This window comes from Mustela nivalis, assembly GCF_964662115.1.
Source record: "Mustela nivalis genome assembly, chromosome: 18".
Taxonomy (NCBI): Eukaryota; Metazoa; Chordata; class Mammalia; order Carnivora; family Mustelidae; genus Mustela; species Mustela nivalis.
In genome coordinates this window covers 47,853,660-48,142,017 of record NC_139037.1, presented here as the reverse complement: position 1 = coordinate 48,142,017, position 288,358 = coordinate 47,853,660, and the positions used below count along the sequence as shown (strand labels likewise).

General features: G+C 46.1%; 9 protein-coding genes and 1 long non-coding RNA gene across 16 annotated transcripts; 4 read left to right on the top strand and 6 right to left on the bottom strand.

Annotated features, from left to right (window-relative positions):
• Positions 1–6,714: 6,714 nt before the first annotated feature.
• On the top strand, positions 6,715–7,659 carry LOC309852630 (olfactory receptor 6Z7-like; the record flags this gene model as incomplete). Its single annotated transcript, XM_082709689.1, has 1 exon — positions 6,715–7,659. The coding sequence occupies one exon, from the start codon at positions 6,715–6,717 to the stop codon at positions 7,657–7,659; it is 945 nt and encodes a 314-aa protein (XP_082565815.1).
• Positions 7,660–13,941: 6,282 nt separating this feature from the next.
• LOC309852629 (olfactory receptor 6Z7-like) lies at positions 13,942–19,952 on the bottom strand. The gene is made up of 2 exons (XM_082709688.1): positions 19,717–19,952; positions 13,942–15,393 (listed from the first exon to the last, which is right to left on the bottom strand). The coding sequence occupies exon 2, from the start codon at positions 15,391–15,393 to the stop codon at positions 14,419–14,421; it is 975 nt and encodes a 324-aa protein (XP_082565814.1). The 5' UTR covers positions 19,717–19,952; the 3' UTR covers positions 13,942–14,418.
• A 4,855-nt stretch (positions 19,953–24,807) lies between these two features.
• On the bottom strand, positions 24,808–25,743 carry LOC309852642 (olfactory receptor 6Z7-like; the record flags this gene model as incomplete). Its single annotated transcript, XM_082709713.1, has 1 exon — positions 24,808–25,743. The coding sequence occupies exon 1, from the start codon at positions 25,738–25,740 to the stop codon at positions 24,808–24,810; it is 933 nt and encodes a 310-aa protein (XP_082565839.1). The 5' UTR covers positions 25,741–25,743.
• An 8,286-nt stretch (positions 25,744–34,029) lies between these two features.
• Positions 34,030–35,027, bottom strand: LOC309853288 (olfactory receptor 10A7-like; the record flags this gene model as incomplete). The annotated part of the gene is made up of 1 exon (XM_082711127.1): positions 34,030–35,027. One exon carries the CDS (start codon positions 35,025–35,027, stop codon positions 34,038–34,040), a length of 990 nt encoding a protein of 329 aa, XP_082567253.1. The 3' UTR covers positions 34,030–34,037.
• Positions 35,028–64,235: 29,208 nt separating this feature from the next.
• LOC309853287 (olfactory receptor 8U3-like) lies at positions 64,236–65,162 on the top strand (the record flags this gene model as incomplete). The annotated part of the gene is made up of 1 exon (XM_082711126.1): positions 64,236–65,162. One exon carries the CDS (start codon positions 64,236–64,238, stop codon positions 65,160–65,162), a length of 927 nt encoding a protein of 308 aa, XP_082567252.1.
• Positions 65,163–69,719: 4,557 nt separating this feature from the next.
• Positions 69,720–76,016, top strand: LOC309853286 (uncharacterized protein; the record flags this gene model as incomplete). The annotated part of the gene is made up of 4 exons (XM_082711125.1): positions 69,720–69,741; positions 71,145–71,224; positions 72,528–72,654; positions 74,932–76,016. 4 exons carry the CDS (start codon positions 69,720–69,722, stop codon positions 76,014–76,016), a joined length of 1,314 nt encoding a protein of 437 aa, XP_082567251.1.
• Positions 76,017–84,570: 8,554 nt separating this feature from the next.
• ZIM2 (zinc finger imprinted 2) lies at positions 84,571–102,813 on the bottom strand. Its single transcript, XM_082709554.1, has 7 exons — positions 102,538–102,813; positions 101,760–101,918; positions 98,865–99,357; positions 96,523–96,623; positions 93,424–93,550; positions 90,375–90,467; positions 84,571–87,952 (listed from the first exon to the last, which is right to left on the bottom strand). Exons 2-7 carry the CDS (start codon positions 101,826–101,828, stop codon positions 86,979–86,981), a joined length of 1,857 nt encoding a protein of 618 aa, XP_082565680.1. The 5' UTR covers positions 101,829–101,918; positions 102,538–102,813; the 3' UTR covers positions 84,571–86,978.
• An 18,618-nt stretch (positions 102,814–121,431) lies between these two features.
• Positions 121,432–137,158, bottom strand: LOC309852598 (uncharacterized protein). The gene is made up of 6 exons (XM_082709571.1): positions 137,052–137,158; positions 133,964–134,052; positions 132,434–132,525; positions 129,015–129,141; positions 127,511–127,642; positions 121,432–125,074 (listed from the first exon to the last, which is right to left on the bottom strand). Exons 2-6 carry the CDS (start codon positions 133,995–133,997, stop codon positions 123,768–123,770), a joined length of 1,692 nt encoding a protein of 563 aa, XP_082565697.1. The 5' UTR covers positions 133,998–134,052; positions 137,052–137,158; the 3' UTR covers positions 121,432–123,767.
• Positions 137,159–153,510: 16,352 nt separating this feature from the next.
• Positions 153,511–204,130, bottom strand: PEG3 (paternally expressed 3). Of its 6 annotated transcripts, none has more exons than XM_082709413.1 (11): positions 203,821–204,130; positions 200,213–200,308; positions 182,490–182,576; positions 171,505–171,581; positions 168,661–169,140; positions 167,953–168,042; positions 166,781–166,936; positions 166,590–166,699; positions 162,297–162,399; positions 161,405–161,497; positions 153,511–161,229 (listed from the first exon to the last, which is right to left on the bottom strand). In XM_082709413.1, the coding sequence occupies exons 5-11, from the start codon at positions 169,052–169,054 to the stop codon at positions 157,028–157,030; spliced, it is 5,148 nt and encodes a 1,715-aa protein (XP_082565539.1). In that variant the 5' UTR covers positions 169,055–169,140; positions 171,505–171,581; positions 182,490–182,576; positions 200,213–200,308; positions 203,821–204,130; the 3' UTR covers positions 153,511–157,027. The 6 variants fall into 6 exon arrangements, with proteins under 6 accessions (XP_082565539.1, XP_082565538.1, XP_082565542.1 ...); XM_082709412.1 differs by lacking the exons at positions 200,213–200,308; positions 203,821–204,130 and adding exons at positions 175,609–175,719; positions 187,413–187,589; XM_082709416.1 differs by lacking the exons at positions 200,213–200,308; positions 203,821–204,130 and adding exons at positions 175,609–175,719; positions 187,413–187,589 and having other exon boundaries at positions 168,661–168,913.
• Positions 204,131–204,468: 338 nt separating this feature from the next.
• On the top strand, positions 204,469–262,924 carry LOC309852672. Of its 2 annotated transcripts, none has more exons than XR_014305336.1 (3): positions 204,469–204,737; positions 205,917–206,014; positions 261,306–262,924. It is a non-coding gene; the product is annotated as an uncharacterized lncRNA (long non-coding RNA). The 2 variants fall into 2 exon arrangements; XR_014305337.1 differs by lacking the exon at positions 204,469–204,737 and adding an exon at positions 204,837–204,942.
• Positions 262,925–288,358: the final 25,434 nt, after the last annotated feature.

Genomic DNA, 288,358 nt, shown 5'->3' with positions numbered 1-288,358 from the left:
GTCCCCTCCAGGCCCATCTACATTGACATGATCTCATCTTTTCTAATGTCTCTGTAACATTCCATTGTGTATGTGTGCACATGTGTGTGTGTACACATAAACACCACACATGTCCGTGTTCATTCATCTGTGGGGGACTCTGAGGCGACTCCCATATTTAGCACTTTGAACCTTTAGCTGTCCTGTCAGCAATGCTTCAGATTTCTTACTGTGGAGGTCACGTGTGTCTTTCCGTCAATTTATTTCCATGTATTTAATGTTTTCAATACTTTTTGTATACTTAATAGTTCTGTAAATTTTATTTTCCCATTGCCACACCTAGCATTTAGAAACAAAACTGGTGGGGCACCTGGGTGGCTCAGTGGGTTAAAGCCTCTGCCTTCAGCTCAGGTCATGATCCCAGTGTCCTGGGATTGATCCCCACATCGGGCTCTCTGCTCGGCAGGGAGCCTGCTTCCTCCTCTCTTTCTGCCTGTCTCTCTGCCTACTTGTGATCTCTATCTGTCAAATAAATAAATAAAATTTTTAAAAAAGGAAAAAAGAAAGAAACAAAACTGGTTTCTGTGCACTTGTCCTGATGCTACAATCTTCCTAATCTCAGATACTAGCTCTAACGTGTGCTCCGTAGATTCCCTAGGATTTTCTGTGCAAATAGTAATGCTTTTCCTTCTCTTTTCCAATTTCTATACCTGTTCCATCCCTCTTCTTGGACCATGTGTAGTTTACACACCGAGCCCTGGGAGCTGCAACCCCATGGGAACCCACTCAGCACTCATGCGTCTGCAACTCCTAGGGCTCAGTGTGTAAACTACACACGGTCCAAGAAGATAGACAGACACTCGTGCAGACCCACGAGGGCTGAGTGGGTTCCCGTGGGGCTGCTTCTGGTCCTCTTGGACACACCCAGGGCATAGCCTGGAGGTGCTGTGCTCTCTACTTACCCTGTGTGCTGCTCATTGGAGCCTGGAGCAGGGGCATGCTGGTTTATGTCTTGCCTGTGCCATGACTCTGTGCAGCTTGCCAAGGGGTGCCATTCCTCTTGCCATTCCCCAGCTGCCCAGGGACCCAGGGTCTTTCCTTATAGCACCCATTATCCTCTAGATAATGGGACTCCCCAATGAAACTCTGATCTGTAGACAGACAGGGAAAGAGAGAGGGAGAGGCAATGAAAAGGAGGCATCACCCGAGGTCTGCAGGGCCAGGTCTGGCAGTTATAGGTGTCACTGATGCCCACACATCATTGGCCAGGAATGAGTCACATGCTCATACCGATGTGCAAGGGATGCTGGGAGATGTAGTTTAGTGGCATGCTTCTGATTCTGCCCCATCACTGCTAGACACACAAATGTGCACAGAAAGAATAGTGTCCTTTCTCATCCATTCTGGAAAATGGAGACCATTTAAGAGAATGAGTGTGATTAAAAGGGTATAAAACGTGCATTGTCAGATGTCTTTGATGGGAGTATAAATCCATGCAGTATTTTCAGGTAGTAATTTTGTAACATGGATAAATATGTTGAATGTACATTGACCAGCAGTCCGACTTCCTAATTGCATATTACAGATCTATGTGTGTGTGGGGGCAGAATGAGCATGCCAGGATATCTATGGAAGCAAGGTTTGCACTAGCAGAAACTGGACAGCTCTACAAATATCCCCTAATACAGGATTAGAAAATACATTAGGGTCCATTACGGGCCATCCCCGTTCCAGACTTTCCTTCTTCCCTCCAGCATTCCCTCTGACCACACATCCCTAATGTTCCATGGTCAAGTATTCCAAAGTTAAAGCAATTGCCTTTAAGAAAAACTTCGTCAGGGCAGGGGCCAGATATTAGCCTCCCCCAACCCCCAAGTCAACAAACATCTCATTGCCAAGAATACAGAAATAAGAGTCTCTTCTCTGCATGGGATCACATTTTAATGGTGCAAGAAAAAGCAAGGAAGGACTGATGATAAAGCCAATAAGAGGCATATTAGTGTCAGGGGCTAAGCAGGTTCTAGACTTAAGGGAAAGACTTAACATAAATTGACTGTGGTGTGTCCATTACTGGGCTAGATCTATATACATCTGTATTGATGTAACTTTAGATCCTCTCTGAGAAGGGCATGTGATCTGCATCTGACAGGTATCAATAACAATCAATAACTACCACTTTCTGAGCTCCTAATACGTGCTAGGAACCATCATAGGTGCTCCATGGGCACTGACGAGCTTAATCTTCACGGGAACTCTTCCAGGGCACTATCCTCCTCCCTGTCTCATAGATGGCGGCACGGAGACTCGAGGAGGTCCGAGTCACACAACCTCTGGATGATAGATCAGGAATTCAGATTCAGATTCTCGTGCTCCAAGTTCCAGGACATCTCCCCAACTGGAGATGGAGCCCAGGCATTCCATCCAATTCCTGGATACCTGCTGGGGATCAAGCCATGTTTACCTTAGCACACTTCTCCCTCAGGGGGGAGGGAAGGGTTAATTCCTGGTGTCTGGAACAGGAAAAGTGGGTGAGAGCTTCTCTAAGCAGGTGAACATGAGCTTGAGAGAGGAGTTGGATTTCATTCGAAGGGGAAGGAAAAGGAGTCTGGACAGGAGGACCGACATGGGCATAGACGTGTAAAATGCATCGTGTGGTGCCTGTGTGTCTAGGATAAAGCTCTGCAAGTACGTGCACAAGTAGTTAAAGTATTTTAATCGTCATTCCCTTAAAGGATGGGAGGAGCAGAGGACCTAGTGGAGAGAATGTGATCACACATTAGCTCAGAAGTATTTTGTGGTGTTTGTTGACTGCAACATATGATAGACCAATGGTTTTATGGTTCCTGAAAGAACGCTGCGTTATAGCAATGGGCGCATTACTTTTAAATCTGACTATGTCATCTGATCACACAAAAGGAGAAAAGAAAAGGGTAAAATTGAATTTGAGAGTTCTCCCATCAGTTTTGCATTGGGCAATCCAGGAATGGAGAGACCTGTTCAGTGGGTGTCCATAGCCTAGAGAGGAAAAGATGTGTTTCAGGCATAGAACGCCTAAGAGTAAATGCTAACTTTGGCAGCTAAGATATCCAGCAGGTTGTGGGGAAAGGCTATTTTGGCTTTCTCTGTGAGCTGGAAGAATGTTCTGTCTCTCCGTTTCTTGTCCTGTTTCAAGCAGAGGTGATCTTGTAACACTTCTGAGAGACTGAGCTCAGACCTCCCTCCTGCACTGAGGTCCCAAATCTCCAGGTTCCAGTCTCTGAACACCCACAGCTTGCTCATCTCTGGCTGTGATATGTGTACTTGTCAGTTTCGGGGTCATTATCTCAGACTCCTGGGAACAGCTTGAGAGCAGGAATTACGTCTCTTTCAGCACTGCTGTGCCAGCACCCGCACAAATCCTTGCATCTATTATGGTCTCCATCTGTGTGAGAACGGACTTGGAGACAACCTCAGTGGCGAGCCGCCCTCCCAAGCCCCAGTACAATTCATGAAAAGTTTTCTCCTCCATCTTCTCTCTAAATCCACAGAGATCAGGACAGCCCCCTAAGGTCCATCTGTTGGATTTAAACTGTTCCTTCTGCTTGCAGCTGGCTGGAAGGACACAGTTCTCCTGGCCGCTCAGAGAACACATGGGTGCCGACATGGAGGGAGGCGGGTGAACCCATTGCTCAGGACCAGAGACAGCTTCTCCCAAACCTTTCTGATGTCCTTGAATTGACGGATCAACTCTTCAAGTCACTGGTGTCTTCACCCATGTCCAGGGGTAGAAGCTGAGTATCTTTGCTCCCCAGAGTCTCCTTTAGAAAAGAAAAGCAGGACCTGCGTCATCCTAGCTGAGAGGTAAGAAAACACGATCACTTGATTTGGGAAGGAAAAAAAGAGAAGAGCAGAAAAGTTCTCCCTCCTGCTGGTCACCCGTAGGGTGCTCGGCACTGCTGGTCCATGGAGACTCCCCGAGATTCAGAGCCCAAGACAGTGTAGACGGTCCCAACTGCAGATGAAGACATGAGGGGCAGAGTCAGAGCCCTGGTCTAGGACAGGGACTGAGCCTAGGCTGGAACCAATTTCTTTCTGATCCCCCCAGCTCTTCTCTTAACCTGAATGACAGATTATTTTGAACTGAGCCTTCTAAAGGAAATGCATCAGGTCAGTACTGGCAGTAAAGACCACACGGCGTGGCACACCTAGCTGGTGGTCCGTGGAGTGTGTGACTCCTGGTCTCGGGTGTGTGAGTTTGCGCCCCGTGTTTGGTGTAGAAATTACTTTGAAAAAATAAAATCTTAAAAAAGTTCCATGGCACGGAACATGAGAGGAAATATCAAAGGGAATCACATAGCATAAAGGTAAGTGTTCTTTGTTAGATTTCTGTTTTACGTGTGTGTGTGTGCAGGTGTGTGTGCACAATTCAGCGCAATGGGTAACAGTGTGAATGTGAGCGACCGCACTCCGTTTTCCTGCGTGTGGATCTTGTGCACATAGAGTTCAGGGAAAAAATGAAAGCCGTGTTTACACAGTATCTTCATTCCCAATGGAAATATTGTTACCATCGTCAGTGTAGTTAACTCGGGCTGAGAGAGATTAAGTATCTAGCTCATGGTTACACAGCAAGCAAGCTGCTGGTCATATAGTTCTCTTCAGCTGTGAGAACCGGGTCAGCCATAAGGACCTCTCAGACCCTTGGTGCAACCGAGGTGTGACAAATGTGTGTGCAATGTGCCGGAAATGTTTGAATCATCCCCAGGAGCCCAGCTCCTTCTCTGGTATACGTCCCTGTTCTTCTGAACATTAATCAAGGGTGTTCTAGAGCTCCTAATGTCATCAGAGAGGCAAGAGAGCCTCAAGTAGCCTTCAAGATGAAGTGAAGGTAAGATTGGAATAGCTGGAAGGGAGAGGCAGGCAAAAGCAGGACCAGGGTACTGCAGAGAGGACAGAGAAGAAGTCCAGTAGAGAAGAGGAGGCCATGGCCAAAGGCTGTAGCAGCAACTCATTTTCAGAACCATTTCATTTTGGCCCATCCTATTAGCTGCTCAGCCCTCGTTCAGGACCAAGAACAGCCCTACAGGCCAAGTGGCCTTCTTCAGAGATAAGAAGGTCTAACCCAGTCAGAATCTGGTCTGAAAAGACTTATAAGCACCAGCATTGCTGCTTTTGTCTTTCTCTGACAGATTTATTTCACTCAGCATTATACCTTCTTATTCCCTCCATGTCGTTGCAAATGGCAAGATTTCTTTCTTTTTTATGACTGCACAATATTCCTTTGTGTATATACACCACATCTTTTCATCCATCAGTTGATGGACACTTGGGCTGCTTCCACAAATCACCATATTGTACACCTGAAGCTAATATAACACTGTATGTTAACTATATTGGAATTTACCTAAAGAATAAAATAATAAAATAAAATAAAGACATGATGACTCCCTTGTACACATTAGCTATTGTAAGAACATGACTATTCATCTTTGAAACCCTGTGTGCTCTTCCTAGACCACTCCTCACTGATAAGATGTATCCTTCCCGAATTTTGGGCTCATTATTCTCCTATTTTATTTTGCCACATGACTTTGCATCCCTAAACAATGTATTTCTTAAAAATTGTTGCACAGTTTGACTGCTATATAAAAGGAATTATGAGTGTTTGCACACTTATGTAACTTTTCCTTTTTGGTTCAATACACTTCTGAGATTGATTTATTCATAATATTGATGTAGTTCTGATTCACTCATTTATTTATAGAATAGTATTCCATTATATAACAAGATCATAATTTATTTATCAATTCTACTACTGGACACTTGGGATGTGTGCAGTCTCTTTTTTCTTTTTTACTAGTAAAGTAGTGTTGCTGTGAACAGCACTTATTTCCAGATATGTGCTTGGACATACAATTTCTGGGACATGGTCACATCTTAAAACTTACTACCTGATGCCAAATTGTTTTCTGAAGTGAGCATACAATACAGACTCCCAGCAATTGTGTACGAGAGTTCTCATTATTAAATTTAACATTTTCAGACATGAAAATGTCTGAATTTTGTGCCAATTCTGTGGATGTGAAAGGGTATCTAATTTTGGTTTTAATTTCCATTTCTTTGGCTCCTAATGAGATGAGCATTTTTCCATGGTTTGAGTGATGAATTATTCTTTGGTGAGGTATACTCTCAGGACTTCTCCCCCAATTTTCAGTGGAAATAAGCTATTTTGCATGTTAATTGACCAATTTCTTCATATATCCTACATAGGGATCTTTGTTACTCATTGGTATTGCAGAAATATTTTTCCAGTTTGTGACTTCTCATTGTTTTCTGGTGATCAAAATTTTTCTTGATGATTAGACTTTTATATTTTATTTAAAAAAATTTTTAAAGTTTATTTATTGAAGAGATCTCTACACTCAATGTGGACCTTGAAAGAAAGAAATCTGACCTAGAAAAGACCACTTAAAATCATCAAAAGAAAAGAAAGAACGATCCAAGCTCTCCTCTCCATTTTACAAACAAGATAACTGAGGCTCACAAAGGTTGTCTTGCTGAACATCCCAGATTTGCTAAGCAAAACTGTGGAAGTTTTTTGGTTCTAGTTTTACAACTTCCCAGCTCAGCAGTCCTCCTGACAATGGTCAGCCTACGGCACATGCAGTGGCTCTCGATGCCCCTGATACTCTTCCTCTTTTACTGTTTTTCTCCTGCCTGGATCACAGGCTCCACTAACCTATTTCTTTCTGCACTCAGATGGAGAGGTCCCTGGAGGCGGGCAACATGACCAGAGTCAGGGAGTTTGTCTTGCTGGGCTTGTCCACCAGGGTGGACATAAGGGATGTCCTGTTTGCTGTCTTCCTGACCCTCTACGTGCTGACCCTCCTGGAGAACACACTCATCATCTACCTCGTGTGCAGTCACAGCGAGCTCCACAAGCCCATGTACTTCTTCCTGGGCAACCTCAGCTGCCTGGAGATGTGCTACGTGTCAGTGACCGTGCCCAGCCTGCTCGTGGGGCTGCGGACCGGTCCCTGCCATGTGCCCTTTACAGCCTGCATGACCCAGCTCTTCTTCTTCATCTCTCTCATCTGCACGGAGTGCACCCTCCTGGCGTCCATGGCCTATGACCGCTACGTGGCCATCTGCCGCCCACTCCACTACCCCCTGCTCATGAGGCCCCAGGTCTGCCTGGGCTTGGCCATGACTTCATGGCTTGGGGGGCTGCTGGTCTCGGTGGTCAAGACATCTTGCATTGCCAGCCTGTCCTACTGCGGCCCCAACGTCCTCAACCACTTCTTCTGTGACGTCTCCCCTCTGCTCAACCTGTCTTGCACCCATGTAGCCCTGACTGAGCTGGTGGACTTCATCTCTGCCATCGTCATCCTCTGGGGTTCCCTCCTTGTGGCCATAGCCACCTATGTGGCCATCGGGAGGGCTGTGCTCCGCATGCCATCAGCCGCTGCCCGGCACAAAGCCCTCTCCACCTGTGCCTCCCACCTGGTGGTGGTGGGCATCTTCTACTCAGCCACTCTCTTCATCTATGCCCGTCCCAGCCGTATAGAAGCCATGGACCTCAACAAGATGTTGTCCGTCGTCTACACGGTGCTCACGCCTATGTGCAACCCTGTCATCTACTGCCTGCGGAACAGGGAAGTACAGGCAGCATTCCGTAGAACCCTATACAGGTCCCGAAGCTGACCACCTGAGCAGGGCATGGGGTGATCTCAGGTTATCAATACTTTTCATTTTTATTGAGATATAATTCACATCTCATATACTTCACCTTTTAAAACGTGCAGTTCAGTGGGTTTTAGTATATTCACAAGGTTGTGTGCCCATCATATTGATGTAAATGTTGGGTGTTCATCCTTTCTCATGCCTGAGTAATATTCCGTTGTATATATGGACCACATCTTCTTTATCCATTCATCTGTTGAAGGACATCTTGGCTCCTTCCACAATTTGGCAATAGTGGACATCGCTGCTATCTGAAGGTTATTAAGGAGAACACGGATTGCACAGAGCACTGGATGGTAACACAAACAATGAACTATGGAACACTACATCAAAAACTAATGATGTACTCTATGGTGACTAGCTTAACATAATTAAAAAATTGTTTAAAAAAAGAAATGAAAATAAGTGTTGCATACTCTACTGACTGAGCCAGCCAGGTGCCCCAATAAATCTTTAAAATTTTAAAATTTAAAGACAAGAATTCTCAAAGAGTAAAAACACTTTCTACAAATTTCAAGATTAATATAAGTTACTAACTGAAATTGGTACAATGCTTCTGGAGGCCAATTTGGCAATATGCATCAAAATCTTGAATGTGCGTGGGCTTTGACAGCATACCTGTTAAGAAGCTTTTGCCAAGAAAATAAGTTAGGATGCTTGCAGCAAAGAATTTTGTGCTTTTGCTTTCTTATATTAATTTTTTTTTAAAGTGGGCTTCTTGCCTGGTGTGGAGCCCAAGGCAGGGCTTGAACTCACCACCCTGAGATCAAGACCTGAGCTGAGATCAAGAATCAGATGCTCGACCCACTGAGCCACCCAGGCGCCCCTCCATGTGCTCTTAATTGATAACTATTGGGAAAAAATTATATTTGACAATGCAGGAGTAGTCAAAATAAATTGCAGCACAGCCACACAATGGAATCCTAAGGTGTCATGAAAAATAACTCCTATAAGTACATTTACTGCCATGACTAATGTTAATTACACATTGTGATGTAGAAAATTTGGGTCACCAAATAACTACATTCTAATGTCTAAATGCAGTGTGTGTACATAGGGATATAGGATAGAATGTGAAAATCAATTCTATATAAATGTTTGTGGTGATTGCCACTATGTGAGAGATGTTGGGAGGGCTTTGTTTTCATTTTCATTGTTTTGTATTTTGTTGATTTTTTTTTTGTGGCAAGCATGCATTGCTTTTGTCATAAAAATGTGTTTTTCAATGAAAAAGTCACTTTAATCTCTGTCTCTTGTGGCCATAAGACAGAGCTGAACCTCCTTACCCAGGAATTTGAGATCCCATTCTGTCCTGGTTTCAGCCACACTAGACTCAACATTATGCAGACATTTCAAGTCTGTCACATCTATGCCCTTGGGCTGTTCCATCTGAATGCCATGATCTTCCTTGTCCTCCCTGTGCATGCTGACACCTTCAAGGTCTGTCTTCCGGGTCCCTTTGTTATGGAGTGCTCCCTAATGGCCCTGATACTGAGGCACGAATGGGTCTCTCCTCTTTCCATTTTTCTGTGGCTCTCACTTCACACAAGGGAGAATATACAGACCACAACCGGAGCACTATAAAAGCCCATTGCTCTCATTTGGTGATGCCAGTCTCAGAAAAAGGCCTGCTCAGTGAATTTGGTCCAATAAATAAGTGAACAATTCATTGAAGAAAGATAAAGTCTTCATGCTCTCCATCCTTTCAAAGATTCATGACTATTATAATACCTGCTGCTTGTAGGGAATTTGCTTAATTCCAGAACCTATGCAAAACCCCATATACAGATCAGTCACATTTTAAGTCTTACAGCCACACTGTGAGGGAGGTATGTGTGACAGAGAGTGTTGTCATCTCCCAACATCAGTCCTTCCTTCTGCTTTTAGTAATAGAGCCACCAGATCTCAGCTGCAAACACAGCCACCCAGAAAACAATGTTTCCCAGCTCCTCTCTTGTCCTTACATGGGGTCATATGAGTATGCACTGGACAAGGTTTTACATTATGTTCTTTAGAGGAAAGACACTTCCCTTGTACTTCCTTTGCTCTCCTTCTCTTCTGATTGGAATACAGACATGACAGCTGGAACTGGAGCTGCTGTCTTGGATCCTGACCTGGAAGCTTCATGCTGAGAATGGTAGAGCAAGAGATAGGGGGACTCAGATTCTTTGACATTTTGGAATGTCTTATCAACCCCCAAATAATGCTGTGACATTGATGAGAAATTAGTTCCATCTTGCTTAAGCAACTATTTTTTGGCTGATCACCTAACTGATATGATGCTGTATTAGTCACCTATCGCTACAATACTGCTGTGTAACAACAATCTAGAACAATGTTCAGTGGCTTCAATAGCACACATTTTCCCCCCTTGGATTGTGGATCTGTGGCTGACTGCTGGTGTTCTGCTTCAGGCTGTGGGTCAGGTTTAGTTCTGTTCCACTTGTTTCCTATCACAGAAGTAGGATATGCTCTTTTCAAGCCAAGAAGCAAGAAGGCAGTAGACACAGTTAGTGCTTCTTTAAAAAAAAAAAATATATATACACACACACACACACACACACACACACACATATACACATATATATTAGAGAGAGAGCATGAGCAGGGGAAGGGGCAGAGAGACAGGGAGAGAGAGAATCCAAAAGCTCAGAATCCCCACTGAGCACAGAGCCCCACACAGGGTTCAATGCCAGGACCCTGAGATTGTGACCTGAGCTGAAACCAAGAGTCAGCCACTTAACTGAATGAGCCACCCAGGTGCCCCAGATAGTGCTTCTTCAGGCATCAGCTCAGAACTCTCAATCTGATCCACATTCTACTAGCCAAAGTGAATTATATGGTCAAGCAAAAGTCATTGGGATCAGGGAAGTATGTTTTATCCAGAGTAGTTATGATAAGGGCAGTGAGTAGAGGAATTGGGAGAAAATAATACAATATACCTGAAATAATTCTATTATTTGTATTTTATATAAGTAAGTTAGGATCAAGAGACTTTTAAAACCATTTAACTGAGATACAGTTGATATGTAAAAAGCCCTACATATTAATATACATGACTTTAAACTAGGATCTTAAAGAGAAATCTGCATTCCCACGCTCATTATAGCATTATTCACAGGAGCCAAGATGTAGAAACAAGCTAAACATCCACTGACAGATGAAGGGATAAAGAAAATGTGACATATATGTACAATGGAATATTGTTTGGTCCCCCCTGACAAAAACAGGGAATTCTTGCCATTTGCAACAACATGATGAACCTAGAGAACATTATGGTAAGTAAAATCAGCTAGACACAGAAAGACACTGCATGGTATCCTTCTAGGGAGCAGAGATCTGGTGCCCATACCTAGCTAAGGAGGCTCAATTCTCCAGGCAAGCCAAGATCATGAGCATCCAGGACCACAATTTTCCTGAGTCAGAAAAAGAAATTGTGTCATTACAGCTGTTGCCTGTGTGACCTTGAGCCACTTACCACAATTCTCTGAATGTTGGCTTCCTCATTGCTAATTGGAAATAGTCATCTACCTACCCCACGTTGATTGATTTATCGCATGAAGTAAAAGTTACAGAGTGGTTTGCATCAGCTAAAGGGAGGGAGGAAGTTGTATCAACTGATACTACATATTTTCCAAACTATTTGAACTAAATCATCTCCTTTCACAGATCATATTACTTAACATACTACTTCTGTCACTTAGCAATGCCTGTGTGACACAGGCATACATAGAATTTCCATGGCCATTTTAAAGGTTTTCAAGACATGTCTCCAAAGGCAAGGGAAACAAAGGCAAAAATGAACTTTTGGGACTTCATCAAGATAAAAAGCTTCTGCACAGCAAAGGAACAGTCAACAAAACGAAGAGGCAACCTACAGAATGAGAGAAGATATTTGCAGATGATACTACAGATAAAGGGTTGGTATCCAAGATCTATAAAGAAATTCTCAAAGTCAATACTCAAAAAAACAAATAAGCTGGTCAAAAAATGGGCAGAAGACATGAACAGACTGTCATCCAAAGAAGATATATAAATGGTTAACAGACACATGAAAAAATGCTCTATATCACTAACCATCAGGGAGGTTCAAATTAAAACCACAATGAGATCCCACCTCACACCAGTTAGAATGGCAAAATTAACAAAACAGGAAACAACACGTGTTGGTGAGGATGTGAAGAAAGGGGAACCCTCTTCCACTCTTGGTGGGAATGGAAGCTTGTGCAGCCACTCTGGAAAACAGTATGGAGGTTCCTCAAGATGTTAAAAATAGAGCTACCCTATGACCCAGCAATTGCACTACAAGGGATTTACCCCAAAGTCACAGATGTAGTGAAAAGAAGGGGCACACGCACCCCGATGTTCATAGCAGCAATGTCCACAATAGCCAAATTGTGGAAGAAACCAAGATGCCCTTCAACAAATGAACAGATAAAGAAGATGTGGTCCATATATACAGTGGAATATTACTCAGTCATCAGAAAGAATGAATACCTACCAGTTACATGGACATGGATGGGACTGGAGGAGATTATGCTGAGTGAAATAAGTCAGACAGAGAAAGACAATTATCATATGGTTTCAGTCATATGTGGAACATAAGGAATAACACAGAGGACATTAGGGGAAGGGAGGGAAAACTGAAGGGAGGAAATCGGAGTGGAAGACAAACCATGAGAGACTATGGAATCCAGGGAACAAACAGGGTTTCAAAGGGGAGGGAGGCGGGGAAAGGGGGTCAACAAGGTGATGGGTACTAGGGGACAGATGCTGTGATAGGCACTGGGTGTTATACGCAACTAATGAATCACCACGCAAGACAGAACAGAGAGATCAGGAGGTCTCACACTAGGAATTCAGTGGTTTGGCCTGTAAGTGACGTAATTGTTTGTTGGCTCGAAGAATTCATATGACGTCACTCATACACCGAGAGCCCAGAAAGTGCCATCTTACATGTCCCTGGCAGGTAGTGGGCTGGAATCACTGATGAAGAGCATTAACAACTATCTCAGTATCTACAGCACAAAGATAAAATGGCAATTGCTGTATCCAAGTGTATGTGAATTTAAACTTTGATTACTATTGGCCAATTGTTCTACAAAGACACTGCCTCAGTCTACAGTCCTACAGTGTCTCAGGGAGTGCCTCCCCCACCCCCTTCAACCAACAATGAGTTTTCTCAAATAATTTTTTTTAAAATTTGCTCTGCAGTTTCTTTGATTTTCATGAGAAATGGAAGTAGTAGTGCAAGTTGAGTATCATTCCATAGGTTTATTGGCCTTTCTTATTAGTTAAAAATCCAAACTATTAGGTTATTCATCTTTGTGAAAATAGTCCTGAATGGGTATCTTTGTAGTTCAGATTTTGCTCATTTCCTTCATTTTTACCTTCCAGATAAATTCTCAATGTGGACTTGCTGGAAGCAAGGGCATTCAGATTCTCAAGACTTTCTGTATTTATTAACAATGTGCCCTTCTACAATGTACCCGTCTATACGGTCACAAACAACAGCAGAACATGCTCCTTCCCCTGGAGGTATTGTCAACAGGAATTTTTACTACTTAAATTAAAAATTAAAGTATGCATGATAGATAAGTGGACCAAAACAACACACTGTACACCTTAAATTTACACGTTATATGTAAATTATATCTCAACAAGGTGGGGAAAAGTAAAAATAAGTTTAAAATAAATTTCAGATGTGTTAGTGTGATGAGTCATCCCATAGAAGGTCATTATTTGAATTTGTATTTTCTCCTATAATACATTTATTTATTCAATTATAAAGGTCATACAAGCTTATTGCTAAATATTCAAATATATAAAATGGAAAATATGGGTCTCCTGTGGTTTCACACCTAAAAACCATTTGGTTTATACCCTTTCTGACACCTTTCTAGGTATGTGGTAGCATGAATAACTATTGTAATTAGTGTCTTTATCATTACTGTTTCACAAAACTTTGACATATTCATGTATTGCTTCTTCCATCTTTAACTCAAAAACAGACCACCTCCCCACCACAGTATCTAGTAGGTATCAGTGGTTTAGTTCAATTTCTTTGATGGATCCATGTTATTTCATAGTATGGATACAATGTAATATATTTAAATCATATCCTGTTGGTGGGCATTTGGATTATTTCCAGTAATTTCCAATAAAATAACATGTATTCCAAAGCTTACAATTTTGCAATAGACATTCTTGTACCTATGTTTTGAATGATAGTATTTTTCACAATATTCTTCAGGAGGCATGGAGCAAATTGCTGTCCTTGAATTAAACTTACTAGAGAGGTTGCACATTTTTTTTTTGGTAGACCATCAGTCACCTTTTTCCTTGACAAGCCTTCCTCTTCATGACCATTTTTCTTTTGCTTTTCTCTTGGAGTATTCCTATTTTTCTCATTTATTTTAAGAACATCTTTATCCATTTTGTTGCAAATATTTTCTTCCAGGTTTCTCTTTGCCTTTGAGCTTGTGTGTGTGCATTTGGCTGTGGTAGTTTTATTGTTTTTTAAAGTTTTTATTCGAATTCCAGTATAGTGAATGGACAGTGTAATAATAGTTTCCAGTGTACAACAGAGTGATTCAACACTTCCATCCATCACCTGGTGCTCATCATGTCGAGTGCCAATCATCTCCTTAACCCTATCATCTCCTTAACCCTTCCCTGCAGCCACATCCCCTCTGGCGACGATCACTTGCTCTCTTCAAATCAGGAGCGGGCAAGGTCAGTTCTCGCTGAAGGTCCCCAGCGTGAGTGGAGAGTTCTCTGCAGCACCGCATGCACCTCCCTGTTCCGCAGGCAGTAGATGACAGGGCTGCACATGGGCGTGAGCATTGTGTAGACGACGGACAGCACCTTGTTGAGGTCCGTGGGGCTGATGCGGCTGGGGCGGGTGTACATGAAGAGGACCACGGCGTAGAAGATACCCACCACCACCAGGTGGGAGGCGCAGGTGGAGAGGGCTTTGTGGCGGGCGACTGCGGATGGCATGTGAAGTATGGTCCTCCCGATGGCCATGTAGGAGGCCAGAGCAACCAGTAACGACCCACAGAAGATGACGATGGCAGAGATGAAGTCCACCAGCTCGGTCAGGGCCACATGGGTACAGGACAGGTTGAGCAGAGGGGAGACGTCACAGAAGAAGTGGTTGAGGACGTTGGGGCCACAGTAGGACAGGCTGGCAATGCAAGATGTCTTGACCACCGAGACCAGCAGCCCCCCAAGCCATGAAGTCATGGCCAACCCCAGACAGACCTGGGACCTCATGAGCAGGGGATAGTGGAGTGGGCGGCAGATGGCCACGTAGCGGTCATAGGCCATGGACGCCAGGAGGGTGCACTTGGTACTAATGAGAGCTATGAATAGAAAAAGCTGAATTATGCAGGCAGTGAAAGACACATGGCATGGACTGGACCTCAGCCCCACGAGCAGGCTGGGCACGGTCACTGACACGTAGCACATCTCCAGGCAGCTGAGGTTGCCCAGGAAGAAGTACATGGGCTTGCGGAGCTCACTGTGACTGCACACGAGGTAGATGATGAGCGTGTTCTCCAGGAGGGTCAGCACGTAGAGGGTCAGGAAGACGGCAAACAGGCCGGTCCTTATGCCTTGCCTGGTGGACAAGCCCAGCAAGACAAACTCCTGGACTCTGGTCATATTGCCCGATCCCAGGGACCTCTCCATCTGAATGCAGAAAGAAATAGGTTAATGGAACCTGTGATCCAGGCAGGAGAAAAACAGTGAAAGAGAAAGAGCATCGGGGCACCGAGAGCCATTGCACGTGCTGTAGGCCGACTATTGTCAGGAGGACCGCTGAGCTGGGATGTTGCAAAACCGGAATCAGAAAACTTCCACCTGTGCTTAGCAAATCTGGGATGTTCAGCAAGACAACCTTCGTGAGCCTCAGTTATCTTGTCTGTAAAATGGAGGCAAGAGCGCTGATCATACTTTCTTTTCTTTTGATGACTCTAAGTGGTCTTTTCTAGATTGGATTTCTTCTTTCTCTCCTTTCTTCCCTTCTTCCTCCTTTCTCCTTCCTTCCTTCTTGAAAAGTTTCCCAAGACCTAAATGGTTGTCTGCACTATTCTAAAGAAAGGAAGGACCACATTGCTTTGTTCTGAGATTTATACCTCTTTTAACTGGTTGAATTTCTGGAGGAAACTTGCCATTGCTTATTAAAGAAAAGTACCATCAATACTGGTTTTTCTAAGAAAGGCCAATGAGTAATTTCCTTCGTGAATATTTCTAAAAACAATTTTTTTTCTAAAAACATGTTCTTTTTTTTAAAGCTTTTTAAAAAATTATTTGACAGAGAGACATCACAAGTAGGCAGAGAGGCAGGCAGAGAGAGAGAGAGGAGGAAGCAGGTTCCCTGCTGAGCAGAGAGCCTGATGCGGGACTTGATCCCAGGACCCTGAGATCATGACCTGAGCCAAAGGCAGCAGCTTAACCCACTGAGCCACCCAGGCGCCCAACATGTTCTTTTTTTAAGGAAAGAAAATACATGTGTGAACATCACTTATGTGCCCCTATATATGATAGTGCAATTTTTATTTTTAAAAGATATTTTATTTTGGGGTACCTGGGCCCAGTGGGTTAAGCCTCTGCCTTTGGCTCAGGTCATGATCCAGGGGTCCTGAGATTGAGCCCGGCATCAGGCTCTCTGCTCAGCGGGGAGCCTGCCCCCACCCCGCCTGCCTCTCTGCCTACTTGGGATATCTCTCTGTCAAATAAATAAAAATATTTTATTTATTTGACAGAGAGAGCACACACAAGCAGGGGGAGTGGCAGGCAGAGGGAGAAGCAGGCTCCCTGCTGAGCAGGGAGTCTGACGCAGGGCTCAACCGCAGGACCCCGGGATCATGACCTGAGCCGAAGGCAGATGCTTAACTAACACCCAGCACTTTTTAAACACATGGAGATCAATGAATGTTCACAATCCTACAAAAAGAACCTGGTTTTACCCATCCCTACACAACTGTACTGAGGCTCATAGGCAGTTAAGTAACTTGTCCAAAGGGACAGAGCTATAGAAGTCATGGTCCTTTGCCTCTGTCATTAATTATGAGGAGCCAGTGTGATTTTTAGGTGACTGGCATGCAGAAAACATGTTCTTTGGATTTATTTGACTTATCATTGATCATATACATGAAATAGCAACTCTTTATTGAGTATATATTATGCACAAGGTGCATGAAATCAAACAGTAAACAAAACCAACAGTTGTGAACTTGAAAAGTTTATATTCTTGGTGCTGAGGAATAGAGGAAGCAAACAAAAGGACAAACACAGAAATAAATCTTATCGGGTAAATGCGACAGAGAAAACAGGATTGTTGCCACGTCTGGAGGAACGAGCAGAATACTGAGCTGATGGAAAAGCATTTGAGGCAAAACAGGAAAAAGCGAGGGCAAAAGCTGTTAAGTCAGGGAGGGGTTAGCATCGCCAGAGACACTAAGAGTCAGCATGGCTGAAGAGAGAAGCGAGAGGGGAAGAAATTGGTTTTCCTCCCACCAAGCACCGAGCAAAGTCCACTTCCTGGAGCTCCATCCCCACCCCCGTGTACTCTCACTGTCTGCAGCATTCCAGTTTGGGTCAAACATCCAGTGAAATAGAAATCTCCAACACAGAGTAACCGGGTGGGACAGAGCCCCGAAACTGCTCTCACATGTATACACACCGGCTCAGGACAGAACTTTTATTGAAGATAAGCAGGAAGGAGATGGGTCTTTCAATAAATGGTTTTGGGTTATGAGTTATTTCTGTAGAAAAATAAAAAGAACTTGGAGCCATGCATCACACCACATGATGTAAATCAATTTCAGGTGAATGACAACATCAGGGTAGAGTGCAAATCTCTGAAACTGTAAAAAAAAAAGTATATTTGTATGGCCTTGGTGGTGTAGAAAACCGTAAGAGTCTAGGAAAAGAATTCAACACTTGGATGCTTTAAAATGTAAAAATCTAATCACCAAAAGGAATCTGGTCATTACAAAAAAATGGAAAGTGACAAACTAGAAAAATATTCCTGCAATAGGTAAGAGTGACAAGAGTTCCCTATGTAGGATCTACAAAGAAATCAGTCAAGTAATGTGCAAAACAGTCTCTTCCATAGAAAACTAGGGAGGGGCACCTTGGTGGGTCAGTTTGTCAGGTGTCTCACTCCTGATTTTAATCTCGGGGTTGTGAGATTGATCCCACATCAGTCTCCCTGGGAGCATGGAGCCTGCTTAAGATTCTCTCCTCTGCTCCTACATCACACCACCCACTAGTGCTCTCTCTCCAAGAAAAAAAAAAAAGATAATTATCATATGATCTCTCTGATATTAAGAATATGAGAGGCAGGACTGCGAGTCGTGGGGCATAGAGAGGAAAAAAAATGAAACAAGATGGGATCAGGAGAGAGACAAACCATAAGAGACTCTTAATCTCACAAAACAAACTGAGGGTTGCTGGGGGGATGGGGGAGTAGGGATAGGGTGGCTGGGTTGTAGACATTGTGGAGGGTATGTGCTATGGTAAGTGCTATGAAATTTGTAAACCTGATGATTTACAGGCCTGTACCCCTGGGGCAAATAATACATTATATGTTAATAAAAATTTAACAGACAAAAAAAGAAAGAAAGAAAAAACTGGGGAAAAAGGCCTGGAAGTGTATCTCACCAAAGAATTTCATCACTTGAAACATGGAAATATGCTAATCTCCTAGGAGCCAAGGAATGGAAATTAAAATGAAAATTAGGTGCCTCTTCACAACCATGGAATTAGAACAAATATAGATGTCGGAAAATATTAAGTTTAATAATGAGAACTTTGATACACGATTGCTGGGAGTGTGACTTGTATGCTCGCTTCAGAAGACAACGTGGTGGGGCACCTGGGCTCAGTGGGTTAAGCCTCTGCGTTCACCCCAGGTCATGATCCCAGAGTCCTGGGATCGAGCCCCACATCAGGCTCTCTGCTCCGTGGAGAGCCTGCTTCCCTCTCTCTCTGCCTGCCTCTCTGCCTAGTTGTGATCTCTGTCTGTCAAATAAATAAATAAAAACTGTATATAAAAAAAAGAAGGCAACTTGGCATCATGTAGAAAGTTGTAAGGTGTGACCATGTCCCAGAAATTGCATGTCAAATCATATATCCAGAGTAAGCGCTGTTCACAGCAACAGTTTTACTAGCAAAAAAGAAAAAAGGAGACTGACACATCCCAAGTGATAAACTGTGATCTTAGATAATTAATCTCTCTCAGCCCGAGTTAACTACACTGACGATGGTAAAAATATTTCCATCGGGAATGAAGAAGATACTGTGTGAACACGGCTTTCATTTCTTCCTTGCACTCTATGTGCACAAGATCCACACGCAGGAAAACGGAGTGCGGTCGCTCTCATGAGTTTCTACCCTTGTCGCAGCTAAGAAAGACATTCACGCTGTTACCCATCACACTGATGTGTGCACGTGCACACGCACACACACACACACGTAAAACAGGAATCTAACAAAGAACACTTACCTTTATCCTATGTGATTCCCTTTGATATTTCCTCTCATGTTCTGTGCCATGGGATTTTTTTTTTAAGATATTATTTTTTCAAAGTAATCTCTACACCCAGCACAGGGTGCGAGCTCACACACCCGAGACCAGGAGTCACACGCTCCACGGACCAACAGCTAGGTGTGCCACGCCGTGTGGTCGTTACTGCCAGTACTGACCTGATGCATTTCCTTTAGAAGCCTCAGTTTAAAATATCCTGTCATTCGGGTTAAGAGAAGGGCTTGGGAATCAGACAGAAACTGGTTCTAGCCCGGGCTTGGTCCCTGCCCTAGACCAAGGCTCTGACTCTGCCCCTCGTGTCTTCATCTGCAGTTCGGACCGTCTACACTGTCCTGGGCTCTGAATCTCGGGGAGTCTCCATGGACCAGCACAGGTGACCACAGGTGACCAGCAGGAGGGAGAACTTTTCTGCTCTTCTCTTTTTTTCGTTCCCAAATCAAGTGATCGTGTTTTCTTACCTCTCAGCTAGGATGACGCAGGTCCTGCTTTTCTTTTCTAAAGGAGACTCTGGGGAGCAAAGATACTCAGCTTCTACCACTGGACTTGAGTGAAGACACCAGTGACTTGAAGAGTTGGTCCGTCAATTCAAGGACATCAGAAAGGTTTGGGAGAAGCTGTCTCTGATCCTGAGCAATGGGTTCACCTGCCTCTCTCCATGTCAGCACCTGTGTGTTCTCTGAGCGGCCAGGAGAACTGTGTCCTTCCAGCCAGCTGCAAGCAGAAGGAACAGTTTAAATCCAACAGATGGACCTTAGGGGGCTGTCCTGATCTCTGTGGATTTAGAGAGAAGATGGAGGAGAAAACTTTTCATGAATTGTACTGGGGCTTGGGAGGGTGGCTCGCCACTGAGGTTGTCTCCAAGTCCATTCTCACACAGATGGAGACCATAATAGATGCAAGGATTTGTGTAGGATGCTGGCACGGCAGTAAGGAATGAGACAAAATTCCTGCTCTCAAGCTGTTCCCAGGAGTCTGAGATAATGACCCCGAAACTGACAAGTACACATATCACAGCCAGAGATGAGCAAGCTGTGGGTGTTCAGAGACTGGAACCTGGAGATTTGGGACCTCAGTGCAGGAGGGAGGTCTGAGCTCAGTCTCTCAGAAGTGTTACAAGATCACCTCTGCTTGAAACAGGACAAGAAACGGAGAGACAGAACATTCTTCCAGCTCACAGAGAAAGCCAAAATAGCCTTTCCCCACAACCTGCTGGATATCTTAGCTGCCAAAGTTAGCATTTACTCTTAGGCGTTCTATGCCTGAAACACATCTTTTCCTCTCTAGGCTATGGACACCCACTGAACAGGTCTCTCCATTCCTGGATTGCCCAATGCAAAACTGATGGGAGAACTCTCAAATTCAATTTTACCCTTTTCTTTTCTCCTTTTGTGTGATCAGATGACATAGTCAGATTTAAAAGTAATGCGCCCATTGCTATAACGCAGCGTTCTTTCAGGAACCATAAAACCATTGGTCTATCATATGTTGCAGTCAACAAACACCACAAAATACTTCTGAGCTAATGTGTGATCACATTCTCTCCACTAGGTCCTCTGCTCCTCCCATCCTTTAAGGGAATGACGATTAAAATACTTTAACTACTTGTGCACGTACTTGCAGAGCTTTATCCTAGACACACAAGCACCACACGATGCATTTTACACGTCTATGCCCATGTTGGTCCTCCTGTCCAGACTCCTTTTCCTTCCCCTTCGAATGAAATCCAACTCCTCTCTCAAGCTCATGTTCACCTGCTTAGAGAAGCTCTCACCCACTTTTCCTGTTCCAGACACCAGGAATTAACCCTTCCCTCCCCCCTGAGGGAGAAGTGTGCTAAGGTAAACATGGCTTGATCCCCAGCAGGTATCCAGGAATTGGATGGAATGCCTGGGCTCCATCTCCAGTTGGGGAGATGTCCTGGAACTTGGAGCACGAGAATCTGAATCTGAATTCCTGATCTATCATCCAGAGGTTGTGTGACTCGGACCTCCTCGAGTCTCCGTGCCGCCATCTATGAGACAGGGAGGAGGATAGTGCCCTGGAAGAGTTCCCGTGAAGATTAAGCTCGTCAGTGCCCATGGAGCACCTATGATGGTTCCTAGCACGTATTAGGAGCTCAGAAAGTGGTAGTTATTGATTGTTATTGATACCTGTCAGATGCAGATCACATGCCCTTCTCAGAGAGGATCTAAAGTTACATCAATACAGATGTATATAGATCTAGCCCAGTAATGGACACACCACAGTCAATTTATGTTAAGTCTTTCCCTTAAGTCTAGAACCTGCTTAGCCCCTGACACTAATATGCCTCTTATTGGCTTTATCATCAGTCCTTCCTTGCTTTTTCTTGCACCATTAAAATGTGATCCCATGCAGAGAAGAGACTCTTATTTCTGTATTCTTGGCAATGAGATGTTTGTTGACTTGGGGGTTGGGGGAGGCTAATATCTGGCCCCTGCCCTGACGAAGTTTTTCTTAAAGGCAATTGCTTTAACTTTGGAATACTTGACCATGGAACATTAGGGATGTGTGGTCAGAGGGAATGCTGGAGGGAAGAAGGAAAGTCTGGAACGGGGATGGCCCGTAATGGACCCTAATGTATTTTCTAATCCTGTATTAGGGGATATTTGTAGAGCTGTCCAGTTTCTGCTAGTGCAAACCTTGCTTCCATAGATATCCTGGCATGCTCATTCTGCCCCCCACCACACACACACATAGATCTGTAATATGCAATTAGGAAGTCGGACTGCTGGTCAATGTACATTCAACATATTTATCCACGTTACAAAATTACTACCTGAAAATACTGCATGGATTTATACTCCCATCAAAGACATCTGACAATGCACGTTTTATACCCTTTTAATCACACTCATTCTCTTAAATGGTCTCCATTTTCCAGAATGGATGAGAAAGGACACTATTCTTTCTGTGCACATTTGTGTGTCTAGCAGTGATGGGGCAGAATCAGGAGCATGCCGTTAATCTACAACTCCCAGTGTCCCTCACACGTTGGTATGACCATGTGACTCATTCCTGGCCAATGACATGTGGGCAGCAGTGACACCTATAACTGTCAGACCTGGCCCTGCAAACCTCCGGCTATGCCTCCTTCTCATTGCCTCTCTCTCTCTTTCCCTGCCTGTCTACAGATCAGAGTTTCAGTGGGGAGCCCCAAGGCTCTGGAGGATAATGGGTGCTATAAGGAAAGACCCTGGATCCCTGGGCAGCTGCAGGAGGGAGGGCACCCCTAGGCAAGGTGCACAGAATCATGGCACAGGAGAGAAATAAACCAGGGTGCTGAGGTGCTCAGTGAGGTCTATCACAGTCACCGATTGTGTTATGCTGCCCTTTGCCGTCCTCTTAGACTCACGTCTTGGCCTGGCCCCTGCTCCAGGCTCTGATGAGCTGCACATAGGGTAAGTGGAGAGCACAGCACCTCCAGGCTATGCCCCGGTGTGTCCAACTGGACCAGAAGCAGGCCCACGGGAAACTACTCAGCATTTGTGGGTCTGTGGCTCCCAGGGCTCAGTGTGTAAACTACACATGGTCCAAGAGGAGAGATGGAACAAGTGTAGAAATTGAAAAAAAGAAGGAAAGGCGTTATTATTTGCAGGTAACTTGATTATTTTCACAGAAAATCTTTAGGAATCTACGAAGCACACATTAGAGCTAGTATCTGAGATTAGGAAGATTGTAGGATACAGGACAAGTGCACAGAAACCAGTTTTGTTTCTAATGGGAAAATAAAATTTACAGAACGATTAAGTATACAAAAGTATTGAAAACATTAAATACATGGAAATAAATTGACAGAAAGACACACGTGACCTCCACTGTAAGAAATCTGAAGCACTGCTGACAGGACAGCTAAAGGTTCAAAGTGCTAATAATGGGAGCCACCTCAGAGTCCCCCACAGATGAATGAACACGGACATGTGTGGTGTTTACATGTACACACACACACACATGCATGCATACACACTGGAATGTTACAGAGACATTAGAAAAGATGAGATCATGTCAGTGTAGATGGGCCTGGAGTGGACTAGGCAAAGTGAAAAAAGAGAGACAAATACCAAATGACTTCACTCTGTGTGGCATCTAAGAAATAAAAAAGCATGGATTGCGGGGAGCACTGGGGGTGGTGCATAAACAATGAATCTTAGAACACGGCATCAAAAACTAATGATGTATTGTATGGTGACTAACATAACACAATAAAATTTTTAAAAAATTTTAAGTGCTAAATAAATGGAAAGGTAGGCCATATTTATGATTTGAAAGACTCAGTGTTGTCAAAAATGTCAATTCTCCCCCCAAACGATGTTTAGATTCAATCCAATCATCATTATAATTGAAGGGGTATTTTTTAAATAAAAATGTATAGCTGAGTCTAAAATTTATATGGTAATATAAAGAACCTAGAAGTACCAAAACAATCTTGACAGAGATTGTTTTGTATCACAAGCAGGCAGAGAGGCAGGCAGAGAGAGAGAGGGAAGCAGGGTCCCTGCTGAGCAGAGAGCCCAATGCAAGGCTCGATCCCAGGACCCGATATCATGACCCAAGCCAAAGGCAGAGGCCCAACCCACTGATAATAATAATAATAATTTATTTATATATTTATATTTATTTATATATATGTTTATATATAAATATATGTTTATATATTTATTTATAAATAAATAAATAAAATATTTTTATTTAAAAAAGAAGGTACTCTTAAGAATACAGGTAGGTCGGGCATCTCGGTGGCTCAGGTGGCTAAGCATCCAACTCTTGATTTCTGCTCAGGTCATGATCTCAGGGTGGTGACGTTGGGCTCCACATTCTGCACAGAGTCTGCATGAGATTCTCTCTCTCTTCCTCTGCCCCTCCCCTGCCCACGTGTGCATGCACTTCCTCATAAATAAATAATGAAATCTTTAAAAAGGGACTATATAAGTAATTGCTAGTAACAGAGAAATGGGGAAGAAATTGAGAAAAGGCCCTGTCTTAATTTTTTATTCTATATGCATATATCAGCATATCACCATGTCAAACATATGTCTATTTCCTTTTATTTAATAGCCCCAGTGTTTATCTCCAAATGAATATATTTATCCCATCCATTGTGGATGGAAATTATGTTGTTTCTCCTTCTCTTTTCATTATAAAGCTGCTATAAATATCTCCGTATCTGTGACCTAGCTCTACTTGTGGGGACATATAGAAATATCCCTAAGCATTTCTCATTCTAGGAATGAAATGATGGGGTTAAATTTGCACTTCTTGGTTTACTAATAAGGTGGACCATCTTGTCGTGTGAGTTTACCAGTCACTTGTCATTCATCTGTGATGACCCGCTTTCTCATAGACATTATTCACTTTTCCCGTGGGTAATTCAGACTTTGTTCTTCATTGACGTGAACTCCTTGTTTATTAGATGGGAAACATAGTCCTTCAGCTTTTCTTCCGCCTTCCGGTATTCTGTGTGGAATTTCGTGGCCATGGCCGATCTTCAGTCCGGAGATGAGAGGTTCCATGACCTGAGACCCGAATCAAGGTCAGTGGAGAGTTTTCCGAAGTGCCGCGTGTACCTCCCTGTTCCGCAGGCAGTAGATGACGGGGTTGCACATGGGTGTGAGCACCGTGTAGACGACGGACAGCACCTTGTTGAGGTCCATGGATTTAATGCGGCTGGGACGGCAGTAGATGAAGAGGGCTGCTGAGTAGAAGATGCCCACCACCACCAGGTGGGAGGCGCAGGTGGAAAAGGCCTTGCGCCGGGCGGCGGCAGACGGCATGCGGAGCACGGCCACCCCGATGGCGGAGTAGGAGGCCAGTGCTACCAACAGTGTCCCACAGAAGATGACGATGGCAGAGATGAAGTCCACCAGCTCGGTCAGGGCCACATGAGTGCAAGACAGGTTGAGCAGAGGGGAGACGTCACAGAAGAAGTGGTTGAGGACGTTGGGACCGCAGTAGGACAGGCTAGCGATGCATGTCGTCTTGGCCACCGAGACCAGCAGCCCCCCAAGCCATGAGGACAGGGCCAAGCCCAGGCAGACTCGGGGCCTCATGAGCAGGGGATAATGGAGTGGGCGGCAGATGGCCACGTAGCGGTCATAGGCCATGGACGCCAGGAGGGTGCACTCTGTGCAGATGAGAACTATAAAGAAGAAGAGCTGGGTCATGCAGGCTGTGAAGGGCACATGGCAGGGACCGGTCCGCAGCCCCACGAGCAGGCTGGGCACGGTCACTGACACGTAGCACATCTCCAGGCAGCTGAGGTTGCCCAGGAAGAAGTACATGGGCTTGCGGAGCTCGCTGTGACTGCACACGAGGTAGATGATGAGTGTGTTCTCCAGGAGGGTCAGCACGTAGAGGGTCAGGAAGACAGCAAACAGGACATCCTTTATGTCTGCCCTGGTGGACAATCCCAGCAAGACAAACTCCTGGACTCTGGTCATGTTGCCCACCTCCAGGGACCTCTCCATCTGAGGAGAGACAAAGCTTGTTGACATCCTGGTTTCTTCAGAGACACAGTAGTTAAGAAAAAATTAGGAAATTTTTTGGAGACCCTTTTCCATTAGGAAATGGAGACCCTAGGACTGGGTTAGCCAGCTTCTGTTGGAAACTGACAAATGCTGAGTAGAATCTGTGGGCCAAACTCTGAGCATGAGATCACAGTCTTTACTCGGATTGGCCTTACTAAGTCTGTGTCCTTACACAATCAGACCTCCTGAAAATTGGGAGAGAATCATTGGCTTCTCATGAGATTGTTTTAATAAATAAAGGAATGGATGGGAATTGGTATACCAAATAAGAAATTGGGATTGTTATTATTTCTGTTCCCAAAATGTGATTATTGTAGGTTATATTTTTCCTTTCTTTGTGAAATCTGTGTAGGACTTTGGAAGTAGTCTATAAATCTGGAGTAGAGCAAGATGGTCAGCACTTTTGTTTGAAAGTGGTCCTCTTCTCAATGCAAATTTATTTTCAGAATCATATTAGGCTGTAGGTCACCAATGATGATGTTCAAGAAGAGTGAGGAGAGAGGAATCCCCCAAAAAACTGACACTCCTTTCAGCAGAAGGCTGGAAATATCATTTATTGTATCAATGTGTGTGTTATCACAAATACACATGGGCATTATTCCCCCCCCCCAAGATAATTGTTTCCCCCCGATACATTTCAAGAAGCTGAGGTTGACTGAAAAAATTGATATTGTGCCCTGGAACATATGATCTCATAATGGAAACTTCTATAACTCATTGAGGCCCTCTTATGCATTAGTAACTTGCCATAAAACCCACTTATATTCATTGGTTTTATGCCACAACACAGATATGGAGCCCAAACAGATAAATTCACTTGCCCAAGACCATACAGCTAGGATACAACAGCACAAAGAAAGACACACAGCTGAGCCAGACGTCTACGCTGTGCCAACTTCATTCCATTTCATCTTCACGATCAAGCCTGTAAAGTCTACACCTGGGACATGGGGAGTAAAGAGGTGACAACTGACCCAACTGGAGAATCCTTCTGACTCTAGGCTGTCATTCACAGAATTCATTCAATGGCACTCATTAAACTTCCCTTTCTATGCTAGGTGTTGGGAGTACATGGGTGAAGAAGACACATACAGTCCAAGTCTGTGGTCACTGATTTCCTAGGAGAAAGAGTCAATGAAACAAACAAACCAATAAAAAAAAATCCATTCCCGATTAGAGGGGGCTGTGAGATTGGTATTCAAGGCTATACGAGCAAAAATAATTGAGGATGAACTTATGACAGAGGTCAGCATCTGCCAAGCTTTCATAAGAAAGATGTCTCCTCTGCACAGCAATGTTAGGGAAGAAAGATGTCCTGAGAGTCAACCTCTCAAGTTATGTTAGCAGGCACCTGGGAGAACTTCTTGCATGAAAGAATTTGTCACTCTAAGTTTTCTCCTAGCTGCAGAGAGCCAGAGTCTTCCGAGAGGCTTGATTTGTAGATCCTAAGGTTCTTTGCAAAGGCACAAGAAGCACAAGCTAATTCAATTCTCAGGACACCCAGGTGTTGTATATGTTACTGTACCAACACAGACGGGGCAGCCGCAGTTCCGAGGTGTGGACACCACCCACTTCACAGCTGTCAAGAGGAACTTGCACCCCCAGTGAGCACTTCCTGGACAGGAGTCCACTCACCTTCCATTTCCCATCCGCCTCAGTCCTTCCCCCCAACTGAGACTTCTCGCGCCTCACCTTTTCGGTTCCGGCTCTGATCCTCATTACCTTCTCATCCGTACCCCCTCGATACTCCTCCACCTGTCCTTTCCTGTGTTGCCTTCCCTAACCTAGGACTTCAGATGAACCAAGAGACCCCTGGATAATGTGCAGCAAGACCAGTGAAAGCAGCCCTGGAGGCCACAGTAGCATCTCAAATCCCAAGATATTCAGACTATTCCATCCCCAAACTCGTTGTCATCCACGAATTCTTCGCTAAGAGCTGGGCTAGGTTCAAGGGAGCTGTGGCGGTCTGGTCCCCAGGGCAGTTGGGGTCACAGAGCTTTATCTGCCGTCTTGAGCACTCTACTTAACTTCAGTCGTCTGTTATTCAAAAGGACAGATAACCATCTCTCCTCTTAACTGTACAGTGTCCCCACTCTCAGGAGAGGGCAACATAGTGTAGTGGTTAAATCCTGAGCTCAGATGTATACAGAAGTGGGTTTCGCTCCTGTTGTTCTAAATGAAACCTAGAATTTCTCTCATGAGAAGACAGACCCTTGGCTGACGAAGTCTTTAGCAATCCTTATTTATTAAGTAAGGGGCTTTGTGCAAAGAAGCAGTGCGCCAAAAGTGATGGCCACATAAGCATGAACCAAACTGGTTTTAGCCTCAAAGTGTTTGAGAACGTTCAAGCAGTGGGACTCTGGGAAAGTCACTCAATCCATTTAATCCTGCCTATAAATTAACATACAATACGTGAATAAGTACCAAGGGAGGGTTAGATCATTAATATTTCCAAAGTATTCAGAGTCAGTACCTGGGATGCTTTGGATATTCTATAAAAGACCGTCTCTCTCTGTTGTTCCTTGTCCTCACCCCCCAAGACGAACATCTGGTCTCCTCGCGTGACGGTCGAAGGACAATAGCTTCAGATCTGTTCTGGCTGATGGTGCTCCTGGAAGAGGCTCAGATGCACTCAGCTCCTGACCAGAGGAGGAGATACCGAAGAGTAGTTCAGTCCATGTTGGAAGAAGCTGTTCCTGGTTCTGAACGAGGCACCCACTTCTCCCACCCTTGTTTCTCTTCGTGGTTCTGGATGCTCGAAGTTGCCGAGTTGACTCTCCTCATGGTGAGAAGGAGGCAGGAAGGCTGGCTTAAATTGGAGCTCTGGACCTCAGAGACCTTCCCTGGTCTCTGCAGATTTGGAGAAGAGTTGGTGTGAAAAACACTTTTACTGATACTCTGTGTAGCCTTAAGGGGAGGAGGAGCCATCATGCATTGACTGACTTGCTCCCCAATGCCTGGTCTTGTGTTTGTGTCCTGGGAGATACAGAGGAGTGGTAAAATCATTCTTGCCTTTGGTTGATAAGTTCGGTTACAGAAACACATGTTCATAACTTGTTCTGAGAAGAGCAAATGCATCTGAGGGCCACAGGAGAGGATTTGCCAGGACAGACTGGAGGCAAAGATGGCACTGCGCATTGAAAGTGGTGGCAGGTGTGGGTATCGCACCTCCGTGTTCACATCAGTGTCATCCACAACAGACAAAAGATGGGAGTCACCCAAGTGTACGTGGATGGAGGCAATGACAAGCAAACTGTGGCATATACATAGAATGAAATTTAGCTCTCCATAGCAAGGACGGAAATTCTGGTGCATGCTACTACACAGAGAAACCTTGAAGACATTATGCTAAGTGAAATAAACCAGTCACAAAAAAATGTTGTGTGATGTCACTTATATGAGGTGCCTAGAGTAGTCAAATTCCTGGAAAAAGAGTGTAGAATGGTGGCTGGAGAAAGGGGAAATTAGTGTTTAATGGGTACCAAGTGCCCATTCTTCCAGACATAGTCTTCTGGAGATGGATGGCAGTGACAGTTACACAACATTGTGATTGTACTTACTACCAGAGAACTGTTCACCTAAAGATGGTTAACAAGGGCAAATTTGATATTACATATATTTTTCCACAACTGGAATCACTACAACCTTTATATGCAACCTTAAGACATTTATATGACTCTTTCCACACCTTTAACCTTGCTCACACAAACATCCAGAGGCCTAAAGTATATTGACTCCTGAGGAACCTTCCAAACTATTCTTTCTGATATGACATTACCTTTCCTCCCAAGGAAATCCAATTCAACCCTTTAAACTTCACAAGAAACTTCAGTCTCTGAAAAATATGAACCGTCTTTTCTCTAGTCACACGGAATTAGTTTCCTTCTCTAATAAAACAGCATGGTGTGATGTGATTACTTCTGTGACCACGGCAGGTGATTGGTCAGTGTTGGTTAAGCATTCACGCTCCAAATAAGGTTGTAGGAATATTCTTTTTTTGTTTTGTTTTGCTTTGTTTTTTTTTTAATGAATTAATTTATTTTTAAAATTTCTTTTCAGTGTTCCAGAATTCATTGTTTATGCACCACACCCAGTGCTCCATGCAATCTGTGCCCTCCTGAATACCCACCACCAGGCTCACCCAGCCTCCCACCTCTCTCCCCTCCCAAACCCTCAGTTTGTTTCTCAGAGTCCACTGTCTCTCATGGTTCATCTCCCCCTCCAATTTCCTCCAACTCTCTTCTCCTCTCCATTTCCCCATGTCCTCCATGTTATTAGGAATATTCTGCATGGTTGGAGCCTGACACATGACATTCAGCTCTTGACCCAAATCTCAACAGCTGCAGAACCTTCATGATTTACTCTATCTCTGAACCTCCCTATAAAATAAGATAACCCTTCCTTCCTGCCAGGTTCATTGAAGGGATAAAAGTATTTAATGCATGTAAGTCTCTGAACTCAGTGCAAATTATATACCCCGCACCTAGATGCAATAATATTGCCACAAGGGCGCCTGGGTGGCTCAGTGGGTTAAGCCGCTGCCTTCGGCTCGGGTCATGGTCTCGGGGTCCTGGGATCGAGTCCCGCGTCGGGCTCTCTGCTCATCGGGGAGCCTGCTTCCTCCTCTCTCTCTCTCTCTCTCTCTGCCTGCCTCCCTGCCTGCTTGTGATCTCTCTCTGTCAAATAAATAAATAAAAAATCTTTAAAAAAAAATATTGCCACGAGACAGGTATGAAACCAAGACATCTTGGAAAATTATATTAGCAAGTATGTGTCCCATGTTCAGTGTGGTAATTGACACTTAGTAGATACTCAATACATACTAGCTCATCTTCATCCCAATGTTCAAAATAATGACCCAGTGTGCTACTACAACATCCCTCACACTGAATTGCAACTTAAAAAAAAAAATTTTGTGTCCTCAACTACAAAGAGTTATTTAAGAAGAAGAAATTTGTCTTTTCTTTCTGTATCCAGAGGCAAGCACAGGGTTTGACTCACAGTGCGTACTTTGGGGATGTTTGATGATGGCACATGGGTAGGATAAAACTAGAGGTCTGCTTCTCACTTCCTAGAAAGTTCTGGGTCTCGTAAAATATAGGCTTGACTTCAGAAGGCTTTCTCATGATACATTCAGGTACAGAGGAGACAGGAGGAAAGAGGAGGAATCTGGGAGAATGGTGGCCTGGAACTAAGTGTCCCAAGGTTTTGTTGGGTTCTTTGGTTGTTGGAAGGTCTGAATTAGAGACTAGGACTTAAAAACCAGGGTTTACAAGGCCGTGAGGTTCTTAAATCCAGTACCCATTGGGTCATGTTTCCAAGAAGAGCCCGAAAAAATGGTGAGAAGGACAAAAAAACCCAAGGACATCTTCTTGAGAAGAGCATTGTAAAGTGACCTTGGCAACCACTGGGTCCAGGCCAAACACATAACTGCAGTGTCAGGCAGGGAAACTGGGGCTGAGATTGTATCATTTTAAGTCCTTTGGTTGCTAAAAAGAGAAGCTAACACTGGGTCACTTAAGTCAAGGAAGTGGCTGGAGAACGTGGGATTGCTGAAGGACCATATTTTGCCAGGATCACAGACCAGGACACTTTTGGCAAACTGGATAAGAAGTACCAGGCCAACCACAGAGAAGAGTCGGTTCCATATTCAGTCCTTGTTTCACTCAGTGATCCAATTCCAGGGAGAAAGTGTGGGAGTGACTTAGTTTGGGGACACCAAGTCAACACCCTATACGTGGTGAGGGCAGAGCGAAAGACTTCCATCAAACTGTCAAAGACAAAAGACTAGGGAATAGGGTGCATGTAGCTTCCCAAAGACAAGTCCACCTATGGTTATGGGAAGAAGGGTGAATAAGTGCACAACAGGAGAATCAACAGATGTCATGAGAGATGCCCTGTGGCTGACTAAAGTGGTGGCTTATCACATACCAGGAGGCCCAGTCTTTTACCTCCTCCCTTTCTCAGCTGTACTGGGCATGGGGTTGATGGCCCAGTGACCACTTCCATATTCTAAGTGATAGTAGAACTGAGGTTCTTGGACATAACTCTCTACAGAGTTGGCTGAGTGGATTTCAGTGGTGAAGACCTCGGGGTTTCAAGGTAGGAAAGAGAGTTTGGTTAGATTGTAGACCACTTTCCTTTTAGTGTTTGCTTTGGGGTTGATGTGTGGCCTTCCTTATCCTCTCCCTTCTAGGAGGGATCTGCTAGGCTAGCATATCCACAGCTCTACATTGCAATCGTCCAGGGCACTTTTTCATGAATACATTATTTCTGGGATGTGATCTCAAAGTTTCTGATTTGGTAGATCAGGGTGGGGCTCACATGAGGTGTCACATCTCCGTGTTTAACGACCACCCCAGGCATTTCTGAACCACATCTTAGGAAAATTCTGCACATTCCTGAAAATCATGAGGGCCCAGATAATGCTGTCATATTCGCCACAGTGTCTTGAGAGCCTCCAGAGGTGCCTGACACATAGTTGGTGTTCGATGCACACTTTGTTGTTCGATGCCAGAGTAAGGAGAAAACACTAGGGAAAGGTGAAAACATTGGCAGAAGGGGTATGATAACAAAGAGCAGGAACTCATTCAGCCTTGTGCAGTAGTTGTGCATTTAGACCGGTTGTCTCATTGATCGCCACCATAATCCTAGGTGGAGGAAGGGCAAGCGTTCTTCCTCAAACCCTTTCCCGTATAGACAGGGTGAGACTGAGCCTCAGAGAGACTTGTCCAACAACTCATATTGAAGGATTTTATTCCATGCTTGAACTCCAAGTCCCCCAGTGCCAAATCCAGCCTCCTGGGAATACTATAGGATGTTTCCTCCTGAAGATAGAGCTTTGGGCTTCTAATCTATGTGGACAACTATGGGAATAATGAATGCGGATCATTAACTGAGCACCGACTGTGTTCCAAGCTCCATGCTAGGTGCTTCCACACATCCCCTTGTTGAATAGTAACAATCCAGTGTGGTAAGTATGGTTACTATTCCCACTTCACAGATGAGAAGACTGAGACTCAGAGAAGTCAAGTCCTAGTCTGTACAACCAAGAAAATAAAGAGTGACAGTTCACATCCAGATTTGTCTTCTAGGAAAACCAGATGCCTTCAAAAGTAGACCATAAATTAAAGGGAAGCAACCTCTTCTCTGATACACTTACCTATATTCAAAAAAATATTCTTACTGAGCTTTGGAGAAGAAATGATGTAACTCGCATACCAGGTTAATTATTAGAGAAGAGATGAGTAAATCAGGGCACTGAGAGGGACAGAACACCAAACCAAATGACTTAAGTAAAAGACATATTTACTGGTTCATCTAAGAGGAATTTCTAAGGGCAGAACAGACTTCAGGCATGGCTGAACTCAACAAAATCATAAAACTACACCCCCCCCCCCCCATCTACCACTACTGGTTCTGATTTTCTTTGCAATAATGCCATTATCAAGCAGGAACACCCCTGTTAAAGACCAGATAGTTGATGGCATCTACAAGCTTACATTCTTAACAGCTATGAACAAAGAGAAGTTTGAACAGAATTCTCAGTATCTGGCTCTCTAAAGGAAGTTCTAAAGGCCCACTCCTCCCTTTGCCAGTATTGTTTGTTGTATAACCTCATGGTTCCTCCCACAAAGAGACAGAGTGTACTTCCTTACCCTGTGACTATGGAGATAGCCATGTGACTTGCATTGGCTAATGCCATCTTCTTAGGTGTGACATGGCTAAAGGTTTGAAAATCAGTTGAAAAACTGGGCCTTCTCATTCACTGACTGTAATGAGAAAAATCATGCCAAAACTCTGGACCCAGCAGAAGGATGGAAACGTGTGGACCAGACTAACTAAACTAAGTGTATGACAGTCAACACGCATTTGCATGAGCAAGCCTACCCAAGAGCAGAAGAACCACCCAGAAGACCTCAACCTAGATTAGCTAACCCTCAGTTGATTGAAGATTCACGGAACTAAATGATAAGCTTTCACACTCTACATACTAGCATTCTTGGGGCACTTCCTACCTAATACACTTTAGTTGACCCAAATTAGGCTCATTTGTCCACCACTACCAAATAATTGTAATCAGGGACTGAATTCTCTGTCATGAGCCTTTTCTAAGAACCAGCACCACCATGACTGCAAGAGGAAAAAGATACAGTTTCCCAGAAAAAGTCAGAGTAATATACCACATATTTGCATACAGATCCTTGTCAAACCTCCATCAACAATTCCTGAAGAGGTCATTCATGGGGTCCAGATTCCTGGCGACGGCAACACACGCGCCCCAGGGCGGCCTTCACCTCCTTGTTCCGCAGGCTGTAGATGAGGGGGTTGAGCATGGGGGTCACCAGGGTGTATGACAGGGACACCACCTGCTTGCTTTCGGGGGAGTAGCTGGCCTTGGGACGCAGGTGGATGACCCCTGTGGTACCGTAGAACAGAACCACCACCATTAGGTGGGAGGCGCACGTGGACAGGGCCTTGTGGCGCCCAGTGGCAGACGGCATGCGGAGCACGGTGGCTAGGATCTTGCCATAGGACGTGGCTATCAGACAGAAGGGAACCATGATGACCAGCACTGTGGCCACCAACACATTGGCCTCGAAGACGCTGGTGTCCCCACACACCAGGCTGAGCAGCGGGGCGATGTCACAGAAGAAGTGGCGGATGCCATGGGGCCCACAGAATGGGAAGCTGAACAGCCAGATGGTGAAGACCAGTGACACAGGGATTCCGGCCAGCCAGCACGTGGCAGCCAGCAGGCGGCAGAGCCGGGGGCTCACCAGGGCGCCATAGCGCAGGGGCCTGCAGATGGCCACATGGCGGTCCCAGGCCATGGCAGTCAGGAGGAAGCACTCGGACGTGACACACGACAGCACCAGGAGCAGCTGCAGGGCGCAGCTCGCGGGGGACATGCCCTGCCCCGGCCGCAGCAGGGTCACCAGCAGCCGGGGCACGATGTCCAGCGAGAAGCAGATTTCCAGCAGGGCCAAGTGGCGCAGGAAGAAGTACATGGGCGCGCGCAGGGCCGGGTCCAGGGCGCTCAGCAGCACGATGAGCGCATTGCCCAGCAGCGTGAGCAGGAACATGGCCAGGAAGAGCGCCGCGAGCAGCGGCCGCAGTGCGGGCACGTGCGCGAAGCCCAGCAGGACCAGGTCATGGGCCGTGCAGCTCTGGTTGGCGCAAGGTGGGGCTTCGGGGTCGCCCGGGGGAGCCCCGGCGGTTGGCATGGACCTGGGTGGGCGCAGGAGCTCTGGGAGTGGAAGAGGTAAGGAGAGGCCATGAAGGGCAGAGCTGGGCCTATGCAGGCTCTGCCTCCCCAAAGTGCGCTGCACAGATCAGGGGAGGCATCTTATCCGAAGGCAAATCAGCACCGCCACACACAGGTCCTCCTTGAATGCCTTCCATGAGCCTGGCAGGAGATCCCAGGGCCTCAGGAGACCCATGAGGCCCTGACTGGCTTGGCCCACCCACCTTCTGACCTCTTCTCCATGGAGCTGCATCCACAATGCCCAGTCCTGCCTCAGGTCCTTTGTACTTGCCATCCCCACCCTTTGAGATGCTGTTCCCTGGATTTCTGTATCACTGGTTTCCTTTTCCAAGGTCTGTGAGGACTGGTTCTTGGCTACCTCTCCATCCCCATCTTCTTCTGATCTTCTCACTCTCTAAGTCCAGCTTTAAAGATCTCCCTCTCACCCCTGGGCCTTTGCACTTGTACAATTAGGGCCCCCAGCTGTGGGTACGGTTGGACCTTTCTCATCATGCAGGTCTCCACTCAGATTTCACCTTTCAAGATTCCCTACCTGAAGGGCCAGAAAGAATGTAACCAGCCACCCCCTCCACAATATATAGTTTGGAATTAAATTGACTTTACTTTTTCTTCAATAATCTATTTCCTTCCATAGACTGTGAGCATCACACCTTTCCATTTAACACCCAGCTCAACTTATTCTCCATTATATGGTGCGATAACCTCTCTCTCACACAGGGTTTTTATGAAGAACAAATGACATGGTACACAGATGCTCTGGGCACTGGGGCGGCCACATAGTGAGTCTGTGGGTGTCAGTGTTCATTACATGAAGCCAGATTAACCCACATCACGCAGCTGTTTTCATGCTCTTGTTACATACAACATGAAGCTTAAATATGTTGTCCCGGCATTCAAGCTCCCTTGAGGCACAGCTCCCACACTGATTCTTTATTTAGAGAGAAGAATTCCCCACACCGGCCACTGTAGTATGCACTGAGCTGGGATCTGGGGATGAACAGGAAAATCAGACCTGTTCCCTGACATCGTGCTTCCTTGGGGGAACAGAAGGATGCCTTCCTCAGAAGTGAGGATGTGGAGAAAGGGGAACCCCCTTAGACCCTTAGTGGGAATGCAAGTTGGCACAGCCACTTTGGAAAACAGTGTAGAGATCCCTTAAGAAATTAAAAATAGAGCTTCCCTATGACCCTGCAATTGCACTACTGGGTATTTGCCCCAAAGATACAGATGCAGAGAAAAGAAGGGCCGTCTGTACCCCAGTGTTCATAGCAGCAATGGCTACAGGTGCCAAACTGTGGAAAGAACCAAGATGCCCTTCGATGGACAAATGGATAAGGAAGATGTGGTCCACATATACAATGGAATATCAATCAGCCATGAGGAAGGATGGACACCCACCATTGCATCGACATGGACGGGACTGGAGGGGATTATGCTGAGTGAAATAAGTCAGGCAGAGAAATACAATGATCATCTGGTTTCACTTGTATGTGGAACATGAGGAACAGAACAGAGGACTGCAGAGGAAGGGAGGGGAAACTGAATGGGAAGAAATCAGAGAGGGAGATAAGCCATGAGAGACTCTGGTGTCCAGGAAACAATGTGAGAGCTGCGGAGAGGGAGGTGAGTGGGGCAGGGGCAAGATGGGGGACTGAGGAGGGCACGTGTCGTGATGAGCACTGGGTGTGACATGCAACAAATGAGCCGTTGACCACTACACCAAAAGCTAACAATGTACTATGTGTTGGCTAACTGAATTTAAATAAAAAAGAAGGAGAAGAAGAAGGAGGCGAGGCTTCTCTGTAACGACATCTCAACCCCGGGTGTCCCGCCTCGCTCCCATCAGATGCTCCCTCAACACGTACTGCACAAACCTCTGCCTTGCCCACGATTCTCTCCCAGCACCTAACACGAAGCCTGGCTTTACTGAGTGGCGAACATATACCTCATACAGTTATGTTCCCCAGGGCCTACGCCAGGGTCTGGCACACACAGAAGTGGCTCAGACATACCTGCTGAGGGGTGCCTAGGGGGCTCAGTCAGTTTAACGTGTGCTTTCAGCTCAGGTCACGATCTCAGGGTCCTGGGATCGAGCCCCGCATCGGGCTCCTTGCTTAGCGGGGAACCTGCTTCCCCTCTGCCTACTGCTCCCCCTGCTTGTGCTCTCTCTCTCTCTGAAACATAAATAAGTAAGACTTTAAAAAACTTCTGTTGAATAGCTAAGGAGAGGATGTGTTCTCAGTTCTCACCACGTCCCTGCACTTAAGCACACTCTTCTGACCTCCCTGGGTGCTCACGGCGCGCACATCCAGCCTCACGCTGGCCGTCCCCACACGTGTCCCCGCAGCCCCAAATCGTGCCAAGCTCAGGCCACATGGCATCTGACTGAAGGGTGCAGGGCTGGCTGGCAATAGGTGTTGAAGCTTGACGTGTGCCATCTCCTGGTCTCGCCATTCCAGCAAGACGACTTTCTCCCTCCGAGCCTCATCGTCTCAGCTGCAGGTGGATTTCCTATTCAGGAACCTGACTCAGAGCCACAGGTGATGGGCATGAAACCCAGAGAACCGAAGTGCCCCGAAGTCAGTGAAACAACTCTCTTCCAGCCATCTGCGCATGCAGACAACACCCCCCACGGTGGCATCGCTCACCAGGGCCCCAATGTGCAAGCAGCCTGAGTGTCCACTGACCGACAAGTGGGCCAAGAGAATGGGACACACATATATAAAATAACATCTATAAAACACATATTATATATAAAACAATATATACATATATGTAATGCGATATACCAAACACAAATATATGTATTCCCACAGAATATATGTATTCCACAGAATATATGTATTCCATATGCAATGCGAGATTATTCAGCCATAAAAAATCAAAGGAAAATCTGGCACTTGGGGCACCACGACAAATCTAGAGTGCGTTGTGCGTAAGTTAGAGGAATACAAATATTGCAGGACATCCCTCAGAGACAGAGTCTTTATTTTCTAAAAGTATTTATTTGACAAAGAGACACCACAAGCAGGGGGAGTGACAGAGGGAGAAGGAGACACAGGCTCCCTGCAGATCAGGGAGCCCGATGCAGGGCTTGATCTCAGGACCCCAGGATCATGCCCTGAGCCAGAGGCAGAGGCTTAATGGACTGAACCCCCCAAGCGCCCCATAAATGGAATCTTAAAAAAAGAAGTTGAACTCATCGAAACAGAGTGGGGTGGTGGGTGTCAGAGGCTGGGGACATGCAGAAATGTGATGTTGAGGGCATGTGGGTGGCTCAGTCAGTTATGTGCCTGTTTGCAGCTCAGGTCATGTGCCAGGGGTCCTGGGACGGAGCCCTGTGATGGGCTCCCCTCTCAGCAGGGAGCCTGCATCTCCCTCTCCCACTGCCCCTCCCCCTGCTCATCTCAGTCTCTCTCTCAAATTAATTAGTTAATTAATTAAAAGGAATGAGATGTCGGCCAAGGGTACAAACTTCCTCTTAGATATGGATAACTTCTGAGGATCTAGCGTGGTGGATATAAGTTAATAACACTATACAGTATTATTTGGAATTTGCTAAGAGAGTAAACCTTAAGTGTCCTTACAGTGTGTCCCCACAAGTGTAATTGAAGATGATGATGGACATGTTAACTTAATTGTGATAATCATTTCACAGTATGTACCTGTATCAAATTATCACCTTGTATACTTTCAAGATATACAATCTTATTTATCAATTATGTCTTAATAAAGCTGGAAAAAATCAATAAAACAAGACAGAAAAAAAGAAAAGAAAAGAAAACTAAGCCCAGAGAACGTAACTGTACTGCTCAAAGTCAACCAGCATCTTTACACCAAACAACTTCCCCAAAGTCCCACCACCATTAAGCTGCAGACCAGATATTCCCCTTCAAGCTCTTCCATCTACCCGGTCCACATTCCACTCAGACGGGAGCATGAGAGCTCTGCAGGAGTCCCTAATTGGGTTGTCATGGAGACCGCTGGGTTCGCTCTCATCTGAACCCCAGATGAGAGCTTCAGGGTGGGAATAAACATCTGGGCATCGTCAGGACAGAGAGAACGTCCCGTCATGGATCAAATGAGCTTACTGGGGGAGATGTTGAGTTAATTTCTCCGAATTTCCGTCTCTTCCCCTGTAGTAGGGGGAGGGCATGGGACTTGCTCCCCTTACCTGGGCACTCACCTCAACTGTGTGAATTGTTGTTGTCCTATCTTCCTTGTTTCCCATATGGGGAAACTGAGACCAGAGATGTTAAGAGAGCTTTCCCAGGTGAATGGAAAAGCATGGATCTGAGCCCAGTGTCTGGCTTTGGGATGAGCTCTATCTCATGCAACCTCTACATGCCGCAGACTACAGTTTATAAAGGAACACCTTAGTCTCCTCCCACATGCTTGTCCTGTTTACCACAAGCCCACGCAGAGCACCCCTCCTCTTGCCTCCCTCAGTCCTGGAGGATGAAGGCAGCCATGGAGTACTCACACTTGCACTGAGAATGATGGCCTCTGCTCCCCTGGAACCACGAGATCATGAGCAGAGCTCGGACAGAGCGGGGTTCGAATCTAGACCCCGCCTTCTTCTGACCACGTGAGCATGGGCAAGGACCTTTGCCTCTCTGAACGTCCCCTCCCTAGTAAAGAAACTGGGAGAAAAAAAAAATATTTTTAAAAAGACCCATCTGCAGGGTCATGGGAATCCGATGAGGTTACATGTTAGAGACAACAACATCTGTAAAACCCAGCTTGGAAAAACACACCGCCAAGTAGCAGCAGACAAGACACATGCAGATTATAGCAAAATGAGAAGCTCGTTTCACTACAAAAATTGAATATTTTTCAAGGAACATGTGTTCATACACTATTACTATATCCCTCAGTTTTGCCTCCTATAAAGTGGGGATGATGGTGGTTTTTGCCCTAGATTAATCAGTATGGCAGCACCTGGCCTCCAGTAAGAGCCAGAGCAGCAGTGACTGTGTTACTGTTACGCAGAATCACCCCTGGTGCCCTCCGAGCTGCGTGGCCTTGGGCAGTTTGGGCCCTCACAGAGCCTCTGCTTCCACACAAGCAAACTGGGCTGAGAAGACCTGAGCCTCCACATTCGGAGGGCAAAGTTTCGTTTCTGTGGATACGCGGGCACTTGTCAGATGTGAGCCCTGACATTCCTCTGGATGCTGGGAAATTCAAGAGAGGCCTGGCACCCGGTCTCTGGCCTTTCACACACAAACGTGTTGAGGGTGGGAACTCAGGAAGCATTTGACGGGCTGTGAACCACACTTCCTGCAGCAGGGATAGGGTTCCTAGTTAAAGAATTTTTGGTTCCTTCAAGTGACCTCTCTCACTTCCCTTCTGTGATTCTAGAGCCATGACTAACACAACAGTTCCACCAAGTACTCGTTGAGCCTTTGCTTACATCTCTCTTGTGACGGGGAACTTATCACCTCTCACAGCCCCTCCATCCCTTGACTTTGAGAATGATCAAAAAAACCTTCCCAGCAGCATTCACATATATGGTTGGCCACAGTGTAAGCCGGAACAGATTCTTTGAAGGGCACAGTGACGATATCTGCCCATGTTTACACTTAGGAAATCTCCTGGCCCCGCAGTTCTACTTCTAGGAATGTTTCCTACTGTTAGATGTGCATATGCACACAAAGGTCTGTGTGTGAGGTTAGTTAGAGCTGAGCGCTGTTTCAAAGAACTAAAGACTGAAAAGAACCTAATGTCCCTCCATGGGCCTGGGGTATGCACTATATTGTAGGCTCATAGTGCCCAACCAGTCCTCCTGCATGAGCGGCGTTAGAGTGCAGAAGCAGGTGCACAACGCTACAGTCTATGCTGTCCTTTCTAAAATGGCAGGAAAAGTTATGCATACATATACATACATATGTACATATATATGCAACAGATATTTCTGGAAAGACATGAAAGATTCTGCTAACAGGGGCCGCCTCTAGAGAGTCTCACTGGGAGTCAGAGATGCAAGAGATATTTGTGATCATACCTTCTTGGGACATTTTAAACTTCATCTGTGGGTATGTATTTTGCTTAGAAAAATTTTGCTTCTGCAAAAATTTTAGACATTGAAGAAGTAATGAAAGCCTTCATAAACAAACATACTTGCTATAAAAACCTTTGATCCACTTATAGGAGGTATCCAGGGGAGTCGAATTCATGGAGGCCAAAAGTAGAATGGTGGGTGCCAGTGGCTGGGGAAAGGAAATATGGGGAGTTGCTTAAGGGGCACAGAATTTTAATTTACAAGATGAGAAAGTACTGGAAGTGGGTTGCACAACAATGTGAATATACTTAACTACAGAACTGTACTCTTAAAATGGTAAAGATGGTAAATGTATGTTATGTGTATTTTACCACAATTTAATAAAATAAAAAATTTAAATACATTTGAAATAACACAAGTATATACAAAACAAACAGAGCATTCCCCAGAAACCAATGCCCATTTCGAAGTAATAATCAGGATTTATAGTCTGGCCTTGTAGCCTTCAGATTTTTATGTACATGAAATGTTTTATATAATTTCATTTAACACTTCAGAATCAGAAAAAAATTAGGGTTACAAAAATTGACCTGTAACTCCACAAAGATCATCCCCATGGATGTTCAATGCATTACATACATAGATACAGATTTCATTTTGAAAACAAAATAAATTTTCAATCACATTTTACATTTTAGCATGTCCATGGAGGATTTTTCCATATTAATAAAAATATTCATGATCATGACTTAAATTAGTCACAATATCTTGTCATATGATGTTGGCAAATAATATTTAAAGAATTCTAACTTACATAAGCGACATGAGGAAGTTTTGTTTCCAGCCAAATTAAGTGAGTAAAAGTAGCTACCTTGAGGTTGCAGTAGGATCGAATGGAGCTCGTGCATCAAAATTCTTAACAAGGGCTACAAATTTAACCTTTTAATTAACCTGTTAATTTAACACATGGAGAGCATTTTATGAGTGCTGTCTTACCATCATTGCTCTGCGATTAAGTTGTATTTGATTTTTTTAGAACTCTAGAGAATGCCACTATGGATATATTTTTGGGTAAGTGTGGAGATTGTTTTATCTTTTTAAATGAGTTATGGTAAAAAGGATTGAGAGAATGAGAATGGGTGGAAGGATGAAGGAGGGAACAGGACAGGAGGGACAGAGGGAAGGAAGGGAAGGAGAGTGGAGGATGAGAGGAATTATTTTACAGTTATAGAATGTAAAGTTTTCTAGGAGATCAGCCAATGCCCATCATTTTTGTACAGAAAAGGTGAAGCTCAGAGAGGGCCAGTCTGCCTACATGACCCAGTGGTCCCTTTGCCACACCCCCATGCTCCTACTGTCATCCTGTTCTGTGGCGTTATCTTCAGATGATGGATGAAGCAGGAAACAGAAGCTCAAAGAACTTCACCAATTCAGAAAGCAAAGCGGGGGGCATCCATACCTCCTGCTCCCCCATCAGATCCTCAGAGAACCATCTTTTTCTCCCTGAATAACCAAATGATGCTCTACTTGCCAAGAAGACTCTTGGCAACCAGTGCATCAGAAACTCAGAAACTTGGTTGAAGGCAGGCTCAACGAGATATAAACTTCTGGCCAGGCACCTTGAGGCTGTCATTCTCCCTGAAGACCTCAGAATCAGGGCTCACTCACAAGCAGTGGGGGCATGGCCCTTTCTTTCTATCCACCCCTTCTCTGACACAGCTGAAAAGCAATATACCTCTCCACTGTGCAAAAACCCAGTTCCATGGCAAGGGGGCTTGATGTTGGCAAGGGTGTGAACAAATAGGTCTGCTTCTAGCTTCTATTCCTCTGGCAGGTACACCAACTGACATAGTCATGCTGGTGCATGAACAGATAGGTTAAAATGAAAGCCTGCCTTCCCTGATGCATCTTACACCTGTTATGATGTTTATGATCAAAAAGAAGGGAAAAAAGAAGAGATAACAAATGCTGGAGAAGATGTAGAGATGATGATGGTGATGGTAGAGATGGTGGTGATAGTAATGATGATGAGGATGATGGTGGTGATGATGGTGGTCATGGTGATGGTGAGGATGTTGGTGGTGATGATGGTGGTGGTGGTGGTGATGGAGATGGTGAGAGTGATGGTGATGATCATGATCATGATGAGGATGATGATCATGATGGTGATGGTGATGATGGTGAGGATGGTGAGGATGATGGTGGTGATGGAGATGATGAGGTTGATGGTGACGATGGTGATCATGATAGGGATTATGATCATGATAGGGATGATAGTGGTGACAATGGTGGTCATGGTGATGGTGAGGAGATGGTGGTCATGGTGATGGCGACCGTGGTGGTGATGGTAATGATGGTGATGATGGTGAGGATGATGGTAGTGATGATGATGGTGATGATGACAGTGGTAGTGGTAATGATGATGATGGTGGGGATGATGGTGGTGAGGATGATGATGGTGATGGGGATGATGATGATGGTGGTGGTGATGGTGATGTTGGTGATGATGGTAATGATGATGGTGATGATGATCATTATCAGGATTTTGTTATTATTTTTCCAGGATCCTGAGGAAGGAGGGCATTTGCAGGAGATAAGGTCAAAGGTGGCAAAGTGTCTGTATTTGAGGGGATTTTATTTGTTACAATGGGATATGACTGCAGAATTTTAACTCAGCAAGGGATATGATCTAATTTAGATTCTTCTGAGTTCCTTTCATGAAGCTCAGGATGAGAATTAATAAAGTGACATAGATGAAACGTGTCACTGGGATTGGCACACAGTGGATGCTCTGCGAGTCATGGTTGACATGTCACTGGCTAGCTCCTCCTCTAGGCTAGGAGTTTCTTGGGGACAGGGTCTGTGTCTGATTTATTCCAGTGTACTCAGTGCCCAGCACAGAGCATGGCACAGCACAGGTATGTGTCTGTTAGAAGTCTTCAGTTGCAAGCAACAGCAACTGACTGTCAGGAGCAAAGAAATCCAGTCCTCCATGTCTGTATCAGCAGGAGCGGAGGACCCCCTAAAATCTGCACACTCCTTCTAAGAATTCCCCCTTATCTAACTTTCTACTCTAATACTCTCAACTTTGCCATTGCTTTCTGCCTTGAAACTATCAGGATATTTAACTCCTTGGGTCCTTTTCACTCTGTATATGAAAACCAAGTCTCCTGGGCTATTTCTTATCCTTTGGACTCAAATTCCCTTACTTATCTATGGGCAGAGAGGCAAAACACCCAGGCATTCCCTATTCCCTTTCTAGCTTTTATAGTCTGGGATCACTGAAGCTGCTAGATTCAGCCATGCCTGAAACCATTGCACTCATCACCATCAAACATGCCATGTACTTCATGCATTTTGTACATTGTGTGACTCTCCCACCAGAATGAGGGTAGGGCTTTAGTCTGTTTTGTTCACAACAGTATCCCCTGTCTTCAGAACAGCTGGTAAAATCTGTGGAAAAGGCAAATCACGTTATCTCAGAAAACACAGAACTGAGACAATTTCAAGAATATTAAAGGATTCTCTTCTGGAATCTTTGTGATAAGTTGACTCTGAATGTTTTCCATCCTTGAGGCACAAGAAGGAATAGATGAGCCACACCTTGGCCAAAGGAGGACATGGTGTCATAGTTGGCATCTCACCAAACATAAGTATAGTACTTCCTTGTCTCTGTAAGAGTGTATCCAGCTGCAAGATACCAAATGTCATTAAAAAGTGGCTTAAGTCAGAAGCCACAGGCTAAAAGGAAATACTGCAAAAGACACATCTGATAAAGGACTGCTATCCACAATATACAAAGAATTCTTAAAACTCAACAATAAGAAAAAGAAAAACTCAATCTAAAAATGGGCAAAAGGTCTTAATGGACACCTCACCAAGAAGAGGTACAGATGGCAAGTAAGCATATGAAAATACACTCCATGTCATATATCTCAAGGAAATGCAGATTAAACAAGACACCACTACAAACCTATTAGAATGCCCCAAATCGGGACACCTGGGTGGCTCAGTTGGTAAAGCAGCTGCCTTCAGCTCAGGTCATGATCCTAGCGTACTGGGATCGAGTCCCACATCGGGCTCTTTGCTCAGCAGGGAGCCTGCTTCTCCCTCTGCCTCTGCCTGCCTCTCTGCCTGCCTGTGCTCGCTCTCTTCCCCCCTCTCTCTCTGATAAATAAATAAAAATTAAAAAAAAAAAAAGAATGCCCCAAATCCAGAACACCAACACCACCAAATGCTGGTGAGGATGTGGAGCAACAAGAACTCTCATTCACAGCTGGTGAGAACACAAAATGATGCTGTTACTTTGCAGGACAGCTTGGAGTTTCTTATAAAACTAAACATATTCTTATCATATGATTTGGTGACTGTACTCCTTGAAATTTACCCAAAGGAGTTGAAAACTTAGGTCCACACAAAAATTGGAATTGGAGGGGGGGGTGTTTATAGCAGCTTTATTTCTAACTGCCCAAACTTGTAGGCAACCAAGATGTCTTTAAGTTGGTGAAGGAATCAACTGTGGTCCATCCAGACTGTGGGACATTGGTCAGTGCTAAAACGAAGTGAGCCATCAAGTCACAAAAAGACATGGATGACCTTAAATGTATAAAACCAAGTGAAATAAGCCAATCTGAAAAGGCTGTGTACTGTGTGATGCCAGCTATGTAACATTCTGGGAAGGCCAAATGCACAGAGAAAAGATCAGCGGCTGTCAGGGGTTGAGGAGAAGGAGCAATGAATAGGAGGGACACGGAGGACTTTCAGGGCGTGAGACTGCTCTATGTATGAGACTTCAGTGAGAGACACAAGTCATTACTCATTTATCAAAACCCTGGGAGGTACAACACCTAGACGGAACCCTAATGTAAACTGTGGATTCTGGGCAATAATGTGTCAGTGGGGTAGGTTCATCACCTGTAATAAGTGATTGGGAAGGTTGATAATGGGGGAGGCTGTCTGGGGGCAGGGGGTGTATGGGAACTCTCTACCCTCTCCTCCATTTTGCAACAAAACTAAACAAAAATATAAAGCCTAAGAAATTAACTAACAAATCAAATCACTATTTTAAAAGTGGCTTAAGGTGGTGCCTGGGTGGCTCAGTGGGTTAAGCCTCTGCCTTCAGCTCAGGTCGTGATCTCAGGGTTCTGGGATCGAGCCCCACATCGGGCTTTCTGCTCAGCAGGGAGCCTGCCTCTCCCCCACCCCTGCTGCCTGCCTCTCTGCCTACTTGTGATCTCCTTCTCTCTCTCTCTGTCAAATAAATAAATAAAATCTGTTTTTAAAAGTGGCTGAAATATGGACTCTGAAAAACAATCTGAGGGTTTTGAAGGGGCGGGGGGTGGGAGGTTGGGGGAACCAGGTGGTGGTTATTAGAGAGGGCACGGATTGCATGGAGCACTGGGTGTGGTGCAAAAACAATGACTACTGTTACGCTGAAAAAAAAAATGTTTTTAAAAAGTGGCTGAAGCAAGGATAACTTCACTTAGTAAGGGCTTACTGTGTGCCCCACACTAGGAGCTCTTCAAGTGTTACAAACGGTTTTGTAGCAGCAGTTATTAGTGCCTCCACTTTACAGATGAGAAACATGGAAACACACAAAATGCTGAATTCACACTAGGTAGAAGGGAGCTGTGCCAGGTTTCAAGCTTGGATGTCTGATGCCAGATCCCACATGCTTGGCCACTTTGCTGTAATAATAGCCAGCACCTAAATTGTACATATATGGGCCAGGCACATCTTACAAGAGCTATGCATGTCAATTTCATTCTCCTAACAATACTAGGGGCTGATTATCATAATCATCATTATCATCATCCCCGCTTTACCAATGAGGAAAACTGAATTGCAGATAAGTAATTGAGTAAATGAGGCCATGTTGGGAGTAAAAGGATGAGGTGGGATTGGATTCATGCAGCCTTGCTCCAGAGAACATATTTCCATGACATTCTACTGCCTCTAGAACCAATAGTAAGTTTGCTACCTCTTAAAGTTGCCAAATCAAATACAGGGCACTCAATTAGATTTGTAGCTATATAAATTTATGTCAATATAAATTTAATACATATAAACAAAGTTTCTTTGAAGCATAATTATACCAAGGATATTTTAGAATAAGTGCATCCCAAACACAGCATGGGAAATACTTATACTTTTAAAAAACTTGCGTATCTCCAATTTCACTGGGGGTCTTGTGTTTCTATTTGCTAAATCTGGCAACCCCACCTCACATAACAAAATGACCATAGATGGGCAGTTCCAAATTAGTAAATTCAATGTATCAGTGATATCAGATTTGCTTCTCTGTTTCTAGGTTTTGTCCACATGATCACAGAATGGCTGCCAGTGCCTCAACCTCACAAGACAATATCCAAAAGAACAAAGGGAGGAAGGAAAGGGGAGGGTGAGGAATGAAACCCCTCTTTCTGCCTCATTCTTTTTAAGGTGGAGGAAACTCTCTCCTTGGAGCCCCAGGAGACTCCTCATTGCATCTCATTGGCCAGATTGATCACGTGCTCACCCCTAAAACCAATTACCAGCAAAGGAGAAAAAGGTTATTCTGATTGGCTAATGCAATCCTGATGGTCTCCCCAGGCTGAATCCCTGGTTCCCTGAGCAAATTGCCTGTTGGATCTGGGCTCTCAGAGCAAAGAGGGGCCAGCCCCTGCTGGGTAATTAGTACTGCCTGACAAACCACCCCAAACCTGACACATAAAACAACGCTGTTAACATCCTCCTGAGTCTTGGAGTCAGGAACTAGGACACGGTCCAGCAGGATGGTTTGTCTTTGCTTTATGTTGTCTCGGGGCCTCAGCTGGGAAGCCTCAAAGCTGGCGGCGATGCCAAGGCTGGGAGCTGGAGTGATCTGTGAGTGTCTCCACTGGTGTTTGGGCTGTCAGCTTATGGCCAGAGCGCCTACACATGGCCTCTCCGTGTGGTGTCCTTGTGAACTGGTTTGGGATGTCACAGCAGGACCTCCAGGCTCTGAGGAGGGAGGGAGGGAGGGAAGGAGGAGGACAAGGGAGCACAAAGTGGGAGCATTTTTAAAAAATATTTATTTATTTGAGAGACAGCGTGCGAATGAGCACAAGCAGGGAGGAGGGGCAGAGGGAGAGGGAGAAGTGGACTCCTTGCTGAGCAGGGAGCCGGACCCTGGGCTCAGTCCTATGACCCCGGGATCATGACCTGACTGAAAAGCAGACATTTAACCAACTGAGCTGCGCAGGTGCCCCTCAAGCCTCAGTCCTAAGAGAAGCCCTTCTGATTCTGCCTTGCAGAATCAGCCATGGTCCTCCTGATGTGTGCTCCCCCTTGCAGCAAGCTCAGTAACCCTAACTTTCTGTTTGGATAGCAGGTTGTTCCTGGAGGCTTTGCTTGTGGGTTTTGACAGTCCCTGTATCTGGGAATGGTATGACCATGTGTGGAAGCCAGAAGGTCTGGAGGTCATTGCTTCTTTTTTTTTTTTTTAAAGATTTTATTTATTTGACAGAGAGAAATCACAAGTAGATGGAGAGGCAGGCAGAGAGAGAGAGAGAGGGAAGCAGGCTCCCCGCTGAGCAAAGGGCCCAATGCGGGACTTGATCCCAGGACCCTGAGATCATGACCTGAGCTGAAGGCAGCGGCCTAACCCACTGAGCCACCCAGGTGCCCTGGAGGTCATTGCTTCTGCTCGTCATGCTTGAGCCCTGAAGTAGGACACAAAACTGGCTTCTCGGGATTTGGAGAGCTTTCCAAGTCTCTCATATGTGAACACACACACATTCATTTGAGCCACATCATGAACTCAATTATGCCTTCACTCCTTAGGCAAAGATGTGTAAAATTCCTGCTCTGTTCCAGATCCTGTGCTCAGCAAGTCTTCATGGCCCTCAGGATCTCGCCAACTAAGGGTTATGTTTACTAGAAATAACAGGATCACGAGTGGACATGTCAGCTCTCTGTGGCCTCAGTAATCGGCCTCAGAATCCACAAGGTGCGGTAGGCAGTATAAAACGAGAATGTGCACCGAGCTCACGGGCTCCCTGCTCAGTGGTGAACCTGCTTGCCCCTCTCTCTCTGACTCCCTCTCTGCCTACTACTTGTGATCTCTGTCTATCAAATAAATAAATAAAACCTTTTTTAAAAAAAGAAGGCAGTAAGGATGAAGAGATCTCTTACGTACATACAGAGAGAAGAACATCAGAATAATATCAGACCTGTCCACAGAGACCTGGCAAGCCAGAAAGGGCTGGCAAGACATATTCAGGTACTAAATGAGGAGAACATGCAGCCAAGAATACTTTATCCATCAAGGGTAACATTTAAAATGGATGGAGAGATAAAGAGCTTCCACGACTGGCAAGGTTTTAAAGAGTATGTGACCACCAAGCCGGCACTACAGGAAATATTAAGGGGGGTTCTATAAAAGAAGAAAGAACCCAAGAGTGACATAGAACATAAATTCACAGAGACAATCTATAGAAACAAGGACTTCACAGCCAACATGATGTCAATAAAAATGTATCTTTCAATAATCACTCCCAATGTGAACAGCCTAAATGCTCCCATAAAATGGCACAGGGTTGCCTGGATAAAATGACAGGACCCATCCATATGTTGTCTACAAGAGAAACATTTGGAACCTAAAGATACATCCAGACTGGAAGTGAAGGGACGGAGAAGCATCTCTCATGCCAATGGGCCTCAAAAGAAGGCTGGGGTAGTGATTCTCATATCAGATAAATTGGATTTTAAGTTAAAGACTATAGTCAGAGATACAGAAGGATACTACATCATTCTTAAAGGAGCTATCCACCAAGAAGATCTAACAATTGTAAATATTTATGCCCCAAGTATGGGAGCAGCCAACTACACAAGACAACTGTTAACCAAAATAGACATATTGATAATAATATGGTAATTGTAGGAGACCTCAACACTCCACTCTCAGCAAAAGACAGATCGTCTAAGCAGAAAATCAACAAAGAAAGAAGAGCTTTGAATGAAACATTGGACCAGACAGACCTCGTAGATATATATGGAACATTCTACCCTAAAACAACAGAATACTCATTCTTCTCGAGAGCACATGGAACTTTCTCCAGAATAGACCACATACTGGGTCACAAATCAGGGCTCAACCGTTACCAAAAGACTGAGATTATTCCCTGAATATTCTCAGACCACAATGCTGTGAAACTGGAATTCAACCAAAAGGAAAAGTTTGGAAGGAATTCAAACACCTGGAAGCGAAAGACCATCCTGCTCAAGAATGTTTGGGTCAACCAGGAAATCAAAGAACTTAAACAATTCATGGAAGTCAATGAGAATGAAGATGCTTCGGTCCAACACCTACACGTTATGGCAAAGGCGGTGCTAAGGGGGAAATACACAGCCATCTAAACGTCACTCAAAAAAATGGAAAAACCCCAAATACAGAAGTTAACTTTACACCCTAAAGAACTGGAGAAAGAACAACAAACAGAGCCCAAGCCATGCACAAAAAGAGAAATAATTAAAATTAGAGCAGAGATCAATTAATGTGGTTTTTTTTAAAGATTTTGTTTGTTTTTTAATTTATTTATTGGAAATAGGCCTTTATTACTTTTTAAATCATTTTAGAAAACAATATTGGCATTAATTTTGAAGTCATTTTCTTTTGCAAGTAACAAGTTATGTGATGACATACTTTAAATTTTTTTTAATTTTATTTTTTCAGTGTTTCAAGATTCATTGTTTATGCACCACACCCAGTGCTCCATGCAATACATGCCCTCCTGAATACCCACCACCAGGCTCACCCAACCTCCACCCCCCTCCCCTCCAAAACCCTCAGTTTGTTTCTCAGAGTCCACAGTCTCTCATGGTTCATCTCCCCCTCCGTTTTCCCCCAGCTGACTTCTCCTCATCTCCCCATGTCCTCTGTGTTAGTCCTTATGCTCCACAAATAAGCGAAACCATAGAACTGACTCTCTCTGCTTGACTTATTTCACTCCCAGGGTCCTGGGATCAAGCCCCACATCAGGCTCCCTGCTCAGTGGGAAGCCTGCTTCTCCCTCTGCCTGCCGCTCCCCCTGCCCATGCTCTTTCTCTCTCAAATAAATAAATAAAACAAGAGCTTTGAATGACACACTGGACCAGATGGACCTCATAGATACGTACAGAACATTGCACCCTACAACAACAGAATACTCATTCTTCTCCAGTGCACATGGAACTTTCTCCAGAACAGATCATACACTGGGTCACAATCAGGGCTCAAGCGACACCAAAAGACTGAGATTACTCCCTGCATATTCTCAGACCAGGTGCTGTGAAACCCCTGGGCCTCATTCCTGGTGGAGGGAGGTGAGTTACAAGCCAGCAAATCAGGGTTTCTCAATGTCTGCACGACTGACATTTGGGGCTGAATCAGTGGGGACTGTCCCATGCAGGATGTGGGGCAGTGTCCCCCACCTCTACCCACTAAAGCCAGGAGCACCCCCTTTCCAGCTGTGGTGACCAGAAGTATCTCCAGACATTGCCAGGTGTCTCCTGGGGAGCAAAGTGACCCTTCACTGAGAATAGCTGCCACAAAGAAAGACAGGACATCATTTCAGCAAATCAGCAGGTTTCTACTGTGCACCGAAGGCTCAGCACTGCTCCTGACACGGGACCACTGAGAGGGCCGGCCGGTCCAAGCCCTGTCCCACCTGCATGTCCATTTTACAACAGGAAATCACTTCTCAGAGAACAGAAGTGGCTCCTCGGGGCTGCACCGGGCCGCACCCAGGCATCTGGTCCTCTCACAACTCAGTGATGTGTTGTCTCAGCACAAACACAGAGCCACGTCCCCTGGGAGGGAAGTGCCTACCAGAGCCTCAGCTGCTTTGCTAATGAGTTCAACGAGTCAAAAAGTTTCCTCGCAATTCCCAGGCCAGTTTCCACTTGTCAGCTCCTAACAAGCTCAGGGCCCTGGTCTCCAGCGGCAACAGAGGGACACGGAGGCCAATTACCCCATCTGGCTCCCCCTGCTGCAGCCCCCGGCCCTGCATGTTAGCTAAGTTCTCGTCCTTGGGGAACCACCAGGAGCTTCCATGTAATGAGGCTTTTCTTAGCCGTAAGAAAACACATTGTTACCGGGTGCTGAACTGATTTGGGGGCGGATGGAATTCCCACCTCGTGTTAGCGGGTGAGCGCCATCCCGCTGGACCCCGGAGCCGCACAAGTTAGCCGAGGTTAGGGGAAACCAGCGCCCTTGTGTCTGTGTGTTCTCACCAAGGAACTTCAATCTTCAGCACAGACACTAAATATTCAGCCCAAGCAGCCGAAGAGGAGGACTAATTACAACGATCCCCTGAAGACACGCAGCTCCGTGGCTCTAGTTGACATTGACCTGCTGACGACCCAGCCAGGACCTCCTCCAGACCGCAGCTGCCTATTTCCCTCCCCACTTGACTGTCGGACAGACGTCTCCCATTGAACACAGTAAAGTAGAACCGTGACACTGTGTCCCCAAATCTGCTCTGCCTCCAAGTTTCCCCAGCCCAGTAAGGAGCACCATGATCCACCCAGATACTCAGGGCTAAAAGCCTAGAACTCACCCCAATCCTGAAATAGGGCGGTTGTAATCATGGAGTCACACGGCTGGGCTCAAATCCTGACTCCCATCCCACTTACCCGCTCTGTGGCTCTGCACGTGATTTCTCTATGTCTCAGTCTCCTCATCTGTAAAATGGAAATATATCAGGCCTTGATTCAGAGGGTTATTGCGAGGACGAAGCGGTGGGTCCGTAATTTTATACGTGTATGGTCATATACGTTGTATATGAGACCGTGTGCAGCACAGAGTAAGCATGTGTTTGCTATCATTACGGTTCTGTATTTCATTACTGTTGTGTCATATTACATAGGTATATTATATTACTACATTATGATATTATGTATCATTTTGTATTACATTACTATTATTTCTCTCACAACCCATAGGCAGCCACTGGCAAGAGTTTTCAACTCTTCACATTTTGAACTTTCAATTTCCAAAATATATTCATCCACACAGATCCATCACCACCTCTGCTGTCACCATGTTAGTCTAAGTCACCATGGCCCTCTATCAGACTCCTGCCAGCACACCTACACTCCCTAGTTCTGCCCTCACTCTCTTATTAAAGTTTACTCTACACCGTGTAATTCGGACCCTGCCACACTCTCACCCAAGCTCTCCTGGGGTCTCTTACGCCACTTGCTTTCCAATCCACACTCTTCACCATGGCCAGATGGACCCCACTTCCCACACCTGATCTCCTGCCACCCCGACCCTCCCCTCTGTTCAGTCACATCAGGGCTTTCTTGTCAACCCTGCAGCATGCCGAGTACCTCCTGGCCTCAAGACCTCACATGTGCTGTTCCCTCTGCTTGAACATTCCCTCCACAGTTCACTGCACAGCTCATTCTGCCACTTGATTCAGGTCCAAGCTTGGCTGTCACCTCCCCCATTAAGCTGTCCCTGACTAGCTGGCTGAACAAGTGCCCCATTGCCTTTCTCTGTCCCTCACCCTGCTTTGTTTTTCTTCATATACCAACCACCGCCTGAAACTTGAAAATACATTTGTTTACTTATTTACTGTTTGACTCCTAGCTAGAATATAACAGCCATGATTTTAGAGATCTTGGATCTTCATGGAGAAGAGTGTGTTAGAGGCATAGAAAAAACAGTCATCGAATGAGTCAGTGACACAACAATAAAACGAAGAAATGATAAACTATTATGCACTGAATTGTGCTCCCCGCCCCGAAATACATAGGTTGAAACCCTAACCCCCTACGACCTCAGAATGAGACCTCATTGGGAAATGGGGTCCTCGCACAGGTCATCAGTTAAGAGGAGGTCATCCTGGATTAGGATTCCCCTAATCAATATTAATAGAGAACTTATACAAATGAGAAGATGACGTGTAGAGACACGGGGACAAGACAGTCATCCACAGGCCAGGGAGGGACCTGGAGCAGATCCATCAGAGTTCTCAGGAGCAATCGACCTGCAGATGCCTTGACCTCAGCCTCCTGCTTCCAGAACGTCCAGACAGCAAATGTGTGTCATTTAAGCCGCTGTTTGTGGTGCTTGTTATGGTAGTTCTAGAATACAAAGGCACTAAGTAGGACCTTTTTATCAAGTATCTAAACAAATATACAAGGCATTCCTACACACTCACAAGACGTCAGAACGCCACTAAAGCCTGGACAGAAGATGAACATAAAATTCACAAGAGAAAGGCGAAAGACCAAGGAGTATTGAGTATGTCACTGAGTAGGACATACCAAAATAAGCATGTGGTAAAAACGAGGCAACTGAAGCAGCTGGGATCCCGGCCTGGGCCTTGGGAGAGAAGAGGGAAATGAGCCAGAAAACCGGAGAAATGTGATGAAGTAACTCAGTTCACACTTCACTTACAAATAACTGGTGGACGTTCATCTCTCTGTTTTGACAGACACACGTGGTTGTGTAAGTTGTGATATCAGGGGCAGCTGTGAGAAGTTTATATGGAGACTGTGCTATTTTTGTGACAATTCCATGAATCTAAAACGATTAAAGCACACGAAATTTAAAATAGATATATTTTTAAAGGATTCAGTAACAGAGTGTCATGGTATAGAGCCTAGGATTCTGTCACTCCCCAGCTATGTGGCCTTGGACAAGTTCCCTAGTCTCCATGAGCCCTTACATTCTCGTCTGTAAAATAAGGACTAATAATAGTACTTGCTTTCTAGGGTTGTTGTGAGGATCGAGGGTTTGATACGGTGAATGCAGAACGTCATCGGGAAATCAGTAGATAAGTATTTGCTAGCCTTATTGTTATTTTTGCTGATGATGTCGGCAACTATTAAAACATTGGCAGTGACTTTCAGTAAACAGGATCTGCACTGTTGGTGGGAAAGAAATGGGTGTTTTTTGAAGGAAAGAGGGACCATTTTCTTTTTTTTTTTCTTTTTAGATTTCATTTATTTGAGAGAGAGCATGAGTTGGGTGGCCGAGAAAGGGAGGAGAGGGGAAAGGAGAAGCAGGCTCCCCGCTGAGCAGGGAGCCCGAAGTGGGGCTCAATCTTAGGACCCTGAGATCATGACCTGAGCTGAAGGCAGAGGCTTAATGACTGACCACCCAGGCATGCCAACAGCAAACATTTTAATTAATATTTTCACAGCTTCATTGATACATAATTTACATCATGAACTTCATCCATTTAAATTGTAGAGTTAAACGGTGTTTCATATCTTCACAGAGCTGTACAGACCATCAATGTAATTAATTTTTCAAGTGTACCATTCGAGGGGGGGTTGGTATTTTCACGAAAATGTGCAACCACCACAGCACACTCACATGTATGTGTCCGCATGCACATTCTAAGGATGGTGGACATCTGCACTGTCTCCACTGTGCAGCTATGTTGCAACCAACGTAGCTAGGAATGTCATCTACTCGTGTTCAGGAACAGACACACATGCGTCCCTGCGTTCATCCCCGCGAGCGGCGGGCGTCCTCTGTGCCTCACACGGGATGTGCATCTTCAGATCACCATGGCTTGGAAGCTTTAACTCTTGTCTCCCTCCCAGCTTCAATGTCATCACTACCTTGTGTTTTGGATGCAGCTTGTTTGTTTTCCAGATCCCTTCAGACATTTTTTTTTAAGACTTTATTTATTTATTTGACAGAAACAAAGAGATCACAAGTAGACAGAGAGGCAAGCAGAGGCGGGGTGGGTGAGGAAGCAGGCCCCTTGCTGAGCTGAGAGCCCAATGCAGGGCTCAATTCCAGGACCCTGAGATCATGACCTGAGCCGAAGGCAGAGGCTTAACCCACTGAGCCACCCAGGTGCCCCACTGTACATATTTCATATTTTTTAGGAGTTTTATGGCTTTAGATCTCACATTTAGGTCTTTGATGCATTTTGAGTTTATTTTTGGATATGGTCTAAAAAAATGGTCCAGTTTCATTCTTTTGCATGTAGCTGCCTTCAGACATTTTTATTTGTTTTCTACCTTTGCTCACATCTGGATGCAAACTTACCTCTCTTTCCTTTCCATTTCTTGCTCCAGCTCAGACTTTCCATCTTAAATCTCCTTGCATCTGTCTAATGTGTGCCTGCTATAGTTTCCTTCAGTCTATAGGTGGCAGATTCTCAATCTTTTCATGGAAAAAAACCATTTTTATCTTGCCCTCATTCTTGAGCAATGCTTTTTCTGGTGTATGTTAATAGATACAGTCTTTGGACACATTAAAGAAATCATTTGCTGACCTTGACTTCCATTTTTGCTGCTATCAGTCAGGCTAACAGCTATTCCTTTGAAGGTGACCTTTTTTCTCTGGCTGATTTTAAGATGATCTCATTAACTTTGGTTTTTCCAAATTCTGTGATGTGTCTGGGTATTAGTTTCATCTTATTTATCATGCTTGGGATCTGTTGAACTTCTTGAATACATATACATATATTGATATCTGTCAAGCGTTCTGGGAAATTCTCAGCCGTTTTTCCTTCAAATTTTGCCCTAACCTCTGCACTGTGGGGGATTTCTCTCTGAACCCACTCAAGTCACTATAAAATTAACCATCACAACTCCATTCTGTCTTTTCTCTTGGGACTTTAATCAATCACATATTGGACCTTCTCACTAAAAACCTCACACCTCTTAGTCTCTCTTTTGGATTCTTTCATCTTTTTTATCTCTGTGTGCTGAATTATGGATAATTTCTGCTACTATCCCTTCTACTTAATAATTCTTGTGTCCCATCTGCTGCTAAATAAATCTATTTGGTCTGTATTTCCAGTTTTGTGATTTTTGTGTTTCTAGGCATTGTCTCTGATTCTTTTTCAAACTACCTATCACTTTTTATAGGTTCCTGTTTCCTACAGATATTTCCAAACTTACATACCTTCAAATATGGCAAATGTAGTTCTGTAATCTGTAACTGACAGGTCCAGTGTCTGGAGGTACCCCAGGTCTGCTTCTGCTGTGTGATTTTTCTTCTGCCTCTTGTGCATTTTGTCTTATTTCCTTGGGTGCCTACTTATCTTTTATCAGTCACTGTCCTTAAAAAAATAATTTGCGAGTTTTCCTCCAGACACAAGATAAGCATTTCTTCCACCAGAGAAATTTTGCTTTGCTCTAGCAGATGCTACAGTAGGAAAAATTCTAAGATGACTCTGAATGACTCACACCCGTGTAAAATCCTCTCTCCCGCAGCATAGGTGAGACCAATGAATACAGGAAATACCATGCCTGTAAATATGTTATGTCATGTGGCAAAGGGGATTATGCAGATGTAATTAACATCACTAATCAGTTGACTTTGAGTTAATTAAAAGGGAGATTACACTGGGTGGGCCTGGATTAATCAGGTGAAATCCTTCAACAGGATGGATTCTCCTGATGACTGCAAAGAACAAAGAAACAAAAGAACACATTGCTTGTGTAGACTAGTGACTTCTGAGGGTCTCAGTCCTCCAAATGCAAAGAACCAGGTTCTGCACGCAAGAAGTTGAAAGAGCAGGGAGCCTCCAGTGTAGTCTGACACACCCTCCTCATATGCTCCACATGCATGAGGTTGCAAAGTGCTGCTGAGCATAGGAACCTCAGAACTGCTGCTACAATTGAAGGTTCCAAAAAACAAGGGAAGAAGAAGCTACATGTGGGTCTTGATGGTATGCAGAAATTGGGTTTTGAGGGATTTATAGATTTTTAAAGTTGTTGCTACTTTGGAATTGTATAATATAGCTTCTAAAACACAGTATCGAGGGACACCTGGGTGACTCAGTCGGTTAAGCAGCTGCCTTGGGCTCAGGTCACGATCCCAGGGTCCTGGGATAGAGCCCCACCTCAGGCTCTCTGCTCAGTGGGGAGTCTGCTTCTCCCTCTGGCTCTGTGCTCTCGATCTCTCTCTCTCAAATAAACAAATAAAATATTTTAAAAAACCCACACACACATCATGGAGGGATGCCTGGGTGGCTCAGTCAGTTAAGCAGCTGCATTCAGCTTAGGTCATAATCCCTGGGATTGAGTCTGGGCCACTAAAGCCATCCCAGGGTCCTGGAATGGAGTCCAGCATTGGACTCCTTTCTCAGTGGGAAGCCTGCTCATCCCTCTCCCTCTGCCCCTCTGCCCTGCTCATGCTCTCTCTCTCCATCTCAAATAAATAAATAAAATCTTTTTTAAAAAGTGAGATGACTTCTAGCTATTGGTTGGGCATAAGTTTAAAAGACTGATGCATCCACTACTGGCCAGAAAGACAGAAAGTTGATAGCCTTATAAATAGTTGGTGTTCATTGATAAAGCTTGTTTATGGTGACTTTGCATAATTGATCAGAATTAGAATTCTTCCAGCCCTCCCATTTAGCAATCCCACTTTAGGGGAACCTCGTCTGTTCATACACGGAAACAGCGTACACTTGCCTTATGACTAGATCCAAGATCAAAACACAAAGTTCAATGATTTGTGTGAATATCAACCTTAATCAATCAGAAAATGTCATGGAAAAGTAAATCCCAGTCGCAAGAACCACCAAAGCTCCAAGTTAATGAGAGGAAAAAGAAGTAGGTAAAACTTACATGGAGAAAATTATTTAAAAAATAAAAAACTTTTCCGAAAGACATAAGATATCTGAGAAAGGTGCAAGAATGCTCACTACAGGGGCCCCTGTGGGGCTCAGTCAGTTAAGCAACTGCTTCTGGCTCAAGTCATGACCCCAGGGTCCTGGGATTGAGCTCCGTGTCGGGCTCCCTGCTCAGGGAGAAGACTACTTCTCCCTCTGCCTGCTGATCCCCCTGCTTGTGCGCGCTCTCTGTCTCTCTCTGACAAATAAATCAATAAAATCTAAACAATTTTTAAAAAGGGATGCTCACTGCAGGATTATTTGTCTTGGCAAAAGAATGTTGAAAATAACCTTAAAGTCCACCAACATGGGGACCCATGGTGCAAGGTACTCTGCAGTAGTCACAAGGACGGATGTAATTCTAAGTGTAAGCCCTATTTATTTCAACAGATATATCTCCAAGACACAGTAAAAAAAAAAAAAAAAAAAAAAAGATGTTGTGGGAGAGTGTTCTCAGCAGGAAATAGTAGTAACAATGTCCAATAAAACCAACTTTAAGGGCTTTTGATATGACCCCTCTAGAAAGGATATAAGCAGGTGGCCTGACAGCAGGTGGCTGACAGCTCCTTGTCAAAGAGCTGTGTTCTCAAAGTCTGGAGCCACTGTGGGACAGAAAGTCCCCAGAGGTGACTTTGGATGAATTCCCAAGTTGATGAGAGAGAGACAGCCAAGCAGAGACTGTGTGGCTCACAGCTGATTGCAGCTGCCGTCAGCGCGCTGGCCCTTCCCCAGTGCCTTCCTCGCCTGTGGCTTCTAAGTGGGGAATCCATCCTAGAGCCAGGAATCCCAGCTTGGATCTGTGTCACCTCACCCCTTGGGAGGAACTGGCCTCCCACAAGCCCAGCGCAGTGCCTTGAAGAGGTCTGGCTTCCCTGTCCTGGGCGAGATGGTCAGGACACTCTGCCAGGTAGGTCGGGCCGCTCCAAATTTCCGAACGGCTCCCATCTCCTACCTGGGGTGACTGTAGGCAGCAGAGCCATGATGGAAGCCTGTGGTTACAAGGCTCGTCAGCCAGGTCTGAGCTGTGGCACTGCCTACCTCTTACTAACTCTGAGACCTTGGGCAAAGTGCTTCACTTCTCTGTGCCTCAGTTTTTCTATCTATGAATGGAGATGATGAAATTGTGTCTTCCTTCTAGGGCGGTGTTTGAATGAAAGGCTCTCAGTTCCGGGTCTGGCTCTCAGGAAGGGATGTTTAAATGCCAGTTATCCTACTGGTGTTATACAAGGGACTCAAGACTCAGTCAAAGAGGCCACATCAGGGCTAGTGACATTCTGGGGTCAGGTCATTCTTGCTGTGGGGAGAGCGGGGAGCTGTCCAGTGCATGGAACAAAGTTCAGCAGCCTTGCTGCTCTCTACCCACTAGATGCCACAAGCATCTTCCCCAGTCGTGACAACCAAAAACGTCTCTGGCTTTCCCACGTGTGCCTGGTGGGATACCATTGTCCCCAGCTGGGAACCACTGCTCTGAGTGAGCTCCCTGTGAGTGGAGGCATGTAAGCCAAAGCTGTGGGCCAGCAAGGTGGGAACATTAGGGGAGACACTCAAGCTCTGGTGAAGAGGCCATTCCCAAAATCTCACGAACCCCCAGAATCGATGTTTCTGTGTCACTCGTCTGCCAGGCTCATTTCTCCCATCGGCTCATGGCTCAAATCCTGGCCCTGTGCTCCTCTCCACCGCCTCAGATTAGGATGTTGGTCGTAAGACTTTTTTTTTTTTTGAAGATTTTTTATTTATTTATTTGACAGACAGAGATCATAAGTAGTCAGAGAGGCAGACAGAGAGAGAGGAAGGGAAGCAGGCTCCCCACTGAGCAGATTGTCTGATGTCGGACTGGATCCCAGGACCCTGGAATCATGACCTGAGCCGAAAGCAGAGGCTATAATCCACTGAGCCACCCAGGCGTCCCCTCCATGTATTTATTTTGAAGGAAAAAGAGTGAGAGAGAGAGAGAGAGAGCACAAGCAGGGGGAGGGGCTAAGGGAGAAGCAGGCTCCCCGCTGAGCAGGGAGCCCAACTTGAGACTCAATCCCAAGACCCTGGGATCATAACCTTACCCAAAGGCAGACTCTTATCCAACTGAGCCACCCAGGCATCCCTGTTGGTAGTATTCTAATTTATATCCACCAAAAGGTAATACCACACAGCTCTGAGAAACATGGACTCTTCCTTCTGGAGAAAATCCTGAAGATGCACAGTTTTAGATCCCAGGCGGTCATCTAAGAGCTCCGCATGTACTCTGCACGTACTAACAACCCCATGGGGTGGGGAAGGGATGGCCGTCGCTATTTTCAGGTATGACAGAGAAAGGAACCAAAGCACAGAGAGGTTGAGTAATTTACCTAAGGTCACACAGCTGGGAAGTGGCAGGGTCAGGCATTCTCTTTCAAGTCTGTTCTGTACATCATGACAGCCTCCCTCTTGGTTGTGAGTACAACTCTGGTGTCTCTCCAACTTTCCCATGGCAGAAACATCATCAACTGAAAAGCGCACTGACAATCCGTAACTATGTAACGGGTAAACGTGTGACTGGCTCCAGCTAGAGGAAAGGGTCAGTCCCAACAGGAAAGCTCCCCTTGCCTTGATGACCCCCAAGGGCTCAGTGGAAGAGTCAGAAATGCCTTTGCAAGTCCCTCAGTTTCCAAGAGAGAAACACTGAAACAAACGAACAAAACTAACGTAGGGTTGAAGGTTATCATTCATGTGTTACGCACCCGGCCCCGGGGCCTAAACACCGTCGCATAACCTCGCTTCCTCTCCAAAAGAGAGCACGCAGCCTTGTCACATTTATTTTCGTTCCTACTGACTTTTGAAAAAATCCAGCAGTGAGGCGGTAACGTCAGGGCTAGAGAAGGCAAGACAGGCTGTCAAGGTGTGGGGAGCCAGGTCGGATGAAGCAGCCGTAGGTTGGCCCGCTGTGTTCCATGGGCGGCTCTCTGTGGTGGTGGATGCTGCTGCTGGGGGGTCTCCTCCTTTGTCAGCCCTTTCTGGAACCTCCGTGCACACCATAGGCTCCCCCTGAGCAGAACATCTGAAAAGCCGGGAGCCCGATGTGCCTTCTCCGACACACACTGAAATCAATCACAGTGCAGCAAGACAATACGCAGTGTCCCCTCGCTGTGTCCTGCCGAGGGACGCATGAGGACAAGGTTTGTTCTCCGCAGAATCTCATGGACAAGAGGAAGAGGAGACATGGCGTTAGCTATGTAACCATATTGCTTTTCTCCTGCTTGCGTGTGGGAAAGCACCATATCTCCAGGATGGAAGGTGAATCTCAGAATAGGAGGAAGAGGGCAGAGGACGGAGGGCGGGGGTATAATTCCGGCGCTGCTGTGACAGGTCATCGCAGACACGGTCTCCTGAAACAACACACATGTCCTGTCTCACAGTCTGGGGAACTGGAAGTCTGAGATGAGTTTCATGGGGCTGAGATCAAGGTGTGGTGGGGCTGCCTTCTCTTCCAGAGGCTCATGGGGGAGAATCCAAGTCCTTGCCTGTCCCAGCTTCCAGGGGCGCCCGCCTCCCCTGACAGGTGACCCACATCATACCAAACTGTGCTTCTGTCCTCTCTTCTCTGATTCTCTTCTGTCTTGGGAAGGGCCCCTGTGGCTATAGGGGTTTCCGCCAGCCCCTCAGTTTGCTGGGGCCACCACAGCAAAATGCCACAGACTGGGTGGCTTTGAAACAGAAATGTGTTCTCTCATAGTTATGGAGGCTGGAAGTCTGGGATCCGTTTGTCCACAGGACCACGCTCCTCCTGACCCCTGCAGGCCCCCTCCCCGGGCTCTGCCTAGCTTAGCATTTGGTGGCTTGCCAGTGTCTGCGGCATTCCCTGGCTGTAGATGCACTGTCTCACCGTCTGTCTTTGTCATCACATGGCCGTCCCTTGTGTGTCTCTGTCTTTGTGAGACCCTCTTCCTATAAGGACCTCATCGTAACTCACTACATCTGCAGTGGCCTATTTCCAGCTGAGGCTCCATTCTGAGGTACTGGGGGTTAGGACTGCAATGTATCTTTTGCTGGGAGTGGAGCCGGCAGGGGTGGGGGGGACACAGTTCATCCCTAACCCCAGGATAATCCAGGATAATCTACACATCTGAAAATCTTCAGCTTAACCACACTTGCAAAGTTCCTTTTGCCCTGTAAGGTCACATACCCCCAGGTTTCGGGGACTGGGACAGAGAGCGCTTTGGAATGCAGGCATTATTCTGCCAATGAGAGGCAGATAATAAGTGAGGCGGTTTATGTCCCCGAGGAGATCACTAGGACTCCGCTGGGAGTTCCAGGCCCACCCCCAGCTGTCCAGGGCTGCCATCCCATAGCACTGGAAGTGACATCGGCGACAGGGGCTGATGGAGCATGAAAAAAGTAATACTTTCCATGAAGAAGTTTAGAGATATATTTTCATGTCAATTTTATTACACAATCCCAGCAGCTCAGGGACCACAGTGGAAAGGAAAATAAGGAACACACACTCACAAAGAAACATAACAGTAAGAGCCAACCTTTAGTGACAGCCCCATCACCTGCCAGAACTTGTTTTAAGTATGTTTCTTGCAGTCCTCACGTGCTCCCACAACACACACTATATCCTACAGAGGAGGAAATCCATCCTACAGAGGAGGAAATTGAGTCTCTGGGAGATTAAGGTATTTGTGCAAGGTCACACAGAATCCAAACCCTGGACATCTGGTGCAAAAACATTCTATGCACCACTTCCCTCCCCTACAGAGCTTCCTCTGAGGGATGCCGGGAAACAAAGACAAGAGGAAAAGGGGGCCCTGCACTCAGGTGGGGGTGCTTGCAGCCTCCCACGGGAAACAGACCTTTACAAGGCCTTGGGTTGGATGTCACCATGACAATGTTATGAAGTTATGAAGCAAGTACACATAAGACCAGAAGTCTTAAACTGGAGGGCCCATTAGATAGGCACAATGTTTTAAATTTGAACTTCCTGCCAATGTAAAGAAGTCAGGAAAATTTCACATTTGTTAAAGGATTTTATTTATTTATTTGAGAGGGAAGGAGTATGCATGAGCATAAGCTGAGCGGGGGGAGGGGACAGAGGGAGAGGGAGACACAACCTCGGAGCTGAGCAGGGAGCCTGACATGGGGCTCCATCCCACGACCCTGAGGCTATGACCTGAGCCCAAATCAAGAGTCAGATGCTCAAATGACCGAGCCACCCAGGTGCCCCAGGAAATTTCACAATGAAAAAACAACCTGGAATTCTGGCTTTTCTTGGCAAATATCAGAGGATCTGGCAGTGCTTGGTCCCCCAACAGCTAGCACGAGCTTAGAGCAGCTGTCTCTCTTGAACAGAACATTGTGTACGCTCCTCCTACCCCCACCCATGACACTCCACCAGATTCCCAGATGCATCTGCCAGACACCGTGAGTATCTGGAGTTTGAGACCGCCAGGGAAGGCCGTGCATGTGCATTTAATTCAGACGCAGCTCACCTCCCCTTCCTTTCCTCCTAGGTCTTTGCTGTTGTCTCCTCATTCCCCTTGTGGCTGTTCCCTGAGTGGCCTCAGCAGTTCAGGACTTCTTCCAAAGGCCGACCATGCCCAATCTCACAGCAGTCTCTGTCTTCCTCCTCCGGGGCTTCTCCACAGTCCCCCAGTTACAGTTGCTCAGCGCCGCCTCCTTCCTTCTCATTTACCTGGCTGCCATTCTGGGGAACGTGGCTATCGTGGCCGCCGTGACACAGGACGCGCACCTGCACATGCCCATGTACTTCTTCCTCAAACACCTCTCCTTGGTGGATATCTGTTCCGTGTCCACCACCCTCCCCCGGGCCTTGGTTGCCACCATGCTGGGCTCCAGGGACATCTCCCTCCATGCATGTGCATCCCAGCTCTTTGCCTTTGTCTGCCTTGGGTCCACGGAGTGTTTTCTCATCACCTCCATGGCTTTCGATCGTTGTCTGGCCATCTATAAGCCCCTGTTGTACAGAGCAGCCATGAGCCCTGAGACCTGCATCTCCCTGGTGTCGGTGGCCTGGGGCAGTGGGCTTGTTTTCTCGGCCTTCCACACAGCCAACACCTTCTCCCTGCCCTTCTGTGGCCCCAACGTGATCGATCACTTCTTCTGTGACATCCCTGCACTCATGCGGCTAGCCTGTGCCAATGCAGATGTCCACGAGGCTGCAGGATTTGCAGTCAGTGGCTGCGTCATCATGAGCTGCTTTGGCCTCACTGTCTTGTCCTACGTCCGCATCTTGGCCACCGTGTGTCGGATCCGCTCCACTGCCAGCCGCTGGAAGGCCCTGTCCACCTGTTCCTCCCACCTGGCCACTGTGCTCCTGTTCTATGGCTCTGGCAGCTCTGCCTACATGCAGCCCCGCACCAGCTACTCCCCAACGCAAGGGCTTGTGGCAGCTGTCTTCTACTCTGTCCTCACGCCCACCCTGAATCCACTTATCTACAGCCTGAGGAACAAGGACATGAAGGGAGCCCTGCAGAAGCTTTATCCTCGGGGGCCATTTTAGGACTTGGCATCTGGACATGGGAGGCACCCAGCAATCCACCCTCACAGGAGGTCCCTGTGGCCACGGTAAGGTGCTAGTGCCTCCGGACACCACAAGGAACACACCTGTAGCCAAAAAGTTGGCAGCCAAGTTGGATGACAATGAGCTATGCCATCTACCTAGTAGATGTCCAGGTAAGCTAGAGATATGTCCAATGTGCAGTTAATATAGGCAAATGGTACTATAGGTACACAGGGGAAGATGGAGGACAGGGAGTAAATAATTTAAATAGCGGGATCATTCCATCCAAGAGCCCCTTTGATGACCCTATGTCCCAGAGAGTCCAATAGGAGACCTCCCTTTCAGTTTCCATGGGCCTTCTGCAGGTGGGCACACCTTGGCCTACTCAATGTGCTTCATGGTTAGCGGTAGACATTTTTTCATCTAATGCCTGTCCTGAATGCAAGCCAATGACTTCAATCAGAAGAAGCAGCAAATATTCCAGAAGAAAAATAGGCCATTTTGGACTTGTCCATATACACTGTGTCATCTTCATGTGAATCCTTCCCAAGGGAATGTCAAAGGCATTTTCATCTTTCTACCATGTTAACCTGGTAGCCTTTTATGAGTTGGATTTTTGGTTCAGTTGTTTTCATAGAAAACAACAAACAGTGGGTTAAATGATACAGAAGGCTTAGTTCTCTTTCGTTTAAACATCTGTGCTTGAGGTAATTCTAGTGTCTCTGTGCCACAAAGTCGTTCTGAGACCAGGTTCCTCCTGTCTCTTTGCTCTACCATTGCCTAAGTTCTCCTTATCCGCAAGGTGAGGGAGAGCTCACCAGCACCTCATTCACAATCTGGCTTCAGGAAGGAATAGAGAGGAAATAGAGGGCAAGCAACATGGTTTTAAGATGTAAACCAGAAGTTTCTGCTAATACCGCATTGGCTAGTGCTTAGTCACATGGCCATGCTGACCCAAAAAGGAGGCTGGGAAATGTCTCCAGTTGGGTTGCCATGCACCAAGATAAAACTCTAGAAAGAAGGAAAGAACAGTTCCTTTTTTTTTTTAATTTATTTTTATTTTTTGAAAACAGTTCCTATTTTTTGATCATTCCTCCATATCCACTCTTTTGATGAGTGACCATCTATCTTTTTTTATTGATTTACAAAATGATCATCTTTTATTTCTTCTATTACAAGAACAAAGCTATCTGATAATACCACATTTGTAAATAATAGCAAATTATGGTTCTAGTAAGCAATTTTTTTCTTTCTTTCTTTCTTTCTTTCTTTCTTTCTTTCTTTCTTTCTTTATTATTTATTTTCAGCATAACAGTATTCATTATTTTTGCACCACACCCAGTGCTCCATGCAATCCGTGCCCTCTATAATACCTACCACCTGGTAACCCGACCTCCCCCACCCCCCGCCCCTTCAAAACCCTCAGATTGTTTTTCAGAGTCCATAGTCTTTCATGGTTCACCTCCCCTTCCAATTTCCCCCAACTCCCTTCTCCTCTTTTTACTCCATCCTATCATCATATTTCCAATTCCTCTTTTGTTCCCAGACCATCTTTACTAGTCACTCTTATATGCACTGTCTCTAACATTTGAAACACTTCATGATGTGGTTGTAATTCTCTTCACTTTGCAGATAAGGAAAATAAAATACAGATAGATTAGGCAATCTACCCAAAGTTAAGAGGATGGGGAAAGGATCAATAATTTTATCCAGAAGCACTCAGGGTTCTATTTTTGAATGATAAAAATTAGACTGTATTTCTCTTTGACTTTAAATACCTTGGGGCGCCTGGGTGGTACAGTCAATTAAGTATCTGACTCTTGATTTCGGCTCAGGTCATGGGATCAAACCCCGCATGAGGCTTCATGCTGGGCATGGAGCCTGCTTGAGTTTCTCTCTCCTTCTCCCTCTTCCCCCACCTCTCTAAAAATAAATTAATAATTTTTTTTTTTAAAGCAACCTTACTTTGTTAAGACATTTTGTGGGGAGGTTTTAGGAAACCGTTGCTGTGCTACCGACATATCCTTGAGGATACCAGCCTCTTGATCAAATGCATAACCCTTGGGAGTTATTGTCCAAATTGTCCAAAAAGAGAAAAGGAGCCTCCACAACCCTCCTATCCAAAGCAGCTCACCTCCTGGTCACTCTCAATGCCCTCGTTTTGTTTTATTTCCTACTTGAATTTCTCGCCACCTGTAATTACCTAGATTGTTCAGTTTGTTTGTTCTGCTCCCCACCACCCCTTCCAGATATAACCTCCATGAGAGTGGCACTGCCTTCTGCGTGCTGTGGCCCCAGTGTGCAGCATACTGTCTGGCATGCACTAGGCGTTCGATATGTATTTCTTGAATAAACAAATGTGATGCAGAACAACAAAAAACAAGAGCCGGAGTGGCTATGGCGTTAGCTGGAGTCAGAGGGCTGGGCCTTCTGAGCACTTAATGGCTTCTTAGCCCCTTCCCCACACTTATTTGTGCCACACCTGCATGCCTCTTTGGGCTCCACAAACCCAGCTCAAACAACCCTCCCCTAATCAGATTATTAAGTGCAGCTGAATCCAAACCAACACTGATTAGAAGACAGACTCTTATTTTACATTTCGCTAAGAACGAAAAAGACACTATCGATCAACGATGACACCTTCTCAATGAAACACAAGAGAGCAAGAGCGTGCTGCTCAGCCTTCAGATCACAGCTCAAATACCACTTCCTGATCACCCCTCCTGGCTCAACCTAAGTCATTTTCCTTCTATGCTCTTAGAACTCCCATTTCTCCAAAATACACACCGCAATTTCAATAAATTGTTTAGTTATCTGTTTACAGATCTGTCCCCCACACACCAGAATGAAAGCTGAATGAAGGTGATTACGTGTTTGTTTCCTATTATCGAATGGCGAGCTGGAAAGCCAGCTCTCTGGAGAAAAATACTGTAGCACTTGCCAACTGCCATGGCCTAAGTAATCTCACCACAGCTGATGTCAAACTAGGAGTCCGCAGCCTAACAACCGATCTGCATCATTTCTGAACATTTAAAGTGAGCTCTTGGGGCGCCTGGGTGGCTCAGCGGGTTAAAGCCTCTGCCTTCAGCTCCGGTCATGATCCCAGGGTTCTGGGATCGAGCCCCGCATCGGGCTCTCTGCTCAGCGGGAGCCTGCTTCCTCCTCTCTCTCTTTCTCTCTGCCTACTTGTGATCTCTGTCATATAAATAAATAAAACCTTTAAAAAAAATAAAATAAAGTGAACTCTTGTGCGACCTCCCAGCCTGCTCCAGCACGCAGTTGTCCCAGGACCAAAAATAGATGGTTAGTGAGTGAATACACTGACATTAAACCACGATGAGTGAATAGCAGCAAGGACTTCAAACTGAGCACACGTGCAGGCAGCTTTCTGTCCTCCTCCACGCCTGTGCCTTCTCAGGTTCCACCTCACCAGGTGGCACTCAGGCACTCTCTTACCCCCTCCTCTTCCCATTACACTCCACATCCAGCATGTCCCCCAGTGCAGGTTTAAACCCACGCACGTCACACCATGCCCACGGCCACCAACCTCTCCTGGCACACCATCGTCTCTGTCTGGACCACTGCAACGGCCTCCTCTCCGATCTCCCTGACTTCACTCTTGGCTTCCCAAACTCACCCTCCACCCAGCAGCCACGGGCTCCTGTGAATGCATAAATCGGGCCACGCCACCCCACCCCATCCCACCCCCCGTTGCGGCCCTTCAGTGCCCATCCACTGCCTGGGGCTCTCCAGCCTCCTCCCCTGCACCCACCCCTGCATCTTTCACCCCCAGCTATGCGGGCGTTACCTTGGTTCTTCAAGCACATCAACCTTCACCCTGTCTCAGGGCCTTTGCACTGGCTCCTTTCTCGGCCTGGTATGCCCTTGCCGAGCTGGAGTGTGGCTGCTGCTGCCCACGCTTGAAATTCACTTCAAATGTCATTTCCTGGAAGGTGCAGAGACGTTCCCAAGCCGCCTCTTTGGGCAGCATCGGCCTTTCGCCTCTTATTGCCTTCCAGTGCCTCATTTGTGGGGTATTACTCCCCACTTCGGAGACAGGAAGTATCCGCTCTGTGGGGCTAGTTCCTGTTTCTCAGACAAGGGCTCTCACTTGGGAGACAGGGAGTATCCGCTCTGCGGAGCTGGTTCCTCCTTCTCACAGGAGCTGAGCTGAACCCAGGAAGGATGGAGCCCCAGCGCCACGGGGACGTACACCGGAGCACCGGTCTCTGAACCACAACTCCCAGAGAGCTCTGCGCCCGGGCGCCGGGAGCGCTTCCACTTCCAGCCGGGCCGCATCTGGGCTGCAGCTCTGCGGAGGTGTGGTGCGCGCGTGAGCTAGTGTAGGTCTGTGCGTGTGTCCCTTGCCGAGTGTGACTTTGTGATCCGTGACTCGGTGGGAGTGTGTGTGTGATGAGGGCATGTCGGGTGTGTCTGATGCAGTGACGTCCGCGTGGTGAGGCATCTCTGCCGGTTGCTGGAGTGAGCGCCGGGGCGGGGGCGTGAGCGGAGTGTGAGGCGGTGTGTGTGTGTGTGCAAGCGGGGGCGTTGCCGAGGATGATTTGCTGTCAGAGTTCAGGTGGGATTTTGTGAGTATCTGAAGTTGCCTCTCAAGCCGTGTGTGTGTGTGTGTGTGTGTGTGTGTGTGTGTGTGTGGTGTTGTCTGGGAGTGTCCGCAGTCTGCCTGAGGCTGGGTGTGCATGTTGAGTGTGGAAGGGCCTGGTGTGTGAGTGTGAGTTTGTCCTCGTCCGAGGGTCTGTGTGACTGAATGCAGACCTGTATGTCACGAGGGTCTATGGTAATTTGTCATTTAAGGGATCGTATGTGACTGAGTTGGGGGCGTTAGAGCAACGGGGAGCCCAGTCCTGTGTGACTCCTGTGGCTCTGGTAATGGAGTTTGGCTTCTGTGTGTGGTTTTGTGCGGGAGGGGCTTACGTGGAGGGCGAGTTTGTGTGGCTGTTGTGGTTCGTGACCCTGTGCCATGCTGGATGTCCCTGTGGGAAGGGGGCTTCCAAGCACTTGCCTGAGGAAGCGAACAATGTGCGTGTGGTTGTGTTTGTGCGCAAGTATAACAAGTGTCCCCAAACTAGGTGGCCACACTGTGCTGAGTCCGCGTGGCTGCGTTCATCTGTAAGTGTCATTGTCCCTTGTGCATGAGATTTCTTGGGGATGCCTGTGGAATTTTGTTCCTGGGTGGTGCGGCTTGTGATGGAACTTGCATTCTCCCGGGGAACACAGTGAAATAGTGCCCGTCACTGATAAATGCTCGGGGAGGAAACACTAGAGGGCGGGGGACATAGGGGCTGGGTCCGCTCACTGAGTTTGGGCCGGTAGAAACACCCTTTGAGGACGGAGGTCTAGGCTCAGCCCTGCACGGTGAGAATGACCTGGAGGAGAAGTGGGAGGAAGAGTGTTGTCAGCAGAGGGAGAGGTGAGGACAGAGGCCCTAAAGCAGGAATGAGCCTGGGATCCTGGAGGAACAGCAGGACGGTGGGGGGGTGAGCAGATGAGGCCACCACTGATCGGCTCGGGTTACAAGGCCAGACCTGATGTCAAGAGGTGGGGACAGACACCACACTTAAGGTGACAGGTCACCTCAGAGGTACATGGCCAAGGGTATATCTACAGGGAGTGTGAAGGACTGGGGGCACTAATACCATCCGCCACAGTAATGCTGTCACCATGTCCTACAGGTAGATACCATTCTATCCCCATTTCTCAAATAAGGAAACTGAGTCTCAGAGAGAGGTCCTGGAACTTGTCCAACGCCATACAATTAGTGGGTCGGAGGTGGGATTCAAATCCAGGTACCTTGTTTCCAGAGTTTGGGTTCTCAGCTTAGATTGGGCTGCAGGAAACAGTGCCACTTAACGCATTCCTCCAACTCCAACAAGGGATGTGGTCCTTTCGGGTCCTGGAGGAGGGGCAGTTGTGATGGCCCAGCTGGGCTCCTCTCTCACCACTCTTTCTTCCTCCCCCCAGCTCGGATCTCAGGCCTCCACCAGGAGAGGTCCTTTGCCGAGGAGGGCATGGTTCCCGGGCTTGTGACTGTGAGGCCCCAGGTCAGTCAGTCTTCGTTGGTCTCCCCTGAGAGGGCCACTGGGTTCTGAAAGGCAGGACGTTGCTTCTGGTTGGGTGTGGAGCACCCAGTGGGGTAGTGGTGGCGGCGGGTGTGCTTCACGTGTTAGTCGGCGGATATCTGCGGGCCTCCTGTGTATGGAGCAGGATGCAGTCCTTTTGAGACTGACGAGGCCCCTGCTTGGGTGGAGACCAGGAGCGATGTGGGGGACACTCAACAAAGACACCAGCCTGGTCATTCAGGGGTGGTAAGTGCTGCGGGAGATCCATGAACGCACCAGGCAGGGTCAGAGATAGCAACACTAGGCCGGTGTTCTGGTGTTCCGTGACAACTGCTAGCTGGGCTGAGGCGGGGGTGCCCTCTTTGGATACAAGATTTCTAGTTTGCGGCAGTCCCCAGCAACTGAATCCTGTGTCAGCAGAGAATTACTTTTCTCAGGAAAGGGAGAAATGGAAGCAGGATGAAGGAGGGCCATGTGTTTCAGGAAAACTGTAAGCATTCGGGCAGCCCATTTCATTCATCCCCACTACCTCGCTAGTCCCCCCCATAGGCACTTGAGTTTGAGACCCCAGAGTTGGGGAGTCACAGTGGGAAACTGAGCCCATCTATAGGGGCGACTGTGACCAGGCTCCAGCCTGTTGTCACTGCAGGAATCCAGGCTTTGCAATGTAAAAGCTTCCTGTTTTTCAAGACTGATATTTGGATTTTTGTATGAATATCCATGTTTTAAATTATCGGCAGTGCCAATAAAATATTGGCACCTTCCAATAGCCACATGGCACAGACCTCTTCACTTCCCTCGGGTCTTTGTCCAGAGTCACTGCCTTGTAAAGTCTCTCCTGACCACTCTAGCTGGTACCTAATGTCCCATCACTCTCGTCCCTGCCTGTTTTTCTCTGTACCACTTAGCACCATCTGACATGCTGTTTGGCTGGTTTATTGTCTAAGCCTGACTGGAATGTGGGACTCACCAGGGCAGGGTTTTAGTCTGTATCCCCAGTGCCTAGAAAGGTGCCTGGCCGTAGGTGACCTTAGTAAATCTTTGTCACACTGAATGCATTGCAGTTTCCCTATAGAGCCCCACGGGAATCAGACTTCAGCAGTCTGTGGGCTCTTCTAGCTCTTGGTTCTAGCTCTTGAACCACCACATGCAACCTCCGCCACACTGTGGTGAGTCCTGAACCCAGCCTGACCACTCTTTTCTTGTTTGACTCCCCTCCTGACCCCAGGCCCCTTTCCCTATGGACACATGAAGGGCTAGTCATGCTGTGGCCTTGTCATTCCAGGAGCTAATTGCGTTCCAGGATGTGGCGATAGACTTCTCCCAGGAGGAGTGGGGGCAGCTGAGTCCTGGCCAGAAAGTGCTGTACTGGGACGTCATGCTGGAAAACTACAGGAACCTGATCTCACTGGGTAAGGACAGTAGCTTATCAATGAACTCAGACCCTACCTTACTGCACAGAAGCCAAGGGGCATCGTCTGTGTTGGGTTGAGGCTCAGCCATTCAGTGCCTCTGAGGGTCCTCCCACACTCCTTCCCCTGAAGTGTCTACCTCTCTATAGGAACATAATGGAAACATTAAGGGTAACTCAGACTTCAGGCATGGCTGGATCCAGGAGCTCAAGTGTTACTTCCTGACCTTAGTCTCTTTGGTCCTCTATAGGCTCCCACTCTGTGTTTCTTAGTTCTGTTTCTTCCTCTCTTGGTTCCACTCCTGGGCTGGCTCCTTCCGTTTCTGGCAGCAATGGGTTCAGTGACACGCTGGTCCCAGGAGGGCAGAAGGCTTTCTTTCCCAGAAGTTCTAACGGAAGTTGCAGGCCCTAGTGCCATCAGACCAAATCTGTTCTCTTTCTTAAGCCAGCTGGAGGCCAGGGGACTGAGCTTTTTAATTGGCCACGCTTGGTTTAGCCATTGTTGGTAGCTGACTCCTGCTGAACACTCAGTATATGCCAGTGTTTGGCTGGGATGTGTTGGGGGGAAGAGAGCCCAAAGGAGGGTCAACAAGGGCGCAGTCAGTGGGGTCCCATTGAAAGGTGTCCACAGAGAATGTACTGTCTACCTCTCAGTTCAGTTTAAAGCCTGTTTCTGCCTCTGCCTCCACCCCTCTCTGCCTTCTTTCCTGCTCTGTCTTGCTCAGTCCCTGTGATGGAACTGACTGCCCCATGTCTGTGTGCCTCAGACTTGTTTCTCCCACAACCCTGGTGAAAGGTACATTTTACATCGCAGCCCACTGCACATGCTGTGTATCCATCAGATATAAATGAAATAAAAATTGTATAAAGTGGGGTGCCTGGGTGGCTCAGTGGGTTAAAGCCTCTGCCTTCGGCTCAGGTCAGGATTTCAGGGTACTGGGATTGAGCCCCGCATCGGGCTCTCTGCTTGGCAGGGAGCCTGCTTCCTCCTCTCTCTGTCTGCCTGCCTCTCTGCCTACTTGTGATCTCTCCTTTTCAAATTAAATAAAATCTTCAAAAATAAATTAATTAATTAAAAAATAAATTGTATGAAGTGATACTTGTCCTTACTATACACAGTGCACTGTTACTCCATTCTGTCCCGTTGTTTAAAACTTCTTGTCACAACCTACTAAAGCCGTGGTCTCAACTCAGACTGGTTTTGCCCTGAGGGGACATGTAGCAATGTCTCAAGATTTCTTTGGTCGTCCCTGCTGAGAGGGCACTGTGGTGCAGAGGGGAAGTGGCCAGGAATGCTGCCTGCCATCCTGCAATACCCAGGACAGTCCCCACAACAGAACTTCCTGGCCCAAAATGTCACTGGTGCCAAGGCAGGGAACCTGACTTAGTTCCATGACTCACTGAAGAACAGCAATGGCCTAAAATTGAGTGTGCATGTGCCCCAGCTGCGGAGACCAGGCTGTGAGGTAGTGAGGGCTCACTCCAGCCCACGTGGGCTTCTGAGGCCCCAGTGTCCTGGTCTGCCCTTTCCAGGTTCTCATCCTCCCAGATAAGCTGGATTCATCCTTGACATGTTTCTTTCCTCTGTCGGTCAACTCTGCTTTCCCCGATTTTAAAATCTATGCATGCTTCCCCTTAACCCAGCCTGGTTCCAGGTGTCCTCCTAGTGTCAAGCCTCATTAGAGAGCTGATATATCAGTCAGAATTCTCCAGAAAAACAGAACCAATAAACTATATATTGAGGGATTTACTTTAAGAAATGACTCAACACATTTTGGGGCTGCCCAGCAGGCTGGAAATAAGCTGGAGCCGATGCTGCTGACTTAAGGCAAAATTTCCTATGAAACCTGTTTTTGCTCTGCAGGCCTTCAACTGATTGGGTGAGGCCCACCTACATGATCATAGATAATTTCCTTTACCTGAAGTGATTTTAAATGCTAACCAACATGGGGCATCTGGGTGCCTCAGTCATTAGGCATCTGCCTTCGGCTCAGGTCATGATCCCAGGGTCCTGGGATTGAGCTCCACATTGGGCTCCCTGCTTGGCAGAGAGCCTGCTTCTCCCTCTCCCACTCCCCTTACGTGTGCTCCCTCTCTCACTGTCTCTCTCTGTCAAATAAATAAATAAAATCTTTTTAAAAAATGCTAACCAACACTTGGATTTGTATTTGATTGAGATTGCTGGGGACTAGAGCATGGTCGGGCTGACAAGACTGATAGTCACAATGGGTAATGGAGCAGCCATCTGATTTTCAGTATTCTGTCTCACACCTTACAGGAATTTGCAGTTTTGAAAACTTTATTTCAGACTGGGGCACTGGGTCTGACAACAGGATACCTTCAAAGCATAACATCTCTGAAGAGTCACCTCAAAAGAAGGGACATCGGGACATGAACTTCATAAAGGCCTGCAGAGAGAACAGCCTCTCTGAGATGCCCATCCTGGTGGAATCTCTGAGCAGCTTCACAGAGAAGAAAGGCTATGGATGTCCTGAATGTGGGAGAGCCTTCAGCTCCAAGTCCTTCCTTACTCAGCACTGGCGGATCCACACAGGGGAGAGACCCTATGAATGCAGTGAGTGCATGAGGGCCTTCAGCCAGAGGGCAAACCTTACTCAGCATCAAAGAATTCATTCTGGAGAGAAACCATACAAGTGTGAGGACTGTGACAAAGCTTTCAGGTGGAGCTCCTCCCTCTGGGAGCACCAGATCACCCACAGTGGCAGGAAGCCATTTCTCTGTAATGAATGTGGGAAAGGCTTCAGCAAACGCTCAGCCCTCCTCTCCCATCAGAGGATTCACACTGGCGAAAAACCCTATCAGTGCAATGAGTGTGGGAAGGCCTTTAGTGATCAGTCTTTTTTCAGCCAGCACCGGAAGATCCACAGTGGGAAGAAACCTTACCAATGCAGTGAATGTGGAAAGGCCTTTAGCTGGGCCTCATCCCTTAATCTCCACCAGAGAACTCATACAAGTGAGAACCCCTATAAGTGTCCCGACTGCAGGAAACCCTTCCAGTACAGGTCCTCCCTCATCAAGCACCGGAAAACCCACACAGGAGAGAAACCCTACAAAGGCAGTGACTATGAGAAGACTTTCCGCTACAGCTCCTCCCTCAGCCTCCATCAGAGAACTCACACTGGGGAGAGTCCCTACACGTGTAAGCAGTGCAGGGACGCCTTCAGGTACCACTCCTCCCTGACCAAGCACCAGTGGACCCACAAAATCAAGACACCCCATGAGTGTAAGGAATGTCTAAAAGCCTTTAGTTGTGATTCATCCCATAAAGTACATCAGAGGATCCATACCAGGGAGAAATCCTACGCATACAGTGAGGGTGAGGAAGACCATTGTGGCAACTGATTTCCAGCAGTTCTTAATAAAACAGACTATGCACATAGAACCTTCAGATTTCCTTCATCCCGGGAGGTCTGAGACATCACATACATTAGTTTTGAGGATATGCCTCAGGGGTTCCCAAAACCACACCCAAGTTCAGTGACTCAGTAAGAGGACACAAAGGACTGTGCATATAGTCATACTTATGGCTAAGAGTTATAGCAAAAGGATAGAAAGCAAAACCTGCAAAGAGGCGCATGGGGTGAGGTCTGGAGGAAGCCAGGCACAAGCTTTCAGGATTCCTCTCCAAGCAGAGTCACATGGGACACATTTAGTTCCTCCAGCAGGTTGTGACAGCACTGCTCTCCCAGCACTTCCTCTGAACATTAAGCTATTTTCTGACCTCAGGATCTTGGCTCATGCTGTTTCCTCTGCCCAGAACCCTCTCCTCCCTAATGTTCCTTGGCTGCCTTCTCATAAGGTCACCTCTTCAGAAAGCTTTTCCTGGACCACCCAGTCTAAAACTGGCCCTCCCCACTGGCACTCCCTCTGCCCATTTACCATCGTTTTCTTTGTAGCACATACCACCTTTTTTTGCTTATTACCTTTCTCTTTATTGTACACTGAAGTTCGAGAAATACTGGTTTGGGACAAGGTTGAAAAGTTCATGTCTGTGGGGGTCAAGCACTTCATGCAGATGCGTGAATGCCTTTAGGTCAAACTCACCTCCAGTTCTGCCGCAGGCCCCAAATCACATTTGCACAAAATGCCTGGCCCCTGTTTTTTCAGCCCTTGCCTTAAGCCAGTGTTTTTGGAACTTCAGCTTTCAACAGGAGGGCTTGTTAAAACAGGGTGCTAAGCCCCATTCCCAAAATCTCCTGTTCAGCAGGTCTGGGAGGGAGCCTCAGAATTTCTAAGATGTTTCTAGATATATTCGCTTCCTGGGACCGCTTTAACAAACTGCCACAAACCTGGTGGCTGAAAAAAAGATGTCAGCAGGGCCGTAATCTGGAGCCTCTAGGTAACAGTCCTTCCTTGCCTCTTCAGCTGCTGATGTTCTTGTTTTGTGACTGAATCATTCTAGTCTTAAAATTTTACACGTGTGTGTGTGAGAGAGAAAGAGAGATCGATCTCGTTCTGCTTGCTTATAAGGATATGTTAGTGGCATTTAGGGCCAACCCAGATAATCTCTTCATCTCAGACTCCTTGATCACCTCTGAAAAGCCCCCTTTTCCAAATAAGGCAACATTTTAAAATTCCAGGGATTAGGACCTGATCTCTGTGGGCCATCACTAGTCTAGTACACCAGGTTAACAGGATGCTGCTGCTCCAGGGTCCACACACTGAGAAACACTGCCTTTAAACCACGGGGTAGGTAATAGCATGGCTCGGGACTCACTTGGGCCTGACTTGGAGTCAGTAAGGATACCACCAATTTCTGCCTGTGTGTTCTTGAGCAAATGACTGCTCCTCCCAGTCTATCCACTCCAAATCCCTACCCAGTCAGCAGCAGATCTGGCCCCTAGTGATTCAGATGCCTCAAAATAGGACCTATGGACCAGACATAGCTCACGAGTGTTTTATGGTCCTGAGTGGATTTTTTAATTAGTTGCTTTGATTAAAATATTGGGAAACATCACATAAAAACTGAGCATTCCAGCATCTCTTGAAAAGTCTAAGATCATGTGACAAGAGGTGCTTTGTTGAAGATTATCCCGCTTCCTCTTCATTTCCCCCTTCCTGCCCACCTGGCTCCCTCACATACGCCTCATGGGGCTGATTCTCGAAGCCCAGCTCCCTTCTCTCTATACCAAGCCTAACATTTTACCTGAGAGGCTGAAGTGGGCCAGGTGCCAGACTGTGGGTCCTCTATTTCTTTCTTCCTGCAAGATCCCACCTGTAGGAGATGATGGCCCGGGCATCAGCACTGAACCCAGACCTTCCCAACTGGAAGTATCAGCGGGGGGAGAGATTTGAAGCTAATGTGGTGGTATGGCTGACGCACTGAAGTCATATTCATAAGTATGTGTGTGGGTACACATACACACACACACACACACCATGCACACTGCTAAGCTTCTCAGATTTCCTGGAGAAAGGGTCTCCAGCTTACATAAACATTTCAGGAGCATTCGTGGCCCCCAACTGCTTGTGGAACTTGGGTTTGGTTGGCTTGGGTACATGCAGTGGGGCAACACTGAAGTGACGCCATTCCTGGAACACTGGCTTTTTTAAATGAGAACCCTAACAAAAAAGAAAAACCACACACAAGGAAACCCCCACTGCAACAGTATGTAGGAATGACTACGGAAAACTTGTATGTGATGAGAAGTAAACTGTAAACTTTGATTCAAAGGACAGTATGTTCCAGGATGCTAAGATTAAAAGGTAACAATTTTTTTCCTCTAGTGTACTTACAAATTCATGTACTTATAAATTCATCAAGACTTTTTAATTAATAAACATAAATTTTCATCCAGAAGAATACAATTATGTATTTTTCATAGCAATATGCATATATATAAATATACTTTTTAAAGGTATGATAGAAAACCCAAATATAAGGCTAGAAAAATTAAGAAGAACATAGATCAAAAATAAAATAAGACAACAAGTCAATGAAACAATGTAGATGGTCCAGATAATAGATCCTAGACTATACAATAATGTGTTATGACTATGAGTCATTTACTAATAATTGAGGTTGGAGCAATTAAGGATGGGTAATTTTGATTACTTCACACAATATATCAAAGTCAATTCAAGAGTAGTTAAAATAGATTAGAAAGTAAAATAATTAAAACACGTTTAGATGGGCGCCTGGGTGGCTCCGTGGGTTGAGCCGCTGCCTTCGGCTCAGGTCATGATCTCAGGGTCCTGGGATCGAGTCCCGCATCGGGCTCTCTGCTTGGCGGGGAGCCTGCTTCCTCCTCTCTCTCTCTGCCTACTTGTAATCTCTGTCAAATAAATAAATAAAATCTTTAAAAAAAAAAAAAAACACTGTTTAGGGAAGTTTAAATTTTGTATTCTTGGAACACAGGATTAAACTTTATAAAAATATTTATTATATAAAGAGATTATTTAAATTGATAGAAAGGTATTAAGGCTACAAAGATCATGCAAAGATGGGAAAAATGTAATTGCTTAACAAACTTAGAGGGAAATGTTCAACCTCCTTAAGAACGAAATAAATGCATTTAAAATTAGATGCCCTTTCCCCTATTAAATCAACAAAGGAGAAAAATGCTGTTAATATATAATGCCAACAGGATGTGTGGAAAATACACCATCACGTTAGAGGCAGCAGTGCAAACTGGTTTAATGTTTTCAAGGGAGCCTGGATGTATGTATTAAGAACCTTACAATGATCATACCCATCCTGACCCAGTGATTCGCCTTTGGCAAAACCTATCTGAGGGAAAGAATCCTAAATCTGGAAAAACATTTAAGCACCACCATGTTCACTGCAATATCATTTACAACTATGAGAAAGCAGAACTAAGTCAAACATTCAAATGGCAGAGGAGGGCCCCATGTGCAAAGCTGTGGCGCAGCTGTTAATGAGGTGCTAACAGATGAGGAGGTGAGACAGCAAGGCGCAGGGGTAAGGCAGGGACAGGGGATAGGATCTGCACTATTGCACACACAGAGTGATCACAGCTCTGTGAAAACTAAACATCTTGTAATAAGTGATACAGTCACATGGGTAGAAAAGTGAAAAGGCAGAGGTACTGTGAAAACTAGACCTTTCCCCACTACTCCCCAGAGGCAGCCACTTTCATGAATCTAGTAATTATTTTTAAATTATAAGAAAATGGTGTTCATGGTATATGGGACATTGTGGGGGCAAAGGAAAGAGGGTTCTACCTTTCTATAAAATATGAGTTATCTTTAATGAGCCAAGTATTACTTTAAAATGAAAAACATTCATCCTTCAAAAGTGCCTACTTTAAAAACTAAGGGAAGAGCCCAGATGTCCATCAATAGGTAATGGATAAAGAAGCTATGGTGTATATAACAGTGGAATGTTACTCAGCCATCAAAAAGAATGAACTCTTGCCACTTGCAACAACATAGATAAAACTAGAGGGTATTATGCCAAGTGAAATAAGTCTGCCGGAGAAAGACACATACCATATGATTTCACTCCTGTGGAATTTATGAAACAAAAAGATGGACAAAGGGGAAGGGAAGGAAAAATTAAGATAAACATAGAGAGGGAGGCAAACTATAAGAGATTCTTAACCATAGGAAAGAAACAGGCTGCTGGAGGGGTGGTGGGTCAGGGGACGGAGTAACGTGGGCGATGGGCATTAAGGAGGCATTTGATGGAAGGAGCACTGAGTGTTACATGCAACCATTGAATCACTAAACTCTGCCTGAAACTAACAACATACTATATATTAACTAAATTGAATTTAAATTTAAATTTTAAAAAAAGTGATTTCAGGCAAATCAACAAGAAAAGGCATGAAGACACACTAGCTAAAAAGGCAAAGTATCTATATTGTTCACAAATAAATTTAAAAGCATATGTGGAAAATCCGTTAGTAAGCAAAGAATCATTTTTTTGGTTTATCAATTAGACAAACTTTTTGGTTGGTTTGTTTTAAGTGAGTTACCCACCCATTGCTGGTAAAGTTGTTCACATGCTTATTTATACCAGGCATGGCAAAGACATTTCTTCGCATGCACAAACTTTGCAGTTTGTTTTGTCTATCCAGAGGGCCGTGTTATGGAAGATTCTTCCAGTGCAGCAGACTCACAGAACATAACTGAGCAGCAACACTTGTCGTGACTCAGGAGGGAGGACGGTTTGTCACCTGTTTCACACCCCTGGACCTCCCTTTGCTACAAAAGGCAGGGCCCCTCCAGAAGGCAATTTATCAGGATGTTTCAAAAGCCATAAAAATATTTACACCACATCTCACCTAATAATACCACTTTTTGGAAATCTATCCTAAGAAAACTAAAAATACAATGCTTTATGCTCTGTTAATCAAACTTTTTTATAATTAGTCATTTAAGAAAGTGATTATGAAATGAGAAAAAGAGAACTTCAAATCTGCAACATATATATGAGAAGCCCTTACACACAGAAAAACTTAACTTGTACAGAGAATACTGAAGTATGAAACAACCTGGTTTACAATTCTATAGTTTGCTATCACTAAGGAAGTCTTAAAAAGTAAATGAAAAATACATGGAAACAAAATACTCTATCCTAGCAGCTCCGGGTAACAGACTGCCTACTCTGTACCAGACACTGTTGGGCTCTTCTATGTAGATGAGCTCCAGGCCTTCGGTCAGTTCTGGGGAAGCACTGCTCTCCCATATCCGGAGGAAATGAAGTTTAACCAATCAGGCTCCAAGAAGGGACTAAGATTTGACCTCAGGTCAGCCTGGCTCGGAAGTCCACACTCTCCCTTCTCTGCCAAGAGCTCTTTTACCTGTAAACATAACCACATCCCTGGGCTTGTACATGTTGAGATTCTGGGACTATTAGAAAATTTATTAGCCTTCTTCACTTTCCAAAATTTTCCTAATATTTGTTTAGTGAGAGAATTAGGGTTCTAACAGACTTTGCCTGTGACTCTTTCTAGGTCTGCCTTCAGTCCTATTAGGACTGAAGATGGGTTCATAGAGCAAATTCTTCAAGGAGAAAAGTGAGAGAGAGCTGAGTAGTTTAGAGAAAAAAAAAAAATCACAACTTTTAGACTTTGCTGGGATGCGGCCAGGAAGGTTTCTAAAACCTTTTAGATATACATACTTCTTGGCCCAGAAATTCTACTGCTGGGAATTTCCTCTTAGGAAACATGGCCATATGCAAAGATGTTAGAGTGAATTGATAAGGGAATGCTAAGGCCTAAGAGGTAACAAGGAAGTGTAATGATAGCAGTAATGTACACATAAAAGATAAATTAAATCCAATGTCAGTTTATAACTTTATAAGGCTAGTGCTAGAAAATAAATCAGGACACATCTATGTAACCAAGTACTAGGAAGTCCTGTAAAACAAAAGTTAGGGGCATAAATATGGGTATGGAAAGATATTCATGATATATTAGAATAAAATTACACCCTTCAAAATAGTGCCAATGGTAAAATTCTATGTCATAAAAATATTTTTATATAAAAATATATAGAGATCTATGCATAGGAAAAATATCTGGACAATTTTAGCAGCAAGTGTATCTGGGAGATGGAAATACAAATAGTCAAAGAAAAACATGTCATTTTCTAATCTTCAAAGAATATATATTACTTGCATAATCACAAAAAATGTTTAAAACATGAGTATTTCTAAATTAAAAAAAAAATTAGCCTGAATGAAATAGCAGTGCCCTGTCAGAGGTTAGGAACTGGGTGGGAAAAGGGAAGCAGCAAAGCATTATCCTTGGGAGCCCAAAGGATAGCAGCAAGCTTAAAGCCAAAATAACAGGCTGAGGTATGTAGCGTCTTGGCAGGTCAAGTGTGTAAAATACAGAGGCAGTGGTTTGTACGTCTTCCATATGTTCAAATAGTTCAGGGGTGACAGGCAGAGTCAACTATCCCATATTGTCACTGATTCCAGTTTTAGCACGAAAGAAGTATCAGAACAAAATTGGTCAAGTCATGCTCCTTGACTTTCTCTAGTTAAGGCTCCTCAAGCAGTCTGAAGACAAGGCCCAGAATTCTCAACAAATGGCCCACACCCAGGATCCTCAAGGAGTTTTCACCACCTCTTAATTCAAGTGTCTGAAGACCAATCTGGAGTGATGGAGGAATTTAGAGGAATCTGGAAGAGGTAATGCAGAAGGAACTAAAGCAGCCGGCCTATGTATAACCCAGAGATGGCAAACACTTTGAAACCTCATTGCCTCTGACTGGTGCAGTGACTTGGAGAATGACTTTAAAAAGCTGGGCCCCTAGGAAAAGCCAACTCCAGATCATGATGGTAAAGCACACAAAACTACCTAAAAGGTATTCTTGCCAAGGAAGTTGAAGATCAATCCAAGTCTCTGATACACTAACTTCCATTTACAGAAAATACAGAGAGGAATAAGCTTAAGGATACCACAGGAAGCAGACAGATTTAGAATGGGGACATCCTACAGGACAACTGGCACAGTTTCTTCCAGTATTATTTGCATAATCACACAAAACCTTAACAGAAAAAAAAGATGCTAGAATTATGGTCACAGGACTGGGGAAAGGGAGAATGTGGAGTTACTGCTTAATGGGTATAGAGTTTTTGTTTCGTGAGATGATAAAGTCCTGGGATCTGCTGAACAATAATGTGACTATAATTAATACCACTGAGCTGCAAACCTAAAAATGTTTGAGATGGCAAATATTATGTTATATGGGACTTTTTACCATGATGTAAATAAGGAGTTTTAAAAGTAAGTCTTTCAAATTAAAAATTAAACCAAAATATAAGATTACCCAAACTATTAGATATATTGGGAACTGGGTGGGGAAAGGAGGGAGGTACATCCCACATTATCCTTGGGGTCACACAAGGCCTTAAAAAATTAAGAGGAGACTGCTTTATATTAAGACTCAAGAGACAAGACAACCAAATACAATTTGTAGATCATGTTTGAATCTGGATTCAAATGAGCTAACTAAAAAGACATCTTAGCGGCAATCAGGGAATCTGATTATCGCCTGGGTAAAACCCTTTGAGGTGATTTGAAATTTTCCTTCTAAAGTAGATGTATTAAGAAGTATTTGGGTGGCTCAGTCAGTTAAGCATCTGCCTTCGGTTCAGGCCATGAGCCTGAGGTCCTGGGATGGAGCCCCACGTCAGGCTCCTTGCTTGGCAGAGAGCCTGCTTCTCCCTTTCTTTGCCTCTCTCCCTGGCTTGTACTCTCTCAATAAATAAAATCTTTAAAATAAATAAATAAATAAAGTACATGTATTAAAGGTTAAAAAACAGAGAAGAAATTTTCAAAAATGTAGTAAGTGAATCACAATCTGGGTAGGATGCAGATTTAGCAAAAATGGCAAAGGCATTAATGAAATGACTGAGATTGACAGGGGCCTAAGTAAATGGATGGTCCTGGGGAAAGAAGCAGATTTCACAAAATGGGAGGTAGAAAGTCATACAGGGTATTCCTGGAGGGGAAGGGAGAGGACTTAAGGAGGGTGTAGCAAGTTAGAAGCATTCAGAAAAGGATGGCATCTTGTTGAAAAGTCCCAGGAGCCAACCTGAAAGGGTTCCCAATGGCCAAAGCTGGAAGAATATGAACAATAAAATAAATAGTATTTAATTACAGCCCATAGAAAAAAATAAATATCCATTAATTCATACTGATATAAATAAATTACTGAATAAATAAATAGGGAGGGTAACTTACAGGAGAAATGTAATTACTAAATATAGAAAGAATGAGGGAAATAGAAATTCGCCAATACCACAGAGCCACAATGGGTGTAGACAAGATCCACCTGCAAGATGCTAAAATTTAATGAGTGAAAGATTGAGGAGAAGCTGGATACAGATGGCCCTCAACTTATAATGGTTCAATTTATGATATTTTGACTTTACAATGACTTTACAAAAGCAACAAGCATTCAGCAGAAACTATTTTTCAAATTTTAAATTTTTATCTTTCCCCCCAGCTAATGATACAGGGTACAATACTCCCTCATGATGATGGACAGAGGCAGCGAGTGGCAGCGAGCCCCAGCTCCCTGCCAGACTTGCAATCAAAGGATTAACAACCAACACACTTAGAACCCTCTGTACCCATACAGTCATTCTTTTTTCCACTTTCCGTACAGTATTTGATAAATTACATGAGATATTCAATACCATTATACAACAGGCTTTGTGTTAAATAATTTTGCCCAGCTGTAGGCAAGTATAAGTATTCTGAGCACTTTTAAGGTAGAAGATGTTAAGCTATGATGTTCAATAGCTGAGCCATATTAAATGCCCTTTCAGCTTACGATATTTTCAATTTACAACAGGTTTATTAGGATAAAGCCTCATTGTAAGGCAAGAAAGATCTGTACTTGCATAGTTTTTAAATCTCTCCTGTAAGATATTTATTAATTACAAGGAGAAATAAATAGTAACTTTAAAGAACAACCCCCCGGACAGCACTTTAGGTAAGACATCAAGACCAATCAACATCACCATCAGTAAGATGCACTGACATCCTGCTCCTCTGTAGGAGTGGTGGCAGGCGCAGAAACCAACCTACAGGGGCGCCTGGGTGGCTCAGTGGATTAAGCCTCTGCCTTCGGCTCAGGTCATGATCTCAGGGTCCTGGGATGGAGCCCCGCATCAGGCTCTCTCTGCTCAGCAGGGAGCCTGCTTCCCCCTCTGTCTCTGCCTGCCTCTCTGCCTACTTGTGATCTCGCTCTCTGTCAAATAAAATAAATAAAATCTTTAAAAAAAAAAACAAACCTACAGTGGGCTGAAGAGTAGACTCTTGTGGGAAGAGAGCCTGCCAATGAGGGCTATTTCATCTAGAATTTGGAAATGAAGAGAGGTTGTGTGGCTAACGCTTGTTTGGCTCATTAGGTTCTGACCAGTCATGTTTGCTTTTAATACCATGACTCTGGGCCACGGATCATAGATCAGCCTCAAAAAGGGCTGATAAGAAAAAGCAGGACAGTGAATAACAGCAGTAAGACTCACCTTACCAGGCAAGGAATCAGGTATTGGGGATCCTGGTCCATTTGTCTCTGCATTTGGCCACCAGTCAAGGCAGTGATGGGAGAGTTTTTAACAGTATAGCAATATGGTATTCAAGAGATTTCTATGCAATTCAGGCTCATACATTTAAACAGTGAAGTGTATTCTGCATAGAATTAGGACTTTAGGTGAAGTTGGCTGCGTTAATGATGCCACAGCCCAAGAAAATTCTCAAACAGGATTTTTTTTAAAGGAAGGAAAAAGGAGGCAAGAAACCCCAATCCCTCAAACCACCACAGAAAACTACCAAAAAATTCTCCTTGATTAGTAACCATTTCACAATGTACAAGAAGATTTACAAAAAAGTGTTTTGCAAAAATACACTTCCCTGAATTAGTCTCAAAAAGACATCCACCAATCTTAAATCTTGAGAGAAGTGGCTCTCATACCTCACCCTAAGAAAGCTTTCTGAACCTCTAATACTGTAGGTGTCCTGGTCCAATTTCCTGTGAAACAGTGCTGGGCCTCCTGCAGAGGAAGGTGCTGAAGGCAGTAGAGCACTGCACCGTTTCTTCAGAGAGCAAGTGGCAGGAATAAAGAAAACCAGGGTTGAACATCAAGATGTAAAATAAATATCTCATGAAATCTCAAAATAGAACAAAACCTGTGTTCAGTTCCTACTTCATCACTTACAACCTAGGTCAGATCAACAGGCAATTTGGGAGTTTCAAGTCTGTTTGCCTGTAAAAATTGAACATGCTCACTAGATACCTCATAGCATACCTTAAAACATCAAATAAAATAATATACATGACAATGTTTTGTAAATGATGTAGTACGATGTGAATACATTACCAATTACAACAGGCTTTGCAGATGAATCAGTATCAGGACACCATTAAAATCTTTCTAGCGTGCTCTGTGTTGACACATCCCATGTGGTGAAGATACTATATGTAAACACTTCTAGAAAAACTTGAGAACAGATTGTCTATCTGGAGTCCAACTGCCAGTCACAAATGTTTTGTTGGGGTGGTCAAGATCAAAGTTTCCCATTCCATGAATACCACCAAAGAAAGGCAAAATCTATTAACATCTTTCCTATGCAACAAAAATGTTCTTTATAAGGATTTTGACTACTGACACATGTGCTGAATCTTTTTTTGCCAAAATATTGTGCTATACCCTTGCAACCATTCGTCATTTCTCTTTATCACATCATGATGAGTTTTCAAGTTACTAAGTTGTGAGGGCTGGTGGAAGGTCTTCTCACATTCACAGCACTCAGAGGGACTCTCTCCACAATGGAGCCAAAGATGAAGATGTCGAGAATGTTCTCTGACTGGAGGTTTTCAGTAATAATGGCACTCCTCAGGTTTCATTTGAGAATGAAGTTGATAATGTTGAGTAAGGTATGAAGGTCGGCTGAAACACTTCCCGCACAGCTGACACTGGTAAGGTCTCTCTTGAGCATGAATTCGATAGTGTTGAATGAGATGTGAACTCCGACTGAAGGCTTTGCCACAGTCACAACACTGGCAGGCTCTCTCTCCAACATAGTCATGTTTCCTCTGATAGCGAATTAAGTACGTCTTAATGCGGGGCAACCCAGGTGGAAGGGCTTTTGCTGCCTCGTGGGCTTTGAGATGTTGAAAAAGATGCACATCCTGGATAAAGGCTCTGCCACACTGGAAACATTCATAGTAGTCTTCCTGGCTATGAATTCTTACACGGCCACAGATATCTGCATGCTTGGTGAAGGGCTTTCCACCTTCATCGTATCCAGAGGACTTCTCGCTGGAATGAGTCCTCTGATGTCTGGTGAGGTGTGGCATGAGGTAAAAGGCTTCTCCACATCGTTTACATTCAAATGGTTTCTTCCCAGTATGGATCTGTTCATGTCTCTCACGAGCTGTCTGAGTAAGAAAAGTTCTTTCACAAAATCCACATCTGTTCTCTTGGAGGAAAGACTCATCATCCACTGGCTGGGACCTGGTGCAAACTCCAGGAGTAGCACGTTCCTGGGGATCCTTTCCTGGAGGGCCTTCTGATTGTTTAGTAAGATCTGAGCTGCTCTCAGAATCATCACTGTCGTGGCTTCTTTCTTGAGTGGGGGACTTGGGCTCACCCATTGTTACAGGACTCAAAGGTTTCTCCTGGTTGACCTGGCATGAATCTGATGGGTCATCAGGAGAAGGCTCTCCTACAGAGACACTGCAGAAGTTTCCTCCCATCTGATCCTCCATTCCTGCCCCTGAGGATGACTTTTCCATAGGCAGACTTTGCTCTGGAGTTAAATCTTTGGTTTTAGGTCTTTCCTCCCCATCTAAAAGAAATTTAAAAGTTCCTCTATTCTTTCCTCATAGAGACACACCATTATAGTAGAAACATAGAAAGGGACCAAAAATAACAGGACAGATATTATGCATATTGAGAGGGGTTTAAATGTTTTGCTAAAAGTTTGAATTTTCTTTGGAGAGTGGTACTATCAAAAGTTTGTGCTTTACAAAGGCAACTCTGGGAAAGAAACTGACAAGAGACAAGGATGAACACAATAGTTGCATCCGGGCAGATAGCCGGCTGGGTGAGTGAAGTACAGACGAAACAGCAGAGCCAGAATAGAGACTAGGAACTCATCAGGGAAGGGATAACTGGACCATTACAATGGAATAGATCTTTTAGGAAATGGTCTTTGGAGACAAGACACAAGCATGGAAGACTAAGAGACAGCTGTTCTGCCCATTCTCTGCACCGAGACTACCTCCAAGCTGTACTCCACAATCACAGCACCAGCTTCCATCAGCTTCAGCTCGCACTAGCAGGTTCCCAACTGGTTTCTCGGCTGGTCTTCCTAAAGCCCACTTTCCATCGAACAGCCAGAGGGATCTTTCTAGAACATGCTGCCCAGTGGAACGCCCCACAGTGAGGTAAATGATGTATATTTTTGCTGTCTGATACATAGCCACTGGCCACATGAGGTAATGAGCACTTGAAATGTAGCTGGTGTGACAGAATTTAAATTTATGCAATTATAATTATGTAAATTCAACTCTGTATGCCTAGTGGCTGCCATATCAGACAGCACAGTTCTAAGGAGTCAATAATACTACCTCATTCCCTGGCTCAACACCTCTAACGCCTTTTTCACATCTCACTTGTAATGAATCCGCATTCTTTAACATACTCTTACGTGAGCTGGCCTATGTCCATCTTCTCAACATTATCTCCCATCCCCCACCACTTTCTCAGACCACATCGCTTTTCTTCCTTTTTCTGGAACCCCAAGCTCATTCCAAACTTGCAGCCTTTGTATTTGTTATTCCTCCTGCCTGCAACACCCTTCCTCAAGATTTCTATGTGGTTCTTCCTCCGTCTGACTACCTACCTTAAGTGGCCTCCCATTTGTCGCTGTCTGCTTTACACTCACACTCTATTATTTGTGTATGTCTGACTTGTTCATTACTGTAGCCACAGAACCTAGTACAGGTCTGACCCACTACAAAGGTTCAATAAATATCTGTGGAATGACTGAAGGAGTCAAAGAGTCAATGTAAAGAAGGTATTAAAGACAATGCCGAGGCAAGTAGGGTCCCCTTGGCAGGTCCTTGAATTTTGCTTGGACATCTGCTTCTTTGTCTACACAGGAGAAGGCAGGGAAAACTGTACTGATTAGCACTAGACTGGCCACAGCTACGGGTTCAGGAATGGGCTATGACCCAAACTGAAAAACGAAGAGAGGTGTGTCAAGGGCTTCTGAGAAGAAGTGCCCTCGCTCCTAAGAATACTTTTTGGACAAGCCTACTCACTTGCTCTCGCCCGCTCTCTCGTCCACCCCATCCTAGCCTTTGGCCTTATTGGCAGAGTGAAAAAAAATGAAAGTAGGCCCTTGATAACATCACTGAGCCCCTAAATCCAGCCATCCCTGAAGTCCAGGTGAGCAACATTATAAGCTAATACAATCCGCCTATGGCTTATACAGTTTGGGTATGCTTTTATGTTAACAGGGGCTGAAGGGCAACGATAATCCTGGCTGATCTCCAAAGCAGAGGAGAAGATTTCATAAAGATGGCCAATGTTATCATATTGTAGCCATAGAGTTTGGAGAATTTAAGTCTAAAATGTTCTTATCCTTGAGCCATGAGGATATTGGTAGGGACTTTTGGGGGGCTGTAGAACTGAGTGTGAGAGAAGGAGAGGGAAAGATGGAGCGAGATACAGTGAGACCCTGTGTGTGTGTGTGTTGGCAGAGGTAGGGGAATGAATCCAGATTATGGGGGTTAAAGAGGGAAGGGAAAGGGAGCCTTTGGGTGCCAACAAATCTGGAAAACTGCCATGAGGGAAAATGTAGGCAAGTGGAAAGAAAAGTGGTATCATGCCAAGGTTTCTTCTTGTCTCAGTTAAAGAGGAAAGACCAAGGCTTTCTAGCTGCAAAGGGAAAGGCACAGATAAGTACAGAGGTTGGAACACTAGAGGAAAGGGAAACAGGCCTCCCTGGCACTAGGCAAGAGAGTCACTCCGAAGGGAAAGAGCAGATAAAAGAGGAACTAAGTACACACTAGGTGGTGAAGGCTTGTGAGACCTGAGGTGAAAGCGCCTACCAGCACCTACCACCTCTCTCTCCCTGGCCTGAGAGGACTCTGAGGGATGCTTTCTGACCAACAGCTCCCAGCCACCATCCCAGCTGACTGGGGGTGGGGGGTTATCTTCCCACAATTCCGGTCTCCATGGGCTTCCCCCTTGTTACTCACCTTGACACAGCTCTGTATTGCTGTCTTCTTTCCTCACACGTGACTCTTCTTCTTCCAGCTGTGAAATAATGTCGGGTTTAGAGAACTGGTACCCTGTTGAAGAAGGAGACTCATAACTAGGCGGTTCTGCCTTGTACCTGCAGCAACTTCCAGCCTAGGCACCAAAGACTCAGAGATAATAAGGAAGATGCAGATTCACACAAAAGAAAAGTGAATTCTGTTTCTAATGATTTTGGCCCAAATGGAGACATTTTTTGTTGTTACAAGTTCAGACACAGGAAGGAAGGCCTTGATGTCTAGTACATAGAAGTGAGGTCGCCAAATACCCTGCAATGCCCGGGACATTCTTCCACAGCAAGAAATGATCTGGGCAAATATCAACTGTGCCAAGGCCGAAAAACTATGTTCAGGAGTAAATACTGAAAAGGGGGCTTGAGGACGGTGTGCTGGGCTCTCTACTTCAGTTTGGGGGACCTGATATCGCAGCTGTTCAGAAAGTTCTTTTCCTGGGGCACCGGGTGGCTAAGGCAGTTCAGCAGCTGCCTTCAGCTGCTGGTCATAATCCAGGGTCCTGGGATCAAGACCCACATCAGGCCCCCTGCTCAGCAGGGAGTCTGCTTCTCCCTCTCCCTCTGATCCCCCCGCTTGTGCACTCTCTCTAAAATAAATAAATCTTTTTTTTAAAAAAAAGTTCTTTTCCTCCTGATACCTTCATTCCCTTCGTCTTAAAATGCTCCTTCTCCCTCCCCCAGTCCTGTGTTTCCCAAACTTCAGTCATTTGCAGGCCACCTGCTGTGGTCTAAATGTTTGCATTTCCCCAAAATTCCTATGTTGAAGTCCTAATGCCCACTGTGATGTTATTAGAAGGTGGGCTCTTTTGAAATGTGCTTAGGTCATGAGGATGGAGCCTTCATGGATGGGATTAATGCCCTTATTTAAAGAGGGGGTGGGGGGTGGGAGGTTGGGGAAACCCGGTGGTGGGTATTAGAGAGGGCACGGATTGCATGGAGCACTGGGTGTGGTGCCAAAACAATGAATACTGTTACGCTGAAATAAATTAAAAAAAAAAAAAAAAAGGCTTCAGAGAGAATACCTAGCCCTTTCCACCCAGTGAGGAAGGAATAGGAAGCCTAGGACCCAGAAGACAGGCTTATCTGACTGTGCTGGAACCCTGATCTTTGACTTCCAGACTCTAGAACTATGAGAAATAAATGGTTGTTGTTTAGAAACTACCCATTCTGGGATGTTATAAAGACCAAATGAACTAAGACACTACCTCATTATTTCCTTATTTATTGTCTGTCTCACCCCATTAAAATTAGTAACATCCATGAAAACAGGAAACTTCATCAATTGTATAACACCAATGCCTGCCATACTGACAATTTCAATGATAAATTTATTAATGACCTTCACATTCTGGCCCTATCTATGTGCCACTTGTAGTAACATTTAGCATTTAATACTCTTCTTTAGATCATTTCTTTTTAACTTGAATATACATATTTAAATGGAAGCTTTATATGAACCTTAAAAACAGAAACCACAGTCATTTGAAAAAAAAAAAAAAAAACCCTGAAGATAATACAGCAACAGATCCAACCGAAATTAATGTTACTGAGTGCTGCCTCGTTTTGGTTGCCTGGCTAAGGCTCAGGGGCTGCGGTCTGCTCTCTCTTTACTAAAATGGAAGGCCAACAAGAGGTATTACCTAAAATAACCTTCTCTACAGTCCACTGTACTCATTCCACACTTGGGAAGACAATGTCCTGGGTGACACTATGAAATGTAAAATCATATTTTATATATGTAAAATCTCTGCTAACCCAAAACCTGCAGTGATACAAGAAGCCAAGACCTCTCAAGAAGACAAAATGGCTTCAGGTGACTGCATGAGGACTAAAAGGGTAAAACTGACTTATTCCCTCTATTTTAAGTCACAAATGTGGTGAGAGAAGAGTTATATTGGGAAAGACACTCCTCTGGCCTTCTTTGTGAACAACAGAAGTCGCAGTTCAAATAACACACTCTTCTTTTTAATATTTATTTATTTGAGAGAGGGAGAGGGAGAGAGAGGGCACATGCAAGAGTGGAAGGGGCAGAGGAAGAAAGAGAGAGAATATCAAATGAACTCTGCTGAGCACAGAGCCCAATGTGGGACTTGATCCCAGAACCCTGAGATCATGAGCTGAGCCAAAACCAAGAGTTGGATCCTTAACCGACTGTACCACTCAGGCACCCCTCAAATTATACACTCTTGTGCCTGGTGTGAGATAAGGCATTTCCATCTCCCATATATGTCTGTGACTTCACAAGGACAAGAGCACCAGCTTACTGCCTTTGGAATGGTATTTGGTTTGACTGTGTGTTTCAGGAGACCTTGGGCTCCCCAAAAAGCCACTGAAATGAAGATCCTGGCACTGATACTAAAAACATTTAGCTTGTGGGAGTTAATATTATAACTTGCCTCTGAACATAAAGAGAGACCGGCATTCCCTGACTCTTAAACTTTAAGTCTAGTAAAAGCTTTTGGAGCTCCTGAAATTTTCATCAATTCCTTCATACATTCAAAAAACATCACTGGGAGCCTTCTACTGTGCAAAGACCTGATGAAGCCCACCCCCAGTACAACCAATGAATTTAAGGGAGCAGATTCTGGAGCTGAAAAACTAAGGGTCCAATCTCAACCTGCCACTTTGTAGCCATGTGGCTTTAGATAACTTTCCCATGACTCTGTTTCCTCAACTGTAAAATGGCAATAATAACAATAACAGGAAATATACTTCTCCCTCACAGGACCAGTGCAAGGATTAAAGGAATTAAGACATGTACAATGCTTAGATGAATGTCTGACACATGTAAGTACTCAATGTTAGCCCTATTATGCGTAAGAGTGAACTCGATACTAAAATATTGTCTTTGAACTGAGTTGAGATTCACCGACATGGTGAACCACTATTACTGATGTTCCTGAGGTGAGGACACAGAAGAGTAGAGAACCACTGCGCTAGCGGGCAGAAGCCAAGTTCCAGGGAGAAGGTAGCCTTACCTAAGGAGACCAGGTTCCTGTAATTCTCCAGCATCACCTCCCGGTAGAGGTTCCTCTGAGCAGCACTAAGGTAGGTTAATTCCTCTGGACTGAAGTCCACAACCACATCCTGGAAAGTCACCAACTCCTAAAATACCAGAAATACCTCCAAATGATCAAAATACAGAAATTATCTCAAGGAGGGGGAAGGAGCCTCCTGAGAAATTATCTCAAGGAAGGAGATGAGAGAGGACTGAACATAAAGCATTCATACTGACAGAAAACTTCTCTCCCGGCCCAAAGATTTTATTTAGTTGAGAGAGAGAGAGAATGAGAGAGCACAAACTGGAAAGAAGGAGAAGCAGGCTCCCTGCTGAGCAGGGAGCCAGATGTGGGGCTTGATCCTAGAACCCTGGGATCATCACCTGAGTAGAAGGCAGATGCTTAACCAACTAAGCCGCCCAGGTTCCCCTGGCAGAAAGCTTCTAATACAGTGGTCTAATCCAGAGGATACAGGGACCTAGTAATGTACCTTTCTTTGTCTTGTAGTATGAAAGAAGGGGGAATATTTCTGAGATAGTTCTTGCTGCTAATTACTACAAATTTGGATTGGAGGCAAAGATCCTCTTAAGAGATCCCTGGGTGGCTCATTTGGTTAATTGTCTGTCTTTGGCTCAGGTTGTGATTCCAGGGTCCTGGGATTGAGACATGCACTGGGCCCTTGCTCAGCAGGGAGTCTGCTTCTCCCTCTCCCTGCTGCTCCCCTTGCTTATGCACTCACTCTCTCTCCCTCTCTCTCTGACAGATAAATAAAATCTTTTTTTAAAAAAAGATCCTTTTAGGGGCACCTGGGTGGCTCAGTGGGTTAAGCCTCTGCCTTCGGCTCAGGTCATAATCTCAGGGTCTTGGGATCGAGCTCTGCATCAGGCTCTCTGCTCAGCAGGGAGCCTGCACTCCTCTCTCTCTCTCTGCCTGCTTCTCTGCCTACTTCTGATCTCTCTCTTTGTGTCAAATAAATAAATAAAATCTTTTTTTAAAAAGATCCTTTTAAGCCACTTTATAAAGAAATAATGAACGTACATAATTAAAACATGAGCAGTATACCTCAGTCTTGGGAATCAAGAGTTAGGTTTTAAATCCTACTCTGGTTCTTACAATCTTTGTGAATGTGGGTAGGTTAAGCCTCAGTGACTCATCTGTAAAACCCAAAAAGTTCATAAAGAGATTTTCAATCTTATAAATAAACAGAGAAATGCAAATCAAAATGACAAAGTACCATTTATACTCATTCAACTGACAAAAAGTAGTAAGTCTGGCAATACCAAACGTTGTCTAGAATGTGGACCCATGAGACCTCTTATTAGATACTAGGGGAAATGTAAATTGATAAACCACTTTGGACTCAGAAATTATATTTGTCATGTGTACTTGGGGATATATGTGTGTATATATATATATATATATCTTGGCCATCGAGAGACAGAAAAAAAGCACACACAAATGCGTGAGGCAGGGGGAGGGACAGAGAGACCGGGTGAGAAAGAGAATCTTGTGGAGGCTGATACAGGCCTTGATCTCATGACTCCCAAGATCATGACCTGAGCTAAAATCAAGAGTTACAATTAACCAACTATGCCACCCAGGGGCCCCCTGACATTTATATTCTTAACAGCGCTGTTTCTAACACCCAAAACCTATAAACAATCCAAATATCTGTTTAGAGTAGAAGAGATAAACATATTACAGTATGGTGACAAAATGGAATATTCCAGCAATACAAACCAATTAGACACAGTTAAAACAATTGATAACTTAAGGTTGAATCAAGCAACTAATTAATTAATTAAAAACTTATTTATTTATCTGAGAGACAGAGTGTGCACAGGCACGTACGTGCACATGCGCCTGGTGGGGGAGGGGCAGAGAGAAACCTAAGCGGACTCTACACTGAGTGTGGAGCCCAACACAGGACTCAGTCCCACAAACCCCACATCATGACCCGAGCTGAAACCAAGAGCCAGACATTCAACCGACTAGGCCACCCAGGTATCCCTAAGGTTGAATTTTAAAAGTAGATGTTAGAGGACTACAAAAGAATATGATACACGTTTTATTAATATACATCTTTTTTGTTTTCAGGGAAACATTATGCATCTATGAGCAATGTTTTTCAGGAAAACATTATGCATCTATGAACAACTGATTTAAACTAGAAGTCGTACACTGGCTGCCAAGTGTACAGAGGAGGTCATGTGGCTCTTATTATGAGTTTTTTTATTATTTAAAATTCACATTAACTGCCAACACCAAGAAAATTTATAGATTTAATATTATTAACTGGAGTTTTAAAATCAGAAATCGGGCTCCATGCTCAGCATGGAGTCTGCTCAAGAATCTCTCTCCCTCTCTCTCTGCCCTTCCCCCACCAAAGTAAATAAATACATCTTTAAAGAAATGACTTAACAAGAACATTCAGGAGAACATTTGTGAAAAAAATAAAACTGCAGAGTAGTATCATGTCCTTGTAAGAGCTGCCATTTATTTTACATGTAAAAAGGAGCACAACAGTGCAAACCACATAAAAGTTGTTCTGAATGAGTCCACACGGCATAAAATGGAATACTAAAAAAAAATTTAATTCAAGAGATAGAAAAAGCAGGAAAATGTTAAATGGGTAGTATGTGGGATGGTGATAAGTCCAACAGAGAAAAATAAAGCAGAGAAAGGGGATATAAGGAGTCAGAAAAAAATTTTTTTAAGATTTTATTTATTTGAGAGAGACAGTGCACTCATAACCAGGGGAGAAGCAGAGAGAAAAGGACAAGCAGACTTTGCACTGAACATGGAGCCTGAGATGGGGCTCAATCCCATGACCCTTAGATCACGACCTGAGTCGAAACTAAGAGTCAGTAGGTAGCTCAACCGACTAAGCCACCCAGGCACCCTGAGTCAGAAAAAAAAAATTTAAATAGGATAACCAGGGAAAGGCTAAGTTAGGTGATATTTATATAAAGATTTAAAGGAAATGAGAATGTGATTTAATTCTATAGGGAAGGTCTAGAAATCAGGAAGGTGAGATCCCCATATTGGAGAACCACATCAGAAGAAAGTTTCACTCACCTGGGATCCAGCAGATGAGAGACTGTCAGACATCTCCGTGTCCTTTTGGTGTTCTTTGGTGTTCCTCTCTTCTGCGAGGACAAAGTCCTGAGGAGAGAAACCTAGAAGAGAGAAGGAATGACCATGGAACTGATTCCAGTCTGACAGCACCCACAGACACAGAGAGTGGCTTGCCACCTCGTACCACACTTCCTGCCATGGAAGACAGCAGCAGTCCTGGACTTCCTGTAAGAGAAAAACCACAGACATCTTTTCTCCCGTCAGTACAGCAAGTTCCAAAGAAGAGCTCTGGGCATTTCCCAACTTTAAACCTTTCAATGACTCCCCACTGCCTTCCAAAAAAGGGGGAAATTCCTTCTCTTTCAGTGGTTTCCAGCCTCACTGTCCACTCATAACCACCAGGGAGCTTAAGTTTCTCAGCTATAAAATGGAAAGAATACCAAACTTCTAAGGGATCTTGTAAGGATTAAACATTACATATATAAAGTGCACAAGCATTTTAAAAAGTGTCAACTCTTAGAAGTTTTCCTACATCTTTTTCATTCACTGGTCTAGAAGACGGCCACCATATTCCCTACAGAAACCGGAACCTTGAAGGCCCCCCACCTGTAGTCTTTTCCCAAGTACACCCTTTATTCATCTATTGTTTCTTTCTCATATTCTAGGGAGCTCTCTTTCCTTTCCCCCGAATTCCAGCTCCATCAATAGCTCTGGGCCTTTGACCGAGTTTTTAACCTATGGGACAACACAACACCCTCCATGCCCACCTGAGACAGTTTAACACCGTGATTAACATACAGATGCTGGAGCCCCTGCCCAGTTCTGAATCCTGATGAATTGTTACTCAGCCTCTGTGTCATCTATAGAATAAGGGTAACAACTATTTCAAGAGCTATTAAGAGAACTAAATAAATTGGTAAATACAAAACACCTAGAATATAGCACACTGAAAGTATTCAACATGCAGTTAAGCATCTGCCTTCAGCTCAGGTCACGATCCCAGAGTCCTGGGACTGAGTCCTGCATCGGACTCCTCGCTCAGTGGGGAGCCTGCTTCTCCCTCTCCCTCTGCCTGCTGTTCCCCCTGTTTGTCCTATCAAATTAATAAACAAAATATTTTTAAAAAGTATTCAACATGTTCACTACTATCATCTTCAAATTCCTTTTAAGAAGTGCAGGTACACATATTTGGATTAATCATAATCCTTGATTCATGGTATTAGTACTTAACCATGCATGACCCTGTTTACTTTAAATTTACTCATTTACAGGTTTAAGTATAATTAATGCCTATGAATTCGCTACCCAACCCCCAATCTAGAACATTCTCAATAACTTGTATCTACCTATGTGCTTTTTCCTGTCCACCCTCAGTCTTCTCTCCAGAGGCAACAGTGGTTTTATATTCATATTTTTGTTCCCTTGTCTGTCTCTCTATATAAAATACCCCTAAACAATGTTTTGTTTTTAGTATCACTTTTATTCAAAGGACTATGAGGAGTAAATGAATTTCTTCTTTCATTATTAAAATACCCTTAGTTCTAACCTAATAACTTGAGTCTCCAAGAAACCAAATTTTGGTAAAGGTTAAACTTCCAGGCCTCTTATCTCCCACACTTTATACCCTCGTTTTTATGGCTGTGTGTGTTGTTTTGTTTTGTGTTGATACTAAAATTTAGATGAGATAAGAAACGGAGCAGGGAGGAACAAAGCTGGAGAGAAAGGATACTTTCAGAGAAATAGTAAATATTACAAGCAAAAGCCAAACCCAAAATCTCTTCCATCTCATATGAGGCAGATTAGACTGGATTATAAAATTCATTCTTGAAGCACCTGGGTGGCTCAGTTGTTAAGCACCTGCCTTTGGCTCAGGTCATGATCCCAGGGTCCTGGGATTGAGCCCTACGTCAGGTTCTTTGCAGGAAGCTTGCTTTCCCTCTCACACTCGCCCTGCTTATGTTCCTGTTCTCACTGTCTCTCTCTGTCAAATACATTAAATCTTTAAAAAAAAAATTTATTCTTAGGGCGTCTGGGTGGCCCAGTGGGCTAAAGCCTCTGCCTTCTGCTCATGTCATGATCCCAGGATCCTGGGATCGAGCCCTGAGTTGGGCTCTCTGCTCAGCAGGGAGCCTGCTTCCTACTCTCTCTCTGCCTGCCTCTCTGCCTACTTGTGATCTCTGCCTGTCAAATAAATTAAATAAAATCTTAAAAAAAATTTTTTTAATTCATTCTTTCATTTATCCACTTGAAAAATTTTTTATTCATCTCCTATAGCATGCCAGGCATACAGAAGATGTTCAATAAATAAACAGAAATTGCTAGTTGCTTCCTTTCTTTCTCACCTTTCTCCCCACATGCTTGGATCAAACTGGCCACCAGGCTTCCTGCCTCCTTGCTGTTCTTGGGCTTTTTGGACCTCACCCAGCTCTGGACTTCCTCTGGTAGCGTGTTCAGAAACTGCTCCAGCACCAGCTGCTCCATCATCTGCTCCTTGGTGTGGGTCTCTGGCTGCAGCCATTGCCGGCAGAGCTCCTGGATTTGGCTCACAGCTTGGTGAGGCCCCATCACTGAAAGATATTGAAAATCCCTAAACTTCTGATGAGAAACTTTCAGAACCCCTGGATTTCTTATGGGGATGGTTTCTGGATTCTCTTCTTGATCATGTAGACGGAAGAGCTGAGTATTCTTCAAGATATCCAAAACGTCTGTCATGTGCAGCATCTTTACAGCTTCAGGACAAAGGTACTCGAAAAGGCAGGCTGCTCCAGAACACACTTTGTGGAAGATGATGGGCAGAGCTGTATCATATGAAAAGAAGATACGGAAACCCAGGACCTGCAGAAATTATGTAGAGAGACTTATAAACAGCCTGCACAGTTAGACCTGGACAATGGGGTGGAGGTGATTTGGAGCAAAAGGAATTACTTCATTTCACATAACTGCCTAAATACAGACTCATAGAAATTTGCACATCTCCAGATAAGATGCTACTTCAGCCCCATCCCAGATCTGGAAAATGCACAGCACAGGCTTGAAGTATTTCAGAAATGGCATTGTAGGGGAAAGAGACTTGAACTCCAAACACAATGAACTGAATTAATTTGATGAACCACAGAAGAATTTCACCTCAAAAAACAAATGAGTTAAAATGATTTTAAATTACACAGAATAAAGAGTCTTTTGTAACACATACATCCTACAAAGTACTGCATTCATATGCAAAATATTTAAAGAACTCATACAAATCAGTAAGGAAAAGGGAGATAAAATAAGAGCAAAAAAGTTGGGGCGCCTGGGTGGCTCAGTCATTAGGCGTCTGCCTTTGGCTCAGGTCGTGGTCCTGGGATCCTGGGATCAAGCCCCTCATTGGGTTCCCTGCTCCGCGGGAGGCCAGCTTCTCCCTCTCCCACTCCCCCTGCTTGTGTTCCCTCTCTTGCTGTCTCTCTCTCTGTGTCTAATAAATAAATAAAAATCTTAAAAAAAAAGGCGCAATAAAGTTAAAAGATTTGAACAGGTATTGCACAAAACAGAGCTAAATGGCCAATAGACATGAAATGGGGCTCAACTGCATTAGTTATCAGAGAAATAGGAATTAAAACAATAATGAGCTATCACTACACATCCTCCAGAACATTCTAATTGAAAAGAATCAGACAATAGTAAGTGTTTGAGAGGAGAAAGAACCATGGTAGAATAGTACATTCATACAAGGCTTCCACTAATTTCCTCTTCCAGCCTCAATATAGATCACACAGCCACCTTGCAAGTGAGTAGGGCCAGCTTCATGGGCATGCAGCTGGGGCAGTCATACCAGGCTCCATGCTCAGAAGGGCCTCAAGCTTAGTCTAAAGCTCTGCTTGCTATCTTGAGATTTTTCATATTTTAAAGAAGGACCTCATATTTCATTTTGCATTAGGCCCAGCAAATTATGTAACCAGTCTGCCCAGCAAGAATATTATCTTTCCTCAAAACCTGCTGCCAATTAAACCGATGAAAAAGATATTTTTATTCTTTAACTTTGCATTTCCTTAAATTAACAATAAAGCTTACTGTATTTCTTCAGACGCACTGGCCCTTTATAAATTACACCTATCCTTGCCTTCTTTCCAGTAGGGTGTTTCTGCCGCTGATTGGTAAAGACTGTATATAAAGGAAGGATATTCCTTGTCCTACTTGATTTAAAAAAAATTCTAGCCATGCCACACCTAGTCTTTGGTCTTCAGAGAATTTTAATATTTGAACGTGCAATGTATCACTATCCATTCAGAAATAAGTTAAATATGCAATCACATTTTATTACTGCTTTACCTAAACACTTCACTTCGTCCTGGGTCGGGAGATTTACGGTGGAAGGAGGAAGTAGGGACTGAAGGGGACAGGTGGAAGAGTGGTGGCGAGGCAAGAGAAACGGAGCAGAACAAGGTAAGGCACAGAGCTGGGCCGAGCTGGAGGGGGAATGGGGCAAGATGAAGAACAGCAGACAGGAGGGGCTGGGCTGGGCAATGGGGAGCGTGACCGGGGCAGGGAAGAGACACTGACAGCGCAGGCGGACCTGGGGACGTCGGGAGCTCCAAGAGCGGAGAGCCAGGAGCAGTCCAGAGCGACAGAGGCCCAGGGGCCGGGCTGGGAAGAAGAAAGTCGGTGTAGGGGCCTTGGTGGGTGTGGCCCAGGGCCGGGAGGGGCGGGGCTGAAGCTCAAGGCCGGACTCCGGATAAGGGTGAAGTAAGAGACGAGGGTCTTGGGGCCGAAGCCTAGGGTCGGCAGGGGTGGGGCTTAGGCTGGAGACGGGGTCTGGGGCGGGGCCTGGCTTGGCGGCGGGGCCGAGGCCGGTGGTCCAGGGAGGACGTTGGCCTGAAGGCTGGGAGGACAGCCAACCGAGGAGGCCAAGAAACTGAGGCGCAGACAGGCGCGCCGAGGGCGGGGGAGGCCACTCCCGCACTGGTGTTCCTCAGCTCCCGGGTCTCCACAGACCCCACGTCCGACGTGGGCCCCTTCCTTACAAAGGTCACTACGTCCCGTAGTCTCTTCGCGCGGAGGCACCTCCCAACCCCCACCCAGCCTCGACCGCGCCGGCATAGCCCCTCAAGGACGCCCACGCCGCCTCCCTGGGCTCCTCACGCCCTCAAGTGTGCCTGCCCCTCGCCCTCGTGTCTCCTCCGACCACGTTCGGCCCTGGAATGCCCGCGCCCCCCCCCCCCCGTGCTCGCCCCCACACCCGCGCGCGCGCCTGCGCTCACCTCGCCCACGGGGCGCCTCGCCTGACTGAACAGCTCGTGCTGGGACTTCACGCCCAAGCCGCGGCGCATGCGTCCTGCCGCGCCTCTGCGCGTGCGCTCTGCCGGGCTGTGGGAGCGGGCGTGTTAAAATCCCGGCCGCTGGTCGCTGGACGGCCGTGGCTGGACAGGGAGGAGCAGAAAGGGAAGAAGGCCCTGGCGCCGGCGTGGCCTTCCTCCCTGAGATGCTCTTATTCGCTGTTGGAAGAGTTAATACACGGTTTACATATTGTTAAGTAAATAGTGTGCGTTGAAAAGTCTTCCTCCCGCAGTGTGGGCACCACCACCAATTTTTTATGTCCATGAACTACACGGTAACCACAGCAATTAGTTTGTGTCCTTCCACGGGTTCTTCATGTGTGTATCTGCATATATCCATGAGTAGTATACACACACGTGTGCAGAGTGTACACACATGATATATTTTATACACCTATGTTCTCACACCTGTTTACATACCTCCAGAATAAATGAATCGTTTAAGACATAAAATTAATATTTTCATAAATACATATTAAATATAATATAAACATATGAAATATGTGTAATGGAAATATATAATTCTGTAATTATGCATTGTTATAATACATAAGTTCACTATTGGACATAATTATATATTTGTATAAATGTAAGATGTAAGTTTAGGCCTGTGTGAATATTTGTATTCACATGTCCTCCCATTTTTAGACAAAAGGTGGCACACTTTACACACTGTTCCATGTTCTGGTTTCTTTTTACTTACTTGCATACCTTGGAGAGCTTTCCATAACACTATAGGGAGAGTTTCCTCAGTTTTTGAACAGCTGTTTGGATGATCTTCTATGGCGCTGACCTCACTTATTTAATCAGTTCCTGACTGCAGGGGGCTGAATTGTGTCCAGTCCTTTTTCACTGAGCGCATACCCTTGACCATCAACAATTGTGCTGGCATGTAAATCTATAGGTGAGATAAATCCCCTGACAAAGAATTGCTGAAGAAAAACACATATTGTAAGGGCCTATTTAGCTAGTGACTCCATCTTGGTTAAAAGCCATTTTGTTGTTTGTGCAGTAAAACTTAAACTGATCCTGTCCCCCCCCCCCCATCCCTCCAGAGAAACTTACTTAGAAGCAAGTCTGGGAAACCAGTAAAATATGGTCAGCCAGTTCCTGATGACAGAGCCCAGAATACAAGGATGAGTCAGGCCAGGTGGAGACATCCAATCAGTAAAAGTACACATACTGTCTCCCTAACCACCAAAAAATGTAAACTCCGCCCTTTGGGCGCCAAACTTGAGGGCCAATTCTGACCAGAGTAATAGGTTAGTTCAAACAGCTACTATAAGGTAAACTGTAATTCAATTGGCCACCTGCATGTGACCTAACATGACTATACAATGTTACAATCTCATTGGCCACCTATGTGTGGCCAGGATTTTGCTCTATAAAAGTTAGTCTGTGAGGCTGGGAGGGGTCGCTGTCTTCGGAGGCGGCCCTGACCAGTCCATTGATTCTTGAGTCTGTAAACTGGGGGTGGTCGCTCTCTTCAGAGATGGCCCTGGCTGATCAGTCTAACTTCTAATACTGATCATAAAATAAAGCTTTAAATAACTTTCATTTTGTCTCAGTCTCGTTTCATTTAATAACGGACCTAAGAGAAGAGAAGAGAGAGAATGGAGAGAGAGAGAGAATCCCAACCAGGGTCCATGCCCAACATGTGGGGCTTGCTCTCACAACCCCAAGATCATGACCTGAGCCAAAATCAAGAGTTGGATGCTTAATCAACTGAGCCACCCAGGTGCAGTAAGGCTTTATTTTTACATAATCTCTACACCCAACATGGGGTTCCAACTTACAATTCTGAGAACAAGAGTTGTGTGCCCCACCGACTGTGCCAGCCAGGTGCCCCTTGCACTTGTCTTTTTTTTTTTTTTTCCAATTTTATTGTATCTGGAAAAAATCCTAGGAAATCTACAAAATACTTTGAGGGGCACCTGGGTGGCTCAGTAGGTTAAGCTTCTGCTTTCGGCTCAGGTCGTGATCTTGGGATCCTGGGATTGAGCCCTGCATTAGGCTCTCTGCTCAGTAGAGAGCCTGCTTCCCCCTGCCTCTCTGCCTACTTGTGATCTCTCTGTCAAATAAATAAATAAAATCTTTAAAAAAAAAAAAAGGAAACCAAAATACTTTGATAAATAATTGAGCTTTTCAGTGTCATTTTGATAGAGATTTCTAAGTTGCCTTTCATTAGCACTACTGTATCTTAGACCCCCTCCACCCTACGTGAGCATGTCTATCCAGGGCTCTGCTCAGGTGAGAGAGGGAAGCTCTGACTGAACCAAGGCTGAGACAGAGCCCTGCCTTGCCCAGGAAGGCCAGAATGTCATGACCAGGCTGCATTTCCACAGGCCTAGAGGAACCAAGGAACTGATGGGTCTAGTGATTATTTTAAATACCTCATTGACTTTGTGGATATCAGGAAACTGACACTAAAGTTTATATGAGAGGCAAAAGATCCAGAATGACCAATAAAATATTGAAAGAGAAAAACAAGGGTGCCTGGGTGGCTCAGTGGGTTCAGCATCTGCCTTCAGCTCAGGTCATGATCTTAGATCCTGGGATCAAGCCCCGCATTGGGATCTCTGCTCAGCGGGGAGCTTGTTTCTCCCCCTCCCCCTTCTCCATTTCATGCTCTCTCTTTCTTTCTCATAAATAAATAAATAATCTTTAAAATGAAAAAAAGAAGAACAGAGTCAGAGGATTTCAGGACTTAACACTAGCCGACTTTCAAAACTTAACAGGTGGGTGCTCACTTTGGCAGCACGTATACTAAAATTGGAATGATACAGAGAAGATCAGCATGGCCCCTGTGCAAGAATGAAATGCAAATTTATGAAATGGTACATATTTTTCAGAGGACCTCCTTCAAAAATTAATAAAAATAGGTCAATATTTTGTGAATTATATGTCAATATGACATATAATAGTGAAACTCTCAAACGTTAGAGACAAAGAGAAAATCCTGAAAGCAACTCAGGGATAAGAGGTCTGTATACTACAGTGGTAGAAACATTAGATTGGCAGAAGACCTATCCACAGAGATCTGGTAGGCCAGAAAGGATAGGCACCATATATTTAGGGTGCTAAATGAGAAAAATATACAGCCAAGAATACTTATCCAGCTAGGATATCATTCAAAATGAAGGCGAGATGAAAAGTTTCCAGGACAAACAGAACATACAAGAATTTGTGATAACCAAACCAGCCCAAAAAGAAATATTAAAAGGGACCCTTTAAGCAAAAAGAGAGCCCAAAAGTAATATAGACCATAAAGGAACAGAGACAATATACAGAAACAGTGACTTTACAGGTAATACAATGGCAATGAATTAATATTGTTCAATAGTTACTAGGAATGTAAATGGGCTCAATGCTCCAATCAAAAGACACAGGGTATCAGACTGGAAAAAAAAACAACAAAAAAACAAGACCCATCAGCATGCTGTCTTCAAGAGACTCATTTTAGACCAAAAGACCCCTCCATATTGAAAGGGAGGGGGTGAAAAACAATTTACCATGCTAATGGACATCAAAAGAAAGCTGGGGTGGCAATCCTTATATCAGACAAATTAGATTTTATTTATTTATTTATTTATTTTTAAAGATTTTATTTATTTATCAGAGAGAGAGAGGGGGAGAGAGCGAGCACAGGCAGACAGAATGGCAGGCAGAGGCAGAGGGAGAAGCAGGCTCCCCGCCGAGCAAGGAGCCCGATGTGGGACTCGATCCCAGGACGCTGGGATCATGACCTGAGCCGAAGGCAGCTGCTTAACCAACTGAGCCACCCAGGCATCCCGACAAATTAGATTTTAAACCAGAAACTGTAATAAGAGATGAGGAAGAGCACTATATCATAATTTAAGGTCTATTCAACAAGAAGACCTAACAACTGTGAATATTTATACCCCTAACATGGGAGCAGCCAATTACGTAAGATAACAAAAGATAACAAAATTAAAGAAACACATTGATGATAATTCAATAATAGTAGGGGACTTTAACATCCCACTCACTGCAATTGACAGATCACCTAAGCAGAAGATCAACAAGGAAACAAGGGCTTTGAATTATGCAATGGACCAGATGGATTTTATATTATATACTCAGAACATTCCATCCCAAAGCAACAGAATACACATTCTTCAGTACTACATAGAATATTCTCCAGAATAGATTACATCCTGGGTCACAAATCAGGTCTCCACTAGTACTAAAAGACTGGTATCATTCCCTGCATATTTTCAGACCACAGTGCTTTGAAATTGGAACTCAATCACAAGAGAAAAGTTGGGAAGAACCCAAATACATGGACGGTAAAGAGCACCCTACTAAAGAATGAATGGGTCTATCGGGAAATTAAAGAAAAAAAATATTCATGGAAACAAATGAAAATGAAAACACAACTGTTTAAAATCTTTGGAATGAAGGAAACGTGGTCCTAAGAGGGAAGTATATAGCAGCACAAGCCTTTCTCAAGAAACAAGAAAGGTCTCCAGTACACAACCTAACCTTACATCTAAAAGAGTTGGAAAAAGAAGAGCAAATACAGCCCACACCCAGCAGGAGAAGAGAAATGATAAAGATTAGAGCAGAAATCAATGAAACAGAAACCAAAAGAACAGTAGAACAGATCAATGGAACATGGAGCAGCTGGTTCTTTGAAAAAAATTAATAAGCCTGTTAAACACCTGGCCAGACTTAGCAAAAAAGGAAAGGACCCAAATAAATAAAATCGTGAATGAAAGAGGAAAGATCACAACCAACACCAAAGAAATACAAACAATTATAAGAATATATTATGAGCAACTATACGCCAGCAAATTAGGCAATCTGGAAGAAATGGATGCATTCCTAGAGAAGTATAAATTACGAAAACTGAAAGAAGAAGAAATTGAAAATATGAGCAAACCCAAAACCAGCGAGGAAATTGAAGCAATCATCAAAAATCTCCCAACAAGTAAGAGCCCAGGGCTGGGTGGCTTCCCAGGAGAATTCTACTAAACATTTAAAGAAGAATTGATACCCATTCTTCTGAAGCTGTTTAAAAAAAAATCAAAATGGAAGGAAACTTCCAAACTCTATTAGGTCAGCATTACCTTGATCCCAAGACTAGACAAAGAATCCACCAAAAAGAATTACAGACCAATATCCCTGATAAACACAGATGCCAAAATTCTCACCAAAATGCTAGCCAATAGGATCCAACAGTACACTGAAAGAATTATTCACCAGGACCAAATGGGATTTATTTCTAGGATGCAAGAGTGATTCAACATCCACAAATCAATCAAAGTGATACACTACATAAATAAAAGAAAGAACAAGAACCATATGATCCTCTCAACAGCTGCAGAAAAAGCACTTGACAAAGTACAGCATCCTTTCTTGATTAAAACTCCTCACAGTGTAGGGATAGAGGGAACATAATTCAATATCATCAAAGTCATCTATGAAAAGCCCACAACAAATATCATTCTCAATGGGATAAAACTGAGAGCTTTTTCCCTGAAGTCAGGAACATGACAAGGATGTCCACTATCACCACTGCTGTTCAACATAGTACTAGAAGTCCTAGCCTCAGCAATCAGACAACAAAAAGAAATAAAAGGCATCCAAATCAAGAAAGGAAGTCAAACTGTCACTCTTTGCAGATGACATGATACTTTATGTGGAAAACCCAAAAAACTCCACTCCAAAATGGCTAGAATTCATACAGGAATTCAGCAAAGTGAAGGATACAAAATCAATGCACAGAAATCAGTTGCATTTCTATACACTAACAATGAGACAGAAGAAAGAGAAATTAAGGACTTGGTCCCATTTACAATTGTACCCCAAACCATAAAATACCTTGAAATAAACCTAACCAAGGAGACAAAGTATCTGTACTCAGAAGACTATAGAACTTGCATGGAAGAAATTGAGGAAGACACGAAGAAATGGAAAAACATTCTGTACTCATGGATTGGAAGAATAAATATTGTTAAAATGTCCATGTTACCTAGAGCAATCTATATATTCAATGCAATCTCTATCAACTTTTTTCAGAGCTGGAGTAAATAATCCTAAAATTTTATGGGACCAGAAAAGACCCCAAATAGCCAAAGGAATGTTGAAAAAGAAAACCAAAGCTGGGGGTACCACAATGCCTGAGTTTAAGCTCTATCGCAAAGCTGTCATCATCAAGACAGCATGGTACTGGCACAAAAACAGACACATAGATCAGTGAACAGAATAGAAAGCCCAGAAATGGACCCACAACTCTATGGTCAACTAATCTTTGACAAAACAAGAAAGAATATCCAGTGGAAAAACCCATCTCTTCAACAAGTGGTGTTCGAAAATTAGACAGCCACATGTAGAATGAAATTGGGCCACTCTCTTACATTTTAATATACAAAAAGAGACTGAAAATGGATGAAAGACCTAAATGTGAAGCAGGAATCCATCAAAATCCTAGAGGTGGACAAGAGCAGCAACCTCTGCAGGTTCTGGCTAGACAGGTCTCCAAAGGCAAGGAAACAAAGGCAAAAGTGAACTATTGAGACTTCATCAAGATAAAAGCCTTTGCACAGCAAAGGAAATAGTCAACAAAACCAAAAGACAGCTGACAGAATGGGAGAAGATATTTGCAAATGACGTATCAGATAAAGGACTAATATCCAAAATCTATAAATAACTTATCAAACTCAGCACCCAGGAACAAATAATTCAATCAAGAAATGGGCAGAAGGGCACCTGGGTGGCTCAGTTGTTAAGCCTCTGCCTTCTGCTTAGGTCATGATCCCAGGGTCCTGGGACCAAGCCCCACATTGGGCTCCCTGCTCAGGGGGAGGCCTGCTTCTCCCTCTCACACTACCCCTGCTTGTGTTCACTCCTTCACTGTCTCTCTCTCTGTGTCAAATAAATACATAAAATCTTAAAAAAAAAAAAAAAGAAAGGAAAGAAAAGAAACGGGCAAACTATGTGAAATACGTGAACAGACATTTCTTCAGAGAAGATAAGCAAATGGCCAATAGACACATGCAAAACTGCTCCACATCACTCATCATCAGGGAAATACAAATCAAAACCACAGTCAGATACCACCTCACACCAGTCAGAATGGCTAAAACTATCAAGGCAGGAAATGACAGATGCTGTCGAGGATGCGGAAAAAGGGGAACCCTCCTACACCGTTGGTAGGAATGCAAGCTGGTGCGGCCACTCTGGAAAACAGCATGGAGGTTCCTCAAAAAGTTGAAAATAGAGCTACACTACAACCCAGCAATCGCACTACTGGGTATTTACCCTAAAGATACAAATGTAGTGATCTGAAGGGGCACGTGCATCCCTGTGTTTATAGCAACAATGTCCACAATAGCCAAACTATGGAAAGAGCCCAGATGTCCACCAAAAAATGAATGGATAAAGATGTAGTGTGTAGATACAATGGAATGCTACTCAGGTATCAACAACAACAACAAAAATTTGAAACTTTGCCATTTACAACGACATGGTTGGAACTAGAGGGTATTATGCTGAGTAAAATAAGTCAATCAGAGAAAGACAATTTTCATATGACCTCTCTGGTATGAGGAATTTAAGAAACAAAACAGGATCATAGGGAAGGGAAGGAAGAATGATGGAATGAGCACTGGGTGTTACATGAGACTGATGAATCGCTGACCTCTACCTCTGAAATCAATAATACATTATATGTTTAATTGAATTTAAATTTTTAAAAGATTAATAAAAAACAAAAACAAAACCAAAAAAACCCAAACTTAACTGGTGAGAAAATTAATGCAGGGAAACCTCACTAAAATGGAGCTGGGAGACCACAAGGGGGTGCTCTCACTCCGTACCAGTCTAAATCAAGATTCCTCAGTGATGGAAGCCCTGGAAGAAAGCAGCACAGGGGAAGAATCAATTACAGGCCAGAACAGGAAAAGATGGAAGCCGCATCTTCTAGAAGAAACTGACCACCCCTGCAACCCAGCCAGTGAAAAACCAACACCACCCTGAACCCCTGCTTTTTACTAATGGACTTTCATTCTAAACAATCCCTCCCAAATTCTCCTTCTCCATTAAAAAAAAAAAGTTCCTCTCCTTTGTTTTTTGGACCAGCCTAGGCTTTTTGAAGCATCTTGCTGGTCCCAAAATGCTATTCTCTGTTATTCCCAAATCAGAAAGAACTTTTCAGCCAGTAAAAGGACACTAAGTTATTAAATATAGGGATTACCTAGATTAAAAAGTTCTCCTTGACCCTCTCATGATCCCAGCTGGGGCTGAACATTTAAACCAACAAAGACAGATTCACCGAAGACCTTACAAGTGCAATGTAAGTTTGACGTGACCTGAGAAACTTCATGAGAAAACGAACCCTGAAAGAGACAGACTTGAGTATTTTTTGCTACGTTTGGTGAAGAGTGGACGCTACTGGGTAAGGAGTAGGAGGGAATTGTAATAAACCATAGCAACCCCTACTTGTTGAATTCTTCTTGAAGTCTCTGTGTCTTCGGAGATAAAGATGCTCCTTCCCTCCTGGTATATGGAGGGCAACGCTCACATGACAGTTTTATAACATGTTTCAGGGAAGAGGTGGGGGATGTTACAGTGACCCTGCTTCCAGTGTTTTCTCACACTCTCTGAGCTCCAATATGCCAAAGGGTCATATTTAGGAGTATATTATCCTGTACCCCATCACATAACAAGTGATTAAATAGTGTTTAACCTCCCCACCACAGGGACGTTATGTGCTGCCTACAATTTTACCGTTGTTTGTGGATAAGGATAAGAAAGGTCTTTCTCCACCTCCTTTCCTGAACCCCAGCTATCCTGGATCATTGTGTCTGTGGCTGGGTCTTCATCTACCCTCAGATATCAGGTTTCTTGACTTAGTGCGCCTCTACCATGATTCCCACCCCTGGCCTCAGCCAGGACTTATGAAAACAGGTATATTATGGTTGAAGGGAACATAAGATCAGAGAACTTTAAACTTCAGAGCAGCAGAGATACAGAAGCCTAGATTGCTGGTTTGGGGTGGCTGGTGGTAGAGCTGAGCGACACATGGTCATCACTCATATAATTTGTGACCCTCAGGCTCCAAGAGACCTTCCTCCCACTATGAAGAATTCAAATTAAAAAAAAAAAAACAATAACATAACTGCTAAGGTCAAGAAATAGTGGGGCATCTGAGTGCCTCAGTCGGTTAAGCAAATGCCTTCAACTCAGGTCACAATCCCACAGTCCCGGGGTTGAGCCCCACATCGGGCTCCTTGCTCAATGGGGAGCCTTCTTCTCCCTCTCCCACTCCCCCAGCCTGTGCTCTCTCTCTCTCTCTCTGTGTGTGTCAAATAACTACATAAAATCTTAAAAATAAGAAAAGGATAAAAGAATAGTGAATTAACGTGACAGGGAATATCATTTCAAGACATATGCTATATAAAACCTATTTTACATTTGAAAATGTACAATTTTTTTCACCAATGACACTTCAAAAGATGAAATAAGTTAAATTTGTTTTAGCTTGGTGTAGACAAGAAGGCACACACCACACCCACCATTGCCACACCCTGACCCACCAAACAGGAAGACAACTTTAGGAACAACCAAACACAGACTCATACCTAGGATGGATTAAAAATGGAGACCTGGGGTGTCTGAGAGGCTCAGTCCACTGGACATCTGAGTTCAGCCCAGGTTAAGATCTCGGGGTTCTGTGTTGGAAACTCTCATCCTGCTGAGAGAAGCGAGAGGACTGCTTCTCCCTCTCCCTCCCTCTCTACTCTTTCCCCTGCAAGTGCTCTTTCTCTCTCAAATAAATTATTTTCCTACACACCAGGAAAAAATACAACACAAACAATGACTATAAAAAAAAAAAAAAAACATAAATCTGTTAAACCCTGAGGACACCCACACCCCTCAGCCACAAAGCCAGCTAGAGACGCACTGCGGGAAACTCGCAGACACGCAATACACTCAGGCCAGCAGGTGTCTCTGGGAGCCTGGGACACCCTCCTCGCACACGCGGCACGGACACGCATGCGCACACCACTGGGGACCCACACATCTGCAGACACAAAGCCAGGACACTCCAGGTCACCCTGCGGACGCGCACACGGCCTCTGCGTGACACCCAGGGCCCATGCTCAGCCCCATGGGTGGACTCGCCCCCGCCAGGGTCCCCTCCTGGATGCACACACCGGCCATGCTCCCATCCCCCAGTCCCAGCCGAGCAAGCGCACTCAGACTCGCAGGCGGTTCCTTTGCAAGCGTCCTTCTCGACCCCGAAAGTTCAGACGAGTCCATGTCAGGAGCCCCCACCCTGCCTGGCCTCTCTGTCCGAGGCTTCCTGGGGACGGGGTGTCTTTGAGGACCCCACCCGTCCAGGAGACGCCACCCTCTGCCCCAGTCTGACTTCAGGGCGCTCCCAGATTCCTTCTCTTGTGTCCCGGCTGGCCAAGTGGGCCACTGACTCCGCTGCTCCCCAGTTGACCTGTCCACAGTCCCGGAGGGCCCCGAAGAGCCTCCACCTCCGCCATCAGACTGCCATGAGCCCTGGGCTGACCCTCCCGCCTCTAGGAGCCCTCGGCACCTGTCCCCAGGTGCTCAGGCCCTCAGGCCCGTCCTGGAGCGAGCCTGGAGGGTCCCCTCTCCTGGGCCAGCCCCATCCTCCCCTGTCCCCTGCAGTCTGTTTCCCTGCACACGGCCTGGACAAATCCTGGGAGCTGGAGTAGCTAAGCTGTTCACGGGTGTTCAGAGAAGGGCTGCCCGCCGGCACAGGCGACACCTGGCGTCGTGGGCGGGACTCTGAGGCACGTGTGCAACCTGGTCTCAGCTTCGCCTCAGCACTGCCTCTTGTCCCCGCAGCCCCGAAGACCATCCCCTCCCTGCTCTGTCCTGGGGCCCATCTCCTGGGACCCTGCCTGTAGGGTCCCTGAGGTCCTACAGCCCCAACCCCTGAGGCAGGGCCCCACGCCCCCATTAGCAGTGCCATGGGCCCTCTGGGAGTAGCAGGTGCTGGCCGAGCTCTGGGCTGGGTCTGATTTAGGGAACATTCCCGGCTGGCTGCTCTCCTCCACTCTGCTCTGCTCTCTGTCTTGCAGGGCCCAGGAGGGCTGGCTCAGGGCATCTCCCAGGAGCTGGGGCCCCGGCGGGCTCACCACCCGGGCCCAGGAAACCCGCTGCACAAAGACAACACCAAGGATGACACCTCACACACGCCTCTCTCCTCTCCCCACCCTGCACACGCACAGGCACACATCTAAGACACGACAATGGCGCAGGAGACAGCGTGTGAGCACAGGACCCAAGGACAGAGGACGCTCGCGTTCATCATTAAAGAGCCTGAGACAGAGTTTGGGAGGCTAAGGTGCCTACAACTTTATTGTTATTAGGGGCTGAGGGTGGGGGGTGGGGTGGCCTCTCCCTCCACCTTCTCTCTGGCCCCCAACTGCCCGGCCCATGGGCCCTGCTGCCGGGGTCACAGAGGACTCTCCCCTTCCCCCTACACCCAACCCCACACCCCTGAATCTGCCCCCATACTGCCCACACACCCAGGAAACCTGCAGCACAAGCCAGTCCTGGGCCCAGGCCAGGCCTTGCAAGGACAGCAGGCAAAGCTCCGTGGCCAGGGGATGTCTGTGGGCCACAGACATGGTGCTCCAGAACAACAGGGGTCCAGGCGCCTGGCTGCGGGGATCCTGGTGGCTAGGCTGTGGGGGTGGGGCACACGCGGGAGCCATGGACTCACCAGGACCCCCAGGTGTCCACCGAGCCCCTAAGGGACAGCCGCCTGTGCACACGCACGCAGGCACACGCACAGACACACGTGTTCCTGGTCAACTGGCCTGCTTTCCAGAACTCTGACCCACTCCCTCTGCCTGGGAGGCCTACCGGGCACATGGATACCCTCGGGTCAGCGCACACACACACACACACACACACACACGTGTGCAGTCCCACACGCACCAACACAGCAGACCTGTGGCACGCGCGCGCGCGCACTCTCACACACACACACACACACAGACCTGCGCATCTATGGACGCCCATCCCCAAATTCCAAGTTCCCCTCTGGGACACGCAGACGCCCTGCCCTCTCTCCCTGACACCCAGGGCCGATCCCCCACCTCCACCACACCCCCCCTGCCCCCCGGAGCCCCTTCCTGGCTGTGCACCCTGGGCTCTCTCCCAGCCCCCACACCAGGCAGGCAGGCCGCGCGCACAGACTCACTGGAGGCGCCAAGGCTGGGTTGCAGGTGACCTTCTCCTCCTCCAGTCTTCAGATGCGTCCTCCTTGGATGCCCCCAAAGGCAGCATGCCTCCCCCTCCCCCACCCAGGCAGCCACTCCAGTCTCCAGTCTCACACCCCCGCCCCACCTCCACCTTTCCCCAGGACCCTCCCCTAAGTTCCTTCTCCTGGGCCCCAGCGGCCAAGTCTATCCTTTTCCCCCTGACGCCTCAGTGGCCTGTGTATCGTCCTGACCCCTCCAGGGGTGCCTTCCTCCCCCCTCACAGTAGCATGGAGGGTGTCCCCAGCCATCCTCTCTGGGCTGCTCTGGGTGCTGTGTCGCCTTGGTCTTCTCTCCTGCAGGTGGCAGGAGGAATCCACGCAGCTCAGGGTGGCGGGCAGCTGGGAAGTGGCAGGGAAGTGCCAGCCGTCCTGGGGATGAGTCTCTGGTCCTCCACGGGGCTCCAGGCCGCTGGCACCCAGGGCAGGTGCACCTGGGCAGCGGGCTGCTGTCCCCCACGCCCCCGAGAGCCGTGGCTGTGCTGTGCTGCCCGAATCCCTCTGCCGCTGGGAGGGCAGCCCCTTCAGCCCTTCCCAAAGCGGCCTGGCAGTGCAGCTGATGGGATTCCTACGAGGATCCTGACCCCCACCCCACCCCCATCTGGGACCTGTCCAGATCCGGATCCCACCGCCACCCGGCCGGCCCCACACCCCCAGATCCGTGGCCCAGCCCTGAGCAGAGCGCGGGGGTCCTGTCAGAGCAGGACAGCAGCCACAGACTGTCCTTCCAAGTCCCAGTCCTGGGTCTGACTTGGCTCTTGCTCTCCCGCTGGGCAGGGGCGGGGCGGGCTGGCTCAGAGCCTCTCTGGTTGCCTGCCCAGGGCCCCCTCAACACAGCCCCAGAGACTGCCCCGGACAAAGAGTGTGTGAGAAGAACTGCTCTCCCACAGCTCAGGGACGCTCTCCACCCCCACTGCCCCCATGTGCTCTCCCAGGGCCAGTGATCCAAACAGGGCCAGAGAAGGACCTGGGGCGGGCGCCCTGGCCCTGAGGCCAGTGTGCTTGTGTTCACAGTAGGAGGGGGCGGGCAGAGGCTGCTTCCACCACCTCCTCCCTGGCCCCCACCTTCCTGGGAGCGCTGGCCGGGTGGCCGGGGTCTTTTTAGGGCGCCAGAGTAGAGGGGCTCTCCCCCCACCCTTCCCCAAGACTCTGGCCCCCAGTCCTGGCAGGGACCTTCCAGACACAGGCCCATCCCTGCCCAGAAGGAAAAGCCAGGGTCACAGCCCTTGTGCCTGCCAGCTGCGCTCTGGGGAGGGCCCAACCGCCCCTGGATGCTGGCGTCCAGGGCTGGCCGTGCTCCAGCATCGCACACGCGCGGACCCCAGCACAGGGAGACTCTCTCGGGCACTCACACACACACCAGCGCACCCTCAAAAGCTCAGAATCACCCCCTCGGGCTCACGGGCCTATATGTAAGAATGAAGACCCACAGTCATCCACACATGTGTGGGAACACAGCCCCTGCTCAGACTCAGACACACACACACACACACACACACACGACGTCCTTAGAAACACACGTGTTCAGATAAAGATGGAGGCCTCCCAAAAGGACGCGCTCAGTGCAGTGGACCTCAGAGACCCCCTCCCGCCCCCACCCCGCTCCCCGCCCAGGCCAGAAGGCCTATTTGTAAATAGATCAATCTTCCCCCCCAACACACACACACATACCCTGTCCCCATTGCCGGGTCCCCAATAGGGGCCTCTCCTGGATGTGCTAGGTTGGGTCCCAGCCCCCCACCTCCAGCCGGGCATGCGCACACGCGCAGACTCGCTGGAGGCTCCCCAGCCGGTTTCCGAGCGCCCTGCTCAGCCTCCTGTCTTCATAGGCCACTCCAGGTTCTCTTTCTGGGGCCCACCTGCCCCCAGATGCCTTCTTGCCACTCCCTGCCAGCCAAACTGCCCTCAGACTCCGACCCAAATTTCGTTTCCCATGCCCCAAGTGCCCAAGTCAAGAGACTGCCCCCAAGACCCCTAACTGCCCTCTCTAGCCTCTAGGAGTCCTCTGGAATGGCCCCTGCCTCCCGGGTCAGACTAGCACTCCCCATGACCAGCCTCTTAAAGCCCGCCTGGGGACTTCTTCCTGCCTGCACCCCTCACCCCCAAACAAACAAGGAATCCCTGAGGGGGCCGTCTCCCTGCACATCCCCTGGTCCTGGCCTCCCAGAGCCTCCGTACCTTCCCCCTCCCAGGGGTGCTTTGGCTGAATCGCCCAGTAGCCCAGAGGAGGCCTGTCTATGGCCACAGCATTCGCTGAGAGGTGAGGGGTGCGCGTCCTGGCTGCATGCCATCATGTGGGTGACAGGTGCCCCGCAGCTGTGCCCCTGCACCCCGCCCCGCCTGAGCTCAGCCACGGGGCGGTGCTGCCAGGCTGAGTTCGGCCTGCCGTGCATGGGCTGGAAAGGGGCCTGCTGGGCTTGCTCAGGGAGCTTCCGGGGCCTCTGTGTGGGGGCACCTTTGCCACGAATCACAGACTGAGCCGGACGAGGGGCGGACACACCCAGGCCCAAAAACACACCACTGTTTGGAAACGTTCTCACGCAGGCACACAGGTGTTCAAAGGAACCCTAAGACGCCCACCCGTCAGCCACAAAGCCGGCTGCAGACGCACTGCGGGTAACTCGCAGACACGCAATACACTCAGGCCAGCAGGTGTCTCTGGGAGCCCGGGACACCCTCCTCGCACACGCGGCACGGACACGCATGCGCACACCACTGGGGACCCACACATCTGCAGACACAAAGCCAGGACACTCCAGGTCACCCTGCGGACGCGCACACGGCCTCTGCGTGACACCCAGGGCCCATGCTCAGCCCCATGGGTGGACTCGCCCCCGCCAGGGTCCCCTCCTGGATGCACACACCGGCCATGCTCCCATCCCCCAGTCCCAGCCGAGCAAGCGCACTCAGACTCGCAGGCGGTTCCTTTGCAAGCGTCCTTCTCGACCCCGAAAGTTCAGACGAGTCCATGTCAGGAGCCCCCACCCTGCCTGGCCTCTCTGTCCGAGGCTTCCTGGGGACGGGGTGTCTTTGAGGACCCCACCCGTCCAGGAGACGCCACCCTCTGCCCCAGTCTGACTTCAGGGCGCTCCCAGATTCCTTCTCTTGTGTCCCGGCTGGCCAAGTGGGCCACTGACTCCGCTGCTCCCCAGTTGACCTGTCCACAGTCCCGGAGGGCCCCGAAGAGCCTCCACCTCCGCCATCAGACTGCCATGAGCCCTGGGCTGACCCTCCCGCCTCTAGGAGCCCTCGGCACCTGTCCCCAGGTGCTCAGGCCCTCAGGCCCGTCCTGGAGCGAGCCTGGAGGGTCCCCTCTCCTGGGCCAGCCCCATCCTCCCCTGTCCCCTGCAGTCTGTTTCCCTGCACACGGCCTGGACAAATCCTGGGAGCTGGAGTAGCTAAGCTGTTCACGGGTGTTCAGAGAAGGGCTGCCCGCCGGCACAGGCGACACCTGGCGTCGTGGGCGGGACTCTGAGGCACGTGTGCAACCTGGTCTCAGCTTCGCCTCAGCACTGCCTCTTGTCCCCGCAGCCCCGAAGACCATCCCCTCCCTGCTCTGTCCTGGGGCCCATCTCCTGGGACCCTGCCTGTAGGGTCCCTGAGGTCCTACAGCCCCGACCCCTGAAGCAGGGCCCCACGCCCCCATTAGCAGTGCCATGGGCCCTCTGGGAGTAGCAGGTGCTGGCCGAGCTCTGGGCTGGGTCTGATTTAGGGAACATTCCCGGCTGGCTGCTCTCCTCCACTCTGCTCTGCTCTCTGTCTTGCAGGGCCCAGGAGGGCTGGCTCAGGGCATCTCCCAGGAGCTGGGGCCCCGGCGGGCTCACCACCCGGGCCCAGGAAACCCGCTGCACAAAGACAACACCAAGGATGACACCTCACACACGCCTCTCTCCTCTCCCCACCCTGCACACGCACAGGCACACATCTAAGACACGACAATGGCGCAGGAGACAGCGTGTGAGCACAGGACCCAAGGACAGAGGACGCTCGCGTTCATCATTAAAGAGCCTGAGACAGAGTTTGGGAGGCTAAGGTGCCTACAACTTTATTGTTATTAGGGGCTGAGGGTGGGGGGTGGGGTGGCCTCTCCCTCCACCTTCTCTCTGGCCCCCAACTGCCCGGCCCATGGGCCCTGCTGCCGGGGTCACAGAGGACTCTCCCCTTCCCCCTACACCCAACCCCACACCCCTGAATCTGCCCCCATACTGCCCACACACCCAGGAAACCTGCAGCACAAGCCAGTCCTGGGCCCAGGCCAGGCCTTGCAAGGACAGCAGGCAAAGCTCCGTGGCCAGGGGATGTCTGTGGGCCACAGACATGGTGCTCCAGAACAACAGGGGTCCAGGCGCCTGGCTGCGGGGATCCTGGTGGCTAGGCTGTGGGGGTGGGGCACACGCGGGAGCCATGGACTCACCAGGACCCCCAGGTGTCCACCGAGCCCCTAAGGGACAGCCGCCTGTGCACACGCACGCAGGCACACGCACAGACACACGTGTTCCTGGTCAACTGGCCTGCTTTCCAGAACTCTGACCCACTCCCTCTGCCTGGGAGGCCTACCGGGCACATGGATACCCTCGGGTCAGCGCACACACACACACACACACACACACACGTGTGCAGTCCCACACGCACCAACACAGCAGACCTGTGGCACGCGCGCGCGCGCACTCTCACACACACACACACACACAGACCTGCGCATCTATGGACGCCCATCCCCAAATTCCAAGTTCCCCTCTGGGACACGCAGACGCCCTGCCCTCTCTCCCTGACACCCAGGGCCGATCCCCCACCTCCACCACACCCCCCCTGCCCCCCGGAGCCCCTTCCTGGCTGTGCACCCTGGGCTCTCTCCCAGCCCCCACACCAGGCAGGCAGGCCGCGCGCACAGACTCACTGGAGGCGCCAAGGCTGGGTTGCAGGTGACCTTCTCCTCCTCCAGTCTTCAGATGCGTCCTCCTTGGATGCCCCCAAAGGCAGCATGCCTCCCCCTCCCCCACCCAGGCAGCCACTCCAGTCTCCAGTCTCACACCCCCGCCCCACCTCCACCTTTCCCCAGGACCCTCCCCTAAGTTCCTTCTCCTGGGCCCCAGCGGCCAAGTCTATCCTTTTCCCCCTGACGCCTCAGTGGCCTGTGTATCGTCCTGACCCCTCCAGGGGTGCCTTCCTCCCCCCTCACAGTAGCATGGAGGGTGTCCCCAGCCATCCTCTCTGGGCTGCTCTGGGTGCTGTGTCGCCTTGGTCTTCTCTCCTGCAGGTGGCAGGAGGAATCCACGCAGCTCAGGGTGGCGGGCAGCTGGGAAGTGGCAGGGAAGTGCCAGCCGTCCTGGGGATGAGTCTCTGGTCCTCCACGGGGCTCCAGGCCGCTGGCACCCAGGGCAGGTGCACCTGGGCAGCGGGCTGCTGTCCCCCACGCCCCCGAGAGCCGTGGCTGTGCTGTGCTGCCCGAATCCCTCTGCCGCTGGGAGGGCAGCCCCTTCAGCCCTTCCCAAAGCGGCCTGGCAGTGCAGCTGATGGGATTCCTACGAGGATCCTGACCCCCACCCCACCCCCATCTGGGACCTGTCCAGATCCGGATCCCACCGCCACCCGGCCGGCCCCACACCCCCAGATCCGTGGCCCAGCCCTGAGCAGAGCGCGGGGGTCCTGTCAGAGCAGGACAGCAGCCACAGACTGTCCTTCCAAGTCCCAGTCCTGGGTCTGACTTGGCTCTTGCTCTCCCGCTGGGCAGGGGCGGGGCGGGCTGGCTCAGAGCCTCTCTGGTTGCCTGCCCAGGGCCCCCTCAACACAGCCCCAGAGACTGCCCCGGACAAAGAGTGTGTGAGAAGAACTGCTCTCCCACAGCTCAGGGATGCTCTCCACCCCCACTGCCCCCATGTGCTCTCCCAGGGCCAGTGATCCAAACAGGGCCAGAGAAGGACCTGGGGCGGGCGCCCTGGCCCTGAGGCCAGTGTGCTTGTGTTCACAGTAGGAGGGGGCGGGCAGAGGCTGCTTCCACCACCTCCTCCCTGGCCCCCACCTTCCTGGGAGCGCTGGCCGGGTGGCCGGGGTCTTTTTAGGGCGCCAGAGTAGAGGGGCTCTCCCCCCACCCTTCCCCAAGACTCTGGCCCCCAGTCCTGGCAGGGACCTTCCAGACACAGGCCCATCCCTGCCCAGAAGGAAAAGCCAGGGTCACAGCCCTTGTGCCTGCCAGCTGCGCTCTGGGGAGGGCCCAACCGCCCCTGGATGCTGGCGTCCAGGGCTGGCCGTGCTCCAGCATCGCACACGCGCGGACCCCAGCACAGGGAGACTCTCTCGGGCACTCACACACACACCAGCGCACCCTCAAAAGCTCAGAATCACCCCCTCGGGCTCACGGGCCTATATGTAAGAATGAAGACCCACAGTCATCCACACATGTGCGGGAACACAGCCCCTGCTCAGACTCAGACACACACACACACACACACACACACACACGACGTCCTTAGAAACACACGTGTTCAGATAAAGATGGAGGCCTCCCAGAAGGACGCGCTCAGTGCAGTGGACCTCAGAGACCCCCTCCCGCCCCCACCCCGCTCCCCGCCCAGGCTGGAAGGCCTATTTGTAAATAGATCAGCCTCCCCCACACACACATACCCCGTCCCCATCCCTGCCTCCCCTACGGGGGCCCCTCCTGGATCTGCCAGGCTGGGTCCTGGCCCCCCACCTCCAGCCGGGCATCGCAGGTCACCATCATCTCCAGCTTTGGGGAGGGTCTCAGCCCTGACAGGTGTCTTTCTGCCTGTATTCATTCTCCCCTCCAGCCTGGGTGGTTGTTTATTCTTCCTTTATTGTCCTCTCAAAAGTGATAAAAGTGACACATCCTTACTACAATCACCCCAAGAGAAAATTGAAAAGAAGAATCGTTCTTTTAATGGCTCCACCAAATCACAGCAGCCTAACCGGCAAGTCTGTGGGAGAAACTCTCTCTCTGTCCTAGATTAGGACTCTGGGGCCTGGTAGCTGTGCCTCTGGGTTGGTAGAGGACGCTCCTATTTGCTAAAAGGACAAGGCAATGATTTGCAGAGAGGACCAGAAATGAGAGACTTGCTTGTGGTCCAGTCCACGTCATGTTCTCCATTCCAGTCGCTAAAGTTAAAGATAACTTCAAGCAAGGAAGCTTCCCTAGTGTATGAGCTAATACATTCCTTTGTTGATGTTGGTTTCACTTAAGCTTGTGGAAGTTGGGTTCCTGTTACTTGCAACCAGGAATGTAGTGAGTATGTTGAGACACATTATTCCCTTATCCAGGAGGAATCCCCTCTACTCCTCCCACCTCCACAGATGTCTCACTTATTGCCTAAGTGCCAATAAAACTTTATTTACAAACACATGCCACAGAAGACCTCCACAGACAAAAGCAACCACAAGAACGAGCGCCTGCCACAGGTACTCCTCCCCAAGCCACCTAGCCCTACTCCTGAGATAATTTCCAGGAGGATGCAGCCACACTCCTAAAGACGGCTCCCTCTTCCCCTCCCCCCCCCAAAGATTTTTGTTTATCTGAGAGAGAGCTAGAGAGACCAAAAGCGGGAAGGCGGTGGGGAGAGGAAGTGGGAAAAGCACACTCCCTGCTGAGGTGGGAGCCCAACCTGGGGCTCGATCCCTCGGTGCTGGGATCCAGGATCAGGACCTGAGTCCAAGGCAGACACTTACCAACTGAGTCACCCAGGCGCCCCAGATGATTCCTTCTTAAAACCCCACTAGAGTCCTTGGAGATCCCCATGCAGGCTCTCTCCATCCTCCCCCTTAGTCTAGTGCTGGGAAGGAAACATCCTGGAGGTTGTGAAAGCAATCCAGAGAACCTGGGTCTGTCTTTCCTCCAAGCTGCTCTGGGAGCAAGCACAAAGTCACGCTCTGAACACGGAGGCACTCTCCACCTTCCGCATTCTGGCAAATTCTCCAGCGGTGATGCCAGCCACAGCCCCTCTTGAAGGCCTTCGAGTCCAGACCGCTCAAAAAGGAGGCGATATCTTACATTGTTCCACCACCAAGGCAAGGCTTCTCAAGCTGGGGGTTGTGCCATGTGTTGGTTAGCAAAATTGGTTTAGAAGGTTATGACTTTAAAGCGAAAGAGAATCGGTGTGTACACACAATAAGGGTAGGTGGTGTGGCATTAAACGTGTCCTTCACATAGGCACAAACATGCGTTAAGGCATACGTAGAAAATACACACGTGTGTGTCTTACTGCAATACAGGGTATCTTTTACACCCTGGGTCATGATCACAAAAGTTTGAGGGTTTCTCTTCCTTCCCTAACCACTCCCACAGTCCACCCTCATTTGTTTCAATTCGTCAGCTGTTCAGAGCAGGGATCGGTCAGCTTTCTTTGCCGAGGGTCTAAGAGCAAATATTTTAGGCTTTATGGAGCATCCGGTCTCTGTTGTGATCACTCGGCTTTGCACGGAAGTGGTCATAGAGGATAGTTGCCTAAGTGCCAATAAAACTTTATTTACAAACACAGGCCACGGGCTGGGCTGGCCCTGGTTTGCCCACCTCCAATCTAGAGTCTCATTCCGTGCCTGCTCCTGCCATAGGTAAAGCCAAGCTGCTCTCTGCCCAAAAGTGCAGTCCAAACAGAAATGTAAATAGCTCTACTTTTTAAAGATATATTTCATGAAAATTTGAATGCTATGAATTTGAAAGCATAGAATATATAAAAAAAAATAGCAGTATTGTCTAGATTAATGTGCAAAACTTGAAAAATCTTTTAAAAAAATTTTTTCTGAGCCTCATTTTCTCAGCCATGACATGGGATGGCATCAGTTCCTATTTTATAAGGCTCTGGAGAGGATTCCAGGGGGCCAGGTAACGTAAAGTGCTCGGTGTCACACATGGCGGGTGAGGTGCTCAGGAAATGTCAGCATATATGAGTAGCATTATCAGCCACTGATTGGCTGTTCTGGCCCAGACAGAGGGGAGTGTCTTGTGGGCACGATGCTGGCCAGCCCTGAGACATCAGAACCATCTGTGGGGGCAGCAGTCTCAGAGCCCTTCGTGGAACACTACACTTGGCCATGCTGCCCTCTGTCTCTGGCTCACTTTCTCGGGGCTATGTTGCAGGAGGATTTTGATAAAAGATCCAAAACGGGGCCCACTCAGAACCTTCTGCAACAATGGGTATGTTCTCCACCCGCACCGTCCGATTCGGCAAAGGCTGTCATGTTTGGCCACTGAATCCTGGCTGCGTGCAGCTAATGAAACACTGTACGTTTTATTTATGTTTATTCATTTAAATTTAAATCATGACACACTATTTAGTGGTTACTGTAGTGGACTATTTCTGAAATCCTTCTTAAATCTAATTAATTATGGTGCTGCTCCTGATATCTGAGGCCAGAACATTCCTTGTAGATGGAGGTGACTGATGCGTCATATGGTTCAGAGGATTCTTTGCCTTTGTCTTTTCTCTGCCAGTGGCAGCAATAGGCTGGGACAACCAGAAATAGCCCTAGGCACTCCCCAAACATCTAGGGGAGCCACATAGCGCTGTCCCCTGAATGAGGACCACTGGTCAGCTAGCAACCCGCCAGCAGGTGCAGTCCATCTCTGCTCACAAAGTTGACGTCATTGTGACTTCTCCGGGGATTAGGAAGGTGTGGGTCCAGACTGAAGGCTCCCCCACACGCGGAGCTCACTGTCTCTTTCTGGCGTGCACTTTCTGGTGGAGCACCAGGGACGAGAGCCGCCTGAAGGCCCTCCGGCATTTGGGGCACGGGTGCAGCTTCCCCGTGGTGTGGATTTTGCGGTGATTGATGAGTGTGGAGCTGTCAGTGAAAGCTTTCCCACACTCAGAGCACACATATGGCTTCTGGCCGGCATGCATCCTCTGGTGTCTCTCGATGCTCGACTTACAGCGGAAGGCCTTTCCGCACCCCTCACACTGGTAGGTGTGAGTCTCTCTGTGGCCCTTCTGATGCTTGAGAAGGGCTGCCTTGCGCCGGAAGGTTCTCCCACACTCCTGGCACCGCTCCGAGGGCCCCACCTGGTGAACCCTCCTGTGCTCCGACAGGTGGGAGCTATTTCGGAAGTACTTCCCACACTGGCCGCACTGGTAGGACTTCTCCTCCTGATGAATCCGATGGTGTTCAAAAAGATGTGAGTTGCATCTGAAGGCTTTCCCACACACTTTGCAATGGTACGGCTTCTCCCCCGTGTGGATTCTCTTGTGCTCCGTCAAGGACGAGCTGCGGCCAAAGGATTTGTCACACTCGCTGCACTGGTACGGCTTCTCCCCCGTGTGCACCCTCCGGTGACGAGTAAGCTTTGTGCTCTGCTTGAAGGTTTTCCCACACTCCTCACACTTGAAGGGCTTCTCTCCCGTGTGGGTCCTATAATGGCTGCTCAGCGTGGAACTGCTATTGAAGGCTTTCCCACACTCCTTACACTTGTAGGGCCTCTCGCCGGTGTGAATCCTATAATGTGTGAAGAAGTAGGAGCTGTGCCGGAAGGACTTCCCACATTCATCACATTTGTGGGGTTTCTCTCCTGTGTGGATCCGCTCATGCTCAATGAGATGGAGGGTCTGGTTGAAAGTTTTCCCACATTCTTTACATTTAAAGTGTGGCTTTCCCCGTTGAATTTTTGGACGATTCTGCTTTGGGAAGCCTGGCACCTGGGTTTTCCCAAGAATATCTTTTTTTAGGGTCTTCTTTTCTGGAGGGGTGCTCCGTGATGTCGTTGCTGGTGGTGGATGGTTCAGACATCTCTTCACAGCCGTGGACTCGTGGTTTTGCTTTGTAGGGAGAACTTTTTTGTCTGAGTCTGCAGCCAGGCTGGGGCCAGATTTTTGTATGCTCCTGGGTGGCCTGTCCTCAGTTTCCGAAGTCCCTTCCGTTCTAGCATTCTTTTGGACCATTTCCTTTGCCTTCCCCAGGGTTGGCTTCGTAGAGATGTCTGGCTTTGGAAATGTCGTGTTCGGCATAAGCTGTGTCTTCTTGTCTGAAAGGGACTCAGAATGTAAATCTCTCTCTCTTTTTTAGCGCCATTGTCTATCTTTGGTTGAAAATGTTTTGTCCGAGTATAAAATACATACAAAAAAAGCTCACAAATATAAATGTTTGAAGTGATTAGAATTCACATCATGCCAGCCAAAAAAAAAAGGTGATTTTGCGAGGGGATGAAGGTATTCTCTAAACTTATTGCCATAATCATTTCATAATATATATACATACCACATTATCATGTTATGCACCTTAAGCCTATACGTTATATCACAATAAGCTCACACAACTCTATCCTAAGAAGGCTGGAAAAAGAAAAGACAGCCAGTTCAAATGAGGTGGAAATAAAGAGGGAAAAAGAATCAATGAGAAAAGAAGTTGGCACAGAAAAGAGAAAAAAAGGGGCGCCTGGGTGGCTCAATGGGTTAAAGCCTCTGCCTTCGGCTCAGGTCATGATCCCAGGGTCCTGGGATCGAGCCCCGCATCGGGCTCTCTGCTCAGCAGGGAACCTGCTTCCTCCTCTCTCTCTCTGCCTGCCTCTCTGCCTACGTGTAATCTCTGTCTGTCAAATAAAATAAATAAAATCTTAAAAAAAAAAAAGAAAAGAGAAAAAAAGAGATCCTGTATCAGAATAATTACTTAAAGACAAAATTCAAGCAACACTCCAGAAATAAAACAAGAGCTGATCTCTGGATTGAAGGGACAGTGATACAGAATGTTCCATACTAAATGCAACTGTATTATAACCTGTTATTTATAGTCCATGAACCCTGTGCAAGTTGGAAGCATGGTCAGTTCTTAATGTTCCCTTATCACTAAAATAAAACTGTGTTTCTATCTGTAAGTAAGAGGAATAAAATTTTTTGGTGAGAATTCACAACGTGAGCACATTCATGAGTACAGTGCCAAGATTAAGATCAAGAAACAGAACCCTCGAAGCACTGTCCCTGACGCAAGCCCTCAGCCCACTCCCTCCAATGACCCTCTCCCTTTCGAAAAATCAAGATCCTGCCTTCCAATGGCATAGAATGGCTTTGGCTCTTTTTGTACATTATGTAAATGCAACCTTTTAGCGTACACCCTTTCATCCTGGCTTCTTTCTTTCACTCAACTGTTCTATGAGATTCATCTGGATTATTGCTTGTAGTCACAAGTCATTCATTTGCCTTGCTTATAGGGTTCCATAGCACGACTATGCCACAATGTGTTTATCTATTTCGTTGTTGATAGGCATTTAGGGAGTCCCCCCTTTGGGACTATTAAGAACTGAGTTGCTATTAACATCCTGTGCTCAGCGGTGAGTCTGGGTCTCCCTCTCCCTCTGCCTCCTGGTCCCCCTGCTTGTGCTCTCGCTCTGAAACTGCAGAGGTGACACTGGAATGAGGAAGAGGCTTACTGTTATTTTTTTTTTTTAATAAAAACACCTGGTTACTATTTGGGATTCTTTTCTTTTTTTAAGATTTTATTTATTTATTTGACAGAGGGAGAGAGAGAGCAAGGTGGGGGCGGAGCGGGGGAAGCAGAGGGAGAGGGAGAGGGAGAAGCAGGCTCCCGGCTGAGCAGGGAGCCACATACAGGCCTCGATCCCAAGACCCTGGGATCATGACCCCAGCTGAACACAGACGTCTAACTGACTGAGCCCACCTGATGCCCCTCTATTTGGGATTCTTACTAAATTCATGTATTGTCTTTATTTTTAAAGATCTGTTTATTTATGTTAGAGAGAGAGTGCTCCAGAGCACACGGAGGGGAGGGGCCGTGGGGGAAGGAGAGAGAAACTCTAAGCAGACTCCGAGTTCAGCATGAAGCTCAATCCCAGGACCAGAGACCATGACCTGAGCAAAACCAAAAGTCAGTTGCTTAACCGACTGAGCCACCCAGGCGCCCCTTAAATCCATGTATTTTCTTAAAGGAAAAGCTCTCTCGCTATTCTCCTATATTCTCCAGGTTCAGACGCTGATGGGGGATAGTTGTGCTGCCCCGGAAACATACTGTTGTTTCTCCAAGTCAACGGAGGGCTACTCAACGGTGACGATCTTAAGGATTTAAGTCACGTGCCAGACCAGTCTTTGCCAAAGAACTGCTATAAACATCTTTCTAACCATGAACACATCGATACACACATACAAGGAGGAAAGTGAACAGGTGCTCGCTGAAGCAGTCGGGAAGAGCACTGGGAGGGGACTGCTGGCAGAATAGCCAGATAGTGCAAAGGCCCTGAATTAGGGTGTCAGTGGCTGGCAGCCCAGCTCTGATACAGAGGATGTGGCCAAGGAGAGCTGGAATGAGATCCCAAGAGGCCAGAGGAATGGAAAAGCATTTCTGGAAAGCAACATGCCCTGCCAGGCTTCTCCCTTCTCCTCATACCCCTCAGCGTGCTGGGACTTCGGGGAGAATTTCTTGTGGAGATGCCATGGCATCTCCTCCTACTCACCAGTGGACACGGGGCTCTCGCTGACTCCAGCACTGCTCTGCTGGGGCTCTTGAGGGACGTCTCTCTCCTTGACACAGGGCTCATCTCCTTGCTCTAACCTGGTGATCAGCTTGGGTTTGAAGAACCGATACCCTGCTCCAGAGAAGGGGAGAAGTGCTGGAGGCCTCCCAGACTGCCATTCCAGGCCGAGTTTGCACAGAAAGAAGTGTGTTTATGTTCTGCTCCCAGTTCCAGAACGCTGGTTTTCCCCTACCCCCACCACAGCACACACAGAGCAATTCTCTCAAACACTGCTGGGGTCCCACAAGTCAGCTCAATTCTGATACCATCTACCTGGAGGTAGGCGTGCATCCCACGGTGGAGGGTTTAGTCCCAGGAGACTGACCAACCCCCAGTTCAGACACCAATCACGAATCCAAGTCGTCACCTGTGCCTCTGACTCACAGGCTATGGGTTGGAGGTTGCAACAACCCCCTTCTTGGGCTTGCTGAGTTTGCTAGACCAGCTCAGGGAACTTCAAGAAACATTTTACCCACTAGATCACCAGTTTATTATAAAAGGATATAACTCAGGAACAGCAGGTAGAAGAGATGTATAGCTCCAGGAATGGAGAAAGGGTGTGGGGCACCCGTGCCCTCATACGCCACCCCTCCTCCACAGATCCCCCCTTGCTCACCAGTCTGGAAGGTCTGTAAACACTGTCCTTTGGGGGGGGGGTTGTGGAGGCTTAATTACACAGACACAATTGATTAAATCACTGGCCATTAGTGACTGATTCAGCCTCCAGTCCCTTCCCTCTCCCTAGAGGTCAGGGGGTGAGATTGAAGGATGGTTCCCCTGGCAACCAGCCCTCCTCCTGAGGTGTTTCCCCAGTGTCACCTCATTAACAGCAAATGACACCTTCATTCCTCTCACTAGCTAAGACATTCAAAGGTGTTGGGAGTTCTGTTCTAGAAACAGGCAGGAGACCAAACAGGTGTTTCTCATCATGAATCCCAAAATCGCAAAGACATGAAGGACCTTGTAAGAAGCACAGGGCCACCGCCTCGCCAGCCTCTCCCTCCCCACTGCACCAGCACGTAGGTCTGCGTGGGGGGCCCCCTCGAGGTTCCCGGAGAGTGCAGCCCACCCTCAGAGAGCAGGACAGCCAGCCAGCCTCTCCCTGTTGCACTGGCCACTGCGATTGGCTCAACTGCTGTCCAGCCAGCCTCTCCCTGTTGCACCGGCCACTGCGATTGGCTCAGCTGCTGTCACGTGACCAAAGCCAGCTCCAATCGGAGCAAAAGTCAGACTTTGGGAGAGAACACCCGGTCCCAAAGGGTCTACCATTTGGGTTGCAAGGGAATTACAATGCTGGTGCCTCCGCGCTGCCGGCGGCTGTCTCGAGACCGCAAAGCAGAGCCAGGCTTAGAAGGAAGCCGATACCACCAAACCTTAGTGCGTGAGATCAGTCCTAGTGCGGAGCTCATCCAAGTCCTCCGAACTGTGGGGACCTTGTCCTTACCCAAGGAGGCCAGGTTCCCATAGTTCTCCAGCATCACCTCTTTGTACAGGTCCTTCTGGGCGGGCTTCAGCAGCTGCCATTCCTTCTGGGTGAAGTACATGGCCACATCCCTGAAGATCACAGGTTCCTGTAACCCAAACCCCCATTCGTATTCACCCAGGGCCTGGTCCTGCACTTGGCCCAGGACAGCGGGTGGAAAAGCCAACAGAAGTTGGGGATGTGTTCAGAGTTCTGTGCCGTGTCAGCTTGCAAATAAGGCCTGGGCTCCTTCACCCTGCCCCACATCCACACCCTTTGCTACGTGGCTGTGCTGTGTGCTCCTGTTCACTTGGCCACAGAACTTGCTGGGGCCAGTGGGGTGTCGGCCAAGTGTGAGAGAAGCCTGAAAAATGCTTATGCAATCAGCACTGACTTCTCTCTTGGGCCTCCACCGCCTCCAGGAGGAAGCGCTGTCCAGGCTAGCCTCTGGGGATGAAAGACAGTAGAGCAGTGCCAAGTCACCCCAGTCCTCTGAGCAAAGTGACCTCAGGCAAGCTGACAAGGCAGAGTCCATCCACCAGGCACATAAAGGAGCCTAGCAACACCCACAGAGGCACACAGCCAAACCCTTATTGCTATGTGCCCCTGACCTTCCATGGGGGTGGTGTTTACACAGCGTTATTGTACACACTCAGTGTGTTCATGGGTTTCATGAAGGGGTGAAGGAAGGGAGGCTATCTATGAATGTTGGAAGCGGCACTTTCACTCACCAGTTGTACGGTCACCTGGGAATCTGTTTCCAATGAGGTAGATCGATACCTTGATGGTTAAGAGCAAAGGCTCCAGGGCCAGACTCCCTGAGTTCGAATCTTGACTACTTAGGATCTGTGTGACCTTAGGCAAGTGATGTGAGCTCTGTGCCTTCATTCTCTTAAAAATGGGAATAATACAGTACCATGTCCTGGAGCTGTGAGGATTAGGTGGATGAAAATAGGTAAAGAAGTTAGCTCTATGCCTTGTACATGCTCAGTGCTCAAGAAATGTCAATTATTTTAGGGCACCTGGGTGGCTCAATGGGTTAAACCTCTGCCTTTGTCCTGGGTCATGACCTCAGCATTGGTATAGGGCTCTCTGCTCAGCAGGGAGCCTGCTTCCCCCTTTCTCTCTGCCTGCCTCTCTGTACTTGTGATCTCTGTCAAATAAATAAATTAAATCTTTTTAAAAAAGAAAAGAAAGAAAGAAATGTCAATTATTCTAAATATTTGTTTAGAAGGGGAGAGGATTCTAGTCAATGTGATAGATTAACAAAGCAGAAAAGGTGAGTGCTGGACACAATACCCATTTTCCTTTGCCGTAATAATGGAAGCTACAGGTGAGCCCGTGCTTGCACAGACCAAAGACTACATTCCCCAGCATCCCTTGCACTGGGGCAGCCATGTGACTACACTTGGGCCAATGAGGTGCGAGCAGAAGAGCTGCCTGCGTCTTCGGTGCTTTGGCCTTTGAGACTAAGCACCTGTTCCACTTGCGGTGCCCCAGAATGTGGACCGGCCACGCAGGGCCGAGTCGCCCTCCTGGGCTGTCCACACACACTGTCACCGTGAGGAATAAGTAATGTCGTCTGAGCGAAGCAGCCATATTTTGGGATGTCGTATTATAGCAACCAGAATTATGTGGCTGGGGAGATCCAGCCCCGGGACAGGCAGGGGTGTGGAGGGTGACAGGTGCAGAGGGGCGCAGGAGCACAGGTGCAGAAGGCGCAGGTGCAGAAGGGCGCAGGTGCAGAAGGGCGCAGGGGCCGTGCCACAGAGAACGCCCGGAAGGCCTGGAGTAAGCGCCCCAGCGCGCATTTCCTGAAACGCTAGGAAAGGCTGGAAAGGGAAGGCCCTGCAGAGCGTTGCCACCGAGGAGGAGCCGAAGCAAAGGGAGCGGCTGGAACGGGAGAGAGCAGAGCAGACAGGGAACGGTGTTCGCTCCCGGAGTGGGGTCCGCGCCCCTCAGTGTGCGGGCCGGGCAGGGGGCTGGGCTGCCCGCCTGGCCGCGCACCGCCTGGGGACTTGCCTTCCAGCGCCTCAGTCTCCGCATCTGTAAAATGGGAAGAATACAGAGTAGTGCTGCCTCCTGGCGGCGAGTGTGAGCATTCGACAGGACAGTCCAAGAACAGAATCCGCAACCGCGGGTAGCGCTTTAGTAAGAAAGGGCTGGAACCTCAGCTGCTCAACTCTGGCCTCAGCTGGTTTCTTCAAACTGTCTGCTTTCATACAAATGTAAACTGCTTTTCCAAGGGGAACCACCCCATCTCCCACCTCCTCTCCACCCCCAACCCCTGCGCAGCTATGACGGTTTCTGGCAGGGCTGTGACCTCTAGCACTTTGCTCCTCTTTGGGACTAACATCATGGCCCCATTTCATCCTCACAAGGTAGCCTCCGTGCTTTCTGCATTCTACAGACGAGGAAATGGGGTAGGAAAGCACCAGTAACTTGCCCACTCATTACGACACAGGGGTGGGGGGCTCTGGGGGCATCAAGTCGAGATGACAACATACCCTTCTTTGGGGGGGGGGGTCAGGAATCTGCCACCATTCATGTTACAAACCCTTACAGGTCAGATGCTGTCTGAAAACAGCACAGATGTGAGTTCATTTACTCTCCAGAATAACCCCTGGATGGCCCATGGAAAACATAGTAGCCCCATTTTACAGATGAGGAAACTGCAGTGGGCCTGGATTGTTCAGGAACAGACCCGGATCCCACAGCCATGAGTGGCTGAGGGGGGATTTGAATCCACAGTCAGACTCCAGAGCTTTCGCTTTGGGCTGTTCCAGGCTGACATTTGCAGTCATGAGGCACAAAAGGGCCATGGGGATGGCACCCCACATGCGATGCCCCTTTCTTTGCAAAAGCACCCCTTCCCTCTTCCGGGGTTTCTTGGCTCTACAGAGTGAGCCCATCTGGGGACCAGATCATTCCTTGCTGTGGCTTGCAGGCTGTTGAGCAGTGTCCCTGGCCTCTACCCACCCCTCCTGTACTGACACCCAAACACTGTTTCAGCCACTGCCAGTGTCCCCTGGGGGAACGAACAGCCTCTGGCTGAGAATCATTGTCTTGTCCCAGCCTGCTGTTCTCATGGTTGTATCACACAGTGATAACTACTCTGAAGAAAATTAAGCAAGGCATGACATTAGGGAGTGAAGAGGAGGAAGTGAGCAGGGAGGCTTCCTGGAGGAGACAACATTCCAGCCGGGGAAGAAATTAGGAAAGAGAAGAAGGAAGGAAAGAGGCCCAGGAAAACCATCCCCTATGGGATGGGGCCATATCCTTTTGGGGTGAGGGACAAGGGGAGCCCTGCCATGCGAGGGTCTCCGCCAGCCAGAGAGGGTGGCAAATGCACCTGCCCTCTCCGAACTGAGGGGCCCTCTGGTCCAACGGAGAGGGCTTACCGTGCTCCAGGTGGGCCGGAATCTGACTGGTAGTCTTCCCTTCTTTTTGGAGAGGTTCTCTGAAGTAGGAACAGGGCTCTGAGAAGGCAGGTCTGGCAAGGAAGAAGGAGTAATGAGGTCATCCTGCCCTCTCTGGATGGGGAAGCTCAATAAAATCCCAGTGATGAAACCCACAAGAGATGGATGAAGACTTGCTGTGTGCCACGCCATCTTCTAACTACTGTACAGGTATCACCGTATTTGGTTTTTCATAATAATGCTACAAGATAGCTACTATCATCATCCCACTTTACAGATGAGGACATGGGCACAAAGAGGTTAAGACACTCACTCAAGGTTGCGCAGGGGTGCCTTAAGACATGCATTAAACTGCATCCCAAAGCTCAATGGGGAACAGGCAGGAAATGTCAGTGAGTGAAGGCGCTGGGGTTAGACAATGGCACCAGAGTCTGTGATGGACTATATGACACCCAGGATCTCAACTGCTCCCATCTGAGAGAGGCAAAGAGTCCAAGACCAAATTAATACACTTTAAAATACCAGAGAGTGACAGACATCATAACCAAAATAAGCTAGGTTGGAATGAAGGCAGATCCCTGGATGCTGCTTTAGTTAGGACAGTCAGGGCTGGCTTCTCTGAGGAGCTAAGACTTTGTTTTGACCTTTATTTTGAAAAGGAGATGGCCAAGTGAGCATATAAAGGAAGAGTGTTCTTGAGCAGCATGAACAAAGGCCCTGAGGTAGAATGTTAAAGGTGAAGCTAGGAGGCCAGGGGTGGCCGGAGCCTGCAGAACTGGAGAGGGAGAGATGGGAGTGGTGAAGTCAGGCCAGCAGGGTCCAGTCCCTCAGGGCCACTGGAGCCCCTGTATAGAATTTGTAACATTCTCCAGCTTGAGAGCTCCGACAGGACCTGATCCTCATTTTTTTATAAGATGCCTTGGCCTACTGAACGGGGAACAGTCTGGAGGAGGCAAGAGTGGAAGCCGGGAGACAGTAGTTTGTAGCTTCTTCCTGGATCAGAGTACATGGGTAATTTCCTGAGGATATGGGGGAAAGTGGTTTCTTAGATTTTAAGACACAGCATCCCAACTCATCTGGTTCATCTGGCTGATCTATCAGTGAACAACTGCACTCCTGAGCACTTTTACCAGCGAAAGGAAATCACACATTTGTGCAAAAACCTCTGCTCGCGATAGCCAGCAACTGGAAACAATCCAGGTGTCCCTCCAGAAGTAGAGCCATGTCACGGAACCCCACTGAGCAATAAGGTGGGATGAAGCGTGGGTTCCCACAGCAGCCCAGATGGCTTTCTGGGGCACCGTGCCCAGTGGGAAGGAGCAAATCTCAGAAGGTCACCAGCTGCAGGGTTCTACTGATACAAGGTTCTCAAAATGAGAGAATCACAGAGATGGGGATGATTTGTCGTAGCCAGGGGCCAATCTCCAGGGTAAAACTTCCCACCATCGCTGGGCCCTAGAGGCCTGCCTCCCCGACTCCTGCCCACAGTTTTCCACCCTGTGTTTCTCTTACCGCCTTTGTCAGATGGCTGGGTCTTCACCTCCATGGTCCCCTCCCTCCACGGTGCTGAGAGGCAGGACCCTGTGAGGTGCAGGACTCTGCTAGGGGCGGAGACCAGAGTAGTTAGGGTGTGGGCCATGGTGTCGGGGGCCCCAGTTCTAGTCCCAGCACCAGAGAAGCCATGTGGTCTGGGGCAGGTGATGCCACCTCCCCACCATTCTGTGTCCTCAACTGTGGAGGAGAGGTGTTAGCCACACTTTCCTCATAGAGTCACCTTCAAGGCCAACTGGGTAGTTTATGGACAGTGCTTGCCATGGTGCCTGGCAAGGCCAAGGCCAGGGCTCGTGCGGCCCTGACGGGGATGCTTGGTTACCCAGGCATACAGCAGGCCTCTGGTGCCGGGCATACAGCAGGCACTCAATACATATGGCTCATGGCCAGCCCTGGTGTTGCTGTCTTCTGGCCCTGAAAGCTGTAAGTCAGCCTGATGTTCAGAGCTGGACCTTGCCTCGCCTGGCGAGTGCTTATACCCTCTTTCCTGGGACTGTGGTGAAGACCAGTCCTCAGGAGCCTGCACCACAGCCTTGCGGGGGAGGCCCGCTCTGCCACGGCGCTGCTGGGAGGGCCAGCCCTGGGATCCAGGGATCTGGGGACCCTGGTCTGACCCAGGCAGGAAGGCCCTGCAACGAGGCAGGACTGCAGGCCAGTCTGTCTGGCGGGTGGAGTGGGACTTCCAGTCTGATGGACACTGGCTGTGAAGCTGAAAGGATCAGGATGGCCTGATCCTTTACTAACAAAAAGCACACAGCAACCTGACACTTGAATTTTGAGATAAAAAATTGAATAATTTTTAGTGTAAGTATGTCCCAAACAATGCATGGGATACGTCTATATGAAAACTTTTCTTTTTACTTACTTATTTGAATAAATTCTTTTCTCTTTTTTTTAAGAAGTAAGCTCTGTACGCAACATGGGCTGCGACCTCTGAGATCTGGAGTCAGGCTCAAGGAACTGAGCCACCCAGGCGCCCCCCTGAGTCAATTATTTTTAAGTATAACGTGGCAAGTTCCATGCAATAGTTGGAACATATTTATACTAAAATGCAATGCACATTTATGCGAAACTCAAATTTAAGTGGGTGTCGTATAGTTTTTAGGGGAGTCCTATTTGTTAACCGGCAACACACAATTTGGGAGTTTTTAGCCTCCTTGCTCCTTCAGCTTTGCCTGCCATAAAAATGAAGCCATTAAATGATGATATATGCAAACTGTGTGTGATTCAAATCTTGTCTGGCGATGATGCCCAAATGCCTCCTGAGGGGCTCCCTGCTTCTCCACTTTCCCCAAACTCCCCTCAGGACTGCCCCCCGCCCAGTTTTTCCATGCTGCAGCAGGCCAACTCACTAACATAGCCTCCTGACCTCCATCTGTCTACTCTAGCAACCCAGAGCTAACCTGAATTTCGCTGCTTCCCCCATCAAACTAGCATGCCTCAAGTCTGACCATCCTGCCTCCCACATGGACCCAGGCTCCCCAGCAGGTCCTGGAGTGAGTCCCCAGAGGAGCAGTTCCAGCATCGTCTTTCGCTTCATTTTTCTCCCCAACAATGACAGGAGGAACTTTGAGACCCAGGGGCACAGAAAGACCCGAAAATGACAGTGGCTCTGGGGGCTAATGCCTGGTCCTCAGCCTGGCTCTGAGGCATGGGGGCCACACCAGTGGAGTTTGGGCATCAGAGTGCCCGGTGTCCCGAGGCCCGGATGGCTGACGGCCAGTGCGTAGCCTGAGGGTGCCTCCTCCCAGACCCAGGGTGGCAGGGCAGCAGGAGCCTGTGATAGCAGGGTGTCCCTGGGCGCTTTGCCCCAGCACCACCAGAGCACTGTTGTGGGGAAGTGACAGCCACGGGCTGTCCTCTCTGCCTGGAGTCTAAACCAACAAGGGCTTCCTCCAGGGCAGCCAGTCCTCCGGGCACGGGCTGGGTCCACTTGCCCTGAGTGTCTCCTTGGAGCCCGCGCGGGCGGCTCCAGAGATGCCCAGAGACCACCCCGCGGGAACCAACAAACTTCTGCAATCAAACAGGTAGAAACACACAAACCCACTTTGGAGTACACACTCGCACAAGCACACACGCACACTCAGTCACAGATACAGATGAACACACTCACACACACCCATATTTAAACAAGACACACACTCAAATACACACACACACCAGCACACACAGACTCAGATGCACACGAGCCCACTCAACGGCGGACACACTCAGAGTCGCACAAACGCCCACAGCGGCAGCCACACTTACACAAGCACACAGACAGTCTTCACCTGTGTGTTCCCCCCACACGAGTTCATACAACCACACAGGTGCAGACATATCAGACACATCGGAAGGTACGCACAAACTCGTGCCAGCAGGCACAACGTCCCACGCACAATCATACACAGAGGGAGGCACACAACCAAACCGAGCCACACCCAGGAGTCAGAACGAACTCACACAGTCAGATACACACAGTCTCACAACTGCACAAAAAGTCATGACCCACCAGGATTCACAGATACACAAGCCCACACATTCGGCCACACTCACCGGCGGACTCAGGGTGACACAAACTGACACCCTCCCGCGAAGAAGACGCCAGATACCCCAACTCAGACGCCACAGGGGAGGCAGCTGCAGTGGGACACACTCAGATGCCCGCAGCCGCACAGCGCCGCAGCCGCCGGCACCGCCCGCGGTCGGAGAGATGCGGAGCCGCGCGCGGGCTGCGAGGTCCCGCAGGAGCTCCCGCGCTGGGACGGACGCCGCTCTACACGTGGCCACCCGTCCCGAGTCGGGGCCTCGCGCGCGGGCACCCTCAAAGCCACGCGCCCTCCCTCGCACACTCACCTGCGCGGAGCGGATCGCTACCTCGGACCCCCACCCCCCCACACCCGCCGTCGTCCGCGGTCCAGCGGCACTGGAAGGGCGGACGGGACCGCTCCTCTCCTGCTAAGCGCGCAGCCCAGCCACCCCGCTTCCTCTGCCAGACCCCGAGCCCCCCAGACCCACACACGCTCCCTTCCCGTAGCTCCCCGGTCCTCTCCAACCGCAAACTCACCGCCCCGCGCGCAGCCCGCGGTCTCCCCGAGCTGAATGAGGCTGAGCGGAATTCAAACCCCGTCCCAAGTGCGCGCCAGCGCCGCCCGCCAAACTACTAGTCCCAGAAGTCCCCGCGCCTCGCCGCTCCCGCCGCTCTGTGTCCGCTAAGGAGCCCAAGCCAGGGTGGGGGCGCGAGGACCGCTGGGAAATGTAGTCCCGAGACCGAGGGGGGCGGCGCCGGGCGCTCCGCGCTTCAGGGGCGGTGGTGGCTGGGAGGTGGCAGGATGTCCCATTCCTCCCACCCGGCAGAAGGGAAGGTCTGGGTTCCCGCAGAGGGAAGAAGCTTTCGAGGAAGAGTGGACTTAAAGCTCTGCAGTCCTCCCTTTTACCTGGCAGTAGTGGCCCGTAGTGACCCCACCTCAAAATTTTCAGCATCCCTCCGCAGCCGCTGGAGGCCAAGATTCACTCAATGAAAAGGAAATCAAAACAGACAAACTCTACATTCAACAAGATCTCAAGTTTTTGTGACTTTTATATGAGAAGAAAATAAACTTTTAAAACCAGTTTGTTGTTTCTATTGGAGAAATCTGAGCGCTGAGTAGTTAATGATATTAAGAAACTATTTTCTGGGAGTGGCTCGGTAGGTTAAGCCTTTGCCTTGGGCTCAGGTCATGATCTCAGGGTATGCGGATTGAGCCCCGCGAAGGGTTCTCTGCTCAGCAGGGAGCTTGCTTTCCCCCTTTCTGTCTGCCTACTTGTGATCTCTGTCAAATAAATAAAATAAAATCGTTTAAAAAAAGAAAAAGGAATTATTTTCTGGCACCTGGAGAACTTAATGGGCTGAGCACGAGCCTCTTGGTTTCAGCTCAGGCCTTGATCTCAGGGTCCTGAGATGGAGCCCACCTGGGGCTCCCAGCTCAGTGAGGAATCTACTTGAAGGCTCTCTTCCTCTGCACTCCGTCTCAAATAAATATATTTTTTTAAGATTTTATTATTTATTTGACAGAGAGAGAGATCACAAGTAGGCAGAGAGGCAGGCAGAGAGAGAGAAAGAGAGAGAGAGGAGGAAGCAGGCACCCTGCTGAGCAGAGAGCCCGATGCGGGACTCGATCCCAGGACCCTGAGATCATGACCTGAGCCGAAGGCAGTGGCTTAACCCACTGAGCCACCCAGGCGCCCTCAAATAAATACTGTTTAAAAATTTAAATATGTGTGTGTGTGTGTGTGTGTGTGTGTGTGTGTGTATACACACACACATATATATGTATTAGGTCTAACAGTGGTATTTGGAAGATAGACTTTTTTCAGTATTTCTCTTTGGGAGATACATACTGGGACACAAGGATGGTTTAACATACACAAATCAATAAATGTGATACACAGCATTAATAGACTGAAAGTTAAAAACCACATGATCACCTCGATAGAGGCAGAAGAAGCATTTCACAAAATTCAATACCCTTTCATGATAAAAACTCTCAACAAGCTGGGTATAGAACCACAACATGATAGAGGCCATGTGCAGTAAGTCCACAGCTAACATCAGACATCAGCAGCAGAGGCTGAAGGCCTTCCCTCTAAGATCAGGATGGAGACATGAATGTCCACTCTTACCCATCCAATACAGTACTGAAAGCACTAGCCAGAGCAGTTAAGCAAGAACAAAATAACAAAAAGCATCCAAATCAGAAAGGAAGACGTAAAATTTTCTCTGTTTGCAGATGATGTGATCTTACATGGAAAATACTAAGGACTCCAGCCCCCACTAAAAAAAAAAAGTTAGAACTAATGCACAAATTTAATAAAGTTGCAGGATATAAAATCAGCATGCGAAAAATCAGTAGCATTTCCATACACTAATAAAGTACTATCCAATAAAAAATGAAGAAATAATTCCATTTGCAATACAATAAAAAATTAATACTGAGAAATAAGTTAAACAAAAGAAGCAAAAGATCTATACATTGAAACTATAAACACTAATGAGAGGAATTAATGACACAGATAAATGGAAAGATATCCCCTGTTCATCGGTTGGAAGAATTAACAGAATCGCCTTGACATTGGTCTTGGCAATGGTTTTTTGGATGTGACACCAAAAGCACAGGCAACAAGAGCAAAAATAAATAAGTGAGGGAAGTGGGGTTGCATCAAACTAAAATTTGCTGAGAAAGTAAACGATCAGCAGAGTGGAGAGAACCTAAGGAATGGGAGGAGATACTACTGGTAAACCACACAGCTGACAAGGGCTAATATCGAAAATATACAAGGGACTCATACAACTCAATGGTGAGAAAATAATCAATTTAAAAATGGCAGAAGATCGGAATACACATTTCTCCAAAGAAGACATATGAATGGTCAATGGGTGTATGAAAAGGGCCTCAACATCATGAACTAGCAGGGAAATGCAAATGAGAACCACAGCAAGATGTCACCTCATGCTTGATTGCATGCCATTACCAAGAACACACAAGATAACGAGGCTGCAGAGAAAGGAAACACTTTCACACTGCTTGTGGGAATACAAACTGACGCAGCCACTACGGAAAATAGAAAGGCGTTCAGCATCGCATGGTCTCACTTATCTGCAGACTCAAAGTCAAACTCTGAAGTAGAGAATAGAACGGTGGTTGCCAGTGGCTGGTGGGTAGGGGAAATGAGGAGGTGCTAGGCAAAGGGCACAAATTTTTGGTTATGCAGGCTGAGTAAGTTCGGGAGCTCTGATGTATAGCCTGGGACCACAGTTAGTAATATGGCACTGTATACTGGAAATACGCTAAGAGGGCAGATCTTCAGTGATCTACCCTCTTAGATAATAAAATAAAATGATAGCCACGTGAGGTGATGGATATGTTACTTACCTTGATTGTGGTAATCATTTCACCACGTATATGAATATCAAAACATCACATCGTACACCTTAAAATAATCGATACAATTTTTATTTGTCAATCATCTCTCTTTAAAAGCTGGAAACAAACCAAAGGAAACACACAGTGGGTGTCTGGGGGGGTGGTGTTAAGAATTCTGTGGTAAGAATAGCAAAGGTAACTTAAGGAAGAGTAGCCAAGCTACATGTATTTCTGCTTTGAACCATGAAAATAACCCCATTTTGCAAATGAGGAAGTTAAGGTCAAAAGTTAAAAAAAAAAGTTTAAAAATACATGCCCACCATACCATAGTGGACCAGTGACAAAGTGGGGATCCAGTCCCAGGAATAATGGATCCAGAGCCCAAATACTGTTTCCTTGTGTAACTAACATTTGCTGAGAATCTATTATGTATGCCAGGTCTACTTACTGGTTAAGAGCTGGGTTAGAAGAGGAACTAATCCAGGTGCTGAGAATACAGTAGGGAAACAAGTAAGCATAGATCCCTGAATCTGTGGCATTTCCTTGTTAATGCAGGAGAGAGAAAATTAAACACTAAGTAAGGTAAGTAGTAAATCAGATGGTGGAAAGTAATATTACAGAGAAAAATCGAATGGGGGGATGTAGTGGGTGGGACATGTGCTTGGGAAGTGCTGCAATTTCAGGGTGGCCAAGGAAAGTATCCCTAAAGAGAAAACATTTGAACAGATCTGAAGGAGCCCAAGAAGTGAGATACATTGATACCTGAAGGAGATCTCTTCCGGGCAAAGGGAACAGTTGATGCAAAGGCTAGAAATGGACACATGTGGAGCCTGTTTGAAGAATAGTGGGGATGACACTGGCTGGAACTAAGGGCAGAAAACAGCTGACTCTAGGAGGCCTTTGGGGATTTGGTTCAGGAGGGTCCCTCCACCCCTTGTCCCAGATCTGAGGGACTGGGGGGAGGTGGGTATTCCTTCCCTTCTGGAGTTGCTGCCGCTGTCACCCAGGACCCGCCCAGAGTGGGGGCAGGGAAGGACTCCTGTCTCCGCTCTCACAGGTTGGTGGAATGATAGTTGCAGACCACTGGGACCCCCTGCCCCTGAGACAGTGGAGAGAGAGGAGGGCCTTCGCCCAGGGCCCACTGTGTCACCAGCACCCACAACCATGGCCAAGACCCAGAACATCCCCTTCCTGGGTGTCGGAGGTGGGATTGGAAATGTGTCCCTAGTAAGTTTAATGCTCTCTGTGTTTGTCTGAAATTCTTAATTTTTAAAAATTTTTTAACATGGGCTCCCACATTTTAATTTTGCAATAGACCTCCCAAATTACATATCTGATCCTGGATAGATATTAGTTCTGATTTATAAGAAATGAAAGAACAGAGCTGTTAGAAAAAGCAACTAGGAAATGGGAAGCTGGGATTTGAAGCCAGAGTCAGCTTGGCTCAAGGGTCGCTTAACCACGGGTCAAAGCAACATCTGACATTAGTAGACCTTTTTAGTAGAAGGAAAGCTTCTCCCCTTCTCACTCCAGAAAAATAAAGCAGGCAACACCCTGTCCTTTCCCTCTTTTCCAAACTAAGGGAGGAAACTTTAGGTAGAATAATGGCTCCCCAAAGATGAAAGATGTCTGCACCCTAATCACCAGAACCTATATATTATCTTCTGTGACGGCACACACACACACACACACACACACACACACACACACACACACACACACTGAGAAACTTTCCTTCTTCCTTTCCAATTTGGGTTCCTTTTATTTCTTTTTCTTGCTCGATTGCTCTGTCCAGGACTTCCAGTACTATGTTGAATAGAAGTGGTGAGAGTGTTCATCCTTGTCTTTTTCCAGATCTTAGAGGAAAAGCTTTCAGCTTTTTTATCATTAAGTATGATGTGAACTGTGGGCTTGTCACATGTGGCCTACATTATTTTGGCACTGAATTATCCCTGTAACCTGTGGATGATCATGGTGTATGAACCTATTTGATCATGGTGTATGAACCTTGTAATGTGCTGTTAAATTCAGTTTGCTAGTATTTTGTTGAGGATTTTTGCATCTATGTTCATCAACAATACTGGCCTGTAGTTTTATTTTCTTGTCCTTGTTTGGCTTTGGTGTTGGGGTAGTGCTGAACTTGTAAAATGAGTTTGGAAGGGTATCTTCTAGTTCCTTATTATTTTTTATTTATTTTCTTCTAGTTCCTTATTATTTTTGGAGGGGGCCAGATTTCGGGAGTAGTTTGAAAAGGATTGGGGTGTCTGGGTGGCTCAGTGGGTTAAGGCCTCTGCCTTTGGCTCAGGTCATGGTCCCGGGGTTCTGGGATCGAGCCCTGCATTGGGCTCTCTGCTCAGCGGGGAGCCTGCTTCCTCCTCTCTCTGCCTCTCTGCCTGCTTGTGATCTCTGTCTGCCAGATAAATAAATAAAATCTTTAATTAAAAAAAAAAGGATCAGTGATAATTCTTTGTTACATATTTGGTAGAATCATCAGTGAAGCCATCTGGTCCTGGGTTTTTCTTTGTTAGGAAGCCTTTGATTATTGGTTTAATCTCCTTATTCACTATTGGCCTGTTCAAATGTTCTATTTCTTCATGATACAGTCTTCTGGTAAGTTGTGCATTTCTAAAAATGTATTCGTTTCTTCTAGGCTATCTAACTTATTAGCATGTAATTGTTCATAGAATTAGCATGTAATTGTTTATAGCAGTGTCATAATTTTCTTCTGTAATTCTGTGATTATCAGTTGTATCAATTTTTTTCATTTATAGTTTTGTTTAGTTGAGCCCCTTTTCCCCCCTCAGTCCAGCTAAGGTTTTGTCAATTTTGTTTTTATTTTTAAAAGCCAGCTCTTTGTTTCATTGATCCTTTTCATTGTTTTGTATTGTGTTTGAAAAACATACTTAATGTGGTTTCCATATTCCTAAATTATTTTAGCCTTGTTTTGTGACCTAACATATCATGTATCTGAGGGAATGTTCTGTGTGCATTTGAGAAAAAGGTATTTCTGCTACCTATCTGTTGATGGAATGTTCTGTACATCTATAGGTCCATTTGATAGTGTTGATTCAATCTTCTGTTTCTTTATTTTCTGTCTGATCTATCCATTGTTGAAAGTGATGCACTAAAGTCTCCTACTTTTATTGTATTGCTGTCTTTTTCTTCTTTCATTTGTGTTAATATTTGTTTTGTGTGTTTAGGGACTCTGAAATTGGGTGCATATATAATTTTTATATTCTTTTGGTGAATTGATCCCTTTACCATTCTATAATGACTATTTTGGACTCTTGTAACAGTTTTTGACCTAAGGTATAATTTATCTGATATAAAAATAGCCACCGCTTTTCTCTTTTGGTTACCATTTCATTTACATGAAATCTCTTTTTCCAACCCTTCACTTTCAGCTTATGTGTATCCTTAAAGCTAAAATATGTCTTTTGTAAACAGCATATATTTGGGTTATGGTTTTGTTTTGTTTTCATTTTTTACCTGCTCAGCTCTTCTATAGTCTTTTTTTTTTAAGATTTTATTTATTTACTTGATAAAGATTACAAGTAGGCAGAGAGGCAGAGAGAAAGGGAAGCAGGCTTGCTGCTGAGCAGAGAGCCCGATGCGGGGCTTGATCCCAGGACCCTGAGATCATGACCTGAGCCCAGGCAGAGGCTTAACCCACTGAGCCACCCAGGCGCCCCTCTTCTATAGTCTTTTGATTGAGGGATTTAATCCATGTACACTTAAATCATTTACAGAGGGGCATCTGGGGGGCTCCCTCCATTAAGCATTGGCTATCAGCTCAGGTCATGATCCAGAGTCCTGGGATCAAGCCCCAAGTTTGGCCCCCTGCTCAGCAGGAGCCTGCTTCTCCTTTCCTTCTGCCCCTCCCCTTACTCATTCATTCTCTTTCTCTTTCTCTCTCTCTCTCTCAAATAAATAAATAAAATATTTTTTAAAAAGCACTTAATGATAGGTTAGGGCATATTATTGTCATTTCCTTAACTGTTTTCTGACTTTTAATTTTTTTAAAGATTTTTTATTTATTAATTTGACAGAGAGAGATGACAAGTAGACAGAGAGGCAGACAGAGAGAGAGGAGGAAGCAGGCTCCCTGCTGAGCAGAGAGCCTGATTCGGGGCTCGGACCCAGGACCCTGGGATCATGACCTGAGCCAAAGGTAGCGGCTTAACTGAGCCACCCAGGCGCCCCCTGACTTTTAATTTTTTAGTTAAAATATTTTTAATGTCACATTTCATTTTTAAAATTTTATATCTTCCTTTTATATTTAGCATCCTTCCCTGTTATTATTGGTGCCTTCTAAGTTTTTTTAAAAAAAGATTTTATTTATTTATTTGACAGAGAGATATCACAAGTAGGCAGAGAGGCAGGCAGAGAGAGAGAGAGGAGGAAGCAGACTCCCTGCTGAGCAGAAAGCCCGATGCGGGACTCAATCCCAGGTCCCAGGACCCTGAGATCATGACCTGAGCCTAAGGCAGCGGCTTAACCCACTGAGCCACCCAGGCGCCCTGTAAGTCTCTTTTTAATAGCTACATATTTTCACAGCATGGGTGACTATCAAAATGTCTTCAACTCTTCATCTATTATTGGACAGTTTCATTTTAGTCTGTTTCTATTCATCGCCAATAACTTTAATGCATATTTCTATACATAGATATTTATCTGTATTTAATAACTTTGAGTTTTATTGTTAGAAAGTCATATAATCTTTGTTTTGTTTTTTGTTCTTATTTAAATTCAATTAATTAACATGTAATGTATTATTTGTTTCAGGGGTACAGGTCTGTGATTCATCAGTCTTATATAACACCCAGTGCTCATTACAACACATACTATCCCCAACATCCACCACTCAGTTACCCCATTTCTCACCTCTCCCCTCCAGCAACCCTCTGTTTATTTCCTGTGATTAAGACTCTCTTATGGCTTGTCTTCCTCTCTGATTTCATCTTGTTTTTTTCTTCCCTCCCTTCCCCTGTGATCCTGTTTTGTTTTGTAATTTCCACATATCAGTCAGGTCATATAATTGTCTTTCTCTGACTGACCTATTTTGCTTAGCACAATAACCTCTAGTTCCATCCCCATCATTGTAAATGGCAAGATTTCAATTTTTTGGTGGCTTCAGAGTATTCCACTGTGTGTTTGTGTGCATTTGTGTGGGTATACACACCACATCTTCTTTATCCATTCATCTTTTGGTGGATGTGTGGGCTCTTTCTATAGTTGGCTATTGTGGACATTGCTGCTATGAACATTGGGGTGCATGTGACCCTTTGGATCACTGCATTTGTATCTTTGGGGTAAATAGCCAGTAGTGCAATTGCTGTGTCATAGGGTAGCTCTATTTTCAACTTTTTGATGAAAAAGTTGTTTTTCCTCAAAATACTGTTTTCCAGAGTGGTCAATCCAGCTTGCATGCCCACTAACTGTGTAAGAGCATTCCCCTTACTCTCATCCTTGCCAACATATGTCCTTTCCTGACTTGTTCAGTTTAGCCATTCTGACTGGTGTAAGGTGGTATCTCATTGTGGTTTTGATTTGTATTTCCCTAATGCCGGTGATGTTGAGCATTTTCTCATGTGTCTGTTGGCTATCTGGATGTCTTCTTTTCAGAAATGTCTTGTCATGTCTTCTGCCCATTTCTTGACTGGATTATTTGTTCTTTGGGTGTTGACTTTGATAAGTTCTTTACAGATTTTGGATACTAGCCCTTTATCTGATACGTCATTTGCAAACACCTTCTCCCATTCTTTCAGCTGTCTTTTGGGTTTTGTTGACTGTTTCCTTTGCTGTGCAAAAGCTTTTTATCTTGATGAAGTCCCAATAGTTCATTTTTACCTTTGTTTCCCTTGCCTTTGGAGACGTGTCTAGCCAGAAGCTGCTGTGGTTGCTGCCTCTGTTCTCTAGGATTTTGATGGATTCTTGTCTCATATTTAGGTCTTTCATCCATTTTGAGTCTATTTTTGTGTATGGTTTAAGGAAATGGTCCAGTTTCATTCGTCTGTATATGGGTGTTCAATTTCCCGATACCATTTGTGAAGAGACTATCTTTTTTCCACTGGATATTCTTTTCTGCTTTGTCAAAGATTAGTTGACCATAGAGTTGGGGGTCCATTTCTGGGTTCTCTATTCTGTTAATTGATCTATGTGTCTGTTTTTGTACCAGTATCATACTGTCTTGATGATGAAAGCTTTGTAACAGAGCTTGAAGTCTGGAATTGTGATGCCACCTGCTTTGGTTTTCTTTTTCAATATTCTTTTGGCTATTTGGAGTCTTTCTGGCTCCATACAAATTTTAGGATTTTTTGGTCCAGTTCTGTGAAAAAAATTGATGGTGTTTTGATAGGGATTACATTGAATATATAGATCGCTCTAAGTAGCATAGACATATTAACAATATTTGTTAAATCCAATCCATGAGCATGGAATGTTTTTCCATTTCTATGTGCCTTCCTTAATTTCTTTCATGAGTGTTCTATAGTCTTCTGAGTACAGATACTTTGCCTCTTTGTTTAGGTTTATTCCTGCGTATCTTATGGTTTGGGGTACAATTATAAATGGGACCAACTCCTTAATTTCTCTTTCTTCTGTCTCTTTGTTAGTGTATAGAAATGCAGCTGATTTCTGTGCATTGATTTTATATCCTGTCACTTTGATGAATTCTTGTATGAGTTCTAGCCATTTTGGAGTGGAGTCTTTTGGGTTTTCCACATAGAGTATCAAGTCATCTGCAAAGAATGACAGTTTGACTTCCTCTTTCTTAATTTGGATGCCTTTTATTTCTTTTTGTTGTCTGATTGCTGAGGCTAGGATTTCTAGTACTATATTGAATAGCAGTGGTGATAGTGGACATCCTTGTAGTGTTCCTGACCTTAAGAGAAAAACTCTCAGTTTTTCCTCATTGAGAATGATATTTGCTGTGGGTTTTTCATAGATGGCTTTTATGATATTGAGATATATTCCTCTATCCCTGCACTGTGAAGAGTTTTAATCAAGAAAGGATGCTGTACTTTGTCAAGTGCTTTTTCTGCAGCTGTTGAGAGGATCGTATCATTCTTGTTCTTTTATTTACATAGTGTTATCACTTTTATTCATTTCTGGATGTTGAACCACCCTTGCATCCTAGAAATAAATTCCATTTGGTCCTGGTGAATAGTCCTTTCAATGTACTGTTGGATCCTATTGGCTAGCATTTTGGTGAGAATTTTGGCATCCGTGTTCATCAGGGATATTGGTCTGTACTTCTTTTTGGTGGATTCTTTGTCTGGTTTTGGGATCAAGGTAATGTTGGCCTCATGGAAAAAAATTGGAAGTTTTCTTTCCATTTTGATTTTTTGGAACAGCTTCAGAAGAATAGGTATTAATTCTTTAAATGTTTGGTAGAATTCCCTGGTAGAATCCATCTGGCCCTGGGCTCTTGTATGTTAGGAGATTTTTGATGACTGCTTCGATTTTCTTGCTGGTTATGAGACTATTCAGGTTTTCTATTTTTCCAGTTTCAGTTTTGGTAGTTTATTCATCTCTATGAATGCATTCATTTCTTCCAGATTGCCTAATTTGTTGGCATACAGTTGCTCATAATATGTTCTTATAACTGTTTGTATTTCTTTGGTGTTGGTTGTGATCTCTCCTCTTTCATTCATGATTTTATTTATTTGGATACTTTCTCTGTTCTTTTTTGATAAGTCTGGCTGGGGATTTATCAGTCTTATTAATTCTTTCAAAGGACCCGCTCCTTGTTCCACTGATATGTTCTACTGCTCTTTTGGTTTCTATTTCATTGATTTCTGCTCTAATCTTTATTATTTCTCTCCTCCTGCTGGGTTTAAGTTTTATTTGCTGTTCTTTCTCCAACTCTTTTAGATGTAAGGTTAGGTTGTATATTTAAGACCTTTCTTATTTCTTAAGAAAGGCTTCTGCTGCTATATACTTCCCTCTTAGGACCACGTTTCCTGCATTCCAAAGATTTTAAACAGTTGTGTTTTCATTTTCATTTGTTTCCACAAATTTTTAAAATTCTTTAATTTACTGACCATTCATTCTTTAGTAGGAAGCTCCTTAGCCTCCATGTATGTGAGTTCTTTCCAACTTTCCTCTAGTGACTGAGCTCCAGTTTCAAAGAATTGTGGTTCAAAAATATGCAGGGAATGATTCCAATCTTTGGTACCGGTTGAGACCTGATTCGTGACCCAGGATGTGATCTGTCCTTCAGAATGTTCCTTTGTTCCTTTGTTTCTTGCTATTTTCCTTTGTAATTTGATAATTTTATGTAGTGATATGCTTTGATTCATTTATTCTTTACGTTTTGTGTATCTGTTTTTTTAGAAGCATTGGGATTTCTTTTTGTCTTTATTTTATTAATTTTTAAGATTTTATTTAGTTATTTGATATAGAGAGAGAGCCAGAGAGCATAAGCAGGGCGAATGGCAGAGGGAGAGGGAGAAGCAGGCTCCCCACTGAGCAAGAAGCCCGATGGGGGCTCAATCCCAGAACCCTGGGATCATGACTTGAGCCGAAGGCAGATGCTTAACCGACTGAGCCACCCAGGTATCCCTGTTGTGTTTTCAATGTTATTTATTTGACAGAGATAGTGATAGAACAGCAAGGGAGAGCATGAATGGGAAGGAGAGGGAGCTGCAGGCGCCTGCTGAATAGGGAGCCCAACATGGGACTCAATCCCAGGACCCTGGGATCATGACCTGAGCTGAAGGCAGATGCTTTACTGACTGAGCCACCCAGGTTGCCCTTGTTTATCTATTTAAAAAAATTTTTTTTTACCAAGAAGTTTATCTAAAACATCTTATAGTTTCAACAGTCTACTTTAAGCTGAGCACAACTTGACTTTGCACAGAAAAACTCTATACTTTTGCTCTTCCCCATGCATTTTGTGATTGATATTATCATTTACATCTTTTTATATGGACTAAGTTATTGTCATTATAATTATTTCTTAATGCTTTTGTCTTTTAACTTTTATACAAGAATTGACAGTGATTTATACACCACCATAGCAGTATTAGAGTACTCTGTATTTAACTAATATACTTACCTTTACCAGTGAATGGTATGTTCATATGTTTTCATACTGCTAATTTGTGTCTTTTTTCTTTAAGCTTGAAGAACTGTCTCTGGCATTTCTTGTAAGGCAGGTCTAGTGGTGACGTAAGGCTTATCTTGGAAGGCCTTATCTTTCTTCACTTCTGAAGGACAGCTTTGTCAGGTATAGTAGTCTTGATTGGCAGTTTTTTCCTTTCAGCAATTCTGACTCTGTCATCCCATTTATTTCTGGCCTGCAAAGCTTCTGCAGAGAAATCTGGGATTATGTAGTTAATGGCAAGTCTCTTTTTCTTTGGCTTTGGAGAATATGATTATTTTGTGTCTTGGTGTAGGTCTTTTAAAATTCAACCTATTTGGAATTCTTTGAGCTTCATGAGTCTGGATGTTTATTTGCTTCCCCAGAATTAGGGAAATTTCAGCCATTTTTCCTTAAAATCGTTTTCTGCTTCTCTTCTCTCTCTCTCTTCCCTTCCCTTCCTTCCCATTATGTGTATATTTGTTCATTTTTGAAGTCCTATAAGCCCTTTAGGCTGTCTTCACTCTTTTTCATTCTTTTTATGCCTCTGACTGAATCATTTTGAATGACTTTATCTTCAGGTTTACTCATTTTTTTCTTCTGTTTTTATCAAGTCTGCTTTTGAACCCCACTCATGTATTTTTCAGTTCAGTTATTGTATTATTCATATCCAGTGTTTGGATTTTGACTGTTTGTTTCTACGTCTTTGTTGATATTGTTTGTTGTATCATTTTCCTGATTTCATTGCGCTGTCTATCTATGTTCTCTTCTCACTGAAAATTTTTTAAAGGTCATATAAATATATATACATATATATATTATATCTTATATATTATAAAATATAATAAAATATATAGAAATCATATATATTTGCAAATATATATATATTTTATTTTATTTTGTAAACATTTTATTTATTTGACAGAGAGAGAGAGAGATCACAAGTAGGCAGAGAGTCAGGTAGAGAGACGGGGGGAAGCAGGCTCCCCGCCTGCAGAGAGAGCCCGATGTGGGGCTTGATCCCAGGACCCTGAGACCGTGACCCGAGTGGAAGGCAGGGGCTTAACCCACTGAGCTACCCAGGTGCCCCTATACTTCTATTACCATAAGGAAGTAGTCCACTAGTTTCAGGAGGATAAGAAACATGTAACTAAGGGCCTCCCACACCAACTATAACTAGCCTACATTAGCTGACAGCCAGCCAACCCCCAGGCATAAGAACAAGCCTAGCTAAGGTAAGAAGAGTCTCCTAGCCAATCTTGAGCTGATCCTAGATGTATGGGAAACAAATATTTATTGTGTGTTTTCAGGTTTGTGGTTGGTGATTATGCAGCATGATTGCAATCGATGACTACTACACCACTACAAAAGTGGTGTTTAAAGCATGCAGCAAGCCCACAGATGTTAAGAGGTGGGTGGGCAGAGAAAGAAAAGTCTAAATCCAAAACAAGTTTCTATTCCATTAAGGATAAAACATTGCCTGTCAATGATAAAAGGGGCTCAGTGTGATGCACCTTCCCCCAGACTTCTGGCTGGTGTGGGGTGGATATAGAACCAGTCCTGGGTTCTTTCTCATTCATGCCTTCACGGGGGAGGACTGACTTAAACCAAGTGAAGAGTTTGGAAGGTGTAACTAAGATGTGCAGAGCCCAGTTCTCAATAGCCGGCTTCCCTACAGACAGCATGTTGTATTTATAATTGTTCTTCAAGTCACCAATGTTCTGATCCCCAATAATTTGTTTAGGTGCAACATCCACTAATCCTTGGAAGTTTTCTTTGTCAACAAATGACTTATCTATGTAAAAGGCTGCAGGTCCCTTTGCTAGGTGGAAGGCAGAAGTATCAGACATAGCAGAGTCCTTCAAAGGTGTCTGGACTCTCCCTTAAGTGTTTACAAACTGACCCAAAAAAGTTCCGACTCCAGTAGGGTGGCCCTTGACCACCTCTTTTGAACCTACATTTTTGCTTATTTTGTTATATGAATTATTTGGGGAGCATCACACCCAATTTTGTGTGTCTACTCCCCCCAGGATCACATTATACCGGCCATCTTCCTATGGGAAGTGTCCCCCTTTTCAACACTCAGGGACCTCCCATCACTATGGAGATCGTAGAACATTTCAACTGCTGCCCCTCCCACAGGCACCCCCTCAACTTTCTTTTGTGTGGGAGGGAAGTGATAAAATGAGGCATGTTTCAAAGGGTTGGAGCTTCAGTTGTCTCAAGTCTTTCTAAGCCTCCTATGTACCATCACTACAACTGCCAAGATCCTGTTTCTCCAGGGCCACCCAAACTTTTCAGCCTTGCTCTATAAACAGAGCTAGGCTATCAATTTAACTGAGTAAGTCAGTGACCTGCAGGATCAAGGTATATATAAAAATCCTTCCATACCTCTGATCTTGACACTCAAGTTTCTGAATTTGTCTATGATGATAGCTATTAAAGCCCTTCACCCCAAGGAGAGGTGAATCCAGAAGGCCAATCACAAGCAGTATTTAGATATTTTACTACCACATGCCTTGTTCTTCTAGTTTTCCACCCCAAGGCCCAAATTTGAATTCAAAGTATCTCATATTTCCCTCATGTTTATTATCTTCAACCCACTCTCTGGTATGAACTTCTCTATCAGTTAGGGCTCTTTTGGGTTGCAAATAACAAACATTGGCCAAGTAAAGCAAATAATGAGTAGATTGGGAGGGTACTGGGTAGCCCAGAAAATCAAAGGAAAAACTAGAGTTCTCAAGAAGGACAGTTACCAGAATAGCTCTATCCGTGCAGAAACAAATGAGTCAGTGCTACCACTGGAATGAAGCATGTTGTGTCCTTCTGCTCAGGGAGCCCAATAGGCACCAGGCTTAGCCTTTAGTTGAGGTAGGGGCAGGGCACTATGGAGTAGTCTCCAGAAAGAGGAAGAGTTTTTTGCTTGGTGAAAAGGGCAAAAACTGCCTCAATAACAAAGCTGCCTTATGTGAAAGGAAGGTTAAAGATACAGAAGTTCTTAGGAAACCCAAAAGGGGGCAGTTCAGCCAGAATCCACAAGGTACTGGGGTGAGTGAGGCACCAGGAGCCAAGCTTCCCTTCAGTTATATGGCCTAATTCCAGACTCGTTTGTTCATCAGCACACCCAGCCCCCAACCTGTGAGCTCTCAGGTAGCCCTTAGTCTGAGTCTGACTACACACTGGGAGCCAAAGGGCACCTATCAGCTGAGACCAGGGAGGAGTCAAATATCATGGAATAAATGTGGGGCTGGAGCATGGTTACTGCTACAACAGAAACACAGTGGAGGAATTCTGGAAGTGTGAAAGTGCTGGTCAGGCAACCCCAGATAACCTTCACTGAATTTCTTTTCTCTACTTCCTTTTGTAATATAAACTTCAGGAAATCAGTCTTAAGAGAACTGACCCTCTCACCCTGACCTATGCTGATTACCCCTCACCACAGAGGGGCCATCAAAGCTGTGACTGAGGAGTCAGAGTTCACAAGAGATAACCATAGTGTGGTGGGCTTTCATTTTAATATAAATAAGCTAATTTCTAATAAAATGAAAGAACCCAGGACTCTGCCACTGTCAAATTCCAGAGTAGTTAGAATTAAATGAAAATCACATTTTTATATCCTGAAGAGTAGAATCCAATCATGTGACATGCAGATTAGAAGGAGTCAAGTATATAAGCACCTCCTTTGTGTCATGGAGTCAAGGACACAGCAATTTCAAACTGGCTAAGATGCAAACCACAGTCCTAACCAACAGGGATCCAGCTAGCAACCTGGCCAAAAATCTCTGATCATAACAGAATTACAGGCATGTTTAAAAATTACCTCCCAATTTACCTGGGATGGTAACCCACCAAATTGCATGAGATCCTTGGGTGGTAAAATCAGGTTAAAATAAGGGAAATGACTCCCCTGAAGACTTTTAACTTCAAGGAAGAATTAGGAATAGACACTTTAAAGAGATTCTAGGGGACCCGGATGGCTCAGTCAGTTAAGCGTCTGCTTTCTGCTCAGGTCATGATCTCCAGGTCCTGGTATTGAGTCCCACATGGCGCTCCCTGCTCAGCAGGGGGCCTGCTTCTTCCTCCCTCTGCCTATGCCTGCTGCTCCCTCTGCTTGTGCTGTCAAATAAAATCTTAAATAATGATAATAATAATAATAAAGAGATTCTAAACCATAGTACTAACATTTTTATGTTAAGGCATTACTCGTTTGTAGTTTTGCTTGAAAGAATCTCATATTTGAGATTAAAAATTAAAATGCTGACTCAAGTTGAGTGAAATATACTTGTGTTTATTAGCAAAGTTTAAAAACACTACTGGAATATACAGAAGTGCAGTTAAAAATGAAGAATCCTGTAGCATTTAAATATCTCTTAGAAGGAATTATTGAAATAAACACTTAAAAATGTAGTAAGACTTGTAAGCCAAACTTAAAGGCCTAAGGAGAAACTAAGTTTTTGGATTTATAGTTGTAACAAAAAACTACACTTACCAACCCCAAACACTTAGAATGGACAAAAGAAGAGACACTGACAAATACCTTCTTTTTAACTTTATTTTTATTGTTGACACTATTACAGATAGATAGAACAACCACAACCATATTATCAAACCAAAAACCTGTGCACAGAAACAAGATGAAGAAAATATATCAAGATGTTAACCACAGTCTTTGGATGGTGAAAATATGGGTGAGTTTCTCTTCTACATTTCTGTAACTTCAAAGTTTCTATAATGAACACATACAGTGTTTATAATGGAAATATATGTGATAAAGGTGGATTACCAAAACACTATGATAAAGACCATTCGAAGAAACCAAGACAAAATATTTAACCATAATCCCACAACCACATAACTATTTAAATGTCTTCCATATTTCTTCCCATCTTTTACTCTATGTATACTTATCATTAACACCCTAATTATAGATTGGTGCACAGATCAAGATGTTAACAGCAATTGTTGCTGGGTGTTGGGAATATGGGTCAATTTCTTTTCTTCTAGTTTACTGAATTTTCCAAAGGTTGCTATGAGTATGTATTATATTTGTAATGGAGAAATACATACATAAGATTTAATACCAAAACACCAAAGGTCATTCAAGGAATTTGAGACAATATATTTAACCATAATCCCACAATGACAACACTATTTTAATTATTTTCCATATATTTTTTTCATTTTAGACTTTATGCATACATATTTAACACTGTTATAATCACAAGCGTGTGCACTAAAACAAGATGGAGGAAATAGATCAAGATGTTAACAGTAGTTGTTGTGTGTTGGGAATATGGGTGACTTTTTTCTCTTTTCTAATTTAGTGTATTTTCCAATATTTTCTCTGGGTATGTATTATGCTTGTAATGTAAACAATCATAATAAACTTTGTTATCAGAACACTATTATAAGGAACATTTGAAGACATTAAGATGAAAGTATTTAACCATAATTCCACAAAGATAACATAACAGCTATTTTGAATACACATTTGACACAGTTATAATCATAAACCTGTGCACAGAAACAAGAATAAACAAGATGTTGAAGAGTATATCTGTCTTTGGATGGTTGGAATATGGATTTTTTTCCTCTACTTTTCTGTATTTTCCAAGTGTCTGATAATGAGTTCAAATTATGTTCACAATGGAAACATGATTATAAACTTTTTAGTAACACTACAGTAAAGAACATTCAAAGAATTTAAGAAAATAATGCTCAACTATAAGCCTACAACAAGAACAACACAATAGCTTTTGACTATAAGCATACATTTTTAATCAGTTATAACTGTAGTATAAATATAGTTCTGTGTCCTGCTTTTTCCACTCAATATTCCGTAAATATACTTCCACATTGCTACATAACTCTTCATGATTATCATTTTTAAACAACTGCATGACAGTCCATGGATACCTTCTTGTAATCATTTTCCTACTGTTTGGCATTTATGTTGTTCCTAATTTTTCACTAACATAAGGTTGGAATGGGCACCCTGAAGTCTGGCAAGTTGTTTAATACTGCCAACAGTGATAAATCCAAATTCACCCCAATAACATCAATGCTGGTTCCCATCTAACGGGTCCTCCTGTTTTGTGGGGCCTCAATGCTCCTTGGATGTCCATTCCAACCTCAGGTCTTTCCATGCAGCTGGCCCTCACCTACATTGAAAAGGCCCCTTCTTAACTGCCCAGGACATCCTGCTCAATTCATTCCCACAAACCTGGCCTTCTAAGCCTTGCTTTCCATGTTTCCTTCTGTCTGCTTCCTTACCCTCCTAGATCTGGTGATGTATTAGGACTCCCTTCTTTGGCTTCCTCATTTCTGCTTCATGCTTTCAACAATACAACCTCCCTCGACTTTGGCATTCCCTGCAGCTCTGACATACACTCTCTGAGCCCCAACCCTGCAGATCCAGGAGAGTGAGATTTAGACGCATTCCCCCAGCAGGTGTATTAATTTTGCTTGCTCAAATTATCTGCTGTTATCTTTTGCTCACTTAATCTACAGATCCACTAAGTTTTTTTTTTTTTAATTTTTTTTCCCAGCCAACTCAAAGCCAAAAAATTTAATAGTTATTATGCAAGGGGAGGGGAAGCAAAAGAGCACAGGTGGTCCACAGAACAGGACACAGAAAACCTCAAGCTATAAGGTCAATTTGTGATTAAGTGGAAAACTGAGGTGATCAGACGAATGGGACACTAAATGGATAGCTCAGAAATACTTAGAAGGGCTGAAAGAGGGAGGAACAAATGTTAAGGAAAGAAATTAAGGCTGCTGGGGAACCTGAGTCCATGTTAAGCTTAAGTTGACTGTAAAGAAAGCTTTTTTAAATTTTTTTTTTATTTTTTTTAAATTTTTAAAATGCAAGTTAGACATGGGTGGAGGGTCGGACAGGGGAAGACGAGAATTAAGCGATAGAAAGCTCTAAGGATACTAGCTCCTGGGCATCCAGGGGGCAAACTGACTTGTGGCCATATAATACTAATGAAGCCACGCTGCTACTTGTCACTTAAGGCAGGAAGCGCACAAAGGAAGTGATGGAAATTGCAAGCCTGCGCCCTTATTTACAACATGAAAGCCTCTCCCTCTGGTTTTCAATCATCAGTAGGCACTACTGTGATCTAGTGATGGTTGCAACCCACTCTTCAAAGGCAAAAGCATAAGACTTATAGGGAAAAGCTTCAGCTTTTAAAAATTCACTATCAAATACACAAGTTGGTTAAAAAAAACAAAAACAAAAACTTTGCATGAGAATCACTGCAAGGTACAATGTGGCAACCAACTACTTTGGGTCACAGAAAGCCAATCCACATATTGTAAAGGCTTACACAGTATTAGGTTCCAAAGTGTTGGTGTAGACAAAAAGGCTGAAAAGGAAGTTCCAAGTACTTCTCTTTTCAAACAGCAAAGAATAAAAGACATTTTACTTTTCATGCTTACACTTTTACAGGAATACTTAAGGGTAAGGAACAATACACAATTACTCAAAACGATACTGATGGGGTTCAAATAATGCACAATAAGTCTTTCTCAGAATCTAAGATACTTAGAAATATATTCTAATTTGTTGCTCTCTTCCTCCTCCAAAAAAAAAAAAAAAAATCAGAGTACCAGGTAAGGTACCTCTGCACAGTAAACTGTATTATCATATTAAATCCAAATATATGTAATTACTGCTTTTGCTACCATATGCTATTTTATATACATCGCAGGGGATATTATATATAGGTTACAGAAGTGTCATTTACATTTGACTGGGGCAATTTCTGTAATCTCAAAAACTTTTAAAATTTTCCCTCCAATAGATTACTCAGATGAAAGGTATGTGCTATAGCTTTCCCACATACATTCAGCGATGTGTGATGGGGGAGAGCTAAAACCAAAGAAGTTTCCACTTCGTTCTCTTTAGTCTGAGTTGTCTAATACTACAAGTCAGGTGTGTACATGCCGGGGTAAGTTTCCTTCTGACGCTATTATAGATTGGTTTTAAGTCTCCGGTTTAGTGGTGGTCAAGTTCTAATTGAAGATTTTCTAAACTTTATACTTGTGTTCTCAGCCAGTATGAGTATTCTGGTGTCTAGCAAGGGACAGGCGATCACTGAAAAGCTGCCCACAGACATCACATTTGAAGTACTTGTCATCGGCCCTATCGTTGTCACTAGTGCTGGTGCTGGCATGTTCAGTGTAGCGTGAGCTTTCCCCATAGACACTTCCAGGCTCAAATATTATCACCCTGGCATGGGTTTTCAGGTGCTCACCATAGGCTGAGTTGGAGGTGAAGGTTTCTCCGCACTCCCTACAGTCATAGTATGGCTCTTCAACCTGAATCTCCTGATCATCACCTTCTTCTTCAGGGTCTTCGATCCCTGCCCCATCTGGCTCGTCAGCATCTCCCTCTGGCTCTTCAGCCTTTCCCTCCGGCTCCTCAGCTCTTTCTTCTGGGTCTTCAATCCCTGCACCATCTGGCTCATCAGCATCTCCATTGGGCTGTTCAGCCTCTCCATTGGGCTGTTCGGCCTCCCCATTTGGCTCCGCAGCCTCCCCATCTGGCCCTTCGGCCTCTCCATTGGGCTCAGCGGCCTCTACGTTAGGCTCAGCAGCCTCCACCTCTGGTTCAACAGCCTCCACCTCTGGCTCAGCAGCTTCTACATTTGATCCCTGGATCCGCAGAACTTCTCGTGGAACAAGGACATTGGCTTCCACCTCCTGGGCTCCTTCTTCTTCTTCCTCTTCAAGATGAAGCTTCTGATGTTTTGTGAGAACTGTGTTGTGAATGAAGGACTTCCCACAGTCCTTGCATTCATAGAATGGTGAATCTCTCTTAGGGGGCTCAGTGAGAAATGAGGTATGAACAAAGGAGGCCCCATAATCATAGGGCTCATCTTTCTCGTGAACTCTCATGTGCTCCGTAAGGTCTGACTGATTGAGGAAGGATTCTCCGCATGTTTTACATTCATAGTGTTTCTCTTCCGTCTGACTTCTCTGAAACTCAGTAAGGGCCAAGCCTGGACTGACTGCATCTTCACTTCTCTGGTCCTGCTCCGGTAAATCCTCACCAGTGTGAATTCTCATATGTTCACTAAGGACAGAGCCATGAATGAAGTCTTGTCCACACACGTGGCACTGAAGGGATGTTCCTGCAGGAGGATTCTTCTGTGGGGCACGAGGCCTCCGTGGGTTAATGACCAAGGGTTGCATAAAAGGTTCCTCATACCTTCTATGGCCAAAGAATTGATCTTGCTCATGGATTTTCTGATGCTCAAAAAGGAAAGAGCTGTGAACAAAAGATTCCCCACAGGCAGGGCATTCGTAGAGCTGCTCCCCAATATAATCTTTCTGATATTCGCTGACAGAATGGGTATGGATTACAGAATGTGTGTACTCACGACTATCAATGAGATACTCTCTGCCATGAACCTTCTGATGATCCTTCAGGTCTGCACGGTCTGCAAAACCCAGCCCACAGTCCTTACATCCATAGATTGAGTCTTCAGTCTCATCCTGCTCGTCCTGCTCATCTGGGTCATCCTGCCGAGGGTCATCAGGCTGAGACTCTACCTGCCGAGGCCCATCAAGGCCTATGCCCTGAATAACAGAGTTTCCAAAGAGCTTCCGGCCATGGAATTCTTCTCGGGCATAGATTTTCTGATGTGCCCCAAGCTCTTCAATGGTGGCGAAGCAGTCCCCACACTCCTTACATTTGTTGCGCACCTGCTGTTCAGCGTAACTCGTCTGTGCTTGCTCTTCAGTGTAACTCAGTGATGCTGGCTGTTTAATAAAACTCAGTGGTGCTGGTTCTTTAAGGAAACTCAGCGCTGCTGGGTCTTTAATGAAACTCAGCGGTGCTGGTTCTTTGATGAAACTCAGTGGTGCCATTTGTTTAATGTAACTCATCCTCATGGGGTTTTCAGGGTAACTTATCTGCACTGGGTGTGCAATGTAATTTGTCGGCCCTATTTGTTTAGGGTAACTCACCGGCGCTGGGGGTTTCGTGGAATTTGCTGGTGCTGGGGGTTTAGCGTAATTTGTCTGCGCTGGTTGTTCAGAGTATCTCGCCTGCCCCGGGTGTTCAGCGTATCTCGCCTGCCCCGGGTGTTCAGCGTAACTTGTCTGCGCTTGTTCAGCATAACTTGTCTGAGGGTCAGTAGAAGCTAAGCTGCGAATTACAGATCGTTCATAGTTTTTACTTCCAGAGGGCTTCTTTCTATCATGAATCTTTTGATGCTCGGTGAGGTCGGAACTACGAACAAAGGATTCTCCACACACTGGACATTCATAGAATCTCTCTCTAGGGCGAAATGTATGAGGTTCACCAAAACGTAGGGAGTGAATTACAGAGGTCTCATGGTTCCTACGCTCAATGTTTTTTTTTTTAGCACGAGCCTTCTGATGTTCGCGGACATTGGAGCTGGGAACAGACGACTCACTGGACCCCTGACTAGTCAGACTTCTCAGAGGTTCGATACGGGACACACTTTGTATAACAGAGTCCTTGTAGTTGTTACTCTTAGCACCTTCATAAGGGTTCTCTCTGGCAGGAGTTTTCTGTTGCTTATCACGAGGGTCGGAAATGTGAGTGGAGGATTCTCCCTTCTCATCACATTCAACAACTTCATTTCCGTTGCAATTTTTGGGAGGTCTGAAAGAAGCTAAGCTATGGATAACAGATCTTTCATATTTCTTTCCTTCGGAATTCTCTCCAGCATGGACCTTCTGATGTTCAGTAACACCTGAGCTCTGGGTAGACTCTGCAATCACTTGTGGTTTACTGGGCCCCACTGCACTGTTACTTTTCTGAGCTTTAGCAAAGGCTACACTATGAATAACAGACCTCTCATATGGTTTTCTCTCACAGGCATTTTCTTTAGCAGGAATCTTCTGGCCATCATCAGGGTTAGAGCTGATGGTGAACGCTTTCTCATCCTCCTCGCTTTCAGGTGGTCTTGTTATAGTATGACTCTTCTGAGATTCAGTGAAGGGCACGCTATGAATGACAGACTTCTCGTACCCTCTGCCTTCATAGAGGTTCTTTCGAGAATGAATTTTCTGATGCTCACCGAGGTCTGAGCTTTGCCTAAAGGCATCCCCACCATCTTTAAAGTCATAGAGCTTCTCTTTGGAGTAAGATTTCTGACGCCTTTTAAGGGACTGACCAGGAATAAAGGTTTCCTCACATACTTTACCCTTATTTTCAAATAAGTTTCCTCTAGTATGGATCTTCTGATGTTCTTTCAGGGATGAGCTATGATGGAAAGTCTCCCCGCACACCTTACATTCATACATTTTCTCTTTACCATACATTTTCGGAACCTCATTAAGGGGTGGGCTAGGTTTAAAGGCTTCCCCACGCTCATTATCTTTGTCATCTTTACCATGGGTTTTCTGGTGTTCGATCAGGGCAGAACTATGAAGGAAGGTTTCCTTACATACCTTACATTCATAAAATTTATCCTTTCCGTATATTTTCTGAAGTTCACTGAAGGTTGGGCTAGGCATGAAGGGCTCCTCGTACTCTTCATCATTACATTCTGCAAGATGCTCTTGAGCATGAATTTTCCGGTGTTCGGCAAGGGCTGCACTCTTATTGAAGGTTTCCCCACACTCCTTACATTCGAAGCGTTTCCCCCCAGCCTGGCTTTTCTGAACCTCACTGACAGCCACACTGTGAATAAACGATTCGCCATACTCATAGAGATTCTCTCTAGTATGCATGATCTGATGTTCGACGAATTCTGAAATCACACTGAAAGATCTCCCACACTCATCACACACATAGGACATTGCCCCAAAATCAAGTGGGTGCGACTCAGTGAAGGAAGGGGCACTAAGACTGCTCATGCTCATGGCTTTCCTCATTTCACTACATTCAAAAGGTCTCTTCCTTGCACAGCCTTTCTGCTCATGAACAGAGCCCTTCCCATCTGTGTCAAAGTGATAGCGCCTTTTTCTTTCAAGAACTCTCTTTTTGGAAACAAGACTTGAGTTACAATTATAGCTTCCCCCAAAAGCATTCCCTTCATAGCCCCTCTCCTGAATCACCGACTCCCTCTTGTTGAATGAAGCTTCTTTCCAATCATTGTCTGGCCTTCTGGGGAACCTCTGTGACCGATCATTAGAGTCCCTGGCCCTTCCCGATTTGGAGTTTCGTGAAACATCCTTGATGAATTTTTCCATTATCACCCCGTGGGAAGATTCATCTTCACAAATTCCCCGCCGATGGGTTGACCTTTTGGTTTCAGGCATGGTTTTCAGACCTGAAAAGAAACCCCAAATGTAAATACTCCCTAGTCCCTGTACATGTGCAAAGTAACAGTGGGCCTTCTGAGATGATGGTGTGAATACAAAATGTAAGAGATTTACCAGTGTGTAGGTACAGCTCCCATCTCACTACCTAAAGTGGCCACTAGCTGGGATCTGCCTAGTGCTTACCTCGACTGGTGCTCGGGTAGGCACTTCTCTTTGACCTCGATGAATGGCCTTGTGTCATATGGGAATGACCATCGTCTTCGGCAAGCTGAACCCCTGTTCACAAGAATAATATGAGTTATGGCTTATATAGCTGCAATCAGGTTGGGTACAAGACTCAACACAAAATAGTGCCTACCTTCCTACAAACCACTAAAGGAGGTAGCTCATATCCAACTCCGTGAACAGTCCTTGTCTCTGAACAGTCCTATGTGCAGTCCCACATCCTCACTGTCCACCTCTCAGTCCATTCTAGCCTGCATTTTAATTAATTCTCCCAACTCCACCTAGAAATCTTAGAGACAATCCCATGTCCTTAAATCCAATGCATCCTTTTTAGTAACCTTTTCATAACCTTTTAAATCCCCACACCCTCTTTTTCATTGGCCTCCATGGTTCTCTTCTTCCTTGACTCTTTTCTCTAGCTGTTCTCTGAACTCCACTGCCTCGCACAGCTCTCTCCCCAGCATCAGACCTGCATAGCCAAGTGCCCGCTATGACTGGAGCTAGAGGACTTCAAGGACAGTCCAAACGGGAACTCGGGATCCCATTTTACTTTTGTATTTAAAAATCTTCACTGCCACCTCTCTAGAAAAAAGTGCCAACTCTTGTGGCAAGAGACATCACCCCATTCTCTTCTACCTTGTACAATACACTCTTTACCCAAAGCCAGAATGATTTCTCAAAAACATAAATCTCATCATTTACTTCTCTCCTTGAAATATTCAAAGCCTTCTTATTGCCCTTAAAGTCCAAATATATTAACATCAATTCTAATATCCTGCAGCTTTAAGAATAAGGTGACAAAAAGCTTCAATGACTAGGTCTGGAGTAACTGACAGAAGCACCTGCTTACCCAGGGAGAGCAGCTTCCTATAGTTCTCCATGTTGTCCTGAATTGGGTTCTGAGGCTTCCTGTCCTCAGTCAGGTTCACAACGTCCTGGTATGACACTGCATCCTAAAATACCAAACACAGACCTCTCAATGGAGTTTTTCCACAGGCATCCAAGAGAGAATTCTGGCAACATGGGTGCTACACATACAAAGATATGTAGAAAGTGCTTACAGTGTTTGGGGTTCTGAGTGATCCCAGGCAAGTTTTACTACGGACCTACTTTGTACCTACCTTGGCGCTATACTCTGAGGAAGATCCAAAAGACGTATGACACATATTCCTTGCCCTCATGCAGCTTATAATTTGGTTGGAGAGAAAAGACTCATGAAACAATTAGAGAACAATTAACAATAAAGTGGGGTACAGATAATCAGTGTTAAATAGCTTTGGTAGAAGGACAGCTCAGGATTTTGTAGGACTTGGGTGGAACCTTAAGTGGTTAAGACTCCAAACACAGAGAAAAGGGACTGGTGGGAGAGCTTCAACAGGCCAAACATCAGTTATGTGTGGCATATGCAAGGACAGAAGGAAAACATGTTTCAGCAGACAACTAGTCAGCAACTGTGACTTAAGACTCCCTCCAAGGTCTCACTGTGTCCTATGCTCACCTTCACTGTACAACACGGATACTTGGTGGGCTCTTCTAGGTGTGGACAAGTTCCAAATAACCCAGATATAACTTTAAGTACTGAATGCCTTCATTTTATAGCTGCCTCTTCCACTGTAACAGCTATGCCTCTAAAAGTAATTTTTAAATTCTTCTACTCAGAAGAATTTTCTATGCGGGATCTTACAGGATCTTTCCTTACTGCTGCACCAGAATGTCAATGGTCTCACGGAAGTGTGGTCCCAGGGAGTACGGCACCATGGCCTAGAGACAGACTTAAGGATGGACACAGCACCATGGAAAACCTGCAGGTTTTAGAGCCAGAGAAAACTCGAGGGTCAAAGGAGAACTGTACCATTTATGAGCCATGCAACGTTGGGAAAAGAAATCTCTCTGAGCCTCAGGTTCTTCGTCTGTAAAATGGAGAGTTAGGCCCAACCTGCCGTGCAATATTGTGGGTGATGATTTTCTGCAATGTGATGTGTTGTTTAAACACCAAGAAAAACTACATAAAGAAAATGTACACCACCAAATTACTATATAAAGATATTTTGGTATTAAATTTATTAATTTCTCTGGGAAGTGGCATTATAGCCATGTGAAATGTAGCAAAAAAAAAAAAAGTGCATTCACAATTAGGTGTATCTCCTATGAAGAAAGATAATAAGCACACACACTACGAGTTAAGAGGAAAGCCTCATTTATGCACCTGCCAACATCCAGTGATACAAAGCAAAAACCACAACCAAAACTAAGCAGAGTTCAAAACTGAAATCCTTTCTAGGTCCAGGCTGAGAATTCCTAGAATAATGAACAAGCAACATAGCTCAGGAGGCACTGCAAACTGGGTACAACTGCCACCCCAGAAAGCTGACTTTCATTGTTTTTGCTGGGTGCCAATCTCCTGCCCAACAGCAAGTTCAAGAGCAAAAACCATGCTATGCTTATGTCTGTGACAGTGCATCCTAAGTCCCAGCACCAGTTTATTATACTACAAAGGAAAGTGTGGGTGGGAACAGATGCATTTCTGGTGAGAGAAAGGGAACCAGGGCTCTTAACTTGGGGGATTAGCAGAGAAACAGATGCAGTTAAGAACTTGGGGAGCACAGGGAAGTCAGAAGGGTCACCACCCCTGGTGTTGACAGACACCCCCAAGGACAATGGCAAAAAGCAATGGCTGTTTTTCATATTCTTCTCTCCATTTGATTGAGTAAAATAAATACATGTTAAATTTTTAACTACATTGTTCCTATGAAAGAAAAATGGTGCTCTGATTTAAAGTGAAGTTATAATCTATGTAACAGGGCTTCTCTAAAGCAGTCGCTGGCATTAGATGCCACCAAAATGGCATCCTAAATTTGCACAAGCAGCAATCAAACTCCACTCAAATGGGCACCGCCCAGAGGGCAGCGTGGCACCACTTCACTTTCATGGCAGGACCCACACGCCAAGTGATTCAGAGATTTACACACAGTGTTAAAAGAGGGTGAGGATTTTCTATTGTGTATACCCTCACAATATAATTTACATCTGCTGCAGCTGCTACTCCTACCACACTGAGTTAGCAGCAATCAGTGGGTTCTAGACATTTAAGAAGACACAGACATGCAGTTCTTCTCTGAGTCAAGGAAGGGCATTTTTGTTTTTTTAAAAGTAGGCTCCACACCCAGCATGGAGGCTGACTTGGGGACTGAACTTAAGACCCTGAGACAAGACCTGAGCTGAAATCAAGAGCTGGGATGCTTAACCAACTGTGCCATCCAGGCGCCCCTCAAGGAAGGGCATTTAAAAAGCAAAATAAGACAAAAGTCAATTACCAATCTCCCATCATCTTCGTCTCATAAGAGTACTCTAACACTCCCAAAATAAGGACACTTGCATTTCTCATTTCCCCACATATCAGTGAAAACTTAGTGACCATCTGGCATAGCAGTGCTCGGGAGCCACTGATCTTCACTGCAGACCAGCTTCATGGGTGGAAAATGCCTATCAATGAGACTTTTTTTTTTTTCCGAAATCAAATTTAAGAAAGAGTCTATGATTTAGTATTCTTATCTAGGTTCCTAAAATTTTGGTTACTTTGGTTTCTTCAAATAAAGCATCAAAATTGGTGAAAAACTAAGTGTGTCACAAACTTAGATTGTTTCCCTGACACAAGGGCTGGAGGGCCTGAGTCACCTCTGACCCCATCTACCTTCTTCCACATCCTTCTGCTGCTGCAAGAGCTCTGCTTTCAATAACCAGACACTACCCATCCTCCCTTCTCATACACACCTGTGGATCCTTGCTTGCCTGGGACAGAGGACAAATGACAGACCTCTCAGGGTAGGTCACAAATCCCTCATCAGCTGATCCCAACTCATAAGTCTCACTGGCACCATTACTAATATATCTCAGTGCACTGGCGATAGACCTGAGCTCTCCACCTGGCTACAGGACACCAGCAACCAGGCCTACCCAGGCTTCAGGATGTCTTGGGTCTCTTGTCCTCTGTGTTCTGGCTAACCTGCCCTTTGTTTGGTTCCTGCCTCAGGGCCTTTGCCTGGGATCTCCTGAACCCAACACTTCACCTAGTCAAGTGTTCCTGTCCTTCAGCTGCCAAATGTTACTGCCTTCAAAAGATCTCCTTTCAAATCCAAACCAAGACGTCCATGACAATTTCTTGTTGTAACTCCCAATTTTTCCTTAACAGCACCCTGTATAATTAACATATATGGTATTTTTATGGAAATTTATTTGTGGGATTATTGAATACCCTTCTCTGTTATAAGCCTCAAAGTTTCCAGGGCATCCAGGGACCCTAATTATCTCAGTCACTACTGCACTCCTTGACCTGAGGGAGGTCCTTAATAGTTAAGAGGAGATGCAGGCTCCTCACACTCAGCTACCCGCTTCTTCTCAAAGCCCTTTCAATGCTATGGCTGCCCTTGACGATGCCATGTTCTAAGTGACCCGTCTCCTTAAAGGTCAGCTCAAATCCCAAGTCCTTTTTCCCTTCACCAATTGCCCCAGCATACCGCCTCTTAAAATTACTGCCCATGCCAGGCATTCATGATAAGCACTTCATATACACACATGAATCGCACTCATTCCTCCCAGCAGCCCTGCTGAGCCAATCACCACATCCATCCTACAGATGAGGAAACTGAGGTTCAGCTTGCTTAAGTAAATGTTCCAAGGCTGCACACCCAACAGGTGGCAGAGCTGGGCTTCAAACCCAAAGCCCAGCTCTGGTTGGCTCCAGAGCCTCTGGCTCTCACTTGCCAGTCTGCTGTATGACCTGGCCACTTCCTTGGTTCCCCACAGTGGGCCGACCAGAAAGCTCTCCAGAACAGTTCTGCATCCCTGGCCCAACAGGAACAACAGTTCTGCATCCCTGGCCCAACATGACCAAAGCACGACTCAGATGCTGAGTGGAAAAGTATTTCCTCTGACTATGTGGATAAATGGGAAAATAGGCAGGAGTCGCCCCAGCCACTTGTCTCCTCTGGGGACGGGCCTGGGATCCTTGCAGGGAGTAATTACCCGCTCCCTACAGCCAGCTGGGACGCTAGGGAGCAGATGAACATACCCTCTTGGGAAAGAAAGGCATCTCTGCCATGAAAAGAAGATGGCCTTTCCAGAAAGAGAGGAAACCTAAGCATACCTGGGATCCTGACTCATAATCCATCACGGAGTCCCTACGTTTGCGCTCCCTTTCCATCGCGAAAGTTGTTTTCTCCATCAGAGGAAGGGAAAGATCCCGTTGAGGAAGTCCTGGGAAGAGAAAAGACATCATGAAGGACAAGGCCCAGTCTAACCCTGCACGCTCATCAGGACGTCAAGCAGGTGACTTACTGCTTCTGGGATTCCTGGTATACGGCCAGCGGTCTCGAGACTCCAGGTCTCTGCTTCTCCCTCTCCGTTCCCGCTCCCGGTCCCAGTCCAGCCCCCAGTCCCGATTCCGGTCCCGGTCCTGATCCCAGTCCTGGTCCCATTCCCGGTCCCGGTCACCTGAGAAAGCCAGACATTCCAGAAGTTAACAGAAATGTTCTGACACGTGTGTTCTCCCTTCATGTGCACACATACCACTTGGGAAAGGAACACTCTCCTTACTCCTCCCTTGATGAAAGGGATCCCACAATGAGGTTTCCAGACTCCTAAGCATGATCTGAGTTTTTCTTATTACCCTAGACCTGGAACACCATTTCTGGAGGCTTTGCTCAAGTGGGACATACTGTAAAGCAAGTTCCAAAGGTTGGTTTAGAGGTTAGTTCCCCTTCAAACACTTCTGTTGGTTTTCCAGTTCCTACATACTTAAGCCCACACTCAGGACAATAACTTGAGACTCTCTGCTGTTGGGCTTACCCCTGATTATGTTAATGGACACCTTACACTACTCCAAAGAAACAAAACACATGCCCTTCCCAAAAGCACTCTTGCTTTTAGAAAGTTCACTGAAGAACCTTTAACAGATAAAATAGCTTTTAGAAACAAAGTAGTAATGGACTTTGTCCCTCTTTGGTAGGGTGTGGGCATACCTTCAAATAGCCTGCTGCAAATTTCCAACAGCTTTAAATACTATCTTGAAAATTGTAGGGGTGCCTGGGCAGCTCAATTGGTTGAGCGACTGCCTCTGGCTCAGATCATGATCCCAGGATTCTGGGATCGAGCCCCAGGTCAGGCTCCCTGCTCACCCTCCCCTCACTCACTCTCAGATAACTGAATAAAATCTTAAAAAAAAAAAAAAGAAAAGAAAAGAAAGAAAGAAAATTGTATTTCATGCCACATACTGCTATCTGCTTTAATTTTAAAAAAAAAAAGTCTCACTATGTCATCAATTAATTTACTTTCCGCTCAGATCTTGAGTAGCAGCAGCTGCCCTGGGGAAGGCGCTGCTGTCTTCCCTGAAGACTTCATGCCCACCATGCACTTTTATACCATGCAGCAGGCTTGGTGGAGGGGAAGTTAGGCTGAAATCTGGAAGCATGCCGAATGCGGGGGGAGCATAATCGGACAGCGTTACTCACTGCAGAAAGAAGAGGCGGAGCGGGGCGGCGGGGACTCTGCTCCCTTCCGGCTCATGCTGTCTTCGCTGAGGAGGTCACTGCTGTTGTCGTCTGAGAGGACACCAGACACTGACTTAATGCTTTATCACCTCTTGCCTGTGTTCTCGAAATCACTCCCCCAAGTGGAGTCTGCTCTTGCCCCTATTGCACTAACCCCCAACCTCAACAGTTTGGATCAGGAGTGATCAGATCCTCTCATTCCTCAGCTTCCTACTGCTCCTGGGCTGGCAAGTGGCTGCAACTGCCCTCCCACCTCTCCTCTAAATAACAGCCACGACAACTTTCGGGGGGGAATACACCCTCTGTTTCACGAAAGGGACTGGACCAGGGTTGTGAAGCCCACGGAGGCTCACCAATTCCTCATGGAGGCCCTCAATGAAGTGTTGCTTTTCCTTCTCACATCACTTAGGGTGGTGGTTCTTAACCAGGGCATTCTACTCCCCAGGGGACATTTGTCAACATCATGTTGTAGTTGTCACAGCTAGGGAGGGAATGCAACTGGTATCCCGTGGGTAGAGAAGGGCCAGAGATGTCACTGTATGTCCTATAACAAGCCGGCCCCCCACGAAGAGAACGATCTAGCCTTGAACCCCAACAATGCTGAGGCTTCAAACCCCCAGGAGCTCACAGCTCCATGACGGCCTTCACCACGCTTCTACAAAGTCTCACCTCCTGGCTCATACATCCCCTTGTAATTTTCCAGCAGAGTAACTAGCTTCTCACAGTTCTCTGGCTTTTTTGCCCGCACCCAAGGCTTTATCTTTTCTGGAAGGATGGTCAAGTACTGCTCAAGGACCAAGAGCTCAATAATTTCCTCCTTGGTGCGAGTCTCCGGCTGCAGCCAATCAAGGCAGAGGTTTCGGAGTTTGAACAGCGTCTTCCGAGGCCCGACAAATTCCACGTAGAGGAAATTTCGAAACCTCTGATGAAAGAATTCAGGGTCAGTTGCACCTTCTCTTACGGTGGCATCCGGCTCCTTAGTCAAGTCACTGTCTAGCTCATACAGATCTGGGGCCCAAGACTTCTTGGGTTTGGTGGCAGACAAGTACTTTGGAGGCAGCATTTTTCTAAGTAAAATTTTCACTTGAGGAACCAAACATGAGTCAACAGGAAAGACGCAGCAGCCTGTGACAGTCAGTACTCAGGGACCTGTAGATCGTAAGGAAATATACACATGTCCCAAAGTTGAGGATCAGGCAGCAGAGCAGGGCTGCCCTACATGGTCAAGGGGACAGAGATGCATAAACCCACAACATACAGACACACACAGCACACAAAGTTGGCATCACAAAGGACTTACAAGCATGACCTCTGGGCACACCTGTTTGAGAGTTAGCTCTGCTACTAACCGGTTTTGTGACCGTGGGCAACCATTCAATGCCCTAGAGTCTGTCCCCTTATCTACACAAGGGGAAAAATGCCCTCAACCCTTTTAAAACTGAGATTAAATAAGTTAGTATTTCTAAAGGCCTAACTACCCAATGTCCACACATGGGAAATGCTCAAGGTGCTAGCCATTACTGAAACTGGAGGTCAATTTTTTCTTCAGCAAAAATGGAAAAGGGAATATAGGGAATGATGGCCAAGCCTGCCATTTCTGATTATTTCTGAACATCTCCATCAATGCCGAAGGTTCTACTGGCCAGAGTGGCAGAGTTTGCTGATATACTTAGGACCCCTTCCCTCAGCACTGCACACCTTTCTGATGAGTGCCTGTCCCAAAACCCAGCCTCAAGGCTCTGCTAACACCACATCCTCAGGTATGTTTCCTGAGCTGCACTTGATCTTTTTTTTTTTTTTAAGATTTTATTTATTTGACAGAGATCACAAGTAGGCAGAGAGGCAGACAGAGGGGCTGCGGGGGGGCGGGGGGGAGCAGGCCCCCCGCCGAGCAGAGAGCCTGATGTGGGGCTTGCTCCCAGGACCCGAGATCATGACTGAGCCGAAGGCAGAGGCTCAACCCACTGAGCCAGCCAGGCACCCCTGCTGTACTTCATCTTTTAAGTGTTGCAAGTACTCATCACATTTATTTTTAAATACTGGAATTAACATGCTCCTCTCCCCACAGCAAACTATAAACTCTATTAAATGGATTAGAGATTAACTTTTCTATCCCCATGTCCTCTAGTGCCAGCGTAACACAAAGTCAGGTGTTAACAGTGCAATAACGCTATAAAAAATAACATACATAGACCCATCCTAGAATTGATTTTAGACACAGGCAAGTATTACTATGTGCCTGCAGAAGCATGGAGAAGTTTCCAGGGATAGAGAACATTCTAGGTTAACCTCTAGGCCACTGCTTCTAAAAGAGCATTCTGGTGTGTCACCCTCCTCACCTGCCAACTGTTCTACCAGCCCCTTCTCCGTATCTCCAGACAACTGGGTGGGAAGCCCTGGTGGGTATATGGGAAGCCTCTGTCCTGCCTAGTACACTGGAGGGAAATTAAACACAATAGTGGTGAAACCAAGGTGATAAACGTATGTTATTCACATGAATAGTAAGAATATGATGCAGTGGCCGTCAGGCTTCCTATTACACATTCTTCTGCCTTGATCAATCTTGCCAAAGTTTGTCATGAAAGAACCAGCTTTGATAATCCTCTGTATGGTTTCATTTATTCCCCTAGTTCTTTATTTTTCTTTTATTATCTGCCCCCTCTTTTTAGAAAAACGCTTTAGATAGAGTAAAAACGCTGATATTTATCTTTTTTCTAATGTAACCAATTAAGGCTATACATGTCTCCCTGTAGACAGCCACAAATGGTACAAGGAAGCAGGCACTATAGAAACAAAATCTAGCTTTGGGTGGGTCAATTAACTCACCCGACCATTCTGTATTTCTGGCTTTACTTCCAGAGAAGAACAAAATCATATGCAGCAAAAATTCTCTGCTTTTTTGGTTTTGTTTTGTTTTTGTTTTAAAAGGAAACCAAGTATGTTTAAAATTAAGGTTTTATTTTTTAATGTCTAAAGAGAAAACGAGGTGTTTCCTTTATTATTTGGGAATAAATGTAGCAAACTCTGCCACGTTAGGTTCCCCTGGCAGTGATGGGCTTGCATGCTACTCATGCACAAACTGCCCTCCCATGCCCTCTCCCACCACTATCTCCGGGAGTACCAAGCCTCACAAACACACATTCATCATCAAGACCCTCATGAATGAAGCACCGTCTCCCTGACTGCCCTGCCCTCCTTGAGGAGGACAAGCAGTAACAGAGACAAAGGCACTTCTGGACAGAAGACTTCCAAAGCAGGGAAAGGAAAAGAGCAAAGGAAAAGGCTCTGGGGAACTGGTATGATAATCTGGATGAGAGAACAGTCCATTTTTATCCAGGATTTGGCTAAGAGGGACCGCCTCTGATAAGAGCAGAGTTCCCAAAGAGCGGCATGCCTGAATGGCAAGGACAAAAGGGCAGAAAGCCCAAGTCTGCTCTTTGGCATCCAGATTCCAGAGCAACACTCCAGTCCCCTAGCAAACACTAGTCCAACTTCTCGGAGGCAACAGGGTACCTGTTTGGGAACAGGATCCTTTCTGGAACTTCAGAATAAGCAGCTTTCCACAGGAAGTGAGCCAAAATGAAACAAACCTGCAGACAGTTAAAAAAAAAAAAAAAAAAAAGACAAACGTGGAAAAAAATGTAAAGAGTGTCAGAGAATTAACTCTCCAAATGGCTGCAAATTCAGATAGCATTAGAGGTGAGAGCTTTATATATCATATTCAAGAAAAGGCCAATTCCCATGTCATGTAAACCAACCAGAGAGAAATAACTTTCAAATTGTAAAAACCCAAGATAGAGCTAGCACTAACAAACCACAGACTGAACTCAATTATAAAAGCAGACACAAATCTTTAACACTATCACTGTTGAACATGATTCTACAGAGTTCTAGCCCATTAGAACAAGGTAATAGAAACAAATCTGAAGCATAAAGATGTAAAACTATCATTCACTTATATAAGACTATCCACTCAGACACTGTGAATCAATGCAAACAGACCTTATAAGAATATGGAAAACACTTATAACAGACTTCCTAAAAATGTCTCAGCAATTATAAATTTTAAAAAATGGGAAGAGAACTCCTATTATAAAGATAGGAAAGATTTAATAAAAGACAACAGCAACCATGTGAATAAAATTATAAATTATAGTAATAAAAGGCAATAACTGGAGAGACACAATATAATCATGGGAGATGTATAGATCTGGTGTATCAAAGTTCTAAAACCTCCCCCAAATCAATCTATAATACATGGAACTTCAAAGAATATTAACATTGGGTAACTTGGCAATGGTTCTAAGGTTGACCTGGAGGAATTCCATTTGGATCAATATTTTAAGAATTCATGTATCAAAGGTCAACAAACCAAACACAACATTTAAAAAATATTTTAACATAATCTCAGGTAAGAAAGTTCTTTTATAATATGCCTAAAGGCAGAAAGACTACAGAAAAATAACAAATTATGGTTTTGTTTATACCATCAAAGAAATAAAACAACAAAAAAGATGCACTTGTAACTTATGACCAAAAAAATGAATTCATTTACGAATCTTAGTCTGAGTCGACCATATATAGTCAAGTATCCAGTAGTGGCATGAAAAGTGGCATTTCAAACTAGTAAAGAATGTATAAATTACTTTGGTGATTGGTATATAGGAAAACTAGCCTATCATTCACTTAGGGGAAAAGGTTACACTATATACAAAAAACGCTAAAACTAAAATAAAAATAAACAAAAGTTTAATTTTTATAATTATGGAACAAGGGCAGGCTTGTCTAACCTGACAATAAAATCAGGAGATATAAAGGGTAACTCCCAATCCACATAGGTACTTACTTACTATGTTAACTTTTCTTCCCAGTAGGCATGTATTTGAAGCATAAAGCACCAGTAAGTGAACTATAATAAGAACTCTAGGGTTAAAAAGTTTGATAGGGAATCAACAATTTTTCTAAGAACATAGAAACAGACAAATCTGATCAGAAAGCAGAGCAAAAAAAAGTTCCTAGGGAAGGAACTTTAAAAGATGAACTGATTTAAGGAGCAACCTCCCATAAAATTTCCATGAGCAATGAATCTACCATGTTATAAAAACCCTCCCAGAACACAGAAAAGAGATGAAGGACTTCCTATTCATTAATAATTTGACCATTTAAATGTCCTTATGAATCCTATCACAAGGTAGATGCCGAGTTCTATACAAAAAATTCACTCATTTCTTTTCTCAAGAAATTCAGGACTAGAGCAAATACGATCTTCATTAAATGTGTTCATAAATTTTTCTAACCAGGGGAATAAACAGCCCTTGGTGAGTAAGACCATTACATTTTTTTTTAACAGGAAAACCTTAAAAAAAATAATAATAATCAGACCCTAACAATTCCTTCCCACAATGGCAGAGGAAAGTCACTTGAGATCTGAGAGTTTCGGGCCTTTAGAACAGAATAATCATAAAGATGGACAATATATACATCTGTATGAGGAAACTGGGATACTCACATAGTGCTTATGGCAATGTAGATTCTATGGAGGGCAATCTGGATAACTTATCAAAATTTTAAATGCACATACCCTGTCCTCTAAATTCTATTTCTATGAATTTATCCTAGATATATGTAATGACATGTGCAAAATATATTCATTGAAGCACTGCTAAAATGCACAAAAAACAGTACATATTCATCTAATGATTATGAAACCTTTTAAAATAATGACGCAATTGTAAATAAATGGCTATGAGATGCTCTCTAAGGTAGTTAAGTGACAAAATGGGACACAACAATGTGTATAGCATTCTAAGAAACTATAAAAACAGATGCATTTACCTAAACAGATGATTTCTCTAAGGATATAGATGAGACTGCTATTAGTGATCAATAGTGACTGCCTCCAGGGAAGGGAACTGGGGGCCAGGGAGAGAAGGGAAACTTACTTTTTCACTGTATATTCTCCTTTTATTTTTTGTTTTTATTTATTTTTTACCATGAACATGTACTACCTAGTCCAAAAAATATATTCTAAGTTAAAACAAAACAATAAACAAAAGCACTGGAGACCTTAGAGACTGTGCTGCCCACTGCATAGGTAACACAACACTGACACCTTAATGCTGATCGGGGTCTTCTCCCCTCCCTACCCATCCCACCCTGCTGGAGTCAGGTCACACCCTAAACCAGATGGCAGTCAATTTAGAAAAACGCCAAGAATCAACTGTGGAACTTCTGACACCCAAGAATGACATATGGAAATTGCAGCTCAAAATTGAATATATTCCTCAGATATCCAACAATTATTATTATATAAATGCAATGCCATCCCCTACTATGCTAGTGTTTTCACATCTGAAATCTAATAGACTTATCTGTCCACTGCACAAAGACAAGAGTTCACCAGTGTGTTCACAGAGGCACTCTTTACAACAGCAAAGAATAGGTACAGAAAAGAGAATGCTCAAGCAGAATCTCAACAGCAGAGACCACTGAAAGACCACTACTCAGCAGACCTGAAACTAAAAATGGGTAACAAATTTTCTATAGCACTATAAAAAGCAACCAAAACAAAAACAAACCAGAAGAGGAGGGGGAAAATATTTCACAATATAGATGACAGTTAATATTTGAAATGTTTAAAGCTCTTAGAAAATAGTAAGAGAGGGGCGCCTGGGTGGCTCAGTGGGTTGGGCCGCTGCCTTCGGCTCAGGTCATGATCTCAAGGTCCTGGGATCGAGTCCCGCGTCGGGCTCTCTGCTCAGTGGGGAGCCTGCTTCCTCCTCTCCCTCTCTCTCTGCCTGCCTCTCTGCCTACTTGTGATCTCTGTCAAATAAATAAATAAAATCTTTAAAAAAAAAAAGAAAATAGTAAGAGAAAGGTAAGTGTCTTAACATGAAAATAAAAACACACAGTGATAAGATCCAACAGTTACATTAGAAATCAAAGAAATGTGAAATATGACGGTGAACATTTTTTGGCTTATCAAATGGGCAAATATTTCAAAAATCAAAATAAAAAAAAAGAAAACCTGATGTTGGTGAGAAGCTGGCTGGTGCAGACATGAACCATATTTCTGAATGCTGTTTCAGCAAATGGCTTAAAAACACTAAAAATACCCATTTCTTTTGAACCAGCAAGTCTCCATTTAAGGATAGTCAAGTAAATAAAATATTAGTAAGATAAAAATAAGAGCTAAAAAGTTGGCTGCCCACTACAATTAAGTCTTTATATGGATATCTAATTTCCAGTTTAGAAAAGCTAACACTTGCAGTGCTAAAAACCTGTGGCAGTAAACGACGGCAGGTGACATCATTTTACACACAAAGTCACAGGAAGGGACAAGCACATGTCAGAGAAGTATTCTGCTGTCGGTGTGTTGTTGTATAACGCAGTCCTACCAGAGTCATTAAGAATCAAACTCAGGGAGACAAAACACTGGTCAATATCCTCCCACTGGGATACCTAAGAGCAGGTGAGCCCTGTGAGATGAGGTAAGGTGCTCCACTCGCTACGTGACCCAGCCCTTAACCCTGACTCACTCTGTCCTACATCTGTAGCCCAAAGGGCAACTAAGAATGGGGCCAGATATGCTACGACCTGCCAGGGCCCCATACTCACCTTACCCTCGGGAAGACCCAGATCCCAGGTGAACTCATCCTGTGACAGCACCTCTGGCCAATCAGAAGCATAACTGCTCTACCCACTTCGCCCCCACTTCCCCAGTCCAGCCTACAGTTAAAGAAAACAGAAGATACAGGTGAAGAAGTGGCTGAGACCAAAGCATCAAAAAGGAGTCGACTGAAGGTTTGCCTGATATGGATCACATGAAATGTTAAGGCTGAGGGGGAACCCCTCCAAGGATGCTCAGAAAGGCCAACAATAACAATTTACCCATATAATGAGATGTGCTTGAAGATGCATGAAGCCAGTAGAAATGAGTGCCCACACTTATACCCAAAGTCCCTGAGGGCAAGGCCTCTGCTACCTTTTCCATCATTGTATTTTATCTTCACAGGACTGGCACAGAAAAGGTGTTCAATAAATATTTGTTTGCACTTCAATGCAAAAAATGCTTAATAAATCCAATCTAGAAAAGTCTAAATAGCCCATAACCATGAAAGCCTATTCCAGGAATACAAGGAAAATATCCCAATTCCAGTGGACTATTCTATATGAGCTATTAAAGGGGGAAGGGAGGGAACCCCGTGAGCACTGTTACACATTGAAAAGCATTTGCAAACTTCAATAGCCTCTCCTTATTTTGTTCTTAGCAAAAGTAAAAGTAGAAGACCATTTAAGAATAAAGATTTAATCTCAAATAAATACAAGAAAGCACGTGAAACACTAAAACTATTCCAACTAAAGGTGAGGACAAGGAAAGGAGGTCTTCCACCAAACTACCATTCAACGGTATTCTGGAAAAAACCTAGTAAACACAACAGAAGAAATGAAAGGTGTGATGTGAAAAAAGAATTATTTTGAACTGAAAAACCTCATCAATAAATACAAGAAAAGAAGCCCATTAATAACAAAATAAATTCGCATAAATTCACCAAAGTATTTGGAACCTCAAACAAAAATTTTAAACGTACAGAACATAAAACAAGTCCTAATAAATGAAAACATATGTTTTCAGATGAGAATGTGGAAATTTTTGTCAATCCTTCCTTGAACATAAATTAAGATTCAGTAACAGGGTGCGGAGTTTTAACAAAATGAGAATCCAGTTCCTCTAGGTAAATAAATGTACAAAAATATCAGGAGAATTTTGAGAAAGGTATGTGTGTGGTGGGAGGAGGGAGTTGTCTATAAAATGACCCAAACACATGAAAACATAAAGTATTCTTTCCAACACAATGATCCAAGTGTTAAGACAAATACACTAACAGAGCTAAGGCAATCGAAAAACTGACTTGCAAGGAAGTATATACACATGCGGGATTTAGTTTACAATAAAGAAATGTCTCTCAATCAAGAAAAGCATTAACTGTTTAAATACAAACTATAAACTTTCTGAGGACTAAGTAGTAAAGTAATTTTAACAAACATGGTAAGAGGCGACAGCCAACACTTTAATTTCTGACTAGTTATTCAAGTATGCTTTCCAAGGAGGCTGGAGATAGCCTTTGACATTAGGAAAGAATAATAAAACCAGTATTGGTGTCTGGCCTCCTGACAAAAAATTCTTTATTTCAAAACATCGCTAGAAGGCTAAGACCACTAAGGCCAATAACAAACATACTTTGTTCACACCAAAATAAATCACTGTACTCAAAACACAGCATTCTTCCAAAATTTTCGAACAGGAAGGAATGAAAACAGATAAAAATCTTTAATAGAATGTTATGTAGCCATTAAGTCATGTTTTCAAAAAATTTTATTTCTGATTACAAACACAGAAGATAGGGCAATATTCAGTTACAGAATATTTGATGGGGAAACTACAAGCCATACCCATTGATCAAATTTGTTGCTATTCTAAACCTTCCAACATCCATATATAGAATAGAATCTCATTTTTACCTAAATGAGATCACATTAGGAGTTCTGCAGGAGTATGATTTTTTAAAAATTTGTTTTTTTAAATAAACTTTCCACCCAACATGGGGCTTGAACTCACAACCTCAAGATCAAAAGTCACATGCTCTACCCACTGAGACAGCCAGGTGCCCCTTATGTGTGCACCGTAAAACTTAGTAATTTTTGATGGTTATCTTTCTGTACTAGTACTTACAGATCTCCATCATTCTTTCTAAAGGCTACATAGTATTCCATTCTACAAACACACTGGTTTATTTAAACTTGACAGAAACCACTAATGTAAAAAAATTTTGAAGCATTAAGTTAAAATAAGGTATAAATTTGTACATACACATGACATTTATATGTTAGAAAATGATGAAAATATCCACACAAAAGAATATAATGCAATTTTTAGAAAGCAAAGCTTTAAGTTAAAATGTATTTATATGAAAATTCTTGTAGACACTGTTAAACAGCGACAAAGTAGTACATGTACACGCATAAAAAACCACATCCTTGTAAATGGAGTCTGAAAATGTGGTGGACACATTCTGAGCTCTCCAGAAGGTATATCACACCTTCTTGCCAACCACTGTCTCACATCCTACAAACTTGCACTCTTATAACTTGTCTGAAACATTAATGAATTGGGTATGATCTCTCATTTGTGTTAAAATAAAAATTACAAAAATATTTAAACATGGAAGTAAGTATAAACTAAACCAGAAGAAAACTTCCACATAAATCATGAGTAAAGATTTCATAAACCTGAAACATTTTTTAAAAAACATTTTTAAACATTTAAACATAAACCTGAAACCTTTTTTTAAAAAGTAATAAAAGATACTTCCATTTCTTTTTGCATTTTAGTTTAAATGTTTTCCTAAGTTCACAATTGAAAAACATTTTTTGAATATAAAAATCCGAAGTAAATTTAATTGCTATTTGTTCTTTTTCTTTCTGCTTGTTACTGTTTATCAGCACTCCCTCTGCTGTGGTGGTGCTTGGGACATGGCCTCTGCTTACTCTGACACTTCCCCCTCCTCGTCAGGCCACCTCACGTTGCTCCCATAGAGTCCTCCACTCACTATCTGTAACCCCCCTCGAGCCTGTGCACCACTTGATGGCACTCCTCACGTAGGGCCTCCCCTCTGTCCTGTTTAGTGCAAACTGAATTCTGGCCACATGGCCCACCCATCACCTTTTCTGACTTGGAGGTGGGCCTTCACATGCCCCTAGTTACTAAAGCTTCTGCATTTCCCTGTTCTCTAGATTAGTAAGTGGGTTAAGCACTAGCCAAAGGCAGGATCTTAAAAGGTCTGACCACATTCTGCAGACAGGGGCAACGGTGGAGACACAAAGGGACCAGGCCAACTCTGGTCCTAGGGGCCAAGGGAGACCACGAAGTCCAAGAGAGGAGACATATGAGGGAAAAGCAGTCTCGATCTCCACACCAGGTAGAAGAGCTTCCAGATTTCTAGCTGTTCTTTAACCTCCAAATATCTGTTCTTACACACACTGGACGTCTAACCATGAAATGTTACGTGCAGTACAAACATTTTATATGGAGTGAATTTCAGACACGAGCTTGACCACCCAAAACCACAGGACAGTGCTGCTGCCAGGACAACAGTGTTGCCATTGTGGTTTATGCTGCAGTTTTAGTGTTATTCTTTAGAAGTTTTAAAGCACTTCACTTCTCTATTTCATGAATAGAAAACAAAAATATGGGTCTCAACTGAAACAAAGATGGAATTCATCAGGCGTCCCTGCTATAAGCGTAGTGTCTCTGGCCTCAAAGGATCACTGGGTCAAGAATTTAACTGAACTTGGAAGAACTCAAAGAACACATACCAGAGGCTTGGAAACCTAAGTGGGATGTGTAAGGAGAGATTAAAAAAATCCTGTGACCCCACTGTTTGACCTCAGGCTCCCCACATCCCATCAGTTGAGAAAGAAGCTCCAAGAGAGCTTCTTTTTTTTTTTTCCCCCAAGAAAGCTTCTTTATCCCCATCTCTACTTACTTACTTTGGTCCCTCAGCACAGTGCAGCTAGATTTAGCCCCCTCACTCATTCTACCTACCTCATCCAAGGGGGCTGGAATTGAGAACTTTAAAGTCAGGAAGCGAGGCAGTTACTTTCTTCATTTCTCAAGGACAGCATGGTGTGCAGTCTCCTCTCTCTTCTCATTTGCTCCATTCTCCTGCCTCTTTCTGCAGACCAACAGTCTCTACTACAGCATGCACCTGGGTAAATGCTGCCCCCATCCCAGTCCTACCTCACCTCCCAGTGAAGTGCTCAGTGCCGGGAGACTAACAACTCAAGCTCTCTGAATTTGCAAGTGCACACCATGGCTCAAGTTCTTCTAGGGTAGTGGTTCTCAAATTTGGGGGCGCCAAAAGCTATCTGAGGTACTTGTGAAATATGTAGCTGCCTTTCCAGGTATGATGACTTAGGAGGTCTGTGGAACTCTAGGCAAGAGGCATTCAAACAAGCCCTCCAGGAGCTATATAGTGAGAACCACTGCTCTAGACTTAGATGTGTGGTCTTGTCCAACTGACCGTGAACAGCACCATATGGCCAACAGGAGCTGTTGGGCAAACAATTTTATATAAGAATGTCCGCAAAGAGTAAATGACCACTCTCCCTACCACACTGGCCTTAATCTCTACTATCTGGTCTTTTACATGGCTCCTCTCAGGTAATCTCCACATCACTCTGGGCTTACCTCTCTCACATAAGCTCAGCACTTACCACACTGCAGCAAAATTTCCTTGTTGTTGTCCATTCCTGTGGGGTTTCCCCAAAAATTTCAGAAGAGAGGAAACAGTATCTCAGAGTTTAATGATCAGATTCCAAACAGTTCAAGATGAATAAAGCTACCTTAAAGAAAATGTCTTCTGAACCAGTATGATATATCTGACCATACTTAAATGTCAATAATTAGCTGATCAGACTTTTTTCCCACAAAAGAGAAAGAGCATGGAAAGGCAGGCCACAAAGCATGGTTCATTTAACCATGTACAGAAAAGGGCTACTCTGGTTAGACCTAATCTGAATGGAAATTGGGGAGGAAAGGGACTGTAGACAAAGAGCTTCTGGTGTCCTAGTAATCCTACCAAGAGCTTCACTGCACCAGAGGGTAGCACCAGCCTACTTTACAGGCCAGTGCTATTAAATCTTGTCTGCATCCTCTCATCATGATTCCATACTCACCAAGCAACCTGCTCATTATGGTTTCACTTCCCACGTAGGTCTGCATACAGAGAAAGAATTTACTGATCATACATACTTTTTTTTTTTTTTAAGATTTTATTTGTGTGAGAGAGAACATGAGCAAGGAGAAGGTCAGAGAGAGAAGCATACTCCCCATGGAGCTGGGAGCCTGATAGGGGACTTGATCCCGGGACCCCAGGATCATGACCTGAGCCGAAGGCAGTCGTCCAACCAACTGAGCCACCCAGGCGTCCCAATCATACATACTTTTGAGTATTTGGGTCCCTGTTGTACTTATCTCCCACCAAAAACTGATAAACCAAAATTGAGGAAACAGGAACGTCGTACTTTAGCCACACTATTTTTCAACATAAATTATTATGTCAGTAGGGTTTCTAGAAGTCTCCTGAGCTTCAGTCACGTGTACCTACTAACATGAGTAAAATAAGGTTCCTGAGTCTCCACAGGCTTCAGCATCAGACATTAGCTACTTGGAGCATTCACTGAGGCCAGGAATAAACAAATCCATTCCCAGGGGCCCACCTGGGACAGCACGTAAGCCTTTCTCCAGATGGTAACACCATCAACATGACCACCTATCTTGGTGAGCATGTTTTCTTACTCTCCATCTAAACAGAGTTCTCATTCAGAAAATACTGATGTCAGTGACTATGTTACCCACTTCCAGAGACAAAGAATCTAACATGGTCCTATCCCATACTGGGCATATAGTGTCCATGTTTGCTGATGGAATGAACAACTTTTGCTATTCTTCTCTCTTTTCCACATAATGTGATTTCTTGTACCTTATCTGAAACAGTAAGCAAGCCATGAAAGAAGAGTACAGGCCCTCCTGAGTCTCTTAGAACCTCTCTCAAATCCATCCACTTCACTTAACTCCATGCTCTGATCTGAATCCACGCCACCACCTCTCACCCAGACCTGAGGGTGCAACCAATTTCCAACCTCCCCTTCTAAACCTGACAACCAGATGGTATGTTTAAAACACAAATCTGATTCCCATGTTACTTTCATGGCTAAAACACCTCAATGGTTTCCCACTATGCTTCATATCAAGCCCATATACTTACCATTGACTGCAAGGCCTTTCACAATACAGTTCCTATTGACCTTCAAAATCCACACTTTGCTCAACTGCCACTCAATTCTTTCCTTTGCTCCAGGTATCCTAGACTTTTGGTCTTTATCTCTGGATCCCTCAGGAAATGTCCCATCCCCTCTTCTTAAGACTACACTTCCTAAAGTATACTACTGTCCTCCTTTCTTCAATGACTTTCCCAGGAAGGCCCTATGTGGCCTTTCTCAGGTTAACTGTTGTTCATAATGAATGTTCTGTCCCCAAAACATGAAAAATACAATTGTTTTTTCAACATTTTTCACTACCCAATAGAGCAGGAGCTCTAAGAAAACACCTCCTTTCCCACTCGGGGTCACGTTTGATAGATGAACCAATGAATCTCTCATGCTTCTTTAATCACCCAACAAGAGAGAAAGAGCAGGCCTGAAAGGTGCAGCTGAGTGTTGCAAAAAGAAGTAGGAAACTGAAAAGGATAGCGTGGAGCCAAGGAGAATTTCTGGTGAACACACAAACTCACCAGAAGAGTCTGTGAGTTTTCAGAGCACAAATGACATTTGCATGGCTATATGGAACACCTATGCAGTAGGAAAGTGTCAGGATGAGGAAAAATGTGTTCGCTCCAAGGATGAGTATAGCACTGTGAGAAGGGAATTCAGCTCACCTGGACCTGGCCACCTAGTGTTTGGACCTAGTCCCTCGTCCTCTTGCCAGCTGTCTCTGAGAAGGGTAGAAGCTCGAGAAGGCAAAGCTGGGGAAAGAAAAGAAAACATGAGATATCAAATTTACTTTGTATATACATTACTCAGGCTGAAAAGGACTGCATAACAGATGCATCTCCACTTCTTCCAGTGACAGAGGTCAAACCAGACCAGGAAGAAGAGCTCTTCCTTACAGGATGCAAGGGCCCATGGGCATTGCTCCCTGAGGCAGATGCACCTTGGACTGTAACCACAACCCTTTTCCAATGAGGTTATGTCAATGGGTGTGCAAGCCAATTTCTGAGTATCTCAGAACCCTTTCTAACAAACAGAGCAAAATAGTAAAGACACAGTGCTTTGGATTAAGAAATCAAGTCAAGAATTCAACGGAAGTTATTAGCTATGTGACACTGGCTGTCCCTCTAAAAGCAAAGGATGCATGTTGCAGGCAAAAATCGGAGGAAAGAATAGCTAAAGCAGTACAGTGATTTACTAGTTACATGCCCTATATAGTGCTTAACATCTTACTTTTATTATTTATTATTTGTCACTCCTTACCACAACACTATTAATTTTCTAGTTCCCAGTTCACAGAAAAGCAGATGCTCAGAGAACTCAATCTCAGACCTCATGGCAGACTATTATAGATCATCGTAATGTCATTTTGGAAAACAGAACATCTACTGACATTTTCCATTAACACCACACAGAGCAGCAACAATATGTACCCTTTAGAAAAGTGAATTAAATCCCAATTTTGTCATTTAACAGCCAGTGATGCAGGGCCAGACATTTAACTCTACTTTAAATTTAAGTAATATGAACTTAACTTAAAATTAACTTATATGTGGACCTCAGTACTATCATTAAGTAGTAACATCATTCCTTAACCTTATGTAACATTTTAGAGATTATCAACACCCTTCCAATGGATTAATACTTCCTATTTCAAGTCCCTCTGTGCCTCAGAGCATGCATTCAGTCAACTAGAAGCACCTGGGGGAAGCATCTTCACCATTACACTCTACTATATATTGAAACATTGTTCACCAGTGGATGTGAAGAAACATTGTTCACCAGTGGATGTATATTCTTAATTTTCTCTCACCACCATTGGGAAGGAAGAATGCAACGTGTTACCTTCCTTACTACCATAAGTAAGTAAGTAAGTAAGTAAATAAATAAATAAATAAAGGTAGGGACTTACAGGCTCCTTTGTTGGAGCTAGGACTAGAAGCAGCCCCCCCCCCCCCCGGGAGTCCAGAATAGACTTAAGGAAACATGGTGAAAGCTAATTCAGTGTTGGAAGCATCACTGCCCTCCAGAGGACGCTGTGACAGTGCCCCAAAGAGCTCTGCGCAGGAGTAGCCCCACCTCACCCCTCTAAGCAGGAAGCCCTGCCCCTCCAGCTCTCCCACAGCCTCCACCCAAAACCACACCCAGATTTGCCTAGAGAGCATCCACTCCATAATCTCCCATACCACGCCCCTCTTGTAACGGTCTGTAGCTCTGAATTGTCTAGTTCATAGGCTTTTAGACCTTTTTCTTTGCATAACCTCCATACTGCCCTCAGAGCTTCCAAACCCCAAACCTTACATCCACAGCCTGCCATCTCCGTTTTCTTGAGACCCTGCCCTTCCCCAAACATATTAAAAGATCTAAATCTGAACCCCAGTTTTCCAGACTGACCCTCCGAGCTGTCCGGGTGAGCCCTGTCCCCCGCATTCCCCTGAGAGCTGGCTTTGGTATCCTTCCAAGGAAACGCGCCTCCCGCCATGCTGCATGGCCACTGCGGCGAACACTCTGGGCCTGCCAAACGGGTGCCTGCACAGCAAACCTCACACTCCCTTTGGCCAGCAAAGGTGAGCAGAGCTACAGAGGTGCCCTTAGTCACTCAAGACACGGCAACACCACCTGCAGGCCCACCCTCCAAGTCCATGGCCATTCCTGATGGTGCCTGCGCAGTAACTCTCGGAGTCACCTACTGGCCAACATGGCACAAGAACAAGCAGGAGTCTGCAGTCCCATCAATCAGGACAAGTCGGCCTGTCCTTCACAACTGCCCCGTGTAGTTCTGCCACTCACTCAAAATGGCACCTGCGCAGTGAGCCTCGGCAGCCATCTACCGGCCAACAAATATACCGCTAGGGTGGGTATGGGTCTGCAGATCCTGTCTGTCATTCAGGACAAGCCAGCCCCTCCCTCAGGGCCGCCCTCCCCCACAGCTGAGGCATCACTCAAGATGGTGCCTGTGCAATAAACCTGGGGGGGGGGGGGATCCCAGGCCAACATGGGGTCTACAGTCTCCTGTTAGTCACTCAAAACATGAAAGCCGCCCTTCGGTAAGCTCCCAGAAATAAAATCACTGATGGTAACTTCTGCGCAGTAAGCTCTAGCTGTCACTTGTTCATCAAATGGGTGGAGCTCCGAAGCCCCCCCTTGGCCTCCTGGGGACCATACCCCTAGCAGGAGCAGCCAGTCCCACTGTCACTTAAGATTGTACCTGCGCAGTAAGTCTTGGCCGCCATGTGGCAGCCAAAACACACTGCTAGAGTGGGCGGGGCTCCATAGGCCCTCCTCTTGGCCCCACCCCCCACCCCAATGTCACTCAAGATGGCGCCTGTGCAGTCTCAGCTGCCACCTGTTGGCCAACAAGCAGTACTACAGAGGGCCGAACTCTGCAGCCCCTCCCCTTGGATTCATCCCACTCCTCCACAGCCAGCCCCACTGTCACTCAAGATGGTGCCTGCGCAGTAAGTCTCAGCTGCCACCTGTTGGCCAACAAACAGTACTAGAGTGGGCCTTGGCCCTTGGACCCGCCCCCCAGGCCAGTCCCACTGTCACTCAAGATGGCGCCTGCGCAGTAAGTCATGCTGCCACCTGTTGGCCAACAGTACTAGAGTGAGCTGAGTTCTTCAGCCCCTCCCCTTGGATCCACCCCATCCCTCCGCCGCAGCCCCACGGTCACGCAAGATGGCGCCTGCACAATAAGTCTCGACTGCCACCTGTCGGCCAACAAACAGTACTATAATGGACTGAGTTCTGCAGCCCCACCCCCTTGACCGCCCTCTATGGCCAGCCCCACTGTCACTCAAGATGGCACCTGCGCAGAAAGTCTCGGCTGCCACCTATGGGCCAACGAAGAGTGCTAGTCGGCCAAACTGTGCAGCCCCTCCTCTTGGGCCCACCTACTCCCCGCCCCACCTCCGCCGCGGCCAGCCCCACTGTCACTCAAGATGGTGCCTGCGCAATAAGTCTCGGCTGCCACCTGTCGGCCAATGAAGAGTGCTAGTGGGCCGAACTCTGTAGCCCCTCTTCTTGGGCCCACCTACCCCCCCCCCCCGCGCCCCCGCGCCGGGGCTAGCCCCACTGTCACTCAAGATGGCGCTTGCGCAATAAGTCTCGGCTGCCACCTGTTGGCCAAACAGCGCTAAGGTGGGCCGAGCTCTGCAGCCCCTCCCCTTGGATCCTCCCCCTGCAGCTCTGCAGACCTGCAGGATGGCGCCTGCGCAGTAAGTCTCAGGCTGCCACCTGTCGACCAACAAAAATAGTGCCAGAGCGAGCCGGGCTTCACAGGCCAGGCCCCACCCCAAGCCCACCAACAGAAACTGCGCAACACACTTCCACCGCTCCCGCACCCCCCAGCAATTCCCCTAGCCAAATGATGGGGCCAGACACACCCAGGGCACCAACTGTCCCCAGACAGTAGGAAAAGGGTGGTCTAGGAGAAAGAGCGGGCACGCCAACAGTCTGTAGCCCTGTCCCTCGGAACTGATGGTTTCATGACGGCCGCGATCGCCGCGGCAAACTTCAGGCACAACGCCTGGCTTCAGTAGACGCTGCCTCTCCAGACCACACACATGAGGCGAGCCAATAAAAATGGCCCCCAGTCACTTGCCGTGGCCCATTCTCAGAAGTCAGAGTCCAGACCCCACGCTAGTCGGCCTCTGCAGCCAGACCCATGACTACCAAAGGAGCTGCGAAGTAGTCGAGACCCTGCAGCTTTCAATCACTGCGTGGAACACAGGTTCGGAAAAGCCACTACAGCCCCTGGTCCCGCCCCCTGCTGCAGCCAGACACCACCACGCCTGCGCGGCAAACTTCGGCCACTCCCCCCCAAAGATGGCGCCAAGGTAGGCGGGTCTCAGCACACAGCGGTAACCCAGCTGAGCCGCAGTCTTGACAGCCCCTGGCCCCGCCCAGCCTGCAGCCAACCAATCAGGACAGCGCCTGTGCCGCTACCGTCACTGCCCACACCGAAGAAGGCGCTAGGCGGGGAGGAGGGCTCCCAGCCTCTCACAGCCAGAGAAACTCCCCCACAGGCATGAAGCCCTCGGCCCCGCCTCTTGCAGCCGGTAGCTCCTCCCGCCGCCACTGCGGCAAAACAGGCCCCTCCCCCAAGGACTAGCAGGGATGCTGGGACAGACGGAGCGAACCAGCCTGTCAGGGACACCGTGGGATGGACGTAGCGGTCTGCAGCCCCCAGACCCAGCTGCGAAGGGAGGGGGCGCCCTGAAACCCGCCAGCCCGCCACTTCCCCAGCGCCCACTCTGGCTGGCTCGCTGGACAGGAGTCCGCGGCCAACCCGTCCCCGTTTCCCACTTCCACAGGCAAGATGGCGCGGCAGTCCCCCAGCTCCGGGGCCACCTCAGAGGGATGACCCGTCCCCGGGACCCTGGTGGGCCACACAGGATGGCGCCTGCGGCAAGCACGGCAACCCACGCCCGAGACCCGTTGAGGGAGGACCCTGCCAGACGACGTCTGCCGGCCCCACCCCCCGGCTGACCAGGGTCCCGGACTGTGGCGTGTGACCGCTGTGCCGCCTCACGCAGCATCCTGACACCGTCCTGATGTGGCTGTGCAGGACGAGCGCCAGCCTGACTCACCTCCCCTCACCACACGGCCTGGGGCCCGACCAAGGTGCAGCCCCCGTGCACGGTCTAGCACGCCCACAGGACCCCTGGCGCCCGGCGGCGCCACCAGCCCAGGGTGGACATGCCAGTTCCTCTGCTCCGACCTCGTCCTCCTGCAGCTCCCGGCGTCTGCACGGAGCCTCTGCGCGCAACTCCTTGTCAGACTCTCCGCAGAGGCGGGGCTCCAGCGCAGGCCAATCAGCGGCCAAGTTTCCCACCCCGGGCCCCTTTGCCACGCCTCTGAACCCTGCCAATCAGGCTGTGGTTGCCGTGCCTACAGCTTGGCGCGAAGGCTGGAGGTTGACGTCAACTGAGCTGATACTAGGGGCCCCTGAGAGGGGTCTGCTAAGGGGGGAGGGGGTGGTGGGCGGGTGTGTGTGACCCCCCACACAAAGAAAGGGGGGTGACACCGAGAAGGACCAACTAATGACGCCCAAACACAAAACCAACTTAGAAAAATAACGTACATTTGTCCAAAATGTGAAAATCTAGCGGGCAAAACCGAGTATGTAGAAGTGCAAAGACAAGCGAGAAGGTGGGAGACGACACTTCTCCGCCTGGGACACAGGAAAGACGCGGGCCAGCTCCCTCAGTAAACGAGCCGCTCTCGGAACCAGTACGGGAAACACCAGCCGCACCAGAAAGCTGGGCGGCCACAGAGACGCTGGTACCTCATGGGAAGACACAAATGGCTGACAGACCCGCGGCAAAAAATCCCGCGCTGCCTCAAAGCCCGGCGAAGTGGGCACCACGGACGAGTGCGGTGCACGGATCCCCGCACGCATCCCCGCCATTGCCCGGCACAGACCTGCACAGACCCCCGCAGACCCTGCCAGTGTCCCGCACAGATCCCTGCAGAGACCCTCGCAGACCCCGCCGGTACCGGGCACAAACCCCGGCAGACCTTACCGCCACCTGGCAGACCTGCACCGGTCCCCATCCAGACCCCACAGCACCCGCACAGATCCCTGAACAGACTCCCGGAAGACCCAGCGCCCCGCACACACCCTGCAAGCCGCTCCGCAGAACCCCGCCGCACTGGGTGGCAGACCACCGAACTGCAGATGACACCAGGGAGGGGACCGGTAGCTCAGGACAACAGTGAGGGGCAGCTGTCCGGGACTAGGAAGGACCAAGGACTCCCAGAGTTAGGTAAACACATAAGTTGCTCAAGTTTGTAGGAATGAGCTGGTAAGTGTTTTCATTTGTTTGTTTGTTAAGGATGAACACATCTGCAGATAAAACTTGCACAAAACAATACAAGAACTCGTTAACTGGTTACCTGGAGGGAAAAGGAATGGAGGGGGCAAGGGAGGAGGATGAAGGAAGGATTTTTCTTCCCATCTCCAACCTATACCGTCTGAATATCCTTGATAGAAATACCAATTTCTTTTCTAGCAATAAAATCAATGAATTTGGTGAAACTCATTGATCCAACTATTCTACTTCAAAAGACCAAGACAAAGAAAATAAGCAGTGATGTATGAAAGATAATACGCAAGCATATTCATGGAGCATCATCTTTTATTAGAAAAGTGTACTCCGCAGGAGAATTAAATGGTATTCTGGTAAATCCATACATTGCAATTTTATGTGACCAATAAAAATGTAGGATTTTAATTTTAGAGGAAAAATATTCATGAGTTAATTATAAAATGCAGGTTACCTACAAGCACATAAAAGATGATGCCCCAAATTAAATTTTCTATTTATACTTAGTAAGTATAAATAGAAATCAGTGGTTGCTTGTTACATTAAGAAGTTACTGGCGTGGGATGGAGGATGTTTTAAACTCCCCAAGTCTTCACCAGTCTCTTCTTAGCCAGCCAGCCGCACCACAGTAAACATAAAAACTGAATGAAAACATTGTGCTTGCTATGCACCTTTGAAACATATTCCCCAGCAGCCTCTACAGAAATTCTAGAGGCACCAGTGCAAGTGAATGGGGTACTACCCTTAGGTCAGAGGTTTTCACATCTGGCCACCCATTAGGATCACCTGGGGAACTGCTGAGCACTCTAGCTGTTTTGGAGCTCCCGGTGATGTTAATGTCTGATTAAGGTTTTGGAGGTGATTTTAACACATTCTATGGACCCCATCCTCTCTCTCCTCATAGTCCTCTATCTGCTTCCTAGATCATTCATTCTGTTCAGATACCACATCCCCTCTGAGCTCCTCCAGCTATTACCCCTTTCCTCAGCACTCCTTCCTCCCACGCTCCCCAAAATCCTCTCTTGATGGAGTGGTCTTCTAACTCAAAGGCCTTACTGCACATTCTTTCCCTCTACTATGCCATACCTTCTAGCCAAAGAAATTGCTGAGCAATTCCCTATGCAGTTAGGACACTTGATCTTAATTTCACTGGATCTTTCAGTGATATTCAACATCCTCACTAAAAGAAACAATAACAAACAAGAACACACACTATCTTCTTTTTGGTGACCCTACACCACTCTGATTTTGTGTCCTCTTCTCCATCATCTTAGCTGGCTTCTGCTCTGTTCAACTTATAAAAGCTCATAACTCAGTTAGTCACTAGACTTCTCCATCAACATCTGCTCCCGAGGTAGCAGTTTCGGCTAGTAGCATGGTTTAAATATCACCGAGATGCCAGCAGCTCCCACGTTTATACTCTGCCACAGAACTTTACACAGAAGCCCAATCTCCTTTATCGTAGGCTGAACAGCTGACTGCTCCTTGATATCTAACAGGAACTGAAAGCATTTAAAACAAATATTTTATTTTCCTTTTCCTCATTCTATATTTCTATATGCTTCTATAAACAGCACCCGTTGTGGTAGCCAAAAATCTCACAATTGTTCTTGAGTCTTCTTTTCCTTAATAACACCATCTAATTCATCAGCAAGTCCTGCTGACCCTACATCTAAGCCATCCCAAATCTGTCCAATGTTTTCCCTCTTTCTGACAATCCTAATCACCATGAATTCCCTTGGTCATTAGCCTACTCACTTGGAAAAACTGCTTTTAGTCCAAACCCTTCCCTCCCAACATTCTCTACAGAACATCCAGGGCGATCTTTAAAGGCAAATAATGAATTTGAATTACCTCCCATTTCCTACCCCAGTTGCACTTAAATATAAGTCTAAAATATGTACCATAAACAAGTTTAAAGAAAAGCCATCAAAATCCTTTCCTATGGGTGTTAAATACTGACGCTGTAAAATTTAACAATCTCTTCCTTCATATTTCTGCTTTTTGTACCTTAAGAAATCCCTTTCCACACTGAAGTCATAAAGCTATTCTAAAAGTCTAAAGTTTTTATGTTTAATTTTCTGTATGTTTTGTGATTGGGATCTGATTTTTCTCCTGACATGTTTCTGTAGATGGGCAGGCCTGTTCCTAAATTCTCTCATCTGTCCCACTGGCCCATTTGTCTATCTCTATGTTAACACATCATAGTAATTGTTATAGCTTTCAATATCTTGATACCTGAAAGGGCATCTGCCCTACCTTGCTTTCTGAAAGCGTCTTTGACTATTCTTCACCCTCCATCTTCAAATGAGTTTTGGAATTAGCTTGTCAAGTTTGATGAAACACACTACTGCAAGGGTGCCTGGCTGGCTCAGGCAGTGGAGCACACGATTCTTGATGATTCAAGGTTGTGAGTTCAAGCCCCTTGTTGGGTACAAATATTACTTAAAAAAACAACAACCAAAAAAACACCTGAAGAAAATACATCCTATTGGAATTTCAATTTGATTTTAGGAGGTCTTTTCCCCCTATTACTTAATCAGTTATTTTGGGGTTACAATGTGGTACAGCTTTTTTTTTTTTTTTTTAAGTAACTTCAGGTTTATAGGAAAATTGCAAAGATAAAGATTCCTCACCCAGTCTCCCCTGATGTTAACATCTTGCCTAACCTTGGAATGTTGTGAAAATGAAAAAACTAACATTAGTACAGAATTATTAATTAAACTACAGACTTTATTTTTATCTTACTGGTTTTTCTGTAAATATCTTCCTTTTGTTCCAGAATCCTATCCAGGACACATTGTTACTTCTCCTTAGGCTTTGGGCTGTGACGGCCTCTCAGTACTTCCTTGTTTTACGTGATTTTGGCAGTTTTGAGGTATCAGTAAGATTTTATAGAATGTCTCTCAAATGAGTTTATCTAATATTTTCTCATGACTTGCATTAGATTATGAGCTTTTGAGAAGAATTATCTGCTATTGCTTTTTTGATTTCGTAGTCAGTGAATTTGTTTACCAGTCCTGTTAGCTCTAACACTTGTTAGTTTGTCTACAAATTTTCCTGGTTTTTGGTAATGTCACTATCTTTATTAATGACAATTTTTTTCTCTTGACAATCATAACTCATTCCATTATCATAACACATTGGTTAGGATCTCTGAGGTGGGGATACATCTTACCTTTCACTATCAAGTAAAAATGTTCACAAGCTTTTTTGTAGAGCCTATTTATTGGGGTTTAAGGAAATTCCTTTAAGCTCTAATTTTCTAAAAAATTTACCATGAATAAGTTTAATTTAATACAACGACTTTTCTTTATTTGGGGGGAAGATTATACTTTATTATTTTATATAATCTGTTAATGTGGAGAATGAAATCTAATTTTCTGATGCTGAAACATGTTTGCATTCCTAAATCCTACTTGAGCATGACTACAAGAGTCTGATTTATATATATATGCAGCTGGATACTACTGGCTTATATTTCATGTTTGTTTTTTACATCTAAGTTCTTAATTATACTGTCCTTGCCTGGTTTCCTTATCAAGGTTATGCCAGCCTTATAAAATGACTTGGATTGTTATCTTACTGCTTATATTCTCCACAACCGTCTATAAAAAAAATAGGGTTCTCTGCTTTTGAAAGCTTAGTATAACTCACCATAAAATTATGTAGATCTGACGTCTTCTTTCATAGAATATTTTAGATTTCGTTTCCTTGTAAGTTTGGGACTTTTATTTCTGCTTCGTCTGGAGTCATTTTGGTCGTTTATATTTTACAAGAAAACTGTTCATTTCACTCAAATTTATTAGCACAGAACTATTCACAGTATTCTCTTTGATTTATAATCTCTTCTGCATTGGTAAAATGTCACCTTTTCTAGTACTAATACCATTTCATCTACTCTGATGTTACCAGTTTTATTAAAGATTTGACAATTTTATGTTTTTAAAGTGACTTTTGGCTTTTTTAACCATATTCCTTTTTTCCATTTAATTTCTGTTCATTTTATTATTTCCTAGCTCCTACTTATTTGGGTTTCTCTTCCTCGCATCTTGAGTTGCATATTTAACTCATATATTTTAATCCATTAATTTTTAACAGATATACTTAAAACTGTTAACTTTCCCTCCAAGTATCACTTGACTGGCTTTGCATGTATTTCACTGCTGTTCAGTACCGTGTTATATTGTTTCCATCACACTTCCTCTTCATGACATTTAAGAATGCCTTTAGGTTTCTAAGTTCTGCAAAAGTCTTTAATTACAGATTCCTAATTTAACTGCATTATAGCCAAATGACATCACCTGTATGTCATTATTTGATGTTTTTGTTAAAACTTCCTTTGTGATCTTGATATAATCAATTTTTAATTGTTCAATGCATTAGAAAATAATGAGTATTCTGTAAATACTAGCTACCAATTTCTGTTTGTGTTCATAGACAAGCTTATTAACTATGTGTTCACATTTTCAGAATTCTTACTAATTTTCTCTCTGCTTAATATATCAGTCCTAAGTAATTATCATGAAACCGTCCATTATGCCTAAGGTTTTAATCCACTGCTCCTGGTTAATTCTTTACCTTTTGCTTTATGTTTCAAGGCCATATTTTTAGGTAGAAACAAGTCCATGATTTCCTCTGTTAAGTTGGATATCAAAGAAATTACTCTGTGAGTTTATTCTTCACAGAGGAGTTAATTTGTTTGCAGTATTAATTTCTGATATATTTGCTTGATGATTGTGCTTTTTCCTCTGCTAATTTTTTCCTTTCTTACTTTCTACTGAGTAGATCAAATTTTCTTTACCCCCCTTTTTTCCCGTCTGCTAATATGGAAGCTCTCAATTATATTTCAGTTATTTTATTGTCCACCTTAAATTCCTAATTTGTATACAAGTATATATTTAACAGTATAAATAATAAAAAGATATCCTGGAATACCTTAGCAATTTTTGAATTTCCTATTCCCCTTTTCTAGTTATTGTCAAGAAATTTAGCCATACTTTTTAAATAAACCAAAAAGTTTTTTATATTCAATGACTAATTTTATATTTATTGATATTTTAATAATTTATTCATTCATTTTTGCTTAAATTTTACTCCTCTCTAGATTCATCTTTGTTAATGAAATAAATCCTTAAATAAAATTTTAGTTAGTGTGTAAGACAGTCTTTCTATTTGTATTTCTAAAAATGGCTTTAGGAGACATTTCTAAATGACAGTTTATCTAGGTATGGAATTCTAAGGTGACCTTTATCTTCTCTCCTTATTTTGAAGATAATATTCCATTGTCTTCAGACACTGCTGAGAAGGTCTGATATCAATTTAAATGTCCCTGGAGCTTTTAGAATAGGTGGTGGGATTTATTTCTGTTTATCCTGCTCAGAACTTGTGTGCTTGATGAAGGTATTTCTTCCCATTTGGAGAATTCATGCCAGTATGTCTTGGCCAAAATCACTTTTCTGCCATTCCAATTCTATTTTCTTCTGTACTGGAGTATCCTGGCCTTTCTTCATCTATCCTCCATTTATCTTAATTTCTCTATTTTTCATATTCTTTTCTGGGTTGCTAATTCCTTTTTTTCCTTTTTAAACACACACACATTTTTTTTTTATATTAAGTCAACTCTATACTCAACATGGGACTTGAACACAAGACCCCAAGATCAAGAGTTGCATGCTGTACAGACTAAGCCAGCCAGGTGCCCCTGTAATTCCTCCTTTTATCTGCATCCAGTATAGTATTTCACTTTATGTGTTTTATAATGGCTATATTTTCTTTATGTCTATGATTTTTAATTGGTACTCTTTTATGACCACCTTTCTCAAATGGATGAACATGTTATGAATACTATCTTTCATCTTTTAAGAATCTTAAGGTCAAGGACAACTAGGTGGCTCAACTGGTTAAGTGACTGCCTTCAGCTCAGGTCATGATCCGTGGTGTCCCAGGATTGAGGCCCACACTGAGTCCCACATGGGCTCCCTGCTCAGCGGGGAGTCTGCTTCTCCCTCTGACCCTCCCCCCTCTAGAACTCTCTCTCATTCTCTCTCAAATAAATAAAATCTTTAAAAAATAATAATCTTAAGATCACACTGAAACTATCTAATTTGAATTGCATTTTGTCAGGAGTGAATTCATGTCCTATCTGTTGATTTTAATGTCTTACTTATTACAGGTTTTCCTAAGTTTAACTCAGTGCTTTGCAATTTTAGTTTCTAAGTGTTTCTCCTGTGGATTATCTTTTCCCCTCCTCTCAGAACTTCTCTTCCCTCCACATCCAGCTTTTTTTTGGGGGGTGGGGTGGGGTTAATCTCTACCTGCCGGTGAGAAACTTAATCCCAAGACAAGTTTTATATTGTCAATTAGGGAATATGTGCCATGTGAAGAGAGAGTATATTATTCACTGAACAAGACTTCAGCTTAGGCTAGGTACTCTCTACATGGTCATGGTATTCCCCACTGCCCTGAGTATAACCATCATAAGCTGGAGGCCTGAATAACCGTCACTGCCTTTTTCCAGTCTCATTTTATGTCAGGACAACTCCACCCCAGCCCGTTTGACACAGTGAACCTGGGACCTCAGTGCGCATCAGCTTCTCCTGGACCTCCTTACTCCACAGCAGTGGAATTAACTTCCTCTGCCTATTTTAAGAGCAAAAGTCCTGCAGGTTTATCTCTTTGAACCCCACATATCTTTGTGTCTTTCTGTTCAGTTTTTGATCCACAGAGATGTCATAAATATCTCTATCATTGCAAGTTCGTATTAAAAAGTGGAAGTGTGAAAGCAAAAACTCCCAGCACCATCTCAAAAATAGTATCTTCTAAGTTATCTACATCAGTAATCTCATTTCTTTCCCAAGTGTATAGTGGAGTTCTCCTGAGGCTGACAGAGGGAATGCTTAAGCAGATGAGCATTTAGCTATTTTCATTCAAGCCAGATGTTAAAGAGATTAGCAAAGATGTAAAACAATGCTGCTCTCCTCAGTAATCTTTTGTTTTAGGAATTAAGACATTTTCAGTTTAAAAAAAAAAAGTTGCTTATATTAACATGTATTGGGATTTACTACAATTATTTTTAAGTGAACTAATATACATTTATAATTTTTGTTTCAATTTCTAAACCTATATATAGTGGCAAGTATAACCCACATTAACAGAATTCTTTGGAGGACTCAATCATTTTCAAGATTGTAAATGGGTGTTAAGATCAGAGTTTGAGAATCTCTGGCATGCAATAAATCTGCAATAGATTGGACTAACTGGGTATTCTGATCCCATAGCTTATAAAGATCTTAAACACATAGAAATCTCTCAGTAAATACTTATTCATCCATTCTTTCAACAACTATTTGAGTGCCCACTACATATAAGGACCAATGCTAAGGCCAGGTTCATGGTTCATTTTGAGTGCCACTAAAATGACCCCTGCCCTTACTCATTTGATAAATGTGTCTTCAAGCTTCAGTCTAGCTAGGAAGATACATACAGTAAGTAAGTTGGCAAAATAAACCTTTAAAAACTGTGCTGAGTGCTCTGAACAACAACAACAACAAAAAACAAACAAACAAAAAAAAACAGGATGTGGAAATGAGGAGGGATGTGTTTGTATGGTGGTTACAACGTAGTCAGGGAAGGCTTTTCTGACAAAGAGAAGCAAAGACTCAGTTGTAGGAAAGAGCCAGCCAGAAAAGCAAGGGGAATGACATTCTAAACAGATGAAACAGCAACATACAAAGACCATAAAGGGAAACAACAGAAAGACACCTGAATTGGTGGAGGGTAGTTAGGATGAGGTTGAGGTACATAAAATGAGGTTGTACGAATGTGCAAGAGCCAGCTCTTTAGGAACCTTGGACCAAGATGATCTTGAATTTAATCCTAAATATGATGGGAAGCCATTAAAGACTTATACATAAGGTCTGTCTCAATCCATCCTGAGAAGATTCATGTTGCTGTGTTGAGAATGAGAGATGGGGAAGAGAGGAGGCAGCTGTCTAGCAAAGGATGACGGTGCTCTGAACTAACCTGGTGGCAGTGGAGACAGGGAGAGGTGAACAAATACAATGTAATTTGGAGACAGAAGAGAGAGATCTTGCTGGCAGTCTGTGTGCACATGGCCAGGAAAAAAGGTGTCAGAAATGATTCTTGTGTTTCTCATTTGGGCAACTTAGTAAATGGAAGTGTAATTTAGTGAGTTTCTGAATTACATGTTTAGGGAAGAGCCTAAAATCAAAAGCGCTCTTTTGGACATGTCACCACTGAAATGCCTGTGCTCCTATCAAGTGGAGAGCTTAAGCAGGGAGTCTTGAGAGGCCTCTGCTGGAGCGCTAGTGCTGGAAGTCCTCCGCTCCTGTTCCGAGCTGGGTCAACACACGAATAGGTAGGTTAAAATAAACACCACTTTACAAGATAAAGAAAGAAATCATTCTTCAGTATTTAGGGCTCTTACATACATATTCATTGCTGAATGGGTAAATATCTTAGTATACAAATTTGTATAAAATTCCTCAGTAATGCAGTTTTCCTTAAGGGTAAACTTACTTTTATTTTTTAATCCTCTCAAAGGATGTCAGGACAACTGAAAACCAAACATTTATATTAAAGGCATTGGGACACGTGGGTGGCTCCATTGGTTAAACCACTGCCTTCAGCTCAGGTCATGATCCCAGGGTCCTGGGATTGAGTCCCCACATTGGGCTTGTTGCTCGGCAGGGAGCCTGTTTCTCTCACCGCCTCTGCCTGCCACTCTGCCTGCTTGTCCGTTCTCTCTCTCTCTCTCTCTGACAAATAAATAAACAAATAAAATCTTTTTAAAAAATAAATAAATAAAAGCAAACAACTCTTTCACAAAAAATGCCCCTAAATTGAAATATTAAAATAATAGCTCCCTCAAACAATTAGCTATATTTAAGATTAAACCTAAACAAAGGGCAACCCTGTCAGAAATCAGAGTTTATAACAGGAAAATATGTCAAGTCTAGACAGTGCTAAAGTTTAGAACCACAGGAGTTCCTGTATGCCAAGAAGGCTCACCTGCCTACTCAATGTTCTGTTCACATGTTCCCATCCGGAGGGCACTGGGCATCTTCTCTCATTGGAGGCAAAAACATTCAGAAGTCAAGTTTTCACATGTTAATCAAAATACTTATCTAGAAAATAGGGGTTATTCACATACCTTTCCCTCAAATTGGTGTATCAGCCTGAAAGCCCTAATCCTGAACTGGCAACATCCTAGAGGCTTATTTATTTAATCATTCAACAAACAGGCAGGGAATATCAACTACATCCAGACACTTGCGGTACAACGAACAAGGAAACAGTCTCTGCCATCATGGGCCATACGGTCCATGGTGAAGCCCAATAATCACATATAACCACACAATGTGAGTGACGAGCAGTAAATGTCATGAAGATATACATGAACAACGGGAGAGTCTGACCTGGATTGGGGCTGAGAAAAGACAGCCGATGCCTAATTAATGGTGCGTATGAAGGTTAGGAGGCAGAGAGGAATCTGGAGAGCCACAGAACTGGAAACAGACAGGCATAAGACAAATGCTAGAAAGAGAAGTCAGACCATACAGGTCCTGTAGACCATTTAAAAACGAGATCCCCAGCAATCACACCCTCCAGCACATCCTCCTAGGGGCAACCAACACTCAAATCTCACCCAAGTCTCCTGAAAAATGGCACGATTTCCACACATACTCACATGTCAACACCTCAAATGTGACAGCAGGCCAGGCAGGCCTGGCTGGTTTTGCTAAAGGCCCATCACAAGATACATCTAAAGAGAACAAGAAAAGACCAATCAGGGGTGCCTAGGTAGCTCAGTCAGTTAAGTGCCTGTCTCTGGCTCTGACCCCATGATCCCAGGGTCCTGGAATTAAGCCCCCCATCAGGCTCTTGCTCTGTGGGAGCCAGCTTCTGTTTCTCTCTCTGCTATTCTCTACCCCTTGTGCTCTCTGGCTCTCTTTCTCTGTAAACTAACTAAATAAATAAAAATCTTACAAAAGAAAGAAAGAAAAAGACAATCATTGAGATAAAAGTAGAAAATGACTCAGAAAGCAGAAAAACAGCTGGAAATAAAGATTTTACAAATTCTGTATGTAATAGAAAATCCCATAGTATATTACCATCCAAAGGAGAAATATTTTATCCAAAAAAAATCCAAAGGAGAAATATTTGATGGAATGATGTCCAAGACACATTATTAAATGAAAAGCCAAGGAGTTGAATACTTTGTTAAGTTAAAAGGGAAACATATCTATATTTGCCACTATATACGCAGGATAACTTTTGAAAGACTATTCAGAAAACTAGTGACACTGGCTATCTACAGGACCAGAAACTGGTGGCTGGAGATTGCATGTGGGAAGGAAATTTTCACTACATACCCTTTTCTCCTTTTTAATTGCGAATCACACAAATATATTAATAATTAAAAGTTAAAGCAAACACATTAATATTAAATAAGACTTTAAAATGATATATATGAAAATTCAATGAAAAGGAACATTTTCAAAGAAAATAAAAATGACCAAAATTGACTACTAAAAGGATAGGGAAAAAAATTGGGAAAGATCTTCTTACAAAGAATACTATGTTAAAATGCTCTCCAATATATTTCAGTAACCCAGCAGAGGGATTTTCAACTCCATAAGATCTATATGATTAAAAACTAATCTTTTTTTTAAGATTTTATTTATTTATTTGACAGAGGGAAATCACAAGTAGACGGAGAGGCAGGCAGAGAGAGAGAGAGAAGCAGGCTCCCTGCCAAGCAGAGAGCCCGATGCGGGACTCGATCCCAGGACCCTGAGATCATGACCTGAGCCAAAGGCTGTGGCTTAACCCACTGAGCCACTCAGGCGCCCAATTAAAAACTAATCTTTATTTAACACTTCTTGGGCTCTCCATACTGCATCGAGCATTACATGTTTTGCAGCTCGTCCTTACAATAGGTGAGACAGGTGTCCTTATCTGTTTTATATACAAGGAGACTGAAGCTCACAGAGTCTCACTCAAAATTGCATACCTCATAAATGACTCCGAAGGTCAGGCTCTTCAACCACTATGCCATGTAATTCTATGCTAACACATTGGAAAAACTTAAAGAAATGCTATCATTTTCTAGGGAGGCAGCAATTACTTGAAATCTCAGTTTGACTGGAGTGTCTTTCAAATGCCCAAGAAACTAATTATTCTTAGTCTGCACAAATTGTTACAGGGCGTTAAAAAAAGGCAGAAGGCTTGCCAATTCCCTTAACTAAATTAGGAGAGTGGCTTTCAAGAACATTTTCTGACAAAAACAATCTGGGTACCACTTGGAAAAGTCTGGCAGTTCCCTGAGAGGTCAACCAGTTACCACAGGACCCAGCAATTCCATTTCTGGAGGAAATGAAGACGTATGTCCTCATGAGAACATACGTGAATTATCAGAACAGCCAAAAGGTAGAAACAACACAAATGCCCATCAGTGCTAAGTGGACAAATAAACTATGGTATATCCATACAACAAGAGTATTGGGGGGAAAAAAGAATGAAGCACTGATACATACCACAACACGGATCCATTTTGAAAACATTACACTTTGTGAAGGAGCCAGTCGGAAGAGCTCTCTTCCATTCATGTAAACTGTCCAGAACAGGCACACCTGTAGAGACAGAAAGTAGATTAATGGTTGCCCAGGGTTGGGGAAGAGAGGAATGGAGAGTGAGATTTCCCTTCAGGGTAATGCAAACGTTCTAAAATTGCTTGTGATGATGGTTGCACAATTCTGTGAATATACTAAATGCTACTGATTTGAACACTTTAAATGGGTAATTAGATCTAGATGAAGTTATTGGCAAATTTACGTATCTGGGTGTATTTTCCCAGTAATCATAATGAAACTAGAACTAATATATTTGTTTTACAGATGAGAAATCTTCAGCTCAGAGAGGATGTTATCTCCTCAAAGTCATAATCTGACCAGTTGAGAAAGCCAGATTTCAAACCTAGGTCTTTTTGTCTACACTGCTTTAAATTCCCAATACAATGATATGCAAATACAATGAAAATCTTCAAGAAATGGCCCCCTTTATGAGAAGTAAACTGGTGACTAATGGGTTCCTGAAGGCAATCTCCTAGGACCAAAAATTCCTATAATAATACTAAGCATTCCAAACCTAGAAGAAGATGGAAGGCTGCCCATTTAAAAACCTAGCAAATGGTTTTCAATCTCAAACGGGTCTTACATTAAGAGTGCCCTGGAGGATAATAAAAGTAATAGCTATCATTCATTAAATTCTTACAATGGGCAAAGCCTGGCACCAAGCTTTTATGTGCATTATGATGGCTAACCCACATCACAACTCTACGAAGTACATGCTAGTATTATCCAAGTTTTATGCATCAGAGGCAAGCCTTGAGAAGTTAGTTATCTCATCTCAGGTACATGCTAGTAGGTGGTAGTCAGGAATCAAACCCAAATTTGTGAGACGCCTGAACTCTCAACCACCACTGGGTACATGTCTAGGCTATTAAATTTGAAAGCCATAATGAAATATATCATTCTTGAAAGGAAGGCAGATAATAAAAATTTGGCAAATATCAAGGGAGTACTTTCTTGAAATATTTCTCTAAGCCCTTGCCTTTTTCTGGCAACTTTCTTCACACTTCCAAGGAACAAATAATTCCTCTGCTTTATAAACTGTACTTCAGTGAAATGAAAATCTTTCATTTTAACAACACAGCACAGGGATTTTCAACCCCAAATATATCGTATTGTGAAATAATAATTAGCTAATGCTAATTGAAAATTTATATGCACCAGGGATTTTTCTAAGTACTTTATAAATAAAGTGTTAGCTTATTTAATCTTTAGGACAACTGTTTGAAGTGGGTACAATTAAAATCTCTATTTTAGGGATGAGAAATAGGAGGGAGAGTGGCTGAGTGACCAGCTCAGAGTTACATGGCTAGTAAGTGGCCAGGATTTAAACTCAAGTTATCTAGTGTCAACCTCTACCACTTAATTCTATTCAACTAAGTCTCAGAAATGTGAGATAGCTAAAATGTGATCACTTGACTCCCAACACTAAGACCTTTCATATATATTATCTCAATTGAACAGCCCAAGGAGGGAGGTAGATTAGTATAATGCCTATCTGACTCCAGATCACACCACTAGTCACTGTGCCATGAAATCCTACGGCGGGGTCAGCAAACTACACCCAAATTCAGCCCTCTCTCTGGACAGACTACATACAATATAGTTGAATTAAAAAGTGGTTAAATAGCTGAAAAAATAATCAAATGAATAATCAAACACAAAAGTCACATGAAATCCAAATTTCAATGTCCATAAATAAAGTCTCATTGGACATAACCATACCCATATTTACATACTATCTATGGCTGCTTTCATACCACAATGGCGGACTTAAGTAATTTCAACACACATCAAATACCCCACAAAGCCTAAAATATTTACTATTTGGTCCTTTACAGAAAGGGTTTACTCAACCCCATTCTCTAGTATTAAATTTAAAACTCTTAGCAAAATGAAAGGGGAGAATATAAAAAATACGTCCCAAAAGGAAGAAAAAGCATGACTTTGAAGGGTGACTGGAGTAGGAATGGGAACTTCCTTCCAACTTTCAAGGAACATGTAATTTATCTGTTCCATAACATGTTCCAAGGCCCAAGAAACAGTGGAGGGCTTCCCAACTTCTTTTAATTAACTAGTTCACAGAGGTTTACAATCCCTAAGCTGTTTTAATTGGAAAGAATTCTGCATAATGAAAATAACAAAAGCTGATAGTTATGGAACTTTCTCTATGCTGCCAGGTTTAGTGTTAAGTCAAAGGTTTCCACTAATCCTCTCCACAAGAGAAGGTAGGTGCTATTGTTATCCATTTCTGAACATGAAATTGGAGCCTCAGGAGGTCAAGGACACTGCTCAAGTCACCAAAGTTGGTAAGGGCTCAGGCCTCTAACCCTTGTTTCTACCTTCAGGGTCTACACTCTTAAGAGCAAGCTATTTAATTTTAACCTAATAAATCTGCAAAGATTAAGGAAATGCACAATTTCCTGAGAAAATAAAAGTACCCAAACTATCAAAACAATACTGGTGGTTGGGGGGAGGTGGTTATAAACTTCCTATCAACTCCCAGGGAGCAAATAATTATAAGCCACAAAAGGGTCTTAGTCATAAAAAAAGAGTTTCTCAACGAACTTTATGCCTTAGCCCACGGGTGGGTTGCAGTAGCATCCATTTCTTGACCCACCACCCTTGCTATCCCAAAAAAAGAATCTGTAAAAGTTAATAAGAGCTAACATTCTAATCTGGGGTATGCACCAGTGCACGAAGACTTTCTATGCAGTAATTTCAGTCTAGTAACAATGATCTCCTGCAAACAGAGACGCAGAAAGATTGAGCGGCTGTCCAGAGTCTCTCCACCGACGAGTGAGAGGACCTGAATTTTTTTAATTTTATTTATTTATTTGACAGAGAGAGAGATCACAAGTAGGCAAAGAGGCAGGCAGAGAGAGAGGGGGAAGCAGGCTCCCTGCTGAGCAGAAAGCCTGATGCGGGGCTCGATCCCAGGATCCCGAGATCATGACCTGAGCTGAATGCAGAGGCTTAAGCCACTAAGCCACCCGGGAGCCCCCAAAGTCAGCATCTTTAATAATTTCCTAGGATTCCATGGTAATAAATCCGAATTAAATATGCTTGACCCAGGGAAAACAGAAATTGGCAAAACTGGTCCAGACTTTCAGGGGGGTTGGGGGGACGGTGTAGGTGCGGCCGCATTCCCACAATGTCTGAACAAGTCTTGACAGTCCGTCTCGACTCCCGCAGAGCAGTTCTGAACCAAAGCTACTCTCCTTGAAGGGAGGTGGGACTCCATGCCGGGTGAACGTTCGACACGTGACCAACACGTGGACCCCAAAAGCATTCTGCTAAGTACGAGAAGCCAGCAGCCAAAGACCACACATCGTACGACCCCATTCTCACCAGAGGCCCAGGAAAGGGACGTCTGAAGAGACATCAAGGACATGGGTGGCTGCTTGGGTGCTGGGACCCCTGCCGAGGGAGAGCACACCGGGGGCAACGCGGCCTTGGAGCCAGGATGCACAACTCCGACACCTGCTTCAAACACCACGGGGCTGTGCACTTACAGCGGCTGAGCTTCCGAGGACGGGCGCTCCCATCTTCAGGAAGCTGCTGTGGACACGGCAGCGGTGCTCCTCCGAGACCCCTGCCCGGGCGTGCTCTCCTGCGGGCGCACGGCCCTCCCCACAAATCCCGGGCTCAGAAAAGCGCGCCGCTCCCGACTGCCCGGAGGCCTTCCGGGAGCTGGCCACAACGACGGCGCAGGATCCCAGGCTGTGATGCCGGCCGGGGATGCCACAGGAGTCACGCGAGGGACGCGAAGCCCTCATCTGCAGGAGTCCTCGCGGCCAGAAGGAGAGGGAGACAGCGGCTGCCCAAGATGGCACCGCCCCCAGCCCGGCTGTCTGCGCAGGCGCCTGGCCCGGCCTTCGGGGTTAGGCTCTGGAGCCGGGCCTACAGAGTTCTGTGTATTTACCCAAGGCTGCAGAGAACAGTCGGTAGAAGCACGGCGTCGGTTTGCTAAGATCCTACCGACGCCGTGGGTCTGCTAAGGTCCTACCGTGGCTGGTCTTTAGGCCTTCCCCAGCTCCCCGCGGAGGACGGTGTGAGGCCCTGAAAACAAGCATTGGCGTGGTGGAGCGTGGGTACTGAGTGCGCAGGCGCACCTGGAGCCCCTGCGCAAGGGCGCCTGGGAGACCCGCCGTGGCGGGAGAGGGGCCTTGCAGTCGAGGACCTCGAGGGTGGCGCAGATGTACGGCCCTTCCCTGGCCTGAGGCACCCGGGGTAGGGCCTGCACTACGTGTTTACAGACCCGTTACCTGTGTCTGGTGCGGGAGGCAGCGTGTTGGCTAGCCCAGAAGTAAGCTCCGGTTTTAGAATTCCATCGGGGCACATGTTTACTGGATTGAATACGTTCTGGTGGAAAGAGAGCGGATTCCACCCGTCCTAGAACGACTGCCCCGGGGGCTGGCACTTGTCAGAGGTGAGCGTCCGCGGCGGCTGGCCCGGAAGGGACGTTCCGCGACGGCTTTTCAAAGGCGGGGCCGGAGCCCCTGAGGAGCGGCTGGCTGAATGGACGCGGAGCCACGGTCAGGGAGCAATCACCTAGGTGGGCCGACAAGATCAGCGCTTCGTCCGTCGCAGAGTAGCCTAGGGCGAGGAGGGGGCCACGGCTCCAGCAAACGCAGGTACCAGCCCACCCGCTTCCATCGCATTTCCCATAAATACCAGTCTTCTTGGCACTAGGTAGTCCCGTTGGGGTGCACTGCGGCCCCTGTATTTAATCCGGGGCCTTAGGGACAAGGCCGCGCGGTAAGGTAGGGAGGGAAGGGGCCTGCATTCCTCTTGGAGGAAGGAAAAAATGGCGTCTGGAATTTGTAGGTAATGGCTGGGCAGATCTGAAGACCATCCTGGAGATGCTTGAGGTTTCTAAAGCGCGGGGCCCTCTGCTAAGGGCTGTGTGCACGTCATCTTAACTGAAACCTCCCGTGCAGTGGGGTAACCATCTCACTTTACAAATGAGGGAAGAGGCTCAGAGATGCAGTCACTTGTCCAAGCTCCCGATTTTATTCCGTCGCCCCAAGAATATTTACTGAGAACTGTGTACTGATTCTGCTTTTCGATTCCAAACACACAGTCAGCCTCTGGAGCTGGAAAGTTCCAGTCCCCGCCCGCTCCTCAACCTCCCTCCTTTTCCCCACTCCAGCTGCAGTTTCCATGGTAACAGACTGAACCTGCCTCTATAGCTAACAAGAGCTAAGCGCTCTTGAGGGGGAACAAGCCAGAACCATTGACGTCATCCTCGCTGACTGGGGGATGGGGAGGACTGCCTGAAGCCCTAAAACCTCCTCCATCAGTGGTTGATGCAAGACTTTTCTGTGTGTTAAAAGCTGTTGTTGAGAGGGGGTCTCGGCAGGAAAACAAAATGTCGACCGTGTGAACCTCTGCAGAGTCCACAAAGTCATAGGTTTCCGGTTCAGAAGCTGCCGCAATCCGCAGTTACATTAACATTATGCATATTCACCACTTACTGATTCACTTAGTCTATCATTCAGAAATTGTAATTGGACAGGTGGTGGCATTCTGTGTGTCAGACAGTGCTAGATCCTAGAGACATAATTGCTGTTCAGACATTCAGGGTCTCTACCTTTCTGTTCCTTAGAGCCCAGCAGCAGAGACGTGTCCTTATTCATTCATTCTTCAGTGTATTCTGAGAGACTGGGTGTGTGAGACCTACACTGGAATCTGGAGGATACGGAGGTGAGTTTTGAAAACCAAACACTCTGCTGCATGGAAATGCTTTTGGTATGGATCAAGGTCAGTTGTTGAACAGAGAATCACAAACATAGCGAGTATTTACTGAGTACCTGCTATGGTCTCAGGAACTGTTGTAGGCAAAGGAACTACAGCAGTGAGCAAAACAGACCTGGTATCAGTTCTTATGGAGCTTACATTCTGGTGGAAAGAGAGAAAAAATATGTAAATGAATCAGTGTCCTTTCTTAACAACAAATAGTATATTCAACTTACATTAACTTAAAGAATTTTTTGGCCGAATTAATTGAAAATGCCAGAGGCATAGTTGGTCTAATCAATATTTGTAAACATGATTTATATTATTGCAGACATCCGTAGTTTTTCTGCCTAGTACTCTGCCCCTGCTTCTTGCTACAGCCCTCTATTGTATGGGGAACTGGTGAGTATCCGACCCAGCCTTGGGAGGTCAACTCTGTTCCTGGTTGTTCCCATAGTGATTTTGGTTCAGGGATGAGCACATGACTCCAGATGAGCCTCTTGGAGAATTACTTGGTATTTTTCCCTGGGGGCTATGAAGAATGACATTCTCTTTGTTCGGTGCTCAGCTGGTGGGAAGTGTGCCTGAGCTAGGACGGTCTTGTCTGCCTACCAGCGAATAAAGCCAGAGCTAGAGCCCCCTACTCTTTCTCCTGCTGCTTAGGTTAGATAGTGTACCTAAAGCACTTAGTGCAAAGTAAGCTCTCAGTAAACATTAACCAGTTTTGTTAGTGATTTACAAAGGGAGCAGTGGGAAGAAATCCTTTGTAGGGACTGGGAGACTATGGGTTTGTTGACCACTTCAAAGTCCATGTGAATCAGGAGGTTTCTTGGAGGAGGACATGGAATGAAAACAAATGGAGGTACACAGTGTAGAAGAATGTGTCCTCCAGGCCACAGTGAAGTTTGATGAGCTGTCCCGGATTCACTGCAGAACGTAATTCCCTGGATTCAGAATGCTTGGACAAACCCATTCAAACTTCCACTGACGTGGTCCTAATACATCCGGGTCGCTATAACGGACTATCATAAATTAGATGGCCTATAAATGACAGATATTTCTTTCTCACAGTTCTGGAGGCTAGGAAGTCCAAGATCATGGTGGTGGCAAATTTGGTGCCTGGTGAAGGGCAAGTTGGAGGGGGATGCAGTTTGACTCCCAGTAGCAAGTGTACCACCCTCTTTTCTGGTTCCCCTGCTTCTACTTCTCTTTCCTTCCATTCATTCCCCAACCTAGGCCAGGGTGACCTTTCTAAAATGGAGACAGGATCAGAGGCATGCTGTGAGTTTTGGGACTCATCTGGACCCGTTTCTTCCTGTATTTCAGGAAAAAGAACTATCTCGGTCCCCCTCTGCCTTCTTTCTGGGTGATAAACATGGAAGCCTTGAGAAGGCTAGAGCTGGGTGGGTGAGTCAGGATGTTTTAAGTCAATGCTTGTTCTTACCTGTTTCCTTTCTCCTCCTCTGGCTTTTCTTTCTCAAGGACCCAGTTTTTCTTGGAGAGGAGAGAACAAGGGAAGAGGGGAGGAGATATATTCCCAACACTATCTGAGTTGGCCTTTTTCTTCTTCAGGTAGGGCCAGCGTAGAGGGTGTAATGGCAACCCCCAGAAAGGTTCCTTGTCATCTAAATCCACAGAACCTGCGAATGGGTTCCTTATTTGAAAAAAGGGTTTGCTGATGTGATTAAGAGTTTTGACATGCAATCGTTATGGATTGCTCGAATGCACCCTAAATCCAATGACAAGTGTCCTTCTGGGAGTGAGGCAGAGAGTTTAGGTAGAAGAGAAGGTGGAGGCAGGTACATCCAGGCGGCAATTTGACAGGGGCATGACTCTCACTGCCCCCGATTCAGACCTTTGGGAATCGGTCATCCCCGCAATGTTGGATATGATGGGGGAAATAGTTGGTTTGCATCCCTGCCCTGCCCAGGGCATGCTGCTTCACCCTGGCCCAGAGGGGAGGAGGAAACTAGCAGCTAGTGGGCTGCTGATTGCACTGACAGGTCATGAGGGGGACCTTGGAAAGAAGGGAGAAGCATTATATTTTCCGGCCTTTGAGGCACACTTTTCCAGTGTTTTGGACAACTTTCCTTTTGCACTGTCCCCGCAAACCACGCAGCCAGGCCTGCTTTTAGGAGTTAGTGTCTTTCCTCCCAGAGGGTTGATGCAAGCAGTTCTGCCTCATCCTAGAGCTCCCCCTCCCAGAAACGTCCACTTAAACATGATCCTGGTCTTGCAGAGGACTCGCCATCCACCGGCACCAAAGCGCGGCTCTGCTAGGAGGCCAGGGCAGAAACTTGGCTGTTGCCCTTGGTCAGTCTCCTCTGCACACCTGGTATATCCCATCAGTCACCAGCCCTGCCAACTCTGCCTCCTGAAATAGCTCTTTCTGCAGGCCTGAGCTCATTGTTTCCAACACGGTGAAGACCACTTCTACCACGTGGTGGTTGCTACAATCAAGTACTAACTCTCCCTCATTTTTACCCCCTTTGAATCCATTCTCCATGCCTTTTAAAAATGCGAATCAGACTGTCATACCTCTACCTAAAATCCTCCAAATGATTCCCACAGTTCTTTGACTAAACACCCAACTCCCTACCAAAGCCCTTGTGGAGTGGAGACTCCCGAGTTCTGTCCGGAAGGTCCGAGGAGTGGCAGTTGGCTTAGAAAACGGAATGTGTCTGGAAGCTACTTTTGCATCATCTTATGAGCAATGTGCATCAAAAGCAATGTTCATCAATATGTACTTGCATTTTGTATGTGTGTTGCGTGTGTGTGTGTGTGTGTGTATACATACCCTGATGGAGGTACAGAGGGGTGACAAATAATAACAGTAAAAATATTCCCACTCTGTTATGGTTTCATTCAGGATGTATTTTTGGAGTTTTGGAATTTAGTGCAAAGGACAATAATCAGGCCATTTCTCTTTACTTTCGTTGAGAAAAGGATTCAAGACACTAAACTGTTTTCTTAGGATATAAAGGGGAATAGACTGTCAGCCCCTGAAAATGGGGCTAACACTGGTGAACACAAGGATCCAGGGATAATTGGCGGGAAAGACTATTCTCAGGGACATCTTTTTCGGTTTGGAAATGTGGCTGGAACATTGGACATGTGCCCGTTCTAAGAAAATCTTCCATCCCCTCTCTTCCACACCCACACAACCCATAGACTGTGTCGCATGCATTGCTGGGTCTCTGCCTGGCATTTGGCTCAGAAGTCAAAGGAACATTCTGAGGTGGGGCATTGGCGGAAGGCCCCTGTGGACACTCAGCCTGTGTGAACTTTCTGAAGCTCCCTTTCCTCAGGGAGGACAAGCCTCTGCCAGAATGTTCCCTCTTGCCTGTCTCCAAAGTTCTCTACCTGTGCAAAGGTTGACTGTCTCTCACTATCTCAAAATCTCTCAGCTGCATCCTTCTGTACCTGTTCCATCTCTGCGTCTGCATTGCCACCACGTCTCTCTGGACAATTGTCTCCTAAATGTTCTCCCTCTTCTCTCAGGTCACCTTCTGCCCATTCCACACAGCAGCTGGAGCGGCTTCCATTGCCCACCAATCAGTTCCAAGCCCCTCAACCTGGCTCACATGAACACCTCTGACTGGGTGCTCTTGGTCCCAGACTTTGGCTTCAGCTTCATACTTATCTCATAGCTCCCCACGCCTCAGCTGTGATGATTTTCCTCCCTGTTCTCTGTGGAGCCCCCGTTCTCTCTCAAGATTTGCCTGTGCTCATTGCCCATCCTTCGTGCCTCACCCTCTATTTTGTGCTATCCATGTTTCTAGCTTCTGTAAATGACATGCTTTAATATCTGCCCTACAGGCTGACATGGACACACCTTTTCTGCACAACCCAGCAGTACCTGCTGTCACCTTGCTTGGCCTCCTGCCTCCTCCTTTGCACCACCCACCACCCACAGGAGAAGCCCTCTTTCTGGGTGCATGCTTCTCAGATGCAAATTCATCAATCCAGAGTCTACACATGCCTCACCCTTACCTGCCTTTCACACTCTGGACCATCTCCTGCTCTACTCGCCCCAGAGCCAGGTACTAGAGGACTAGGGACATCCCCTAAGTTCCAGAGCCCACTGAGATTATTCAAACTAGCCAATCCCAGCCTGGTTTACTCCACCTCATCTGTTCCTTCTCTCAGAAACCACAGTAAAGAATCTTACCCATGGTTTCCCCCTCCTCTCTCTGCCTCCTGACTGGCCCGGGTAGACCTGCATAGTGTGGTGGACCCTTCTCGGGAATTATGAGTAAAAAACAGTCCTTTTAATGACAGTCATGTTCGGATCTGTTGGCCTTGCTATACGTTAAATTTTCTAATAATACACTATATTTTAGAACACATTCTCCTCAGTTCCTTCTAAATAGGTTTCCATTCACCCTACACTCCTGAAATTATTCTGCTCAGAACTTACTCTGTTGTTAAATCCCATGTTCATGTCTCTGTCCTCATGTTATATGGCTTTACTGTGGCCATCAACAGAAATGACCTCTTTGTCCTTCTTAAAAACACTTTGTTCTACCGCCTTCTTTGAACCCCTGTTCTCTTGGTTTCCTGGCCCCACCTCATTCCAGCTCCCCCTCTTCTGCTTTTATCAAAGCTGAAGTTGTGCACATGCTTTGACCAGGCCATTCTCATTCAAGGAGCCTAGATCCAGCATTTGCTGCTAAGAACATGTCATGTTCTTGGGCCCCAGGATATGTATTGATGAGCAACTCAGGTCATGTTACTCTTTTCACTGGGCTGACAGTCTTGTGGGGCCAGAGTCCTCAAACGAGTTGAGAGTAAGGAAGTTCCCACAAGTTTGGGAAAAGATGCACTGGTCCCCAGCCAGGGAAACAAACAGCTAGCGGAATCAGTTTTAAACCCATTCAACCGATCAATGACAACGCTCCTCAGAGAATGCACTTTTTGCAAGCCAGACAATCAGTGTCAGCACTTTGCTTTGGAAAGTCAGCCACTGAAAGAGCCCATCAAGGATGGACTCACTCCGGTAAACACGCCTCTGAGCGCCAACCAATCAACAGGGGTCTCACTTGAGAGGCGACAGTTCTACCGATGACGTCAGCCTGTTTGTGTCCCGGAAGGCCTGCCAACCCCTTAACTCCAGATTCTGTATAAAATCAGTCCTTCTGCACAGAGATGACCCAGCTAGTATCCCTCTCCCTTCCCATGGTAAAGAATCAGTTCAGCCTTGTCCTTTGATTTCAGGTACTGAGTGGTGTTAGTCTTTGAGGGCTGCTATAACACGGCACATAGCATTACAATAGAAATTTATTGTTGCCCAGTTCTGCAGACCAGAAGTCCAAGATCAAGGTGTCTGAGGGGTTGGTCTCTCTTGAGTACTCCTTTCTCTTTGGCTTATAGACAGTTGTCTTCCCGCTTTGTCTTCACAAGGGCTTTTCTCTATCCCCCATACATATACAAATGACCTCTCCTTACAAGGACGCTGGGCCGATTGGATAGGGCCCACTCTAATGACCTCATTTTACCTTAACTATCTCTCCAAAGGTCCTGTCTCCAAATAGTTTCATTCTGAGGTAGGGTAGTTAGGACTTCAACACATGAATTTGGGAGGGGTATATAATTCATCCCATCACAGAATAGTACTCTCATTGCATTTTGACAAAGTAAATGCAGAGCTCCGTATATAATTACAGATTATTCCTGCATTTCTGAGTTTTCCGCACGTTCCTGAGAATGTGTCTCCTTCCTCCAATGTCCTTATTATCCCTGGTTTTTGGTCACATGCCACGAGTTCTCCACAGGAGCAAAATCCACATAAATTCTCTATATTCTGGATTGCCCATTTATTGTTTGCCTGCCTCTCCTATGTGGGACAACATCAACTTGGGGAATTTAGTGTTCCTCAAGTAGAGGTAGAGTGGAGAATAGTGAACCTAGGGATAAATCATGCTGTGACTTTTGTCTCTGGGTGTTAATTAGTCCCAAAGAGTTGGTGCCATTTCTCCCTAGGTGTCCCATGCTCCCACTTGGAAGGTAAACACCTACATGGTGAATTGGACAGAGCTAGGACCACTGCTCTCCACTTCTCACTGCCTCAGGGTCTAGGCTGGATGAGCAAGTCTCCTTAAGTTTAAGAAGGCACCAAAAAAATCAGTGCTCAAGATAAATAATATTTGAACACAATGTTTTAAAGAACCATAATGAATGCAAAACAATCCATGATGAATGGTACTAACATTTTGTTTAAGATTCTATTTATTTACTTGAGAGAGAGAGTAAGAGAGAGCATGAGAAGGGAGAGGGTCAGAGGGAGAAGCCAACTCCCCGCTGACCAGGGAGCCCAATGTAGGACTCAATCCCTGGACTCCAGAATCAAGTCCTGAGCCGAAGGCAATCGTCCAACCAACCAAGCCACCTAGGCACCAACATTTTAAACGAAGCCAGTCAGTATTGCTAATTTTTCCTTTTCCCTCAAGCTCTGACATGATGTGTCAGGGCCCTGTGACTCATCTTGTCTTTAGAATTAACAAATTTAAATTAGATTTTTAAATCACAAATCAAAAGTCTTAATTAAATTAAACATTCAAATCTAAAATTTAAATGAGATAAAAAATTTCAATCCTAAAATTTGAGTGAAATTAAGATTTTAAAAATCTAAAAGTTTGATATTTTGGGCACCTGGGTGGCTCTGGTCATTATCTCAGGTTCCTGAGATCAAGCCCCCAGATGGGCTTCCTGCTAAGGGGGAGTTCTGCTTCTCTCTCTCCCTCTGCACCCCTCCGCCCCTCCTCCCCCCCTGCACTCGCTTGCATGCTTTCTCTCAAATAAATACATAAAGTCTTTTTAAAAATAAAAAAAAGGGGCACCCGGGTGGCTCAGTGGGTTAAAGCCTCTCCCTTTGGCTCAGGTCGTGATCCCCAGGTTCTGGGATCGAGCCCCGCATCAGGCTCTCTGCTCAGCAGTGAGTCTGCTTCCCCCCTCTCTTTTTCTGTCTGCCTCTCTGCCTACTTGTGATCTCTGTCTGTCAAATAAATAAATAAAATCTTTAAAAAATAATAATAAAAATAAAAAGTAAAAGTTTGGTATTTTGTTCACCATGTGTTCTTTTGGATTCATTTTGATTTTTCAAAAAACAATCCACCGGGCGCCTGGGTGGCTCAGTGGGTTGAGCCGCTGGCCTTTGGCTCAGGTCATGATCTCAGGGTCCTGGGATCGAGCCCCGCATCGGGCTCTCTGCTTAGCAGGGAGCCTGCTTCCTCCTCTCTCTCTCTACCTGTCTCTCTGCCTACTTGTGATCTCTCTCTGTCAAATAAATAAATAAAATCTTAAAACAAACAAACAAACAATCCACTGAAGTGTTCTTTATCTCCACTCAGGAGCTTCTGACATGCCCTTAAATTTTGCATGTCCGGGGAATGCCTCACTCACCTCACCCTGATCCTGGCTTTGTTCATGCTTTCCCATGGCCTCCTTCTTCTCCAGCCCAGCCCTCTGACAAGAGTTCTAGAAGCTGACTTCTGGGCTTTCTTGCTTGGAAGGCGTTTAGCACCTACAGTGCAGCAAAGCTTATAAGAAATCCAACCAGGTGGGGCGCCTGGGTGGCTCAGTGGGTTAAAGCCTCTGCCTTCAGCTCAGGTCATGATCCCAGGGTCCTGGGATTGAGCCCTGCATTGGGCTCTCTGCTCAGTGGGGAGTCTGCTTCTCCCTCTCTCTCTGCCTGCCTCTCTGTCTACTAATAAAATCTTAAAAAAAAAAAAAAAAGAAAGAAAAGAAAAAGAAAGAAAGAAACCCAACCAGGTGTTCTTTGGACAGGACCTTCTTTTTATAGCAATTCCCAGCTTGGCAACTGGGCCATCATCCACCTAGTTTCCAAGCCACAGAGCCAGGAACGATTCCTGACTACCCCTCACACCTCCCGCTCAGGGGCTGCACCTTCAAACACACTTTCTTCCATCTGACCTCCTCCCCTCTACTTCTCTCTCAGCTTTCCCATTCTCTTCCTCCCCAGCACTGCTCACCCTTTGTCAACTCTTTTTTCTTTAATACTTTTTTCCCCCAGTTTTGTTGAGATATGTTGAAAATCCCAAGACTCAACCAAAAAAACCTCTTAGATCAATGACGTTAATAAAATTGCAGGATACAGAATCATCATATAAAAATCAGTGGCAATTCTGTACTCTACTGAGGAATAATCTGAGAAAGAAAGAAAACAATCACATTTATGATAGCTTTAAAACCAATAAAATACTTAGGAATACATTTAACCAGGGAGGTGAAAGATCTCTGTGCTGAAAACTCTAAGACACTAGTAAAGGAAATTGAAGACACAAATAAATGGAAATAATGCTGTGTCCATGGATTGGTACAATTAATCTTGTAGAAATGTCCATACAACCCAAAGCAATCCACAGATTGAATGCAATCCTTCTGTCAACTCTTGCCTCCTCAATAAGGCTTATCCTGCCCTCCCCACTTAAAAATGCGACACCTTTTCCCTTCCACAAATACCCCTTCCTTGACCTGCCTGGATTCAGACTTTCTGATGAGGCCCCCCAGCCTCAGGCTCTGTGTTTAGCCTGGGCCAGTTCGGCAAAAATTCCCTGCGGACAGTCTTACCACTTTCAGCCTCTTGTCACCGGGTTTGCCTTCAGCAAGAGTTTCCTCTCCCTCTGCCCCATCCCCTGCTCACACTCAAATAAATAAATAAATAAATAAAATCTTTTAAAAAAAATTTTTAAAAATTAACCTACTTCTTAAATATTTCTCACCCACTGATGTCCACCTTACTCCTTGGCCATAAATTTCTGCTTTTCCTTATTGTATTTAGAGGTGATCCTTCCCTACTGTGAAACCCCATTGTGATAGCTCTCTTGAATAAAGTCTTCTTTACCATCTTGGACAGGTGTTGTGAAAGGATGAATGGAGGTATCGCCTATGGTGGTAACCATCCTGCAACATATAAGAGTGTCAGATCAACACATTGCACACCTTACACTCACACGTTTTATGTCACTTACATCTCAGTAAAGCTGGAAAAAAAGTGTCATGAGTAAGTTTTTCTCTAACACTGCCTAGCATTCTGTACCCTCTTTAACGTGATTGCATATCACTTCCCAGAACACTGTATAATTTCCTTAATGATTCTCTTTATCTTTTCTGGCTGTCCTCTCCTGCTCTTGTTAGAACAGTGATATTCAGCTTGAGGCAATGTTACACCCACAGGACATTTGACAGTGTCTGGAGTTGTCTGGGGGTTGTCATAACTGAGGGGGAGGGGTGTCATAGGCGTCTAGTGGGCAGAGACTAGGGATGCTGCTAAACCAGAGCAGACCCCTACAACAAAAATTATCTGGCCCAGAGTGTCAGTCCTGCCAGGTTGAGAAAACCTGCACTAAGCCTGGGCTCCGGTGAGGGCAGAAATTTTGGTGTGTTTTGTTCACTGAGTCAGAACAGTGCAAGGACAACATTCTCCATTAGTGAATTGCCTCCCTCAAGGCCTCCCTGCCTCCATGTTGCCTCCTTCCAACCCTCTCTTCAACAGCAGCTAGGATGTCCTGGTGCAGACTGGGACAGGAACATGCCAGGAGTTCCCAAGTAATTCCAGCCTAGGTGGCTTGGCAACAGGAAGCTGGCCCCTTTTGTGACCCAGAGAATGGAGTGGCGGCCCTGGCTCACACTTCCAGAAAAGACTGATTCTTGCCCATTTCCAATCTCATTTCCCCAAATGGGCCTCCTGGAGGGCCCACTCCTTCCTCAGGAAGGGAGTTGAGGGGAAGTAAAGGAGTGGAAATGGCCCTGCGCTACTTCCCAAACCCACCCTGTCTTATCTGGTCTTCCTCTGCTGTGAGGAACTAATTTTTTTGTTCTCGGGTAGTAAAATCTTGGCTGGGTCATTAGCCTACACATCTCCTGGGAAGGGAAATGCTTATTATAGTTACAAGGCAGAAGCAGAGATATCAACGCAACCCTCCCCCTAATCACAGTCCCCATATACCAGCAGCCGCAAAGTCCTGTCCATGATGCCTCAGAAGCACGTCCTTCTTCAGACAAGATCTCTTCACCTCCTCTGCTGGCCCCCGGACCTCTCCCACCCTCAGCCTTCCCTGTGATACTCCATTGGTCTCCTGATGGTATCCCTGCTTCCATTCCTGCTCACCCTCCAACGGATTCCCCACACAAATAAGATTTTACCACTCCCTTACTTCAAACCAACTGCCACCACCACCCCCACAACTGCTATTAGAAAAAGAATTGAAGCCCCTTTATTAAAAACCACTGGGGGACACCTGGGTGGCTCAGTTGGTTGGACGACTGCCTTCGGCTCAGGTCATGATCCTGGAGTTCCCGGATCGAGTCCCGCATCGGGCTCCCAGCTCCATGGGGAGTCTGCTTCTCTCTCTGACCTTCTCCTCATTCATGCTCTCTCTCGCTGTCTCTCTCTCAAGTAAATAAATAAAATCTTAAAATAAATAAATAAATAAATAAATAAAATAAAAAAATAAAAACCACTGGGCATGTAAGCAGTGGGAGCTCTAGAATTTCTACTTGGAGGATTCAGGGGAATAATTTACTTACATAGTCTGGGGTGAGGAGAGGCAATTCCACTCTCCTTGAAGCTGTGTTTGTACATTTTTTTCCGACTACGATGCAGTATAACTCTGTGTGAAAATGATGGCAGCTGTGAATACTGTGGGGGCTGCGGCTAGGGGCCATGTGTGTGTTTAGGTAACTAGCGCACTGGGTTTCTCAACGTTGGCGCTACCAACATTGACATCTGATTATCCTTCAGTGTGTGTGTGTGTGTGTGTGTGTGTGTGTAGCTGTCCTCTGGATATCAGAAGTTGAGCGACATGCCCAGCCTCCACCCATTAGATGCCAGGAGCACTGCCCACCCCCAGTCAATGTGACCAAACTTTCCTCTAGACATTGATCACCAGGATCTCTGGGGGGTCCAGGTTGCACCCCCCTACACCAGCTGAGAACCAATACTATTGAGTGAGATACTAAAGGAGTGAAAGAGACATTTTTTATTGCTTTATAGTAAAACGTGGCTTTTATTCAGCTCAAGAAGCATCCTCTATAGATCTGCTTTGGTGAGGTGATAGGAAATGCACTCAGAGCTGCAAAGCACAAGAGACGATCAGTATCCTGAGTGTTAGGGGACACTCACTAAAACCAGGAACCAGGGATATATTTGAAAAACGGACAGTGGTCTTTTACCTTCCTCCATTTCAGAAATGGGCATTCTCCGGAATGTGTGCACAGTGTGCACTTCCAAGAAAACGGGTCCCTTCACTGATGCACATGGAGCTCAGCCTCCAGCAGGTGTTCAGCTCATAGATCTGGATGATTCCCGGAAAGCTGTTGACTTGAAATTTTCATCTGGACACTGGGCCTTGTGTTAATGTTCTGATGAGATTTCCAGATGTAAATTTCTCTCCTAACTGCCATCTTTTTCCTATCCATGCCATTAACATCACTTCCAGGTTTTTCCACTTCTCTCCATCCCCCTTGTCCTACTCTAAAGCCAGCTGCCATCTTCTGCCAGTGATGGCTTCTGTGGATTCCTACGCAGCAGCTTCTCTCATCCCTCACAGCCATTCTCCAAAGTGCAGTCAGACAAATGTGAAAACACAGATCGTTCTCTCCCAGCTTGGAACCCTTCCATAGCACACCTCTGCTCCAACACATCACACCATTGGGATAGCTACATCGACACAAAACAAAACAGACATCAGTATGGGCAAAGATATGGAGAAATTGGAATCCTTATGTCAAAAAGACAGGACTTTATCATGCAACTTATATGGAGTACTTACAGTTGTCACATTCATAGAGACAGGAAGTAGAATGATGGTTGCTGCAGCCTGGGGAGGGAAGAATGAGGCATTATCGTTTAATGGGGACAGACTTTGAGTTATATAAGATGAGAAGAGTTTAGAGATGGATGGTGGTGATGTGTACACTACATTATGAATGTATTTAATATCAGTGAACTATACAAACAGCTAAGATAGTAGCTTTTGCTATGTGTATTTTACCACAATAAAAAAAATGAGAAATAGGAGAAGAAAGATCTAGCCTTCAGTCATCTGAAGGCTTGACTGGGGCGGGAAGATCCACTTCCAGGATGACTTGCTCAAGTGCCTGGCAAGTAGAGTGCTGGCTCTTGTCTAGAAACCCCAGTCCCTCCCCTATATGTCACCCTTACAGGACCGTCTGAGTGTCTTTAACAACCAGGGTCCATCTCATCCAAGAAGGAACAAGGCAAAAATTACAGTATCTTTTATTATCTAGCCTGAGCAGGCACACACTGTCACTTCTGCAGTATGCTGTTGGTGACACAGGTCACCGTCCCTGCTCAGTGTGGGAGCGCCTTCACAAAGTAGTAGGGATCACTGAGCACCGTCCTGGAGGCTGGCTACTGCAATCTGTAATGGCAAAAGAGGGGTATGAAAGTTATTCTTGGAAGAGGATTCTTTCCCAAAGCCTCCAGATAAGAGCATACCCCATCCTACACCTTGATTTTGGTCTCCTGAGATCCTAAACAAAGAACCCAGTAGAGCCTAGACTTCAGACCTATAGAATTTTAAGCCACTAAATTTGTGGTAATTTGTTACACGATAATAGAACACTAATACAGGGCACCTGGGTGGCTCAGTGGGTTAAGCTGCTGCCTTCGGCTCAGGTCATGATCTCAGGGTCCTGGGATCGAGTCCCGCATCGGGCTCTCTGCTCAGCGGGGAGCCTGCTTCCCTCTCTCTCTCTGCCTGCCTCTCCGTCTACTTGTGATTTCTCTCTGTCAAATAAATAAATAAAATCTTAAAAAAAATAAAAATAAAGAACACTAATACAGAGTTATTGTCAGAATGGACCATGGACTGTAAATTATACAAGGAGGAACATGAAGTCAGGTGTAGCAGACTGAGCGTGCTAATAGTGTCACAGAATCGTGTGAGTGTTGGGGGAAGGGGGAACACTGAAAGGACAGGAGCTAGTGATGAAAACAAAGACTGTTTGATATCAAGATTTCAGAAATGATGCAGTTTCTGATAATGACAAAGTCTAGATGGGTAGGTAGGTAGAAGGACACAGGGAGGGAGGGAAGGAAGGAAGAAGGAAGGAAAAGGATGGATGGATAGATAGAAAGAAGGATGGATGGATGGATGGATGAATGAGTGAATGGGGGTGGGTGGCTGAATGGATGAACGGATAGATAGATAGATAGATAGATAGATAAATAGATAGACGTCTATGGAAAAAAATGAAGTAAATATCCCTAAACCTTAACGGTAGTTTTACCCATGTTATCTGATGATGGAGAATTTTTAAACTTTGTAGAGAACCTTCAACTATTTGTTCCCACTGAACAAATACTTGTACTCCTGGGGATTCTTCAATAGGAAGGAAGCAGCAAGGCACAAAACAACATGTGTACAGGGATTTTCATTACAATTCTGTTTACATTTACACACAAAAATACTGGAAATGAACCAAAAGTCCAAAAATTTCTGAATGGCAAGTGTATTTTGGTATGTCTAGACAATTAAAATGTAAGCTGTCATTATAAGGTATGTCTCTAAAAATTGTTTGATGAAATAGTGGCATACGTTTCTGGAAAAGGAAAAAGTGGGGTGGAGGAAGGGCACATAGTTCAGGATATCAAGTTCACAAGGCAGGGAATTAATTTTGTCTGTTTTGAACACCACTATAGCCCCAGACCTGAAACAATGCTTTGCACATAATAGACACTCAGTTAAAATTGTCAAATGAATAGCACCCTCATGGTTTCATTAAATGTGGCTTTCATGAACATCTTTTCACAGGGAAAAAAATGTGTGAAAATATTCCACAGTGTTTCCAGAATTCATCTTTCAATAGTCTTGTGGATAATTTTAATTTTTTCCCTTTAATTAATTTTTTGTAATTTTGGAAATAGCCACCATGGGCATATGTTCCTTTTACATGGGAAAAATGAAACAATCCTGCGTGAAAGAGAAAAAAACTAGGGGATAGGCCAGCCTGGGCAACATAGTCCTTTCAAAGCCAGAACAACTGTGGCGGATTAAGTGTAGGCTCTGTTCTTCTTGCTTCTTCCTGCCACTAGCCCTCCCCACCCCCACAGCTGTCATTTGATCCAGACACATCTGCGGGCTCAGCAAAGGGGGAAACACTGGCTGTCTTCCCTCGAGGAGATCCATGCCCAGCAACTACTAACCATTCCTATTTAAACGTTGTCCCATTTTTAGGGAAGGGTTATCAGTCAGCCATATGATACGCAGGGCAAGAGCGGGGGAGCCCATGTCTTGCCCATTACTTCGTGCCCAACTATCCTTATAGATGTCTTCCTAACCTTTCCTCTTTTCCCTCATCTCCATGACCAGACATTAGCTCCAGGTCACTTTGGATTTGAATGGCTTCAGATGCACTCTGTTTATAGTCGGAAGGATCTCCTCTAGAGAAAAGTCTGGTCACATCACGCTCCCTGTTAGAAACCAGGCAGGCCCCTTAGGATGAAGACCCGCCTCCCCTTAGCATTGATTGGAAATTCCAGTAGACCGAAGGCTGTGCCCAAAAATCCTGCTTCTCTTGCAGCTTCTCCCACTCAAGTGGTTTTCCTTCTCTACTCCTGTGCAATGGGTATCATAACAGACCCAACCTTAAATGAAATAGCTTATATGGAGTTCTCACTATATGCTGGGCATATGGTACCAAGATAGTAGGATTCTGCCCAAGACCTTTCTCTAGGCATGGTTTGGTATCTCCCAAGACCCTCGTTACTGCCATACATTTTGCTGGGGCAAGAGGAAGATGCAGAACAGGCTATTTCTCTCCTCAGCAATTCCGCTTCTTGCTATATTCCCAAAAGAATTAAAAAGTAGGATCTCAGAGAGATGCTTGCATACCAGGGTTCTCTGCAACTTCATTCACAATAGCCAAGTGTCAGAGGCAACCCAAATGTCAATCAATCGATGAATGGACAGATAAATAAAATGTGCTCTCCTCATCCGGTGGAATATTATTCAGCCTTCCAAAGGAGGGACCATCTGACACTGGCTATGTGAGCAGACGCTGAAGACATCATGCTAAGAGAAATAAGCCAGTCACAGAAAGACAAATACTCCCATGATTCCCATCCTATGAGGTCCCTAGAGGAGTCCGATTCAGAGAGACAGAAGGTAGAAGGGTGGGTGTCAGGGGCTGGGGAGTTGATGTTTAACATTGGGGACAGAGAGTTTCAGTTTCAGATGGAAAGAGTTTGGAGATGGACGGTGGGGTTCACCACACAACAGTGGGAATGTACGGAATACTACTGAACTGTACTTAAAAATTATTAAGGTTTTGGGGCGCCTGGGTGGCTCAGTAGGTTAAAGCCTCTGACTTCGGCTCAGGTCATGGTCCCAGGGTCCTAGAATTGAGCCCCATATTGGGCTCTCTGCTCGGCGGGGAGCCTGCTTCCCCCCCCTCTCTCTGCCTGCCGCTCTGCCTGCTTGTGATCTCTGTCTGTCAAATAAATAAATCTTTTTTTAAAAAATTATTAAGGTGCTAAATTTTACGCAAATGCTTTTCACAATTACCAAAAAAAAAGCCAGACTGGATCTGTCCTCTCCATGCTTGTCAACACTGCCCTTCTCAGAGGCCATGCTCTCAAGGACCAGACTTGGAGGTGCGGCTCTCTTGGCCTGAAACACCTTCCTTCCTGTTGCCTCTCCTTCCTGGTTCTGTCTCCACTCTCAGGACACTTCTAGGAGCCCTTCTCTGCCCTTCCCAGAAGAAGGGAAGCCCTGGCGGTAGACTGGTGCTGGCCTTCACAGGCTCCCAAGAGCCAGTGGTCTTCCTCTCCTCCCAACTCTGCCACATTCGGGTCCGTGACCTTGTTAACTTGCCGTCAGCCTCGATGGGAGTACTGGCACAGCAGAAATCGGCAAATGCTACAAACTGTGGTTCTGGTCCCCTGAAGGGCTGGTTGTGAAATGTTCACCGGCCTTCCACGGGGTGGTTTCCCTTTCTCGTTGTTTAGGCATCCTAGCCTCACTTCCTCGAAACCTCCAGCTCATTCACAGGCTGTTGTTATGTTGTTATAGGCTTTTGCCCCGTAAGACGCTTCTCCCAGCCCAGAGTGACCTCTTGTCACCTTGTGTGTCCTGCATACTGCTCTAGCCACAGGAGGCTTCTCCCATACCTCTCTCCAGAGGCTCACACTTGCTCTCCTTCTCTGTATCCTCTTCACACAGCTCTTCTCTTGACTTCTCCTTTAGGCTTGGGGTTAAATACTGTCTCGTTAGGGAAGTCTTTTCCCAAGAGCTGCAGCTAGCATAGTCCCTTTCACCCTCCCCAAATGCCTGTCACCTCCTGGATGGCCCCCGCTCCACCACTGATGCCCATTCTTTGATGCGCACATCTGTGTCTTCTCTAAGTAACTTAACAACGTGACGCACAGCCCTGTGTCAAAGTCCCTCCTCGTCCTTCTGGAGCCTCTGCTCTGTAGAAATTCCTGAGGAACCAGCAGATTACCCTGTTCCCTTATCTCCAGTCTTTAAATTGAGGTAAAATATACAAAACATAAAATTTACCATCTAAACCATTTTTAAGGGTACAATTCAGTCACATTAAATTATATAAACACTGTTGTGAAACAGATCTCCAGACCCTTTTTATCTTGCAAATTTGGAATTCTGTACCATTTAATCAACTCCCCACTTCCCATTGCCCTTTGTCCTTTGATTTCTATGAAATCAAACACTCTAGGTACCTCAGGGAGTGGAATCATAGGACATTTGTCTTTCGGTGACAGGCTCTTTTTCAGTCAGCATAGTATCCTCGAGGTTCATTTGTGTTGTCGCATGTGGCAGGACTTCCTTGCCTTTTAAGGCTGAGCGATATTGCATCATATGGACGCCACTTTGTTTGTGTACTTACCCACTGATGGACACATGTGTGGTTTCCCCCTCTTGGCTGTTGTGAAGAATGTTGCTGAGGACATGGGTGTGCAAATATCTCTCCGAGACCCTGCTGTCAACTTTTTTGGATGTATACTCCAAAGTGGGATTGCCGGATCCTGGGGTAGTTCTATTTTTAATTTTTTGAGGGACCCCCCCCATCCTCTTTTCCATAGCAGCTCCACCATTTTCTAATCCCACCAACAGGGTGCAAGTGTTCCCGTTTTGCCCGCCACTGTTATACTTGGTATTTTCTGTTTCTGCTTGGTTTTGTTCTAATAACCACTCTGATAGTTGTGAGATACTGTCTCACCGTGGGTTTAGTTTGTGCTGTCTGATGATTAATGACGCTGAGCACCTTTTTATGTACTTGTCGGCCATTTGCATAGGTCTTCAGAGAAATGTCTGTTGAAGTCCTTCGCCCATTTTCAAACTGGGTTTATTTATTTACTTGTTAAATTTAGGAGTCTTTTATATATATAAATTGAACATTAACTCATTGTTAGCTCTACCATTTGCAAATATTTTCTCCCATTCCACAGGTCACCCTTTCATTTTGTTGATTATTTATTTCCTTTGATGCACAGAAGTTTCGAAGTTGAGAGTAATCCCACTGTGTACTTTTGCCTTTATTCCCACATCCAAGAAATCGTTGCCAATTGCCATTAATTTTTTTTTATTTTATTTTTTTAAGATTGTAGTTATTTATTTGTCGGAGAGACAGAGAAAGCTCCAACGGGGGAGGGGTAGAGGGAGAGGGAGAAGCAGACTCCCTGCTGAGTAGGGAGCCCCACACCACATGGTGCTCGATCCCAGGACCCCAAGATCATGACCTGAGTCAAAGGCAGACACATAACCAACTGCACCACCCAGGCGCCCTGCCATTAATTTTGAAAGTTATCTTGGCTTTGTCCAAGTTCCTGTTCCCTTCTCTGCCCCTTCTGGGAGGAAAGGAACACATCTCCTTGAGCTCCTGTGACTGCCCCGAATTTAGCCCAGTGCCTGGGACACAGTGTATGTTAAAGTACTTGTTGAATGCGTGAATGCTTCACTGTGGGTGTCTGATAGAATTTTATTTATAGTTTACACCTCACTGTCCCAAGCAGGGTCTCAGAATTCCTCTCCTCGGCACCAGGGAGGGAGAGCAGGGGCTCCCAGAGGGGAAGCACCTATTGCTGTTCTGTAATCCGGCCTTGGAGGGATAGACAGTGGTTCCTGGTGCCCCAAAGGACTCTGTACAAGGACTGGGAGCTGGGAGCCTTCCTGCTCTTTGATTTGCAAGGTGGATGGGGTGAGCCCCTTCTGTCGCTCCCTCCCATCTCCCCTCCTTAGGGAAGGTTGAGGCTGAGTGAGATTGGAAAGGAGGGCGCAGGAAGTTCTGGTTCTTCCTGAATCCTTCTCACTGCAGCTGGAGACAAGCTTTACTGGATCACCCACCCCAAAGTGAATGAAAGCAGAGACAGGGTCTCCATCTACCCCATTCCTGGGTATGGAAACATTTACAGGGTCTGGGCTTACCCCATCCTGATATATGGAAACATGAAGAAAGCCAAGGCGTCCTGTTTTCCTGGATATGAAAACAGTAACCCATTGTTTCCCTTCCAAACCAGATAGCACCCCCTAGATCTCACTGGTATATAAATCCTGTCGCATGGGGGTCAGGCAGGGGCTCTGGGAGGCCCTCTCTGCTGTGGTACAAGCCTTCCGCCAACCATGGTGGCCAGAGCCTCCAGCCCCAGCCGGAGGGATTAAGGAAAGAAGGCTCCTGGCGTCCCTCAGTCTGGTGTGGCTGCCTGGGAGCGTCCCAGGAGACACTGAGCAGCCCAGAGGGCTTGAGGCTCCAAATCAATCAGCGACCTGAAGGTCATTAGAGCTCTGGCCTTCAAATTAGGTTACTTGTAACCCTGGAGGCCTGCACACCCTGCAGGGCAGGGAAGAAAGGCGGAAGAAAGGCTGATTGTTTAAGGGAAGCGATTTCCCAGAGAGGCACTGTGTGGTTCCCCTTTCACCGAGGCCCTTCTGCACTTGACAAATGAATAGCATACCTCTCCCCTGCCCCCCAGTCTCACCGAGGCCCATTGTCCAGGGCTAAGAAAGCCCTTGAGATCCCAAACCCAGCAAGTGACAATTAGAAAGACTACTTAAAGCAGGAGGGAGTGAAATGGCCAGAATTTGCTCTGACAAATCAAGGTTAATGCATGAAGAGAAAGGAGTATGTTGGAAACAATGCGGTACCTTCTGTTCTCCAGGACACTTCCCATACTTATAGCAGAAAGGCTTTCATTAGCTTTTGCTGAAAGATGATTGCATATTGTAGCTCAGTCTTTGATAGGCAGTAAACAGTTCACCGTTAATCATTTCTCTGCTAATTTATTCCTTCCAAGCCACATTTCAGAAGGTAAAAATATATAAACTTAAAAAAATAATAAATGGAGATATAGTCCTTTTCTAGGCCCTGCACTTTCCTGATACCTTTCTTCTTGCATTTCATTGAATACTGTCTCATTCTCAGCAGTAAGTAACATTGAGCAAAGATATGTGAGCTAAGTTTTGTCACAGTGGGTTGGGTGCTCACAGTAACCTTCTGGCTGGATACTTTCAGAGAGCTTTTTTTTTTTTCTTCCATGTAGGGAAACTGAATCAGGAAAGGGAGAGGTGGTTTGTCCAATAGCCAAGATCTTTACACCGGGTGCTTTGGGAGAAATCATACTGCTCCTGGGCTCCGCACCTGCAGCTTCATTCCTGGAGACTTGCCTGAGTAGAAGCCAAGGTCAAGGCGTGGCTGTTTGGTGCTTCACTTGGTGCCACAACCTTCTAAAGAAATGTTGGAATCAAAGGGGGGAAACGGCCACCTTCTTCCAGCACTACCTTCACACCTGTGTCTGGGCCCCATGGCTTCCCTCCCCTTGCTGCTGCATCTGGGTTGCTAGGCTCCTTCCTGAGACCACCCTCCCCACTTGGATCCCATTCCCCTCTCCAGTCAGGGGCACCATTTTCACCTTCTCCCCCTCAGCGCGAACTCTGCAGCCCCCTGAATGGCTTCACTTGACCTCCATGATGAGGCTTTCTTCTTTCTTCCCACCGTGGGGACTGGTGACGGCTGGAGGAGCCCAGCCTCCAAGACGGCCCCGAAGTCCTCGCCTTCTGCTCTTTGTTCCCTGGGGAACTTCCTTGGTGATAGGCCCATCCCTGAACCAGTCACTGAGGCCAAGGGGGATATCCGCTCTCTGGGCCACACTGGGTCTGGGGCCCCTCCTGGAGTCAGCGGGGTGGGGATCAGCCACACCTGAACTGCAGGACAGGCCAGTAAGAGCCAAGGGGCCACCTCAGAAGAGATGTAGCAAGCGCTTTGGGGGGCAAACACAGCACCTGGGGTGGGACGCGAAGTAGCTATTACAAGGAAAGGGAGGGATGTGCGTGTGTTCAGCAGGTTAATTTCCCCTCTTCATGCCCACATCTCTGGTGGACTCGCGACTACTCCCGCTTGCTTCCTTCTACGCCACATTCAGCCGGTGGATCTGTTGATACCTAAACACAAGGCACAGTTTGTGTACCTGGTATAGATTTTCTTTCTTTATCCTCTGCAGTCCTATGAGGTCATACTTTTTTTTTTTTTTTTTTTTTAAGTCATCAGCCTCTGCTTCACAGATGAAGGAGCACATACGGAGAGGCTAAGTAACTTGTTCTAGGCACCTGGCGAGTAACGGGGCAGTTCAGGAAGCATGAGCTCCTGTCCCCACTATACAACACTCTGTGTCTCAGGAACTCAATCCATTTTGAATGGATTTCTCATCCAGTGTGGCGGCCCAGGCACAAATGTCCCTGGGTAGGTGACCCTCCCCCCCCCCCCAAAAAAAAGCAGCAAGTGTCACAGGAGCATCCGTTCACTGAGTGTGTCTGAGAGCCCATGACTGGGATGGCGCTTCCCACCACAGGGCCCTACGGGACCATCTTGGTTGCAAGGGAAAGGAGCCTGGTCTAGTCCACCTTCAGCCTTCTCCTCTGGCACATGGGGCCACCCCGCAAAATGGCAGGGGTGCAGCTGGTCTGAGAGGGTTGCCAACAACAGAAACAACTCAAACTAGTTTAGGCAAAGAGGGAGAATATCTTGGCTCCGGTAACCAAATCCCAGGGAGGAAAGGGGTGTAGCCGTCCTTGGGGTGTGAAAAGCAGCCAGCAGCTGTCTCTCTACCACTTGAATCTGCATGTTGGCAGCAAAGTGTCACACAAGTCTTCCCCATGAGGTCAGAACGGTGCTATTCCTAGGTTATCCCTCTGCAAGGAGGAGTCTTACTTGCCTTGTCCTTAGAAGGCTCTTTCCAGGCCTGGGTTGGGCCACACACAGAGAATACTGTAATATGTCACCTGCGATGGGAATAGTGGTAGAGGAGAAATAGTCCCTAAAATAAGGAGCAGGGTTAATATCCTCCAAGAAACAAGGAGGACTGCTACCTAGTGTAATATCTGGGCACCAAACCTCATTCATGGGGTCTCAGGACCTCCTTTCTTGAGGAAGTAGCCTTTGAGGCCTCAGAGCTGAGCAGGAAATTGTTGAAAAGATGGCACACCTGGGTGGCTCATTCGGTTAAGTGACTGCCTTCGGCTCAGGTTACTATCCCAGGGTTCTGGGATCGAGCCCCATGTTGGGCTCTCTGCTCAGCGGAGAGCCTGTTTCTTCCTCTCCCTCTGCCTAGCTCTCTGCCTACTTGTGTTCTGTCTGTCAAATAAATAAATAAAATATTTAAAAAAGAGAGAGAGACAAAGAAATGAGAATGGGAGGGACGAGTATTGGGATCAGGTGGATGTGTGCAGAAGGCTAGGGATGAGAGAATTGAGGGAACCCAAAGTGATTTATTCTAATTAGTGTGTGGAGGGGGTGGTGGGGGAAGGTGAAGCGTGGGTACGGAGGAGAACACAGGGAGCCTCGTGGAGCTTGCAATTGATCTTGAAGGTACTGGAATGCTTTGGATGGATGTAAGATAGTACTAACCAACGAAACTCCCTTCTCCTTTTGAAGAGCCCCCTCCAACCCTCCAAGTGTATGGGGCTCCTGGGACCTCTACCTGGTCAGTAGAAACCACTGGAATTGATTCCAGGACAGACATGTGTCTCAGTCTGGGCCAATGAAGGACAGCCCTAAAAGCTCTGTGGGAGGCATTAGGGAAATCAGGACCAGGGGACAGAGGGAGATGGATCTCCATTGAAAGGTTTTGAGGAGGGGCGCCTGGGTGGCTCAGTGGGTTAAGCTTCTGCCTTTGGCTCAAGTCATGATCCCAGGGTCCTGGGATCAAGCCCCACATTGGACTCTCTGCTCAGCGGGGAGCCTGCTTCCCCCTCTCTCTCTGTGTCTGCCTCTCTGCCTACTTGTGATCTCCTTTTGTCAAATGAATAAATAAAATCTTTTTAAAAAAAAAAGAAAAAAAGAAAGGTGTTGAGGACCTGGGTCCATTTATACCTGAGGCCAACCAGCCCTGGACTTTTCAGTGACCTAAATCAGTGTACAACCTCTATTTCCATTTGTTTGGTTTTGTTTTAGCGATTAATATTTCTTTCTCTTGTCACTGAAGGAACATTGTTAAGCAGGAGAGAGAGTTAGATGAGTGTTTTGGAATGATTGCCTTTTTGAGATTGGGCAGTGGAATGGAGAGGGCCAGCGTGGAGGCAAGCAGTGGGGAATTGATGGTGGAGTGGCCTGGAGACTTGGGACATGTGTCCACGTGAAGGGGGTAAATGAAGACATATGTGTGCAAAATATTAGCATGATGGGATACACATATATGCGGGAGGTGTCACAAGACCTAGCAGCTCTGCGAATGTGGAGAATGGAGAAGAGGGAAGAGGCAGGGATGATTTTAATGTTTTTAAACTGAGTGGTGACAAGGGCATAGGATCAGGTTTTATCTGTCACAGATATTTCAGATGTAAGCGACAGAAAAATGAACACTTGAAGCGAGTGGTAATGTATTGGCTTGACATCTGTAAAGTTCAACGTGCTTCAGGTAGAGTTGGATCTAGCATTTCAAATGATGTCCTCAGGATGTGAGCTTTATGTCTCAGGCTCTGGGGCCTGCTTTCGTGGTCTGGTTCATTCCGCCGTAGGCTCTTCCCTCACAGTGGTGCCATAGGCTCCGTGCGCAGGTGATAATATCTTCACAGTGGGGACAGAGAGCATCCCTCCAAGTAGCTCCTCCCAAGTCCCAAGTCCGTCCATGAGATGTGGCCGCCCAGACCTGAGACGTGGATCCACTCACTCCTGGATCAGACAGTGATGTCATTTCCACTCAGACTGCACGGGCTGTGAGTGAGAGTGGCCTGGCTCCCCAAATGAACTAGAAAGCTTTATGACCAAAGCGACCAAGTTTGTTGGGTGGTTGGTTTGTTGGAAAACCCATAAGCACCCAATTAGATGAGCACAAGATAATTTTGAGTAACCCAGCGTCAGGGTTGGGGTGGATTTGGGGATCTACAGAATGTATGGGGCAAGGTGGTGTGGCATCTTCAGCGAGCCTGGTGGCATTGAGGATCTGGGGTTGAGGGCAGCATTTAGAGGCTTGGATATGGCTGCTGGTCTAGATGGAGCAACTGGGGAAAGCCTGGGTGACGAGACAGTGTTTGATGTGAGCCCTGTGGCAGGGAAAGCAGCCTGTCCTGATCTGAGCCTAGGGTGACTGGCAGGTGGGAATTACCAGGGTCTGATCGAAGAACCAGACAAAGGCCAGTGAGGCAGGGGTGCGGCAAGCGGTAGGAGCTGGGCGGCAGACCCTTGTGGGCCTGATAAGTTCCTTGTCGAACACTCATCCTGGAAGCCAGACCAAAGCCATAAGCAGAATTGGCCCATGTGGTGTCACGGGAGCTGGGACAGTTGCCAGCAGGCGGGCAGACCGTTCGTAAAGATGCTAAAGAGAAGTGATGGAGGGAACAGCAGCAGGAGTTCTGTATTCACCTTCCTTAAGTTGAATGTTCCACCCTGCGCAACCCAGCCCTGGGTTTTCTGATGAGGAACCTGTGCTTAGGGTTGTTAGATCAGCATCTCAAAGCCACAGACCTTCGGGGCTCAGTGAGTGTCCCACCCAGGACGTGTCTACATAGGAAGTCCGTCTTCCAGATGCCAGGTTCTGGACGTGGCGGGCAGGTTAGGAATCTCCTAGATTCTAGGAGCCTACCCCCAAGCTGAGTCTCGCTAAGCCTGTTCTGCAAGGAAGAAAACCAAAGATCCTGGAACTCTCACTACTTGGCTAAGGTTATCTGGGCCCAGAAGGCCCCTCAGCTTGAGCTCTCTGAAAAGAAGGGGTTAAACCTTTCGGCCCATTTGTCCTTGGAACCTCAGCTTGCATCCCACCCTGGAACTTTCCTCTGAGCTCCAAAGCCAGGACAGCTGCCAAGTCCTATATACATTGCGGGTAGCCAGGCAACACGGAGCTTTTTCTGGGAAGGCTCACAATGTGGTCACTGTTTTGTAGACGCCAGGTTCCAGATGGAAGAAAGACTTTAATCCCCACTTTCGCGGCTGTTTGGCACATTTCACTTCTGAGATCCTGCTCGGGCCAGTTTTCATTCTGACTCTCCAGCGTGGCCATTTTATCCCATTCTGTTTCTGATGTTTAAAACTTTAATCCTTTGCAAGTTGGTTTGTGTAGAGTGGGGAACTGGAGAGTAGATTGGAGGGAAGTTTACGCACAAAGAGGGGCAGCACCTACCTCTTAAGGTGAGGACATGAGAGCAAAATAATCAAAAGGCAGAATAACAGAAGAAAGAGAAAAGTCCAGGAAAGTTAGTACAAGAGGCTCAACTTCTCAGTTGATGAGGGAATGAAAAAAAAAAAAAAAAAAAAAGACAAAGAAGGACACAACGCCAGACTTAACTTTCAGACAAATCCAAAAATTAAAATATTGATAAAGGCCAGGGCTCTCCTACACAGTGATGAGGGTTTTAAGGACACAACCTCTTAAAGGGTGATTTGCTCAGACTTACCAACATTTTGAATATGGGGCATCCAGCTGGGGCAGGCCGTGGAGCATGCGACTCTTGATCTCAGGGTTGTGATTAGAGCCCCATGCTGGGTATAGAGATTACTTAAAAATAAGATTTTGGTGGGGGTGCCTGTGTGGCTCATTCAGTTGAGCGTTGCCTTCAGTTCAGGTCATGATCTCAGGGTCCTGGGATCGAGCCCCATACCAGACTCTCTGCTCAGCAAAGTCTGCTTCTCCCTCCCTGTCTCTCAAATAAATGAATAAAATCTTTAAAATAAAATAATATCTTTTTTTTTTAAAGATTTATTTATTTATTTGACAGATAGAAATCACAAGTAGTCAGAGAGACAGGCAGAGAGAGAGGAGGAAGCAGGCTCCCCGCCAAGCAGAGAGCCCAATGCGGGGCTCGATCCCAGGCCAAGGCAAAGGCAAAGGCTTTAACCCACTGAGCCACCCAGGTGCCCCAATAATAACCCTTTTTTTTTTAATAATAACCCTTTTTAAAAGATTTTATTTATTTATTTGACAGACAGAGATCACAAGTAGGCAGAGAAGCAGGCACGGAGGAGGAAGCAGGCTCCCTGCTGAGCAGAGATCCCAGTGCAGGGCTTCATTCCAAGACCCTGGGATCATGACCTGAACTGAAGGCAGAGGCTTTAACCCACTGAGCCACCCAGGTGACCCTAAAATAAAATAATATCTTTTTAAAAAAAGCATTCTGAATATGCATAACCCCTGACACAAAAAACTTATTTTCAGTAATTAATCCTATAGAAGGATTCACAGAGGTGCACACTGTAGTTGGGAATAGTGTTGCAAAATAGTGCATTAGTTTGAATTTGAGTACTTTAGATCTCTCACATAAACAGATTGCAAAATAGTGGAGGTACTCTTGTCAGTTGGTTGATAAGAGAATGGCAAGACAAGTTATTTTGCCATTCATGCTGTAGAATTGTAAGCAGTTGTCTGAAAGTTTAATGCAAAGCTTGCACTTGGGCACACTGTTGGGTCAAAAAGAGGAAAGTACACTCAGGTTGGTAAATAATATGTAGAGTCTGAACTTGATCCTCTTTTAAAAATGTATATACGTGTATATCTGTATTTATTAATAGTTTTGTACACACAAAGGTAATTGCTGAAAGAAAAAAAATATTGGTAGTGGTTAGCATCGTGGGATAAAATGTTTTCCAAGAGAGACTATTGGTTCCAAAAAAAGAAAGGTACAGTGGTTGTACAATGTATAGAATATGATTCCATCCCTACAGGATAGGAACTCTGTGTGTACATGCACACACGTGTGCACACACACACATACACTCCTTTATTATAAGAAAAAATCAGGAAGGAAAAAAACCAAGAAAACATTAATTGTGACTGGTCCTTTGGAATTGGGTTGGGGGGTATTTTTAGTTTTTCTTTCTACATTTCTGTATAGTTTGAAGTTTCTTGAAGATTTTGTACTATATTTTTAATTGAAAGAAATCTTGGGGTGCCTGGATGGCTCAGTCAGAAGAACATGCGACTCTTTGATCTCAGGGATATGCATTCGAACCCTACATCAGGTGTAGAGATTACTAAAAAAAATAATAAAAAAATAAACTTTAAAAAATCCTTTAAAAATATCTTTAAGAGGGGCACCTGGGTGGCTCAGTGGTTTAAATCCTCTGCCTTCAGCTCAGGTCATGATCTCAGGGTCCTGGGATGGAGCCCCACATCAGGGCTCTCTGCTCAGCAGGGAGCCTGCCTCCTTCTCTCTCTCTGCCTGCCTCTCTGCCTACTTGTGATTTCTGTCTGTCAAATAAATAAATTAAAAAATATATATCTTTAAGAAACTGTCATAATCATATCATCCTAACACAAGTGTTTTTAAGCAATTTTCTACATGACTCTCTCTCTACACACCTATGTCACACATAAATATTATATATTTATTTATAGAAAAGGTATATGTGCACACACGTGTAATGTTTGATCATGATAGATGGAGACAGAGGTATAAGTGCTAATATTTTTAAAGGCTTGTTATGGGTCAGGGCCATCTTAAGTACCAAGGGGAAAATGGATCGGTGTTTGTAACTGTGGGTTCAGGAATCTTTGGGGAGCTGCTGGATGTCATGGCTGTCCAAAAGCCAGGAGCAGGAAGGCCAGCCTAAACTGGGAGCCATGATGATGGGGAGACAGGAGTGGCTCTGAGAGAAATTCAGAAATTCAGCTCAAAAAGGCTGAGAGGAAAGGGGGCAGGAGGAGGAGACACTTGTGGCCAGAAGCAAGGGAGCATGGCTGCTTGTTGGAGGAGGGGGGAAGGCAAGAAGGGAACAGGGCTAATCCTGTGGTTGAAGGGACAGTGACTCTGGGTTGGGGTGAAGGGAGGCGGGGCTGCCTTCGGGCTGGGGCTTGTTGAGTGGGTGGACAGCCAGGCTAAGAATTAAGAAGGGAGCAGTATGGCAGTTCCTTGAAAAGTTAAACATAAAATTACCCTATGAGCCACATGGTTCGCTTCTGGCGTGTATCCAAAAGAATGGGCAGCAGGATCCAGAGAGAAATCTGCACCTCCATGTTCCTGGGGGTATTATTTACCATCAGCAAAATGTGGAAGCCGCCCTAGGGTCTGTCGGCAGAGGAGTGGGTAAACAATGTGTGGTACATGTGTGCAAGAGAACATCCATCAGCCTTGAAAGGAAGTCCTGCCACGTGTTACAGTGTGGATGAACCCCAAGGACGTCGTGCTCGGCGAAGAACGCCAGCCGGCAGAAGACTCCCACTGCATGATTCCATTAGTAGGAGAGATCTCAAGGACTCAAAATCACAGAGACAGAGAAGGACCGGTGGCTGTCAGGGCCCAGAGAGGGAAGAATTGGGGCATTATTGCTTAATGGGGACAGAGTGCCCATTTTGTAAGACGTTCTGGAGATGGTCAGTGGCACTGGTTGCAGAGCTGCATGAGTGTGTTTAATACTGAACTGTTCCCTTGAAAATGGCTGAGACGCTAAGTTTTGTGTTCCGTGTATTTTGCCCCCATTAAAATGAAATCAAACAGAGTTCAGGAGAGAGGTCTGGCCACAGCAGAGCTTTGGGTCTGTGAGAGACAAAGCTGCTCCAAACGCTCACGAACAAGTCTTTGTATGGACACAAGTTTCCTTGTCTCTGGGGTGAGTACCTGGATCTCACTCAGGCGGAATGGCTGGCCCCTGCTGCAGCGTGGGTGGCGATGGAGCAAAGAATTTGATCGTTTTAGTGTGCCCTAAATTGTGCATGTCTTTGTTTATTCAAAATTCAACTTGGACTGGCCGCCCTCTATTTTTATTTGCCGAGTCCAGGGGTGTTGTCCTGCTCTCTCCTCTCTGAAGTCTCTGCCCAAAGGCCATCTCCCCAGCGAGCTCTTCCCTGTCTCCCCTAGCCTGCACTTACCGAGGAGCCCCGCCACCCCTCTCTAGCGCCTTCCCCCACCCCATTTGCTCCCAGCAGCCTCACCCTGAGCCTGTTTGTTTGTTCACTCTTTCCCCCTTCCCCCATAGCATCAGCATTGAAGCCTGAAGGTAGGGATTTGGACTGCTTGTCCATGGTTGTATCGTCCATGCTTAGAACAGTGCCTGGCACATGGTAGACATTCAAATGGTACGTTGAATAAAACTAAACCCCAGCTTCCTCTTGCCACATCAAAGCCCACAGCCCTGCTGATAGTTTAAAACTAAGAGGGACGCGAGCCTGCCAAGATCATGTGCACACACGTGTATCCAGGCAGCTACGTCCAAGGACATGATTAACTGTTAAGCCCCTCTGGATCAATGCATCGCTCAGTCAGCACATTCTCTTCCCAGTAAAGCGGCTGGAAGCCCAATGATATTATATAATTCTCACCACACCCCGTGTGAAGCTAGCCCCCATCCTTCCCATTTACAGATGGAGGATTTGAAGTGCAGAGCTGTTAAGGACAGATGCAGGTTGAACTTGGGGTTGGCTTTGTTTTGTGGAGTGAATGGTAACCGGGACCCGAAATAGGGATGGGAAGAAGTCCGGCTGTGGTGGAGGGAAGGAGGTGGTGGCCTGAGCGTGAGGGGTCTGAGATCCATCAGTCCATGGTATGTGGGGCCGGGGGTGAGGAGAGGATCTGAGATTGAGTCTTCCCACATTGGTGGTTGCTGGGCTGTGGCCCGAGTTGAGTCACCTTTGAAGGAAGGTAAGTGAGGAAGATGGATGAGGACCCCCGCTCCTTTGGGGAACACTCAGCTTCCCTTGGAAGCAAGATCAGCTCAGGCTGCCTCAGATGTGCATGTGAGATCAGCCTACTGAGATCATGAAAATGAGGAAGGGCTTTGTTCTTCTTCCATGAGTGAGGCCAGACTGTCGATGGCTTCCTCAAAGACCCAGGCTCATTTTCTTTTCCTTCCTCACCTTTCATAGTGTTAAGGTTGTCTTCTTGTCATAGATGGCTGCTGTACTTCCAACCATCACATCCACATCCACATTCCAGGCAGGAAGTAGAGGGAAAGGCAAATGCTTTCTGCTCCCGAAGCTTTGCTTTTTATTCAGGAATGGGTGCCAAGATGGGCTTCGCCTCTATCTCATTGGCCAGAACTGACTCACCTAGCCCATTCATGCAGCTGCAAGGGATTTCTGGGGAGGCTGGCATTTCTAACCAAGCCACATTGCTGAACAAAATGAGAATTTGTTATTATTCAAAGAGAGAGAGAGAGAGAGTAGGATGGATATTGAGTAGGCGAACAGAGTGCCTGGCACAGTTAGAAAAGCATGGGGTGTGAACAGGGGCACCGAAAACAGGTGGGTCTCTAGAAGGAGAGCTGAAGACTTTTCATCTTAGGGGTCAAGATGTGGGGGAGAACAGGGAAGGGAATTTAAATACCACTCTGCTTTACCAAGTGCCTATTACAGGCCAGATGCCAAGCCAAGCCTTTCCCTAAGCGGCCTTCTTAATGGAGACCAACGGACTGCCATCCGTTGACGTAGGCATTCTCATCCCCTTTTCACACATGGCAAAAGGAAGTCTTATAGGCACTAAGTCTTGTGGCTGTTGCAATTTCTTGAAACCGTTCTTTTATTTATTTGAATGTGTAGTAAATACACCCAACACAAAGATCAAGAAAGTAGACAAGGATATCTATCAGACAGTGAATTTTCCTTCCCATCTGTGTCTCCCTTTCCTGGCTTCTCTCCCCAGAGACAAGCACTGGTCCGTCTTCATCACTTGCTGATTTCTGTGTTTGTGAATCCACCCTAAGATGTATTTTACCCCCGACGTCAACACCTGCTGAGTGTTCAGTCACTCATGGACGTGCAGAGGAGTGAAAAGTGGAAGACTGACCGGGACCGTTCCCGGCTGAGGCTGCACAAGGCAGCCATGCTGGCTTCTCACTTCAGCTTGGGTGCCCTAAACAGTGTCCCCTCTGCAGCCCCGTTAATGCCGGTCACAGGCCCTGGGGACCACGGTTGCGTTTGGCCAACGCTGTACACGATCGCGATCTTTCCTCTGCCTGACTGCTGAATGGGAAATGGTGCGCTGAGGTTTGCTTTGGGGTTTCTTTCCCCGGGGCTGAGGTTGACCCTTTTCTCACATGGAGAAAAGCCTGTCCTGCTTCTTTTTTGGAGATATTTGGTACTGCCGTTTGCTTGAAGGATTAGTTGTTTATTACCCAACCACCATTTGAAGTAGACTCTAGGAGGAGAAGGGCTGGCAGCTCAGAGGGACCTCACAGCTGGTACACGGCACTGCTGGAGATCAGAGCCACTCTGCTGGGTCCCTGGATGGCTGCCTTCAATACGGTGAATGCACTACTGCACTCGAGGCCCTGCTAGGTGGTCTCTATCCAGCATCCCTTCCAGCTGTCACTGCCTCTGCTTGGACTGGCTTCCCCCTCTCATCAATGACAAGACTCTGGCTCCGAGGTATCAGCCTCAATATAACATGACTCCTGAGTGGAGGGAAATGAGTTTGAGCTAAGGATGGACGGACTGGAAAGTTGGTGCAAATCAAGACTGAAAGGTTTGATTTTTCACACACGGCTCAGTTTCCAGAGGCAGATCAGCTCATGAGCCTACCATGGGATTTTTCCCTGTGGGCTGCAAGGCCAGGTTTGATTCCAAGAAATATATACATCATGGTGTAATTAAGCCAGGGAACGATGTTTTTGGAGCCGGGGTGCCATGTGGTCAGTATTTGGGAGACATCTACTTCCTGACGGTAAACAGATCGAAATACACCATCTGTTTTGTAGTTACTTCCCTGGACCTGCTTTTAGTCAGTTTCTCTAATTTTGAGGTTCTGACAACCTTGTTTTCTTTCTCTTTCCTTCTTAGAAAAATGACATAAAACAGTATTTGCTCTTATTTTTTCATGTGCCAGGGTTGATTATTTTGAGTTAATTTACATGCCTTCATTTGTTCCCTTAATGTAAAAAGTAATCTTTTTTTTTTTTTTCTGTTTGCTTTGTCATCAGTCACAGTGAATAAGAACTTACAAAATAGTATTTGGTTTCGTCCTTGAACTGGTGAAGGGTACTTTTTTTTTTTAAGCCAGATAGACAGGGAAAAGAAAATTGACAAGCAAGAGATGTGTAAAATGTGATACTTTTTTCTTAAAATTCTCTTAACTTTGGATCATCCCATTTCTATTCTTTAGAACATCAGAATATCCCTCTGGGCAGATTCTTACATGAGGGCCGTGGACTCCAGGCTCTGCTGTAGGAGTCTGCAGTTCCTTACCACTGTTTGCGGCTTTAGGACAGAGATAAGGTCTTGGAAATCTCTTCTTGTTCGCTGTGAACTTGGGTGTGTTACAATTTATTCCATCCTCATTACAAATGAGGATGGAATAAATTAACTCAGTCTCGGGAGATCATTCAAAGCAGCTTTATAAAACTTGAAAAGTTGATTTTTAAAAAATGTTTCTTTTTGTTTGTTTTTATTTTTAATTATAAAGGTATTATACAGGGAAAATTAGTTTCCCTTCAATGTTCCAAGTCAGCGTTAAGAGACTGGCTGTGTGTTCTTCGACATCTTTCTTTTTCCGAGTCTTTAGCTGTCTTGTGGCCTGGTGTGGTATTTCTAATTACTTACTTAAAACTGCTTCTAATCCTCTCTGCCTGACCTGTTTTTAATTTGCCAAGTGCTTGCTGATCTCTACCCAACAGCTATCAGGGCACACACAGTTTGATCAGCCTGGGTCTTTCATGGATATGATGAGCAGGTTTCCACCAACCTCTTTCATTTATGCCAACCGTCAATTTTTATTCCATGTCTACTATGTTTCAGGCCAGTGTCTCCCAAATTTCTGGAAGATTACATCCTCCGAATGTCAGTCCTGACCTGCCAAATCAATTACATCCTCAGTCACTCGGTTGGAAATTTCTGCACAGCAGGTCGGATCACAGCCCACACTGGTGTCCGATATCTGGTATAACCCCAACCAAAACACCCCTTTTAGGGAAACCACTGCCTCCCCAAATTAACTTACAGAGCTCTATTTGCTGAGAACCAGTTCTTCAAATGATCACATTTTTTAAACTTCCCAATTTGCTGTTTTACCCCAGGGTTTTTTTTTTTAGAAAATCAGCTTGACACATTTCACTTATTGGAATCAGTTTCCCTTAAAACACATTTTTGGGCATTTACTATTGACCAGGTGCAGTTCTGATATTGAGATTGAGGTAAGAAAGCAGAAGGTCTCATCCTTGTGGAGCTTCCAGCTGAGTGGAGGAAACAGGCAAGAGGCATACAAATAAATATATAATACATCAGTCGTCATACAGACATGTAGTGTGAGGTAGTGAGAAAAGGCAGACAAATGTTATAACATAATATAATAAAATATATAGTGCGGTATAACATACATAGCATATATACAACAATATGTAATAATATAAAATACAATATATAATGTGATATGATATGTAATATAACAGTACTCTGGCATGGCAACACATGGGGCAAGAGCAGAGGAAACAGAAGCACAGAACTATATGCGGGGATGTACAGTATGTTCTAGAAATGGAAGGTGGTTTGGAGTGGAGGGAGCCAGCAGACAGTGGGTGAGGTGCGTGCAGATCAGAGACCAGCAGCAGCTCCTATGGGACCTCGTGGACATGTGTGAGGAGTCTGGGTTTTATTCTGAACATAGAGATGTTGTTGCGAGCACAGCAAGAAGCACCAGGATGGTTTTATGTGGCATGGTGAAGTCCTGCTTGCATTTTGGAAAGGCAGCTCTGGCCATAGTGTAGAGAATCATCTGCAGGGCGAGCACAGAAGCAGGGAGAGCAGCCGTGAAGATTTGGCAGCCGCCTGGGTGAGAGACGTGGGACCTTGAGCCAGGGTGACATCTCCTCCTTGCAGGAGGTGAGCCCTGGTTGGACGGAGCCTTGACGTACTTAAAATGAAAAGTCAGTACGATGGCCTATTGATTGCCCCTGCGAGTGTGACGGAAAGAAGTCAAGGATGACCTCTGGGCCCATGACCCCGACAACTGGATGCATGAGGTTGCTGTTTACTAAGGTGGGAAGACTGGGTGGGATCGGGGGAACAGGGCATCTTATCCCCTGGAGCTGCTATAATGAAATACCGCCAACTGTGTCCCCCTACAGCAGACATTTATCTCTCATGCTCTGGAGGCTGCAAGTCCCAGATCCAGGTGCTAACAGACTTGGTTCCTGGGAGAGTTCTCCTCCTGGCTTTCAGAAGGCCCCTTTCTTGCCAGGTCCACACGTGGCAGACAAAGGGAACAAGGCCTGGTCTCTCTTCCTCTCCTGATAAGGGCGCTAACCCCATCACGGGGGCCCCACTTTCATAAGTTCATCTCAACCCAAGCTCCCCTCACAGGCCCCAGCTCCCAGCCCCAACACACTGGGGATTTGGGCTCCCACAAAGGAATTTTGTGGGGACACAAGCATTCAGTCGGCAACCCAGGGCTAGGAGGATGCCAGGAGCCCCATGGTAGTGATACCAATTTTGAGGTGCCTGTGTGATATCCACGCAGACAGGGTAGGTTATGATAAGTGGCTCATGTGAGTCTAGAGCTCAGCCGAGAATTGGAATACAGATGCCAATTTGTCAGTATTAGAGTTTTCTAGGGTTGCTGTAACCAATTGCCAGAGCTCACAAACAGCAGAAATTAATCTTAGCACGGTCTGGGAGTCTGGAAGCCCAAAAGCAAGATGCTGGCAGGTGCTGGTTCCTTCTGGAGACTCCATCTCATGCTTCTCTCCCGGTTTCCGCTGTTGCCTATCAGTTGGTGCTGCTCCTTGGCTCGTGGCTGCTCCACTCCAGCCTCTGCCTCAGTTGTCGCGAGGCATTCATCCCTGGGTGTCTCTGGGTGTCCTCCCCTTTTCCTGTAAGGCTGCTGGTGTTGGTTCCAGGGCCCACTCCCATCCAGCATGATCTCCTCTCAATGAGTTACACCTACAGGAGCCACGTTCCAGCTAAGGTCACATTCTGAGGTTCTGAGGGGACATGAATTGGGGGCACTGTTCAACCTGGAACTGTGGGTCACTGGCACCATGGGTCACTGGCACTGGTGTGGTACTGAAAATGGGGAGGCTGGACATCACCTGGGGCGCGAGTACAGGTGGGGCCGTGGCTGAGGGTCGAGCATGAGCTCCACGCTGCCCAGTCAGATGGTGACGAGAAGGAGGTGCTCACTGCTGTTGGGGGGAAAACCCAGATCATGCGGGGTGTGGAAGCCAAGTGAAGACAGGGCTGCAGAGGGCAGGCTTCCACATGCCCGTGGTGTCTAGAGATTGGATCAGAGGGACATTGAGAACCAACACTGGTTTGGGCAAAATGGGGGATCCTAGAGAACTGGACAGGAGTGGGTCTGGGGGTTGGGATTGGAGCCCAATTCCAGTGGGTTCAGGAGAGAATATGCATGGGAGGAACCAGGGCAGGGGTGAAAAGGTGCTCTGGGTGGTATGCACTGCCTGTAAAGGGGCAGAGAAACGGGGCAGTGGCCAGAGGACTCGGGGTTAAGGAAGCATCTGCTTTCTAAGATGGGAGCTATCGAAGTGCATTTGAATGCTGGGGAACGGTTGATACAGGAGACAGAAGATGTCCAATCAGCATCCTTGAGCAGGCGGCTAGTGATGGAGGCAACATTCTGGGCAGGGACCTGGAAAGTGACTCTGCCAAAAAGACAGTTTACTGAATTTCCAGTTCACTATAGACTACTTTCTGTTAAACATTTGCAAGCATGACACCAGACCCTGCCATGTGGCGGGGTGTTATTGAACTTCAAGTATAATTTATTTATTTATTTGTCAGAGAGAAAGAGCACAAGCATGGAGAGCAGCAGGCACAGGGAGAAGCAGGCTTCCCGCTGAGTAGGGAGCCCGATGCTGGACTTGATCCCAGGATCCTGGGATCATGACCTGAGCCAAAGGCAGATGCTTAACCAACTGAGCCACCCAGGCACCCCAAGGGGTTTTTTTTTGTTTTTTGTTTTTTGGTTTTTTTGACGATTTGGTTTCGTTTCTGTTGAAACTCATTTTGGTTTTGTTTTAGCTTTTGTTTCCCATGGGGCAGGTTTATCTCAGTCTTGTAGCCTGGTTTGCAAATCCAGCTCGATCCCATGTCAGATTGGGTGCAATTCTCATTTTAGGCACAGAACATCTCTTACACAGTTAAAATATGTCAAAATTGTTATGTGATCATGGGGTTAACATAATCTGTCATTTAAGAGAATTTCAAAAGGCAAAACACAGTCATGAAAAGGGGTTCTTGACAGAAATCTGTCCTGTCGTTTGTAACGTCCCTGACTTCCCAGACCAACAGAATACTCCTTGCTGAAACACCGAGAAATTCTCATTTTAATATATAAAGACCCTCAGAACACGCCAAACTTCAGGTTGCCTGCAATGAAACAGCTGCAGCTGAATGTGAGTCTAACCTGAGTAACCTGCGCTGAACTGAAACTAAAACCTCACAGCATAGTCATTCAAACGTCCCAGATTGCTGTAACTGTCAGAAAAAGTTAAGACAAACACATTTTTTGTTCTCATGGTGATTAACTAGATGAATGTGGTAAATCTGGCCAGGAATTAACCATGCAGCAAAAATGGTCATTTGGAGAATTGATTTTCAGTGAGTCAACATGGAGCTGGTGGTGTCTGATAGTCGCAGGGCCTGGGACTGGGCACCGGGTTTCAGATTATCTTTAAAATGTTCAGATGCATTCTTCTCCATTGGGCAACTTACTTCACTGTGCGATAAGGAAAGACATTCCAAGGAACCACGACCAGATTTGAATTTGGTTGTTTGGAAAGAGTTGATAAACACGGAAACAAGGTCCAAGCGCCAGTTAATGTCCCAGCACACTTCTTGGCCGAGGACACTTGCCGTAGGATGGAAGCAAGCTGCCATGCCCCCAGCACACACTCAGGCACGCAGTGGTGTTCCTGAACACATGGCCTCGTGCCAGTGGTCAGAGTCCCCCTTTGTCTTCAGCAAACACACTTACCTCCACTATCTGTTGGCATACCCTGTCCAGGCAACCTTTTTTTTTTCTTTTAATTTTTTTGCTTTGCAGTTTCACACTCTGACAAACTCATCCCTTCTTTAAAAAAGACACAACACAAAACAGGGGCTACATTCAGTGGTTCTCACATTAATTCATATACAGTCACGTGTTCCGTTAAAATAAAAAGCATCATCTTTTGGTTCTTGTGGTTACAGCCCAGAGGTTAAGAACTTTCTAGATAGAACTTGACTTTATTTTTTGGTAAGGAGATATCTTATCTTATTCTGCAGTGTTTCAGGTGGATGGACCCAAGAGAGCTAGTATGCTGAAATTGGTAGAATTTTATTATTATCGGGCGCCTGGGTGGCTCGGTTGGTTGAGAGGGTGCCTTCAGCTCAGGTCATGATCCTGGGGTGTCCGGATCCAGTCCCGCGTCAGGCTCCCTGCTTGGCGGGGAGTCTGCTTCTCCTGCTGACCTCTCTACTCTCATGCTCTCTCTCTCTCAAATAAATAAATAAAATCTTTAAAAAAAAAAAGAATTTGATTATTATACTTAAACTCTGACAAACAGAAAGCCATCTGATAACTCCATTTGTTTCCCTGTTTAGAACTTCTGGCAGTACGAATTCCCTTGAGTCTTTTATTTTATTTTATTTTTTAAAGATTTTATTTATTTATTTGAAAGAAATAGCACAACCCAGGGGGAGAGACAGAGAGAGAAGCAGGCTCCCTGCAGAGCCAGGAGCCCTACCTGGGGCTCAATCCCAAGACCCCATGATCATGACCTAAGCCAAAAGACACTTAACCAACTGAGCTACTAAGGCAGCCCTTTTCTTAAATTTTTAGGTTTCATGAGCATTCAAGTATGTTGAGACCCAACATACTAGGAATAGAGACAGGACTTACAGGGGTCTTCACGCCTGTGCCATGGGGTTCCCTGCAAATTGTACTAATTCCAAATGAAGCTGTGCACCAGAAGAAATTAGCTCCATGTTTTTTATTCAGAACCGCTTGCCTCTCTGCATCGATACATTTATTCAAAACTTTTTTGTTTCTGGTTTTAGTTCAAAGTCAGCATGTGCTTGTTGTAACAAAAAGGACTGAAACAGAGATCTCTAAATACGGTAATGCAGCCTTGCCTTCTCTATACCGTACCGGCTGTGACACTCCGGAAGATTCTCTGGGTGTGCTTCCCCTTTCTGGAGAATCTCACGTCAGCCTCATTTCTGATCTTTTGTTCCCCCCCCCCCCCAGAAATGAGGCTGATTCCTAGCTCATTGCTTCTTTCACTTAAACCTGATTTTATGGCAATTAAAACTCATAAGAATTGGGGGGGGGGGGGTAGTTGTAAATACTCACTGTCAGCCCAGCATACAAGTTTTCCATTTTAAATGTTTCCTTCCAGTTTTTAACTTGTCTGCGTACACAGTTGCAGTCTGTGCTGTCATTTAGGAAGGCTTGTTGCAAACCAGGCACTGTGCTAAGTGCTAACAGACCTGCGATTTCTCAGGCAAAGGAGAGGGAACAAGGAGAGGAGGGAGATCTCCCTCTCCTTTCCTAGATGAGGAAGGTGAATTTCGGGCCATGACTTGACCTACCTCACGCCCCACAGAGCAGGGACTCAAACCGTGGTTTGCATATACAAGCATAAAACTCAATGTTTCACCAGATTTTTGCTGTTTGTTTAGATTTTTGTTTTGCTTTGTGAGACCTTGTAATCCAGACACCTGGCTGGTGCTCAGCCTGTGGAGCCAGGGACGCCTCACCTCAGGGTGGTAAATTCGAGCCCCACATTGAGCGTAGTAGAGATTACTTGAAAAGACAAACAAACAAAAAACCTCCTTAGCATGTTTCTAGTTTTTACTAATTAATTTCCTCATTAAAAAATATTGATGACAGGACTACCATGTGCGAGGTATGGGGTCTCCTCACTACTGTAGGGCTGTGGCCACAGGGGGATCAGATCATGCCCCCACCCAAATATACATGTCGGGTACATGGATTCTTTTGAGCTAAAGGCCATCAAGACCTGGGAGACCCAGGAAAAGCTCTAATAGCAGAGCATGAGTGTACGGTCTCCCTCTTACTCGGTCTTCTCAAGAGAAAAGGCATTTACCAAAATGAGCACAACAGACCTCACTACACCCCCATTTGCCATACCTCCACTAGTTTCCTTTCCATAACTTGCCTCCCTAGCCCAGAAGCCACAGACCCTTATTTTTCATTAATATTTTCTTAAAGATTTTACTTATTTATTTGAGGGAGAGAAGAAGTAGAGGGAAGAGGCAGAGGGAAAGAGAGAAGCAGGCACGGAGCCTCACTCGGGACTCGATCCCAGGACCCAGGATCAGGACCTGAGCTGAAGGCAGACGTTTAACCAACTAAGCCACCCAGGTGCCCCCCCTTGGTTAATACTTAAACCCAAGTTCTAACCAGGCCTCTGGGCTCCTCATCCATCCCTGGATGCTTCCATGTATACGTACGTGTGAGACGCACAGTCAGTAAACTTCTGTGTGTTTTTCTCTTGTGAACCTGTCTTTAGCCAGTGTCATTCACGAGGCCCCAGGGAGACAACCGTCGATGGGTAGAGAGACTTCTCTCCTCGCCTTCACTATAGGCGGCCTCTGAGCCTTTGAAATGTGGTTTATCAGACTCAGAATTGCCTCAACCATAAGGATAAAGTGCACCCCAGATTTCAGACTGAGAATGACAAAAACAATGTAAAATATGCCAGCAAGGTGTTTTATATGGAGGACATACTGAAATGCTGGGAGACGCTGGGCTTTTTTTAATGCAGTATTAAAAATTAATCTGACTTGTTTTTTTGAATTCTTTTGTTTTTATTATTTTTTTGAAGTTCTGTGTATTTATTTGAGGAAGAGAGAGAGAGCTCAGAGAGGGAGAAGTAGACTCCTCTCTGAGCAGGGAGCCAAACTTGGAACTTGATCCCAGGACCCTGGGATCTCTGCTGAAGGCAGAGGCTTAAGCTACTGAGCGACCCAGGTGTTCCTCTTTGAATTCTTTCAAATGTAGCTACTGGGAAACTGAAAACCAGAGACGCAGTTGGCATGTGTTTCCTGTGGACGGCACTGCTCTGGCCTCTGACTGCTCAGGGAAATGCCTGGGGCAGGTTGGCTGTGCTGACGGACGGGTGTGTCGGGCACATCACTGCAGACCCAGGACAGGACATGTGTCCCCACACTCTCTGTGAGAAACCGTTTGCTGGGCTGTAACCCTGAGCACCATGTGTCAACACGCCAGTATCACCGCCTTCTTGCCCACGGGAGGCTTCTTGCCTTTTCAGTTTGCTCTGGTTTGACGCAGTTCCAGTGAGAGGCAGAGGTGAGTTTGCGGAGGACAGTGTGGCGTCGTTAGCGTGTCTGCAGGGCTGTGCGACCATCTCCATTGGTGACGTGTTGAGAAACACATCCTGCTGTGACCTCCCATTGTCCCATCTCTCCAACCCTGAGCAGTCCCCACCTACTTTCTGTGTCTGTAGATTTGCCGATTCTGGGCCATTCCTTCAAATGCAAGCCTAGCTACCACGTGTGGTCTGCGCTGGCTGGCTCCCCCGGCCCTGCATGCTGCTGTTGAGGGTCACCATGTCCTGGCCCCACCATACGGCCGAGTGATGCTCTCTCGTGCAGAGAGACCCCGCTCTGGTCATCCCTCGTCCATGGCCGTTGGGTGCTTTGCACCTTTAAGTTACTGTGAGCAGGGCTGCCAGGAGCACGCGGGAACAGATTTGTTGGAGCACCTGTGTTCAGTGATTTTGGATTTTAACATTTTAAAGAAAGAGAGAAGTGAGGAATGCATGCGCGTACACACACGCACATGCCCCTTGTCTGTGAGAGCCTGATCCGAAAATCAAGCAGGTAGGCTTCAGACGGGTGATACCCACGCATGTGCCCACTGATTCACGCCACATCTGCCAAGTGACCACCCACTGTACAGCACCACGAAGGTGACAGGGAACCAGACGGAAAGGGGCCCAGCCCCAGGAGCACCCCCTCCAGTGGGGAAGGCCAAAGAAAACCCTGCAGTGAGGCAAGGGCAGTGTGATCTCACATGGTGGTGGCCTCTGAGCAGGACCCAACATAGGTTCTGGGAGCAGGGTAGAGGAGGCATAGGGAGGGCGTGGCTTGTCCTGGGCAGTGGCTGGGGCTGGCCTCTGGGGGAGGCTTGGATGCCTATAAGGAGACAGGTGCATGCGTGTGTGTGTGTGTGTGTGTGTGCGCGCGCGCGCGCCAGGAGAGAGCACTTCTCCTGGCATGTCCTGAAGGGCCTTGTACACCTCGGGGAAAGAGGATGTTCTCAGCCCTACAGCAGTGGGGCCCCTAGAAGCCTGGTGCTGCTTGTGGGTGGGGTCCCAGGCGGAGCAGCAGGGGGGCTCAAAGGCCCTGGGGCTGCTGTTGTTTTCTGGAGCAGAGAGGTGGGTCTGGGCGGTGAGCAGGTTGTGGAGGTGTGGTGGAACAGTGGGGACAGTGGGGTCCCGGAGGTAATCAGCTGCCACCCCCCTCCCTCTCTGCAGGGGCCTGAGTGGCTGAAGAGGCCAAGCTGATTGGAGAGGGAGTTCTGGAAACAAGCCTCACTGGGCACAGCCTTTCCGCTCCGCCACCCACCTCCACCCTTCCCAGGGCCCCTCCTCACCCCCATGCATTCCTCCTGCCTCGCTGAGGCAGGGGGCCCTTTCCCCAACTGCCTCACGCTACATGTATTTACTTTTATGTCTGTTTCTCTCACTAAGATGGAAGTTTCCAGAATACGGGAAACTTGCCGTTTTTTGCTCCTGCTGTATTCCTATGTCTCCCAGAGTTCTTGGTGCACAGAGTTTCTTAATAATCCCTCATGCATGGCCAGCAAGCCCTCAACAGATGGCCAGTGCAACATGTTGAAATAGTATGAGTTTGGATATCCTGGTTTAGGTGAAATACATCATTAAAATTATTTTTACCTGTTTCTTTTTGTGCTTTTTTATTTTTTTAAGATTTTATTTCTTTATTTGAGAGAGAGGCAAAAGAAAGCATGCGAAGGGGAAAAGGGCGAGGGAGAACCAGACTCCCCGCTAAGCAGTGAGCCAGCACTGGGCTGAGGGGAGCTCGGGGCTCAATCCCAGGACTCTCAGATCATGACCTGAGGTGAAGGCAGACACTTAACCAACTGAGCCACCAAGGCACCCCTCTTTTTACACTTTTTAACGTAACTGCTGGACAATTTTAAAGTACGCATGTAGCGTGCATTGAGCGTGTCGTGTGCAGCTGGAGGATGGGTGCAGGAACGCATGGTGACTCTGACTCCAGACTGTGGTTAGTGTCTTCAAGCAGGAGAGATCGTACCCACCAGAATGCAGCTGGCAGCGTTGGGGAGGGGAGTACAAGGAGCATCTAGAGGGTGGCTGGGGAGAGCCCAGATGTTCTGCACCAGCCCGGGGCACCTGCCCCCCATGAAGAGTGACACAGCCTGGGACACAGCCAGCTGTCAGCGCCAGCGGCCCTGACACAGAGCCACTCTGCGCTGTATAAGGGAGTGCTCTACTTTGTCCCATTAAATACACCTTGATACCACGTGTTCTTCAAAACACAATATTTATTTTTATTTTTTTATTTGACTTATTTGTTTTTATTTTATTTTGTTTTATTTTTTAATTTGATTTATTTGAGAGAGAATGAGAATGAGAGAGAGAGAGCATGCTCACAGAGGCAGGGGAGAAGGAGCCTACAGAGCAGGGAGCTTGATGTGGGGCCCAATCCCAGGACCCCAGGATAGTGACCTGAGCCAAAAGCAGACACTTCACCGACCGAGCCACTCAGGCACCCCCACAACTTTTATTTTTAAGGGAAGACTCTGCCTTTTCCTGATCGTGAACCCACCTCATCTTCACCCTCATCTTCACTGAATAATCCCCAACCCTCATGCCCGCCCCAGTTTCCCTGAGTGCCCTTCTCGGGGGTCGCTGGGCACCAGAAGGGGGCTGGTGTGTGCTGGTTTCTGCTTTCCCTTTGATGGCTGGTGCGTAGTGCTCCGGGAAAGAGGCAGCCATCCAGCCTGCCCCCGCTGGCACCGCCAGCCTGGGGCAGCGCCTTGCACTGTGCACCGTTCACGACCCTCCTAGCGTAGCTTGCCTCGTCTTTCTCAGTCTGATGGGAGCCACAATCTCTTGTATTGGTTTTGACGTCCAGTTTTTTGGATCCCAGATGAGGTGCTTTTCAACATTCAAGTTTCCCCCTCCTCTGTTCCCTCTCTCTCTGAATGAATATCCTTGTTCTGCATTTTTATTTTAAGGGTTTTTCCCCCTTTTTTTCCATCTCTTGGCACTCTGCAGACTTAGTGCTTAAGTATGTATGTTTTGAATGTACGTTTTGTGATGTTTTGACTCAGTCTTGCTCATTATGGGCTTTTCCCTGCACCTAACTTTTCAGTGTTTGTGGAGACAGATTTATTAATGTCTTCTTTCATATCCACTGGCTTTGTTGGGTTGAATGGGACACTTCCCATCCCACAACTATGAAAGTGTTTACTATGCTGTCTGGTGCTGAAATGAGCAAAGGAGCTCTCTACCTGCTCCAGACACTTCCTGATGTCCTTCAGCAAACAGCCCCTAAACACAAGATCTGGACCAAAAACTGAACACAAAGGAAGATTTTGTTGGAGGTGATTATTTCTGAGGGAAAAACTAAACCATCTCTGAAAACTGTTAGGATGTCAGCTTGGCTTCAGTTGCCAAATAAAACCATAGGGCAGTCACCTACCATGGACTTCTCCCCTGATTAATGACCTCCGAATGCCAGGCATGAGTCCAAGTTCTATAGACGTTGACATCCAACTCAGGAAGGGAATGGTTTTCCCAGAAACAGCACAACATGGCCAGTATTCTGGGGACATCCATTTCTAAACCATAATAAGTTTGAATACTAGCCTTCTGTGTATAGATAATATCTCTGGGTCGTGTTCGCAGCTCTCGTGTTCTCGGTGGGAAATCTTGTGTCCCCGTTTTGAGAAGAGTTGAGTGCTTGTTCCAAATGCCCATCATGGCCCATGGTCCAGTTTTCCTTATGGATGAAGGGTTTAAATATTGGCATATCAAGGCAATCTTCTTTCAGGCGCATTTGTTGAACTAAGTACACAAACCCTGGAATACTAAATAGTGAGTGTGTTTTCACTCTTAACTCCTCTATACCGAACTCTGTAGGTCCCTAAATACATGGGAGTGTGGGCTTCTTCCCAACAACTGCCTCGTTTGATGAGGGATGATTGCACAATCATGGCTTCAATGCAAGTCCCATAATCCTTCGAACCTCCCGCTAGACTGTCCCTGTCAAGGCCCTTCTATGTGGAAATTTTTGAGTCCATCTGCTCATAGATCCTCATAAAGAACTTGGTATGTATTGAAAGAGCAGTGTCATCTGCTGACCAGATTTCCCTTTGCGAAATCTAGCCTGACACTTGTCAGGAAAATTAACTGAAGACTAGAGATGGTGGAAGAGACCCATGAAGAAATGCCAGAAGGACACAGGAGAGGAAGGATGGAGAAGTAGTTGAGATGTGGGAGTCAGGGAGATGGAGAGATGTGTCCATAAAGAAAGTGTTATTGGAATGCGGCCATGCTCACTTGTTACTCTCACCTACATTTGCTCTCACGCTCCAATGGCAGAGGTGAGGAGATGAGTCAGAGTCTGCATGGCCCACAAAGTATTTACAGTCAGCTCTTTACAGAGAAAGACCCAGTCTAGGTGTACAGTCCAATGGTTCAGGACTTTATGTGGGACAATTCCATGTTGACCCTTCCAACATAGCTGGCACCCCCAAATTCCTCTACAAAGAACAGCTGGGATCACTGTGATGGTTTATAGGCTGTCATGAAGAGGTGGAGTTTTTTTTCTTAGGAATCGCATGAAGAGGGATTGGTAGGAAGTGGCTTGAGGGTTGATTCTTCCTTTGAGAAGGAAGAATCTCTAGGGTTGTGTTTGCGGTGACCTGAAGGAGAGATCAATAGGGCAGGCGGATGGAAAACCTGTTTCTGAGGCAGAATCAACAAAACTTGGAGAACGATGGCTGGCTGGCTCTGGAGACAGGAATTTCACACAGACGTCATGTTTTATCCAGGACAGACGCAGGACAGTTTTGAGGTGTGGTGAGTGAAATAAAATATATTGTGTTATTTGGATTAGTTGTAGCTCTTTCTTTGTTTCCTGGGAAATGTCCTGTTTACTGGAAAGTTCTAAGTTATATGCATTAACTGGACTATATTTCTGTTGGGCAGCACTGGTTTAAAGAAAATCATGCCCCAACATTCTGACTGACCAGGTTTTTTATAAATGATGGGACCAAATTTGAAATGTGTTGAATTCAAAGTGGTTTTTGTTTTTTAATAATTTTATGGAGGTGAAATTCAGGTTTTATAAAATTAGCTATTCTAAAGAACAATTCAGTGGCATTTAGTGTCACAATGTTGGGTGACCATCACCTCCATGTAGTTGCAAAGTCTTTTCATCACCCTGAAAGGAAACCCCCGGAACCGACTAAGCAGACCCTCCCCATTGCCCCTTCCTGGCATCTGAGCGCATGAGGACCTTAGAAGCTGGTTGGAGATGGCGAGAGAAGAGAGAGGCATCAGGAGGCAGATGTGAGTGTGGCGGGGAGAGTTTGGGGAGAGTGAGTATGTCAGGGCTTAATGGGGAGAGAATATCCAGGCACCTAGGGTGACACTGGAAGGTCCTTCCTATCTGATGGGAAATAGTGGGGAAAACATTGTCAACCTTATAAGGCCTTAATTGGGTTAATCAACCCTGCGGCCCAGTGGTTCTCGTGCTGGACAGACCCCAGACACACCTGGAGGGTTCATGAAAGTCACAAGCTCCCGCTGCTGCTGCTGCTGCTGGACTGAGTGGCCACATTATGCACCACTGTATGCAGGTACTGGCTGGCCCAGTGCCGCTCAGCCTCCCCACATACTCCTTTCTCTCCATCCCCAGGGGGATTAGATTCTCCAAATTATGCTTTTGTCACTAGGGTAAGCTTTTCAATCACAAGAAGCTGCTCTGAAATGAAGAGCCACAGTCAGGGGGAAGGGAGGCGTCAATCCTGCGAAATCCTCCTCAACCCCCACCACGCAATTTTATTATCAGCAACTCGGCTTTATTCATGCTGGTACCTGCAGGCTTACCCATTGCCATGACAACTGCTGCCTGGCGTGGGACGGAGGGAGCTATGGAACTGACTGGAATTTTCCAGGCTGTAGAGGTAAACAGGTATGGAGTTAAAAAAAAAAAAAAATTCCCAGCATGTAGTTGTCATGTCTGCATGTTTCTTGAAAGAGAGGACAGCAAATCTGATTACACTCATAGAGCACTGTTCACTGAGGGGCAGGAGTCTGGGGAGTGGGCATTTGGTTCCTGTGGACCTCCACTCCTCTAGCTGCTCCCGCTAATTGAATTATGGAAGGTGGACGTCAGAACAGTACCTAAGAGCTGTAAATAAGCACAGAAAGATCATTCCCAACAACTGCCAGGCAGACCCTGTCTAGGGGAGAGGTGACTGACAGCATCCTTCTGTGCCTGCCTTCCCCGATGCAGCAGTCCTGTCCCTGAGCTTCGCTTGTGTTGGGCTTGGGGCCTGGAGCCTTCCCTCAGGTGGCTAGGCAGTGTGCTGTGACATGCACACGCTGTGTTTCACGCACCCCCTCTCGCTGGGGAAGAGCGGGGTTCCGCACCCACACCACACTGTTCGCTCTTGCAAAGCGACATGAGGGAAGTTGGCGTACAACAAGCATCTGTCAGATCATCACTGTTGCTGTTGTCCATTCTGGCATTTGTCTCCTTGCTCACAGATGGAGGGTTTCTCCAGGGTATGTGTCCGGGAACGGAACTAGTGGCTGCTATGGAATTCATCATTTCAAACTATCTGTACGTTGCTAAGTCACTTTCCGAATGGGTAGTTTGTTTTTTGGATTACCCATTAAAAGGAAGGCCCACGAGGGCAGAGTGTTCTATCTTTGCTCTCCAAAGCCTTCAGAGTGTCTAGCAGATAGAAAATGCTCAATACAGTTTATAGATAAATATGCAGTATGTAAATAATGAACAAGTGGATTATTTTTGAAAAAAAAAAGTGGTTTTGTGGCCCATATGTGAGCTTTTATCATTTTTCATGTAACATGCTTTCGTAACCTTAAATATTCTTTTAAAAACAGCAGTTGTTTTTAGAGAATAGACTCTGGACATCCTTGGGGATATGTTTCATGAACTTGCTTTTTGTTTCTTGCATTTGTAGGCAGTATTATTATAAGCCCCGTGTAGGTGAGTGACTGCTGTGAGGGTTCAAATGGGCAGGAGTAGATTCCCAGACATGAAATTATTGAATCAAAGGACATGTGCATTTTAAACTTTTGCAATCATTGCCAAAATGTTTGCCAGAAAGGCTGAACCACGGTGTTCTCCCACAGCTGGCTGTGACGACATCCGTTCCCTCTCCCTCTTGTCACCCTTGGGTGATATCAAGTCTCTTGTCTTCAACTACCTGCTAGGAGAAATGACATCTCATTTCAGTTTCAAAGTCTGAGTTTCAGAATACAGGTGTTAGATCTAGGTTTTGTGAGACCCAAAACCTCACAATTTAGGGGACACTCTTTGAGGAAAAGACTACAAAATGACAAATATGAATACTTGGTACAGATGTGATGATTTATGTAGAATCTACAGAAACCACAGCAAATCCTTCACGTCACCACCTCACGCTGCCAAGTACTATAATGTGTAACCTTAAAAAATATGTAACCTTAAAAAATGACTTAAAATGTTTTGTTAATTAGCTGACTGATATATCTCTGTAATACTTTTTCTCCGTGTAGATTTTGTTTTGTTTTGTTTTTATTTTGACTGCACACTCATGTGTAACTTCCTCTTTTGAAAACAATTTTGTTAACAGAATTTTTCTTAGAAAAATGTAATCTTTGGTCTAGGATGATTTTACAAAAAGACCGTATGAGACACCTACAGTAGTCAGATGCAGAGACAGAGTAAAACAGTGACCCTGGGGTGGAGGCCAAGGGGAATGGGGAATTAGTGTTTAAAGGGGATGGAGTTTTAGTTTTGCAAGATGAGAAAGTTACAACAGTGTGAGTGCATTACTACTGATGCGCACACTAAACAATGGTTAAGATGGTGAATTTTATGTTATGTATATTGCACCAGTTAATTTAAACAAAAGTGAGATGAACCTAAAGAGAGAACGTGTCACCATTGCAAAACACGGAGGTGGGAGTCAGTGACCTCAGAGCAGAAGCAGCTGCTCTTTTTCTGCTGAGATGAAGGGTGGCATATGGTACATTCCTGCTGATTTATCAGTGTTTGTGAAGAGAATTGTTCAAATTTCACAACAGCTGCACTGTCACATACTGACTAAGAATGTCGTTCATGGTGCATTACAGTCATTTAGAATTTGTTTCACTTTACTGAAAAACATCTCAGATGGGTGGTTTTCAGGAATCAGAAAAGACCCCCCCCCCCGACCCTCCAAAATCTCTCATGGATTTTTACATTATGACAAACCAAGTAAATCCCCTTCCCATCAGATGCCCCACATGCCAGCAGAGCCCTGAAGCTGGAGGCGCACTTGGCATCCGGCTTCAAGCGTCCGGTTTGCCACTTTCTTCCATGAACGTTCCCGATTATTTTAATGCCTTCTTTATATACGGTTTTGTTTAAATAAGGCACATTTTTTTTCTCACTTTGACATTTTCCCCCTCAGAGTGCGCATGAGTATAGTAATAACTCCCATGAAATTTTGGTTAGTGGGAGAATACATACTCCTCCTTATCGGGGCTGGTGCATCTTTATTTGAATAATGTACCATCTGAGCAGACACAGGCTCTGCGCTCCAGGAAAACCTCCGTCATCTGCCTACATCCACCCAGTTTGGAGACCTACTCGACGCAAGTGACACTGTCCCAGTCGAAAATCTTTCACAAACAAAACAGCTATAGGAAAGCTGGAGCGCTCAGAAGGACTAGGTTATATTGTCATCACACATTCAGTGGCATCTTTACAAATACCACCAAGCCTCACAGTTTGGGGGGAGAAACAACAAAAACCAGTTTTTCTACAGTGTTGAATATTGCTTATCGCCACAGAGCACAACGAAACTCGCAGTCCTTATTAAACACGGCAAACAAAACTATTTGTTTTGTTTGAAACAAAACTTGAAACAAAACTATTACCTGCCTCTTTGCAGGTTTTTTGGGGGTTTTTTGGTGACCTGAAAGTTGTGTTTTTTTTTAATTTGCTATTGTTTCCATGTTTCTTTCTGCTTTTAATTTCTTATTTGGAAGAGGCCTGGTTCTTGTAACGAGAAAAAAATGCCTTGTGCAGTTGTTTTCACAATCTGCATCTTTTTGGCTGTCATGATTCTTTTTCTTATCGTTAGGATTCTAACAGTGTTTTTAGCTACTTTCCGATTTCGAAGGCCCTGCCAGCTTTCTTTCTTTCAGACTGGGGTTTGGCGCCCACCAGCATACTTCCTTTTTTGGCACATTTGAAATCTGATGTGATTGATAAAGAAACATCTACAAGTTTGATCTGGAATTCACTCATACACGAGAAAGGCTGCTGTGCTTTTTAAAGTTGCTGCTACAGTGTATTGGGAGGCGCAGAACAACCTTGCGGAGAATGGTTTCGCTGCCGTGACTGACAGTTTGACAGGTTGATGAATGTGGGCAGGAATCCTGTCATGGAGGCATCTGCTTTTGCGGGTAACTTCTCGGTACTGGAGGGAATGTGATGTGACATTTTGCCTAGAGACACAGATGCCCTAGACACACATGGACTTGTCTTCACGACCAGCCTCCTGTGCTGTTTGTCCTTCCCAAGTGCACTGGAGATTCTGCTAAAACCATGCTTTTCCAAGATGTCCTAACGTAAACCTTGGCCTGATATGTTCATTGCTGATGGAGAAGAATTTGTGTCTTGTCCAGGAATTAGTGATAAGGGGTCCTCCACGTACAGACTGCGTACTTCTCGTGTTTAGAAAAATTTTCTGGGCCATCTTCTGCTTTGTACATTTCAAACCTGATCTCTTCTCCCACAGTTTTCATAATTCTAGTCCCTGCATAAGACATGTTCATAGTGTGATAAGTACCTTTGTAATCAATGTGGGGTTAGCGCGGCATGGTATTTCCGGAGTGATTTTTACCCCAGAGTAGCTACTAAAAACTTTATAGTTATTAATAGATGTGTATATATTATTATATATGATACTGTAAATATAACTATATGTAGTTACACAGATATGACCTTATAATAACTAATAACAGAAATAGGGTTGCCAGATAAAATTTGAATTTCAAATAAACAGTGACCACCTTTTCCGTATAGGTATGTACTATACTAATGTCTTAAATATTCCATGGGACAGATTTATACTAAAAGTTACTTATGGTTTATCTGAAACCCAAATTTAACTGGGTATCCTGTATTTCTACTTGCTAAATCTTGCAAACCTGTACGTGCATATATTCCACAAAATCTGCCCCCTACCCAAGTTGCCTTTAGCTGGGTCCTGAAAATTCCCATCACCACGTCAATATGGTCAAGTGTAAGGTTTTGTTGTTGTTGTTGTTTTAAGGGATGAGATATCAAAATAGAAACAGATTGGTGATTTCAACCAATTGCCTTTAAAATAGCTCACTTTGGGGGCAGCTGGGTGACTCAGATGGTTACGCATCTGCCTTCAGCTCAGGCCATGATCTCCAGGTCCAGAGATGGAGCCCCGCATCAGGCTCTCTGCTCAGCAGGGAGCCTCTTTCTCCCTCTCCCTCTTCCCCTGCTTGTGCTCTCTCTCTCTTTCTCAAATGAATTAATAAAATCTTAAAGTAAAATAAAATATCTCACTTTTGTAAACTTTACACCTTGCTAGACTGTTGAAAGGGGCAAGTAAGGAAGCTTGAAGTTAAACCTTCACAGGAAATCAACAACTGTGAACAGACATTTTGAGTTCCCCCTGCCAACTTTGTTTTCTATTTTGGTTTTTGTAGTGAGTTGAATAATGCCCCACCAAACTCACATCCACCCAGGACCTTAGAACATGACCTTTTTTGGAAGTGTAGGGTCTTTGTAGATGTCATTAACTAAGTATCTTGAGACGAAACAATCCTGGATTTCAGGTGGGCCCTAAACCCAAAGACTGGTGCCCTCAGAAGAGAGAGATTTAGATACACGGAGACACAGAGGAGATGATGTGAAGAGGGGTCAGAGAGCCCTGTCCGGCTGATGCCTTGGTCTTAGACTCGTGACCTCCAAACGCTGGGAGAATCAGCCTTTGTTACTCTGAGTGACCCAGTGTGTGTTCATTGCTTATAGCAGCTTTGAAGGCCTGTACAGGTGCAGCTATTTCTTACAAATCTGTGAGAGGAGATGCCATAACTAGTGAGCGGTCATCGGGACTGAACCGCCCTGTGTGTTGGAAGAAGTTTCGCCCGGTGGATCAGATAGTCCCCGTGGTGGGCGCGTCCGGGTGCTGGGGCCGCCGTAGCAGAACCCCACAGGCTGGGGCTGGAACAAGGAAAATGGACTCTCCAGTTCTGGGGGCTGGAAGTCTGAGGTCAGGATGTCAGCAGGGTTGGTGTCTCCTAAGGACGGTGAGGGAAGGGTCTGTGCCAGGCCTCTCCCCTCGGCTTGTGGGTGACTGCCATCCCCTCCCCTGTGACCGCCGTACCCCTGCATGGCCTGTGTGTGTGAAGACCCTCCTCTTCTTACAAGGACACCAGACAGGATGGGTAGGGATCCAGCCTGAGGACCTCGGCTTAACTTAATCCCTGTAAAGGCCCTGTGTCCACATACAGTCGCACTCTGAAGTACTGGAGGTCTGGATTTTGGTGTGAATTTTTTGGTAAGGAGGGTTTGGGGGGGTACACAATGTAACCTGTAGCAGGGGGATTTTCAGTTTTATGTTGTCGAATTGAATACAGGTTTTTCTTACGTCTGTTGGCTTTTCCACTGGGTTTAGTGAGGTCTCCTCCATTCCATGATTTTTTTTTTTAGATATTATTTATTTACTTGACAGAAAGGGAGAGAGCACAAGCAGGGGGAGTGGCAGAGGGAGAGAGAGATAGAGGCTCCTCACCAAGCAGGGAGAGCAGGGAGCCCAATGCAGGAGTCGATCCCAATACCTTGGGATCATGACCTGAGCCAAAGGCAGCCGCTTACCCGCCTAAGCCCCCAGACGTCTCCTCCTCCATCCTATGATTATAAAACAATTTACCCATGTTTTCTCATGCTGTGTTCCCCAAACATTGCCTTGCCACCCCTCATCCTACCCTGCAGAGCCTTGAGCACCAAGAGCTGAAGGTGAGGGTCGAGAGGGAGGGTTTGCAGGCCTGAAGGGAAATGAGGCTCAGATGGGAAAGGAAGCCACCATCCTGAGAAGAAGCCGTGCGAAGGTCTACCCTCAGCCCAGGTACTGTGTAGAGCAACCCACCCTGGAATCTCCCCCCAGTTCATGATCTGACGCCAGACTGGAGTGCGACAGTGCACAGGTCCTGTCCCAGTCAGGAAGGGGTTGGTGCCCCCAGATACAGCTGAGCCTCTGTTCTCAAGATGTCCATCTCTAACCCTCATCAGATCTAACCCCAGGCATCCCAGAGCAGGCTAGATCTCTGGGCCCTCTTGGCCATGAGCTCTTCTGATGGTGGTTTGAGTGGGCTGTGGGGCTTGGCCTTCCACAGCCCCTTGGGCGTGCACATTTTATGTCCTCATGTCACACAGTAACCTGTTCGCGATATGCCTGTTGGACCAAGCCTGGTAATACTTTAAAATCAACAGTGAGAATTCTACTTTAATTATACTTTTTAAATGTGTAAATGTTCACACATATATATTCAAATTTCTCTGGTGCTTGCCTGGTTTGGGTTTTGCCCTGGGCTGGGTAAGGATTTCCTTGCCGCACTGAGGTAGATCTGCTGATGGGAGAAGGAGAATCCTGGGGGGCAGGAGGCCAGGGAAGTATCATTTCACTCCCAGGGCAGCAGTGGCTGGTTGAGGCATGTTTGAGGGTGGTGATGGCTCTGCCCTCACCTGGCACGGCCACACTTGAAAATGTAGGTCTTGTCACTCATGTATGGGAAAGCAAACGCATCCTTCTGGTTTCCCCAGGCACAAAAGGCCAGGGAGAGAGAATAACATTTATTGAGCACTTACTGTGTGCTAATCATTTTGCATGACCTCGGTGGCTCAGGTAAGTCTTAGAGTCACCCTAATGAGTGGGCTGCTCTAACAAGAAAGGTGTGATGTGAGTGTCCCCAACCCAGAGCCAACACACAGTAGTTGTGCAATTAATGTGAATCATATTGGCAATCTTATAATTTTCTCTCTTAAGTAATAGATTCCAGAGCCAGGACTATGACCTGTGAGGTCCTGCAGCCCCCTGCCTCGCATCCTCTCCATCCTCAGCTCTGGTTTTTCTCTGAAGCTGACTCTCTGCCAGCTGGCTTGCCCTTGAAACATTGTCCTGCCTCAGGCCCTTTGCACCTGCTGTGTGCTCACATGGCTTTCTCCTTTTATCCATATCGCCTCTTGATTCTGCCACCCTACAGATATTCCCTTATTTCATAATCATCACACTTCATGTCACTGTCTTTACCATGACCCCCAATTTAGTGTTCATCTTAGGGACTCATCGACCCAACATCATTTTATATTTCTGTTTATAGCTCACCTTCTCTGCCAGAATGTCCGTTCTAAGAGATCAAAGACTTCTCTTTGTGGCTTCAGCAAATCGCCTGAGAGAGACTCTGTGGAAACTCTGTGTAGCAAATAAGGAAAAAAATGAAACTTTCTAAATGAATCCGTGTCTCTCCAGGGTGGAGGCTCTGCCTGTTTTGGATGTTTTTGGAATTCCTGCCCTTAGCACTGAGTCTGGCAAATAAAAGGAACTCAGTTCCTTTTTATCACATGAGTAAATGCATGAGTATATGAAATGTGGGATAGATAGTTCATATCACTGGAGCTTTGGGGAGACTTAGGATTTCTTTTTGTTGTTTTAAAGTTTTTATTTAAATTCCAGTTAGTTGACACACAGTGTAGTATTAGTTTCAGGCATGAAATGTAGTGATTTAGCACATCCATACATCACTGAGTGCTCATCACAAGGGAGACTTGTGATTTCTAACACCCCAGGGAAGCCAATTTTGTTTTCTTTCTCACAGACCCTGTCTGATGATGCTGTTTTTCATGCATTAATGCTGCGCGGGAGGCAGTGATGGGGGCTTATCTGCTGGGCCTTCTCCTCCTCCGCCCCATCCCCCAGTCTGCCCCATCCCCCAGCCAGGCTGTTTTGTTTTCCTTGCTTTGCTCTGATCCTCCCAGAGCGTTGATGCCTCACTTCCGGGCGGGCTCAGGCTGTTGCCATGGAAACCATAGCCAGCGAGGGCAGGGGAGCCAGGCTGTATGGATGCAGAAAGAGTCATGGAGTCTGGAATTTTCCAAGTTCCAAAGGTGAATGTGTGTGGCTTCAGAAACGTCACAGTACACTCCAGACCAGGCCTGTCCAACATGGTAGCCACTAGCGGGTCCAAATTGAGATGTGCTGTCATTGCAAAATACATGCTAGATTTCCAGGAGTTAGTGCAAAAAACTTTTTTTACATACCTTGTTAAAATTTTCTGTATTGATTAATTTCACCTACTTTATTATTTTTGCTTTTTAAAAATAGAAGTGGTAAAAAATTAAAGTGCTTACTAGAAAGTGTAGTTACAAGTTGGCTGGAATATTTCTGTTTCTATTGGATAATGCTCTTCTAGGGTACATACAAGTGAATGAATGAGTGAATGAATAACCTCTGGTCAAAACTGAGATTATTACTTACAGACCATTTTCTATCCTGCTTTCCTTCTCAATGTATTTCTTTCTTTTTTTTTAAGATTTTATGTATTTACTTGACAGGGAGATCATAAGTAAACAGAGAGGCAGGCAGAGAGAAGGGGGGGGGGGTAGGCAGACTCCCTGCTGAGCAGAGAGCCCGATGTGGGGCTCGATCCCAGGACCCTGAGACCATGATCCGAACTGAATGCAGAGGCTTAACCCATTGAGCCACCCAGGTGCCCCTCAATGTATTTCTTAAATTGTTAGTTAAATATCCTAGTTGAAGGGTATATAGACCTAATCTTCGGTAGTGAATTAAATTGGGAGTTAAGTAAAAGTCATCAGCCCAGGCATTAAAATACCATTTATGTTTTTTTAAAGGAGTTACCTTTTCCTGATGGTAAAATGCCACATCATTACTGCAGGGGATGCCTTTGTGTGTCTCCTCTACATATGGGTTTCTCATATCTGACTCTTGTTCACAATGTCACAGTGGCCCCTGTGGAGACTGGCTACCTCTCTTGATTTCCACACCGAGCAGCATCCCAGAAACCATCCACACTTGTCTTGTCTCTCTGATGGCTCTTGCTGAAGTAGCTCTGAGGATGCTGTGCCTCCCAGGTTGCCTCTGGCCTCACCCGAAGGGGCACGCTCCCTCCCCCTCTTGCTAACTCCTGGGGCCATGGCTCTGTTCATCTTCATCAAGGCGATGACCCTTAATTTTGGTCTGGGTGTCCGCATTTTGTTCTGTTTTGTTTTGATTGCAGTAGAATACACACATGTAGCGTAAAAGGTACCATCTTAGCCAATTGGAAGTACACAATTTGGGGACATAAAATCCATTCACACTCCGCGACCATCAGCACCATCTGCACCATCCATCTCTAGAACTCATCCCAGAATTCTTTCCTCTTGCAAAACTGAAGCTCAGGACCCGTGAAACGTTGAGGCCCCACGCCCCTTCCCCAACCCCACTGCGACAACCTCTGTACCTGCCGTCTCTCTGTGATTTGGGCCCCTCTAGATAACGCACGTAAATGGGATCACGTGGTCTTTGTCTTTTTACGACAGGTTTATTTCACACGCCGTGACATCTTCGAGTGTGTATCTGCCACTTTTGGCCAATCCCCACATCTGGCAACGGACAGACACTTGGTTGGCGTCTCCCTTTCGGCAGCTGGTGTGAATACGGACGGACTCTAGTTCTGCAGCACAAGGAGGTTGGAGGCCCTTTTCTCAAAGTTTTCTCAAAACCTTTGCATTTTCTCTGTCATGAAAAGCCTTTCTGTGCACAGACCCTGGCCTCCTCCCTGTGCCCAGAAACCCTGGTCCTCATTAAGGCCCCAGACCTTAGTGTTACAGGAGGGATCAGGGCCAGATCTGAAATCAGTTAAGAGACACATGTCTAATTGGAAACTTGTGGTCCTGGAAAAGAAGTAGTTTGGATGTTGCTTCCTGGCCCAATCATCAGATTATATTTTAGTTCAAGGACTCACCGTGGTTCATTAGCTCAGTGTTCGGCTGGAAACCAAACAATACATACATTTCCTCCCTAGCAGGAAGCGGTTGGATTTCTTGGAAACAACTCAACGTTGACCTCTGTTCCGAAGACATGGGTTTCCAAATCATGAAAATATTTAACACTAGCTATCCTTTCCCCAGACCCTATCCTTCTAGATTCTTCTTTCTTAGTTTCTCTGTCAACCAGGCCTCATCCTCTTCTGATGGACCGAGTGCCTGGCCCCAGACTGGTGCTTGTGTGTGCACACTGCTGATTTTTCTACACAATAGCCATCTGGTTCCAGATATGCTTGGTTAAACCACATTACACAGAGCAGTGAAGTCACGGCCATGTCAATGAGAAGAATTCCACTGCAATTCCTCTGTGTACACACATGCATAAACGTATGCACATATGTTCAAAGAAATCATTTGCACTTTCCTAAAGACAGCTTGTGCGAGTCAAACCAGCATGCAGATGGACCTCTGCAGCAGGGCCCAGAGGCAGTCCCTCCCTGACTGGGGTGCACCCTCTACCTCGCCAAGCACAGCCTCTGTAGAAGTTCTGGAGTACCCCTAGCCTGCAGGTCTAGGGAGGGAGCCGGGTCTTTATGAGCAGAACAAAAGGAATCCACTGAAGTGATTTAAACAGGGGACAGATGCCTACTTTCCTCCACGGCCTGTTAGGTCTTGGGGCAGGGAAGAGGCAGGAAGTATTTCTGTTTATTACCAATAAATATTAATATTTATGTAGCCATGTATATACATACAGATACATGTATTTATTATATGTGTGTATTACATATGTATTATATGTACGTAGTCAATAGTTGGTCAAAGAGAATGAACACTGTCAGGGCTCCAGATTTCAATAATGGAATTTTCTTCCCTCACCAGACAGCGCAGTGAAAAACACTGGTTATATTTTGCTACATTTTCTATTCCTTTTTTTTTCTGTGCCCACCTACACATACAGTTTTACATGAAATTGGCATGATTCTTTGCAGCCTAACATCTTTTTTATGTAAGGCATGAACATTACATCTTTTTTATGTAATGCATGTCATGAAATATGCTTTAAAATGCGACTTTAGGGGCGCCTGGGTGGCTCAGTGGGTTAAAGCCTCTGCCTTCGGCTCAGGTCATGATCCCAGGGTCCTGGGATAGAGCCCCGCATTGTGCTCAGCCGGGAGCCTGCTTCCCTTCCTCTCTCTCTCTGTGTGCTTCTTTGCCTACTTACGATCTCTGTCTATCAAATAAATAAATAATCTTTAAAAAATAAAATAAAATAAAATGCGACTTTATTTTGAGAGAGAAGGGCCTGACTCTTTGTCCCCCCCCCACTTTTAGATTATATAATTTTATTTTATTATTGTGAGAACACTAACATGAGATCTACCCTCTTCATGCATTTGTAAGTGCGCAACACAGTACTGTGAACTACAAGCTGCTTCTTGCTTGGCTGAAATGGGCTGTTTGCTTCTGATTAAAAAAATGCTCTGTGCTCATCCCAGTGGGGATATTTTATAGACCCGACTGCAATCTGTTATTTTAGGAACAGGCTACCCTAATCTCCAATTTTTTTCTGGCACATTTGGGCCTGCTTCCATTGAGGATAAATTCCTAGATACGGAATCGAGGAGTGGGTCAAGGAAATGAAATTTGGTATGAATTGACAAATGACTCACCACCTCCTGACAGGTGAGGCTAAGGATCTGGTCTGTTCGCTGGAGAAGGGTCTCGAAGGCCAAGAATGGGAGCATCGAAGCCAAGGCGGAGGCCAGTCCAGATGGCAGTGGGCTAGACACAGGCAGCTGCCAACCGTGAGCAGTGACCTGTTGGAGGGGACAAGGCTTTAAGTGGAACTAGACCTAGGGTCAGCTGGGAGGGCAGAAGTCTGTTCCCGAGTTCCCTGGAGCCCTCACTCAAGTGACCCCGTGTCCCGGTGAGGCCTCCGGCTAGCATCCCATCCTAGGATGTCCCCTGATACATGAGATGAACATATGGCCAGTATCCAAATACATCCAATTAAACAATTAGGTGAGAGAACTTTGAATCCGGCCAACACCAATGCAGATCTGGGGGTTTCCATGTCTAAACCATACAATGTTTTAAGTTTTTTATATATATATTTTTTATTTATTTGAAAGAGAGAGAGAGCACACGCTAGCAAGAGGGGGAACAAAGGCCAGGGGAGAGAGGGGGAGAAGCAGGCTTCCCACTGAGCAGGGAGCCTGATGTGGGACTCGATCCCAGGACCCTGAGATCATGACCCTAGCCAAAGGCAGACGTGTATCGACTAAGCCACCCAGACACCCCTAAACTTTTTTTTTTAAGATTTTATTTATTTAATTGACAGAGAGAGAGATCACAAGTAGACAGAGAGGCAGGCATAGAGAGAGGAGGAAGCAGGCTCCCTGCTGAGCAGAGAGCCCAATGCGGGCCTCGATCCCAGGACCCTGGGACCATGACCTGAGCCGAAGGCAGAGGCTTTAACCCACTGAGCCACCCAGGCATCCACCCCTAAACTTTTTTATTAGAAAAATTTTGAGTCCTGGGGCACCTGGGTGGCTCATTCAGTTCATTGTCTGCCTTTGGCTCAGGTCACCCCAGGGTCCTAGGATGGAGCCTCACATCAGGTTCCCTGCTCAGCGGGGAACCTGCTTCTCCCTCTCCCTCTGTGATTTCTCTCATTCTCACTGTCTCTCAAATAAATAAATAAAAATCTTTTTAAAAAGAAAAAGAAAAAATTTGAGTCTTATAGAAGCAGAAGGGTATAGCAGAAGGGTACAGTGAGCACCCATGTTCCACACCCGGCTCCAACATCTCCTACCCCATGCAATGAATGTGTAATGCAGCCACAGATGCGTATGTCTCGAACCTCATCATTTCACCCAGGCATCACCGCCTCTCCTCCCGATGATATCAGTTGCATCTCCAGAGACCACGAACATCCCCCCATGTCATCCTGACACCATTTCCTCACCTATGAAACAGAGCCACGCCCTTTGTGAATGAATAAGTGAAGTGAAGACATTTCATATTATTCTCCATCGTTAAGAGACGACCTATCAGGTGCTGGCTTTTACTTAGTTTTTACTTGGAGATAATTATTGATTCACATGCAAATTCCGCCAGTGGTGACATCATGCAAAACTGTATCACAACCATGATACTGACGTGGGCACACCCCACCCATCTCACTTGGATTTCCTCACACTTGCGTGTGTGTGCATGCACTCATGTGCACACGTACTACGTCCTGGGTGGTTCATCACACATGTGGGCTCACACGTCTCCTTCCTCCTGGGAGATTTGGTCGCAGTTAACTTCTGCCTGTGTTTGCCCAGTGGCTCCAGTGGCTCTGGAAGAAGCGACCCTTCCTCTGCTGGATTGCTTTTGCACTTTTGTCAAAAATCTGTTGGGATCCGGACCGTGGACTATTATTCAGTGCTGAGTAGAAAAGAGCTATCAAGCCACGAGAAGATGTGGAGGATGCTTGCATGTCTATTATAAGTGAGAGAAGCCGATCTGTGTGACATTCTGGGAAACGTGCAGCTTGGGACGGTGAGCAGATGAGTGGTTGCCAGGAACTGGGGGCAGAAGGGATGTATATGTCAGGCACTGAGCGTTTTTAGGACAGTGGGACTGCCCCGTATGACCCTGCCGTGGTGGGTACAGGTCCTCATGCATTTGTCCAAGCCCAGAGAATGCAGAACAGCAAGGATGAGCCCTACTGTGCACTGTGGACTGTGGGTGACAGTGATGTCAGTGTGGGTTCACCGACTGCACCAATGGCCTCTGGTGGGGGTGCTGATGGTGGGGAGGGGGCTGTGTATGTGTCAGCGCAGGGGGTGTCTGGGAACTCTCTGTTCCTTCTCCTCAAGTTTGCTGTGAACCTAAAATGCTCCAAAGATAGAATGCTCTTAGAAAATCAATTGGGCATATTTTGGGGGGAGGAGGGGTTGTTCTTTTCTTCATTTTTAAAAAGTAGGCCTTCCTTTTGATTTCTTTTTCTCCTATCTGCTACTTGAAAGTTGTGGTTCTCAAAGTATGTTCTTTAGGCCAGCAGCCTTGGTATCACTTGGGAACTTGTCAGAAATACGTGTTCTCTGGCCCCGTCCCATACCTATTGATTGAGAAATTCTGGAGTCCATCACTTTCAGCTCTAACAAGTCCCCTAGGGGCTCTGATGTCTGTCAGGTTTGAGAGCCGCTCTTCTAGATGAGAGCCTTTCCCTACTGGGATTCCTCATGTGAACCATGTGACTAGGAAAGTGGCATTGCTCATACTCACTGCCTCTCAATGTCAAGGATTCTACAACTTGGAAACCATTCCAGGTGCAGAGGAGAAAGGTCTGTTGGTCATATCCAGCGGGTGCCGTAGGACATTGGGTCAGAGAGTCAGGGAGGAGAACAAAGCAAAAGAGAATCCCCACAGGGTAGGCAGAGAGGTGTGCTGGAGAGAAGGATCGCTTTGCTGTCGACAAAGAGATAGACTTGAAAATTTGTGGCTGTGGAGGTCAAGCACACCAGTATGGAACGTGGGTAGGATTCAGGAGGGAGATCTGGGCTGGGGATAGAGACGTGTGGTTTCCAGGAGGAGTGGAGCCAGGGAGAAGATGGCACCGCTCAGCCAAAGTGAAGAGGGGAGAGCCGAGCAGTAGTCCAAGGGGTGAGGAACTCAACAAGAAGGGCTTTCCCACCCTCGAGGAAGGTGTGACATGCTCAGGGCACCATTATTAACCCAAAGTCACTGCTCAAACTGTACAGGGCCCATGAAGCACCTGGAAATTGGCCGAAATGTAGCTTCTGACTCAGCAGGTGTGTTCGCCTGCTCTGACCGCCATCACGAAACACCATAAACTGGGGGAAGCAACAGACATGAAGTATGTCCCAGTTCCAGAGGCTGGAGGTCCAAGCAGAGGTGGCCTTCCAGCAGGATTATTCTCCGCTGAGCCCTCAGCCCCTGCCTTGCAGGTTAGGGACTCACCCTTATGATCTTGTTTAAACTTATCACCTCCTTATAGGGCCCATTGCCAAAGACAGTCACACTTGTGGCAAGGGTTCAACAGATGAATTTTGGGGGACACAGCTCAGTTCACCACAGTAAGTCTGGGGTGGGGGGGCTGCTGACGTCCTCCATTTCTACAAAGAGGGGGTGCCCATACTGCTGGTGTGTGGAACATGACTGAGCGGCAAGCATGAGTATTACAAGTGGACCCGCTAAGCGTCACTGAGGACCTGTTAGAAATGCAGACTCTTGGGGACCACCCAGGTGTATGGTGCTGAAAGACCAGGCGATCCTGAGGCCCCCTCCAGCCTGGTGTTGCCCCCTACTCATCCGGCTTTAGTCATGATTTTCTCCAGGCAGAGGGTATTTGCAGGCAATGAGAGGCTGAAAATGAGGCTGCAGTACCCCGGTTTGGAGGACATTGATTCTGAAGATGGGAGTGGGGCATAAACCACTGTTGGGGGGACAGCGGGCTTCAGCCCACCCTGAAGTCCCTGCCTTGCCCCCTGAAGAGCACTTGACCACCAGGAGCTCTGCTCCGCTCTCCCCCCTCACTGCCTATGAATGGGAGCAGGAGAGGTGGCTCAGGCTGTTGTCATGGAAACCTCAGCTCAGGGGCCCAGTTATTTGGGGGCGGGGGGGGGGGGGGGCTTGCTGAGGAAAGAGCTTTTGAGACCGGAATTTTCCATGCCCCTGTGAAGGCTAATACGTGCAGGTTCAAAACCACATCCCAGTACACAGTGGTCTTTTTGAAGGAATGGATGAGTAGACCTGCACTCCCACCATACATCTGTGTGTCACAGAAAGTTCTCACTGTAGGGCGCACACAGGTTAAGCATCAGATCCTAGGAAGTGTGCTCAGTAAGTCTCCTTATTTTTCAGGGTGGTTAATGGAAGAGGAAGGAACGTGAAGGCAGGGAGATCACATGTTTGCTGTGAAGGAGATTAAAACACAGCGGGTGTCACCCCAGTAGAATCATCCCAGAGATGGGTCCCTACCGATTTGGGCAACGTTTGTGCCTTCTCTTGCTACCGGGCAGCAATCACTATGTGCACATACATCCCATCCTCGTGTCCCTTGATGGGCGTGAGAGCTGCTCCCCATCCCGATCTTCCAATTCTCTGTGGATGTCTCCTTCAGTGCCTGGTGCACTGCTGTTGATTAATAACTGTTTATCAAGAAAAGGAAAGTTGCAGGGACCATTCTCATTCTGTTGCCTTGCCCGTGTGGTGGAGAATTTCTCCTGGTCATTTTTCTGAGGGTGGAACCACTGAGAAAACACATCTTCTGTTTTTGGATGGGGCCAACTTTCTCTCTTAGGAGGTATTTCCTTTGCATTTTCATTGGCCTCTCCATAAGCCAGGGACTGCCTTGTTTCATTCTCTGTGCAGGACCCCAGGTGCCTTGAGGGAGATCTGGCCCAGAGTAGGTTCTCAGTTCATGTGTCTCAAGTGTATGTGAATGAATGGATTCGTTTTTGCATTAAGTGAGCGCTGAGATGTATAGATATGCATTTAGCCTGCCTTCTCCATGGAACAGGCGACCATGACATTAAATGTTGTTTAGAAAATAAGAGCTCTTACGGGAGGAGTTTATTTCATTTGATGACTGCACGTGGCATCACAACGTTAATACGTTTTGGGCACACATTGTATACACTCGTTGCCAGCTGCTTGCTCTGGTGGACCAGGATGTGATAACCACTCCGTAGGTTTCTGGGTATCTGTGGGTATTCCCCGACAGCAGGTTCTCCACAAAAGGACTTGCTATGCCAAAACCACACACACCTTTTAAGCTTTGGTACCAATCACCAAACCCACACTCGGCTACCCACATTTCAGAATGTCCATTCCTGACAACCTTCCCAACTTCATTTATAGACTTTTTTTTTTTTTTTTAAGTAGGCCCCATTCCCAATGTGGGGCTTGAACCCATGAAGTCAAGAGTCACATGCCCCACCGACTGAGCCAGCCAAGTGCCCCCAACCTCCTCACTTTAGAATGTTTTTTTTCCGACTTCATTGGTCTAAAGTGATATCCCCTCTTTGGTGTGAATATCTGTTTAATATTGAAGGTGTGGGGGAATAAGTCTTTTTTTATGTTTGTCGCGCACACAGACATTCTCTTGTCAATAGTCAATTCGCATCCTTTGCCTGCTTTTCTATTTCGATGTACAACTTTTTCCTTGACTTGCCTCTTTGCACATGGACTTGACTCTTATTTCTGTTTCTGCAGATTTGTCCTGGGGTGGCCACTTTAGTCTTGTTTGTGGTAGAGATTTCTCCAGCACAGATGTTCACAATTGTTGTGGAGTCAGATTGAAACATTTGTTCCTTTATGTTCCTTGACTTTTGTGTCATGTTTAGTAAATCCTTCTTCATCTCATAGCTTCAGAAATATTTTTGGGCCACATGGCTGGCTCCATCCTGATCTTGGGATTGTGAGTTTGAGCCCCAAGTTGGGTGTAGAGATTACGCAATTAAAAAAAAACAACAACCAAATTTTTAAATTAATTCTCTTCCGTTTCCTTGTCATGCCTGTGAAATGGAGACCCTGCCCAAACACTGATTTTCCTGCTCAGACAAAATTCTATCCAGTAGAGTAGCCAGAGGTCACCCGTGGCTAGTAAGCCATTCAAACGTGGTCAGTCTGAATTGAGATGTGCCACACAATGGGTTCCGAACGCTAAGTACAGACAAAGGATCCAAAATATCTCCCTCTATCTTTATACTGATTACACGTTGAAATGATAATGTTGTCAACATATGGAGTTAAATGGAGATGACACGTATCATTAAAATTCATCCCACCTATTTCATTTTGTGGCTAACAGAAAGCCACAAGATCGGGAAGAGCAGTGGCTAATAGAAACTTAAAATTAGACACGTGGCTCACAGTAGAACCCTACAGTGTTGCTGTAGGGTCTTTCAAGACAGGAAGGATTTGGGCCCAACCTAAATAAATAGAAAGAGGTTTAAATGACAAACCTTTCTGACTGGAGACTCTTAGTCCTCAAGAAGGAGTTTGAATGTCAAAATTGGGCCCAGTTGCCAGATAAAACCTCAGTTCAACAACCCACCATGGAATTTTTCCCTGATTAATGAGCTAAATGCTGGACTGGAATCCAAGCGGTATATATGTTGCCATCCAGCTCAGGAAGGGACTGGCTTTCTCGGAAAGAGTACAACCCCGCCAGTGTTCTGAAGACCTCTATTTCCAAACCATAAAAACATTAAATACTAGCCATCTGTTTTGCAGATTGTGTCCCTGATTTCCATCATTCATCAGGGCCCCCCCACCACATACTTTCTGGGGCAAATGTCCTGCCCCCTCCTTTTCTGGGTTCCCATCATGAGGCTCTATCTGGGGTCCTGGTGTGCAAATAGCAGTGGATATCCCACACTGTGATATAAAAAGCCAGCCTACTCCCATGGAATAAAATTCCATAATACCTTCAGAGCAAAGCTAAGTAAATAAGAATTCACTTTTCAGTTTTTTAGTAATAGCTTTATTGAGCCCTCATGCACATACTCTACAGTTCACCCATTTAAAGTGTATGATTCTGTGGTTTTAATTTGCAGGGTTGTGTGACCATCACCACAGTTCAGTTTTGGAGCATTTTTATCTCCCCATGTTCATTAGCAGTCACCCTGTGTTTCGTTTCATTGCCCCCTGCCTGAGGCAACATACTAACATTACTTTGGGTCTGTAGAGATTTTCCTATTCTGAACCCTACAATATGTTACTTTCTGTGTATAGCTTTCCCTTATGGGAAAGCTTTCCCTTCCTTTCTGGTTTAATGTTCTCAAGTTCATCCATGTGGTAACATGGATCAGTACTTCTTTCCTTTTTCTGGCTGGATAATCGTTCATGGTATGGCTGGTCCTCGTTTGATTGATCTGTTCATAAGTTGATGGACTTTGGGGTTGTTTTCCCTTTGGGGCTATTATGAATAAGGCTGTTAGGAACAAATTTATGCACAAGTTTGTGTATGTGGACTTATGTTTTCATTTTCTTAAGCATATACCAAGGAACGGAATTGCTGGGTCATATGGTGAGTCTATATTTAACCTTTTGAGGACTTTCCAGATTGTTTTCCAAAGGAGCTACATTGTTTCATATCCTCACCAGCATTTATGAGTGTCCTGGTTTCTCTATTCTTACCAAAGGTTGTCTGTCTTTTTGATTATAGCCATCCCAGTGGGTGCAAAATTATAGTTAACGATTTGAATTTTCTCAATAGCTAATGACATTGACTGTCTTTGCATGTGCATCTTGCTATTTGTATATTTGCTGTGCAAAAATATCCTTTGAGAACCTCTATAGACCCACCCATTTTTGGAACAACTGGTCTACCTATGATGGGTTGAATTTTCAGTCTATGTGGGTGCCATGGAATCACAGAAGACGAACGGGTACAAGAGTGATTTGGGTGGTGACTGGAGAAATTGGGCGCAAACTAATCAGCTCAGAAAGGCTCTGCTTAAAGATGCCATATAGAAGATTCACCCTAGCCTCAGGGAAGGAGACAGAGGGAGGGAAAGGGGAAGCAGGAAAATGCCAGAGGAGCTGGCCCTGGCATGCCTAGAAAGAAAGATTTTGTTCATTCTTCTAATGTAAATTTATGTTTAGTGGCATACACAGAAAAAATGTTATGTGCAAGATAAAACTTGGAAATTTTCCAGAGGATAAGATAAAAAAAAAAAAAAGAAAGAAGATGAAGGAAGTTTCCAATAATTGATTTATACATATGACCACTTTTGAGACCACTGATTTAAGTGCCACGCTATGGGGTTAGACCTGGCAGAGTCATGCCAGGGTTTTAGAAGAGGGAGGGAGAATATCAGAAGCATTTGGGAATGAGAACGGCTGAAGTCTAATTTGGAGAGTGATTCGATCTGATGTGCTGATGGGCCTCGCTCTCCATTGAGAATGAGGTCCGTGCTGAAAGTGGTTGAGATGGAAGTGCCAAACCTTGTGGGATCTGGGGCGTGCATGCAGCTCTAGAGGGAGGTCTGGGCCTGAGGAGCTGGGGTGGGGATCGCTGAGAAGCAAGTCGTTAGTGTAGCCAGAAGACTGGACGAGATGACAGTGAGTAGAAAGGACAACTGGGAGCCAACACAAATTTCCAAAAGCTCACCCCGAAGACAGGGGTCTGGCCAGAGCCTCCCCGTCTGGGTGTGTGGGCTTCCTCAGGAGTCTGGGACCCACTCTGTATTCTTGCCATAGCTTCTGTTCTCGTCGAAGCCAGCCAGCCAGTTTCCACCAAAGCAAGAATTCCCACTCAAGCAGAGGCAGCTGGCTCACAAGCCTGCTGCAGCCCCCTTCCCTAGAACCTCACCCAAGAGCATGTCTTTAAGGTGTGCAAAAACCAATGTGCAAGGAGGCACTGCCGGAGAAAACCTGAGCCTCCCAGGCCTCCCTCCGCCTCCCAGTCCACCTTGAGGACACTGACCTGCTGCCCTCAGCGGGGGCAACCTCCAGCCATTGCCATGGAAACTGAGGCTGCCGGGGAATGGCATTTTCTAGGCTCTTGGGTCAGCTGTCTGTGGGCTCAAGATCCCAGCCTAGCATGCAAAAAGCGGTTAATCAATGTCTGTATGAGGAGGGAACATTTAGTCTCCCCTGCTCCCACCACAACCCAGTGCTCTGTGCTGTAAGAATGATCTTCTCAACGTGAAGCAAAGATTCGTGACACTGAAATTTAAAAGAAATCCTTTGGGTTTATTGAAGTATCATTTACATATACTCTGATTTGCCCATTTTTTAATGTATAGTCTGCTCCATTTTAGTAATGGTGTACAGTCGTGTAACAGCCATCCCAATCAAGATATGAAACATTTAATTTCTCCCAAAAGGCCCCTGTGCCCTTTGCCCAAGTCCCCTCCATAGGCCCAGCATGAAGCCAGTTTTGATTTGCTCTTGGTCACAGCAGTTTTGCCTTTCTAAAATTTCATGTAAAGGAAATCAGTCAATATTTTGTGTTTGACCTTTTTTTCACCCAACATAATATCGAGATTCATCCATGTTGCTCTATGTATTGTGTTTGCTTTAGTAATATTAATTACCCAGTAATTAATATCTCATTCCTTCTTGTGGCTCGGTAGTATTCCATGACATAGATATACCACACTTTGCCTCTTTTCGCCATGGTGGATCTTAATAGGTTGCTTCCAGTTTTGGGCCATTATGAACAATGATGTTATTAACATCTACCTTTTCTACCGACATGTTGAGATTTTTCTTCACTGTTTGTAAACCCAAAATATTAAACTTATTTTTTTCATTCTTGTCAGTTGGAAAGAGAGGAAATGACCTCTCCTTTTGGTTTTGCTATCCAGTTTTCTTTTTAAGTTTATTTGTTATTTTTTTCAAGATTTTATTTATTTATTTGACACAGAGAGAGAGGTCACAAGCAGGCAGAGAGGCAGGCAGGCAGTGGGGGGAAGGGAAGCAGGCTCCCTGCTGAGCAGAGAGCCCGATGTGAGGCTCGATCCCAGGACCCTGAGATCATGACCTGAGCCGAAGGCAGCGGATTAACCCACTGAACCACCCAGATGCCCCTTATTTGTTATTTTTCAGTAATCTCTACACCCAGGGTGAGCCTCAAACTCATTACTCTGAAATCGAGAGTGAAGCTCTTCAGCTGAGCCAGCCAGACACCCATGATGTGTACATTTTCACTTGTTAGGGAATCACACGTGTCAACACTTCCAGCACTATAGTTGCTGTTGCCTCCTCTACCCCAAAATTATAAAAATACTCCCCACGCTCTCTCATCATGAGTGAGAAAAGGAGTCCTTTGACCCAGGGAGGAATTTGGGTTGAACCTGAATAGGAAAGCAGGTCAGAAGGGAATGACATTTCTGACCAGACACCCCTGAGGAGAAGCAGTTAGAAAAAACCTCAGTTCAGTGACCCACCACAGAATTCCTCCCTTGATTCAAAGACTGAATGCCGGGCTGGGAGCCAAGCAGTGGAGACATTGCCGTCTGAACTCAGGGAAGGAGCCGTTTTCTCAGAAATGGCACAGACCTGGCCGAAGTTTCAGCGATCTCATCTTCCAAACCACAAAAATACTTCATTCGGGTTGTCATTTTACAGATTTTCTCCCCTGGTCCTGACAGTAGTCATTGAGGGGCGGAGGGGGAGTAGAAAGCCTTCCTCTTCATTATTTTCTGGTTCCACTGATGTTCAGCTGTGATTCCAGCCTAATTCTAAATAAGCTTATGAAACTAAAATTTTTGTAATTGGTTCCGTTTGGGAAACCAAGTCAGTAAGAGGAACTCACTTTTATTGTTTCACCTGTGTGTGTCTCCAGTAAGTTCACACACATACCGGCCCCTGCGTAGGGTTTGGCTTTTGGCAGAAAACCGTTGTGCACACTTTACTGTCTAACTGTATGCCTGTCTTGCATAATAGTTCATAACTTTGTACAAACATGTCCTCAGAGTAAATAACTCCTTCCTTCCTGTTATGTCTGCCCCAGGAGTTAGTCTGTTGAAGTCCTAACTCCCAGGACCCTAGAATGCAACCGCATTTAGAAACAGGGTTTTTCCAGAGGGAATCAAGGTAGACTGAGATCACTAGTGTGGGCTCTAATCCAGGACGACTGATGTCCTTTCGAGAAGAGGAGCTGTGGACACAGACACCCACAGAGAGAAGCCCACGTGAGGACCGGGGAGAAGACCTCTGTCTACAAGCTAAGGAGAGAAGTCGTAGGAGAAACCAGCCCCGCCCACACCTAGGTCTCTGCCTTCTGCCCTCCGGAACAGGGAGATGATGCATTTCTGCTGTGATCCCCCCCCCATCACCACCACCCTCGGGGCTATGTCACCATAGTGACAAATCAATATCCTTCCCCAATCAAGGTGCCCCCATCCTCCTCCCGTGTAGATATTCTGGGGTTCGGACAGCTTCCACATCACGAGAAGGAATGGAGTCTTTCTCTAGAGAGCAATGTGAGGGTCCACAGGTGTGTTTTTAACCCAATTTGTACACACAGGTACCTTTTCTTTCAAGAAAGTCCATGTTGGGGGCGCCTGGGTGGTTCAGTTGGTGAATCATCTGCTCCTGGCTCAGGGAGGGATCCTGGGGTCCCAGGATCAAGCCCTGCATCCTCATCCTCGGGCTACCCACTCAGAGGGGAATCTGCTTCTCCGTCTCCCTCAGCCTCTGCCCCTTGCTTGTGCTCTCTCTCATGCTCTTCCTCTTATAAATTACTTACTTAATTAAAAAAGGATGTCCAGGGTGCCTGGGTGGCTCAGTGGGTTAAGCCTCTGCCTTTCGCTCAGGTCATGATCCCAGGGTCCTGGGATCGAAGCCCCACATCAGATTCTCTACTCAGCGGGGAGCTTACCTCCCCCTCTCTCTCTGCCTGCCTCTGTCTACTTGTGATCTCTGTCTGTCCAATAAATAAATAAAACCTTTTAAAAAATAAATTAATTAAAATAAAATTAAAAAGAAAGTTCCATGTTGGCAAAAATAATAATAATAATAATTTTAAAAAGCCAGGATTGGTGGATGGAGGGGACCCATGAAGGGACAATGCTTGTTTTGTGTCCACTTGGCCAGGCTCTCGTCCCAGTTACTCAGTCAGACTTGAATCCGGGTGTTGCTGTGAGGTGCTGGTAGATGTGGTCAGCATCGACAATCAGTTGACTTGAAGTGAGGAGGTTTGCCTGGAGGATGTGGATGGGCCTCCTGCCATGAGTTGAAAGACCTGAATTGCTGGGACGCTTGGGTGGCTCAGTGGGTTAAAGCCTCCACCTTCGGTTCAGGTCATGATCCCAGGATCCTGGGATCGAGCCCCCGCATCGGGCTCTCTGTTCAGCAGGGAGCCTGCTTCCTCCTCTCTCTCTGCCTGCTTGTGATCTCTATCTGTCAAATAAATAAAATCTTTAAAAAAAAAAAGAAAGAAAGAAAGACCTGAAGAGCAAACACTGAGGTTTCCCCGAGGAAGGAGAATCCTGCCTCAAGATTGCAGCCGCAGCTCCTGCTCCAGTCTCCAGCCTGCCCTCCAGCCCCACACACCTCAGACTTGCCAGACCCGCAGCCGTGTGAGCCAATTCCTTGAAATGAGTCCCTTAAAAAAGCCCAAACTTGGGTATAGATAAGTCTGTCCATGTCTCCATGTGCTAATAAATGTCTCCATATGTGCACACGTGAACGTGTACACCCATATATACGTGTGCACACGTGCATGCACGCAGGGACATGTATGTCCCACCTCTCCCAGAGTGCTTGAGCAGCCTGATAAACCAGCACAGGCCGAGCCGTCTAAACAGAACTCTCTCCCCGTCCTGCGGGCTGGAAGCCCGAGGCCCAGGCGTGGGCCAGGCTGGTGTTCCTGAGGCCTCTCTCCCTGGCCTGCAGACGGCCGCCTTCTCCCCATTTCCCCTGTGCTTTTCCCCATGGGTGTGTCCGTGTCCTCATCTCTTCTTATGCGGACACCAGTCATGTTGGATCAGGGCCCACCACGATGAACTCAGTTTACCTTAATTACCTCTTTAAAGGCCCTTTGTGCAAGTTCATCACTACTCAGAGGTGCTGGGGACTGAGATATCAGCTCATGAAGGGGGGGGGGCCACAATTCGGCCTGTGACCCTGCTGGTTGTTTCTCTGGTAGAACTCTGACGGTTCTGGGACATACACCGTTTCTGCCTGAGGGAGCTGGCGGCCACTGTCCCAGAGAAAGGGGAGGATTTGGAAGTGTGAGGGGTTCCGCGCAGCTGGGTAGAGACCTCCGGGAAGCAAGGGAGCCTCGACGACCTCTGTGAAGGGATACCCTTGTCCTGATGTTTCTCTCTCCCAGAGAGCAGCAGCACGCCAGCCTCCACTCAGATGGGCCTCTGTGGGCTGCGTTCACTCCCCGGAGAGGATTCCACAAGTAGAGCTATGGGTCAAAGTGCAGGAAGGGTGCTCGAGATTTGCTGAATTTTATCCCAAGTCAGGCGGCTCCGCCGGGTGCCTGTTCTGTGGAGGCCACGTTTCTGCTTCTCTGGGCTGGCTTCACAGATAAGCCTGTCACTGTTTACTCGAGATCGGGGCTCATTTCTGCAGCTTACCATCCGATTTTTTTCCCCTTTTGACGCTATCCCATGATATACAATATTTCTCCAGAATTTTGATTGCATTTTCAAAAGGAAAGAAATTCATTTTTATCTCTTCATTAAAACAGTGTGAAGTTCTCATTCTACGTGCCATTCCTGTGTTTTCGAGTCTTGTTTCCAATCATTCCGTCTCTCGCAGACACGCCGTGGGAGCCCCCTCTGCCTGTGTCTCTGGGCACTTGGGCTGCATTCATTAAGAATCTCGGCTGTGCTGGATGCATGGGCAGCCCAAAGTGGATGCAGTATGGACTTCCTACACTACGGACCCCCTGTCTCTCCAAAACCGCACCCCGGCTGAGGCACACAGGTGCAGGGGGAAGGTGGGTGGAGGGAGCAGAGGAGGAGGAGGAGGCCAGCCTCACCAGCCGGGACTGTGGCCGGGATGCGGGGGCCAGCATGGTGGCTGGGAGAGGATAACGGGACAGGCCAAGGTTTTAAGTGGGAGCTGTAGAGTGACGGCGGGCCCTCCTCCCCGGGGGAAACCATTAGTATGTTATCCCAGGGCCCCGATGAAGCCTCACGCAGACCTCAGCCTGAATGGTCTCCAGTCCAGAGAATTTCCTTCTGAAAGATGCGCCTGGTAGACACTGTGCTGGAGGGATCCTTTTCTAAAGCACAAACATAGTTTCTTTGGCAATCATGTCTTTTGTAACTGTTCCTAAGCTTTAATCACAGAGAAAAGGAAAGAATGGCACCTCGAAGACATTTGATCATTGCTTCACAGTTCCCGGGAACTTCCAAATATTCAAATGTGTGTCCTGAAGGGCAGTCACAGGCCTGGTACATAGGAAATGCTGGATGAGTCCTCTCTGCCCGAGTTCGCCCCTGCCCACCACGCACACTCAGGCCACGTGAAGAATGTCAGTGTTTGTCCTCTGACGGCATACACGGGGAACGTACGTGCACCCACCTCTCCCCGCTCACACCCCGCCTTGCGGGCCAGGCAGAGCCTGGTGCCTTGGGGTTTTGCACTGTGCAAACCAACCCGCTAGAGAAGCCCTGGGCCCTACCTTCTTCGCACCTGCCTGCCTCTCGCCAGGCCTCCTCTGGGAAAACTCAGACGCTCCCACGGCTGTGCGGCTCAGTATGGAGTGGGGTTTTCACCAATGCAGCCGCAGGAGCGTGAATCAGGGAGCGATGGGGCCATTTTCACTTGTGGAAGGAAGCAGAACACTGAGGAGGTTCCTGTGGGAGGTGAGAAAGACGGTCAGTGATGAAACAGGGAGTGTTTTGAGGCAGAACCGACATGACTTGAGGATTGATAGATCTCTGTGTCGAGAAAGGGTGCCTCCAAGGCCCCGTGTCCATGGTTCTAGCCCAGCCCCGTCGTGACCGAGTATTTTAAAACACCGGCTTCATGATGGTTTAGGCGCAGCAAGGTCAACACATATCAGGAAGTGACTGCTGTGGAAAAGGTTACGTGGCTACTCGCCATTGTCAAGAGGAGAGGGCACGTCCTCTCCGTGGCAGGGGCCACGCAGGGAAGGAGCATCATGGGCCAGGAAGCAGGGGCAGCGAGGAGAACACACAGCCAGAGCGTTGACTGTGGCTTCTATGGGAAGGAGCGGGCAAGACCGAGTAAGCAGGCTCAGGGTTGGCTTGCTTGGATGGTTTCCAAGAGCTGTGGGGCGCCGGGGCTGCCCCTGGTTGTGGGGCACCAGGCCGCCTGGACAGTGGCCCAGAGCATGAGAGCCCCCTGCCCCAGAGCAGGTGGGGGTGGTGGGCTCTGGACTGGCTGGTGTGCAGACAGGAGGTGCGCTCCGCTGTCTTCCTGTCTCTCGAATTAGCTAGCCCTCGGGGAGCAGTCCCTCCAGGGTCATCAAGGCCCCGAGAGGCCAAAGTGTCAGAACACAGATGGTAAGGTGATTGGTTAGCATGACCAGGGGAGGAGTGGGGTGGGCCCATGTCCATGTGTCCTGCTGCTGGACCGTGAGGGTGGGGGACCCGGGTGCATTGAGCTGTAAACAGGATGCTGCCGGGCCAGCTTTGTGCCCACTGGTCTCCTCTGTCCACGGCTCTGCCTCCTGGTTTGGCACCTCTCAGGTATTCCTGGGCTTCGAACCACCTGGGGCGGTCTGGGGCTGCCTGTTGTTCTTGCAGCGCTGGGCGCACAGGGAGAGCCCATCACCCCTGGGCAGGGCCCAGCTCTCTCTCCGCAGCAAAGCCCGGGCCGAGCCCACTCCTTCCCAAGACCGCTTCTGCCTGTCCTGCTTTGCCCATGGTACCCTCTGGCCGGACTGACCTTTGGTTGTTGGCATCTTCTCCTCCCGGCCGTGATCATGCTTGGATTTGGTTTGGCTGCGCATCCAGACAGGCTCACGTTGCCTGTGTCTGGGACAGGACTCGCCATCTGTGCGCACACAGACTGCCCCTCCATCCTCCTGTGGCTCCAGGCGTGCTCACTGGCGGTCTGCTTGTCTGGAATGCTGAGCCCCAAACTCTCTTGTAGCCCCAGAGCTGGGTGCTGTCTGCTCTCCACAAGGCACGCCAGGGGGTGACTTCCCAGTGCAAAGCTCCTGGATGAAGTGGACCAACCAACTCACGCAACAGGGAAGACAGGCCAGCGGAAAAGGAAAGGGGAGCAGGGAAGCTGGCAGAAACAGAGACAGCACAGTCCAGACCCTGTTTAGGGCACAAACGTGTCCAAAAGATGGAAGCTGAAGACTAAAAAGAAAGAGCAAGCAAAGGCTGGTACGAAGCTGCGAGCTACGAGAAAATTTGAGCAAGTACAAGGAGATAGTCCACTTGGCTCCGATCTCGCAAAGCGGGTCCAGAAATCAAAATGAGGCACTACCTTCCATGCCACAGACAGAGAAAGATGGGCATGTGGGGAGCATGTGAGGGTGTGGCTGGGGAAGCGCGTTGGTCTGCGGCCCGCAGGAGGTGCCATCTGGTGCTGCCTTTCTGATCCATGGTTTAGCCCTCGGTCTGCCCTCCGACCCAGCCATTCCCCCCATTTGGGAACTGGGTCCTCGTTCAATGGAGAAACAAGCACACAACAGCAGCGGGGGCTGTTCTAATCAGGGGACGACCTTTGCTTCTCCTGCGTGAAGGGATATTTGACAGCAATTACAGACACGTTTGCTTGTCACAGTGAGCAGGTGAGCCAGTTGCTCCCAGAATCCGGGGAATAGACCGAGAATGCTGTTGCACATCCTAAAATGCCCAGACAGTCTCTCCCCCACCAAAAGGGAATAACCGGCCCCAGATGTCAGCCATGCTGAGTTGAGGAAGGTGCCCTGAGCCCAGCCATTGTGCTCCCGGTGTGTGCCCCAGAAGGGGCACTCCCCCGTCCCCACAAGGACTCAAGTACAAGAATGCCCACTGCAATGCAATGCGTAGGCAGCGTGGTCTGGGTGGCCAGGGCGCTGTGCTAGGAATGGGGCCCTTTGAATTCTTTGTAGCAGAGAGAGAAAGGGGAGGGAAACAAGTTAGGTGTCTGTTGACAGAGACCAGGCAAGAGGTTGCATCGGTATCTGGAGTTCCTTTAACAATCCCATTCCCGAGGAGAGGAGTGAGGAACGCTGCCACAGACTGGGGTCAGTCAGGAGGGGCGGAGACATTCCTTTACTGAACTGGGGTTATGCACAAAGGTGTACTCCCCTGCACTGAGAGCACCCTGCCCCCCAACTCACACACTGATACCAGAGCCAAGGAAACTTCCAGTCTCTCTCATCCCCTCCCCCAGCTGCAGCTTCCATGGCAACAGCGGAGAGACCTCAGCTCCTCCTCCTGGAGACCAGGTCATTTGCCCTTGAAAAGAAGGGCACCTGGGGCCTCAAACCCACAGTCTTGCAGTCATGGTCTGAGCAGGACTCAGGTGGCCCTAGAAATCCATCCCTGCATGGGAGCTCGGCTAAAGACCCCCAGACCTGGTTTGCAGGCCTCCCAGGACCCAGCCAGAAATCACCCGTGTCTGGAGAGCACCAGGGATGCCAGCGTTACTGCTCCTTCTCGTTCATTCGCTCATTCATTTATTCGACAAACGTGGGCTGACCGTTCTTGGTACGAGGAGAGGCATGCGCTTGGCTCTGAGTGCCGAGCTCTGAGTGGTTTTGTTCCTTCAGGTGAGAATCTTAGTCATTCAGTGGAAGCAGATGGATGGACCGGTACGGGGTTGTGGGAGTCACAGGTGCGTCAAGAAGGAAGCGCAGCCAAATCCTTGCCCACCTCGAGCACATTGTCTAGTTGGGGGGGGGGGGGGACACTAAACCAACGTTTGTGTTTGTGTTCTCCACCATCTGCCTGGCCCATAGGAGGGTCTCCAGACGTTTTCATAACATGAGCAAATGAATGGATTCTGTGCAGCTCACCTTTGGGATTCTGGGGCCTTTATTCATTTAAGATAGTGTCATAGCATTAATCTTCCTTCCTCAGACGAACGGCTGGTTGGTTGGAGGTCAGAGACCCTACAGTTGTCTGAGTACGAGGAAGGAGGGCCACACAAGACAGGGAGAGATGATGCCCTACAGCTTTTTGCTCACTGCAGAAAGCTTGAGTGAATGTTTTCATATTTGGATGGAAACAAGCTCAGGAAAGACAACTCTAAAACTTACTGCCTTAAGAAGAAAAGACAGGAGCTGAAAAAGTAGGCACAGAAGGGAAAAAGTAAAGCAAAGAGACAAAATGGGTATAACCACGTGCAACCTGATGAAAATCAAAGAAATTACATCTTTTATCTGGCAGGTGTGTTTATGACAAATGAATTTAAAATATAGGGGGCAGAAATGAGCCTCAAATTACATAGGTGGACAGGAAGGCTTTAAAGAAGAAACCTGAGGGGCACCTGGGTGACTCAGTCATTTAAGTGTCTGCCTTTGGCTCAGGTCAGGATCCCCGGGGTCTTGGAACCTAGTCCCACGTTGCGCTCCCTGCTCAGCGGGGATCCTGCTTCTCCCTCTGCCTGCTGCTCCAGCTGCTTGTGTGTGCACTCTCTCTCTCTGAGACAAATTAGTGAATAAAATCTTTTTTAAAATTAAAAAACGAAGAAAATTGAAATGATAACATAATACCAAGTGACTTTCCAACATCTTTGTACTCAGAACAACAACAACAAAAACCCTGGATGTGAAAAGCAAACTGGCCGGCCGTTATTCTCACTGTTACAGGGACAAAGATGAAACGATGTCCAGCAGAGTCGGCAATTGTGTGGAAAATGGATGCCTTCCCTGGCTGGTGTTGAGAAGGCAGCTTGCTATAATCTTTTTGGCAAGTTCTTTTAACAGTGGGCATCACTGTGTAAAATGCTTATATGCGCCTTGACCCGGCAAGCCCACCTCTGGGCACCTCAGCCCCACAGACATTCGTAAAACACCTGCAGCCACACCAAGCTCGAGGTGGTCCCAGTGACAAGGGCATGGAATGTGGGCGCCAGGACGTGAAGTGCCTGTTGCTGCTGGATTTTACAGCCCAAAGACACGGATTCTTTGCCTGATCAAGAAACAGTGTTTTGAAGGAGATTTGATGTTAAATCAACAAGAGCTGGACTAAAAACTTGCATCGGCATCAGTTATCCAAATTCGAGCAAATACAAGTCACCTACTTGCCCACTTATTCACCCACCAGGTGCCAGACCCTCATTCCGCCACAGACCGAGGCTTGGACTCAGCAGAAATGAAAACACAGCCTGTCTGTCCTCAGAGGGCATCCATTTCAGCAGGCGACAAAGACAGGCTGGAAATCTGAGAGCATTTCGAGGAGCAGAGCTGTAGGCCAGTATCTAGAAAAGCCAGCGGGGTGTGTGCCCCTGGCACTCAAAAAACCCCACCTGAGATTCGTGCCCTGTGAGGAACTCTCACACAGGGGTGTGTTGATTCAAACTCTGTGCCCAGACAGGCAGTGTGGCTAGGAAGAGCAAGGGGTGCCCACCCGCACGTCCACCAACAAGCGCCGTGCACGTTGACTGGGTCTGCTCTGATGATGGCCTGTGAGGGACAGTTTGCAAGCGTGTGAGGACAGACAGGAGCTGCAGAATGACCCCTTGATGTTAGACCCCCTACCCGTCTCTCCCCGGTCCCTGCTTCATGTTCTCTGCTGTCCTCAGAGCTCCCCAAAATTACTTCTCTCCCCTCTCCCTGCTGGCGTGATGCTGGAGTCGGGGGACAGTGTGCCTGCAGGTGTAGTGTGTGTGTCATTCTCCTGGGAGCGCACTGTGAGGACAAAGCGCTCTTGGTTCAGAGATGAGCCCTACGTTTTCACACCACACTTCTAGTGCTTCAGGGCAGCTGGGCACTGTGACCCCAGCCCAGGCTGGAAATTTCCAGCACTCCTTAGGCTCTCGTGCTCTGGCCCCCTCCCCTGTCCTTCCAGGAGCCACTGTGATTTCCATGGCAACGGGGGTGGGGGAAGCCTGCCTCTGCTGCTCAGTCAGGTGACTGGCTCTTGAGAGAAAGCAGATGAAGAGGTGCTCCGAACAAAGACCCAGCCTGCGTGGGGGCAGGGGGAGGGGGCTCCCACCTGCAGCCCCTCCCCCACAGCTGGTCCCGACCCTCCTTTGTGCACATTTGCAGGCGTAATTAGATGGGGGTCACTGGGTAGGAACACAGCCAGCTCTTCGGGTCCTTGCCGGCCTCAGAAGAGCTCACCCCCACCCCCGCAAGAACAAGAATGGGCTGTCCATCCTAGTTTTTCAATGTTCACTGACTCATTCTACATATTGATTAGGCCGCACAGCCAGGCATGCGGTGCTGAGAAAAACAAGTGGTCTTGGCCCTGAGACCCTAATGTCAAAGACATCTGTTCCTCTGAAGCAGACGTTTAATCATCAGACAGATATGCACTGAGCCCCACATCACGTGCCCGGTGACAGAGCAGGGGTGCAGATACGACAGAAACCAGTCAAAACCCCCTGCTTCTGGGGCTTCTCTCCTAGTAGGGCTGCGTACACGTTGGACAGGAGAACCCAGAAAGCAGCACCTCAATTAGAGCCTTGAAGTTAAAGAGCTGGGAGAGGGGATTGGGGAGTCTGGGCCACCCAGGATAGATCAGTGGAGAAGGCCCAGGAGAGGACAGGGACTGAACAGCTGCGTAAGGGAAGGGAGTGCCCCAGGATGAGGGAAGACAGGCCCAGGCTGTCTGGGGGCTTGTTGGGGTGTCCTAGGAAGGCAGCAGTCCCCCAGCGGCGTGAGCTAACAGAACATGAGAGGTGAAGTCAGCGATGGAGGAGGGTCGGGTCACCACAGAAGGCACTTTGGATCGTTTTAATCCATCCCCCGAAGTATTTATCTAGAGTTTTCTTTGTTGTAAATGCGTCCATCACTCAATGAAATGAGGATGGAGGCATCCAAGTGGCTCAGAGTCCATGGGGGGAGGGGAATCCTGCTGACAAACACACGGAGGTGACGTCAGAAGGTGACTACTCTGGTGCCCAGTCCCAACCCAGGAAAGGGACACGGAGAGAAATTTGGTGTGGGTTTGAGGTTTGGGGTGGGTGCCTCGTGGGCGGAGCCGTGAACACCAGGTTGGGGAGGGGGTCCAAGGGGCAGTGGTGACAGTGGTACTAGTCACAAGGACACGTTTCACGAGTCAGCTGATTGGCTCGCGCTCTGTGAGCTCCATATGCCGGTGCCCTCCTTTCATCCCTAATGGCACTGAAAGACAGAGGTCCCTGAGGCAGAGGGGAGGGGGAGGGCCGCTCAGCATTGTGGTTAAATGTGGGGGTGCTGGATCCAGTCCATCATGCCGTCTCTTTCTTCTCAGTTTCCTGGTCTCGTTCAGAGAACCCTTTGAGGCCTAGGACAGCACTTGGGGTTTCATTAGTTAGCCACTGTAAGTATAAATATACATAATATTGTTCATCAGTTTTGACGGGGCTTACAAGAAAAATGGGGCTTTAAGAGCACCTGACTTACGAGACGGGTCTGAGATTCTGAGATTAAACTGCATGTGCAAGTTTATGGTTTGCATATAGTAGGTGCTCAATAAACACAAATGACACATTTTCAATCTTTCCTTCTAAAGATTGAAAAATGAGCAGGCCAGGGCACCTGGGTGACTCAGTGGGTTAAGCCTCTGTCTTCAGCTCAGGTCATGATCTCAGGGTCCTGGGATCAAGCCTTGCATCTGGCTTTCTGCTCAGCGGGGAGCCTGCTTCCCCCCCCCCCCCGCCCCTCTGCCTGCCTCTCTGCCTACTTGTGATCTCTCTCTGTCAAATAAATAAATACAATCTTAAGAAAAGAAAAGAAAATGAGCAGGCAGGCCATGGGGCTTCATGTAGAGCTGTGCATGCTGTCCACTGCACAAGGGTGATAACTGAGGGGGCAGGTAAAAGCACTGAAACGCATCTGGTCCTGTCCCATTAAGCTGGGCGTGGATGTCGGAGGCCACACCCTCCCAGAGAAGGGGCATCCTTTGCAACTTCATGTAGAGGCAAGATCTGGGCAAGTCCTCCCCACATTGGGACTTTTGGACACGGGCTCAGGGAGATGCTGGTGTAACAGCTGGCATTCTTGTCAGTAAGCAACAGAAGCCAGTATGACTCCAGCCGTGGAGAGAGGCACTGGGGGGATGGCAGGTAGATCTTCAGGGAGGCAGGAAGGCTGTAGGTCCCTGTGGAGGCTCTGGGGGCAGACTCATGGAGGCCGGCCACAGGCTGCTGTGGGAAGGACACAGACACTGCTGCCCCCAGACTTGAGGGTCGTCCACTGGCCAGAAGGCATTCTCTGGCATCCCACTAACCGGCACGCCTTGACAATAAACAAGGGGAGTCCTTACTCATAGCAAGAGTGGCAAGAGGAGGAGTGGAGAAAAAGAATAAAATGATATTCTTTTTCGATCTGTTTCTGTACCTGGATTTATAAACACATCCACAGAAAGTCAGGTCACAAAATCATAGAGACTTCTCTCTAGTGCAACCCGAGCATTTTACACATGCAACTCTGTTACTGTAATCACTCGCATTGATTTTTACTTTAATTCAATGTAGCACTGGGTTTTCGAAGTGGGCTCAAAATGCTTGATGCCTACGGGGTCTCAGGAAAGTCATTCAGCACAGGAACCAAAGCCAGGAGAAAATTAGAGGCAGGATTTTCATGCCAGAAAAAATGGAGAGAAACTCCTTTGCAGCTGGCCCCCAGGGACAGAGTCTACAGAACGGACGACGCGTCTGAAACACATTTGGGAATGAATGTCTCCAGAATATTGGCTACATTTTCCTGTTTCCGAGAAAGCCATTCCCTTCCTGAGTTAGAAGGCGATACAGAGAGAGCTTGGGCTCCAGTCTGGCACTCAGTTCGTTAATCAGGGAAAATTCTGAGGTTGGTTGATTTATCTGGCACGCGGACTGAATGTTGACATTCTTTGAGCCTCATCCAGAGGGCCCTGAGACTCTGGACACACTCCTCTCCCATATGAACCATCTTTTCAGTTTAGTTCTGGCTCGGACTCCTCGGTGCACAGCCGGTGCCAGCACCTCGTTGAGGGACCCGGTTTCTCTTGGGCGTAGAGTACACTGTGGCCTCCTTTCCCCGGCTCAGTATGAGACTCGATGTGTCTGCATTCTTACCCTCACGGAGAGGCAAGGATGCATGAATGGTGTACACACGCACGAGCACAGAGACACAGAAACCTGTGTCACCTCACCCATTAGGATGTTACCACTAAAAGAACAAAACAACAACAACAAAAGAAAAGCCAACAGATACCAAGTACTGGGGAGGATGTGGAGAAGCAGGAACACTTGGGTGGGTGTGCAGCCTGATGCAGCCGCTGTGGAAGACAGCAGGGAAGGTCTCGGTCTCGGAAAGTTACAAACAGAGCTGCCTGCGACCCAGCAGAAGTGGAAGCAGGGTCTTAAAGAGGCATCTGTACACCGGTGTTCAGAGCCGTGTTCTTCACAGGCGCCAAAACGTTCACACCACCCAGGCGCCTGTCGTAACCTAATAGATGGCCGAAACGCGGTCTGTCTGCCCAAGGGAACACTATTCAACTTGGAAGAAAGGAGGGCGCCTGGGTGACTCCGTCGGTTGGGCATTCAGCTCTTCATTTCGGCTCATAATCTCAGGGTCCTGGGATCGAGCCCCAAACTGGGCTCTGTGCTTAGCATGGAGTCGCTTGAGAGTCTCTCTGTCTCTCTCTGCCCCCTGCCCCTACCCCTTCAAAATAAATAGAAAGAAAGAAAAAGGAAGGAAGGGAGGAAATCATGATCTGTAGCACAACACACATGGACCCTGAGGACATCTTGCTAGGTGGCATAGGCCAGTGACGAAGGGACAGTGTTATGGTTCCATTCGTATGAGGTATATAGGATAGTCTGGTTCCCAGAGACAGATAGGTGTCAGTGGTACCAGGGAATGGAGGAGGGGAGCGGGGAGTTCTCATTTCATGGGTACAAAGTCTCGGTTTCACAAGCTGGAAAGTCCTGGAGATGGTTGCCCAACGAAGTGAATGAACCTTCACTGGACCATGTCCTTAAAGGTGATTAAGATGGCACATTTTATGTTATCATATGTATTTTGACATACTTGTTTTAGAAAGTGTATATTGTACCGGGGAAAGCCATATATCAAGAGAGACTGAAAACCCAACTGGTTAACGTCCTTGCCACAGATGTGAGTGTCAAGGAACGTGTGTCACTTGCATACATGAATTGTGTTTCAGGCCAGTAAGAAACTGTAAGACACACAAAATGGAAAACCAGGACAGAGGATCCAAAAAACTGTTCAGAGAGGAAAACCCCCAGTGTGCAAGCAACAGTAACAGAGCGTCATCTTGCTTGTGACCCACAAACGGGATGCCAGGCTGAGCCGAGACCGGGTTTCTGCCCCATCAGGTAGGCAGAGGTGATGATGCGCCATCGGCGGCAGGGGGCTGGGGAAGCAGGCCCGTTTCTAGAGCGGGTGGTGGGCATGTGTGGGATGCAGCCTCTCTTTGTGGTCTTTCTGGCAAAGTTTAAAGTACATTTGCCCTGCGACCCAGCAAGGCTGCTTCCAGAATTCACGAGCGCACGGAGGCCCACCTCGTGGTCATGGTAGCAGCGGTTATGAGCCGATGAATTCAGACAAGCCATGCAGTGCTTACAGCAAAAATAAGAAGGTACTTTCCTCTAAAGCAACTTAAGTCTTTGAAGAATACTTAATGCCATGAGGGTCAGGGTCCCCAGGACACCTCACAGGTTCCACGAGTCACTGGAAGGCTCCTCTGGACGTGGCACAAGCTTGTCCTCATACCCGGGTCCACAGCACCCGCACATTTTTGTCGTGCCCATGTGCCTGGCATCATTTCCTTCCTCTACTTAATGGAAGCACTTGGTTATTTATTTGAGTTCCGCTCCCCGAAATTCACTTAGCAGGCAGGACTGGGCAAGTGCAGTTCTCCCAAAAATCAAACTCAGACCCCTTCCACGTATGTCTTGCATGGAGGAAACATTTGTCACATCACAGATAGAGCAGATACTGTGTGTACCAGGGAGTGGGGGTGTGCGGCAAACGAATTTTGTTCTTTCCACAAACTCCTGTTGTGTGGCATGTGTACGAGGACATCCTGAAACTCACATTTGCCTCT

Excerpts from the sequence above, each read along its gene's own strand:
- LOC309852598 (XM_082709571.1), bottom strand. The coding sequence starts at position 133,997 with ATGGAGGTGAAGACCCAGCCATCTGACAAAGGCG. Across the intron at positions 132,526-133,963 it reads CCAGCCATCTGACAAAGGCG|ACCTGCCTTCTCAGAGCCCT; the intron begins GTAAGAGAAACA and ends CTTCCTTGCCAG. Across the intron at positions 129,142-132,433 it reads TCCGGCCCACCTGGAGCACG|GAACCTGTGATCTTCAGGGA; the intron begins GTAAGCCCTCTC and ends TTTGGGTTACAG.
- PEG3 (XM_082709413.1), bottom strand. The coding sequence starts at position 169,054 with ATGCTGCCTCCAAAGTACTTGTCTGCCACCAAACCCAAGAAGTCTTGG. Across the intron at positions 166,700-166,780 it reads TACCAGGAATCCCAGAAGCA|GACTTCCTCAACGGGATCTT; the intron begins GTAAGTCACCTG and ends TTCTCTTCCCAG. Across the intron at positions 161,498-162,296 it reads TAGGAAGCTGCTCTCCCTGG|GGGTTCAGCTTGCCGAAGAC; the intron begins GTAAGCAGGTGC and ends TCTTGTGAACAG.
- ZIM2 (XM_082709554.1), bottom strand. The coding sequence starts at position 101,828 with ATGCGCCGCGGCTTGGGCGTGAAGTCCCAGCACGAGCTGTTCAGTCAG. Across the intron at positions 96,624-98,864 it reads CCAAGCATGTGGGGAGAAAG|GTTTCTCTCCTCAGGACTTT; the intron begins GTGAGAAAGAAA and ends TCTCTCTTCTAG. Across the intron at positions 93,551-96,522 it reads TCTCATCTGCTGGATCCCAG|GAGTTGGTGACTTTCCAGGA; the intron begins GTGAGTGAAACT and ends CTGGTATTTTAG.
- LOC309852629 (XM_082709688.1), bottom strand. The coding sequence starts at position 15,393 with ATGGAGAGGTCCCTGGGATCGGGCAATATGACCAGAGTCCAGGAGTTT.